The 287,714-nt window shown below is 45.7% G+C and overlaps 3 protein-coding genes and 5 long non-coding RNA genes across 13 annotated transcripts; 6 read left to right on the top strand and 2 right to left on the bottom strand.

The window, feature by feature from the left end:
* Positions 1 to 5,119: 5,119 nt before the first annotated feature.
* On the top strand, positions 5,120 to 26,929 carry BNIP3L (BCL2 interacting protein 3 like). Of its 2 annotated transcripts, none has more exons than XM_019466896.2 (6): positions 5,120 to 5,321; positions 12,240 to 12,423; positions 16,995 to 17,067; positions 21,870 to 21,973; positions 22,105 to 22,254; positions 24,146 to 26,929. In XM_019466896.2, exons 1-6 carry the CDS (start codon positions 5,222 to 5,224, stop codon positions 24,192 to 24,194), a joined length of 660 nt encoding a protein of 219 aa, XP_019322441.1. In that variant the 5' UTR covers positions 5,120 to 5,221; the 3' UTR covers positions 24,195 to 26,929. The 2 variants fall into 2 exon arrangements, with proteins under 2 accessions (XP_019322441.1, XP_019322442.1); XM_019466897.2 differs by lacking the exon at positions 5,120 to 5,321 and adding an exon at positions 11,372 to 11,487.
* A 1,110-nt stretch (positions 26,930 to 28,039) lies between these two features.
* LOC109277307 (uncharacterized) lies at positions 28,040 to 31,788 on the top strand. Its single transcript, XR_002085099.2, has 2 exons — positions 28,040 to 28,240; positions 30,124 to 31,788. It is a non-coding gene; the product is annotated as an uncharacterized LOC109277307 (long non-coding RNA).
* A 27,547-nt stretch (positions 31,789 to 59,335) lies between these two features.
* On the bottom strand, positions 59,336 to 60,687 carry LOC109277305 (uncharacterized). The gene is made up of 2 exons (XR_002085097.2): positions 60,293 to 60,687; positions 59,336 to 59,778 (listed from the first exon to the last, which is right to left on the bottom strand). It is a non-coding gene; the product is annotated as an uncharacterized LOC109277305 (long non-coding RNA).
* A 2,526-nt stretch (positions 60,688 to 63,213) lies between these two features.
* On the top strand, positions 63,214 to 70,204 carry LOC109277304 (uncharacterized). Of its 2 annotated transcripts, none has more exons than XR_002085094.2 (4): positions 63,214 to 64,063; positions 66,816 to 66,907; positions 68,749 to 68,800; positions 69,398 to 70,204. It is a non-coding gene; the product is annotated as an uncharacterized LOC109277304 (long non-coding RNA). The 2 variants fall into 2 exon arrangements; XR_008421587.1 differs by lacking the exon at positions 63,214 to 64,063 and adding an exon at positions 66,273 to 66,379 and having other exon boundaries at positions 66,725 to 66,907.
* A 48,238-nt stretch (positions 70,205 to 118,442) lies between these two features.
* Positions 118,443 to 125,666, bottom strand: PNMA2 (PNMA family member 2). 3 transcript variants are annotated; one of them, XM_019466894.2, is made up of 5 exons: positions 125,500 to 125,637; positions 123,692 to 123,727; positions 123,306 to 123,597; positions 122,630 to 122,762; positions 118,443 to 122,335 (listed from the first exon to the last, which is right to left on the bottom strand). In XM_019466894.2, exon 5 carries the CDS (start codon positions 121,896 to 121,898, stop codon positions 120,804 to 120,806), a length of 1,095 nt encoding a protein of 364 aa, XP_019322439.2. In that variant the 5' UTR covers positions 121,899 to 122,335; positions 122,630 to 122,762; positions 123,306 to 123,597; positions 123,692 to 123,727; positions 125,500 to 125,637; the 3' UTR covers positions 118,443 to 120,803. The 3 variants fall into 3 exon arrangements, 2 of the variants coding, with proteins under 2 accessions (XP_019322439.2, XP_019322434.2); XM_019466889.2 differs by lacking the exon at positions 123,306 to 123,597; XR_008421586.1 differs by lacking the exons at positions 118,443 to 122,335; positions 123,306 to 123,597 and having other exon boundaries at positions 122,342 to 122,762; positions 125,500 to 125,666.
* Positions 125,667 to 125,842: 176 nt separating this feature from the next.
* On the top strand, positions 125,843 to 257,776 carry DPYSL2 (dihydropyrimidinase like 2). Of its 2 annotated transcripts, none has more exons than XM_019466887.2 (14): positions 125,843 to 126,362; positions 190,344 to 190,432; positions 192,198 to 192,382; positions 227,515 to 227,679; positions 230,651 to 230,712; positions 231,225 to 231,305; positions 231,818 to 231,886; positions 236,154 to 236,274; positions 245,033 to 245,189; positions 245,656 to 245,797; positions 248,523 to 248,693; positions 253,475 to 253,654; positions 254,489 to 254,654; positions 256,011 to 257,776. In XM_019466887.2, the coding sequence occupies exons 1-14, from the start codon at positions 126,009 to 126,011 to the stop codon at positions 256,100 to 256,102; spliced, it is 2,034 nt and encodes a 677-aa protein (XP_019322432.1). In that variant the 5' UTR covers positions 125,843 to 126,008; the 3' UTR covers positions 256,103 to 257,776. The 2 variants fall into 2 exon arrangements, with proteins under 2 accessions (XP_019322432.1, XP_019322433.1); XM_019466888.2 differs by lacking the exon at positions 125,843 to 126,362 and adding an exon at positions 186,613 to 186,935.
* Positions 257,777 to 278,057: 20,281 nt separating this feature from the next.
* Positions 278,058 to 284,094, top strand: LOC109277302 (uncharacterized). The gene is made up of 2 exons (XR_002085091.2): positions 278,058 to 278,770; positions 282,591 to 284,094. It is a non-coding gene; the product is annotated as an uncharacterized LOC109277302 (long non-coding RNA).
* A 246-nt stretch (positions 284,095 to 284,340) lies between these two features.
* LOC128776510 (uncharacterized) lies at positions 284,341 to 287,353 on the top strand. Its single transcript, XR_008421585.1, has 2 exons — positions 284,341 to 285,305; positions 285,574 to 287,353. It is a non-coding gene; the product is annotated as an uncharacterized LOC128776510 (long non-coding RNA).
* The last annotated feature ends 361 nt before the right edge of the window (positions 287,354 to 287,714 follow it).

Below are 287,714 nucleotides of genomic sequence, written 5' to 3'. Positions count from 1 at the left end.
AAAGGAGCTAAGGCTTTTTGCAACTAGGTAACCTTCTGTGTTTGCCTTTAAAATGTTTTTGTCACTTTGGTTAAATGGATAATTATGTCTTGTTTCATAGTTTTCTGTGGTCCTATTTGGTCAAGTGTTAAAATCTTTTTATATTTTTGACAAACTTCCCAAAATTCTGGTTGAAATCTTTTTGACCTTGAACTATCTTGTGTGTTTCCAGAGGGTTCCTAGAACATCTCAAAGGATTTGTTCTCTCTCCCTACAAAAAAGGGAAATGTTAAACTGATTAGGCTTATTTAATATGTTAAATTACATGAGAAGCTTGTCAAATAAGAAGTAATACTAAACCTTATTTACCTTATATTTGTATATGTATATGTAATTATGTGCTCCAAAATTTATATGAAGTCCTTAAAATTCTGATATGTCCTGACATCTTATCAGTCATAATTTAAAAATATATGTCACAGAAATAAGCAAGTTTTCTTGTCAATTCCATTGTAATGAACTGTTCATCAGATCTATAATGGGCATTTGTAAGTCTTTTGTCATTTATACCCAGTTATTGTTTTACTCTGATGCTTTTGCAAATGTATTTCATCTAAGGAGAAATTCATGAAAAGGACTCTGACAAGTACTGTAGAATACAGGTCTCTGAAAGCTTTAGGATCATATAACTAGGTTGAAGAAAATGTTTTCTCTTAAGCGATCTATGACTTACAACAATTATGTAAAATCTTTGTGAACAAAGATGAAATGATTTTTTTTCTTCCTAACTGAGCCCTCCAGAATTCAGACACTTGAGTACTTTTTCTCATGGCAGTATAGTTATTTGCAGAAGTTCAGTAAGAATCTGTTCTTCTTGTAAACAGGCCACTGCTACCTCCGTGGCTAAGATCCTGTTAGAAAGGATCATTCCTACTAGGGGAACCCCTCTTCCCCCCACCTTTGAACTTCCTAGTGATGGGGGAACCCACTTTACCAGTCAGGTGCTTCAACAAATTTGCGCTGTTTGGCCAGTTTTACAACACGTTCACGGTGCCTACCACCCTCAATTTTCAAAACTAGTTGAATTACTAATTCACCATTAAGACTCAATTAGCAAAATTTGTAGAAACCCTTCAAATTTCCTGGACAAAAGCACTGTCATTGGTTTTTCTGAATCTCAGATCCGCCCCTTTTGAAACTGGTAAACTCCCTTTTTTGAGATAATCACAGGATGCCCAATGCACTTAACTAGTTCCTGCTTTTTTTGATCCACAGCTGATAAAAGGGGATATACTTCAGTTTTGCAAAGGTCCAATAAAATCCTTAAAGAATGATCATACTTAGTAGAACAATCTTTCCACAGTGAGCTCCCAGGAGACAAAGCCATTAGACCTCATAATCTGCAGCCTGGAGATTTCATCTCCTAGGAAAGAAGCCTTCAGAAAGATTCCCTCCAATCAGGCTGCCTGGAAGGGACTTTACCAGGAATTTAAGCAAATGGCAGCTGAGCCAGACAGCTTTCCCAAAATGATAGGACTAGGCCTGTTTACTTTTTCTTGCTATTCTCACCTTACTTTCCTTCTCTCCTCCTTGGAAAGGCAATGCTCTTATCCACATTTCCCAATCTATTTCAAAAGGGGCAAATCTTTCTGACTGTTGGATCTGTCACCAGAAACTCCAATCTATTCACGATGTCAGAGACCCCTTGCTTTTACAAGTAACTGATTTCTCCTTAGTCTCAAATGTCATTCCTGAGTACACCCACAAGCCTTTGGATGTTACCTATGGGGTTAGGATACTACGGCCAGGTGTTCCCCTACTTTATTTCAACCTTTCCCCAGCAATAACCACATTAGCTCAAATAGACACCTCCATCTTTGCCAATCATACAACCTTTGCTTCCTCCCAACCTGTGTCTTTTCCTTGCTTAAATATGATCTATTCCCTGTATCCAAAGGAAATACAGATGGACTAACTCCTCTTTGCAAGGCTTCTAGAAAACACCACTTTAGAATGGGATGGTACCTCACAGAATGTCATCCTAATTCCCCTGACCCCTGGCTTGAAAAGTTCAATCAGGAAATTCCAGCTAATGAATCTATCAACAACCAGGTCTTAGCTGAAGTCCTCTGTGCTCCATCTGGTTTCATTTTTGTCTGCAGTGGATAGCATTTTCATGGGTATATGAATGTTTAGATAGCTGGTGAACTGGACGCCAATGCTTATTGGGACATTTAACCATCCTTGTTGACATGCATAACAAACCAAAAGCCTTCCATTGGTTCAGCCATTGAACCACCATGGCTGCCTTGAATGGGAACTTCAAGAGGCATTCATGACTCCATAGGGAAAGCTTTTCTTCTTTGGGTTGCGGTAAATACCAATGAGCACCTGATCAGAAATCTCTCCCTAACATTAGAAGAGCTAGCCAATTCCACACCAAAGCAGTAGCAGGCCAACAATGATCATTTGACTCATTGGCTAATTGCTTCGCCCTTGATTACCTGCTGAACAAGGAGGCATTTGCGCAATGGCAAACACCGTCTGTTGCACCTTATAAATGCCTCTAGAGAGGTAGAAACTCAATTACACAAGATTAGGGAACAACTGCACTGGTTACAACAAATTTCACCTGACTTCCCTGGTCCTTTGGTTTGTTCAGTTGGCTACCTTCAAATTTGGGTCATGGTTTAGAACCATTATACAAATTGGATTTGTCATGCTACTTTTAATTCTGTTTTGCATAATTATTTTTAAACTTGTTGTTTGTCAAATCTCTCCAGAGGTGATGCATCAAATGGAATGATGTTAGCTCAACATTTTGAGATGATTTCAAAGCTTAAAATCTAGACAAGGTACGACCTTAAGAGGGGAAAATGCCTGACAGCCCCTCCTTCTACCTTCTTTCTTGTTCAAATGTGGTTTCTATGGTTTTTATCACCACCTGCTCTCCCTGCAACATGGGACACGACTCCAAGGAAAAGTCCTTCCTGGCACTGACACTGATAGACAAAAATGTTTAATTAAGTAAATAAGTAACCAAATGCTTGAGCAGCAATTGTCTCAAGGAAAGATCTTGGTCAAAAGAGGGAGATGTGAAAATGAATAAAGGAAACCTAATTCAAAATGGAGAAGGGAATCAATGAAGAGGGTGTTCGCAGGTACCACTCTTGGCAGCCTACCTTACATCCTTCAGCAGGACGAAGCTCACTTCACATACCCCAGCAGGAAGGAAGATTTTCCTCTTGCTTGGCAACTACTCAGCCAATGAGAAGTTGCCACAACCTCAAACTCTTGCTCTCCTTAATGAACTTTGGCTCAAGACAACCTCTTCCAACCTCTTCCTTTCCTCTTAAAGGACACTTTCTTCTTTCTTCTTCAGACCTGCCTGTGGTTCACCATCGTTTGCAACTCCTCTGCTATTCCTGAATAAACTCAATTTTTCTGGCTATTCGCTTGCCTTTTTCTTTTAACGATTGACAATAGTCCTGAATGGGAAGGCAGTTTTGTAAATATGTCAACTATCTTCCCAATTAATCTTTTAATTGAATACATTTATGACCAAAATCTTAAAAGAATTTGCAATGCAATTTGACAAATCCTTAAAAAACATTTTTAGTGTGGAATTTGTCAAATATATTGAAAACTGGAATAATAGTTTAATGTATCCATCACCTAGCTTCAATAACTACTAATACATGGTCGATCCTGGATAGTCAACTTTTAAGTTCATCTAAAGAGTTATTAAACAGTCATGAAGTTTTGAAAAGACCACAGAGGGGACAAACTTCTCTTATTTTTAGCTAATGGAGCTATTGTAGAGAGGCCTTGAACAGATTCATGTTTTTGAGGAAATTTAGAACATGAGAAAGGTACGGTTTCACAGACTGGGTTGCTCAGTCCGTTGGGCATTCAACTCTTGATTTCTGCTCAGGTTATGATCCCAGGGTCGTGGGATAGAGCCCTGCGTGAGGCTCAGTGCTGAGCATGGAGCCTTCTTAAGATTCTCTCTCTCTGTCTCTGTCTCTCTCTCTTTTCTATCTCCCTCTGCCTCTCTCCCCTGCTCAATCACCCTTCCTTCCTCCCCCCCCCCTCAGATGGTAATAATAAAAAAGGTACAGTTTCAAATCAGTGTGGAAAGGAGGACTTAAAAATTAATAAATATCATTGACTCAATTGACTACTCAGTTGGAAAGAACTGAAGTTAATTAATGTACAACAAATCAAAAATAAATTTCATATAGATTAAGGGTCTCAATATAAAAAAGTAAGGCTATAAGAAAATTAGAAACAATTATAAGGAATGGATTTAAAATCTTGGTGTCAAATATGGCACCCAAACCATATGAAAGTAATAGATTTGATTGCATGAAAATTTTGAACATTTGCAGAGTGACACAAAGTTAAAAGATGACAGACTGAGAGAAATATATGCCACACAGACCAAGGAAAGGCAAAGACATGGATATGAAATAGGTGGAGTGTTTAGGAATATAAAGAAGTTTAGCGCCACCCAAGCAGAAGGAACATGGTTTCCCATGTCCAGTCCCAGAAATAGGTTCAGTGATGGAATCTGGGTGGTTATTTTCTTCGGTATGTCTTCCTGGAATTTTCCACTTTTTACAATGATGGAATAGTACATTTGAAATTTAAATTTTTAAAAAATCTGTAACCAAACTAAAATTCTGGCGTGCCTTACATTGTTCCCTATTTAGAGTGTTAATATATCGCCAACTTTGTTTTAGGTTTTAAGACAGGGAGGCACCTGGGTTTTTGCTTCCTTTGTGTCACCATGATACCTATTACAGAAGTGAGCCTTTATACTGAAATGTTCGGGGGACTGGCTAAAACAATGTTGATCCTGTAGGTGTGGGAGATTTGGGTGCCAGCACATGAGCACCTCACACTTCCTCATTACACATTTCTCTCTAACCTCTAGCTCGGTTCCAGCCGCATCAGTCACTCCATCAGGCCAGTACAAATGACACGCAAGAATTCATTCCAGGGGCGCGAGTCAGCGTGACTCCCGCGTCTCCAGATCCGGAGCTCGCCTAGGAACGCCCCCTCCCCGCCCCTTCGCTTGTTGTGTTGTCATCACGTGGCCCTAGCGGACCCTGACGTCAGGGGCGGGGGAGGGGCTGCGCAGGCGCAGAAAAGGGGGCGGGGGACTCGGCTTGTTGTGTTGCTGCCCGAGAACCAGAGACGGTCCTGCTTCGGCCGCGGGTCTTCCAGCCGCCCGACAATGTCGTCTCATTTAGTAGAACAGCCGCCGCCCCCCCACAACAACAACAACAACTGCGAGGAGGGTGAACAGCCGTTGGCCCCGACAGCCGGCCTCAACAGTGAGTGTTGGGCCGGCGGGCTCGGTGAAGAGGATGGGGGAGGAGGAGCTGCTCTGGCCGCGGCCGCCAGCTCCGCGCGGAGGGCGGGAGGAGAAGGCAGCCCATTGGCCCCGGCTGAGGATGTGCGGGTGACTGACAGCTCCCGTCACCTGTCAGGGCGAGTTGCTCCTGTCTTCCTCTAGCCCTGTCTCCCCTCCCTCCTGGGGTCTTGGGTGGGGAGCTGCTTGGGTTCGCATTCGGGGAGGGCCGATGGGTGGGAGGAGAAGGGGGGCGAGCCGATCCCACCTGTGGTGGGCCCCCGAGCGGAGCCAATCGGGGCGCGGGGGGCGGGCCTTGGGGCGCGGTGAGGGCGGGGTGGGCGGAGCGGGCGGCGGAGGGGACGTGGGCAGGGATGGGGACGTGCAGCGGGGACGCCGGGGGATGGACGCGGGCGGCGGGCCGAGGGGAGGGGGCGGCCGGCAGACGCGTGGGAGGTCAGGTGTGCAGCGGGGCTCGGGCCTGGCCCGGCGGACCTCCCCTCTCTGGGTCGGCCTTCCCCCAAGGCTTGGAATGTGAGCCCCTTGGTTCCCTTCCTTTGTTACCACAGGCTGGCCAGGAAAATTATTTGGCAATTTAGTGGTTACTTGTATCGCGCGTGTTGGGGAGTGGGGGGTGTGAGGAGGCTATGCTACTTTTTTTTTTTTCTGAGATTTTTTTTTTTTTTCTTTTAGAGTTGGCCCAAGTGAGTTTTTTGTTTTGTTTTTGAAACGATGGAGTTGTGTGCCCTGAAAACCTCTTGTGACCGGCCTCTTTAAACCCGAGATTGCATAAATCTTGGAGTCTGGGGCAATAAATGTTCAGAAACGGGCTTAAAACCACACTGATGCAGTCGGGCGCTTGGAAGTCCATGTGCAGTATTGAGTTATGAGCAACTCCAGTTGCTTATCCAGACATTGCGGTGCTCAGACATCTTGTCCTAAGATTGTTCCTAGCTGTCTTTAAAGCTCAGAGTCTTGGAAAGGTTCTTGCCTAACCTTTCTTTCCACAATTGATCTCATAAAAGAGGTAGTTGGGACAGTTAGCATATGGCCTGATGAAATCATTTAAAAATCATTTGGATGCTTAAATGACACTTCAAGGCATTGCAATCTCTTTCATAAGAGGGAGGTGTTCCAACATGGCCTGAAAATTATTTTAGGGAAAAGAATTCCTGTCCCCGCAAGATGGGGATAGAATTTTCTTATTTTAAGATGTTTTCATTGCTTATTGCTCCTGTTCCATCTTTTGATGGATGAATTTCTGAAAGGTGGAGTTTTTAAAACTTATAAGTGTCTTATGTTCTGGACTGTAAGATTATATATTATTTCCCACAGTAAGGATTAATTTATGTGTCTTTAAACGTTATTCGTTTCATGTGTTAATGTGCATTTTAAGCACTACTTAACTTGTTTTTAGCACACTCTTAGAAGCATGGGATTTCAGAATAGGAAGACTTTAGAGATAACTGCCTCTGTTTACTGGTAAAGGAGCAGGGTGAGAGTAAAAGTGTGTTGTCCAAGTTCACAGCAGGCTAGGACTTAGAGCTGAGATTTCTACTTTCAAATGATCTAGTGCTCCTTTCAGGACACGTCAGTGGCCCAGAATGCCCTGGTTATGTGTGTTTACTATTCTCTCAGTATGTTATCCTGCCTTATGAGCAGAAGTGACCTGCCTAGCCAGCTAGCTCTTTTTGGTGTACTCTTTCTTCATTGTACTCCCTCTTATCCTGCAGCGCTTACGACTTGGCCAGTTGGTTAGTATGCATGCATGATTTCACAGAAAAAAAGACATTTTAGTTTTCCTTTGACCAGCTAGCAAAAACAACAAAGGGGGTTGAGTTGTATGTGATGGTTTACCTCTGTGTCTGGAAGACCCTATGCGGTATTTGATGTTTTGGGACAGTCCGTTGCTGCTGCGTTCGTATTAGCTCTTAACAGAAGTAGAACTTTCAGTCTGTGTGTGATATCCAAATGGTGCTTTGGGAAATCTGCTAGATAGCAAGTATTTTATTTGGGGTAGGGTGAGCTTTGAAAAGTTACTGAAAAGCTTTTAGGCAGTGCCATATTTAATGACTCCCCTCTTGCCTTTTATTCTGTTTGTTTTTTCAGTTCATTATACAACAGTGGTTCAAACCAAACAAGAAGCCTTCCTGATTCCTTCAAATGATTTTTGGGCACTGGGCAAAACAACTTATTCAGACATCTAATACCACCCAAATTGTTGATAAGTTGAAGTTCTTTGTTGGGTAAAGTTGCACCACTGTCAAACACAGAAGATGAACTCGTTGTACAGATTATCTGTGGCTTGTGATTTTTATCTTAAGTTCAGGAATCAAAACAGAGTTTTAACAGCAAATTATTGAAATATTTGAAGTAATGAAAGCTTTCTCTGACTTTTTTTTTTTTTTTTTTTTAGTTTACCATTGTAGGGGAACAGTTCATCTTCCTTACAAATTAATGGACAAATATACAGAATACTGGCAAAGTTAAAATGATGTTTTTCCAGTTTCCAGTCTCAGTTCTAGTCTTAAGAATACTGTCAAGTTACTTAATATTTGTATAGGACATTTATGTTATATAATAATTTTTGTTGTTTAATGTAGGAAGTACAGCCTTTTTTTTTTTTTTTTTTTCTTTTTAAACATCTTCAACCATGATGCACTTGTTTCCCCAGTATGGCCAGAGAGCTTTTGAGTCTATGGCATGTGAAACTTCACTGCTTCACGATACTATTCTTGAATATATTAGTAACTGGTGTGTAAGTACTCCTTCGTGCAAAATGATTTTTTTTTTTTTTTTAGAAGAATATCAGTGACTGTTCTTGGTCTGCATTCCAGCATCAAGTGCTTGAAATAAAATAAAGGCTTGGAGGAAAGAACATAAGACATGATGAAATGTATCTCTGCTGGTTAGGATGAAAGTTACACATGGGACCTTGGAAAGTTGGGGGGAAAAATGAGAAATACTCTTCCTCCTTCTCTCCCTTCCTGTGCCCTGCAGCTCTCCCACTCCCCTTCTTGCAAGAGGATTGAACTAGTAATTATAAAACTAGAAAGAGTATATACAGCATACAGTCATGAATATAATCACAATTACTGAACCAGCCTTCATGATGTACTAGATTAGAAAATATAGAAGCATGAATCTCTTAGCAGTTCTGAATCTCTTAGCAATTCTCAAAGATTTGAGAAAATATCTCATGTATGGTGTATATGTACAGTCTGGCATAAGAACACTTTTCAGTTTGTAAGTAGACTTAATATAACAGAGAGAGCCTGCCAGTTTTTTTTTGTTTTTTTGTTTTTTTTAAAGCTTGATTTTTAGGAAGAGAATTCACTGAGATTTTTTTCTACTTTGTATTGCTTGGACAGCACAATCCTCATATCTTGTTTCCTTTCCAAGTAGAAAGGGACTTTATGAGGATTGGTAGAGTTAGAACATCAAGAAATTCTGAAGCTGTAAATCAAGAATGAACGAGGTAACGAAAAGCATGTGTAGTCCATCTATTGAGAAAGACGGGTTTACTTTTTTCCCATTTTACTCAAAAAATAAAGCTGATAGGTAGCCTTTTAATATCTGTGTGCATAGGTGTTTCTGCAGTACAGTTTATTTCCATAGATGATATATCTGGAGAATTGTTGAGTTAGGGAAAGTCTACCTTTTTAGGTGTCTTAATGCATATTGTCAAATTACACTCTATTGAAGACCTGATTGTAATAACATCATATTAGAAACAATTTCGGTTATCATTAACCATCGACATTGGATAATGGCTAAAGTATGGTATATCTTTATGAGATGCAAAGCAGTTGTTTAAAAGAATGAGGTAAGGTAATATGCATTGATGGTGAAAGATATCTACAAACTGTTAGGTAAAAAACACTTTTTACAGAAAAATATGTATAGTATGATTCAATTTTTTTGTAAAGACAAAAGCAAAAAGCACAACTATCGAAAAGCTCTGGAAGTTTACATTATGAACTTTTTAAAAGTGGTTTTATTTGGGAGTAGAAATAGGAGATTGGGAAGAAAGGTATTTTTACTTTATGTATGTTTATTTTCAAGAAACACATTTTTGCATTAAAAAGTGTTTCTTAAAAGATACAGAGTATAATTACAATATTAGCTAACACATACCATGTACTAATGATTTTCCTTATTTTTCTCAGTACTTTATTCATGTTGTCTTCGTGCACCCCTCTGAGGTAGATATAATTTTTATCCCCATTTTACAGGTGAGAAAACTAGTAAGGGATTAAGTAACCTGTTTGGGGTGTAACAGCTGTTAAGTGTTAGAACGGGAGTCTGGCTTCAGTCTGTGCTCTTAACCACGGATATTAATATATGCCCCAAATTTTTGTCTGCCTTAAGTGGAAATGCCTTCAGTTATGCTGGGTGTGAAGCCAGTTACAGAAATCACTTTTACCAAGCTTTTCCAGGTGTGTCTTCTCAAGTTCGTAGATTATGATTGCTTACCTATTTTTAATGCTGGAAGTAGAACCTAGACATTGGTTTGGAAGTCCTTCAAAAAGGTGAGGTGTGGAAAACCTGATATTGTTACAGCTGGTTTTCTCTTTGATCAGCTACTTGAAGTGAACATTAATTGTATTTTAGGGAAGACTGGCTTCCACAGAGATCCATCGGGAACTCCTGGTTCCTTACTTCTTCTACCAGAGCAGCTCAGGTCTTTTGTTTGTGTTGTTTATACATTAGGCTTCAGTACAAGAAGAACTGATTCTGTTGGTTTAAAGTAAGTTTGAAATTGTAGAAAACAATAGGAGTAGGAAAAAAACTTATCATATACCTCTTTGTTTTTCTGTCTCTCCAGTTAAAATACTTTGCAGAGCTCTAAATTTAGGGATGCTTTTGGCATGTTTCTTCTACACTCCAGAGGCACTCCAAGGATTTAGTTAAATTACCTTTAGTGTTCAGTCTGTCTTAGCTTTGTTAGTCGAATTTGTTAATCCATTTTGAACTCTACCTAGTCTGTCCATTTTTGTTTCTGTATAGAATGAGGTCGCGGGGACGTCCTGCAACCGTGTTGTTTGGCAGTAGAGTCCCAAAGATTTGGTTGTGGTTATTGGGCTGTGACCCCCACTGGGACTGCCGTGGAGGGAAAGGGAGGAAAGGGTAACTTCATTTTTATTCAGCAAACACGGTTCTAAGTACTGGACAAGGACAAACTCGTTTATCTAGCAGATAGCTGAATATCTCCCACTTACTAGGCACTTCACCCGTGTTCCTCTAGTTAATCCTCAGAGCAGCTCTGAGGTAGGGTCTGTGCTTTTATATCTGTTTTGCAAATGAGAATACTGAAGCTGAGAAATACGGGCTGAGAGCAGGCGGTGGAGTCTGATTTCCAGGCAGGTCGCCTTTGAGCTGTTCCTTCATAGAAGGATGATGTGTTCACTTTGGATCTAGAATAGTCCTCACTTCATTAATAGTCCGTTTGAGGGTTTGAGCCTGTTTTGGTGATTACTTGTGATTTACTGATGGAAGACTGTTCAGCCACAGAACGCTTAACACTTATGCTGGGAGTTTAGAGAGATGGCCCTACCAGCCTGCTTCATTATATTTTCTAAAACAAAATATGCGGGGCACCTGGGTGACTCAGTCGGTTAAGCGTCCGACTTCGGCTCAGATCACGATCTCGCGGTTCGTGAGTTCGAGCCCCATGCCGGGCTCTGTGCTGACAGCCTGGAGCCTGTTTCAGATTCTGTGTCTCCCTCTCTCTGCTCCTCCCCCGTTCATGCTCTGTCTCTCTCTGTCTCAAAAATAAGTAAAATAAATTTTAAAAATAAAAAATAAATAAAATAAATAAAAAAATATGCAAAGTATGAAGCAAATCCATCACTATCTCTTTTTGTTGTGAAGTTGGCCTGTTGGCTACTGCTGCCAATTCTTATTAAAATTAAAGCATCTTAATGTGTCGGCAAACTCATGGAGCCAGTAAATATTTTCAAGAGCTGTCCAGATTACCGAGGCCACATCCCCTTTCCCGTGGCTCCACCCCCTTTGACTGTTTGCCTGAGAAAACCTCAGTGTCTCCTGTGCAGATGCACAGTAGTTTCTCCCCTAAAACCAACAAGGCTTAATGAAACCCTAGAAAGTAGGAGCTCGTGGGAGAGAAGAAAAGTCAAGTCCACAAGGTACGGTTAGTACATAGAGAAAGGGAATAGAAAGGGGTGAGGTACAGAGGAAAGGAAGAAACTAATCGGTGGCATGGAGACGAGCTTTTTCAGAATTCTTAGTGTTACCACCTGATTTAATTAAGAGCTGGATGCGTTCGTTCATTTTGCACATGTGTACACAAATTGAAACTTACGATTGGAGTTAAGTTCTCTGGGAGCTTCTCAATTGTTTATACTAATTAAGATAGTTGTTGACTTATTTAGATGACTTTCATGAAGTTTCTAAGCCATGTGTTTATTTTATCTGTGGGGAGGGCACAACTAAATAGCTGAAGTAGACTTTGGGGAAAAATATGTGTTACATTAAATACATCTATAACTAAAATATTGAAGATAAGTAGGCTGTCTTGTAATAAAGTAGCCATTTATTTTTTGGAAAGCAATCTCAGAGTTTTCAGAGGAGTGCTTATTGTATATAAACTAAGCTTTAACTAGAGAGAAAATTGGCCGAAAAACACATTTTCTAAGATACTAGTGGTTAGAGTTCCAGCTTCTTCTAAATTGGTTGATTGCATGAGCTACTTCAGGAACAAGAACTATACACATTTTTAGACTTCTGTTGCTCCTTATTTATTGTCTTCAGAGTACTTCTACGTTTGCTTTAAGGCAAGACCGAATTCTTATCGGAATTCACCACATTCGCATCTGTGTGCACATGACAGAGTTTGGTTCTGCTGTGGTTAACTTAAGCTATCTGACTCGTCCAACAGGTTCCTGGGTGGAGCTCCCTATGAACAGCAGCAATGGCAATGATAATGGCAACGGGAAAAATGGGGGGCTAGAACACGTACCTTCCTCATCCTCTATCCACAATGGAGACATGGAAAAGATTCTTTTGGACGCACAACACGAATCAGGACAGAGTAGTTCAAGAGCCAGTTCTCACTGTGACAGGTAAGTGAGATCCATGATTTGGTAGAATTCGGAAAACAGACGGGTTACAAGGTTAATTCCCATTAGAAGAAATAAATTTGCTTTCGTCTTCATTTGACAAAATATGACTCCTGATTTATTGCAGCATGTGAATTTAAATCAGAGAGCTAATTGACAAATAGTTGAGTCCCTAGTGTTTTCCCCTAGATTAAATCAGTTTCTTTACTCAGAGTGTATCATTTTTTGGTATTTATCGGTTTAAAAGTCAAGGGCATAAATGTTTACTTGTAGAATGAATCCCACTTTTTCCCATTTTCCTTTGTGTCCCTGTTTCAGAGATCACATTCTGCCAGTCACCTCTTCTATGTCTGTCCCCCCTTCTAGCTTGTGAGTCTCCGAAGATCAGGGGTCATGTTTCATCTCCGTGGTACCCTTGATAGTCATGGTGCTGGTGTGTGGTAACACTCCGTAAATGTTTCTGAGTCCTAGGAACTGCAGTTGATGCAAGTTACGGCAGAATTTGCAGGGTGGAAACACTGACCACCGGCTCTCAAGATAGTTAATTTGGGAGGCCATTCTGTTTCTTCAGAGGAACTTTTATTTTAGACCTCATATTTCTATATTTAACTCGGGAAAAGTAATTCCACTGATGAAGAACTGCTTATGGTGAAAGAGTAAGGGCACGGTGATTGAGTTGAATGAAACCAAGTTGTTTGTTTGCTTTTCAGTGTAAGCGTCATTTTTTTTTCCCCCGGGGGACGCGGTATTAAATGACATGGTGATCTACCTAACACCTCCTGGTCTGTGACGGCCATACGTTAGCATTACGGGATACTGGACGATGTGGTTAACTAAGAGTTAACTGATATTATCCACGGAGAAAATGCAAACGCACGAGGAAAAGGCTAAGGAAACACTTAAAAATGGGTACTAAAAATAAAAGTGATTATCTCTAAGGGATGGAATTATGGATATTTTTCTTCTTCTGAACATTTTTGTACTTTGTGTAAAATGTATATATAGCACATTTTATATATCAGAAAAAGTTTAAAAGGAGAAACAGGAGTTCAGTCACGTTTGAAGTTCCTGCCTGTCTTATGATCCACCGATGTCACCAAGGTAGCAGAGGACTGGGTTGCTGGCTCTGGCCCACCGCGCACCCCCGCCTCTGCCTCTGTCCCTGTACTTCCCAGGAGCCTCGTTAGAAGCAGAGCAGATGGCTCTTTGCTGAGCAGCTTGCCACTGATTCCAGTAGCAACAGCATTCGTCTGTCTTTCAGAATGAAGTTTCTATTACGCTGCATTTATATTATGGGACTCGTTATGCGTTTCTGAAGTTTTCTGCTTGTTCTAGGCTTGTTTCTAAGGCTTTTCTGCATTCAAGTACATGACCCTTGATGATTGGCATCAATGTGTCCCTTAACCTGTTCACTTGCTGTGGTCATTGAGCAGAGAAGAAGTCCCTTGCTTGCTTTTCTGGTCAACTTCTTTCACTTGTGGTTGTAGTTATACTTGTGATTGGACATGAATTTACTTTCTCACGATCATGTTCAAGTTAGGTCTTTAAACATGTGAAGTGAGGCGTGGCGCATGCCTTCGAGCACTTTCCTGTCCCTCAGCTTGTGTGCCTTTACGCGCTGGGTTCCTGGTCATCTTTCAGAGAAGGCCTACAGCTCGAGCTCAGTAATACTCTCCCCTGCTATATAACACATTTTAACGTTCAGAAATGTCTTCAAAATTCGGGTCATTTGAATTGCCATGCATCCCTATATTTGAAGTCATTGAGAAGTGTTTCTTATAGATGGAGAAATTCTAGGATTCTTGGATATTAGTCTCAAAGCTAATTTATGTATACAGTGACCCTTGAACAACGTGAGTCTGAACTGCACAGTCATGTGACTGCTTTTCGATACAGTCCAATACTGTAAATGTGTTTTTTTCTTCCTTGTGATTATCTTTAACATGTTTTTCCTCTAGCTTACTTTATTGTAAAAATACACTAGACAATACATATAACATACAGGATATGTGTCAGTTGACTATGTTATCCGTAAGGCTTCTGGTCAAAAGTAGGTTATTAGCGATTAAGTTTTGGGGGAGTCAAAAGTTATACACAGGTTTTTAACTTTGTGGGGTGGCCTCAGCACCCTGTATTGTTCAAGGACCAACTGAACTTGGAATTTAAAAATTATCCCACAGATACATTTTTGTCACTGTGGCGGTTGTAAGAAGATAACCCCCCTGTGTTTTATATCGCGTTTCACCCTATTGCGGGAGTTCTCAGCCTACACACCAGACATGCCTAGGGAGCTTTTAAAAATACCAGTGCACAGACCCCATCCCTAGAGATTCTCATTCCGTTGTGAGGGGTGGGGTAGAGACAGGATATTTTAAAAGCTCCCCAGCTAATTCTGTCATGAGCCAGAATTGAAGCTCTAATGCATTTCACATTGTTAGGAGGAGTAAACCGTTGACCAGTGAAACATTGAGTATTTTCCTAAGTGGGATTGGTTCCAACGATAAAGAAGAGTGTAGAAGGAGAGAAGTGCTCCTGTAGGGTTCTTGACTGTGTCATTCTACTGCGTTGACCTGCTTATGGCTATGGAAGGCTCGCCCTTAACTGGATCTCTGGCTGTGAACTCAATGGTGTTGGAGCATAAGGACAGTAAACTGAGGACAAGAGTGCCTCCTACCTGGTTCCTGTGCTGTAGCCTGAGATTCCTAGTTTAAGACCAAAATTTTCTAAATACACTAAAATGTTTGTGCGGTACAGAATCCGCTTTTCTCTCTTGCCGTCCCTATTTAGGACTCTCTTGTGTCAATGATAATAGTCTGAGGCTCCTAGGCCGAATCAGTCTGACAGATTTCAGGTGAACTTATTTTTGAGTGTGTCTCACCATCATTTCTATATGTTAACATTCTACACGTGCTCTTGGTATCTTGAACAGTTAATATCTAGGCCTTTGAACAAGTCAGGCCTGAGCGTTTTCATCCATACTTCAGTTTAGATTTGGGAGGTGGGGGCGGGGTGTATAGTGGAAAATCTAGTGACCTGTTGTGTTGTACTTGATCTTAGCCGAAAGGCCGAGAAGCAACAACCTGCCGTGGTTACACAAGGAATCGCTGACAAAACTAAGAATAGAACTTAGCATGTTGTGTTCATCTATTGTATCAAGATAGTTTGCAGTCACGTGTTTTGTCGAAAAGTTTATCTGTAAATTTTTGTTTTGGGGAATATTGTACTTTTCATTAAAGTTCCATATTCATATATGAGCTTCAGTAATTCACTCTGAGATATCTCAAAGCAAATATTTCTGAAACAAGTAGAATAGTGGTTCTGAAACTCTTTGGTCCCAGTACTCCTTTACAGCCCTAAAAATTATTAGGATCCCCAAAAGTCCTTGGATTATGTGGGTTATATATTTCAACATTTAACTGTATTAGAAATTAAAACAGAAAGTTTCAAAATACGCACTCATTCAACAATAATAAACCCTTTGCATTTCAATGTAAGTAGCTTTTTAAAATGAAAAGCAACTTTTTCATAACCAAAAAAATTAGTGAGAATTAGTAGCATTGTTTTACATTTTTGCAAATCTCTTTAATATCTGGCTTTAATAGAAAACAGCTGGATTCTCCTCTGCTTTTGCACTGGGTCTGTTGTCATAAAACACATCATGTAGCCTTTGGAAAGTTTCACGATACACGGAGTAAGAATGACAGACATGACAGAATAAGAATGACAAAGGCAAATAAATCGTAACAGTATCGCAAACACAATTTTAAACTTGAAAACCCTTTGAAAGAGTGCCAGAGGAGGTGTTCGAGAAGACGTGACCGCAGATTGACCCTGAAGCTGGACTTGGGCAACTGGAGGCTCCCCAGCCCCTCTCCTGACCTTGGAATGTGCCTACCTTCCCAGCTCTCAGAAGCTGCCTGAGGAATACAGCTTTGAGACAGAAATGTGGTGTTGAGACTGTTTGAACGGCATATGTGACTAGACCCAGTTAAGGCTTCTGTATGAACTTTTAAGATGTGGCAGGCTGATGGCGATCTGATGTGCTCGACTTACTGTCACCCCAAGACAAGCCTCATCTGTAAGTTCCCTCTCTCTTTAAAGCCGTCACCTACCGATGTGGGGTGGCCTGCCTCTTTTGCTCTCTTCGCCGTCCCATTTGGGGGCCGGTTTCAGATTATACCCAGGAAGCTCCTCAGGAGGCTGGGAACCAACTAGGCTCTGAAAACTGCTTTCACATGTTGAGACTTGCTGGTGTTGAATTATTTAATGAGGAAAGAGTTTTGAGCAAAAGAATCCCAAACCAGCTTTCTGAATTTGTAGATCATCGTACCTTTATTGGAAAAAGAGTAAAAGTAAGGAAATTTATCATTGCAAAGAAATTCATCACCACCACACAAAATTCCAGAACATTTTGGAAACAAGAGTGCTTGATTTCAGAAAAGATAATACTTTTTGATTTGCGGCTTTTTCAAAACCAATTCTACTGTAACTTTCAGTTTTCTAATTTCCAGTGGAGGTTAATTTACTTGGCAAAATGAGAACTAAAATTAATGGCTAAATTCTTTCTCTTCTAGCCCTTCCCCACAAGAAGATGGGCAGATTATGTTTGATGTGGAGATGCACACCAGCAGGGACCATAGCTCTCAGGTGTGTGTGCGTGTGTTCGTTGTTCTGATGTACAGTAAACAATTAGGAAAAATGTGAACCTCTAGATAAGTGTGTTTTGCTAAAATATATTGAAGAATAAGAAGACTTTAAAAAGTACTTGGAAGCTGTTTTAAGTTATTCAGTTTCTGGTTGTATAATTTGGTTAGGATGATACAGCCCTTGTACTTCTCTACAGCTGAGAATTTGGGGTCCTATCACCCTAAAAGAATTGGAAAATTCTTTTTTTTAAATTTTTTTTAAGTGTCTATTTATTTTTGAAGGAAAGAGAGAGAGACAGAGTGTGAGTGGGGGAGGGGCAGAGAGAGAGGGAGACACAGAATCCGAAGCAGGCTCCAGGCCCTGAGCTGTCAGCACAGAGCTCGACACGGGGCTCAAACTCACGGACCGTGAGATCATGACCCGAGCCGAAGTCGGACGCTCAACTGACTGAGCCAGCCAGGTACCCCCAGAATTGGAAAATTCTTATTTATGATGTATCATTCTGTATTCTGGGCTAGTTTCTTGAGTTTATAAATGGAAAACTGAGGAGTTTTATGTAAGGTCACAAAATGAATGAAAAGGAAAGCTGTAGAACCAGGTATGAAAACTTTTTCTGCATCTGAAATCAAAGCAGTGACTTTTGAAGTGAATACAACAGCTAGAGAGAGAATTCATCTAAATTTTGCAGGGTTCATTAAATTAAAGAAGATAAGAATAGTTCACTAGGAATTGATGTTTTAGTAAAATCAACGGATATAGTATTGAAAGCTTACAAGGGTTTATATTATAAAACTTACGATGAGTAAATACTTGTTGTTCGTGATTTAGAATGTTCATAGCCAGCCCTTAACTTTCACCGAAAAGGGTCAGTGCAAATTCGTGAGGACAGGAACTGTTGTCTTGCTCTCCTGTGTTAGGTGTTTGCAGAGTGTTTGATGGAGGTTTGTTTAAATGGATTCTGACAGAAACTTTGTTTTGTGGGGTTATCACTTTACAATGTCCTAAACCCCTTTGCACTAGAAACATTTTATATGGTATGTTGGATGCACCCAGTATTTTCTGTTTCCGAAGGCTGCACAATTTCTCCCTGCTTTGCCTATATTCTATTTGTGCTGTCCTGAAACCTCTCAGATCTGTGGATTGAATACAAATTTATATTATGATGAGCTTTATCTTATAGAGAAGGTTATAGTAGCAAGGCTCTCACATAGGAAGCTGTTCTGACTGTAGTTGTTGAATTGCTGGCTTACGTATGTCCAGTTTGCCATGTGGATGTGCTATAACTAATGAAGAAGAAAATATATAGTTTCCGTGGTAAAGTGGACTAAGGAATCCCAAGACAGAGAAGTGAAATTAATTCTTTGTTGTAGTCTTTCCTGAGGAAGATATCCTCAATCCATATTGTCTTTCGTACGGACAGATTGAAAATCTAGATTAGCCTTTTCCAGAATGTGTTTCGAGAAACAGTTGCTCAATGGGAAGCTCCATAAAATAATCCTGAAGGCAAGTTAAGTGGAAATAATACAGCCCCTGTGCTCCCTCCCCCTCCCATCCCAGTATCTATAGCACATAGTAGTACCTTAAAGGCTCTGACAACTCCTGCAGTAAAAGAATCTGTTTATTTAAACCAAGTGTTTTCCAAGTTAATTTGATCTTAGACCTCCCTCCCCCTTCACACATACTTCCCCCCACCCCCCCACCCCCGAATAAGCTCCCTAACCACCTAATGAAACATTTTGATAGGTGCTCTCCTGGTTCATGGAGTGGCAGTGTACAATTAGCCTTCACTGATAATTGAATTCAAATGGAATTCTAGAGCTGACTGCATCCATCCTAGAATTCCAAAGGAATTTGTGAAATTTAGGAAAGATAATGAAAATCTTTTGGCTTCTGTGTCGGATTATGGTCGTATTGCTAGTGTGGTTCCTATTCAGAAACAGGTACCTAAAGGAACATTGAAGTAAGACTTTTAATAAGACATCAGTAGGTATGATTTACTTAAGCTTTCAAAAAGCCTTTTTCATTGCTTTTTTAAAATTGAAGAAACGATCATTTAAAAATGAGTAACTTTAGGGCTTGGGAGGACGCATTTTATATTTGTGAATGAGAAGCAAGTTTAGGGTTAGCAAACAGAAGCAGTTACCACAGGACTGTTATGGTACTTGATTTTATTGAACATTTTTATATATGTCTATACGAGGAATGTATGACATTTTCAGCCTTTTCTAGGAGAAAGGAAAGACACTGATAGATATATTCTTGGTGCTAAATTTATTCCTAAAAAAAGTTTTTCCCACTTTCGATGTTCTCAGTCCAGTGAAAGAGGTGATGTTAGCCCTGAGAACAAATGGGGAAAGTGAGACTTTGTCTTCGAGAAGTTACTTATCTAAGATCACAAAGCCAATACACAATAGAGCCAGGATTGAAACCAGGGCTGTCTGGGCCTGCTCCTTCTACTGTAATAAGTCCTTGCAGGGGATTGATTTCAGGAGAGCTCATAAGGTCATGAGAATGAACTAAAACATGCCTGCTAAGTTATGCTGTGAAGAAGCCTAAGGGGTAATGCATTTAAGAAAAGGATCATTCAGACTATACTTTTATGACCATAGTCCTCAAGAGTCTTGTTTTATAGTAGAAAATTGACTGTAAATGGTCTCTTGAAGTCATGATGCAGACTGAAGATGTCCTCCCTTCTCTCTCTTGTAAAACTGTGGTTTATCTGCCCAGGGACCCCACTGTATGCAGTTTAATAGTCACATGTAGAGAACTTGAGTGGCCCAAGGAAGGAAAATGTAAGTGATTTGAAGGTGAGGGACTTCCGCATGAGAACAGGCTAAAATGATGAGAATTTTTTTAGATGTGGGTGTAGAGAGAGGATAATTCAGTTTAAAAGCACAAATCGTATTAATTAGATTAAGTACATTTTTACCATATTCTGGAATTCCAAGGATTAGAAGGTAATTTAAAACCTGAAACTGGCAAATTTAACAATAAAAGGGAAGCACACGGTGGTAGTAAACGAGGATAGCATGAGATTCTTGGTTCTTAAGGTAAGCAGTCTAAACTGATTTGGGCAATTTGTATTTTGTTGTTGTTTATTTGTTTTTTACTAGTAGTCTAAAAACTTTGCTTCACTCAACTGAGAGAAAATGACATCAGCTTCGAAAAAATTAGAGCGTAAAATCTTACCACATTTTCATTCTCTTGGAAAGTAGGAAATACTGATCTGTTCACAAATTTAAATATAAATCTTCGAGCAGTTTTAAGGAGAGACATGTGAGACCAGAGTCAGAAACTGGAAGCAGAATGTTGTGCAGTGTTGCATATAGCCAGATATTGTGGGTACACAAACTGGTCTCTAAGTAAATTGTAACCGTTTATTGTTTTTGATTTAGGATGTTTTCAGATTTATTTCACAAAGAGCCAACTCATGATTCTGAGTAATCTCAACACCCAGTGGAAAAAGCTTAATCCTAAAGGCTACATTGTGTCATTCAGCGGAATTTGCTAAATCCAGCAGAACTAAATAAGAATGGTACTACCAGAGTAGCAGAAATCCACAGGGATTTTACTTCCGGTTCAATCGTCTCTAGATGCAGGTAGCCCATTTTATTCTGAAACCACCTTACTGGGGCACCTGTTTCAAAAAGAACTAGCCTGTCAGAGAGAATCACGTTGATCTATTAAGTTCTGCATTTCATTGCTGTCTGCGAAAAGAATAAAGCTTTGGCCAAAGAATGACTCCTATTCAAGCAAAGTAACAAATCAAAATAGTTTGCTCTGAGACCCTTTGGTTTGAGGTCCTAGCATCCATTCTGTAAAGCTGAGTGAACATTGCTGTTCATTTTTAGGAATATCTCCTAAAAATTCCTGTGGCTTCTTTTGCATGTTCTTGGCCTGAAACTATAGGCTATAGTTAGCAAGAGCAAAGACTTCTTTCTCATTTATCTGATGGAAAAATGTCGAATTCTAAGTCAGTAGCAAATAAATGAGTCCAAGAAACTTTTGGTGTAAGTACTTTTGAATAAACCTTGGGAAATGTTTAGTGATTTGTCTAAAAAATATATAATCTCCTTCCAGGAAATAAAACCTAATGCTTATGAGTGGGGGCTGTAGAAGACCGTTTGCCCAGGTTGAAATACTGGCCCCGCCTCTTACTGATTACGGAACCTTAGGCAGTTACTGAATTTATGTCTTCATTTCCTCATCTGTAAAATGGAATGTCAGTAATTCCTGTTTTTGTAGGGTTGTTGCAAGGTAAAGATTAATGCATGTGAAGTGCTTAGAATGATGCTGGTATTTTGATGAATGATTAATAAATATTATTATTTACTTCTTCATCACTTCTCCCACTGATTTCTTCCCTCATCACTTTAATTGGTTTGTATATACATTTGGATATGTTGTCTTTTAGTTTTAATAATGAAAAATTTTAAGTGCGTACAAAAGTGAAGAGAATGTTGCAGTGGGCCTGTGAAGAAACATTGCCCAGATTCAACAGTTATTAATGGTTTCTGCACTGTACCTAGCATGATAGCCCCAAGTGCGCTTTTTTGAGGTTCACATCCTCTGCTTAGATAGAACCGCAGTGAGGCCCGCTCAGGTTCTTTTTAAGATCTCGAATGCTGTGATCTCAGATCATTTTGTCAGCCTGTTTAGAAAGCTGTCACGTTTCTTCCATGAAAATTGCCCAGGCACAACCTTAGGATCTTCATATATTTGCTGTCTAGATTTGTCTTTTGTGGTAGGAAGAATCGGTCTTCCTTTGTTTTTCTTTTTAAAGTTGTAATTCTTCTTTACAGTCAGAAGAAGAGGTTGCAGAAGGAGAGAAAGAAGTTGATGCTTTGAAGAAAAGTGTAGACTGGGTGTCTGACTGGTCCAGTAGACCCGAAAACATTCCACCTAAGTGAGTTCTTGCCCGTGTCTCCTCTGGACACGGGGGAGGTGTGAACTACCAGCGTGCGGTGGACCTACTCATTTCCAAGGTGTTCTCAGCAAGTGCATTTCTGACCCCTTCCTCTGCCTTTCTTTCCCCAGGGAGTTCCACTTCAGACACCCCAAACGCTCCGTTTCCTTAAGCATGAGGAAAAGCGGGGCCATGAAGAAAGGGGGTATCTTCTCCGCAGAATTTCTTAAAGTGTTCATTCCATCTCTCTTCCTCTCTCATGTTTTGGCTTTGGGGCTAGGGTAAGTACTGGTGAACTCCCAGCGTGTTTTCCATTTCTTTTACCCTCCTATTTTATTTCCAGATGTAAGAAACATGGTTGAGACCGTTTGTATCGTTCCCCTTTTAATGTTTGAGTGCAGATAGGGTGAGCTTAAAAGAACTGTTGAAGCCGATACGTTATTGGTACATTGGTAAGCATTTTTAATAGCGGAGTTTTGTTTTTCTTATTTGAAAGTAAGTAGTTCGTGTTAGTCCTGTAGTGATAATTTTTAAGTGGGCTCTTCTGTGTCTGATTTTTCCTTTTGGGTTTTGTGGTTTATAAATTATTCAAGATTAGCTAAGCTTTAAAGTAAACTAACCTTTAGTGTATAAATTTGGGGCTGATGTGAACATTTTTTTTCCCCCAGATGGGAAAATACACCGTTTTACTGAATAGTCTTTGAGTGAAACTGGTAGGTTGGTGGGGGTCCTGTATTTTTCTTCCTGTAGCATTTTCATTGACTCTTCTAAAATTGACCCCATGTTTACCTGTAGCTGATTGATTTTTCAGTCTTTTAAATTCTTTTTTTCTTTTTTTTTTGATCGAACAGTTGAGGAAATCTATTTTTTTGGAGGATTTTAGGAGTTAAACACTAGCTGTTAGTTTCTTTCTTTTTTTAAGGTCTGTTATTCTCTTTAAGCATGTACAAGGAGTCATTTTCTCTATATAATATGCAAAAGAGATATCCCTTATCTTGCCTTTAAGGAGCTCAGCATATGGGAGAGTATTTACAGTCACAAACATGGAAACATATACGTGACTTTCCCATAGACTCCTTTTGTCTTTCTGGGTGCTTGATCTGTTTTTGTGATGGCAAAGACCATGATGGCAGACAGCGGAATGGAAGGTGTTTGTGCGGAAGAAAGTGTGTGAGTGTCGTATGGGGTTGCTGTGAGGGCAGACTGGGTAGGACTTTAAATTCCCTTTCAGTATAGGGGCGCGTGGGTGGCCCAGTCTGTTAAGCTTCCGACATCGGCTTGGGTCATGATTTCGCGGTTTATGAGTTCGAGCCCTGCATCGGGCTCTGTGCTGACAGCTCAGAGCCTGGAACCCACTTTGGATTCTGTGTCTCCGTTTCTCTCTGCTCCCCTGCTCACCTTCTGCCTCTCTCTCTCTCTTTCAAAAATATAAACATTCAAAAAAAATTTTTTTTTAATTCCCTTTTAGTATTGACTGCAGAGTAGTTCATTTGCTCTCAGGGAGTTGGTTTTTGTACCTTGTGCGGGCTCTTTCTTTCATGAGTCTTCAGATTCTCTCTCTTGCTGGAATAAGTGTGTTATTATCGATGAATGTAGAAAAAAGGATTTGAGAAAGTTGGTTGGTTTTATTACACTGGGAGGGGTGGGACTAAATTCCTATTTTCCTTAACTTCCTTTCCGCTTACGTTACTTAATGGTAAAATGCTTGCTTGGCATGGGAAAGCAACATTAGGCCTGATCCTGAAGAGTTAAATGGTTCGTAAGAGCCCACTGTAAGGCACTGGCAGCTTTGTGATTTGGCTCATTACCGTATGTCGTATCTCAAATATCAATAGACCTCTGTCCGCAGTAAGGGAACATCTCAAAGGAAGTTTGTGCTTTGTTCTTTGGGGAATCTGTTCTCTCTGGTTTTACTTTTGTCTGATTGCTGCCCCTGTGCTGTCCAGTCCTGCCTAATGAGTAAACATAATTATATAAAACCAGTTTGGCTGGCTGCTGACTAGTTTTAAGTAAGTCAGCAGTGATTTCAGGATGATAGGGAACTGTGCACTGACACCTTTTAGCCTTCTACGAGAATTGAAACATTTAGTTTTTAAGTACAGTTCAGCCTGTGGAAAGCTGGTATACACCTGTTGAAGCCGATGAAACGTGACACACTCTGTTTCCTTTCAGCATCTATATTGGAAAGCGACTGAGCACACCTTCTGCCAGCACCTACTGAAGGAAAGAAAAGCCCCTGGACAAGCGTGTGACCTGTGAAGTGGTGTATTGTCACAATAGTTTATTTGAACTTGAGACCATTGTAAGCATGACCCAACCTACCACCCTATTTTTACATATCCAAGTTCCAGTAACTCTCAAATCCAGTATTTTATTCAAACTCTGTTGAGGCATTTTACTAACCTCATTCCCTTTTTGGCCTGTAAGACACTTTAGAATTTCCTAACAGAGTTTACTGTTATTTAGAAATTTGCAAGGGCTTCTTTTCCGCAAATGCCACCAGCAGATTATAATTTTGTCAACAATGCTATCGTCTCCTTTTAGTGCTACCAGACTTAGACCTGCATCATTCGTGGTATAAATTTTGCTCTTGCAAGATAACTACCATCTCTCTCTTTTCAAATGAGATCAGGTTAGCAAATGATATGACAGCTTTGTTGTTTTGTTTTTTTCAAGACAAAGGCAAGCTTCCCTAAGCTTGAATTTATAGTTATTAAAAAAGAAAACAAACAAACAAAAAAAACCAAGACACACAAAAAAAAATATCCTGGGCAATAAAAAATTATTTTAAACAAGCTTTGGAGCCACTTTTTGTCTAAACAGCCTCCTTAATGGCGCCTTTTAATTTGTAGGAGGCCAGCTACATAAACGATGGGTATGACATAGAATCAGAACTAAAGCACATGAGTGTATTTTAATACTAGGATGTCGTAATGCTGTCTTTTCTATGGTGTAGAATCTCTATTACTCATAAGGAACGTCTCAGGCCTACCTAGAAATAGATGAAATTGCTTTGGGGATTTGTGTGTGTTTGGTATTTTTATGTTTATTAGCTTTAGCTGCATGTGAATTTTTCATGACTTTTAAGTTCTTCTGTTGTTGTTGTTTTTTTCCTAAGAGGAGGCTTTGGAACGAGTTCCAATTTGTGGTACAAATACGGGCTTCTTGTTTTAGGAAGCACCACTTACACTCTGAAGCCTTTAAACTGTGAAGGTAATTGTTTCGGAGTGATTCCAAGCACTCGCACAGCTTTGAAAACCAGACGTGGGTTGTGGGGACAGTTGACAAAGTTCTAAAAAGATGGTGTTTGTTTTCTTCGGATCTTTCCCTCTCACCTGTCCAGCCTTCCCACGGTGGTCCCTGCAATTGGGCAGGCGCTGGCGGTTTTCTCCTCCCGTAGCCGTCTTCAGTTGTGAACTCCTGAAGTTCCAGGGCACTCGGCAACAGTGATCGGCTTGTGTGTGTTTGTGCATTTGGGTTTGTTTGTTTCTAAAATGTGAAGCTTTAGGACCAAATTGTTAGAAAGCATCAGGACCCCCAGTTATTGCAAGTAGATTTCTTGGATTTTTGGAACACCTGGCATGACTCTGAAGGATACTATTATATGTTTTATATATAAATTGCTGTTTATGATGTAGACATGACTATTGACTATTTAGAGGACCATTGGTAATCTTAAAACTGGCGATCTCTTCATTAAATCAAGTGCATCAGATCGCCTGGGATAAGAGCAGTGACAATAATAGATTTGCCAGTCTGCAGAAACTATCTAACTCTGTTCTCTTTCACATCAGATTTTGTAAACTGGATGTGTTGTAGTGGAAAATAACCTACAGATTAAACAAAACAATAATATTTCTGGCTATCTTCAAGAATATAGCAGGTTATCTTTGAGAAAGATGATATATCCAAAATAGTTTTCTGAATTATTTTATGTTTTCTTTCGAGCGGTTGATGTCTGAATAATTTTGGATATCTTTTTATTATACTTTGTTTCTAGCTTATTCTTAAACCTGGTAACACTTGATTTGCCTTCTATAACCTATTTATTTCAAGTGTTCATATTTGAATTTGTTTTGGAAAGTGAATCTGACGGCCCACTGATTTTGAAAAGCCTGCCTAAAACTGGAAAGGCCGATCAAGTTGCAAGAACTAAAGAGTTGGACCGCTGTAATATACAGCTTGTATTACAATCCGTATCATGGGAGGGAAAAGTAAAATTATACAAAAAGTAAGAGCAACTTTTTTATAGGCAACACATTGCCCTCTTTTGAAACTCAGTAGCAATCCTATCAGTAGTGTGGTTGAACTTGGGTATGTTTATGATTTTCTTCAACATCGGACATAAATTTAGTTCTTTTTTCTTAAAATATCTGTGAAATTTTGGACTATTACTTAAAACATGAATACATGATCACAGTAGAACTTATCATAAGATACAGTCATGCAGTATTTATTGACAGCCCTAACATATGGAATACATGTTGATGCTCCCACCCAGATTTATGTCAAACAGAAACAGATTGCGTGATTAGAAAGGAGACTTCAACATGTAACAGTTGACGTTTTAAGAATAATGTTTTAAAAGCTTTACGCCTGTTTACAGTTTGGGGGACGAAAAGGCAGGCTTCATCTTTCTTGATTGATGAAAGCTGGCTAAAAATATTCGTAGATGGAATCACGAGCAAAACTGCACAAACCTGCACATTAAAAAGTGCAACAAGTTACTTTGCAGCAAAAGTATTTACTGTTGTAAAAAGTGAAAACTGAACACTTAGCCAGTGGGATGAATTTTTAAGTGAACCAGTTGTTGAAATTATTGGAATTAACTGAGCCAAAGTGATTATGCATTCTTCATCTATTTAGTTAGCACTTTGTATCATTATATACAGTTTACAATACATGTATAACTTGTAGCTATAAACATTTCGTGCCATTAAAGCTCTCACAAAACTTCTTCTGTCAGCATATCGTTTTATGTCATGTGTGTTGCCTGGGAGTTCAGAGAGGAGGCCTTCTGTGTGCACAGAAGTTTTCCGCCATTGAGCTCCTTGAATACTAGGGTGCCGAGTTCACAGGGACGAATGCTCTTCCTGCCCTCCTGAGTTCCCTCCTCTTGGGGGGACCGTCACCACACAGATGAAATTATTTATCAGAGATGTGTATAAGAAGTAGAAGGGGACCAAAGCAATTTACAACTTTTGTTCTGCCAGAGAGCATCAGGATATTATTCACAGAAGAGGTGATATGTTGAAAGATGAGTGAGTGTTCAGTGCAAAAGAGAATCAAAAGCATGCCTATAAAGGAATGGCAGAAACTGACATGTGAAAATCTATCCTAGGGACACCTGGGTGGCTCAGTCGGTTAAGCGTCCAGCTCTTGGCTTTGGCTCAGGTCATGATCTCACAGTTTCAGGAGTTCAAGCCCCACATCAGACCCTGCATTGACCGTGCGGGGCCTGCTTGGGATTCTCTCTCTCCATCTCTTTCTGCCCCTCCCTTGCTTGCTATCTCTTGCTCAAAATAAATAAAAACAAACTTAAAAAAAATCGATTCTAGAAATAACAGGAAGCTCGTTGTGGCTGGAAAACGGGATGGGTAGAGAGGAAATTCAAAGTATAGTTTAGTGCTGAACCAAACAGATTTATATGCTCTTCTGGGAGTTGAACTCATGTGTATAGTCGATGGGGTACCTTTGAAGGGTTAAATGCAGGGAAATGATTGAAGACTGAAGTTTTGGATGGTCATGAAAACGTGAGGAGAGGAGTACCAGAGGCCAGAAGATCAGTTGATTCTCTAGGTAAGGAAAAGGGCCTGCCCTGGGTAACCCCCAGGATGGGAAGGGTGGGCGAGGGTGCGTACGAAGATCTGAGAGAAACCTGAAGTCCATGGTGAGAAGATTTAGAGAGGAAGAAGGCATATGTGTCTCCCCTTCCCTACCATTTTTTTGTGTGTTTTTTTTTGTTGTTGTTGTTTGTTTTTTGCTCTGAATACCTGTTGGTGCCATTAACTGAGAAAGTGAGGACAGGCAGAGGAATTGGGGGCGGGGGGTAGGGGAGGAAGAGGACTCAGTTTTGAATACATTGAACCTGGTTGGAACCTAACCTAGCATTAGAACTCAGGGGAAAGGTCTGGAATGGAAACGAAATGCACTGAGACACACACCTATGTGTGTTATGTACTTACCACTTGCAGATTTGACCATGAGGGAAGGAGAAAGCAGTGAAGTCCAACATTTGAAGATTGAGCAGAAGAGAAGCTCAAAAAGGTGACTGATGGAAATAGTAGGGTAGGAGAAGGCCTGCAGAAAGGGAGGAGGGGGCCAATCCTGTCAAGAGTTCATGGTTAAGGAAGCGATGAGAATCTTTTGATTTTGGCAGTTGAACCACTGCTGGGCCTTCCAAGAGCATTTTCTGGAGGAGCAAAAGAGAGGTCTCAGATGAGATCGCATGGGGTCAGTGAAAGCCTAGCAAGCAAGGAAGTGGTGTTGGCTTTTCTCGGTAAGTCTGGAGATGAAGAAAGGGGAAGATTTCTAAGAGGAGACGAGCTGATAGGATTGTCTCTGTAGGTCAGGTATAGAGGTGGGAGTAGGTTTGTAGGCTAAGGAAAGAACACAAAGTGCAATATTAAAGACAGGGGAGAGAGAAATACTGGAGCAAGACCCCGAAGGCAGTAAGTGGGATTACATTAAGGACTCAGAGGGGAGATTAACCTTGGAAAGGGGGAGAAGGACTTTTGGAGCCATTGACAGTTTGCAAACCCGAACATCCATGATAGGAAGTGCAGAGGCAGGTGAGAAAGGGTCAGGAGAGGTCTGTTAGGAGCAAAAGAGTGACAAGTTGGGGAAATCCACGTCTGATGGACTCTTCTCTCCATAAAGACAAACATGGTGTAGATGCTGAGCGGGGGTGGGGCTGTTCTCCATCAGTATCTCCTGATCTGAAAGGAGACCAGAACTGAATCTGGGATTCTTGAATCCCTATAGTTGACCCTGCCATTATTCTCCGGCATAACCAAACGCATCAGTCCCATCGACCCAGACTAGGCTTCCCCCTTTTCAGCCTAGTCGATGCTTTTGAGCTTCAGCGGTCTTAGATTGGACTAAATGATCTCTTGGGACCTTTTAATTCTCTCATTGCTATTAGTAAGTGACAGTTCATTCTAAAAAGCAGGGTTGAGAATGGCCGAATTAGGTATAGACATGGAATCTTAGAACTGATACTTTATATTTGGTAGTGGAACAAGAATGTGTTTGCTTATTCTAAATATCTCTCTTATGCCTCTTGGTAAATGGACCAAGATAACCACAATTCGGGGGGGGGGAAAGCTATGAATTCTAGGTTTAGGTGATGAAGATTCCAAATCACAAGTGTTTAATCTTCAATAAAGTAGTAAGCCCCATTTGTGACATTTTAACTTCCATGTGTTTTAGCCCTGGAATGATTTATTGTACCTCTGCCTCACAAGGGGTCGAGGTTCAAAGTATTAACCACTTTTTTAGACCAATTATAAAATTTAGTGAAATCTTTATTCAGAGTGTAGAGAACAGTTTGTAAAGATTGCCATTTCCTCTGCTTCATTTATTATTTCTTCAGAATGGTAGAAATACAAATATAAAGGTCATGAAATTAGCCCGTGTATGAATTTAAATCAAGGGAAAGCAGTTTTCAAAAAGGTTTTATTTCTGCAGCCGAGAAGACAGAGCTCATCAGAAGTTAATAGAGGATAGCCAGTTTTATGAGTAACTGAAAAGAGCATTTGGGTGTGTTTCAGGGGGTTTTAAATAAGTGCTAATGGGTGGTTAAGCTGCTGATCAATTCTTAGACTTTGAAGTGCAAATCTGAAGTTTGCCCAAGTGGAATGGGGTTGGAAACTTAGGGTGAAGGAAGGACTACAAACCATATTGAAATTATTTGGTTAGCACTTAGTAAAAGATGTGCCTCCTCTGCAGTTTGTATCATTTTTTGAAATGCTCAGGAAAGGAGAACTGAAAGCTTTATTTCCTCAACCTCCGTGAATCCCCCCCCCCCCCCCCCCCCCCCCATTGAAGCAATGTCCTGCCTTCTACATCCCGCTCCCAGGGCGAGGACCGAAAAATTGTGGATATATGTAATCAAAGGAAACAAATGATGTGTTTTTTTTTTTTTAAAGTGTTCCAAAAGTGAGTCTGCTGCACAGCCAAGGGTGTCCCATCACTGACCCACAAGTATGTGGCAGTGGTGCCCGCAGTTACAATGCAGCCAGGTATGTGCTGGGCTCCAGACCCTTCTGTCCGACTTACCCGTTCCACACGGCCATTTCGAGTTTCCCGTGTCCTGAACTGATCTTCCCCTCCTTCCTTCCATGCACCCCTCTTCTCGTGTCGTCTGTCTGTGAATAGCACAAGTATCCCTTCAGGTGCCCAAAGCAGACACTTGCCCCCGCCCACCCCCAACTCGTGCATCCCATCAGCAGGCCTGTTCATTCCACCTTCGAAACATCTCCCCTCCACCTGCTTCCTCCCACCTTCCGCTGCCTTAATCCCAGCCACCGCCTACCTTTGTTGGGTCACTCCGGGAGCTTCCCAGCTGGTCTCTAGGTCTCTACCGCTCTGTACTTTCAGCAGCCACAGTAACTGTTCTAAACTTCGAATCTGATCGTATCACTGTCACTTGAAACCATTAAATGCTTCCCCATCGTCCTGAGGACAAAGTTCCTAAAGCTGCTGCCAGGCCCTCCCTCATCGGGCCCTGCTCTTCTCCGCCCCCCGCCCCCCTCCCCACGGTTGTCCTCCTCACGCCCTCCCCCACTCATGAACCTGTCTTCACCCTCATCTAGCACATGGCCTCTGTAAGTGCTGTTCGGGCTCTGCCAGGGCTGTCCCTTCCCCCACCCCTCATCCTCCACTTCTCAGGGCTTGGCTCCCAGCTCCCAGTTCACTTCCTCTGGGAAACCTTTTTGACAACCATCGCACACACGCCCCCACACCCAGCTGGCTTAGGTGCCTCTCCTGTAATCGCCCAGAGCATCTGGCATTTGCCCTGAATCCTGAGTCGTTTCCACTTGCCTGTCTTCCTCATAGACTGTGAGGTCCCTCTCCCACCGTCCCAGAAATGACCCACTGCTTACCATATGATGCCTGCTCACGATATTGAAAATTACGGAATTTTATTTGCAACACACACACACACACGCAACCAAACAAACTAGTTTGGGGCTAGTTTTTTTTTTTCTTGTTTTTTTTTTTTCTTTTAATTTACCTGAAGTGGAATAGCAAGATAGAGCATTTTGAAATAACCCAGGATGTCAGGAAGGATTGCACTCTTAGGTTGTGTAGAATGGCACCAGATTTTTGAAGGTTCATTTTTGAGACAGAGGAGGAAAATGTTTAAGAAGCACTGAAGGAAAGGGGGCCCCCTGGGTGGCTCAGCTGGTTAAGCGTCTGACTCCGCATTTTGGCTCCCGTCATGATCTCACGGTTGTTGGTTGTGGGATCGAGCCCTGCTTGGGATTCTTTCTCTCTCTCCCTCTGCCCCTCTCTACCCCACCCCCTCAAAAACAAATAGACATTAAAAAAAAGAAACAAAGAAAGAAACACTTCAGGAAAAGAATGGAGTGCTTGGAAACCTGACATCTCTTCAAGTGACACAGATCATACTGATTGGCTCCTTAAGATTCTGGTTAAACCGAGAATCTTCCTTCACCCTAGCTCGGTGTCCCGTGTGTTTTGTACTAGAATTGTCACATACGAAAGCAGCTCTGGGTGGCCATTTGTTTTAATAATGGGATTAGGGGCACTGCAGGCTTTGCATGACATTAAACATGGAACTGACTAATTCATTCTTGCCATGTAACCTTGTTTATGGGGTGGGATTGGATTAAATGGCTTGAAATGAGATGGCTGGACATTAGAGGTGTTTGGACTAAAATTCAGCCTACAGAGAAATGTGGGGCGAGTTTCCCACAAGTTATCTCCGCTGCCTGTGAGAAAAACTCCATCTGTTAAGGATTTTTTGTTTGTTTGTTTTTGCTGAGCATCGCGGTGGCTGTTGGTTAATAGAGTCTCGTAGGTAATTTTATTGCGGAAGGAACCAGGGTTCAGAGGTGTTAAATAATTAGCCCGTATCCCACCATGAATGAATGACCGAGCCAGGATGCCACTTCAAAGAAAAATCACTTTCCAGGGCCCCAGGCTCTCTTTAGATCAAGCATCTGGGATGACTTAGTTTTCTCAAAATAATTCTGAAATACCAATTTATATCCTGAAAAATCACAGCTTCTAAGCAAAACATTAGACTTCTGCAAAAATTAATACACTTGAAAGAAACTTGTCAAGGGTCGTACCAGCAGATGTGGGAACAGGATGGGATCAGGCACCGGGCAGTGCTGTCCCCACGACACATTTTGTTGACGTTTGGCAGCACCAGCGGCCCTTGTGCAGAGGAGGATTCTGAGCTTCAGGCTCCCCATCTGGGCGTCACTAGGTTCAGCATCAGGAGTAAACCCGAAAAAGGAAATTCCTACACAATTTAACCGTTTCTGAAAGCTCATCTCCTTATCACCTGTGCTCTTATAAATGCTATCATGTTCCTGCCAAAGAATCCATGTTTGGGGGTATGTAACTCAGGGTGAGAATAGCATGACAGACCGTCAGTATCACTGGTTTCTCAAATGCTGCTGTGCTTGCTGTATGATTTAATAAACCAGATCGATGTTTGGGGGCAAGGAAGGGGAGGGAGGGAGGGAGGGAGGAGAAGAAGAAGAGGAAGGAAATACGGAAACGCCAAGGGAGTGCTAAGCGCCAGACGGGGGCTTCAGAGCCCTTAACATTCTCTCATTTGAACCTCACAACAATCCATTCGTGGTAGTTGCTCTTTCGGTGTTACAGAAGAGAAAACCTAGGTTCAGTGAATGAACCAGGTCTCTGCCCTGCATTCTTTGTCAAAGAACGGCTCCTGAATCCCTTTGGGTTTTGGTCTATAGCTAGGTGACACTTGCCTCCGAGTGAACTGTCCCTCACATAATGCACGCTCCCTGGTTACTGGGCCAAGTCTATTCTTTGGTGGATGTGACCTTTTTCCCCCGGGAAAAGAAATCATACGGTATGCCGTGGTGGGTGCCGTCTTTAAGGAACTTTCAATATCAACCGATGCAGTGTTTTCCAAACTGGTTTAATATTTGTTATCTTTGCCATTTAAATGTAAGGAGGATGGGAGTTTTAAAAATTAATCTGTTTCGGGGTCCCTCCGTGGCTCAGTCGGTTAAGTGTCCAACTCTTGGTTTCAGCTCAGGTCATGATCTCATGGTTCGTGAGGTCGAGCCCTGTGTCGTACTCTGTGCCTGTTTGGGAGTATCTCTGTCCCTCTCTCTCTGCTTCTCCTCTCTCTCCCTCTCTCTGTCTTTCTCAAAATAAATTAATTTTGAAAAATATGAAAGCCTCGGAGGACAGGACTTAAAAAAAATTATTCTGTGTAAGAATAAGAGATCCTTAGTCCACAGAGGCACATATGACCCTTCTGTTTCAGGCATTCTTTAAAACCAGTAAACATTCATTGTCTACTTGCGACATGCCAGAGACTCTTCTGGAACACCAGATTTATAGCTGTTGTATTAGCTCCGACTAGTAGATTCTGGTGTAGTCTCAGTCTGGTGCACATGGTGTTGATTGCAAGTGACAGAAGCGTTGAGAAGACTGGAGAGCCACCCCCACAGAACTGGTGGTAACCGCTGAGCACAAGGGGCAGTGTTTTTAAGTTCTAGTCCCATGATCTCATTCGGTAGCCACTGCTGCTGCCATCACAAAAGCCGCTTCTGCCCCAGAAGCCACCACACCACTGCTTCCGTCTGAAGGAGAGAAGTGAGTTCCCCTTTCCGTCTACATTGTCAGTTCCTGGGCCAAAATCCTCTAAGGATGTGCCCACTGGGGGAGTGTTTGTGTCCAACCCCCAGGAGGGGCTGGGAAACTGAGCGAGTGGTGCGGTGGATGGTCTTTTGCGCGCCTGTCCCCTTCCACCGAGATTCATAAAGTGGTTGATTGTTCCAACATAGAAAGATCAGGTGCAGCGTCCCCACAAGGAAAGACAAATGTCATCTATCTACAACTGAACAGAACAGACCTCACAGATGTGGAACTTTCTGTCTAGCAGGAAGAGTGAACGGGTAAAAAATTGCACAATTTAAAAAAAAAATTTTTTTTAACATTTATTTTTGAGAGACAGAGCATGAGCAGGGGAGGGGCAGAGAGAGAGAAGGAGACACAGAATCTGAAACAGGCTGCAGGCTCTGAGCAAGCTGTCAGCACAGAGCCTGATGTGGGGCTCGAACCCACAAACTGTGAGATCATGACCTGAGCCGAAGTCGGATGCTCAACCGACTGAGCCACCCAGGTGCCCCTGGAATTGCACAAATTATCATGATAAGTGTTGAGAAGTAAAGAACACTTTGAAAACCTGTCACCTGGGGACTTGGACAAATGGGACTTGGAGCAGAGGGGGAAGCCTTAGAACACGCTCTGGATGCCGAGCTGCAGCCACTGGGGGAAATGGCAGAGAAGGACAGTTCTGGGCAGAGGAAGCAACATACGCTATTAAGGTAAAAGAACACGTGTGAGTAACTGGCAGAAGGTCAGTGATGAGACAGGTCAGGCAGAGAGGCGGACAGCAAACAGTAGGCGGGACCTCGGAGGCCAAGCTTCTGACAGTGGCTGTCATTCCAAGAGCCTGGGGAAGAGACGGATTTCAAGCAGAGGACGAACAAGGCATAGATTTGCATTATTAAAAGACCACCCTTTCAAGCTTAGAGAATGAATCTGAGAAGAACAGGAATGGATGTGGGATGACTGGTTAGGATGAAGAGGTTATCATGGTTTAAAACTAAATTTGTTGTCGTGGAGTATGGGGAAGAAGTTTAGGAATTTCCTGAGCTTGCACCAATGGGTTAACAAGACTTAGAGCAGAAAGTGGCCAAAGGGCGAAAAGCGTCCCCAGTGTGCAACGAAGCGTAGATTGGGAAGCCACAGGACCAAAGCCTCCTAGAATAGGTAAACAGGTAAACAGGACCAAAGACCACTGGAGCAGGGTGAAATTGCCCGGAGCTAATTAGCAAAAAAAGTGCCTTGTTGATCCTGAGGTAGCATGCTCTGTCTTATCCCCTAGGCAAGTTAAGATAAACAGACACAGCCCCTGGTGCCTGCTGCAAACAGCCATCTGCTCAGTGCTGGATTTTGTATTGCATTGACCCAAACCCCTAACCCCGAAAATCTTTGAAACCGCTTTTCTCTCACACACATGAGTTAATGATCACGGTTTCATTGTCTCTTTTGGCACATCCATCACGTTTGTAAGTCTTCTGATCCTAATAAATACGGAGCAAGGACACTTACTTAGGGCCCTGGTCCCCTGGACATTAGCCTCTCCTGTATTCAATTCTGCGGCTTCTTTTTGCTGGACAAGAGAGAATTCCAGACTCAAAGTCTGTGACAGTGGAGATGGGGCAAAAAAATAGATTTGAGAAATATCCAGGAAGTAAGATCAGTAGGATGATTGGTGAAAAGGTTATTTCAACGCTGCTACTGGATGATGGCTCCGTGTCCCCAAGGACAACCAGCCCAGTGGTCCCGAGGGATCAAGGGTTCATCAGAGAGCCTAGTACGGGAGTGTCGTCTATCACTGGAACCCCAAGGAAGGAGCTGGACTGCAGATGCAGATTTTGGTCTTAATCAGCACAATGGTAGTCAAAGAAGGCATAGCATGGATGATAGAGTCCAGGAGAGAGAGTGAGGAGAAGAAAGAAGTCTAGGAGGAGTTCCAAGGGCCTGCAGCACCGACAGATTTGGATAGAGGGGAAGCTAAGAGGAGGTTAAAGAGGCAGATTAAGAAACTGGAAGGAAAACCGGGCCATGGGACTGGGGAGAAGAGCGGTTTTATACAGCCACCACGCCAACTGCTTCAGGATCCGTTTAAAGGAGGGGCTGGACAGCAGTTGCTGGCTTCGTCATTGATGCGAACCACAGACTGGAAGATTGCCGGGGACAGGGCTAGACCAGAGTGCTTTGCCCAGTGAGAAGAGGAAGAAAGAGCCCTTTCTGGAAAATGTGCCACGAAGGACAAGAAAGTGATAGGATGGTAACAGGGGCTAAGGCTTGGGGGAGGATTTCTCTTTTTTTAAGATGGAACAAATTTGAACATATTTAAATACTTACGGAAAGGATCTGGTAGAAAGAGAAGTTGGAGATGAGGACGAGGGATGAAAGGGGGCAGGATTTTGTTCTGTTTTCTTTTTGAAAGAAAGTTTTATGACAAAGCCCCCTCAAGATTTCTCGCTCATACGTCAGTCTCCAAGACCCTGATTGCTCCAAAAATAAGGCCAATGAATAGTGCCTGCTGGGGCGCAGGTGTTCTGAGCATACATAGTACATGGAGTGTGTGCGGTCCTGGGTGACTTTGGAGAAAAATGACGAAGGGGAGGTGTGGAGGTGAGGGACCTGATACAGGCAAAGGTGAGGGAGAGGGGAGTGCAGGCGCCCCAGACAGCTTCATGGACAGGATGCCGTTTATGTCAACTTACGTACATATGCATGTCTATTTTTTAAAAAGGGAAAAAGTTTGCCACCAATGGGCTTTGACTTATTATATATATACTTAAAAAATTTTTTTAACCTTTTATTTATTTTTGAGACAGGGAGAGACAGAGCATGAACAGGGGAGGGTCAGAGAGAGGGAGACACATAATCTGAAACAGGCTCCAGGCTCTGAGCTGTCAGCACAGAGCCCGACACGGGGCTCGAACTCACGGACCGCGAGATCGTGACCTGAGCCGAAGTCGGCCGCTTAACCAACTGAGCCACCCAGGCACCCCTTGACTTATTATATTGAATGCCTTTACTTCATCTGCTGAGAAAAGGTTTTTTTCTTTCAATTTTTGTAAATATTTATTTTGAAGAGTGAGAGAGAGAGGGAAGGAGAAAATCCTAAGCAGGCTCCACACTGTTAGCGCAGAGCCCAATTTGGGGCTCAAACCCACAAACCATGAGATCCTGGCCTGTGCTGAACCGACTGAGCCACCCAGGGCCCCCATATTTTTTTCTTTCATAGGTTAATGTGGTGACTTACATTAAGTGGTTTAAAGCAAATTCATTCTTGCTTTGCTGAAATAAACACAATTTGGCCATGATTTGGCCATATACGAAGCTGGATTCAGTTGAACTTGAGTGGGGTTCAGGTGTCTGCCTCTCCACAAACTCACTAGCCTCTCCCCCTCCGGGCCCAGGGAATCCACTCTCCCTGGAGTTGGGCCACTTCCCGCTTCCCACCAAAGGCTAGCCTCTGCACCTCACGGGCAGTCCGCTGGAATCACTGAGGGGGGGCCTCTGCCTTTGAAGCACAAAAGTCCTACAGTGGCTTCCAGAGCAACTTGCTTACCTGCCAGATTCTCTCATCCTGAAACGTGCACCCATACACGTGTGTACGTGTGCACACGCGCATGCACACACACAGTAGCAAAGAGAGCTTTAGGAGTTGCAATTACAAATATTCATCTCATGTCCCTCATGAGAGCCTTCCAAAATTATGGGATAGGAACTTAGGTATAAATCGATCCTTATAAAGAGAATGGGGGTGTCAGCAGGCAGATTTCAGCACAGTTGTGGAAACAGAATGCCAAGGGAACTAGGAATTTGCGGTCTCCTTACACTAACAGTGGTGACTCTATACTCCCACGGACCCAAGCCCCAGCAGTGTCCAGCTGACCCACTCCTGATTCTGGCTCTGCTTCAAGCTGTTTCAGTGCACTTGCTGAGATCCGTAAGTCCCAAGATGAAGTCTCCTTGTGGTCTGGTCTCCCTATGTCTGCAAGGAGTTTCACGGAACTCAGCTCGGTGTGAGGAGTGTGCATCAGCGATGCGGCGGGTCAAGGAGGACAGGGGAGGGCAGAGAAAGACGCTTCTCCTACACGGTGGGGACTGGCGGGGGATGCACAGGACAAATTAACGGAGCTTCACGTCCTAGACAAACTGATAATGCTACTGAATAAAGTCCTTTTCAGTTTTTTGAATTAGCATATAATTAATCAGGATGTTTTTACTGCACTATGTGGTTTTATTGGTATTAATTACATTTGAAAACACAAATTTATATTTTTTAAATTTTTTAGTGTTTATTTTGTTTTTTTTTAATTTTTTTTCTTAATGTTTTTATTTATTTTTGAGACAGAGAGAGACAGAGCATGAGCAGGGAAGGGGCAGAGAGAGAGGGAGACACAAAATTGGAAGCAGGCTCCAGGTTCTGAGCCATCAGCACAGAGCCCGATGCGGGGCTCGAACTCACAGACTGTGAGATCATGACCTGGGCTGAAGTCAGACGCCCAACCGACTGAGCCACCCAGGCGCCCCTTTTAATGTTTATTTTGAAAGAGATAGAGTGAGCACGGGTGCATGCAAGCAGGGGAGGGGCAGAGAGAGAGAGAGAGAGAGAGAGAGAGAGAGAGAGAGAGAGACAGAGTGAGGATCCCAAGCAGGCTCCGTGCTGTCAATTTGGAGCCCAGCTCAGGGCTCAAACCCACGAACGAACCGTAAGATCCTGACCTGAGCTGAAATCAAGAGTCAGATGCTTAACCGGCTGAACCACCCACGCACCCCTTTAATTAATGTTTTAAAAGTAAACTCAGCCCCCAACATGGGGCTCAAACGCGCAACCCCGCAACCCCGAGATTAAGAGTAGCACGGTGGACTTAGTGAGCCAGCCAGGCACCTCAGCAAACATAAATGTATCTTTTCTCATGAGGGTCAAATTTTCAGTGTCTCAAAGTGATGTGGTTTGATTAGTCCCTTAGAGACCAAAGGAGTGTTGTGCTTTAATTGTAGCAAAACATATAACAAAATTTACCATCTTAACCACTTTTTCAATTATTTTTTTAAGTATATTTTTTAGCAGTTTCAGGCTGACGGCAAAACTGAGTAGAAGGTACAGCACTCCCATATACCCCCTGCCTACCTATGCATTACTTCCCCCACTATCAGCATCCCCCTTCAGAGGGGTTCATTTGTTACAACTGATAAACCTGTCCTGACACGTCGTTATCATCCAGTGTTGTACCTTCTGTGGGTTTGGACAAATGTATACAGACGTGTAACCATCATTACAGTATCATAGAGAGCAGCTTCCTTGCCTTAAAATCCTCTGTGCTCCTCCCACTCACCGCTGCCTCTCCCAACCCCTGGCACCCACCCACCTTTTTACCATCCCCCTAGTTTTGCCTTTTCCGGAATGTGATCTGGTTGGACTCATATAGTATGTAGCCTTTTCGGATGGGTTTCTTTCACTGAGTAATGCGCATTCAAGTTTCCTTCACTTCTTTTCGTGGCTTCCTAATTCATTTTTAAAGTCGCTGAATAATATTCCATTGCCCGAATGTACCACAGTTTCTCTCTTCATCTACTGAAGGACATCTTGGTTGCTTCCACGTTTTGGCATTTACGAACAAAATCGCAGAGACATCTGTGTGCAGGTTTTTGGGTGGGTGTAAGTTTCCAGCTCCTTTGGATAAACACTGAGCATTGTGACTGCTGGATCATATGGAAAGAATATGTTTCATTTGGTGCGAAACTGACAAACTGCCCCCCAGGTGGCTGCGCCATTGTGCATTCCCACCAGCAGTGAGTGAGGGTTTCTGCGGCTCCACATCGTTCTCAGCATTTGGCAGGGTTGTGGATTTCAGCCATTTTCATAATTGTGTAGAAGTACTTCCTGTTCTTTAAATGTGTATTTCTCTGACGACATATGATGCGGATCACCTTTGCATATACTTACTTGCCGTCTGTGCATCTTCTTTGCTGAGTGAGGTGTTTGTTAAGGCCTCTGGCCCATTTTTTAAATGGAGTTGTTTTCTTGTGGTTGAGTTTCAAGAGTTCTTTGTGTGTTTTAGATAACCGTCCTTTATCAGATGTGTCTTTTGCAAATTTTTTTTTTTCAGGTCTGTGGCTCGTCTTTTCATTCTGTTGCTATTATCTTTCAGGGAGCAGAAAATTTTAATTTTAATGAGGTCCAGCTTATTAATCCTTTCTTGCAAGGATCATGCCCTTGGTGTCATATCTAAAAAGTCATCACCAAACCCAAAGTCATCTAGATATTCTCTTATGTTATCTTCTGTGAGTTTTATAGTTTTGCATTTTAGGTCTGTGATCCATTTTGAGTCCTCTTACCTTTTCTAAGTGTGCGGCTCAGTGGCCTTAACTACACGCACATAGTTGTGCAACGGATCTCGGGAGCTCTGCCATCTTGCAAAACTGAAACTCTACACCCATTGAACAAGGTCTCTCCATCTCCCCCCACCCCCAGTTCCTACAACTGCTATTGTATTTTCTCTATGTGTTGTATCGTCTCTATGAATTTGACTATTCTAGAGACTTCATAATAGTGGAATCATATAGGAATTATCTTTTTGTGACTGGCTTATTTCCTTGAATGTAATGTCCTCAAGGTTCATCCATGTTGTGGCATATGACAGTTTCCCTTTTTTTTTTTTTTTTTTTAAGACTGAATAATAGTCCATTTTGTGTGTGTATATACGCCATGTCTTCTTTATCCACACAGCACGTTTTCTTTTTCCATTCAAATGGTTATGGACACTTAGCTTGTTACCACCTCTTGGCTATATTGTGATTAGTGCTGAAATGAATATAGGTGTACAAATTTCTTTGAAAACTTGCCATCAGTTCTTTTGGGTATATATCCAGAAGTGGGATTGCTGGATCATACATTAATTCTATTTTGAATTTTTTGAGGAACTTCCATATCATTTTCCATTGCAGCTGTACCAATCTACATTCCCACCAATGGTGCAGACCTATTCCAATTTCTACACACCCTTGCCAATACCTGTTATTTTCTGTTTTCCCCCTCCTTTTTTTGGGTTTGTTTTTTGGGGTTTTGTTTTTGTTTTTGCAGTAGCCATCATAATGGGCGTGAGGAGACCAGGATTTATATTTTTAATTTTGACCTGGAAATGATGTATCCCAAGTAAGCTATACATCGCATCATAGTTAAAAGTTGTGTCTGTGTGCATGTGTGAGAGACATAGACCACTACATAGGTATACACTGTATATTTCTGCTAAATAGCAGTGAGACTAGAATCAGAATGATTTGGGAGAGAAGGATACGCTGTGATGTGGTGGCAAAAGCCTAGGGAGCGGAGACGGGAATTCTCTGCTTTGGTCCTGACACTTCGGGTTGGTGAGTGATCATGTAAACTCAGCATCTGTCTGAGATGGATGGAAAGGAACGTGTGTAAGAGAGCAGGCTGACACGGTCGGACACTTCACAACACAGCCAGCTAGGGTAAACAAACAGAAAATACCAAGGAGGCTCGAGTTCTGCACGGAATTGAGTTCTTCCGGAATTGATGTTGCCCTATGAAATACAGATAAAAGTCACTTTACACAGCAGGCGTGTTGAAGAGATACTGAGCCTGTGGGGAAACTTTTTAAATAAGGCAAATGAAAATGTAACTGTTTTCAGGGAATTGTCCATGAAGGAACCCCATGGTGAAGTTAAATGTAATTTGCTAACGTAAATGATGAATGTGATGGCTGAGTGCATATATTGGGAGAATTAGCTCCTTACCTCTGTGTGTGTATGTGCATGTGTGCCTTTCTCTTTTGCCCCCATCCTTATCTTTCCCACCCCTTTCAATAGGGATTTGATATGCCATATTAAAGACAAGTGTAAAATTAAAAGATAAATTGGAGGAAGGCAAATAAAAAAAATAAAAGAAAACTTTAAAGCAGAGCAAATGTGAATTCTCCAAACTCATGCTTTGGAAAGATATACTTTTTGTTAAAGGAAGCATCAAAAAAAATTGGATCTGAGCATCCTAGTATCCAGTTCAGTGGGAGAAACGTAATCCAATACAACATTCACATGGTCCAAAAACTTAAACCAACTGCACAGTTCTGATGAGTGATGCCTGAAAGATTTTTTTCCTGGGAGGTATTTAAAAAAGGACACAGTGTCCTAGAAATACCTGTATCCTCGACAGTTAACTCTAGAATAAATACAATACTGTATTTTTAAATTCAATGGGGCAGTGAACCATAGCCTGGCTTGTGTAGAAACTGAGTTCTTTGCCTAAGATACTGCCGGTTGTATCTTACCCTTGTGAGTTCTCATTTTGTTTTTCTGTTGTTTTGTTTTGTTTTTTAGTAATCTTAAGAATTGACTCATAAAGAACTAACAAAAAGGGGATTTTATTGAATACCTGGAGCCCCAGGCTTAACCTCAAAAATCCTATTGAAAATACTTGATGACTTGGGGCGCCTGGGTGGCTCAGTAGGTTAAGCGGCCGGCTTCAGCTCAGGTCACGATCTCGCGGTCCGCGAGTTCGAGCCCCGCGTCGGGCTCTGGGCTGATGGCTCAGAGCCTGGAGCCTGCTTCCGATTCTGTGTCTCCCTCTCTCTCTGCCCCTCCCCCGTTCATGCTGTGTCTCTCTCTGTCTCAAAAATAAATAAACGTTAAAAAAAAAAAAAGAAAAAGAAAATACTTGATGACTTATTTTTGGTTACTGAAAGAATTTATACTTATGTATGAAACATACCATAAACGGTACAGAAAAGGGAACCCTCGTGCCCTGTTGGTGGGAACTAAATTGATGCAGCCACTGTGGAAGATGGTATGGAGATCCCTCAAATAGTTAAAAATAGAACCACCATATGATCCAGTAATTCCATTCCTGAGTATTTATCCAAAGAAAGTGAAAACACTACTTCGAAAAGATGGATGCACCCCCATGTTCATTGCTGCATTGTTTACAATGGCCAAGATAGGGAAGCAACCTAAGTGTCCATAGATGGATGAATGGACAAAGGAAAGGTGGTATATATGTAATGGAGTATTATTCAACCATTAAGAAGAATGAAATTTTGCCATTTGTGACAGCATGGATGGATCATGAAGGCATCGTGCTGAGGGAAATAAGTGAGACAGACAAAGACAAATACCATATAATCTCATTTATATGTGGAATTAAACAACAACAAAAAACACAAGCTCATAGGTAAAGAGAACAGATTGGTGGTGGTCAGAGTTGTATGGTGGGGCGGGGGTTAAATGGGTGAAAAGAATTGTAAGGCACAAAGTTCCAATTAAAAAATAAGTAAGTCATGGGGACATAACGTACCTTATGGCGACCACAGTTATAACACTGCATCGTATATTCAAAAGTTGCTGAGAGTCGATCTTAAGCATTCTCCTCATAAGAGAAAAGAGTTCTGTAACTATGTGTGGTGACGGCTGTTAACTAGATTTCTTGCGTGATCATTTTGCAATATATACAAATATCAAATCATTATGTTGTACACCTGAACCTAGTAAAATGTGATCTGTCCATTATACTGCCACAACAAACAACAACAGCAAACCATTCACAAAGTGAAAAGAGAAACAACGAGCTGAGAAAAGGTTTCTCAACACATACGACAAAGAAAAAAATTGCCTCTTCTTTCAGGCACCACCCCCACCCCCTCCAATTTGGATGTAAGTGGTTACCGTTTGGGGAAGGGAAGATGCGGGGGGTCTTAACCCTTTATAAAAGATACTGTATTATAATTCTGGGACTTCATAAAATCTTTGTGAAATCTTTCAGAATCAGCCTTATGTAGGGACAGTGCTCCCTTCCATGGTGTTGGCATCTGTAACATCTCCTGTGTCCTGGCAGGCCACATGAGACCGGCCTTGATTTGTGCTGTTTAGGACCCTAGTGGTTGAGGCTGGGTAAACAGGTCCCAGGTAGCCTTAACACCCTGTTTGGGGAGTTTCATCCCAGCTATATTTTGGTTTCCAGTTTTGGCCTATGTAGATAATATCTATATATGTGTTGCCTCCTGGGACTTCTCCATGAGGATGTCTCATAGTACTTTTAACTCAATGTGTTTAAGATGGAAATTGACCTCTTCCCCTCAGATGCTTCCTCCTTGATCTCCCTTGGAATGTATTACAACCATTCAACTCCTCCAGCCAAAAACTAGGTGGCACCCATACTTTGTTCTCTGCCCCTGCTCCCAAGGTCAAATGTATTGTAAGTCTATTGACGCTGACTCTGATATTTTTCCAGTGTCCATCTACTTCTTTCTCTCTCCCTACTCTTCCTCCGCTGGTTTGGTCACTATAATCTTTGGTCGGGTTATGAAGCAGCCTCCTGATGGCCTCCCTGCCTCCACTCATCAGAAGATTTTGCACACAGCGGGCAGGGGGATCTTTCTAAAATGCAAATCTGGGGCGCCTAGGTGGCTCAGTCATTAAGCATCTGACTTTGGCTCAGGTCATGATCTCATGGTTCGTGAATTCGAGTCCCACATTGGGTGAGCTTGAGCCCCGCTTCAGGTAAACCACGAGCCCTGCTTTGGATGAGCCCCATTTCTCTCTCTCTCCCCACCCCCCACGTCTGTCTCTCACAAAAAATAGTAATAAAATGCAAATCTGATCATATCACCTGCTCAAATCCATTCAGTGGCTTACAACTGCCATTGGTAAAAAGACCTACTCTTTTTCTTGTTGAGTGGAGGAAGAAACAAATATATGGACGGATAATTTAAATAAATTGCATAAATAAAGGCCATTCAGATAATGATAAGTTGCAATCAAAATCAAACACGGTGATGCACTAGAGGTGAATGTAGATGTTGAGGCAGGTGGGATTTGGGGAGGAAAATGACATTCATGTTGACCTTGGTCTCAGAGGGGCATCATGATGGGGCCCCACCCCTCCTTACTCTCCCACCGCTTTGAAGGCACTATGCTTCCTGGCTTCCAAGCCTTCACACAAACTGTTATCTCTGCCTTATTTTCTCCTCTCTCCTCCTTCACTGGACTTAAGACCTACCCTTCAGGTCACTTCTTTAAGGTTGTGTGCTCACCTGCTGGAATGCTGCACTTTGAAAAGTGATGCTGAGCTGCCTTGCCCGTGGCATGTTCCAATACACTCTCCCCAGAAAGGTAGCAAAGGGCTGGTTTCCCCATGTCTGTCCTCCTATGAGTGGCTCTTGTCCATTCTTTTTCATTTTGGCCATTTTGATGAGCACAATGGTAGTATCTCAGTGTCGTCTTAATTTGTGCTTCTTTGATTCCAGTGAGACTGACATTTTTATGGGTTTACTGTCCATTTGGACTTTTCCTTTTGTGATTTTCCAGTTTATTTCCTTCATTTATTTTTCTCTTGATATGCTCGTAGCTTTCTCATTTGTCCAACAGCATGCTCGTTGTGTGCCTACTGTATATTATGCAGTTGCTATGGGCTGAAGTATGTTTTCCCAAAATTCATATTGAATTGAACATGGTTAGGGTTGAAGCCCTAACCCCAGCACCTCAGAAAGTGACTGAATGTGGAGATAGACGCTTTATTTTTTTTTAATTTTTTTTAATGTTTATTTATTTTTGAGATAGGGAGAGACAGCATGAATGGGGGAGGGTCAGAGAGAGAGGGAGACACAGAATCTGAAACAGGCTCCAGGCTCCGAGCTGTCAGCACAGAGCCCGACGCGGGCCTCGAACTCACGGACCGCGAGATCATGACCTGAGCCGAAGTCGGACGCTTAACCGACTGAGCCACCCAGGCGCCCCTAGATAGACCCTTTAAAGAGGTGATGAAGATAAAATGAGGCCAGTGGGGTGCTATCCAATATGACTGATGTCCTTATAAGAGGAGGAGGTCAGGACGCAGACACACACAGAGGGGAGACGATGTGAAGACACAGGAGAGGAAAGCCATCTACAAGCAAGGGGAAAGGAAGAAGAAACCAACCTTGCTGACACCTTGATCATGGACTTCCAGCCCCCAGACTGTGAGAAAAATAAATTTCTCTTCTTTACGTCACCCAGCCTGTGCTTTTTCTTTTTTTTTTTTTTCCCCCGTGGCAACCCTATCAAACTAATACAGCAGTGTCCTGGGCACTGGGGTGATACATAAATACATTTATTTTATGTTGTATCTTCTTATATTTTGGTCTTACTGTAAATAAGATGGTGAAGTTCCAACCGGAGTACAGAAGACCAATGTACCGGCTTGAAAATAGGCAGAGACAGTAAATTCTCCCTTCTTCCTGTACTCAGGCCTCCAACAGATTGGACGAAGCGCACCCACACTGGGGAGGGCAATCTGCTTTACTCAGTCTACCGAGTCACGTGTTAATCTCATCCGGGAGCACCCATGCAGACATACCCAGAATCACATTTAACCAAATATCGGGGCACCCTGTGGCCCAGTCAAGTTGACAAATAACATTGTCAGCATGGCAAGTCTCATGGATAAACGAGGAAAACATCCTGGTTACAATGACAGTTCAGGACGTGGAACTGAGTTCAAAGTTGACATCAGGAGTTCCTGGACTCATAGAATTTTAGGTCCTGAAAGGACTTCAGAGGGCATCCTACCAAACCTTGTGTTTAAGAGTTCAAGCGCTTAAATGTTTTTGCTCAGATACATAGAGTGACTTAGCGGAGGAGACCCAAGTGCCCTCAAATGAGTGAGCAATGACTTATTACGACAACAGTGAGTTAACACGTATCAAACGTCACCATGCGCCAGACAACTGTTCTCAGCTGCATTCAGTAACACATGAGCCCCTGAGCTGACAGATGCGGACCCTGAGGCGTGGCCACATTGCCACCAAGGGGCAGAGCCAGGAATCAAACTCAGGCGTGTTGGTTCCAGAGGCTGTGCTGTTAACAAGCACCATGCTAGAAAATCTGAAGGATGTGCCTGAGAGCAGGGCAGGGGCCCAGGAGAGATTTTCACCAGGTCACCTCAGTTGGAACATGAGTGGCCACTGTGGGCACCCCACAGTGGGGCAGTTTGGCTAGTTTGGGCCTCTGTGGCCTTTTTGAATTGGACTCTTGACAGATCAGTCTGGGTTCTAAAAGGAAAAGCACCAGATTCACTATTGCAGTTTCATTAAAGGGGGCTCCTGCCTCTTGTACTATGGCCTTGAAGAGAGGTATGTTCGAAAGAGGATATAGTTACTGGCGTGAGTCAGGTAAGTCACTGATGGGTGCTGTTCAAGCAAGGGGAACGATCCTGACCTTGCAAACTCTCAGCTGCCCCGTGATGCCTTGGAAAAGAATCAGGCAAAATGGGGTTTCCATCCCAGGAAACTCCTCCATTTACTGCCTTCCAAGGGCAAACAGGAAACTGGTCTTTGCTCCCTTCCCCCGCAGACTCATTGCAGATTTTTCTTTTTTTCTTTTCTTTTTGAAAAATGTTTATTTTGAGAGAGAGAACACATGCAAATGGAAGAGGGACAGAGAAGAAGGGGAGAGAGAATCCCAAGCAGACCCCGTGCTGTCGACACAGAGCCTGACTTGGGGCTCGATCCCACGAACCATGATGAGATCATGACCTGAGCCAAAATCAAGAGTCAGAAGCTTGACCAAATGAGCCACCCAGGTACCCCTCTTGTTTCCTTTTTAGTTATTTATTTTTATTTTTTTTAATGTTTATTTTATTATTATTATTTTTTTTTTTTGAAAGAGAGAGACAGAGAGCAAGCAGGGGAGGGGCAGAGAGAGAGGGAGACACAGAATCAGAAGCAGGCTCCAGGCTCCGAGCTGTCAGCACAGAGCCCAACGTGGGGCTCAAACTCGTGAACCGCAAGATCATGACCTGAGCCGAAGTCAGCCGCTTAACAACTGAGCCACCCAGGCGCACCTCTTGTTTCTTTTTAAAAAGTGAATCTGGGAGTTGATTTCCCATACTGTCATACGTGTTTTGCCATGTTTTACTCATCAATGGCATTTTACTTTTATTTATTAAAAACACATGGTCTTGGATCAAGTCCCTAGAAGCAGGACCTGAGACAGCTACTCTTGGGAAAGTGATCTATTAAAAGCGTCGCTCGGGAGGAAGGCCCTGTAAGGGACAGAGGGGCAAGGGTGGGGCCCAGCAAGGATCTAGTCTCAAGTAGAGTTGAGGTTTGAAATACACACACAAAAGGAGAAACAGACCCGGAAACTTAGAGAACCAACTGGTGGTTGCCAGAGGGAAAGGGAGGAAGGGGGATGGGCAAAACGGGGGAAGGGGAGGGGGAGATACAGGCTTCCAGTTATGGAACGAATAAGTCACGGGCATGCAAGGTCCCGCAGGGAAGAGTCAATGGTCCTGTGACAGCGTTGCGTGGTGACAGGCGGTGGTGGCTCCACTGTGGCCAGCACAGCACAGCCTTGTGGAATCTCTCAGGGGCACACCTGAAGCATGGAACATTGTCTGTCAACGCTCCTTCAATTAAAAAAATAAAGTTTAGGTTCGGCTTGATCCACGAGGGGACGATTCCAGAACATCAACTGCACTGTAGAGCTGACCCACCTTGAGGCAAGGGGGGCGGCCTTGTAAACCACATCAATCAGTCTGTGGCTGCCGGGCGGCTGTCGTCAGTGCGGGGCGGGGGGGCGGGTCGCGGAGGCGAGGGGAACCGCAGGCCGGTGCCCCGCCCCCTGCCCCTCTGCACAGTGGCCTGGCAGGGGTTCTGGGCAGGCACCCGGCCTCTACTTCACAAAAGCAGCTGGATCGCTCAGTGTCGACACCGTTTCCCAACAACTGCCCTCCCCTTCCTCCTCCTGTGCGTTGCACAGCACAGCGACCACAGCAGCTCGGAGAAGGACTGGGCGAGATGGCAGGAGTGGCAGCCCGTAGCGAACAAACCCCAAGTGGCCATCCGTGTTGCTTTTGTCCTGACTCCCCACTCGCCTGGCCTGGCATTCACACACCGATGGGAAGACTCAGAGCGCAAGAACGGGAAGGGAGCCTGGAAAACAGCTCGCCTGCGTGTGGGCGAAATGCCAGCCCTTGTGTGTCCCGTGCTCCAGGGCACGCGGTCAATCAGTGACGACATCGGGACTGGAACTCAGATCTTGCGAGTCGAGGCCAGGGCTCTTTCCCTAGCAGTAGGCGTGTTTCCTCCGTGTGGCGTCTGCCCCCACCCCTCCCACCCCCCGGAGCTGCAGGAGGACCCTGGAGAGAGCACATTAGCGCAGGGGCAGCAAGGTGGGGATCCACAAGGGGCAGGCAGACACCTGCCGGTCCTGTAGCCGTGAAGTGCAGCGAAAGGGTATTGGTCACATCATGTCGCTTTCAGAGAGGAGAAAGGAGTCCAGAAATTTGTGTTTTCGTGTCACTGGCTTGGAACCCACACTGAGTCTTGAAAGCAAACCAACAAGTGCTGTTTTGTTTTGTTTTGTTTTGTTTTGTTTTGTTTTCTCACGGGCACCCTGGCACTGGACATCTTTAGCGCCTAAAGATGCCAGATACAGCACGGGTTTCATTGCAGCCTCTTATCAGGGGGGTTGTATTGCACCCCCGCTGCCAGGAGCCCAAGGCCCAGGTGCAGCTCGGATGCCCATATGCCCTCAGAGCTACAACTTAGCCCTGATGCCAGCTCTGGTGGCCCCGTCATTCCACTGGGGACGTGGCCCCATGTTCTGTTCTGGACCTGATAACCCTGTTGAGCTCTTGAACCGTTCCCCGTGGCCAGGACCCTCCTGCCCAACGAAGCAGCTGGGAATTGTGGTTCCATTTTCCACCTGGTTCTTCAACGTGGCTGCCACCTGGGGACTCCCATGGTGGGGCCCTCCCAACCTTCCCACGTTTGGACTTCCCTGGCGACTGGCCTAAATCAATGCCTGGTGTTTCATCACAGCCCTTGGAATGTTCTGTGTCGTACAGTTTTCCACGCACACCTGAGGCCAGCTCGATGGCCAGTTGTTTCTTGCAGCTCTAACTGGGTCTGGCCTTCTCTTCCATTTTCCCACCATCCCCTGTTTCTGAGATCCCAGCATGCCTTGCAGCTGAGCCTACCGGAGTCATGGGGACTTGACCTTACCTTGTGGCTGGTTTCTTCTTCCCTTCCTTCCTTCCTTCCTTCCTTCCTTCGTTCCTTCCTTCCTCTTCCTTCCTTTCTTCCTTCCTTCCTTCCTTCCTTCTTTCCTTCCTTCCCCTTCCTTCCTTCCTTCCTTCCTTCCTTCCTTCCTTCCTTCCTTCCTTTTCCTTTCTTCCTTCCTTCCTTCCTTCCTTCTTTCCTTCCTTCCCCTTCCTTCCTTCCTTCCTTCCTTCCTTCCTTCCTTCCTTCCTTCTTTCCTTCCTTCTTCCTTCCTTCCTTCCTTCCTTCCTTCCTTCCTTCTTTCCTTCCTTCCTCTTCCTTTCTTCCTTCCTTCCTTCTTTCCTCCTTCCTTCCTTCCTTCCTTCCTTCCTTCCTTCCTTCCTTCCTTCTTTTCTTCCTTCTTTCTTCCTTCCTTCCTTCCTTCCTTCCTTCCTTCCTTCCTTCCTTCCTTCCTGTTAGCCTTTCTTAAAAACCTGAAAGCTGCCAGACCCTAGACTCTGCCATGATAGGCAGTAGGGAGGTAAGGATGAAAGAAACACGAGGGCTGATAACAAGGAACTCCAAAGAAACCTGGGTTTCTATTCAAAACATCGCTGAGGTCTGAACATGTCTGGACTGGGCAAGATCTGCCAGTGGAAGCTGTGGGAGGGAGGCTTAACCTGGGAGCACCTCAGGTCCACAGGCAACCTCACTGGTGAGTGTGTCAGCTTGAGCGCAATTATCCGAACAGACCGTATCATTGTTTAATAATCAGTATAACCTGTATTCCTCCTTCATACAGAGTTTCTTCTTAAATTTCTCTCTCTCTTTTTTTTTTTAAGTTTAAACTTTTGAGAGACAGACAGTGAGAGAGCACGAGCAGGGGAGGGGCAAAGAGAGGGAGAGAGCGGATCCCAAGCAGGCGCAATATTGTCAGTGTGGAGCCCTACACGGGTCTAGAACTCACGAACCGTGAGATCGTGACCCGAGTACAGATCAAGAGTCAGACACTTAACCAACTGAACCATCCAGACGCCCCTTAAATTTCTCTTTGATTGTGGTACTTTCTTAGCACAAAAATCACCATCATTTGGGGCACCTGGATGGCTCAGTCAGTTAAGTGTTCAACTCTTGGTCTTGGCTCAGGTCATGATCTCACGGTTCGTGGGTTCAAGGCCTGCATCAGGCTCAGCAGTGAACATGGAGTCTGCTTGGGTTTCTCTCTCTCTCTCTTTCAAAAATAAAATAAATTAAAAAAAAAAGTAAAAGTCACCATCAAAATGGTGATCCTTGCTTTCAGAATAGTCTAAACTTTTTGGTCTGGCATTCAAGGCCCTTCCCAGACAGACCCACTCATGTTTCTAGTTTCATCTCCCAGTACTGACCAGTTAGAGCTCTCTTTCGCAACTACTCTGATTGGCTGATAGCAAGAGTGACATTTCATTCCTTCCTCACTCCTCAGATACCCCTGCTCCATGCTGTCCAACTTGCCCCTATATTTCAAGGATTAGCCCGGAGATGACGGCCTCCCAGATGCCTTCCCAGTCGACATCTCTCCTTTTATAATTTTTTAAATGTTTATTTATTTATTTTGAGAGAAAAAGAGACGATGTGCATAAGCAAGGTAGAGGCAGAGAGAGAGAGAGGGAGAGAGAGAATCCCAAGCAGGCTCCACACCACCAGTGCAGAGCCCGGTTCGGGGCTCGATCCCACGAACCGTGAGACCATGACCTGAACTGAAACCCAGAGTCCGGTGCTTAACTGACTGAGCCCCCCAGGTTCCCCAGACCTCTCCCTCTTTTAAATCAGTGGCTCTCAACCCTGACTGGTTATTAGAACAACCTAGGGAGCTTTAGAAAATTAGATAAGGTGGGGCGTCTGGGTGGCTTAGTCGGTTGGGCGTCCGACTTCCACTTGGGCCATGAGCTCACAGTTCGTGGGTTCGAGCCCCATGTCGGGCCCTGTGGTGGCAGCTTGGAGCCTGGAGCCTGCTTTGGATTCTGTGTCTCCCCTTCTCTCTACCCTTCCCCCCCTCATGCTCGCTGTCTCTAATCAGGCTCTCCAGGGAGAGTGCCTGTTTTCAAAGCTCCCAGCTCATTCTTTTTTTTTTTTTTTTTTTTTTTTAGCATTTATTTACTTTTGAGACAGAGAGAGACAGAGCATGAATGGGGGAGGGTCAGAGAGAGAGAGGGAGACACAGAATCTGAAACAGGCTCCAGACTCTGAGCTGTCAGCACAGAGCCCGACGCGGGGCTCGAACTCACGAACCGTGAGATCATGACCTGAGCCGAAGTCGGCCGCTTAACCAACTGAGCCACCCAGGCGCCCCAACTCCCAGCTCATTCTAACACGCAGCCAGGGATGAGACCGGCTGTTGTGAACAAATATGTATTCCTTCCACCCCCTGCCCCCCTGCCCGGCTACATTGTTATTTAGGACACATTCGAGAGAAACATTAACTCCCTTATTAAGGTGTCCCTTAAAGCACAAGACTCGGCCTTCCTTTCTTTTTCTCCAGTGCAGAGCATAGAGCAGCATCTTGTACGTGAAAACACACAAGTATTTGCTGGAGGGACTGACTTACAGAGCACATCTGCCCAGACAGAACGTGGACGTGAGCCAGTGAGGTGGGTCAGCTCTCAAAGGATGAGAAACCTTGCCAGTGGCTACGATACAGGGAGGAGCTCCTGTGAACAAAAGCCTCCACTTGTCCTGCCTGTTTGGAGCCCCTACTCCGTACAGGCCACGCTGCTGGGTGCCGGCCTGCCTTGGGCAGATACATGTAAGCCTAGGATGAGAACTCATAGTCCGCCGCAGGAAGGTGGCGACTCGTCCCAACCTGGGGTGTACTGCAACTCAGACAAGGGCCCGATGTCATGGGTGCTTGAAGGAGGAAGTCATAGTCTGATCAGGAAGTCTGGGACTACTTCTCCTAAAATAAGCAACAGTTTAACTAGAAAGACCTAGAAAGTTGAACGGCTTACCAATGTATCGGTGAGAAGTGTCCTCAGCTGCAAGCAACAGAATGCTTAACTCACGGTGGTTTAAAAATAATAATAATAATATTATATATATACACATATGTGTATATATATGTATATGTATATGTGTGTATCTATATGTGGGTGTATATATGTATATATATATGTGTGTGTGTATATATATACACATATATATATACACATATATATATACATATATATGTGTGTGTATATATATACACACACATATATATGTATATATATATGTGTGTGTATATATATATATATATATATATATATATGAGACCTACATTATATATTTATAACAACTAAGTCTAGAGTTCGGCACTCAAGATGACACATTAGCTCAACAATGTCAGGGCCGAAGTTTCTGGAATTCTCTTGTCCCTTTAGTCATAGTCACAGGTTGGCTACAGCAGCCCAGGCATTGTGTCCACATGCATGGGAGAAAGATGAAAATAAGAGTGACAGCTGTGTTTGCCCCTTTTCTTGGGAAAGCAAAAACTCCCGGAAACCTCCCCGTGGATTTCCCCTTACGTCTCGTTGGCCAGAACCGGGTCACATGACTCTGTAGCGGCAAGTCTGGGAAAGAGAGGATTTGCCTTTTCCAGCTTCTAGATAGCAAGCCAGGTCGCAGAAGCGGGTAGGAACTGGCTCCTGAGTGAGCCCACGAACAGACAGATCATTTTAGACAGAGCTGCGTTTCCCAAAACAGGGAGCAGGTTGAAAGTAGGTGGGACAGTCTAAAAACGTGGCAGACAATGCGGAGAGACGTTGAAGTGAGATTCCTTGAATTGTTGAATGACACGCTGGAGGGCTTGGAATTTCTTCTATAGAGCCTACGTCACCAGTGATGAAATCAGTAGGTTTGGGGGGAAAGTGGCAGGATGGTGGAGGAACCAAGAAAGAAAAAGATGCCAGACTGTTAACAATCCAGGTAAGCAATGATGAGGGTCTACACTAAAATTTCTTTTTTTTTTTTTTAAACATTTTTATTTATTTTTGAGACAGAGTGAGACAGAGCATGAACGGGGGAGGGGCAGAGAGAGGGAGACACAGAATCGGAAGCAGGCTCCAGGCTCCCAGCCGTCAGCCCAGAGCCCGACGAGGGGCTCGAACTCACGGACCGCGAGATTGTGACCTGAGCTGAAGTCGGACGCTTAACCGACTGAGCCACCCAGGCGCCCCTAAAATTTTTTTTTTAACATTTATTTACTTATTTTGAGAAGAAAGAGACAAAACATGAGCGGAGGAGGAGAGACAAAGAGGGAGACACAGAATCTGAAACAGGCTCCAGGCTCCGAGCCGTCAGCACAGAGCCCGACGCGGGGCTCGAACGCACGGACCGTGAGATCATGACCTGAGCCGAAGTCGGGCCGCTTAACCGACTGAGCCACTCAGGCGCCCCTACACTAAAATTTCTTTTAGCTTAGCTGCTGGGGGAAGAGTTGGCAGGTTGGCCGACCGGCCAGGGATCTGATGAAAACATCTGCCCAAACTTTATCGTTAGGTGAAACGTGGCATACGACGGATTCCACCTCGTGAAAGTCTCTTGCGTGTGTTTCTTGGAAGGAAGAGGTAGGAGCGCTGCTCTGGTGGAAAGTGTCAGACAAGTCTGGCTTGAGGGGAAGACAGGGAATTTGTCTACTGGCAAAATCTGAAGCACAAGGGAACAGATATGCTGTCCTTAATGTTGCTTCATTCTCAGGAAGGATCCCTCCACAGGATGGCTAAGATTACCCTCCATCCACCCTCATTGCATCCAGGTTGACAAAGGCAATCTCAGAACAAGGTCTCCCGCGAGTTCTGTGGTAACCCCATCATGGGAACCACAGGCTACGTGCCTATCCTTTGAGGCGTGGAGGCAACTTGCTCAAATCATAACAATTGAACAGGATCATCACGGAACGTGGCGGACGATTCCCCAAAGTGCAGCCACGCACTATTCTTTCTCTGCTGCATCCAAATGAGGGCATGAGGGCAAGGAGAGAAAGCCCCAGCCGGAAACACCAGCTTCTTCCTGGCAATCTTGATCTTGCAGGCAACTTACACAATGGTTGGGCACTGCATCTGTTGACTTATGGTTCATGTGGTTTTGGTGGACACATACCTGGCGAGCCCTTTATTCTGCTCGGGAACCTGGCACTTCCCCCTCGTGTCCCCATCTGCCCACGGGAGATAAGAGCCAGCGAAAAAGGTTGCCCAAATGAGCAAGCCGGACCCGCCACCCAGAATTTCTTTACCGTTCTGTGACTCCGGGGCCATGACGCTGAGGACGGCTGGCTATTACGCCCTGCTCCTCGCACTGTGACCTTTGGGACTCCCTGTACATGTCAGGCTCCCCCCGCTTCACAGGCTCCTCGAGGTGCAGAGAATCCCTGTCTGCCTGGTGCTCCAAACGGCCCAACCTCTGCCAGCACAGGCAAGCAAGAAGCTAGAAACATCCTGAGGTCCACACCTGGATCGGGACTCCCTAAATATCCCACCACTGCCACCATCTGCAGTCTCGACACCCAAGCGGGAAAACTGCCACTTTCCTCCAGCTGGCTTCCCTTCGCTGTTGTTCAGCCTCAGATCTGACCAGAGGCTGGCACAGCTAGGAAAACCCCTGGGGACAACGAGTTCAGGTCCTTCCCGGTATAGATGGTGCGAGCTTCATGTTCACCCTCCTCCACCTGCAGGGAGACAGTGGAGGAGGAGGGAGCACATATTTGACCTTGACTAAGCCCTGGGCCTCCTGGACTGGTTGGACCTGCTGCTCGGCTGGATGCCCTTCTTCCCTTTGTCACAGGTGGACGGGTACTCCCCCCACCGCCCCATCCCTCCCCCAGGCCCCGGGCTTGGTACTTGGATTTCTACCCACATATTCCTCTTGAGGACCTCTCGCAGGGTGAAATGAGATGTTAATATTCTCGTCAACAATTTCATTATCAACAATGCATCATAACAGCCACTCCCATGTACACGTCCCATATTGCCGAGAGGAACATCCGTCCAAGTTCACAGACCTAGTGAGTTGTCAGAAGTGAACTCCGAGGGGTGGCCTCAGGCTGTGACAGGCAGCAGGGGAAGCCAGGGTTTTTTGATTCCCCTTCTCTCTTCTGACACCACACGCACAGCTCCTCCGATTCCTGGCCGTCGGCTGTATCCAGTTTTCTTAATTGGAAAACACTCTATTTTTTGTTTGTTCACAAGTATTTTTTTTTTTATTTTCTAAATAATCGACTTTTGCTTTTTCCTTAGTTTCTTCCTTTTGATTTCCTTAAGTTTATGTTTTGTAGCTAAGTGTTCTCAGTGTTCTTTCCTTAACGATCTATCATTTCAGTGTTGACTTTCTCTCTGACCCAAGAGTTAGACCCAAGAGTCAGACCCAAGAGTCTGACCCAAGAGGGTTCTAACCTTTCCAGGTGGTTAGCCTTTTGTCATTAAGTACTAGCGTTCTGTTTGTTTGTTTTCGTTTGGGATGGTGGGTTGAGGTGTGGGTGGGCAGGCTATTTGCCTTTGGGAATGTTTAGGAGAAACTTGTTTATTTGACCCGAATTGACGGACACCAGCTGTGTGCGGGTATTATGTTCAACTGCATAGGAAACAGAGGTAGGTCAGAATCAAGTCCACGCTACTTGCTTTACCTTCTAGTGCTTTTGGTTTTCTTTTCATTGTTGTTTTTTAAACTGCGATATAATTGACATGAAACACTGTATTACTTTTAGGTATAAACACGATGAGTGGATATATGTATATATTACAAAATGATCACCACAATAGTTTAGTTAATACCCATCATGTACACATTTTCTTCCTTGTGATGAGGACTTTTAAGATCTACTCTCTTCACAATGCTCACATATATAATTACTAGAACATTAATGACTAGTTTTTATTGCATTGCAGCTAGATATTATGGCCTGTATCATTTCTACTTTTGAACTGTATGGAGATTAAAACATTTTTTTTAATGTTTTTATTTTTGAGACAGAGCGAGACAGAGCATGAGCAGGGGAGGGGCAGAGAGAGAGGGAGACACGGAATCCAAAGTGGGCTCTGGGCGCTGAGCTGTCAGCACAGAGCCTGACGCGGGGCTCGAACTCATGGACTGTGAGATCATGACCTGAGCCGAAGTCGGACGCTCAACCAACTGAGCCGCCCAGGCACCCCGAACTGTATGGAGATTTTAAAAAGAATATATACTCTCTGTAAAAGTCAATCGAGAGCTCTTAAAACTATAAAACTCTTGAGAAGAAAACGGGAGAAAAGCTTCCTGACATGGGATTTGCCAATGATTTCTTGGAGATGACACCAAAAGCATGGGCAATGAAAAAAAAAAAGAAACTGGACTTGTTCAACATTAAAAACTTCTGTGTTTCAAAGGGTACATACCAACAGAATGAAAGGCAACCTACAGAATGGGAGAAAATATTTGTAAAGCATACATCTGATACGGGATTAATATCTGGAATATGTAACAACTCTTGTAACTCAACAACAAAACCCAAACAATCCAACTCAAAAATGGGCAAAGGACTTGAATCGACATTTCTCCACAGAAGCTACACAAATGGCCAATAAGCCCACGAAAAGATGCTCAGCACCACTAACCAGGGAAATGCAAATCAAAACCACGAAGAGACACCACTTCACATCCAATAGGATGGCGATTATAAAAAAAATATAGAAAATAACAAGTGTAGATGCGGATATACACAAACTGGAGTCCTTGCGCATTGCTGGTGGGGATACGAAATGGTACAACGGCTGTGGACGACAGTATGGTATGGTGGTTCCTGAAAAAATTAAATATGGAATGGTCCATATAATCCAGCCATCCCACCTCTGGGTGTCTACCCAGAACTGAACGCAGGGATTTGAAAATATATTCGTACACCATGTTCATAGCAGCGTTATTCACAGTAGCCCAAAGGAAGAAACAACCCAAGTGTCCATCAAAGAATGAGCAGATAAACAAAATGTGGTATGTACCTAAAATGGAATATTATTTAGCCTTTAAAAGGAAGGAAGCTCTGACATAAGCCACAATATGGATGAGCTTTGGGAACGCTGCGGAAGTGAGATAAGTCAGTTATAAAAGGAAAGATACTGTATGATCCACTTATACGAGGTACCATGAGTAGTCAAATTCAGAGACAGAAATTAGGATGGGGGTTGCCTGGGGCCAGGAGGAGGGGGAATGGGGAAGTAGTGTTTAATGGACGCAGAGTTTTAGTTTTGGAGGATGAAAAGTTCTGGAGATGGATGGTGCTGATGGTTCCAAAACAGTGTGAACATGCTTAATGTCACTGAACCCTACATTTAAAAATGGCTAAAACGCTAAAGTTTACGTTATGTGTATTTTACCACAATCAAAAAGTAAATATAGAGCTCTTGGGGCGCCCAGGGGGGGTGGTGCTCAGTTGGTTGAGCATCCGACTTCAGCTCAGGTCATGATCTCACAGTTCTTGAGTTCGAGCCCCGCCTCGGGCTCTGTGCTGACGGCTCAGAGCCTGGAGCCTGCTTCGGATTCTGTGTCTCCCTTTCTCTCTGCCCCTCCCCGGTCACACTATAGAGCTCTTAAAGCAACTTAATTTCTTTTTTAAAGTTTATTTATTTATTTCGAGAGAGACGGACAGAGAGAATCCCAAGCAGGCTCTGCATAGTTAGCGCAGAGCTGGACATGGGGTACCTCTCAAGTTAATTTCTTTATAATTTTCCACGTCACCTTTTTTTTTTTTTTTAACATTTATTTATTTTTGAGAGAGAGAGAGCACGAGCGGGGGAGAGGGAGTCACAGAATACGAAGCAGGCTCCAGGCTCTGAGCTGTCGGCACAGAGCCCAAGGTGGGGCTCCAACTCATGAGCCATGAGATCATGACCTGAGACGAAGTTGGACACTTAACCAACTGAGCCACCCAGGCGCCCCCATCTAGGTCACCTTTTGCCTATGAGATATGACCAAGAGAGAGGGAGTTAAAGTTCCTAAAATTAATGTGATATTTACAATTTTTCCTGTTCTTTCGACAGTTTTTACTTCAAGTAAGTTGACATCACGCTATTCAAGACCTCAGGTTTTGTGGCTGTTATTTCTTCCTGTTTTTAAAAAATGTTATTTATTTGTGACAGAGAGAGAGAGAGAGTGCACGTGTGCGAGAGGGGACAGAGGATCTCTGCACTGACAGCAGAGAGCCCCGTGAGGGGCTCACACCCACTAACAGTGAGGTCATGTCCTGAGCCAAAGTGGAGGCTTAACCAACTGAGCCACCCAGACGCCCCTCTTCCTTTTTTAAATAAATGCAAAATAAACCTTGTGTCCATTTAGGCTTTTCACCTTGAATGCTACTTTGTATGCCAGATTTATCCCCCCGTTTTCTTTTTTGGCTTGTATTTCATTCATTCCTTCTTTGGGAACCACTGCCCCTACTGTGTACTTCTAGGTGCCGAGGGCATAGTGGGGAACAAACTAGACCAAATCGTTTACCCTTCTGAATTTACGTTCTAGTGCAGGGGAAAACGGAGTAAAAAAAAAAAAAAAGATCAGTATGAAAATACAGTCTAAGTGTGTTTGATCTTTTCTTTTTAAAATGTCCTCCACATGCCCAGGCGGACGGGCAGCAGCAACATAAGGTGGGAATCTCTTAGAAACTTGGGGACCCGTCCTGAGCCCGCTGAATGTGCATTTGGGTTGCAGCAAGATGCCCAGGTGATTCAACATTCAGGTTTGAGAAGCACTGCGTAGACCCTACCGAGGGCTAGGGTTTTAGGGACATTAGGCAGCGAGGGGGTCCGGGAGGCCTCGCTGGGAACGAGTCCTTTGCGGCAGAGGACGTGAGCTCTGCAGACATCGGCAGGAAGAAGCTGCAAGGAATGCGAGGGCCCGCGGGCACCCGAGCTGCTGAAGGAGCATCCGGTCACAGCCGAGGCACCCTCGAGGTCTTTATTCCGGGCCCCTTGTTTTGGGTGTGTCCTCGGGCGCGGGTTCTGGCGCTGCAATTGGAGCGGGCTGCCCCCCGCCCCCCTCCCCATCAGACTGGCCCGGGCGCCCCCCTCCCCCCATCAGCCTGGCCCCGGGATTCAAGAAGCACCCAGCTCTGTGCTTCCTCGGGGGCACTCGCGAGTGAAGAGCGATCTGCCACTCCACCCAAAGCTCCCAGGGCTTTCCTTTGCGAATGCAGATTCTCCCCTGCCAGCAACCAGGCTTGTAGCAGAAGAAATCGCACCGCAACCCTTTGAACTTACTCCTTTCCCTTGGTTTCCTCACCCTCAACGTCCCTGCTTAAACTCCGCCTCTCACCCCAGCATCTCCCCCGTTTTCCCATGCCCTACCATCGAAACGCTTAGAAGAATAGACCAGGCAAGTGGATCTGAGACCGAGATCGGGGCTGATGGAGACAATCACCCGTGCTTCAACGTGTGCTCGGCTTTCCGAACAAGAGGACGGTGGAGCGCGGCCCGGATCTGGTCTGACCCGACCAGGCTCCGCCGCCCAGTCTGGGACCTTGGGCGAATTCCTTTACCTCTCCAAGCTTTAATTTCCTCCCCCGTGAAAGGAGATAATAACACCATCTTCCCCGGGTTGTTCCGCGGCCCAAGTGAGAGCATTCCTAGGAAAGCGTTTTGTAAGTCATAAAGTGCTCAAACGCACGTGACCAACTGCAGCCCCCCGGTTACAGCTCCAGGACTCCTGTCGCGCCCCCACTCCGCCCCGCCCCGCCCCGCCCTCCGGTTTCTGCAGCGCCGGACTTGCCCTAGAGCACGGTTACTGCACACACTGTCCTGGATTCCGCGTCTGGGGCCACAGGTTTCCCGGGGGAGGAACGGCCGGATGCGGAGGAGAGGACTGATTGGCTGCGGGGGAGGTGGGCCGAGCGGTGACGCGCGGCGCCGGGAGACTGCGCCGCGGGGTGCGCGGGGGGCCGGGGCCGGGGCCGGGGCGGGGCGGGAAGGGCGCGGCGGCACCGAGGGCGGGGTGGGAGAAGGGGGGCCGGGCGGCAGGGGGAGGAGCAGGGGAGGAAAGGGGAGGGGGCGGGGGGAAGAGGGGGAGGGGGAAGAGGGAGGAGGGGGGGACAGGGGACAGGGGTGGGGTGGGGAGGGGAGAGGGGCGGAGGCCTGGTCTCAGCCGGCGTGGCTGCGTCCCTCTTCCCGTGGAAGACGGTGGCTCTGGAGAACCATTACTGCCCCATCAGGGGACGGGACGGGGCGGCGCGGGAGGGGGCCGTCCTGGGCCGTCTAGGGCCCTCGGGGCCAGGCGTACCGGCGCCCGCTCAGCCTTGGCTCTGGCACCGTCGCCGCGCCCGGGAGGTTTCCGGTCACAGCACGTTTCTGGGCTTTTCGCTGCTTCCCAGGCCGTTCTCCAGCCGCCGCCCTTCCCTCCCTTAGCTGCTGGAACCTGCGCCCGAGGGGAGGGACGTCGGGGTCGTGTCCCTGGTGCTTGCTGGAGGGGTGGGGGGCACCCAGCGACCCACACACCTACTGTGCGCTCTGTGCGGTGCGGGTGAGTGGGATGGAGAGTGGAATACAGGCAACCAGGAGGACCCGGAGAGAGGGGCGGCTATGGGGAGTCGTTGAGGGGGCCTGAGCATGGAGGTGTGAGCTCCAGGGCAGAGGAGGCGTGGGCCCTGGGGGCGATCTAGCCTCTGGCGGTGGAGACGTGGGCGCCCCAGGCAGAAGGAGTGATGAGATGGAGGCAGGGACACGGGCTTGCTGGGGTCAAGGACTGGAGGAGTGGGAGGACGCCCGGAGGTTCCAGGCTAGTCCACCCTGCGGAGTCCGACCGGTGCAAGGCGACGCTCCCATGCCGGGCAACGTCACCCGGCCAAGGTAGCCTTTCTGAGCCGTGGGGTCTTCGTGAGTAGGCGGGACAATAGCTCACTGTTGTAAGGGTTTGTGATCTATGTGAATGGCACTGTTGTGGTTTTCCCAGCATCCCACTACTTAACACACTTAGTCTTTTTCCCTTCTGGAAGGAGATGGAAGTTGATTTGTGGGGCTTCTCTGGATACTGGGAACACAGATAAGAGCCGAATAGAGTCCGACAGAATGGCTAAGAGGCCTCGGAATAGGTGCCCGACCTAGGTGGCCATCTGTTTCTGGGATGCACAGCCCCCTGCAGCCTCCCTCTACGTTAAGGCCAGGGTCTCAACTTGTTTATTCTTTTTAGAAGATTCTGAAACATCACAACAGAGGGAACTTACTGATACCGACTGCATCAGCACGGACACACGCACAAAGACACGCATTGGAGGGCATTATCTCTCTCATAGGTACACAGACCCGCCCAGGTTGTCCCCAGCCAGAATTCCTTGATTTGCAACTCCATGTTGGGTCTGGGGTTCTCGCTTGAATGGTGGAAACCTAACAGGGTCTGGGAGGTGGGACCCCAGAAATGCCCCAGTAGAGCCCTAGGCAAAACTTCTGGTTCCAGCTACGTCCCTTGTCTGTGATGCAGCACAGAGCAGAGATACGTGCTCCGAGCCACACAGCCTGTAGTTTGGACTGTGTGCGATCTTGGCCCTGATGAGTCACTGAAACGTTGAGAGTACCCTGGTAAATCATTTCCATGACTCAGTTTTTCCACCTATAAATTAGGAGTAAGGATACTGGCCGTATTGCTTCCCTTAAGGGAGGTGCAGTCTTAAATGGCGCCTCCCACGCTAAGGCAGTTGTTGGATGGGACTCCCATCTTTATGGGATGCAGTGGGTGCCGCCTTCCAGTGAGATCAGTGCCCTGGCATGGCTGAGGCAACACGGAGGGGAGCCTGGAAAAGCCTGGCAGGGAGGGTGGTACCTCCCCGAAGAGAAGGGAGGAGGAAGGCTGGAGAGGTGTGGCCGATTTGGGGGGGAGAGGCATTGTGACACTGGGGTTCCCCCAGTGCCCTCTTCCCTGGGGCAGAGCAAGGCTGTGTGAGTGCCCGGATGCTGGCCAGGACAGGTGACACTTCTCTTTGCAATACCCTTGGATCCTGATTTAGGAAGTAGTTTGACTGATGGCACGGTGTGGGGCCGAGCCATGTTCTGGGCACGTAGGTGTATGCCTTCCTTCCTGAGTGCAGCGGTCAGCCAAACCCTCCTGAGCCTAGCCCCTGCCTCCTTTCCTTCTCCAGGTGGGCCCTGCTTTGACAAAAGGCTCAATCTTTCTGTGGTTGTGGTTGTTTATTTATGTATTTTTGCGAGGGGGGGGATGGGCAGACAGAGAAAGATAATCCCCAGCAGACTCTGCACGGTCAGCGCGGAGCCCGATGCAGGGCTTGAACTCACAAACCGTGAGACCACGACTTCAGCCCAAATCAAGAGTCAGACGCTCAGTGACTGAGCCACCCAGGCGCCCCGAAAGGCTCGTTCTGGGAGGTCTTCCATAGTGTTTTACAAAATGCCAGGCCGGTTGGGTTTTGCTGATGTCAGCTTTTCACTGCCGCTGAAGCATCCCAGTGAACCCTTTGTCCTCTCAGCGCGATGCTGCCCCGCTCCTCAGCAAAGCTCATTTATTTGTTTTCACCCCCTGCTATCCGCGCCTAGAATGTTCTCCCCGCTCTCCGTCGGTCCTCTTGCAGGCCTCGCGCACGCCTCACCATTTTCAGTGCCTCCCCGACAGCTGCAGCCTTGTTCAGAGCGTTCAGAGCCCCTCCACACACGTCTGTGTGCTCGGGAGTGGCCTGCCCTTGTTTTATGTCAATGAATTTTAATTTTTCCTCCCCGGTGGAGATGCCACCAGATACGTCTTTGCCTTCCTACGGCACCCGGAGCGAGCCGAACGTGTCTTGGGCTCTCACTAGTCACTTGCGGGTGCCACCGGTAGATTGCACATCTGTCCTCCCCTTCTGCGTCTTTCCAGGGTAACAACTTCCTACCCCCCAAAACCTAGTGACTTCAAGCCGGCCGTTTGTGCGTGAACGGGCCATCTGCGTGGGGCTCAGAGGGGGGCATTTTGCCGCCTGGGGTCGCTTGTGAGGTGGCGGTCAGATGGGAGCCTATCGGGGAGGGTCCGCGGTGGCCTCACTCGCGTGGCTCGGTGGGTGCCGGCTCTCAGCTGGAGCCCCTCGGTTCTCCACGGAGCCCTCCACGTTTCCGTGGGCCAGGCCGGCTCTTAGCCGCACGGCTCCTTGGTTCTGAGTAGCCTTTCTCGCCAAGGCCCAGGAGGCACTTCTGCATTCTGCGGACTAAAAAAGTCACGGGGCCTCTGGAGGGTCATGGGCACCATCTTTTGATAAGAGTGGCGAAAGTCACACTGCAAAAAAGGCACGCGGGATGCGAGGGATTGTTGTGGCTGTTTCACTAGCTCATCCAGAGAGGTAGGTCTTTTATTTATTTATTTTTAAATGTTTTTATTTTTAGAGACAGAGAGAGGGAGAGCAGGGGAGGGGCAGAGAGAGAGAGGGAGAGAGAGAAAATCCCAACAGGCTCTGGGCTGTCAGCGCAGAGCCTGATGCAGGGCTCGAACCCACGGCCTATGAGATCATGACCTGAGCCAAAATCAAGAGCTGGTGACTGAGCCATCCAGGCGTCCCCAAGGGAGGCATGTCTTTTGGGAATGTCATTGCGCCATAGCCCGAGAGGGCCCACTTCCCTTTACGTGACACGCCCCCCCCCCCATACTCCCACCCTCTTAGCTCCCCAGACCCGCCTCCCCTCCAGCACCACGGCCTGGGGACCAGGTGGACCGGATGCGAAGCCTGAGCCAGAGGTTTGTGATTCTGCCAGGATTCTGTGGGGAGCGCACAGGGGTGGAGAGAGGGAGGCCCCCCAGGAGATGAGGGGAAGAAGAGAGAGCCCAGAGGGGCCACTGACACCCACCTGGAGAGGGTCGGTGCCGACCGACGTGGTCCAGAAAAAAAGTTAGCGACCGTGGGGTGCCATCCTGTGGTCTCTGTGTCAGACTAGGACTGCTTTCTTTCTGGCCGTGGAGTTTACCTTCCGGCTTTCCATCCACTAGGGGCACAGGTGCAACAGATATCGCCGTAGATGTTAAAAAATTTCACTCTAATGGAAAATCCAGAAGGGCTGTGTGTTTACATGGTGACTTGAGACTTTTCAGGTAGAAAAAAACCCACGGTCTCTCATCCCGATACTTCCCTGAGAATCAGAGAGTGAAACTGGTAGGTGCCGCTGGGTGATTCCAAGCCCCCTCTGCTAGTGGAAAGGGTGCTTCCGGGCGAGGGCAGCCCCTCAGCGTCACTGCAGGGTCCCCAGCACGTTTAGTCCTTCGCTGCTTCTGCGGCGTTCTGGGCCTGAGCCCCTCCGGCCTCAGCCCTCATGTGGGAAGGGGCCAGACCCCTCTAGGGGGCCAGACTCAGCTCAGCTATCCCTGGAGGCAGATCTGGAGCAGCCCAGGAAGTTGGATAGCACAGAGGGCTGGGAACTTTGCTTTCCTTGGCACAGTGCCCTCAGTTTCGGTGACTGAGCGGCACGTGAACTCCAGAGGATGAACCGGTTGAAAATATTTGTGCAAAACATGTGTCCACCTCGGCCGGAAGGAACCCGCGCTCCTAGGGCAAACGGCTGGAGCGAGGAGAGGACAAGAGGAGCCTACAATATTCTGTTGTTATGAAGACGTGCTCAAAGATCGATGGGGACATTTCTAAAGACATAGAGGCTAGCTTAAGGGGGCTCCCACCCCCAGCCCGCCTCCCCAGGCCAGAATGAACTGTCGTCCTACAGAAGAGTGAACTAACAACTCCGAGTAGACGTGGAGAGCTTGGTTTCTAGACCTGGGTTTGAATCTTGCCTCTAACTAGTTAGGTGACCTTGGATATGGTCATTCATCTTAAAAAAAAAAAAAAAAGTCAATGGGGCGCCTGGGTGGCTCAGTCGGTTGAGTGTCCGACTTCAGCTCAGGTCATGATCTCACAGTTCGTGGGTTCAGGCCCCGTGTCTGGCTCTTTGCTGACAGCTCGGAGCCTGGAGTCTGCTTTGGATTCTACTCCTCCCCGCTCTCTCTCTCTCTGCCCCTCCCCTGCTCATGCTCTGTCTCTGTCTCTCTCTCTCTCTCTCTCTCTCTCAAAAATAAAATAAAAACATAAAAAAAAATTTTTAAATGTCAAAGACCTACAGAAAAGTTGCAAGTAAAACAAAAAAAATTCCTTTGTTCCCCCTGCTGAGCCCTCAAGAGTAAGTTGCTGGCCTGGCTACATCGTGCCCCAGTGCCTTAGCATGTATTTCCCACCAATAAGAACCTTCTACTTGTGTAGGACGCAGCCATCAAAATCAGGACGTGGACATTAATACCGCCATACCTGGAGAGCTATCATTCGTTCCAATAACGTTCTTTATAGCAAAGGATCTCACCGAGGGTCACACGTTGCATTTGGCTCGACGTGAACTTGTTCTTCAGCCTTGACCTGCGTAACCCTGCTTCACGCTGCTGTGCATTACACGTCAGTTGTTTTGTGGACTGTCCTCAGTTTGGGCTTGTCTAAGGTTTCCTCTTGATTGGATTCGGTCTATGAGTCTTTGGCAGGAACATCACAGAAGTGACTGCGTTGTGTTCACGCACACAACGTGCGCCTGTCGGGCCTGTCGGGCCCGTTCCCCGATTCCACTTGGAACCATTACTGGAATGATTGCTCTTGCCATTTGATGAAGCCCATGTCTGCCAAGCTCTCTCCACTGTAAAGTCACTTTTTTCCATTGCAATTATTGCACGTTTTGTGGGGAAGTCCTTTGAAACCTGTTTTTCGGGGCGCCTGGGTGGCTCAGTCGGTTAAGCGTCCGACTTCAGCTCAGGTCATGATCTCGAAGTCTGTGAGTTCGAGCCCCTCGTCGGGCTCTGGGCTGATGGCTCAGAGCCTGGAGCCTGTTTCAGATTCTGTATCTCCCTCTCTTTCTGCCCCTCCCCCGTTCATGCTCTGTCTCTCTCTGTCCCAAAAATAAATAAACGTTAAAAAAAAAAAAGAAAAAAAAAAAAGAAACCTGTTTTTCATGCACCTTTAGTTCACTTGTCTATTTATTTACAGGGGTGTGGCATCACGGATCCCTGTGCTGTTCCGTGGGTTGTCATCCATGTTTGTTGTGTTTTATTTTGACACTCAAATTGTCCTCCGTCAGGCCTCTTGGAGCTGGCTGCTGCGTCCTTTTGGAACGTCCCCATCAATCTTTGAGCACTTTCCTGCACGAAGAATATGCGAATATTCTAGGTGGTTTGTATCTTCTCTCGGCCATTTGTCCCCGTAGTTGCTGGTTCTTTTTAGCAGAGAATGAATTCAGAAACTGAGATTTGGGGGGTAGGTATGCTTGTTACGGGTGGGGCGTTGTGGCCCCCAGGCCCTCTCAGCGGACAGAGCTAAGGATGTACATCAAGATATGTTCGTACGTCTACATCTATACATATACATCATCTATTTCTGTGTCTGCCTGTAGTGTTGCAAACAGTGACCTCATACCAAGACCCCAGTGGCGATCTAGACCCACAGGATCCGTCCTAGTGCCCTCCCTTTACTTTTTTGACTCTTTTGCCCAACAGAGGGACATCTGGCTTGCATGGTCTGTAATACGAGTACTTAACCTCCGCTTCTGGTAACGAGTCTCCCACCACCGCTGGATCCCTCCTCTGTAGGGAAGCCGTCCTCACCTGGCTTGGGCTCCAGCACCCCACAGCCCCTTCCGCACCCTGCTCAGGATCTCATACCCCATGCTGTCCCCCCACAACTTCTGCATGGGCTCCCTCCTCCATCTGCTCTGGTTCTGACATCTCGCGCTGGGGCACCCCGTTCAGGGCCTAATACCCCACACCGAGTCACCCCCTGACCCAAGAAGCCCTTCTACCCTCCTGCAGACAGGCTTTGCATCTGCTCAGGGTGAAGAAGGGGCTCTGGCACCCCAGTCTAGACCCCTTGCCACCCTCTGTGTGGACACCTACCTTTCTAGGACTCGGCCGGTGGTGTTCGGACTGAGTTATTCAGGAAGAGACAGAGCCACGTGTTAAATCTTAGGCCTCGGATTGCTCATCAGTAAAATGAGCGTAATAATGGTTCCCATGGAATATGGGCGGGGGAGAGAGAACCACATGAGATCACATATGTGAGGTGCTTCCTCGGCCCGATGCCTGGCACAGGGTGGATGTTCACTGTCAATGCCATCATTCTTACCGCACGTTAACGTTCCCGATTTTACTATATCACTTGGTGGGCACGTGGTAGAGACCTACTGGAGAGAAGGCAGGAGGAGTGGGTGCAAATGGCACGTGTGCCAAGAGAGGACCCATGCCTCTTTTTTTTTTTGTTTTTAATTAGGCTTCGTGCCCAGTGCAGAGCCGGACACGGGGCTTGAACTCACAACCCCGAGATCAAAACCTCAGTTGACCATTGTTGCACTATCTGCTAACTAACTTCGGTGTAAATTTTTTAAACATGCTTATTTATTTCTGAGACAGAAAGAGACAGCGCATGAGTGGAGGAGGGGCAGACAGAGAAGGAGACACAGAATCCAAAGCAGGCTCCAGGCTCTGAGCTAATCGCACAGAGCCCGACGTGGGGCTCCACCTCAAAGACCGTGAGATCGTGACCTGAGCCGAGGTCGGACACTCAACCGACTGAGCCACCCAGGCACTCCAACTTGGATGTAAATAAAAAAAAATAAATTAAAAAAAAAAAAAAAACACCTGAGGTGAGATCAAGAGTTGGACCCTTAACTGACTAAATCAACCAGGCACCCTGCCCTCCCCACCTCCCTTTGCCTCTTTCTTAATAGAATAAAGACACTCATTATATCAACTAACTTAAAATACAGGAGTAGGGGGAAAAACTGGGAGGAAACATTTTAATATGTTAAGTGATTATCTTTTTTGGTGGGATTGCGTGACTTAACATTGGCGTGTGCGTTGGTCAAAACGCATTCAATAAATATTATTCAAACTTAGAAAAACTATTCAGAAGGATCCTGGTTAACTACAGCATAATTTATTGAAAAGTGCTCTCAGCCCGAGTGGTTGGTTGTGGGGTTTTTTGTTTTGTTTTGTTTTTGTTTTTCTTCTGCCTGGTAGGTTCTAGAGATTCAGATCCTGGTGCTTCCATTTCCCAGCTAGATGACCATGGGTAAGTTAGTTAACTTCTCTTTGCCTTTGCTTTTTTTGTTTTGCAGAGCAAAGAATCTTACAGTGCCTAATTCAGGGGTATTTATCAGTTAAATGAGATATTGCTTACAGAGCACCTGCCACGGAGTAAGCCCACAAATATGTTAGCTATTGATGTTGTTATTATTTCATGGGAAGGAATGCGGTGAGTGGTTCCCCAGAGGAGAGAATTCCTTCTGTGACTCGTCTCAGCTATGCCTCCCCTTGAGTTCGTGGCTTGTGACTAACTCAGAGACTTCAGGCAGCTGGGCCTCCCGTGGGGCAACAAGTGGTGGCAAGGGTGACAAAGCCAGTCTGGGGAAGTGTTTGCTTCACTTCCTGGAAGGGATCCAAAGAGATCAGTTCCTTCACAGACTCAGCAGCCTGGTGGTAAGACACCGTGAGTGCCACCTACAGGACAACGATGTAGCTCCGTCTGAGTTGGTGTCTAGTGTGGTGGGAATCACTCATTCATTCATTCATTCATTTGGCTGTTAGTTCCATATATATATATATATATATATATATTTTTTTTTTTTTTTTTTTTTTTTGAAGTAGGCTGTTTGTTTGTTTTTTGAAGCAGGCTTCACACCCAGCACTGAGCCCAAGATGAGGCTTGAATTCACAACCCTGAGATCAAGACCGGAGCTGAGACCAAGAGTCAGATGCTTAACCGACGGAGCCACCCGGGTGCCCCATCGCATATGTTAATTAAATGCTTGCTATGTGTCAGGCTCTGTTATAGGCAATGGGATACAGCCATTAAAACACAGCTACTTAAAAAAATTTATTGCAAAATTAAAAATGCAATTAATAAGGGACAGAAATATCTGTACACTCATGTTTGTGACCGCGTTGTTCACAATAACCCAAAAGGTGGGAGCAACCCAGGTATCTGCTGATGGACGAATGGATGACCAGAATGTATGTACATGCAAAAGAATATGATTCCGCCTTAAAAAGGAAGGGAATTCTGGCATATGCTACAATATGGACAAGCCTGGAAGACATTGTACTAAGTGACATAAGCCAGTCACAAAAGGACAAATACCGCGTGATTCATTTGAGACACCCTAGAGTAGCCACTTTCAGAGACAGCAGAATGGTGGTTGCCAGAGGCTGAGGGATGCGGGGAGCGGTGGAGGGTTAGTGTTTACTGCGGACCGAGTTTCAATTCGGAATGATGAAAAAAGCTCTGAAGATGGACGGTGGGGATGGCCGCACAACAAAGAGACGGCGTGCTTAGTGCCACTGAACTGGACAGGTAAAAATGGTGACAATGCAAGCCTTATGTTGTATATATTTTACCACGGTTTTTTCAAATGTGACAAAATAACGACAACACCTGTAGATAGTGGAATAAAGCACAGAAATCAAGTTCATGACAGCATTTACCTAACAGGTTTAGCTTTCACAAATTGTTTTCTTTTAAAACGTTTTGAACACGGGGCTCCTGGGGTGGCTCAGTTGGTTGAGCGTCTGACTCTCGGTTTTGGCTTAGGTTGGGGCCTCACAGTTTGTGGGATCGAGCCCTGCATCAGGCTCTGTGCTGACAGTGAAGGGTCTGCTTAGGATATTCTCTCTCTCTCTCTCAAGATAAGTAAATAAATTAAAATAAATAAAACTAAAAAATAAAACTTTTTGAGCAAGCACTTCACTGCACAAGATGTATGGATAATAAATAAGATGTGAAAAGATGCTCAACATCATCAGTCATTAGAAAAATGTAACATAAAACCATAATAAGACACGATTACATAACTAAATGGCTAAAATTAGGGGCGCCTGCATGGCTCAGTCAATTGAGCAGCCAACCTTGACTCAGGTCATGATCTCGAGGTCCATGGGTTCGAGCCCTGCATTGGGATCTGTGCTGATGGCTCAGAGCCTGGAGCCTGCTTCGGATTCTGTGTCTCCCTCTCTCTGCCCTTCCCCTGCTCATGCTCTGTCTTTCTGTCTCAAAAATAAACATAAAAAAAATAAAATTAAAATAAAATTAAAAAAAAAATAAAATTAAAGAGGTTGACCATACCCAGTGTTGATGAGGATGGAACTCTCATACACTCCCGGTGAGAATGTTAAAATGGCACAACCACTTTGGAAACCAGTTTGGCACTTTGCTTAAAAAGTTAGACATATACTGCTATCTGATGCAGCCAGATTTACCTGGGAGAAATGAAAGCATATGTTCATACAAACAGGAAAAAATACAAATGTCCATCAACAATAAAAGGATAAAGGCTCCTGGGTGGCTCACTCGGTTTAATGTCTGACTTGCTCAGGTCATGATCTTATGATCCGTGAGTTTGAGCCTCGCATCGGTCTCTGTGCTGATGGCTCAGAGCCTGGAGCCTGCTTCCGATTCTGTGTCTCCCTCTCTGCCCCTCCCCCCTGCTCATGCTCTGTCTCTCTCTCTCTCAAAAATAAATAAACATTAAAAATATATTAAAACAAGGGGCGCCTGGGTGGCTCAGTCAGTTAAGCATCCGACTTTGGCTCAGGTCATGATTTTGTGGTTTGTGAGTTCAAGCCCCGCGTTGGGCTCTGTGCTGACAGCTCAGAGCCTGGAGCCTGCTTCCGATTCTGTGTCTCCCTCTCTCTCTGCCCCTCCCCTGCTCATGCTCCGTCTCTCTCTGTCTCAAAAATAAATAAAACATTAAAAAAGTTTTAAAAATATATATTAAAACAATAAATGGATAAACAAACTGATATGCTGACAGTAGAATACTACTCAACAATAAGAGAAAAAGGATGAACGATTGCTACTACATGGATGAATCTCAAAATAATTAGGCTGGGGGGAAAAAAAGTCAGGCAAAAAAGAGTATATACCATATGATTACATTTATATAAAATTCTAGAAAATGTTAGCTAATATATGATGACAGAGAACCAATCAGTGGTTGCCTGCAAATGAGAGACAAGTCAGGGAGGGCCGAAAGAAGACACACAAGGGGACACAGGGAAATTTGGGGGGGAGAGACAAATCCTTTTTCTTAATTGTGGTGATTCTTTTATGGGTGTGTACACTTACATATGCACAGCCTATGACATGTCGATTGTACATTAGTAAAGCTGTTAAAGCCAAAATTGAAACAAAGGCAATGCACAGAAACAATCCAGTAAGCAAAGGGCAGGAAAACCATAGGGGTCCCCAGGGACACAAGGTGGGGCTGTGCGTGCTGGTGGTGGCGGTCAGGTGGGGCTTCAGAGAAGCTAGCTGAGAATGAATATGTGTTGTCAGGCAAAATGCGGGAGAGGGGAGGGTCTTTCCTATGGTGGACGAAATGTGTGGGAAGACTCACAGGCCCCAAAGAGCCGGGGGCTGGAACTCTGTGTGGCTGGAACTCAGGGCACGGGGCGGTAGAGAGAGGGCCAGAGAGAGCAGCCGAGACCAGCTACGGATGTGGATTTTCTCCCGAGGTCAGTGGAGACGGACTACAGGCAACCAGGGGGTTATCGTGTGCGCGGTCTAGAAAGACGTTCTGGCTGCAACCTGAGAGGTGAGCTGGAGGGGAGTGGAGGGCAGGCAGGAGTCTGGGAGTTGGGTGAGGACATTTAACTGGTGGGGGGAGTGGCCCAAGACAAGAGCAGTTGGGATATACTACTTCGTGGCACATTTTCAGGACCCTGGAGAGTTAGGACCTTTGATGTCAGCTTTACAGAAGAGCAAACGGCGACTTGAAGGACCGAGGCTCCGAGTGGCTGGTGATGCTGTGAGATGCAGAGAGGCCCAAGATTTGGCCCTGATGTTTAGCTGTCTGTGAAGCAGCTGAGAGAATGTGGCAGCTGGGAGAGAGGCCAGTGGGGAGAACCCCGTTGATCTGGTGGTGAAATCCTGCCCACCAGGCATCTGCCTTACAGTGGTTGCCGTGGAAACATTAGATGTAGACCAAGAAGCAACTAGTCAGCCCCTCTTGTTAAAGATGATGACAAGGACAAGACGGGGAAGTGATTTGCTGACTTTCCTACTGGCAGCAGAGTAAAATACAGAACATGAAATGGACTACTTTAGCCATTTTCAGTGTAAGGTTCCGGGACCGTATCTACATTCATAATATTGTGCAGAAGCCATCACCCCGCATCTCCAGGAAGTCCTCATCATTCTGAACTGAAACTCTGTACCCACCACAGTAACCCCCTTCCCTCCCCAGACCCTGGTAATTACTATTCTACTTTGTCGCTATGAATTTGATTAGATACATGGGATCATGCATACATACATAGTGGAATCATGCAATATTTGCCTTTTTGTGACTGGCTTATGTCACTCAGCACGATGTCTTCAAGGCTCATCCGTGTTGCGGCATGTGACAACATTGCCTTCCTTTTTCAAGCCGAACAATACTCCATGGTCTGTACCTTCCACATTTTGTGTCTCCATCCATCTGTTGGTGGACATTGGGTTGCTTCTACCTTGTCGTTACTGTAAATAATGCCGCTGTAAACGCAGGTATACTGGAAACCTTTGTAGATATGGATTATTGGTATTTAGTGAAGAAGACAGACTTTGGCTGGTGAGTTTCAGGTAAAAGGGAAGGAAAATGGGGGGAGAGAAATATTTTCCCTGGAAGTCAACTATAAGTACTCCTTGTGCCTAAATACTTTTGGACTTATTCTAGGCAATGTTCCCCTTGGCTGTCATCCTGAATATGGTCCGTTAAGCCTGCAAGTGTGTCCAGCTCTAGTTAGAAGAACAGGTGTAGGAGAACGCCTTTCATCAGGGCACAGATTTGGCTTGGGACACTTCTCCCGGGGGGGTTCTCTGGTCTTCTAGGAAAACCACCAAAAGGCCAGCTGGCCTGTTCCACCAGGCTCCGTGATGGCAGGATCATGTCTGTTCTGTCTGTTTTATTAACTAGTGAATCTCCAGCACCTCGAACACTGCCTGGCACTCAAAACTTTGTCAAATGAATGTGTCTTCCGCTGATCAGACCTGCTGTGCGCTCCTGGGGAAGTCGTATCTCAGGAAAAGAAGAGGTCGCTGGACTAGAGGCAGACTCAGGAGCTTACCCAGGCTCTGATGCTGCCTGACGTGTGATGTGGCCTTGGCTTGTCCTTTGTACTTCCCGGCTTCTCATCGCTCGGCTGGTGGAAACGACAACCTGCTTGGGCTGACCTCACCAGGTGTCATGAGCAGTGAGGGGCTCATGTGAATGAAAGCGTTGTGCAAATGAATGCCATGATTGTGTCAAATCCTGGCCCCTCTTCTGTCCTGCATTGACAACTAACCTTCACCTGTGGGCACCTCTCATGTCTTGGCACCTCCCCACAAGCAGCACCCACTCCCAGCCTCCTTTTCTCATTGTATCTCTATTTTCTCGGTCTTTTGTGCCTGCAAATCGAGTCATGTCTAGCTCCTCCCTCTCTCTGGCACCCCCTTCTCCTGCCCCAAGTCTCGGAGTCTCGAGTGGAGTCTCGAGTCGAGTCTCGACTCTCGAGCCGCTACTTCTTTTCCCTCCTGGCCCTGGTTTGCACTGCCGCCCTCCTCCTCAGGAGTCCCTCCCTCCAGTCTGACCACTGCCAAAGCTTTGACCGTCTTCTGCCTCTTGACTTTTCTGCTGCCGGCAAGAACCTCCAACGTGGAGCTCTGATTTCATCGTGCCTCTGCTTAAAAACAACTAATGATGCTGAGACGCACAAGGATGCCCCCTATCAAAAGCACAGAGGGGCGCCTGGGTGATTTTGGCTCAGGTCGTGATCTCACAGTTCATGAGTTCGAGCCCCGTACCAGGCTCTGTGCTGAGAGCGCAGAGCCTGCTTGGGATTTTCACTCTGCTCATTCTCTCTGCCCCTCCCCTGTTTGCACGCTCTCTCTCTCTCTCTCTCCAAATAAATAACCAAAAAGTTTTTTTTTAAAGGACACAGAAAATAACAAGTGCTGGCGAGGCTGTGGAGAAATCGGAACCCTCATGCACTTACAAATGTAAAATGCCACTATAGAAAGCAGTATGGTGGTTCCTCAAAAATTAAAAATGGAGTTACCATACGATGCAGCAATCCTGCTTCTGGGTGTGTCCCCAAAAGGACTGAAAGCAGGGACTCAAAGAGATATTGGCACACCCATGTTCATAGCAGCACTATTCCCAATACTCAAGAGGCAGAAGGAACGCAAGTGTTTATCAACAGGTGAATAGATCAACAAGAGGTAATGAATACTTATCATGGAATGTGATTCAGCCTTGAGAAGGAAGGATATCCTGTCACATGTTACAACACGGATGAATCTTAAAGACCTTATGTTGGGGCGCCTGGGTGGCTCAGTGGGTTAGGCGTCGGACGTTGGCTCAGATCGTGATCTCACGGTTCATGGGTTCGAGCCCCACATCGGGCTCTGTGCTGACGGCTCAGAGCCTGGAGTCTGCTTCGGATTCTGTGTCTCCCTCTCTCTCCGCCCTCCCCCCCCACTCATGTTTTCTCTCTCTCTCTCTGTCTCTCAAAAATAAATAAATAAATTACAGAAGCAATATCATGTTAAGTGAAGTAAGCCAGTCCCCCACCCCCCAAAATAAAAACAAATACTGTAGGATTCCACTTAAATGAGGTGCCTGGAACAGTCAGAGATTTACAGAGACAGGAGGTAGAATGGGAGTTACCTGGCACACGGGGGAGGGAGGAGAGAGGGTTTGTTGTTTACCGGGTTCAGAGTTTCCCATTTGCAAGGTGAAACACTTCTGGAGATCTGCTTCACAGCAAAGTGAACATACTTAACACTCCTGAACGGTCCACTTAAAAACGGTTCAGAGGCTCAATTTGACATCCTGTGCTTTTCACCACAATGTTTAAAAATGACTGCAGGGTGAATGGGCTAAATCTGTCTTCTGCACCCTGGCCCTTCCGGGCCGTCCCCACGTCTGTTCTCTCGCTTCCCTAACCTGGGCAGGCCCTAAACATCCTGGCCTCTCTGTCTCTGTGAGCCCCGCTCCCTCTGGCCGGAACATTGAATTTCACTCCTCCCCACGCTGGTGAAATCCTGTGCTTCAGCCACCCACTTCAAGTGCTCCACTGTGCTATTTCTGCGGTTCGTCCACACTGTGGCCACTGGCCACGCAGCTCTGGGCGTGGAGGGGTTTCCATTCCTTCCTTTGCGCCCCGCACGAGACTGAATTCCCCAGGGCGGCGAGGATGCACCTGCTGCGGCTCCCAGCGCCATCCCGTCCAGCCAGCCGTAGGGGGCAGCTGGTTAGGGGAGGGGTGCGCTCCTGGCTTCCCCATGCGGCCCTTTCTGGACGCTCCTTCCCTGTCTGTCTGGGTCTTGTGTGCTGCCTTCATCCCCTTTCTGGGGCCCGAGCTGGCGGAGGGCGAAGCCTGGATTCTCTTCTTTGCCCGGCCCAAGGCGCCTCGCACAGGGCCCGGCTGGGAGGGGCTGCACGAACGTTCGATGGTTACAAAACCGGGCGAGAATCCACCGCCCCTGGATCTGTTGCCTCGCTCCCTGACGGGAGGCTGAAAAGAAATGGACGGGGCTCCTCTTTCTCCCGCCCTCTGTGGATTGTAGGCTCCCGAGTCACAGCCGCTTCAGCATTTCTTTGTGTCGCCGCCGCAAGTGCGGCTGCCAAGGCTGCCGAGAAAACAGGACGGAGGAGGTGCCTCGAGCATCTCAGAGGATTGTACTTGTTGCCTCCAGAGCGACCAGCCAGAGGCCTTTTCATTAGACCAGACGTGTTGGCTCCGGGCTGGCCGGGCTTCCTGTCACTGATGGAGTCTGTTTAACATCTCAGCTGGATCTGGCTGAGCTGGAGATCCCGGGGAACGGGGCCGGTCCGCCGTGGCGGATCTGCACATGAGCATCTTGGATGTGGCCTGGCAGCTTCTCTCGGAGTCTGCCTTCTCCTCGGAAGCTCATCGGCGGGGCGTGGGGGTGGGGTTGTTGGTTCTTCCCATCACCGAAGAGAAACCAGACCTCCCCTGCACAGAGGAACGGGCTGAGTTAGGTCTGGGTTTTTCTGGAATCGTGCGGACGATCATTGTTTTCTTCACTGGAGTGGAGATTAAGTGCTCCATGCAGCTGTGAAACACGATGTAAGTTTTATATCTTTGTCAAGCCTTTTAAAGGGAAATTCACTAATCTTGAAACTCCTCTGGGCAGCCCCTTGCTCTTATCTTTGTGCTACATGAGCTGCGGGGAAACGGAGAGGCAAGATGTTCCAGCTGGGAACACAGTCTTCTATTTCTGAGCAACATCAGTCACTGACTTTAGGCAGAAGCCACCTGTGTGGGCAGCGTCTGGAAACCTCCCCGAGGTCCTCTGTGGCGGGGAGCGGATCTCCACATAACCATTTCTTATCTTCCAGTCTGCTGGCACTTTGGCCTTGTTGCTGGTTCCTGATCGTCAGTTCCCACTTTGAACTGAGACTTTCGTATTAATCACGCCTTTTTATTTTCTGACGCTTTGCCATCTGAGGCCTTGCTGATGCTGGAGGGACTGCTCCTCCCAGGGCTGGTCAGTTTCCAGAGCCAGCGCTTTTCATGTGCAGCCCCACCAATCCAGTGAGTCCACACCCCAACCATTTCCTGAATCAGGCTCTCACATTCCCGATCACTAGCTACCTGCCCTAATCACCCCGGGGCCAGGTACCGGACAACTGGGGACAGTTCCTATGACCCAGAGCCCACCCCAAATTTTCAGCCTAGCCACTCCTGAACTTGCCCCTGTGCTTTGCTTTTCCGGCAAAAGCCACAGGAATGGCTCTTGCTCATGTTTTCTCCTTGCTTCCTCTGTCTCCTGAGCCACCCTGGTGCTTCTCCATGTGTTCCTGCATAGCCATGCCCTGTCCCCTAGTTTTAGGTGTGTGTGAGTGTGAAAAACCTCTTCCTTCATGGCAGTCCCTACACCTGAGTAAAACAATCCCAGGTACAACTTACTACAACTTTCAGCCTCTCTTTGGCTCAGATATTAGTAATTCCTGGTGACACTCCAAATAGGACTTGGTTCCTTGTCCCTGGCCTTGACTCTTTAGCCAAAGATTAGGCTTGTCATCTGACTTTTCACGCTGCCTGCTGTCCTTTCTCTCTAGCCAATGTCAAACTAGACGCAACAAGCAGAGCTGAACTTACACTTGGAAGAGAAGTTTACCTTCACGGTGTAATTGGAGTTGCCCTAGAAAGGCCCCCAAATAAACCCACTCTGATGCCTAAAGTTTTCCCATCACCAAATTGTCCCTTTTCCTTGACTATCATCCTCTGCTTTCTCTCTCTCTCTCTCTCTCAGTCTCTCTCTCTCCGTCTCTCTGTTTTGAAATATGCGTTCTCAATTGCTTTCCCCTTATAATAAAAGAATAGAGATTGGATAAAAGTGATATGTGAATCTATGCCTTCTCTTATCCCAAATCCAATGAAATCACAAAAAAACCATGTTTTTAAGAGGGAGGGACTCCAGGTCCAAATACACGAGTTCCCCTCTACGTGTACAGAGAGCATCTAGAAGAATGATGCATTTCTCATTAGCACTAGATTTTGATAGGAAAAAAAAAAAATGAGTTTTAGGTTAAAGGATATCGTCAAAACATAGAACTGTCATGTAGAATTTCCAAACCGTAGAAGAAAAATACAATCTAATAAGAGCCAGAAAAGAAATAAAATAGAGAATGAGAAAGTATGGCAAGTGTAAAACTCAAACGATAATCAGGAACGAATCTAAGTCCATCAGTAATCCCAACAAATTAAAGTGGGTTACAAAAGTCTAAGAAAGTGTCGGGATGCTTGGGTAGCCCAGTCGGTTGGGCATCCGACTTCGGCTCAGGTCATGATCTCATGGTCCATGAGTTTGAGCCCTGCACGGGGCTCTGTGCTGACAGCTCAGAGCCTGGAGCCTGTTTGGGGTTCTGTGTCGTCCCCTCTCTCTGCACCTCCCCCGCCACACTCTGTCTCCGTCTCTCTCAAAAATAAATAAACATTAAAAATTTTTTAATTAAAAAAAATTCTAATAGAGTGTCTCAGATTGGGTTAAGGAAAAAAAAAAGCCTCAAATCCAGGAATATACACTTTAAAGGAAAACTTCTTAAAATAAAATATCTTTAGGAGAGTTGAAAACAAAACATGAAGAAAGGTGTTTTAAGCAAATGTTAATGAAAAGAATGTATCAGACAAATAGAATTCAAAGTGAAAATTATTATGAGAGAAGTTTTATTTTGTATTTATAAAAGTTATAATTCATCAAGGAGTTATACTAGTTATAAATCTTTATGCACCCAAACATCTAACTTTATTTATTTATTTATTTATTTATTTATTTTCAACGTTTTTTATTTATTTTTGGGACAGAGAGAGACAGAGCATGAACGGGGGAGGGGCAGAGAGAGAGGGAGACACAGAATCGGAAACAGGCTCCAGGCTCCGAGCCATCAGCCCAGAGCCTGACGCGGGGCTCGAACTCACGGACCGCGAGATCGTGACCTGGCTGAAGTCGGACGCTTAACCGACTGCGCCATCCAGGCGCCCCACTAACTTTAAAACATAGTCAGCATAAACTGACAGAAATATAAAAAGAAATAAATGAATTAATAATCAAAGTGGTCATAATAAATGAATTAATAATCATAGTGGTCATAGTCATTGATAGTTTTCAATCATAGATTGAAAACACTCCTCTTTCATATATTGGCAAATAAAGTAAGCAAAAATTAAGTGAGGATACAGAGGGTTTGAATAAATGAACACATTTTACAAATAACTATATGTAGAATTTTATATGCAATGAAGAGAGCCTACGTCATTTTCACACACTTAAGGTAACTGAATAAAAATTAGCTACCAGGTCACAAAGAAAATCTCAATTCCAAAAAGGCCGGGTGGCCACAACAATAAAAATGATTGTTAAAGAAAACAAAACATGAATACATTCATATGCTAATTTAAGAAAGAATAGAAACCTGTCGGTAGTAACTATCTCCTGGGAAGAGTTGGAGGTTGGTCTGGAAAGTTTTACATATAGCCTCATGAGGGAAGTATTTGCTTGAGTTTTTTTTTTTTTTTTATTATTAAGTGTGTAAAGTATTTTGAAGAGTCTAAAGTGATAATTATATAAAATAACAAATGAGGGCCACTGGTTGGCTCAGTCGGAGAAGAGTGCGACTCTTGATCTCAGGGATGTGAGTTCAAGCCCCACTTTGGGTATAGAGAGTACTTAAATAAATAAAACTTAAAAAATAAGTAACAAGTGAATAAGATATATAAGGAAGAAAATATCGCTATTTTTCAAAACCTGTGGATGAAGACAAAGCAGTAACCAGAGGGAATGTGTAGCCTCAAGTACACCTATTGGAGAATAATAAACATAGAGCATAAGGGCACTAAACTAAAGGGTTCAACCAAAAAAGGCTTTTTTAAGCCTCTTCAAAACTAAAAGAAAGGCTAATCCGAATAAAAGTTTCAAATGTTGAAGTCATAAGACTGTTATTTGCAGTTACTATAATTATCTACTGTAAACATCCTAGAGAATCAGCCAAAACACCCAGTAATCCAATACAGAAGAATCAAATAATGTGATGTTTTTGCTCCTTATTTGGATAAAATCTAGAATTTCCCCTGGTGGGTGCCTGGGTGGCTCAGTCAGTTAAATGTCAGACTCTTGATTTCAGCTCAGGTCATGATCTCACAGTACGTGAGTTTGAGTCCTGCATCCGGCTCTGTGCTGACGATGTGGAGCCTGCTTGGAATTCTCTCTCCCTCCCTCTCTGCCCCTCCCTGCTGATACACTATCTCTCTTTCAAAATAAATAAATGAGCTTAAAAAAAAAAAAAAAAGGATTTCCTCTGTTTGTAGGGAGGTGGGGAATAGGCACTCACACACAGTACTGGGGGGCATGTAAATTGGCCCATCTTTGAGGGCAATTCAGCAGAATCCATCAACTTTTTTTTTTTTTTAATTTTTTTTCAACGTTTTTTATTTGTTTTTGGGACAGAGAGAGACAGAGCATGAACGGGGGAGGGGCAGAGAGAGAGAGGCAGACACAGAATCGGAAACAGGCTCCAGGCTCCGAGCCATCAGCCCAGAGCTTGACGCGGGGCTCGAACTCACGGACCGCGAGATCGTGACCTGGCTGAAGTCGGACGCTTAACCGACTGCGCCACCCAGGCGCCCCTCCATCAACGTTTTAAAAGCACTTATCCTTGGACAATTGCCCTTGTAGCAATCCTAGAATGATACCATCACGTGTTCCCCCAGGAAACTTGTACAAGGAGTTCACTGCAGCGTTGTTTGAAATGGGGAGATTTAAGAGCAGTCTTGATGTTTCTCAACAGAAACAAAAATCATCATGTACGTATCCTGTGGAATATCATGCAGAATTAGAGCGATATAAACGCACTTACAGAAAATCTCCAAGACGTATTGTGAATTAAAAACATACACAAATAGAGGAAGAGGAGGAGAAAAAACCATACACAAGTAAAAAAAAAAAAAAAATAGCTGTTTTGTCAGATACAGCCGTTAGCAGTTAGCAGACCCCAAAGCAATTGCCACACTGCCTCCTTGATACTCACTCCCCTCGTGGTTGGAATGCTTGCCTTTCAGTCTTCTGCTGCATCCAGAGGTGGCCACGTGCCATATTTGGCAAATGAAACATATATGGAATTCTGTTGGTAGGTTTCTGGAAAATCTTTGCTTTTCTGATCAAAAGGTCTGATACAGCAGTCCTTCCATCTTCTTCTAGCCTGACAGGTGGACGGCCGGAGGAGGGAGAGTCCTCTTGTAGCCACGAGGTCACAAACGTGGGCGAAAGTTCCAGAGAATCATCAAGACAGTGGCGCCGTCTAAGGTCACTGAGCCACTGAGCTACCTCGAGGACCTACTTGTGTCCAGAATTCCTGGATTGTGAGTCAAATAAAATCCCCATTTGTTTAAATTGCTTTTTGTAAACCTCTCTAGATGAATACGTTTCTAACTGATAGACCCACATGTTGGCGTTTGTACCTCCAGAGAAGACACACAGAGAATATCCAGAAGGCTTCTCACCAATTTGTTGACGGTTACCCCTCTGGAATGGAGTGGGATTGACTTTTTCCCCTAAATCGTTTTGCCGTGTTTCAAATATTTTCAATAAAGAAGTATTTATGTATGAATCATGTATTTATGTACGAATCATGTAACAGTTTTTAGATACATAGGAATGAAACCTGCCCACGTTGAGGTTTTAAGATTACAGCCACCTACAAAAGAAAAAAGATGTCACAGTTTCATCACACAGAGATAAACGCGGTCTATTTGCTCTCTCTTCTCTAACAGATTGTATGTTTTAGAAGTTTTAGGTTTGCAGAAAAATGGAGCAGACGGTGCAGAAAGTTCCTATATACTACCCCTGTCCCCCAGTTTGCTCTGTTATTAACATCTTGCAGTAGTGTGGTATATCCCTGGCCGTGAATGGATAAGTATTGATACATTATTATTAACTAAAGCCCATAATTTACATCAGGTTTCACTCTGTGTTGTACAAAGGATGCTGTAGGTTTGGGCAAGTGTATAACGACATGTATCCACTACGTGCATCGTACAGATGAGTTTCACTGACCTAACATTGCCTGTGCTTCACATATTCATCCCCCCTCCCCCTTCCCCCTCCACCCAAACCCTGGCCGCCCCTGATCTTTTTACCATCTCCATAGTTTTGCCTTTTCTGGAATGCCATATAGTTGGAATCCTGCGGTATGTAGCCTTTTCAGATTGTCTTCTTTGACTTCAGTAATATGCATTTAAGGTTCCTTCAGGTCTTTTCATTAGTTTGAGCACCGAATAATACTCCAGTGTCTGGGTGCACGGTTTATTTCTCTCTCCCCTTACCAGGGGACATCTTGGCAGTCTCCAATTCTGAGTAGAGCTGCTCTAAATACCCGTGTGCAGGTGTTTGTGTGGAACATGTGTTTTCAACGCATCTGGGTATAAATACCGAGAAGCATGATTGCTGGATAGTATGGTTAGAGTGGGTGTGGTTTTGTAAGGAACTGCCAAACTGTCTTCCAAAGTGGCTATACCATCGTGCATTCCCACCAGCGATGGATGACAGTTCCTGTGGCCCTGTCAACATTTGGTATTGTCGCATTCCTGGATGTCGGCCATTCTAAAAGGTTTGCAGCGATAGTTCCTTGTAGCTCTAACTTGCAGTGGCCTGATGACATACGATGCTGGGCACCTGCTCATATGCTTACTTGCCATCTGTTATTCCCCTTTCATAAAATATGTAACCGGGTGACAGCTGGGGCTTCTGGTCCCTTGCAGTCAGATGAGATTTATTAACCCCCTTATTCTAAGTTCTTTGACAGTGCTAATCCCTCTTTGGAAGAAACGTAGACTAGATTAGACAAGGACAGAATGATAGAAGTGAAGGAATTTCCAACACTCAGCACCCAATCCTGGCCCTCGTCTGGCAGGGGCTGTCCCTGTGCATGTCGCCATCCACTTGGGTAAAAGCCAGAGCCCTTGGGGCCACCCTCATCGCCCTCTCCTTCGTACTCCTATTCGGGTTCTGTCGATTGTATGTCCAGAACATCTCTCAAATCCACTCATCTCCACTGCAGTCATGACCAAAACCAATAACCACATGTTCAGGCTATATATTTTTCTCACCTGAATTACAGTGACCTCTTCACCATGCAAATGTCTTCACGTCACCCTCCTGTATCCAGAACAGGTAAAACCCCTACCATATTTCCTGCTCCGCAACCACCACTCTCCACTCCACTCTCATTGGCCTGATTTAGTCCCTCCTCTCCGTGCCCCTCAGACCTCAGGCCCTTTGCACATGTAGTTTCCTCTAGTTAGAATCCTTCTTCCTCGCCTCGGTTCCTGAGAACACCTACACAGGACTCATAACTCAAGCAAGCATCACTTGGCTAGTGAGCTGACTCCCCGAGGGGACAAAACTCCCTCTTCAGGCTCAGGCTTCCTCTCTTGTGAACTTCCATCATGGCTGCAATTTTGTAAAGCTTGTGTGCTTGGGGTAGTACGCGTTTCACCATTAGACTGTGAACTCCACGGGATTAAGGATTTTGCCTGCTTTTCTCACTGTTTCATCCCCAGGACTTAACATACTGCCATATTCATAGTAGGCACTCAGTAAACACTTGTTGAATGAATGAGTGACTAAATGAATCACTTCCCTCTAGAATTCTAGATACAGGACTAAGTCTCTTGCCTGCCCTCTTCTAAGGCTGGCATAATAATGCAGATAGAACACCACCCCCAAAGCTTGATGGACTCTAAAACAGATAAATCCTTGGGGCGCCTGGGTGGCTCAGTTGGTTGGGCATCCGACCTCGGCTCAGGTCATGATCTCGTGGTCCGTGGGTTCGAGCCCCGCGTCGGGCTCTGTACTGACAGCTCAGAGCCTGGAGCCTGTTTCCGATTCTGTGTCTCCCTCTTCCTCTGACCCTCCCCCATTCATGCTCTGTCTCTCTGTCTCAAAAATAAAATTAAAAAAAAAATTATAAAACAGATAAATCCTAATAAACTCCACAATGGAGAATGGCTTTTGACTTCCTGTGAAAGGATCCAGTATAACCAAACACTGTTTCTGTCTCCCAGCATATAGCTGTGCCTGGAATCCATGCTCGTATTTTATATCTTCACGACTTCCTTAGAGCTTGAGTGAATCTCTCAGTACTCCAGATGCCAACATTTGGACACATTTGTAAGATTGGAATTTCTGCCCCTGCCTTATGACCAGCAGGAGGGAAGTTCCTGGGTTTGGCTCTGTCTGCCTCCTCATGCATATGGATGATGTGTGGACATATGATGGGCACAGATGGGGACCTCACTCCTTCCAGGAACTTTGCAGCTTGTCTCGTCCAGGACAGGGCGTGTGATAGGAGGAAGTCTGGACCGGAATTTCCCGCTGAGTCATCTGCGCAAAGATTTAGGAACAGATCCACTAAGGCAGGGGTGGGGGTGGGGCTTTGAAGAAGAAAGCATACTTTGGGTGTGTGCTCATTTCGTGCTCCTTCTCTGTGAATTCCCCCCAGGGAAGGGGAAGGTCTGACCCTAGGCACTGTCTGTGGCCACAAGTGAATGGACCGTAGCGGGGCATCTGACTGAATGTGGGTAAATGAGATGATCTTCGTGGAATTGAGGGCCGGCACAGAGAGACTTCCAGTTCCCATGGAACAGACAAGTCGGAAGGCCGTGTGGAGTCAGGGCTGGCATGACTGTTTCTTCCACGTGCACAGAGAGGCGGGGCAAGTGGACAAGCAGAGAGAAACAGGTGTGCTGCAGCACAATAAGACGAGGGACCATTTGGTCCAAGTTCCTCGTTCCGAGCCTTTAGGAAGTCTGGCTGTGTTTCCTATCTCAATATTCCACAAGCTACTCCTGCATCCTTCAGTAGATTCTAATTTGCACTTGAGCACTTCCCTGGCAGATGCCTGCTCCGTAGAAACAGATACAGAGAAGGATGGGAAGGAGGGGCATGCTGAGACACATTGCAAAGGAAGAAATGCCAGAGTGGAAGTCAGTTTGCAGGTGGAAAGGGGAGAGGACACGAACACTGGCTGAATGCTGATCATGCCCCCATTCCCGTGCTGGGAACCTCCTGTATATGAACTCGTTTTTGAATTTCAAGAAGCTTAGGCAGCAGATCTTATTATCCTCATGTGACGGACAAGAAAACAGAGGCTCAGAGAAGTCACGCGATGTCCCGAGGTCACACAACCAGCAGGCGGCATGGAACCAGATATGGAGCTGGCATTAGAAACAAAGATGTCAAGACCGATGGCTGCGTGGCCATTGTCTCCCTGTCCGGGAAAGCAGCAGCATGTCTTTTCTTGCCCTGGTTACGCCTGACCGTCATCCGTCCACACTGCAGAATGCATCAGACACTGCCCTGTGCAGGATTCCTGCTCCGCCCCTCAGCCCCGTCTGTTTCCTCCTCTGACATGACAGGGTGCAATTAACATTCTAGCCTTCCTAAGCAGATGTCTGTCTGACCCGTCACTCAGTCCAGGGAAGGTCTGTGCTCAGTGTCATGCAGGGGCTGGCATTTCCCACTGGGGCGTTGGGGAAACGGGGGCGAGACGAGGGAGGAGGAAAGGGTACATTCTGGTTGTGGAGCAGCAATCTTTTTGCTTTTCCCTCCTCATGGCTTGTCCGCAGTTCTCCCCACCTCAGGCACTACATTCTCTCAGGAGCCAGAGCCGATCATGCTAGAAGTTGCCCTTCTGTGTATGCACAGCACCAGCATGGTTTCCATGGGAACAACTCAGAAGGAGGATGCTCGCATTCTGGGCTCTTTGTGGCCTTGGATAAACAATGGATTGGATGCTTCTGAGAAGCCCAGAGCCTTCTCTCTCTGTCTTCTCTAACACTGTTTACAGCCCCTCCCATCACACATATGAAAAGCAAGTGAAATGAAAACTTAAGTCAATTCAGCCTGAAGTGTGTAGGAAAAAACCCCAAACCTGTGTTTATTTTTGTAAACCCAGTATGTGTGGGTTTTTAAAACCCCTACCATCAAACCCACATAAGAGTACAAAGATTCCTAGGAGAGAATTGTAACGAGGGCCACCAACGTTTCTCCAAGGGTTTTGGGGGAAACGGGCTTCTCTTTGACACCTCGTCTGCCTAGTCCCTGCCTGATCTAGCAATCTCTGTGGTGCCGTTCATCAACTAAGGACTCGTTTATTCATTCATTCCATCATCATTTATGGAGGACCCACCCAGGACGGGGTACCGCACCACAACAAACGCTTAAGGAACTCATGGCTTAATCAGAAAGACCTATAGTGGGAAAATATAAATTACAGGTGAATCGAGACATGAGGCAAGACGAATTCAAGCAGCTTCAGTCCCACATGTGATAACTCAACCATCAAGGTGTTTGGTCAGTGGTCTGTCCTTTGATTCCTGCCCTGGTGACTCTTGAGTACTTTGGTCTCATAGAGGAGAATGGCCTTTTTCTAGACCTCCTCGTGAGGATTGGAACCTGCCAGGTTGCCAGTCCCTGCTTTTAACTAACTTCTCAGAATATTTAGCATAGTGGGGAAAGAGTTTGGGCTCTGAGTCAAGGATCGGGTTCGAATCTCATCCCTGTCGGAGTCTTGGTTTCCTCATCTGTAAAATGGGACTCTCTCATAAAGATTTCCATGAGGGTAAATGAAATAATATCTGTAAAGTTGCTGGCCCAGGGTTTGGCATATGGAAAGAGTTAAGTATTAGTCCCTTCCTTTCTTTATTATTTTGTTAAATATTTATTTATTTGTTTGTTTTTGAGAGAGAGAGACAGAGCATGAGCAGGGGAGGGGCAGAGAAAGAGGGAGACACAGAATCCGAGGCAGGCTCCAGGCCCCGAGCTGTCAGCACAGAGCCCGACGCGGGCCTTGAACTCACGAACTGCGAGATCGTGACCTGACCCCTGAAGTCGGACACTTAACCAATCGAGCCACCCAGGCGCCCCTAGTCCCTTCCTTTCTACCTAGACCGCCCCACCTCCCCAACCTCTACTTATCGCCAACTTTTTGCCTGGCCTGCCTCCCGGATCGGTTGTCACCTGAGATCCAGTGTTACCACCAGACTGCACTTTCCTTCCACTGGCCCCCAGCGCAGAGTGGTATCCCCGAGCCCCTGGCCGTTCCCACGGATAGACTGCTTTCTGCCTCTTAGAACTCACCCGCCATCTTGTCTCTGTTCCTCTCTGCTCTGTTTTGTGGTGAGAAGGTGGGCACGCATGAGGTTCCTGTGGGGAAACCTGATGAAACAACACCGCGCGATAAAGTGTGCTGAGAAGACAGATCCGCCCAGCCCAAGTAAGTTGAGGTGCTCCTCCCTTGTGAGTTTAATTGTGTTGATAATTTAGGTTTCTGCAATTCCCTAGATAAGCTCAGTGTCCCTCTTTCCTCTGTATCGGGTCTCAGTCTGTTGGAAGGCCTTTAACTCAACATGTACCAAGTCACTAATTTTGAGAGAAAGCAAAAGCCGCGTTGAAGTCACTTCTGGTCACCGAGAGGGCTTGGTGTCGGGATCGGGGCTGCTGTCTGATGAGGCAACCCAGGCGGCCTCGGGCCAGCTGTGATTTAGGCCACACCCCCAAGTGTCTCCCACCAGCTGTTGTAGTGTCTGACGTCTCAAAATGAGGCGACAGCTCTTCTGCTGCCCTTGTTAAAATGTCTCAACTCCTGGCAAATGCATCGATGAGGCTGGCCTGGGGCGGCCAGTAGGGCCAACCTGGGGCCTCTGGGAACACGTGGCAGCTGAGACTGGTTTGCCGACTTGTCCTTCTCTGTGGTGCTGTTCTTTTTTTTTTTTTTTTTTAAATTTTTGAATGTTTATTTATTTTGAGGGAGAGAGAGAGAGAGAGAGAGACAGAATGCAATCAGGGGAGGGGCAGAGAGAGAGGGGGAATCTGAAGCAGGCTCCAGGCTCTGAGCTGTCGAGCCTGACCCGGGGCTCGAACTCCTGAACCGCGAGGTCGTGACCTGAGCCAAAGTCGGACGCTTAACTGACTGAGCCACCCAGGCGCCCCTCTGTGGTGCTGTTCTATGCTGTTGGCCAGCTGGGAGCCGGGGCCTAAGGAAGCGCTGGACTCCGCAAGAGAGGAGGAAGATGCTGATACGCGACAGACTTATTTCCGAGGTGAGGAAAACGTTTAGAGACTGTGTTCCTGTTTGACCATTCGGGACAGAGGCCAGGGGAGGGGACCTGAACTCTGTGAGATGGTTTATGACTGTCTTGCAGCCAGGAAGCCAAGTGTGAGAAAAAAGAAAGTTCACGTGGGAGCCCTGAGCCAGGATGGAGGGGACCAAGTCACGTGCTACGCCAAGGGCCCAACATCTAGGTGAGCCTGAGGTGGGAAGGCTTAGCAAAGCCGAAAGCCAAGGACAATCTCCTGCTGTATCACTGGCCTTCCGGAACTTGAGCACAGGATGGCCAATAGGGCCGATGAGGTTTTGGGGTGGTGGTGGGGTTTGTGGGGTTGGGAGCTGACGGGCAAGAAAGAATTCTTGAAGACGTTTTTGGGGCAAAAAGGTGGTTTTATTAAAGCACAGGGACAGGACCCGTGGGCAGGAAGAGCTGTCCCGGGACCATAAGGAGAGACTGGGTATTTACTATAGAGTGGGGGGAGCTAAAGTCAAGAGGGGGGAGCTAAAGTCAAGAGGAAATTCCCGAAGAGATTTCCATATGCTGAAGACTCCAGGATACTGGAGGCCTAGCTATTGTCAGCTAAGGTTGTTTTTCCTTCTAGCAAAACATTAGCATTAACACAGTAAGGAGTTCCTGCAGAAAATCTGCCTGCCTCAAGTGTTTGTCAGTGGGCTGCAGGTTAGAAGGAAATTTAATTTTGTCTGCCATTTCCTTCTGCCTTTGCTCCCCACATCACTATGGAGGGGGGATGTTGGGGCTCCAGGAAACTGAGTCTGTAGGTTTCTGGAGATTGGGCTATTGATGAGATTGCCTTTGTCTTGTAATTTACTAAGATACTTGTAAACTGATGGAGACTCTATCAATTAACCATTTGTTTTCTGTCCTTTCCTTTGTCTTTGGGCAGCCGGGAGTGCCTGGGGAATGTCACACATATCCCACCCAGGGGTGGGGGGTGCTCTTAGCCTGTACTTTGCCCTCAGCTTGCCCCATGCTCCCTCATCAAGGCCATAATAAGGAGTAGCTTAAACAACAGACATGTATTGTCTCCCAGTTCTGGAGGCTGGAAGGCAGAGAGCAAGGGGTCTGCAGGGTTGGCGCCTTCTGAGGGCCATGAGGAAGAATCTGCTCCCTGCCTCTCCCCCGGCTTCTGGTGGTTCCCCACAATCCTTCATGGCGTGTGGCTTCTAGAAGCGTCTTTCCAATCTCTGCCTCTGTTTCTGCCCGTACGTCTGTCTGTGCTTCTCTTCTTATGAGGACCCCAGTCAAACTGGATGAAGGGCCCACCATGCTCCAAAGATGACCTCTTATTAACTATTTAATTAACTTTTTTTCTGCAATGGTCCTATTTCCAAATTAGGTCACTCCCTGAGGTACTGGGGGCTAGGACTTCAACACAGGAGTTTTGGGGAGGACTCAACTCAACCATAACAACTGTTATGCCCAGAATTCGTGATCCCCAAAGACCACCAGGGAGCCGAGTCCGATGCAAAAGCAAAAGAGCCTTTATTCGAGCTAGCTCGAGCTCAATCCCCTACCTGCACCAACACAGCGGTGAGATACCGGGGAGAGAGTGAGTTTCAAAAGGACAAAGGTTTTATTGGGGCCTAGGGGCAGTTGGTGAGGTAATGGCTGTGGCCTCAGCCGATTGGCTGGGGAAGGGTCAGAGTCCTGTTAAGCAGGTCGCCAGGGCGTGTTTTGATCGGGAAATTTGAAAGGGTGAGCGGGAGGTTACTCAAGGGGAGGAGGCGTGGTCAAGGTGAAGGACACAGAACAAGATGGAGTCGGCCTGGGCGCGTAGGCCCGCCCTTTCACAACCACCTTTACTCATCCTTGTTCATTGGGGGTTCTAAATGAAGCAAGCATATACCCAGCAGTCAGAAGGAAGTGCAGGTGAGGATTCAGGTTCAGTGAGTTGGGGATGCCAGCAGCTGAGGAGAACCATGTGAACATCTCTGATCATTCAAATATGCCCTTTTTCAAAGGCTCAAAGGGACTGGCCTTGAACATTTGAATTATTAGACTTCTTTTTTTTTTTTAATGTTTATTTATTTTTGACAGAGAGAGAGAGAGAGAGAGAGAGACAGAGCATGAGCGGGGGAGGGGCAGAGTGAGAGGGAGACACAGAATCCGAAGCAGGCTTCAGGCTCCGAGCTGTCAGCACAGAGCCTGACGCGGGGCTCGAACTCACAAACTGTGAGATCATGACCCGAGCCGAAGTTGGATGCTTAACCAACTTAGCCACCCAGGCGCCCTTGAATTATTAGACTTCTTTATAATGAATATCAGCCCTGTATGAGATTAATAATGTTGCACTTTAGGGGCACCTGGCTGGCTCAGGCGGTAGAGCACGTGACTCTTGATCTTCAGGTCATGAGTTCGAGCCCCACATCGGGTTTAGAATTTACTTAATAAAAAATAAAAATAAAAATAAAAATAAATAATGCTGCGCTTCAGCCCTTCTCTTTGGGACTTGCCTCACCTCCAGTGGCTTTTCAGATGCAAAGTTTCCTGCCACCTCATGAGAGAAAGTCACTTCCTGCAATCCCTTAGTTCAGACTTATTAAGGTTCTTAGACAGAAGACATCTCTGGATAGTTTAAGAAGAAAGAGACAGACGGAAGCATTTCCTCCACTGGCCCTGAAACTGTCTGTGTCCTTGTGTGCCGGATTCTGAGGTGTCCCTGAGCCCCAAAAGGTGAGCCGTCTCAGGCTGCAGATTGATACAACCAGAATTTCCAGGCTCAGTGGAAGACATGCCTACTGTCCAGTGCAGAGAGGCCTCGTGGGGTGCCCGAGTCCAGGGGCAAGGCGAAGGTGGGTCCTTTGGTGCTCCCGGTGTGGTTCCCCTTCCCCAGGGGGACCCACCCTGAGCTCCCCAAAGCGACAGACTGTCTCGGCATCTCTGATAGAGCCTGGCCCCAGGGCTGAGTGCAGAATAAAAGCCCTGGGAACACTTTCTGATCCCTCTAAGGTGGCTTCTGGCTGCTTCCTCTCCCCACCTCCAGCTCCTCCCCAGCCTCGCCCCTTAAGTACCGCAGGCTGAAGGCTCCTTGAGAGCAGGCCTACCTTAAGCCCCTGGGCTCTCTTTCAGGGTGAATTTCTGACAGCCGAGCGCTTTCTTCCCCACCCCCCTCTCCAGTCTTTCATTGTTCTTGTTGCAAATGCGGGAGAAAAGCAGGCCGGGCCCTACTCTCCAACACCTCCCTCGCAGAAAAGCATTTGACAACCGGTTCCCATGGCAACAGCTTTCTTTGAAATAATTTCTTGTGCGGCGTGCCAGGCCCCCGCCTCTCTCTTCTGGAGAGTAATGGCCAGCATCGAAAATGAGATCGGAGGAGACAAGGAGAGAGCATAGGGACCAGCGGAGCCCGTGGGCCGACAAGAGGGCTCTCCAGGGCCCCGGAGGGCGCGTCTCAGCGTGTGTCCTCGGGGCCACGCTGGTGCCCAGCAAGGGGTTAACAGATGAGGTCTCAGGAAAGCTGACAGTGGCATCAACAGGCGCTATTTAGAGCAGCATGGGAGCGGCAGAGCTCTCTAATTTTGGAAAAGGGCCATGTTCGCACTTTTCCGAGCAGCAGCGTCTGCCCTGGAAGCTGCTGGCTCCCCCCACTCCCCCCCTTTTTTTTTTTTTTTTGGTTTCTTTGTCAGTCTTGGCACATGGGTAGTGCTTTCCGCTCAGGGGAGAGCCGCCCCTGGCCTCTGCCCCTCGCCCTTGTCCCCACTGAGCTAAGCAGTGGGAGACCCCAGACTTGGCTTCTGTCACGGGTGGATGTGCCCCTCACCCCCAATCTTACGTGGAAGCCCTAACTCCCAGGACCTCGGAATGGGACTTTGGGAGGTAGGGCCTTTAAGGAAGTGGTAAAGTTAAAACCAGGCTATTAGGGTGGGTCCTGATCCAATCTGATGATGTGCTTTTAAGAATAGAAAGTTTGGTGGCGCCTGGGTGGCTCAGGCAGCTGATTGTCTGATTTTTAGTTTCAGCTCAGGTCATGATCTCACAGTTTGTGAGTTCGAGCCAGGGACTGGGCTCTGCGCTGACAGTGCAGAATCGGCTTGGGATTCTCTCTCTCTGTCCCCTCCCCCCCCCCACCTCAAAATTAATAAATAAACTTAAAAAAATAAAAGAGTAGGAAATTTGAACACACAGAAGAGACACCAGAGATGTGCAAACACAGAGCAAGGGTTGAACGAGGACACGGTAAGACAGCCATCAGCAAGCCAAGGAGAGAGGCTGCAGGAGAAACCAGCTTGCCGGCACCTTGATCTTGGCCTTCCAGCCTCCAGAACCGTGAGAAGCTAATAATGTCTGTTGTTAAAGACGCCTGGTGGGTGGTACTTTGTTATGGTGGCCGAAGCAAACTAATGGGCTGCTGGGGCTCCAAAGCGATCCCCTCTGGGCTGCTGGGGCTCCATTGGTCAGGCTCGGGAAAGTCAGCCTAAAATCATTCTGCTCTACCGTCCCCTTGAGAGAGGGATGGGGCGCGCCAGGTGCCCCAGCAAGCTCACTGCCCTCCCTGTGTGACCTGATACACTTGTGTCCTGACGAGTCTGAAGGTCTTTTCTCTCCCTGACTGCAGCATCCTGCGAAGTTGCTGTTGGAGGCCCAGCCATCCACCGTTCAGAGCGACAGGAGGCAAAGGCAGGTCTGAGCGATTCAGCCTCCGGAGGCCGGGGCCACATAAGTGGTTGCGTCCTTGCTTCTTCCCCTCACCCACCTTCAGCATATATTTAATGTATGAGATCCCATAATGGGATTCCTTGACGTTCTTTCCCTGTGTATCCCGGCCGCTGGGACTGTGCTTAGCGTGGAGACACTGCGTAAGTGTTTCTGAATACATTACTGGATCTTATTCTGGCCAAGAGAAAGGACGTTCTTGCTCTTTTGTTCCTAATGTGTTTTTCTTGGTTTTTGTTCTGTTTTAGAGAAGACGAGCAAGTGGCTTGCCTGAGGGCCAGAGAGAGGCAAAACCAGCACTAAACCCAAGGTCTCCCGGATCTCCGCTCAGGAATTTTTCTGCTCTGCCATTCAGTAAACTTAACACACAGCTAACTGTGTGGTACGCCCGCGAGAGAAAGGACAACACCTATATTTTCAGTCAAGCATTTTGTCTCAGGGGCAGCAGCCAAGTGTGAATGTATTTGTTATGTTTCAAAGGGCAGGATATCATTTTGTGTACTTACCAGTAGTTACCTCTTCCAGCTCTCCATTCCCTTCATTCTAACTTTCAATAGCTCCCTAGGTCCATAGTTCTGAGGAAAGAGATTGCACACAGGAAGCACTCAATACAATTTAAAAAATGAGTTAATGGATAGGGGCTCAGTCGTTAAGCATCTGACTTGGGCTCAAGTCGTGATTTCACGGTTCGTGAGTTGGAGCCCCACTTCTCTCTCCCCCTCTCTTTCTCTCTCTGCGTCTCGCTCACTTGCGCTCCCCCTTTAAAATAAAATAAAATAAAATAAAATAAAAAATAAAATAAGATAAATAAGATAAAATGAATTAATGGATAAATGAAAACAGAAACAATTCTCTTTCTAAAACATTTTTTAACATTTGTTCATTTTTGAGAGACAGAGAGACAGAGTGCAAGGGGGGGGGGGGAAGGGCAGAGAAAGAGGAGACACAGAATCCGCAGCAGGCTCCAGGCTCTGAGCTGTCAGCACAGAGCCCGATGCAGGCCTTGAACCCATGAGATCATGAGCTGAGCTGAATTCGGATGCTTAACCGACTAAGCCACCCAGGTGCCCCAAAAGCAGAAATAATTCTTAATTCTTCCCCTTGGCATCACATGTTCTCCATAACCTGGTCCCTAATTTCCAGTCTTCACAGACATGACCCTTTGCTCAAGCTGGCTCTGTTTCCTCTCTGGTTCCAGAAAAATGCATCCATTGCAACTCTGCTCTGGTTGCCCCCCCAGACTCGGGTCATCCTTCTCTCCCTTATTTGTCCATCCTGACGTTGCTCGCATCTTCCAGCTTAACTGCAGCTTCCCCCCCCCCGGCTGCCTCCCCCTCTGGCCTGCTGCACGAATAAGAATAATGGGATTTGGGGTCTGGGAGGCATGGATGGAGGAAAAAGAACCTGCAGAGCATCCTGAAATAGGAGTACAGGTCCTTGAATTACGTCTTCTTTAGGAAGAAAATCTGGAGAGACAGAAGCAGAGGTATGGCCAAAAAGGTAGACTTACATTTTTGTCCATGATGCAATGCCTACTATGACAGCAGACTTACCTTCTTGCTGTAAACACCAATCAGCTGGATAAAATGTATGAAAAAGTGTTTTCAGACATTAGATACTAGGCGGTGCAGGATCATGGTTCCTGATAGGAGACAAATGAGATGAGCCTTAGGATTGCCCTGGGTTTCTACATGGAGACACTTTCTTGGTCATGGGTGCAAGGAAGGGGTACTCAAGCAGAGATAGTCATCTCTTGAGTTGAAGGGAGGCCAGAATATTGGAATTTTCCAGGCAGAGTATCCGAAAGAAGGGAGTTCGTGTCCCAGATAGTGTCCCTCGAGTCTTTAATTAAATTCTTAGTCATATGCTTCTATAGGAAAACACTCCCCATCATCAGGCCAAGAAAACTACAAATCCTAAAACCGAACAATTTCCAGAGCTCACACAGGGCTTGGGATTGCTTGAGTTATGACTGACTGAAAGAGAGAAACCTCTTTGAGCACCTGGATGGTTCACCGGACTCCGGGAGGATCATGCATTACCTAGTAGGTCTAAATTACTCCTAGTTGACTTCTTCTAATAAAGTTTAAAAACAAGCCTCGAAAGATTAATAGCTGTTTACCTCTCTGCCAAAAGTAACTTCAACACCCTTTAAAGGAAGAGAACAAAATTCGGACATTCGACAACCTAATATTCACAATGACTAGGGTATTGTCAGGGTTAAGTAGTCAGAGTTCAACCAGAGAAGAATGAATAGGGGACTGTCATCTCTCTATTATCTATCTATCTATCCACATATCAATCTATCTATCCATCCTTCTTCTATCTATCTATCTATCTATCTATCATCTATCTAGTTGACCCTTGAACAATATGGGTTTGAACTGCATGGGTCTACTTCTACCCAGATTTTTTTTTATAAGTACAGTACATGATTATAAATGTAGTTTCTCTTCCTTATGATTTCCTTAATAACGCTTTCTTTTCTTTAGCTTACTTTATTGTAAGAAAATTGTATATAACATATACAAAATATGTGTTCATCGGCTGTTTAGATTATCGGTAAGGCTTCCGGTCAACAGTGGGCTATTAGTAGTTAATTTTGGGGGAGTCAAAAGTTTTATACAGACTTTTGACCCACAGGGAGTTGACGCCTCTAACACCTGTGTTGTTCAAGGCTCATTGTATAAGAAATGTGTGCCTTTCAGCTGGAACCGCCATCTTCCAATAATTTGCCAAAATGACCAACATAAAGGGAAAGAGGAAAGGTACTTCTCTCTGGACCTTTTAGAAAACATGGAATTGTTCCTTCTGCCACATACATGCAAATCTACAAAAAGATGATATTGTAGACATTGACCGAATGGGCGCTGTTCAAAAAGGAATGTTCCACAAATGTTACCACGGCAAAACTGGAAGGATCTACAGAGTTACCCAGCATGCTGTTGACATTGTTGAAAGCAAACAAATTAAGGGCAAGATTCTTGCCAAGAGAATTAATGTACGTACTGAGCATATTAAGCACTCATAAAGCCGAGATTGCTTCCTGAAGTGTGTGAAGGAAAATTCTCAGAAAAAGAAGGCTGCCAAAGAGAAAGATACTTGGGTTCAACTGAGGGGCCAGCCTGCTCCACCCAGAGAAGCACACTTTGTGAGAACCAAAGGAAAGGAGCCTGAGTTGCTGGAACCCATTCCCTATGAATTCATGGCATGATCAATGTAAAAAAACAAACAAACCAAACCAAACCAAACAAAAAACCCCTCAAGACTGTAAAAAAAAAGAAAAAGAAAAAGAAAAAGAAGAAATGTATGTGTGTGTGGATTTATTAGAAGAGGGCTTACACAATTATGGGAGTTGGTTCAACAAACTTGAAGTCTGGAGTGCAGTCAAGAAGGAGAGATCATGGCAGGCTGAAAGCAAGAGGAGGAAGAAAACAGCAGAGCACTTTCAGACCCAGTTGTTGTTTGGAGTCTCTGAGTTCAGGGAGGTCTGAGCCCTCTTTTTTTTTTTTTTTTTTTTAAATTCTTTACAGAGCGCGAGCAGGGGAGGAACAGAAACAGAAGGAGACACAGAATCCAAAGCAGGCTCCAGGCTCTGAGATGTCAGCACAGAGCTGGACATGGGGCTCGAACCCACGAACCGAGAGATCATGACCCGAGCGGAAGTCGGACACTTAACCTACTGAGCCACCCAGACGCCACCCCCCCTTTTTCTTAATGTTTATTTTTGAAGGAGAGAGAGAGACAGAGCTTGAGCGGGGAAGGGGCAGAGAGAGAGGGAGACATAGAATCCGAAATGGGATCCAGGCTCTGAGCTGTCAGCACAAAGCCTTATGCTGGGCTCTAACTCACGAACTTTGAGGTCATGACCTGAGCCGAAGTCGGACGCTTAACCGACTGACCCACCCAAGCGCCCCCTTCTGGGTCCCCTTTTAAAGGCTTCCAAATGATAAAGTCAGGCCCATTTATCTCCATTTTATTAACTTAAAGACAACTGAATATGGACTTGAATCGCATCTGCAAAATTCCTTCAAAACAACACCTAGATGTGTATTTGAATAATTTGGAGAAGGTGTGTGTATGTCTTACATAATCGTTGCTGCTTCCCTTTTATTCTCCATCTTCCAGGAGAGAATATGCCTTGTACCTTAACCTAATTGGAAACACACGAGAAAAATAATTCTGGAGACTATAGCTCAGCTTAGCCAACTTGACATATCATAAAGCCATCTTCAGCATCCATTAAAAAAAAAATACTAGACATTCAATGAAGCAGGAAAATGGGACCCATAACCAGGAGAGAAATATAAATAGATCTAGATATTACAGAAATTATGGAATTAATAGAAAAGGACTTTTAAAACTCCATAATAATCATACTTAAGATTTTTAAGGAATACTTGGCTGGCTCAGTTGGTAGAGCATGTGATTCTTGATCTCAGGGGTCAGGAGTTCAAGTCCCACATTGGGAGCAGAGATTACTTAAAAAGTAAATAAATAAATAAATAAAACCACATTATTAGAAAAAATAATTTAAAGGAAAAACTGAAGTTAATGAGATAAAAAAAAGCCATTAAAGGAACCAAATGGGACATCTAGAGCAGAATAAATATCCAACATGAAAAATTTACCACATGGGCCTAAATATAGATTGGAGACTGCAGAAGAAAAAAATAAAAAACTTGCAGACGTAGTAGTAGAAACTTCAAAGTTGAACTTCAACTTCAAAGTTGAAGCACGGAGAGGAAAAAAAGGCTGAAAAAAGGAACAGAGTCTCAATCACTGTTAGGACAATATCCAGCAGCCTAATACGGGCAGCTGGAGTTCTGAAAAGACAGTAGAATCAGAAAAATGGTTTGAAAAAACAGTCAAAAAATTTCCAAACTTCAAAGAAGCTCAACAAACACCAAGCAGAATAAATGCCACATTAAAGCACATCATAATCTAAATGATGAAAACCAGGAAGAAAAAGAAAATCTTAAAGAAACCAGAGGGAACAAAATGCATTAGATACAGGAGAACAAAAATGAGATCTATCACAGTATTTTTGTCAATAAAACTGCAAACCAGAAGATAAAGGAATGACTTTAGTGGGCTACAATAAAACAGACAAAAAAACAAACAAACAAAAAAAAAACCCCTTGAATTCTATATTGAGTCAAAATATTCTAAAAAAGTATGGATAAAATCAAGACATTTTCATATAAACAAGCTAAGATAATTCATTGCCAATAGACTAGCACTAAAGAAATCGTTTCCTCAGGCTGAAAGAAAATGATATTAGATGGAAACTCAGCTATATGCACAAAAAAAATGAAGAGTGCTAAAAATATTAAATGAGTGAGTAAATCTAAGATGTTTGTCCTAGTTTTTAAATTTGCTTAAAAGAAAATTGAACCCAGAAGACTTTTGTTTTCAACCAAGATGGAATAATAGGGATTGGAGTTACATTTTTTTTTTTTTTTTTTTTTTTTTTTGGTCAGAAACAACCAGAAGCAAAATGAAATAAAATAAAATAAAATAAAATAATAAAATAACATTCATAGGATATTGACACTCAGGCATCAAAGGCTAGTGTTCCCTGAGAATCAGGAAACAAATGAAGTGATGCCCATAGATGTTGTCACTTAATTGCCTGAGGAAAATTTGATTGTAGGGCAGGGAGAGGGAATCCAAGTAAAGCTTGGTGAGCTCCTGAGTTACATATATGGAGGTGGGAACAAAAGGAGAATTCATAGAATTCATAAGCCAGAGTATTGGAGATAAGAGAGCTTTCACACAGTGAGAATTCCAGAGATCTGCAGAAGGTTCCCCTAAAAGATCCAGCTAAGTATTGATTAGCTCATCTGTGTGAAGAAACTATCTAATGCTGAGAAAAGAATCACTTAAAAGAATTAGTTAGAACAGTCCTTGGTATTCATACCAGGCCCAGGAAATGTGCCTGTTCCCACAAGCTGGAATAGAAAGTCTCTTAATTCATGGGGTCTTAAGTAGAGTACTTTGAGGTTTTGCCTCAGTACTGGAATAAAATTAGACTCAGATTAAATTCTATTCCAGTGTTGCCTAACAACTCTTAAAAGCAAAAGTCAAAAGGATAAAGCTGTTACCAAGTAACTTGCCCATATCCCAGAACAAAGCTCAAGAATATTTATAAGATTAAAAAAAAATTATCCAGCAGGCAAAATTCATAATGTCTGGCAAAACTTACCAGACATGCACAGAAACAGAAGTATGTGACTCATAATGAAAAGAAAATAAATTGAAAGTGACCCAGAAATGACTCAGAAGATAGAATTAGTAGAAGAGATCATTAAAACAATTATTAGGACTGTATTCCATATGTTTAAGAAGCTAGAAGAAAGATTAAGCATGATAAGTAGACCTATACAAAAAAGGCCCACATTAAAATTGTACAGTTGGAAAACTAGAAATAAACTGAAATAAACAATATACTGAAAGAGATCAGTAAAAGATTAGCAATTGCAGAAGAAAAGATTAAGAACTAGAAGACATAGCAAGAAGAAACCAAAAACAAAAAGTCCAAAAAAATAAAAAAGAGCCACAGTGAGTTGGGGCACAATTTTATGTGGCCTAAAATACATGAGATTGGAGTTACCAAAGGGAGGAGGAAACCCACAAAATAGCTGAAGAAATAATGGTCAAAGTCTTTCCAAATGTGATGAAAGCTGTATACTCATAGCTAGCTCAAGGACATCTAATGAACTCCAAGTAGAAGAAATATGAAGAAACTACACCAAGGCACATAATAATAAAATTGCTTAATACCAGAGATAAAGATAAAAATCTTAAAAGTAGCCATAGATAAAGGACACATTATATATAAAAGAACAAAGATAAGGATGCCAACAGCTTTCCCATTGGAAACCAAAAGCTAGAATTTAGAAGAGCAACATCTTTAAAGTGCTGGAAAAAAAAAAACAACAACAACTCAGCCTAGAATTCGTCACTCAGCATAAATATCTTTCAAAAAAGAATGTGAAATAAAGACACTTTTAGATATTCAGACATACAAAAGCTGAAAGAACTCATCCAGTCAACTGGCACAGTGAGAAATGTTAAAGGAAGTCCTTCGAGCAGAAGTAAAATGATACAAGATGAAAACTTGGATCTATACCAAGGAATGAAGAACACTGGTTGTGGCAACTACATAAATACATATGTTACATGTTTTAATTGTTTAAATTGCTTTACCAATAATTTAATGTTTAAACCAAAAATAATAATGTATTTTGGGCTTATAACACGTGTAGTAGTAAAATGAATGACAATAGCACAAAGCCAAGGGAGGGGGGAATGGCAGTGCACTAATGTAAGATATTTATACTGTATGTGAAATGATACAACATCACTTGAAGTTAGGCTGTGGTAAACATAACCACTAAAAGAATGCAACAAATAGTTATATTTAATAAGCCAACAAAAGAAATAAAATGAATTGTTAAAAAATACTCAATCCAAAAGAGGACAGAAAAAGAGGGAAAAAAGAACAGAAAACATATGGTCAAATAAACATCATACAGCAATACTAAGAATCACACTAAATGTCAACGGTTTAAACAGCTAATTAAAAGGCTGAGATTGTTAGCTTAAGATCCAACTACCTGCTATCTACAAGTAACATACATTAAATTAAAAAGATGTAATAGACCATAAGTGAAAGGATAGGAAAAATAATACTATGCTAACACGAATCAAAGAAGGCTGGAGACAAAGCAGATTTCACAGCAAAGAATACTTCCTGAAATAAAGACAGTAATTTCAAAATGATAAAGGGGTCAAGTAATCAAGAAGACAACATTCCTATGTTTTTATGAACCTACTAACAGAGCCACAAAATACACGGAGCAAAATTGATAGAACCACAAAGAGAAATAAACAGATTCACAATTCCAGTCAAAGATTGAAAACTTTTTCAAAAAATTCATTTAAAAAGTAGATTTAAATTCAGTAAGGCTAGAGAAGACTTGAACAATACAGACTTACCTGACTTAATTGACATTTAGAGAACACTCCACTCAGTGAGTGCTGAATTCACATTATTTTTAGGTACATATGAAACATTTATACATTATGGGACGTATAACTAATCTCAATAAACCTGAAAAGATTCTACCATTATTTTTATTTATTTTATTTTTTAAGTAATCTCTATGGCCAACACAGGGCACAAATTCATGACCCTGAGATCAAGAGTCAAGTGCTCTACTGATGGAGCCAGCCAAGTACCCCTGAAAAGATTCTAAATAACCATAAAGGAATTAAATTATAAACCCAAACCAGAAAATATCTCAAAAGATGCATAAATATTTGTAAATGAAATAACACACTTCTAAGTAGGCCATGGGTCCAAGCAAAAGTCAAAAAGGAAACTAGAAAATTATTTTGAACTGAATGACATTCAAAATACGACATATCAAAATGTGTGAGTGAGCAGAAAAGAAAGAAAAGAAGTTAGTAAAATCAGAGCGGAAATAAGTGGAAAAGGAAGTGGAAAAACATTAGAGAAAATAAATATGACTAAAAGCTGGTTTTTTGAGAACAGCAATAAAATTGATAAATCTCTTGCTAGATTGGTCAGGAAGAGGGAAGACAATCAATGAGAGAGAAGAAAAAGAGGTGATTTCACAGATACTAAAAGGACAATAAAGAGTATTATGAAAAATTTGTGACAGTAAATTGACAACTTCTATAAAACCCCAAAATTCCACAAGACAGAGATAACTTATGTAGCCTTGCATATATTAAAGGAATTGAATTTGTAGTTAAAACCTTTCTTACATGTTTTCATAAAGAAAACTCCAGTCCCAGAAGGATTAACTGGTGAATTCTAACTTAAGGAAGAAATAATGTCAATTCCAACCAACTTCTTCCAGAAAACTCAAAAGGAGGGAATAGTTGTCAATTCCTGCTATAAGGTCAGCATTGCTGTTGTTTCAAAACCAGACAAAGAAGGTACAAAAGGCAAAACTAATGACCAGTATTCCTCATACACATAGGTGAAGAAATTCTTAAAATTTAGCTTGAAAATCCAATTCAAAAATGTGTAAGATTTATAAAAAGTCCAGTGTGCCACAACCAAATGAGATTTATTCCGGGAATGCAAGGTTGGTTTAAAACTTGCAAATCATTTAAAGCAACTCCCCCCATAAATAGACTAAAAAAGAATACCATACGCTTATCTCAATAGATACAAATGACAAAATCCAACATTCCTTAGTGTTACAAACTTCCTCAAAGTGATAGTGTATGGAACTAGTTTTCTGTTGATGTGTAGCAAATTAGCACAAACTCAGAGACTTAAAATGCCACAATTTATTACCCAACACTCTGTAGATCAGAAGTCAGAGGGGCGCCTGGGTGGGTCGGTCAGTTAAGCATCCACCTTTGCCTCAGGTCGTGATCTCGCATTTGTGAGTTCGAGCCCCACATTGGGCACGCTGCTGTCCGCACAGAGCCCACTTCAGACCTTCTGTCCTCTCTCTCTACCCCTCTCTTGTCCTCTCACTCACTCTCTTTCTCTCTCTCTCAAAAATAAACATTAAAAAAAAAAAAGAAAAAAGAAGTCAGAGCGGGCTGGCATAGATTCTCTGCTCAGAATCTCACATTCACAGTATTGGCTGGTCAGGGGTCTCATCTGGAGGCCCTGAGGAAGAATCTACTCACTTTCAAGCTCATTCAGGTTGTTGGCAGAACCCAGTTTTAAGTTTTAGGTTATAGGTATGAGATTTATGTTTCTGGTAGCCTGGGTCTGCCATCAACTTCCCAGGGCCCACATTTCTTCTCAATGGCCCCTTCCATCTTCAAAGCAGCAATCACGTGTCAAGTTCTCACTCATACTTTGGATCTGTCTGACTTCCCTTTCTATCAACCACAGAAAGGTATCTGACTTTTTAAAAAGATTTTTTTTTTTTTTAGAGCAGCTTTAGGTTCACAGCAAAATTGAAGGGAGGATACAGAGATTTCCCATATATCCCCTGCCCCACACATGCACAGCATCTCCCGTTTTCAACATCTCCTACCAGAGCATCTCCTATCAATAGCCCCTACCATTATCTACATTCCCTACATTTGTTACAATTGATGAATCTGTATTGGCACATCATTAGTCCATTGTTTACCTTATTCTCACTCTTGGTGTTGTATATTCCATGGGTGTGAACAAATGTGTAATGATATGTATCCATCATTATAATATCATACAGAATATTTTCACTGCCCCCAAAAAGTCCTCTGTTCTCTGTTGATTTATCCCTCCCCTTCACCCTAACCCCAGGCAAATACTGTTGTCTTTTTGTAAATGGTTTCCATAGTTATGTATCTAAGAATGTCACATTGTTGGAATCATACAATAAGTAGCCTTTCCAAATTGGCTTCTTTCACTTAGTAATATGCATTCAAAACTTACTCCGTGTCTTTTTCAAGGTTTGGAGAGCTTGTTTCTTTTTAGCACTGAATAATATTCCATTGTCTGGATGTACTATGGTTTATTTACACCTTCACCTACGGAAGGATATCTTGGTAGTCTCTAAATTTGAGCAATTATGGATAAAGCTGTTATAAACATCTGTGGGCAGGTTTTTGTGTGGACGTAAGTTGTCAACTCCTTTGGGTAAATACCAAAGAGTGCAATTGCTGGATCGTATGTTAAGAGGATGTTTAGTTTTGGAAGAAACTGCTAAACTGTCTTCCAAGGAGACTGCACCATTTTGCATTGCCCTCAACAATAAATGTGAGTTTCTGTTGCTCCATATCCTTCTGAGCATTTGTTATTATTAGTGTTCCTAATAATAGGATTTAGGCCATTCTAATGGATGTGTAATGGAATCTCATCATTTTAATTTTCATTTCCCTGATGACATGATGTGCAACATTTTTTTTACATGCTTGTCATCTGTATATCTTCTATGATGAAGTGTCTGTTAAGGTCTTTGACCCATAGACGTGTCTAATTTTAAGGGCTCCTGTGATTATTAGATAAGCCCACAGATAATCTCCCTCTTAAGGTCAACTGTGCCATAGAACATAACAACACACAACAACACATAACAACACATAACAACACATAACATAACATAACATAACAAACATAACATAACATAACATAACATAACATAACATAATAACATAACATAACATAACATAACATAACATAACATAACATAACAGTGGGAGGGATATCTTACCCTATTCACAGGTTCCAGGGCATGGGAGTAAATGAAGACTATCCAAATGAGAACAAACAAAAGCTACTTCTTTGGCACTTTCAAGGGAGGCAGACACTATCATTTGCATTTAGCAAACACTCGAAGTCAGGCTGGGGAGGTGGAAGGCTTTGTAGTGGAAAAAGAGAAGGCTTAGGGTATGTCCTGGTTGGACAAACTGTAGGAAAACTGGAGGTGGGCTAAATAGAAGCAGGACATGTTAGGGGAGCACATTTGGCTTTCTGTTATTTTTTTTTTTTTTTTAAGTTTATTTATTTATTTTGAGAGAAAGAGAGTGGGCGAGGGGCAGAGAGTGAGAATCCCAGCACCGTGCCCTGTGTGGAGTTTGAACTCACAAACTGTGAAGTCATGACCTGAGCGGAGACCAAGAGTCAGATGTTTAACCAACTGAGCCACCCAGGTGCCCCTCTTTTATTGTTCTTAAGCTGGAAGTGAGAAATAATTAGGGAAGCTGGCAGTTATTGGCCAAGGGCTGACTGTTTGGGGTTAGTTGTTGCAGAAGTTGTGGGTCAGAGTTCTACTTTTATACATGGTCTGACCATTGTCAGTTTGTATATTCAATTTTTGAAAGGATTAGGAGGACTATCTATCTTTGGGGAGCCATTTTTAGACATTCTACCTACTGTCGGTATCTATGAAAAACCAACAACTAATATCAAGCTTAATGGTAAAAGATTGAACGCTTTCCCCTTAATATCAGGAACAAGACAAGAATGTTTGTTCTCTCCACCACTATTCAGTAGGATACTGTAGGTTCTAGCCTGTGCCATAAGGCAAGAAAAAGAAATAAATGATATCCAGATTGGAAAGAAAGAAGTGAAACAATCTTTAATCTAAGATGACATGATCTTTTCTGTAAAAAAATCCCATGAAATCTTTAAGAAAGCTACTACAGCTGATAAGTGAGTTCAGCAAGGTTGCAGGACACAGATCAATATATAAAAATTAATTGTGTTTCTATATACTAGCAACAAACAAATTAAAAGACAATATGAATTACAATAGCGTTAAAAACTGAAATACTTAGGAATATATTTGACAAACTCTACATAAGACATCTCAAAACTACAAAACATTGCTATAAAAATTAAATATGACCTAGTAAATGAAGAGCTTTACCATATTAATTGATCAGAAGGTTAACTATTGAATTTAGAGATGGCGGCTTAGGAGGACGCTGGGCTCACCGCGCGTCCTGCTGATCACTTAGATTCCACCTACACCTGCCTAAAGAACCCAGAAAACCGCCAGAGGATTAGCAGAACGGAGTCTCCGGAGCCAAGCGCAGACCAGAGGACCCCGGAAGAGGGTAGGAAGGGCGGCGAGGCGGCGAGGCGGTGCGCGCTCCACAGACTGGCGGGAGGGAGCCGCGGTGGAGGGGCGGCTCGCCGGCCAAGCAGAGCCCCCGAGTCTGGCTGGCAAAAGCGGAGAGGCCTGACGGACTGTGTTCCGAGAGCAAGCGTGACTTAGCGTCTGGGAGGTCATAAGTGAACAGCTCTGGTCAGAAAGCAGGAAGGCCGGAGGACAAAGGGAGGGAGAGCTGCTGAGCCCCCGGACCACAGAGCTCAGTTTGGTGGGGAACAAAGGCGCTCGCCAGCGCCATCTCCCCCGCCCATCCCCCAGCCAAAATCCCAAAGGGAACCAGTTCCTGCCAGGGAACTTGCTCGCTCAGCGCAAACACCCAACTCTGTGCTTCTGCGGAGCCAAACCTCCGGCAGCGGATCTGACTCCCTCCCGCTGCCACAGGGCCCCTCCTGAAGTGGATCACCTAAGGAGAAGGGAGCTAAGCCTACCCCTCCTGCCCCCGTGCACCTTGCCTACCCACCCCAGCTAATACGCCAGATCCCCAGCACCACAAGCCTGGCAGTGTGCAAGTAGCCCAGACGGGCCACGCCACCCCACAGGGAATCCCGCCCCTAGGAGAGGGGAAGAGAAGGCACACGCCAGTCTGACTGTGGCCCCAGCGGTGGGCTGGGGGCAGACATCAGGTCGGACTGCGGCCCCGCCCACCAACTCCAGTTATACACCACAGCACAGGGGAAGTGCCCTGCAGGTCCTCACCACTCCAGGGACTATCCAAAATGACCAAACGGAAGAATTCCCCTCAGAAGAATCTCCAGGAAATAACAACAGCCAATGAACTGGTCAAAAAGGATTTAAATAATATAACAGAAAGTGAATTTAGAATAATAGTCATAAAATTAATCGCTGGGCTTGAAAACAGTATAGAGGACAGCAGAGAATCTCTTGCTACAGAGATCAAGGGACTAAGGAACAGTCACGAGGAGCTGAAAAGCGCTTTAAACGAAATGCAAAACAAAATGGAAACGACGACAGCTCGGATTGAAGAGGCAGAGGAGAGAATAGGTAAACTAGAAGATAAAGTTATGGAAAAAGAGAAAGCTGAGAGAAAGAGAGATAAAAAAATCCAGGAGTATGAGGGGAAAATTAGAGAACTAAGTGATATACTAAAAAGAAATAATATACGCATAATTGGTATCCCAGAGGAGGAAGAGAGAGGGAAAGGTGCTGAAGGGGTACTTGAAGAAATTATAGCTGAGAACTTCCCTGACCTGGGGAAAGAAAAAGGCATTGAAATCCAAGAGGCACAGAGAACTCCCTTCAGACGTAACTTGAATCGATATTCTGCACGACATATCATAGTGAAACTGGCAAAATACAAGGATAAAGAGAAAATTCTGAAAGCAGCAAGGGATAAACGTGCCCTCACATATAAAGGGAGACCTATAAGACTCGTGACTGATCTCTCTTTTGAAACTTGGCAGGCCAGAAAGGCTTGGAACGATATCTTCAGTGTGCTAAACAGAAAAAATATACAGCCGAGAATCCTTTATCCAGCAAGTCTGTCATTTAGAATAGAAGGAGAGATAAAGGTCTTCCCAAACAAACAAAAACTGAAGGAATTTGTCACCACGAAACCAGCCCTACAAGAGATCCTAAGGGGGATCCTGTGAGACAAAGTACCAGAGACATCACTACAAGCATAAAACATACAGACATCACAATGACTCTAAACCCGTATCTTTCTATAATAACACTGAATGTAAATGGATTAAATGCGCCAACCAAAAGACATAGGGTATCAGAATGGATCAAAAAACAAGACCCATCTATTTGCTGTCTACAAGAGACTCATTTTAGATCTGAGGACACCTTTAGATGGAGAGTGAGGGGATGGAGAACTATTTATCATGCTCCTGGAAGCCAAAAGAAAGCTGGAGTAGCCATACCTATATCAGACAAACTAGACTTTAAATTAAAGGCTGTAACAAGAGATGAAGAAGGGCATTATATAATAATTACAGGGTCTATACATCAGGAAGAGCTAACAATTATAAATGTCTATGCGCCGAATACCGGAGCCCCCAAATATATAAAACAATTACTCATAAACATAAGCAACCTTATTGATAAGAATGTGGTCATTGCAGGGGACTTTAACACCCCACTTACAGAAATGGATAGATCATCTAGACACACGGTCAATAAAGAAACAAGGGCCCTGAATGATACATTGGATCAGATGGACTTGACAGATATATTTAGAACTCTGCATCCCAAAGCAACAGAATATACTTTCTTCTCGAGTGCACATGGAACATTCTCCAAGATAGATCATATACTGGGTCACAAAACAGCCCTTCATAAGTTTACAAGAATTGAAATTATACCATGCATGCTTTCAGACCACAATGCTATGAAGCTTGAAATCAACCACAGGAAAAAGTCCGGAAAACCTCCAAAAGCATGGAGGTTAAAGAACACACTACTAACGAATGAGTGGGTCAACCAGGCAATTAGAGAAGAAATTAAAATATATATGGAAACAAACGAAAATGAAAATACAACAATCCAAACGCTTTGGGACGCAGCGAAGGCAGTCCTGAGAGGAAAATACATTGCAATCCAGGCCTATCTCCAGAAACAAGAAAAATCCCAAATACAAAATCTAACAGCACACCTAAAGGAAATAGAAGCAGAACAGCAAAGGCAGCCTAAACCCAGCAGAAGAAGAGAAATAATAAAGATCAGAGCAGAAATAAACAATATAGAATCTAAAAAAACTGTAGAGCAGATCAACGAAACCAAGAGTTGGTTTTTTGAAAAAATAAACAAAATTGACAAACCTCTAGCCAGGCTTCTCAAAAAGAAAAGGGAGATGACCCAAATAGATAAAATCATGAATGAAAATGGAATGATTACAACCAATCCCTCAGAGATACAAACAATTATCAGGGAATACTATGAAAAATTATATGCCAACAAATTGGACAACCTGGAAGAAATGGACAAATTTCTAAACACCCACACTCTTCCAAAACTCAATCAGGAGGAAATAGAAAGCTTGAACAGACCCATAACCAGCGAAGAAATTGAATCGGTTATCAAAAATCTCCCAACAAATAAGAGTCCAGGACCAGATGGCTTCCCAGGGGAGTTCTACCAGACGTTTAAAGCAGAGATAATACCTATCCTTCTCAAGCTATTCCAAGAAATAGAAAGGGAAGGAAAACTTCCAGACTCATTCTATGAAGCCAGTATTACTTTGATTCCTAAACCAGACAGAGACCCAGTAAAAAAAGAGAACTACAGGCCAATATCCCTGATGAATACGGATGCAAAAATTCTCAATAAGATACTAGCAAATCGAATTCAATGGCATATAAAAAGAATTATTCACCATGATCAAGTGAGATTCATTCCTGGGATGCAGGGCTGGTTCAACATTTGCAAATCAATCAACGTGATACATCACATTAACAACAAAAAAAGAGAAGAACCATATGATCCTGTCAATCGATGCAGAAAAGGCCTTTGACAAAATCCAGCACCCTTTCTTAATAAAAACCCTAGAGAAAGTCGGGATAGAAGGAACATACTTAAAGATCATAAAAGCCATTTATGAAAAGCCCACAGCTAACATCATCCTCAATGGGGAAAAACTGAGAGCTTTTTCCCTGAGATCAGGAACACGACAGGGATGCCCACTCTCACCGCTGTTGTTTAACATAGTGCTGGAAGTTCTAGCATCAGCAATCAGACAACAAAAGGAAATCAAAGGCATCAAAATTGGCAAAGATGAAGTCAACCTTTCGCTTTTTGCAGATGACATGATATTATACATGGAAAATCCGACAGACTCCACCAAAAGTCTGCTAGAACTGATACATGAATTCAGCAAAGTTGCAGGATACAAAATCAATGTACAGAAATCAGTTGCATTCTTATACACTAACAATGAAGCAACAGAAAGACAAATAAAGAAACTGATCCCATTCACAATTGCACCAAGAAGCATAAAATACCTAGGAATAAATCTAACCAAAGATGTAAAAGATCTGTATGCTGAAAACTATAGAAAGCTTATGAAGGTAATTGAAGAAGATATAAAGAAATGGAAAGACATTCCCTGCTCATGGATTGGAAGAATAAGTATTGTCAAAATGTCAATACTACCCAAAGCTATCTACGCATTCAATGCAATCCCAATCAAAATTGCACCAGCATTCTTCTCGAAACTAGAACAAGCAATCCTAAAATTCATATGGAACCACAAAAGGCCCCGAATAGCCAAAGTAATTTTGAAGAAGAAGACCAAAGCAGGAGGCATCACAATCCCAGACTTTAGCCTCTACTACAAAGCTGTCATCATCAAGACACCATGGTAATGGCACAAAAACAGACACATAGACCAATGGAATAGAATAGAAACCCCAGAACTAGACCCACAAACGTATGGCCAACTCATCTTTGACAAAGCAGGAAAGAACATCCAATGGAAAAAAGACAGTCTCTTTAACAAATGGTGCTGGGAGAACTGGACAGCAACATGCAGAAGGTTGAAACTAGACCACTTTCTCACACCATTCACAAAAATAAACTCAAAATGGATAAAGGACCTGAATGTGAGACAGGAAACCATCAAAACCCTAGAGGAGAAAGCAGGAAAAGACCTCTCTGACCTCAGCCGTAGCAATCTCTTACTCGGCACATCCCCAAAGGCAAGGGAATTAAAAGCAAAAGTGAATTACTGGGACCTTATGAAGATAAAAAGCTTCTGCACAGCAAAGGAAACAACCAACAAAACTAAAAGGCAACCAACGGAATGGGAAAAGATATTTGCAAATGACATATCAGACAAAGGGCTAGTATCCAAAATCTATAAAGAGCTCACCAAACTCCACACCCGAAAAACAAATAACCCAGTGAAGAAATGGGCAGAAAACATGAATAGACACTTCTCTAAAGAAGACATCCAGATGGCCAACAGGCACATGAAAAGATGTTCAACGTCGCTCCTTATCAGGGAAATACAAATCAAAACCACACTCAGATATCACCTCACGCCAGTCAGAGTGGCCAAAATGAACAAATCAGGAGACTATAGATGCTGGAGAGGATGTGGAGAAACAGGAACCCTCTTGCACTGTTGGTGGGAATGCAAACTGGTGCAGCCGCTCTGGAAAGCAGTGTGGAGGTTCCTCAGAAAATTAAAAATAGACCTACCCTATGACCCAGCAATAGCACTGCTAGGAATTTATCCAAGGGATACAGGAGTACTGATGCATAGGGGCACTTGTACCCCAATGTTTATAGCAGCACTCTCAACAATAGCCAAATTATGGAAAGAGCCTAAATGTCCATCAACTGATGAATGGATAAAGAAATTGTGGTTTATATACACAATGGAATACTACGTGGCAATGAGAAAAAATGAAATATGGCCTTTTGTAGCAACGTGGATGGAACGGGAGAGTGTGATGCTAAGTGAAATAAGCCATACAGAGAAAGACAGATACCATATGGTTTCACTCTTATGTGGATCCTGAGAAATGTAACAGAAGCCCATGGGGGAGGGGAAGGAAAAAAAAAAAGAGGTTACAGTGGGAGAGAGCCAAAGCATAAGAGACTGTTAAAAACTGAGAACAAACTGAGGGTTGATGGGGGTGGGAGGGAGGGAAGGGTGGGTGACGGGTATTGAGGAGGGCACCTTTTGGGATGAGCACTGGGTGTTGTATGGAAACCAATTTGACAATAAATTTCATATATTAAAAAAAATAAATAAAAAATAAAAAAAAATTAAAAAAAGAAGGTTAACTATTATGATTTCAATTATCGCCAAATTGATGTATAGATTAAAGGCAATCCAAACAGAATTTCAGACGGCTTTTTTGCTAGAGATTGAAAAGCTTGTTTTAAAATTCACATGGAAATGCAAAGGACCATGAATAATAGCTAAAACAACTTTGAAAAAGAAGAACAAAGTTGGAAACTTTACACTACTCGATTTCAAGACATTGTATTGCTGTTGTTTTTTAAATTTTTTAGTGTTTATTTATTTTTGAGTGAGACAGAGACAGAGTGTGAGTGAGGGAGAGGCAGAGAGAGAAGGAGACACAGAATCTGAAGCAAACTCCAGACTCTGAGCTGTCAGCACAGAGCCTGACATGGGGCTCGAACCCATGAACTGTGAGATCAGGACCTGAGCTGAAGTTGGACGCTTAACCCACTGAGCCACCCAGGTGCCCCACATATATTGTTACAGGAAAAAGGACAGTGGGTTTTGGTGCCAAGATAGACAAAAAGATCAATAGGATACAATAGAATCCAGAATCAGGCACCTATATATATGGTCAACTGATTTTTGACAATGGTTTAAAGGCAATTTAGTAGAGAAATTATAGTCTTTTTAACAAAATGGTGCTGGAACAATTGGATATCCATATGCAAAAGAGATAAAAAAAGAAGCAAAAATTGGAAGAACTAAATGAGAGAAACAGACAAATCTACAATTATAATTGGAAATTGTAATACTCCTCTCTCAGTAATTCATAAAACATGTAGACAGAAAATGAGTAAGGAAATAGAAAAATTGTCAACCTTTTCAGCCAACTTGACTTAATTAAAACTGTGAAAATTAATAAAAAGAAAACACATTTAGAATGGCACCAGGAGGCTAACAGGGGGAGCTCTCATGCCCAGCACTTATTTACTTATGCCCAGTAAATCCAAGAGGAGGACACAGATGTTGTAAGTCAATAGTACTATTTTAGCAGCAGAAGAAAGATTTCTTCCTACCCTGGCAACAGCCCAGCCAATTAGAGAGAGTCACAGCTCAGCCAATGAAAAATGGCTATACTTTGAACTCCCAGTTTACCCCAAAGGACTTTTAGTTTATAACAGTCCCTCCCAACTCCCCTTTACCTCTATAAAAGAGCATTTCTTTCCTTTGTTCTCTGGGACTTGCTTTAGGTTTAGCCGTAGCTTGCTTGTTCTGGATTGTAATTCTCAGCTATTCTTGAATAAACCCATGTTTGTTGGTAAAAATAACTGGAAGTTTTATTTTGAAGGTTAAAAAAACTTATAACGTTCAATAGTGGAGCCCACATTGTTTTCATCGGCACATTGTACATTCACAATAGACCGTATGTTAGATCATGAGAATTAAATTAGAGATTAACTTAGAAATCAGTAATGGAAAGATGATTGAAAAACCCCAAATATTGGAAATCGTACAACACATTGTTAAATAATTCACAAGTCAAAGAAGAAATCACAAGAGAAATTAGGAAATATTTTGAAATGACTACTACTGAAAACATATAAAAATGTGTGGAATGCACAGTTTATAAAGGGAAACTTATTGCTTTCAATGCTTATATTCCACCTTAAGAAGCTAGAAAAAGAAATTAAGCGCAAAGTAAGGAGACAGAAAATAATTAAGGTAAAAGGAGAAATCAATGAGATAGAAAATTAGCAAATAGAGAAATCAATAAAACCAAAAGTTGTGTTGTTAAAATGATCAGTAACACTGACAAGTCTCTAGTTAGAGTGATCAAGGGGAAAAGAGTAGATGCAAAATATCAGGAATGAAAGTGGGGAATACTAGGGCTCCTACAATCTTGAAAACGATACGAAGGGAATATTATGAACATTTATTATGACAATAAATTTGATCACTTAAGTGAAATGCACAAATCTTAAAATTACCAGAATCAGCTCAATAAAAAATAGAAAATTAGAATGACTTGAATTCATCATTAAAACCTTTCCTTAGAGAGTCACCTGTGTGGCTCAGTCAGTTGGGCATCTAACTCTTGATTTCAGCTCAAGTCATGATCCCAGGGTCGTGGTATGGACCCCCACATCGGGCTCTGTGCTGAGCATGGAGTCTGCTTAAGATTCTCTGTCTCCCTCTGCCCCTCTGCCCCACTCTCTCTCTCTCAAATAAAACAAACAAACAAAAAACTTTCCGTAGGGGTGCCTGACTGACTCAGTTGGTAGAGCGCATGACTTAATCTCAGGGTCATGAGTTCAAGCCCCACGTTGGGTATGGAGCCTACTTTAAAAAAAAAAAAAAAACTTTTTAAATCTTCATTTATTTTTGAGAGAGAGACAGAGTGTGAGCAGGGGAGGAGCAGAGAGAGAGGGAGACACAGAATCTGAAACAGGCTCCAGGCTCCGAGCTGTCAGCACAGAGCCCGATGCGGGGCTCGAATCCACGAACTGTGAGATCATGACCTGAGCCAAAGTCGGACGCTCAACTGACTGAGCCACCTAGGCACCCCTGGGTTCGGATGATTTTAGAGGCAAATTTTTACTAAACCTGATGCAACAAAAAAATCTTTATCCAGTGGTTTAAAGCTGTTATTGCCATGTCTTCTTGTTTGTATATTTTCTCATGAGAAATCAGCAGAATTCCTATGGTTATCCTTTTGTATGTAATATCTTAGTTTCCCTGGCTGCTCTCAAGATTTTCTTGGTTTATAGCAATTTATTTTTGGTTACAGCAGTTTGACTATGATGTATCTATGCATGATTTTCTTACACTTATTCTGTCTGGGTTGTCTGTTCTCTTATGTTTTGTTCTACTCCTTAAATTTTAATTTCTGTTGCCTTCTCCTTTGTTTCTGACATAGACTAGAAGTGTCAGGAGTAGGGGTGGGTGGGTAGGAGGCATACATGACCTCTTCTCCACTTCTTATTCCTCAATGTACATCATCAGTTCCAATCCTTGGGCTGATGACGGTGTTTGTCTACTTCATAAGCAGAAACCCAGTTCAGGCCAACCTGTCCACTCCTGGCACACCATAGACTTCCTGGTAACAGAGCAGGTTTATGTGCCCAGCCCTGTGTGCCCAAAGCTTCACTACAACTTGGATGGATTCCTAAGCTGCGCCAAAAATATTCTGGTTACCGATGGAAAGCATTTCGTAGCCATGCCGTTGTGCGTTCTGAAGCATCAAAGACCTTTTGGGTGAGCCCTGGTGAAGGAGGACTATCTCCCAGGCAGTTTAGCTACTGACAAAATCTAGCAGTCCCTGTGGGGAAGTGGGGATTCCATGGCTCTGCCCATTTGGTGATCTATAAAAGCCCACTCAAGGGCCTGAATATGGCCTGTGGGACCTCTAATGCCTGGTCCTCACCCCACATTGCCACTGGTAGGTCATAAACCCAGGCCGGTAACAGGACTTGGGAGTCCAAAGGATTACTACCTTAGTTTCAGGCCCTGTAATTTGAATCAGTAATTGGCAATTCTGGATTGGTAGATGTTTTCCTCAAGATGGCAGCATGCCTAGTCGTGGACATTTACTGTTGTCTTGGGCTCCTGTCTATTTAGGACCTTTAAAATGTCTACTAGCTACTGATGACGTTTGTGGGTGACAGTGGGGTTTGTGGGGGCCGGAGCCGACGACCAGGACAGAATTCTTGAAGACATCTTTGGTGCAAAAGGTGAATTCTTGAAGACGTCTTTGGTGCAAAAGGTGATTTTATTAAAGCACAGGGACAGGACCCATGGGCAAGGAGAGCTGCCTGGGGACCCTGAGGAGAGACTGGTTTTATACTATGGAGTCGGGGGAGATAAAGTCCAGGGGAAGTTTCCAATGAGATTTTCATATGCTAAAGAAGACTCCAGGATAGTGGAGACCTAGTTATGGTCAGGCTATGGTTGTTTCTCCCCCTAGCAAAGCATTAGCATTAAGATAGTAGGGAGTTGCTGGAGAAACATCTTGCTCTGCCTGCCTCAAGTATTTGTCAATGGGCTGCAGGTTAGAAGGAAATTTAATTTTATCTGCCGTTTCCTTCTGCCTTTGTTTCCCCCATTAGCTACTATTTGGGATAGCAGGGTTCCCAAGCTCAACAAGTGTCAACAGAGGCTTGCCATCCCTTGTATGGGATTTCACCAGGGAATGCAATGTGATGGCTAGTTAGCAGAACTCAATGGTCTTTATTCCCCCACCTGGTTTCCACTACTTTGCTTTTGTTAACTTATAGTATAGAGTTTACTTTTGTAGAAGCAAACCCTGCCATTTGTGAGCCTGGAGGACATTATGCTAAATGAAATCAGCCAGATATAGAAAGACAAATACTTCATTATCTCACTTACATACGGAGTCTACAAAAGTAGAACTCTTGAAAGCAGAGAGTAGAATGGCTGTTACCAGGGGCTGGGCGGTGAGAGAAATGGGAACATGTTGGTCAAAGGGTACAAACTTGCACTTATATAGGATGTGTAAGTTCTGGAGATCTCATGTGCAACGTGAAGACTATACATCTCATGTGCAACATTATGACACTATACTGTGTGCCTGACATTTGCTAAGAGAATAGATCTTAAGTGTTCTCACGTGTCTGCTCAAGCACACACATGGTAATCACGTGAGGTGATGACTGTGTTAATTAGTTTGATTGTGGAGATCATTTTACAATTTATAGATACATCAAAACATCACATTTCACTCCTTAAATATACACAATTTGTACTTGAAAATTATACCACAATAAAGCTGGAAAAAAAGGAAGTTTATTTTCAAAAATTTGTTAATGTTTATTCATTTTTGAGAGACAGAGTGTGAGTGGAGGAGGGGCAGAGAGAAAGGGAGGCCCAGAATCTGAAGCAGGCTGAGCTGTCAGCACAGAGCCCGACGCGGGCTCGAACTTGTGAACGGCGACATCATGACCTGAGCTGAAGTTGGACGCTCAACTGACTGAGCCACCCAGGCATCCTAGAAATTTGCTTTTGTGATGAGTGCTTATTATTTCAAGAAAGCTCTGTTAGTAACTGAGTTAGTTGGGAAAACTGTTGTACCAAGAATCCAGGGAAGGCTTTCAATGAGACTCCCTTTAGGCTGTGCAGAGCAGGGGCAGGTCTGGGACAAGATGGGATGGAAGTGAGCCTTCCCCGCATTCTCTGGGGTCTTTCTCCTAGGCTCTTAGCCTCAGCACCACCACATCGTCTGGGTTGTGCCTCCCTTTGGTAACCTTTCCCTTCAAGAGTGGGTGGGGGTGGGGCAGATGGGGACAAAGTCTCAGCTGCTGCTTAAAGCACCCCAGACAATTAATGGGCAGCTCCAGCTGGTGTCTTGAAAAATGGATTGAAATCCTACACCATTTTTTCTTACGATTGAATTGATTTTGGCATCCACTTCTGGAGTTACTCTAGTTTTTAAGAAAATGTTCATCCGCAATGTCAAGGACCACTCGGGCACAGCAGGTTGTGTAATGCAGGTCAGGACCAGGGACAGCTCCAGAGCCTGCTACAGTGGGGAGGCTAGCTTCTGAGAAGCCCATCTATGGACACCATCTTGCACCCCGAGAGGAGTTCTCAATGAGTATAAGTCTTCTCTGAGTAAGCTCAAGGAGCCCTTGGCCCACCCTGAAAGAAAAGGGATGAGGGAGACGTCTTCTGCTCTGATCATGAATCTTTAGACCGTGCAAAGATTATGCTGGTGGTCAATAAAGCACGAATTCTGAGTGCATTTGACAATACTGTCTCAGACACTCTTCCTTCACCTCTATGCTTCATTTCAGGCTCCACTCTTTCAAACTCTGGCTTCCAACCATCTTTGCTTTTCCAGGCTCGACTTGTAGGACTCCCCTAGATAATGGCTTATAGTCATTATCTTTTCCTTCCTACTTTTTGTTACTATAGATAACATCTGGCCAGGTGCCATCCTCAACAGGCTCCTCGCAGTGTTGCTTTGCCAACACTCTGTCCAGGCTTCTCAGGACTGCTCCACGGGGAAGTGTGGGGCAGAGGGAGTCAGCTTAGGCCAGGAAAGCGTTTGCAGGTGAGGAGGTGATGATGGTGAACTAAATGCCACCAGCAATCTCCAATCTTTCCCGTGATGGGAGACTGAGCAGCTTCCACTCAAGAGACTTGAGGACAGCAGGCTACCAGGAAGACCAGAATCCAATTAACGAATATGGTGCCGAGGTATTTTGCAAGGACTCCGATGATACAGGCTAGTTCATCTAGGACATCATGGAGGATCAAGAAGGCATGGTGGAGGACCTTAATGATCAGCACTGGGAGCATGGACAGGAAGGGCACCGATAATCATCTGGGGCAGCATCTGGGTAGACAGTGGATGACAACAGCATGAAAGGCTTGGCAGGACTGGCTGGTATAGATGGGGATGTCAGATAATACTAAGGCCTTGAGGAAGCCAATGGCCCTGGTGAAAAGTTACCTTCAGCAGAGGACTACGTAATCTTGGAGGCTTCAGTCTCCAAAGGGTCAGATCTGGAGACAGACATAGTAAGTATAAGGCAAGACCAATTTTTTAAGAGGTTTTTGCTCCGGTGATGGGGAGAGGGTGTTGGACATGACTCAGGACACTCATCGTGTAATAGGCCGATCTGCACTGCATACAGCCCAATGAGGAATCCTCCCCCATTGCACTGTAGAAAAGAGGAAAAGAAACAATTCCAAGAAAGTCAACGGCAAGAGGAATTTTCCTCCTACACATCTACAAGCTGGAAACTGGCTTCATCCCAGAGACACAACATTTCCCCACTAGGTCGTTTTGTTCTTCTGTGGAGTTACTTGCCTGAGCAAATGAGTTGGAGGTCTCCGAGGGGACTGGCCTCCATCTGTTGTTTCTATGTATTTTAAAAGGGAAATTGATGATGGGTAGACTGGGCTCTCTCTCATCCCTGGAGACAAAGCTGAAATATTCTTATCCCAGCACTCTGCTCTCAGGTTTTCCTATCTAGAAGGGTTCAAGAATTTTTGGCTTTGGTTTGATTTTCTAACCTTACCTATCATATATTTTTTTTAACTAATGAAACTCCTTCTTCAAGTCATAGCTAACACAGAATCATAATACATGAAACAAAAAAACCTCAGAATTTTATTAGCATGTATTTATTTTGTAACTTCACATCTATAACACTTTACTTTGTATATTGTCAATAATCGAGAACAATGAGGCGATTTTTATGACTACAAGAAACCATGAAATCAGGGTGTACTGGATGACAAATGTTATCACTTTGGTGAGCAGTATTAAAAAATTATAACTTAGGATGAAATGATCACCAATGGTAACTTAAAAAAAATGCTTTTCTTACAATCTCAGGATATTCTTCAGTTAAAGTTAGCCACAGATCAGAAAGAATAATTTATTGTTTCAAAGTCAAATCACTAACATTAGTCTTTAACAATGGCTGGAATACTTATCACAAAGATAACAGACAGCAAGCACTCAAACGTAGCTAAAATGGTTCCTAATGCAATGTCGTCACAACTGACTGACAGATTCCGTACTTGTTACAGTACAACTCTTAGAATAAAGACAGCATGCATTGAACAGACAGGAAGTATCATGAAAATCATGGGTCTTAACGCATTAAAGGCTTTCTGTGTTCCAGACATCATGCTAAGTGATTCAAAGGCATTATGTCATCTGAGCCTAACGACAACCCTATTCTATTATTTTCCCATTTTCCTGATGAGGAAACTGATGTTCAGAGAAGGTGAGCAATTGTTCTTTGTATACAAAAAGCTATCGTGATGCTAGAGATCAACTAGCATTTTTTTTAACGTTTATTTATTTTTGAGACAGACAGAGACAGAGCATGAATGGGGGAGGGGCAGAGAGAGAGGGAGACACAGAATCCGAAACAGGCTCCAGGCTCTGAGCTGTCAGCACAGAGCCCAACGCAGGGCTCAAACTCAAGGATGGCGAGATCGTGACCTGAGCCGAAGTCGGACGCTTAACCGACTGAGCCACCCAGGCGCCCCGAGATCAACTAGCATTTAACGGAATGGTGCTCATTTATGCTCTACTGAGGCACACTACGTCACGGGACATGCATGGACGTGACTTAAACACCTGTGAGGTGCCATCACTTCCTTAATCTATGAACGCTTAAGAGGAGTCCAGCTATGTGCTCAGATGTCACAAGGGGACCTTACTTCCATGGTCTGCACAAAATGAGTCCATCTGGAAACAGAAGTGAGCCTGTGGCTGGGTGCCAGTGTGTGAACATTTGGGTATCAACACACTTGAATCTACCTGTTTTCTAGTAGAGATCGGGAGAGTTTAAAGTACATGTTAAAGGTGGACAGGCTGAAAAATCTCTGCAGAACCGTAGAGCACAATTTGAAAGCCACCATCACAGCGGACAGAGGGTTAGCAAGAGGCAGAGAGTTCCGGACTTGTGGCTCGGCTCTGCCACTGCTTAGCGTTTCGATCCCGAGGACCCCACTCGACTCATCTGAGCTTCATTTTCTTTCTCTTTCAGAAAGAGCAAAATTATACCATATTGGGGTTCCCGGGCACATTAAATGAGATGTGTGTAAACCAGCTGGCACATAATAGACCCTCAATAAATACAGGCTCCTTTCCTCTCCTCTTTCCCTTTGGTCGCCCCTAAAAATCTTTTCTAACCAGAATGGTCTGCTCACTGAATCCAAACGCGGCCCGCACACCCTCCCTCGCAGGCAGCCTTCCTGTAGCGTCTGCCCTTTCTCGAGGGTGCTTCTCTCACACCGTGGCTCTCTCTCTTGAAGGCGGGGATTGGGCTGAGTCATCTGTGTCTCGAGGGCCTAACACAGTGCCTGGAACCGGCCATCCGACACGTGGCAGAGAAGCGGAGGAGTGCTTCCCGAGCGAAGAAAGAAAGACACATAGCAGTGGGTGTGGCCGTATTCATTTGGTAGTGGCACTTCCACAGGTGTCGTGACTGACACCCGGGATTATCTAGCGTCTCACATGCCGAGGCCACGTCCTCGGTGAGCCGGTGAGCTCGCTCCAAGAGCACGGCCCAGGCTTGCGGGGTTACGATTCTCACCTCCGTGAAGAGTGCCTCACACCGCTGGCTACTCAGAGGGGATGTGCTGATTTGAGGAAGGAACACAGCTGAGGAGTCAAAGGGGTTAGAGGTTAAACAGATTACAAAAGGTGTTCTTTTCCTGCATCACTTCTTTCTTCTGCGGTATGGGTGCACGACTTTGGTCTATTTGGGAAACGGGAAATGTCGCGGGTTCCTTCAGGCTTCCTATTCCTTACTTGGAACTTCGTCCTTTATTAATAATCTACGTAGGGCCCAAGGAACTCTCTGGTATTTTTTCCTAGAAAGAAGAATCAAGACCTGGCACGCGAGGCCTCGGACAAAAATAGCCACATGGTCTCAGCAGGGTACAGCAAACCTCCCCGGGGCGCACTGGCTGTGGGTCCCGCCCTGAGATGGTTTTTAGTCCTCTGCCTCGTTATCCCAGGGGCCATAGCCATCCCCTTCATCTGGCTCTTCAGTATTCTCGTTTTCAAAAGAGGCCTCTTCCTCCTCTTCCTCCCGGATTACCTTCATTAACTCGAGGAAGCTGGGAGGCGGGCCTTGATCTTTCAGTTCTCTCAGCCTGCACCAAAGGACTTCGCTGAGGCTGGCCCCGGCCATGACCTGCTCCAGGCGGACCTGATCTGCGATATTCCTGGGGATGGCGCGTTTCTCCACGGCTCGCCGGAGCAGAGTTTCTAACCGCAACACGTAGGCCGAGACCTTCTCCCCCTCCTCCTGATACGTCTTCAGGTATTTCACCTGGGAGGTCCTGCGGCTCTCCAGGCTTCCAAACACTTGCTTAAACGCCTCCAAACACTCTTCCACGCTTATGGCTGCATTGTCTGCCTGTACTATATGCATGAGGTCCAGGGCAGGGCCACGCAGGCTTTCCATCAACCACCTTTTCTTTTCTGCCTCTGCTACCGGCCACTCTTTGACGATCTCAGTGGCCTGTTCCAACCAGATTTCAAAGGGCTCTTCCTCTGGGGCGGGCACGGCGCTCCCCGAGAACACTCTCAGTTTCCGGTATCTCATGGGTAGCAGGGGCTGAGGGGCATGAGCTATCGCCTGTCCCAACACGTGAGCCAGTAACTCTGGGGACACGCAGGGCACCGTGGCTGGAGACAACCCCTCGTGCCCGAGGGCTCGGAACATACCGGAGACTGTCTGCCCCTCTTTTTCCAGAAAGAGGTTCAGTCGTTCCAGAAATTCAGTGTCCTGGTTAGGGGTCTTAAAGATCACTTTCCAGACACCCCCCTTTCCCTGAACCTCACTGGGGATCACCGAGACATCGGTATCCTCCATAAGCTCTAGTAAGACAGCATTGGCATTGTCCTGCTTCCTGAATATTTTGCCGAGCAGCCTATACCTGCCCAGAGACTTTAAAGTCTCCTGGAGAACCTCTTGAATCTCAGCCTCATCACAGTCCACCGGTATCCCCAGAACCATCAGCGATTTCTGATCATCCACGCTCATTATCCTGCACCAGTCCTCTAAAAGTGCCAGCGCCATCGTCCGAGTATTTGCTCCAACTCTATGGGTACCAATTAGTTTGTGGTGTGGACAGGCACAGCCTATCAGGACTCAGAATATCCTGGCTCAGCTCCTGAACTTGCACCCCACCAGGGAATGGGTCCCAGGCCACTCCAACAGCGGTCCCAAAGTCTTCTGGACCAATCACCCTTACTTGCCCAGGGGCAAGAACTCAGCTAGGACAGCATCACTGCCTGTGGCTCTGCAGTCCGGTGGCCGCTGATGCTCTCCCCGACGCTGGCAGCCACATGGTGGCACTGACTCTTCTCTGCCCGAGGCACCTGCAAGAGCTGCTTTTGTGACTCCCCCAGTTTCTGCTGCCTCTCCTCACCTCTCCTTTTGCTAGTTAGCGGGGTAAGGCCTCCACTCTGGCACCCAGAACTCCCGGAGAGAAGTGTCACAGCAGGCTTGGACTCCTAGTGAAACAATGGTCAGTTTTACCACACAGCCCTCTCTTTCCCAGGAAGCACTACGCTTTGGTTCAGGACAGAAGTGGGGGGAGACCAGGGGTTCCGTCTCACGTTGGATTTGCACGTGTCCCACTCTGTCAGACCTTTCCTTTGTTTAGAGTTCTCTTGGGGACCCTCCCACGTCTGGCTCCCCCACCTTCCGCTCATCAGTCATGCCAATTAACGTCTGAGCCCGGTTATGGATGGACAGGACTCAAGATTTTCCCCATGTGAAAAATGAAATCAGATGTGAACAGATACCTGTTCAGGCACTCCAACTGTCCTGTGAGAGTCACCAGCTTATTTATTCAGCTTCCAGAAAAGGAAGATGTCACCCAGCTCCACGCAATGGATGTGTTTGGGTCTTTCTTAGCTCCAGCCAAGCCAAGCTCCCCTGTTACACATAAATAATAATAGTATTTATTTATGGCTTGATAATATCCAGTGATGAGGGCCATTAAAATTATTTAAAAATATGACACTCCTTTACAATTTAATTAAATCTACCAAACCATATTGAGTTGGTGCATTCCTTTGATTTAACATCCAATTATTTAAAATCAAGCTAGAAATCACTCAAACATTAAAAGCCAATTTAATATAGGTGTAACAATATAACATATACTACACTTTAACATAACATAATAATATAGGTATAACAATTTAGGTCCAGCAATCTAAAACAAAACAAAACAAAACAAAACAAAACAAAATCTCAGGACCAAATAAGTTAAGCTTGGAATTATGAATCCATTCTCTTTTGTTGGGTCCGGGCAGGACTCACAAATGCACAACGAGGTGTTTCTTTTGCTGTGAATGTTAAAAACGCTTCCTAGCATTTATGCCTGAATGAGTCATTTGAGTACAAGGTAAGAGAGGAAGCACATCTGTGGAGAGTGGTGGACACCGGGTGACATAAAAACCAAAGAGTTCCTACTCTCTCCCAGTTACTGCCGTGGAGTGTGTGTTAATGGGCTACGAATATGCTTCTGTCGGCCTGAAGAATCCCCCTCAGTCCAAACGGGGTCCATATGCCACAGATGCCAGCCTACAGCTTTAATGTCAACTGATCCTGCTGCAGGCACGTTTTCTAAGACCTTCTGGAAGGTGCCAAAGGGGTAGGAGCACAAACCCTGGATTCTGCTCTCAGCCAGCAGCCCCAGGGATCAGAGCCCAGGGGTTTCTCAGTGCCACCCCTTCCCTTCTAAGACATGGGGGTAACCTTCCTCCTGTTTTAATGTTGAGAGGAAACATGAGATGTAAAAAGGCAGGAAGACACATCCCAAGGTCTACATAATAGAGGTCATGCTGAGGTTAGGCTACCTTTGGGTGGCTTCCTCTTCCAAAGGCAATCTTTAGCTGCAATGGAAATAATCGGACATGAGAAAAATGTTAAACTCTTGCATTTTGTCAAGTAAAGATGGGATAGGTTGGAAAAGGAATCAGCTTTTCTGCTGTAATTCTTGGCTCATTTAGATAGTGACCTTGGTCAAAGCGCCCCAATCTCTCTAAGTCTGGTTCCTGCTCCGGAAATCGGAAATTGGTCACGAGTCATGGGTCTGCCCTGGGTAGGCAATGATGTCATTCTTGTGGAAGCAGTTCATTCAAATGCGAAGCACATCTGATGCAAAGTCCAAAGGCCCGCCTCTGGTTCCCTCAGCACCCCCCCCCCCCCCCCCCCCGACATTCCTCTCCTCCCTCAGTCTCCAGTTCTCAGCTGGGGCCGCCTTCCCACCTGCCATGATGGGCTCATCTTCAAACTGTGATTGATTGCCCTCCAAATTTAACTCCATTCACCGAAGTATCCCTCACGATTTGGGGGGAGGGTATCCGTACTGAATCCTGCCAGGGACAAGGGCTGATGATGAGGATAGAGCCTTGGTCACCCTGCTCTGAACGATAGTCTTGTGGTAGAAACAGCTTCTCCTAGCCCAAACCCACCCTAGTTACTGAGCATGCCCAGATTTCCGTCTCCAGCCGCCAAGGGTTGGGCATCATTTCTGCAGGATTTTGCCACTGTGGAAAGAGGGGGCGGGGCTGTAATCGACCAGGGGCAGGGATTGGTACGTGGAAGGGACGTGGGGGCAGAAATAAGCAATAAAAGACTCTCAGCGACCGTGTTACCGTCATAAATCAAGATGCCCCTTATCTGCCCACCAACCCAGTAGCTGTGGATGGTTTAGCCTCACATACATACCAAGTCCCACACACCTTTTCCCGGCGGGGCGTCTCACAACTCAAGCCATGACCACAGACAGGACCCCATCTCCTACTCCACCACTGAATTCGCGCGCGCGCGCAATTTACGTCCCAGGCACTTGGCGTCTGGCAACCCGGGAAACCCCGCGGCTGTGGCGCAGTGCGCAACGAGGGCGGGGGATCTAGGTGGGGCGCGCAGGGCGCCCAGAAGGGCTAGGGATTTGGGGGAGTGGGATTCAATCCTGGCCTCCCCCGCCTCCTTTTTTTTTTTTTTTTTGGCGGGGAAGGCGGGATAGACAATACCAAATCAAGACTCTTCTGGCCCTTCTTGGTCTTGGCGCAGTGGCGCAGTTAAGAGACGTGACACCTCCGGGCAATATAGCAGGTCTCTACCCTTTCTTACTTCAAGTTGCCGTTCGGTGCCCGAATTTGCAGAATGCACTTTTTGCTACAGTCCCAGACCACACACCTAAGTCTTTATTCCCCGCTCCCCTTTGCTACGCCCCTCTGCATTTCTCCCCGCCCGCTAGCGCCCCCCCACCACTGTGGGCGCAGCGAGAACCTTCTCGTTTCAATCTCTGCCCACAGCAGCCCACCACAAGGCCCGTGGGTGAACAAGGTTGGTGCCCCCTGCCTCGTAAGGCCTCCACCTCTCCAAACGGTCTGCGCCATCCCTTCCCCATCGTCAGTGCTGTCCCTTTCCCTCTTCCTGGGTGTCCAGGCGTCAGCCGGTTGGTCCCTCTTGCCCCATCCATCAGCTCACACCCTCGCTGAGGGGTGGGGGTCCTCCCTCGGGTGGGCCCTCGCACCTGGCCCACCTCTGCAATGCGGTGGGGGAGAGGCTCCTGGGCCAGGCAGGTGGGGGCGACGGGCGTGGAGTCCAGAGGCCGCGCCCCCGGCCTTCGCCCCTGCGTGCCCTGCCCCATACTTACCCTGGCGCAGAGATCGGTCAGCCGACCCTCCGCTCCGCATCCATTAGCGGGTGGTCTGGCCGCTTCACTTCCGGAGCGCGGGGCTCTAGGCGGCGGGGCCTTCCCCTCACTACCCCGAGCTCGGCTCCCCTCCCCTCCCCTCCCCTGCGCCGCGCCCCGCCCCCGCCCCGCCCGCGCCTCCCTCCTCCCGCCGCTGCCGGGAACTGGCAGCCTCTCCGCTCCCGCTGCCGCAGCGGCCGCCCTCCCAGACCCAACTTTGCTGGTCGCTGGAGCCGGAGCGGCGGCGGGGGGCGTGGGCAGGGAGGGGAGAAAGCGGGGTCAGAGGGAGGGACCGGGAGGGGTGGGTCGCTCGCTCGCTCGCCAGCCATCCTTCCTTTCTGTACACCTTGCGGCAGGCAGAGAGCGGCAGCCGCGGCAGCAGCCAGGGGGTTTGTGCACAGAGAGAGGCCGACTTAGGGACCGGCAGACGGACGGACGGACAGAGCGGACCTTCCCCGAGCTCCCGCGCCATGGCCGAGAGGAAGCAATCCGGGAAGGCGGCAGAGGACGAAGAAGTCCCTGCCTTTTTTAAAAACCTGGGTTCAGGCAGCCCTAAGCCCCGGCAGAAATTCTGTGGCATGTTCTGCCCGGTGGAAGGGTCCTCCGAGAACAAGACCATCGATTTCGACTCGTTGTCCGTGGGCCGGGGCTCGGGGCAGGTGGTGGCTCAGCAGCGGGACGTCGCCCACTTGGGCCCGGACCCGCAGCCGCCGTACTCCCGGCAGGGCCGGCGCGCCGGCGGGGAGCCATCTGTTGAATCGAGCCGGAAGGTGGAGATCCGGCGGGCCTCGGGCAAGGAAGCCCTGCAGAACATCTACGACCAGGTTGGTATGGGGGGTGGGGGGTGTTTGAGACTCAGGACCAGACGCGGGGATCGCCCCTCCTTCGCCCCCTTTCCAGCTCGGTGGAGAACCGGGGATCCCAGCGTGCCCACCGTCCTGCCTCGCAGGAATATTGCATCCTTGAATCTGTACATGCACCCCGCCCTACTTGCCCCTTCTCGGTGCAGGGTGCCCAGAGTCTCGGGCTCGGCCGTGGGCGGCTGTGCGCCCACAAAGGCTGCCCGCGCCTCCCTGGGCCTGGGGGGGGGGCGGGGGTAAAAATATGAACCGATCCCGGGTTGGGGGTCGCATGGTAGTGGGGGGAGGGAGGCATGAACCGATTCCATTCTTCTTAAATCCTTCCGGGCGGCTTCCGATTGCAGTTGTGGCTGGGTGCCCCACCCTTTTTTGATGCATCTCGGAGCGTGCAGTGGAGGGTTCGCGTGCAGGCCCGAAAGCTCCCCGGGGTTCGGGAGGGGCGGGGGCTTCGACAGCCTCTCCCCGCCTCGCCCAGCTCGCTCTCGCACCGTCTCTTCTCCGGCGCCCTCGGTGCTCCAGTCCTGAGCTCGGAGGCCAGGACCATGGTCAGCGCCTCCGCGCTCCGCCTGGGAGGATCTCACCGCCCTGACTCCTGCTCGCCGCGTGAAAAGGGGGAGGTTGTGGAGTCACCCAAGGAAACCGAGACGCTCGTAAATAACCCATGTGGAGAATAAAGTTCCGCTAAGTATCTCAGCAAGGGCTTCCCAGAGCGCGTCCCCCACCCCCGCCGCTATTTGGGAGGTGCTTTAGGGATGGAGACTTAGTGGATTATGTTCAAAGGGTGAAAAGAAAAGAAAAGGGAAAAATCCCTCAACAGTTTGAATAGATTGCCAAAGATGGATTAGACCCCCTACATGTGTTAACGGAGAAACAAAGAAGACCAATTTGGCAAAATATAGAAAATATTCGTTATCTCTGGCAATTATGAACAGTGTGCATTTTAAGTACTGTAGTCTCCTCGCACCACATTTTTTCTTTATCAGGGTGACCTTCACACTTGTGCATTTTCCCCCCACATCCTTAATTTCTCAAGCGATAAATTCCAGTGTGAAATGTTTCAACACTTGTTTGCTGTTTCTCTCCCATGCCCACTGGTGAAGATGAGATATCAGTCAGTGATTGATTATTGAATACCTATTGTGTGCCTTGCCTTTTGGGGCAGGGAGAATGTTAGCTATAAAAAGTTCAAGGTGATTTCTTCTTAAGGGGCTTTCAGAGTCATTGGGAGTGGTCTATGCATATTCACTGAGCAATTCCACAAGCATTTACTTGATATTCAGGTTGTGTGCTGACGGTGAACGCATGGAGAACAATTAAGAGTTGGAGATAATGGCCAGAACACGTTTCCTGACCTAGCACAGAATGTTGCAGCTTTTGACATTTATTGTACCAGTTCTAGGAAAGATAAGCCATTTACTGTCATTTTCAAAAGGTGGGGCAATTAATTACTTGAGTCCTCCTCCCTCGGCTCTGTCCTCCGATATCCATATTTCACTATGAGTCAACCTGAAGCACTTAATCCAAATAACTCACTTGAATCCCAGTGATCAGACAACTGAAGCAAAAGTTTCAAATAATGTAAGTTATGCTGAAAGGTGAGTGAGTGTGAAATTCTTTTCCATGTGAATGCATTGGATGAGAGCCAAACCATGATCATAATGCATAAAACATGGTTGTGTGAGTATTCTTATCTTCAACAAGTTGTGCTGGTAATTCTAATGTTCTAAAGGGAGCAGAAAAATGCCTTTCTGATAAGGGAGGGATTATTTTTAAAAAATGGCTGATTAGGGGGCAGAGGTTGAGAATGGCCATCCTTATAATGATGGCAGTGAATTAAAACTCACGTTTGAAAGGCAAAGTCTCACTGGGTTGAATAACACATCTCTTTTCTTGTCCATTTAGAACCCTAGATGTTTGATTATGAGCTTCTTGTTTGAACACTCCCTGATTTTATGTTGATTTTATTTGTTTTTAAGAGAGAGAGAGCACAAGCGTGTGTGTGTGTGTGTGTGTGTGTGTGTGTAGCACAGAGAGAGGGAGACACAGAATCTGAAGCAGGCTCTAGGCTCTGAGCTGTCAGCACAGAGCCCGAAGCGGGACTCGAACTTGTGAATGGCAAGATCATGACCTGAGCCGAAGTTGGACACTTAACCGACTGAGTCACCCAAGTGCCCCAAACACTTCCTGACTTTAGTAAAAATTCAAAATTGTAAACCTAGTGTGCATGGAAGAGGAGATTCAAAGAGGACATACCCAATCAAAACCCCAGCCACTTTTGGCCTCTGCAAACCCACATTTGCTTTTGTTGCCCAGTTATTAGCAGCAGAGGGTGATTCTGGCTTGGTTTTTTTTTTTGGTTTTTTTTTTTGTTTTTTTTTTTTTTTTTTTTTTTTTTTGCAGCTTCCCCTGAATTTTCACTCAGTCTTTCCTTATCACATAAGGGATTATTTTCACTCATGATTAAGAGCACTTACCAGGATCAGTACTAACAGTGGTTGAACATTTCATGTCTATATAAGAGAGAAAAGGTATGTGTGTGTGTGTGTGCATGTGTGTGTGTGTGTGTGTGTGTGTGTAATAATGGTGATTTTAAAAGCACTGTTGGGCCCACGATTTTGATTGACTCGAGTAGTCATCACTTAATGTTCAGCTAATGAGCAACGTGACTGCCAGCATCTCAGTGCATTCCTGTCTGAAGCCCTGGCACACAGAGAGGAGGAGAGTGAGTGGACCCTGGGGCCCCTGACTTGCATCCACCCTCCTCCCCTGAATCTGCATTTATAAGGTATTGTTAATGTATGGTTGGTTAGAAGTGGCTTTGCCCACCTGTCACACTAGGGGGACTGTTGTTCCCCTAGCAAGATTTTGGGAAATGAGGGAACAGACGGCCCTCGCCCAGATGCCATGTGGCTTGTGGGAGACGAGTGTCTGCGTTTGCATTTAGAGGTGTTAGCAGGTAAGCCCCAGAAAAAAATGGGTGTGGCTTTGGTTGGGATGTTAGGTCTTGGTGAAGGGTAGGAGCCCGTGTAGTGAATACGAGTGAGGAAAGCTACCTCTTTACTCTCTTTTCCTTTGTGTCCTTGGGGAGGTCCACGTTGGGCTCCAATGAGGTTAAATTGATTAGCACCTATGAAGGACTCTGAGCCTCTTGGAAGAGAGAGAAGGGCAGTATTGGTCTAATTCCTCCTCGCCAGTGCCCAGGGGTCCCTCAGTCTCCTCCCTTCCTCTTAAGAATCCCCTCTATTCCACCTCAGACACAGTTTAACCAAGGCTGCTGGATGGTGAGCCTCCCTTCCAAAGGAGCTCCCAGGCCCTTCTTTCTGCGGCAAACCCATGTGGACTAGAGTGGCTGGGGAATGATTCTCCATTTCTCCAGGGCAGATGCCAGTGAGTGAACTATGTAAGAGTGCTGCTGAACTTGACAAAATTCCCATCTATGAAATGTTTCTGATATTCCCTTTCATTGGGTGTCCCTCTGTCTCCTCTCCCCAGGTTGATTAGCTTCAAGCCCTGGGTGCCCTCTGATGCCCTCTTATTGTTTTTTGTTTTTATTTATTTATTTTTTTTGCTGCCCTCTTACTGTTCAATGCCGTTGTTCCCCCATTCTGATGGTGACGCCCATTCTAGATCTTTTTTTTTTTAATTTTTTTTTAATGTTTATTTATTTTTGAGACAGAGAGAGACAGAGCATGAGCAGGGAAGGGGCAGAGAGAGAGGGAGACACAGAATGTGAAGCAGGCTCCAAGCTCTGAGCTGTCAGCACAGAGCCCGATGCTGGGCTTGAACTCGCGAACCGTGAGATCATGACCTGAGCCGAAGTCGGACGCTTAACCGACTGAGCCACCCAGGTGCCCTTAGATCTTTCTTCCTCCAACAAACGGGTTCTGAAATCACTCTTCTCCTTTGCCCTCTCTCATTCAAAAATCCCTTCCTTGTGTTTATCTTAGAGAGAAATCCCAATGATGAACGCTTCCATCTGTTATGTGAATGACTGATACAGAAGTTGTCCTCAGAGATACTTGTTTGGTAATAGACTAGCCTGTTCAATGAAATGAACATATAGGTAGCCAAATATATGGTAGAGATTTGGCTGGAAGCCAAGAACAAGGGCATTCATTGATACTTTAGAGGTCACATTGTGTCAAAAGAGCAACACAAATATGAACATTTGTTCAGGATTCCAAAAGCCCAAGACCCATCTGGCATTAAAGGGAGAGGAGTGCTTGGGGAGGAGAAGGATATGGTGATAATTCACACTTATTGGTTGCCCTTGAGTTGCCAAGTGATTATTGAACTAATCATGTAACTAGTTAAACTAAAAAAATAATTGTGGGTGTGCTTGGGTGGCTTAGTTGATGAAGTGTCTGATTCTTGATCTCAGCTCAGGTCTTGATTCCAGGGTCATGAGTTCAAGCCCTGCATTGGGCTACATGTGGGGGTGGAGCCTACTTAAAATAAAATAAAATAAAATAAAATAAAATAAAATAAAATAAAGGCAAATAGTGGTGAAATACACATAACATAAAATTTATCTTAATCATTTTTAAATAGACAATTCAATAGTATAAATACACTCATGTTTTGTGCAACCAGTCTACAGAACTTTTCATCTTGCAAAACCGAAACTCTGCACCCATTAAACAATAACTCCCCATTCCCCCTGCCCCCAGCCCCTGACAACCTCCATTTTACTTTCTGTCTCTGTAAATTAGACGACTCTAGATACCTCGTGTAAGTGGAATCATACAGTTTTGTCTTCTTGTGACTGGCTTCTTTCACTTAGCTTAATGTCCTCAAGGTTAAATCAAGTTATAGCACGTGCCAGGATGTCTTTCTTTTTTTAAGGCTGAGTAATATTCCTATAGTTAAATTTTAATAAGTAATTGATGACTGAAAAGTTGTTGCTCAATTAATAGATCTGCAGTGAATTAATTGTGGAAGGAAGCAAGAAAGGTTATATCGAAGATGATGTATTTGATATTCCCTTTCATTGTGTGTCCAGTGTGGGGTCCACGACCTGAATAAAAGAAAACTCCTACCAGCTAAACAGCCTCTACCATACGTCTCCCTTGTAGTTCAAGGGTGGAGGGGGAAATTGCTGCCATTGAACCTCCAGTGACAACATCTGGTTGAATGTCGCATGGTTCACAAACTCGCGGGCCATGGAAATCAGGAATGGGCTGGGCATTTCCCTACCCTTGGTAGAGATGGGCCAGTTATTCTTGTGGGTCCTTTGGTGCTAGTGTTCCTCTCTTCTTCCTTGAGAAGAAGGGAGCATCAGAACTGATCATGGAGAGGGGGGTGCCTGGGTGGCTCAGTCGGTTGAGCCTCTGACTTCAGCTCAGGTTATGATCTCACGGTTGGTGAGTTCGAGCCCCGCATCTGGCTCTGTGCTGACAGCTCAGAGCCTGGAGCCTGCTTCGGATTCTGTGTCTCCCTCTCTCTCTCTGCCCCTCCCCCGCTCGCGCTCTGTCTCTCTCTGTCTCTCAAAATAAATAAACATTTAAAAATTTAAAAGAATTGACCATGGATTTGAATGTATACTGCCAGTGAATGTCAGAGCTTGGGAGAGACTTAGTGCAATCGCCTCATTCTAGCAGTGGAGAAAGCGATGCCCAGAGAAATTGTGCTTCACCCCACGGAATTCAGGTGGTGTTTTCAGGGTTAGGATGGACACCTGTCACTGCCCAGTCCCACCGCAGTCCTGTACCAGTAAAACCTTGTTATTTCGGTAGCATTGCATAATTCCAGAAGGTACATTTACTTTCTAGATCTTATATTTTAGAATGTGTAGAATGCGTATTATTTTAACACTTGCCTCAACACGTTCTGATATGAGCATTTTCCTTTTCTGTAAATAAGGACACTGAGATTTAGTGATGTTTACTGACCAATCCCAAGGGCTTGACCTAGGACCTGAACCAAGGTTTCCTGACTCAGTCCCATGCTTCTCGCAACTCACCATTCTGTGGTTTCACTCCACTGCCAGAGAGAGTGAGCTTAAAGGTGCGTTTAAATTTTGCAGGCAAAATATTTCATATCCCTTTACACTTAATATGTTCTATGGGGTAGGCCCTGTGCCAAATGTTTGATGTGCGCAATTTTATTCATCCTAGGGTAACTAAGGAGGCACTACAGTTACCCTTATTTTGCAAAAGAAATGCCTGAAGGTGAAAGAAACTTACAAAGCAACTAGCTAACTAACCAAGCCAGAGGCAGGGTTTGAACCAGGTCTATGTGACTAAATAGCCTTTGTTTTTGTTGTTGTTGTTTTAGTGTTTGTTTACTTATTTATTTATTTATTTATTGAGAGAGGGAGGGAGGGGCAGAGAGAGAGAGAGAGGGAGAGAGAGAATCCCAAGCAGGCCCCACACTGTCAGCGAGAAGCCCGACGCGGGGCTTGAACTCCCGAACCGTGAGATCATGACCTGAGCGGAAACCAAGAGTCAGATGCTTAACCGACTGAGCCATCCAGGCGCCCCATGAATTGCTTTCTCTATAATTATTCTTTACTTATTTTATCTCCAAAGAATTATTACAAAATAGTTCTCAGCGCTTACCTTTTTGCTTGTTTCCTGTGTTACAGTGTGCTCTTACAGGCCCTTTATAAAAAGGACTGTTGATCTGGCTTCATGAATGTGTCCCAAACTGCTGCTGTCCCGTCCATCATTTTTTTTTTTTTAAACACAAGAAATGTCTTCAAATATCATGGGGACACAGGCCAACTCTGCCAGTGAAAATGACATGCTTTGCTAAGATTAGAGCAATGTGATGATTTTTCCACTTGATGTAAATCATGAACCACAAGCAAATAATGAGGGGACCATCAACAGAAGCATTGGCAGGTGGGCTGATGGGTACTTGAGTTCGGTGGGCTGCAGCCTGTGGCAAAGGCTGGTGGCATAGGCCACGAGCTGCACACAAATGCAGTGCCTTGAAAGGGAACCAACCGCCTGGCCTTGAAGGTGGCTTGGGGTTTTTTTTTGAGACATACATAGACAGCTTGCCTGGTCTCTGAGTTCCAGACGGCTCTCTGGTGGAAAGACCTTGGAACTAGGAGCCAGGAAGCCCAGCTTGCGGTCGTGTCCCTGTTGCCGCTTGCCCAGTCACCTAACCTGAGCTGTCATCAGGTGGGGCCTTCATCTCCAAGGTCCTCTCTCATTTCCACTGTAGGCTCTGAAAGCTACGTTGTCCCTGGCTGTTTGTTCTTCCTTCTGCTCTTTCTTTCTTCCTTTCTTTCTTCCTCCCTCCCTCCCTCCCTCCTTCCCTCCCTCCCTCCTCCTTCTCTCTCTCTCCGTCCCTCCCAACCTTCCTTCCTTCCTTCTTTCCTGTTTTTTTCAAGATTGAGGTAAAATTCATATAACGTAAAATTCTCATTTAAACCGTTTTAGTCTACAATTCAATGACTTCTAGTACATTCACGATACTGTGCAACCGTCTGATTCCAGAACATTTTCTCGGTCCAAAAGGAAACCCCATATCCATTAAGCAGTCACTTGTCATTACCCTCTCACCCCAGCCTAGAGCGACCACAAATCTACTTTTGGTCTCCATGGAACTGCCAGTTCTGGACATTTTGCATAAATGGAATCATACAACATGTGGCCTTTTGGTGTCTGGCTTTTTTCACTTAGTGTCACATTCTCGAGGTTCATCTAGCCTGTGGTGTGTCAGTCCCTCGTTCCTTTTCGTCACTGAACAATCAGTATTCCGTTGTTTGGGTGGGTATCGCATTTGTCCATTCACCAGTTTAGAGACATTTGGGTTGTTTCCACCTTCTGGCTTTTGAATAATTTTTTTTTTTTTAAAGGAAGCTCTGTGCCCGACATGGGACTTGAACTCACGACCCCGAGATCAAGAGTCGCATGCTCCACTGACTGAGCCACCGGGCGCCCTTCCACTTTTTGGCTTTTACGTATAATACTGCTCTTGCCATTCTTCTACAAGTTTTTGTTTACACATATGTTTTTAGTTCTTTTAGGTCTATACCTCCGAGTGGAATTACTAGATCATGTGGTAATTTTATGTTCCGCTTTCTGAGGGGCTGCCAAACTGCTTTCCACAATTTTACTACCACTTTACATTCCCAGCAACAATGTACCAGGGTTCCAATTTTGTTCCGCACATCCTCCACAACACTGGTTATTTCCCTCCACCCTTTTTTTAAATTCTAGCCATCCTGGTGGGTGTGAGGGGGTATCTCATTGTGGTTTTGATTTGCATTTCCCTCTAATGACTAACAACTTGAGCAGCTTTTCATGTGCTTGTTCATTTGCATACCTTCTTTGGAAAAATGTCTGTTCAAATTCTTTGGCACTTTTAAAAGATTGAGTTGTTTGTCTTTTTGTTGTAGGAGTTCCTTTTTTTTTTTTTTTTAAATATATTCTCTTTAAGTAATCTCTACACCCAACGTAGGACTTGAACTCGCAACCCCAAGATCAAGGGTCACACGCTGTACCAACGGAGCCAGCCAGGCGCTGCTAGGAGTTCTTTATATATTCTGGATATTTGCCCCTTATCAGATATATAATTTGGAAATATTTTCTCCCATTCTGTGGGTGGTTTTGTTACTTTCTTCATATGTGTCCTTTGAGGCACAGAAATTTTTGATTTTAATGAAGTCCGATTTATCTGTCTTTTCTTTTGTTGCTTATGCTTTTGGTGTTTTATTATTCCCCACTGTTCTCAAAACTGCTGGATCAACTAAAGTCCAGCAAAGAAGTTCCAGGGCCTCATTTCTTAAAATGATAATCTCATAACTGAATCCTGTTGCTTTATGAGAGCTTTGAAAAATTCATTTAGAATAGATTTGCGATAGGTCAATATTGTTAAGTGTTTTGTGTGCTGCCTATGTCTGATCTATTTCATGATCCTGTTCATATAAGGAAATTTCTTTTCTGTGTGTGTATTCACAATGTATTTGGTATTTTGTGTGTGTGTGTGTATGTATATGTATATATATAATGAATACATATGTATATTTACACATATACACACATATATATGTATGCACACACACATATATGTATATACACATAACATACATATACACACATACATACATGCATATATAAACACACATGGATATATACACATACATGCATATATATACACACATACAAATACACACACATACATGTATATATACATGCATATATTCATATATATACATACAAACATATACATACATACATATACACACAATACACACCACATACATACATATATACACACACATGTACATACACATATACACACACGCACACACACAAATATATGCACATACAAATACATGCATATACACACAACATACATAAACATACGTGCAGCACACAGATACATATGTATACACGCACATGTATACACATACATACACATGTATATACACATATACACATACACACAACACACATACATATACACACATATATACAGGTATATGCACACATATACATATATACACAGAACACATACATATATACACATATACATACACACATACACGATGTATATACATACACACATGTATACACACATGCATACACATATACACAACATATATGCATAATAAACACAACACACATATGCACAAACATTCATGTACATATATGTGAACACATGCATATATGCACACACATGTATACACATACATATGTGTACACACTCATACACAGACACGTACATGTACACACATACATGTATACATGTATGCACATACATGTATATACGTGCCTACACATGTGTACACATAGGTACACATGCATATATACACATGCACACACATGTATACACAACACATACACACACGCACATATATGTATATACAGCACGCACACACACACATGCATGTACATATATGAAGTTATAAGCTTGTTTTCCAAACCACTGATTTGGAAGCAGTAGGGATGTGTTGAGGAGGGCAGTGACTAATAAGCTGAATTTAGGAAAAAATAAATTTGAGAAATGAATTGGATTCACTGTTTATTTTGTTTAATTTGTTTTTTTTTTTTAGAAATGACATGACAAAGTGCTATGTTTATTGTGGATGACAGGGATAAGCAAATTTTTTTTAAAAATAAAGAAATCCTTGATAATCTAATTATTTAGAAAGAACTATTGATAATATTTTGCTCTAATTTTTTTCCAGTCTTTAAACTCCCACCAAAAATGAATGGAAAATACTGTTTTTCAGCATTTCTGACATAACTGGGTATTATTTTTATACACATTTCCCAAATTTATAGGTGACAAGTGGTATCCTGCTTTTTTGCCAATTTTCCTATTAAAAGTATTCATATTTTAAACATTGAAATTAAATAAATTCTATAAAAATTCTACATTAGAATGTATCCACTTTAAGGCCAACTTGTTACAAATTTTTTCCCCCGGTTTGCATGTGATTTTTCATGGCCTTTATATTTTGACATCCAAATTTAAATTTTGAAGGTAAATCAGTTCATCTTTTCTGATGTGTTCCTGCCTTTCAAGGTTATTAGTAATTCTCTTCTAAAACCTTTTTGGATTCTGTGCTTATTTATATTTAAATCTTGCCATTAATTTTTGTCTACAACTTGAAATAAGGTATTACTTAATTTTCCAAATAGTTAGCCTGTTATCCTAATGGCGTTAGTGAATAATTGATGTTTCTCTATTTGTTATATACTCAACCTTTTATGTGTGTGTGGATATGGGTTTTGGCTTCCTGGGATTTCATCGATCTGCCTTACTAATGTAGTGGTTCAATACTGCTTTAGTTACTGTTGCTTTTAATTGAATATTTTTACTTTTTAAAAAAAAATTTTGCCACCATTCAACTGCATTTTCCATTCAAGATATTTTCAATTACAGAAACCTAATACGATTTTTTACCGGAATTATATGAAAGTTATATAGCCAACGATAAGAAATATTCAATTTTAGGATAGTAAGCCTTTCTACCAAAGTTTGTAGTGTGGTCTTGCCATTTTTTTCAGGTATTTTGTTCTGTTTTCTTTGAAACTTTTCGTTACGTTTATTCCCAGACGCTTTGTTGCTATTGTGAATATAATTCCAATTATATTGTATAGTTTACATTCTGAGTGACTCTTGAGTTTTATATTGATTGATAATAGAGTGCCTTATTCAACTTGCTCTTGGTTCTAATACTTTTCAATTGATTCTTTTGGAACAGTTTTATTATCTAATATTACTTTCAAGTCTTTTTTTCACTGCCTTTACTTACTGTTTCTCTTTTGTGTCTGACTACATTGGTTAGAGCTTCTAGAACAATGTTGGATGATGGTGGCACTATTAGAGTTCCTGTTTGATTTCTGATTTTATTTATTTTTAAAATATTTATTTATTTTGAGAGAGAGGGTGAACAGGTTGGGTTGAGGGAGGCGGGGAGGGCAAAGAGAGAGGGAGACAGGAGACAAGGAATCCCGAGCAGGCCGCTCGTGTTCAGCACAGAGCCAGATGCGGGCCTCAAACTCAGAAACCACGAGATCATGACCTGAACCAGAATCAAGATTCAGACATTCAACCAGCCGAGCCACCCAGCAGCCCCTGATTTCTGATTTTAATGAGAAGGCTTCTAGACCTTCACTATTGTTTGAGAGAGATACTTTCTGTCCTGTTAAATAATCATTGAATTCCTACTTGAGCGTACTGGTAATGACCTTCAGTCAGCGACTGCCAGGAACATACCTGTTGGGCTTATTACTTGCTGTAGCCGGGGAGAGCCGGCAGGCATCTCTGTAAGACAGGTATTTGGAAGAGATGTGGGTTTCAGGGGGTGATTTGGGGGAGGGTCCAAGGAAGTGAGGATTCCCTCTGGGCTGGGGCTGCCAAAAAGGAGGGCGATTCTATGATTTGTTATCTCAGTAAATCTTGCCTATACAAGGACAGATTGATTAGACAGAGGCCGAGCCGTGATTGGTAAAGAAGCAGCAGGCCCTCACAGTAGTTAGAATAGGGGGATTTGGGCACTTTCTGACTTAGACAACGTTTATATTTTATCAGGCGTGATTACGGAGGGGTCTTTTTTTTTGTCGTGATCCGTCATGGTCACTGAGTGGCCTTGTCTGATGTTAATGCTCTGTGAAGTTCACGTTCAACAGGAGAACACTCAGGCCTCACTGTGAGTGCCAGGCCCAGCTCTCGGCTGCTATTTTGTTTCTCGATATGCTGTCAAAACCAGGGTTTAATGTGATAGATCGTATCCTGTAGTGTTTCTGTTTCAGCAATATTTTCCTACCCTGTGTGGAAGATGCCAAATAGTTTCTTGAATGTTCCCCCTCATGATCAACCTTGTATCTCTTGTTCTGTAATAATTTTTGGTAAGCTTGCTGTGTTCTTTTTTTTTTTTTTCTTTTGTATTTACCTTCAATTACAGTGAGATGCCGTCAGAAGCCATGCTTTTGGCAGAGGGGGTGCGTGAACTGTCTCTGGCCCCTGACTACGTGTACCAGTTGAATCTTCTGTATTAGGCTTATAGTTTGAGAATTGATTCAAGCACCAGCTGCTTTTCCAATTCCCATTTTCTGGTGCTGCGGTGGCAGACTGTGGCTTTCACACCCCAGTTAAATTTCAAAAAATAAATTTGGGGAACAGCCTAAGGGTTGCCACATTTTTATGTTGCCAAAATAGGGACACTAAAACAAACCAAACAAAAACACTACTGTCCAGTATCATCTCACAACGTGAAGAACAATTTGGCACCAAAACTATTGAAGGGCAAAGAACTCTAGAATTGCAAAATATGCATAAATTGAACTTTACAAAAAGCTAAGTGTATCCTCCCTATTTTTTTTTTTTTCACTTTGACCTAGGCTTGTGAACACTTTGCCCCAGGCAGCCTGGCATCAGCAACCAGCCCAGCACTCATTGAGATGGCGTCTCTCTTACTCCTCCTTGCCTGCCCTTTCTTGAGCAGTCTCTTTCCAAAAGTTGATATCTCTGTTGGATAAAGAGATATGGCCTCACGCAGGCTAGTGTAGGCAATTGTTTCAAAATGCACCTGGGGTTTGCTTTAATCAGGTGAAGTAAGACACACAGATATGGAAATAACTGTCATGAAGAAAGGATTTTGTAAATTTTTGTTTCCTTTTGAGAGGGGTGGGGAGAGGGAGAAAACATGAGTAGGGGAGGGGCAGAGAGAGAGAGAGAGAAAGAGGGAGAGGATCAGAGGTGGACTCCGTGCTGACAGCGGAGAGCCCCATGCGGGGCTCGAACTCATGAATGTTGAGATCATGACTTGAGCTGAAGTCCGACACTTAACCAGCTGAGCCACCCAGGTGCCCCGTGAAGGAAGAAATTTTTATCCTCACAGATCCCTAGAACAGGTGACAGACCATGTACACGGGGCTACAAGGGGAATCACCAGGGTTAAGTCAAGAGGCAGTGGGACGAGGGGAAGACATGGGTAAGAGCCATTATTGTGGTTTCTTCGAAAGAACAAGTAAGGCAAGGAAAACAGGCTTAGTTCGGATCATTTTAGTGGGCTGAGGGGCACAGAGCCTGTCCCTTGTTGTCTGATACTCAGCTCTGGGGTGATTAGGGCAGGTGAATAGTGACTTCGAGTTTAAGAGCTTCAAAAAAGAGGTAGGTGGGGGTATGGGCTCTGGATTGATGGGTTTGCATATGAAAGTTGCCCTCCCAGGAGAATCTAAGAAGGTAGGAATTGTCTAGTCCTGCAAGGGAAAGTGTTTCCAGGGTCAATAAAGCCCCAGGTGTCCAAGCACCAGAAATACAGAACATGATAAGACATGATTTAATATAACAATACTAGCTGGCTATAGTAGACCTGAGATTATTACGAGATTCTGGCTTCAGGCACTTGGCTCCATAGTTTTAGGTGTCTGTTGCTCATAGGTTTACAGAATTATTGGGCACTTTTGCATTTTTACGATCTTCATTAGTAGTTTAGTTGGAATGTTCTTTTTTTTGTTTTTTAATTTGAGAGAGAGTACGTCAACAGGGGAAGGGCAGAGGGAGAACGAGAAACACACACACACACACACACACACACAGAGAGAGAGAGAGAGAGAGAGAGAGAGAGAGAGAGAATCTTAAGCAGGCACCACACTCCGCGTGAAGCCCGACACAGGACTTGATCGCACGACCTTGGGGTCATGACCTGAGCCAAGATCAAGTCAGATGCTCAACAAACTGAGCCATGCAGGCACCCCTAGTTGGGATGTTCTATCTGTGATTTCTGGCCTAATGCCTTTTTAAGTCTGGAGACCCATAATCTGACTTTCAGAAAGTTGATGCGTGTTCAGTTATAGTCACCATGACTAAGAGCCATGGAACCAAAACTTGCTCATTGCACTGCTGGGGCTTTTTATTTATTTATATGAATGAACTACATTTCTTACAGGACATATGATTATGCCAAAACTGGTAGTGAAGATAGCTAGAAAAAAATCCACTGTAAGAAACTCTTGCCTACAGTTCTGCTCCCCAAATCTCCTCCAACTTCGGTGAGAGAATTAGCAGAGACAGGATTTCCAGGCAGGGTCAGCTTTCCCTCCTGACCGTGAGTTCCTCCAGTGACAGTGAGCATTATCACATCCGTCTTAGAGTAACCACGGCACCCCAGCAAAAGGATATCCTTGTAATGTTGTTCTTGAAATAACCTTGAACTGGTCTATGGCATTTGGGGTCACATCCTAATTTAGGTGTGGACTCTGAAATTATCTTGCAGGATTCAGAAATTAAGCCCTGAATGGAATTACCCAGATTTGAAATCAGATAAAGCAATGCAGAGATAGTCTACACGTCTCAGAGCCAACAGGACCTTGGGGGTGCTTTTAGAACCCTTGAATACCTTGGCCAACAGGCACATGAAAAGATGCTCAATGTCGCTCCTCATCAGGGAAATACAAATCAAAACCACACTCAGATATCACCTCATGCCAGTCAGAGTGGCCAAAATGAACAGATCAGGAGACTATAGATGCTGGAGAGGATGTGGAGAAACGGGAACCCTCTTGCACTGTTGGTGGGATGCAAACTGGTGCAGCCGCTCTGGAAAGCAGTGTGGAGGTTCCTCAGAAAATTAAAAATAGACCTACCCTATGACCCAGCAATAGCACTGCTAGGAATTTATCCAAGGGATACAGGAGTGCTGATGCGTAGGGGCACTTGTACCCCAATGTTTATAGCAGCACTCTCAACAATAGCCAAATTGTGGAAAAAGCCTAAATGTCCATCCACTGATGAATGGATAAAGAAATTGTGGTTTATATACACAATGGAGTGCTACGTGGCAATGAGAAAGAATGAAATATGGCCCTTTGCAGCAACGTGGATGGAACTGGAGAGTGTGATGCTAAGTGAAATAAGCCATACAGAGAAAGACAGATACCATATATGTTCACTCTTATGTGGATCCTGAGAAACTTAACAGAAACCCATGGGGGAGGGGAAGGGGGGAAAAAAAAAGAGGTTAGAGAGGGAGAGAGCCAAAGCATAAGAGACTCTTAAAAACTGAGAACAAACTGAGGGTTGATGGGGGGTGGGAGGGAGGGGAGGGTGGGTGATGGGTATTGAGGAGGGCAGTTTTGAGGATGAGCACTGGGTGTTGTATAGAAACCAATTTGACAATAAATTTCATAAAAAAAAAAAAAAAGAACCCTTGAATACTTAACGTTATCACCACCTGGTTCTCTTCCCTTCCTTCTGGCCATTTAGTCAGGCAAGAAGATGGAATTCTGTGAGGAAACCACTCCAGTGCTGCCTTTCACACTCCATTTTAAGATTTCCTTGAATGTCGCTGGAGAACATAGTGTGCAAACGATTAGGATGAATTTACCATGTTATAGAGAACCTTTTGATGATATCAGGCGATGGCTTGAGCAAGTTAGCTGTTTCTCTTAGCCTGCTTTCTCATTTGAAAAGTGGGCATCGACACAGTGACCTCCTTGGGGCGCCTGGGTGGCTCAGTCAGTTAAGCGTCCAGCTTCAGCTTAGGTCATGACCTCACGGTTTCGTGGGTTCTAGCCCCGCGTCGGGCTCTGCGTGGACAGAGGAGAGTCTGCTTGGGATTTTCTCTCTGCCTGTCTCTGTCGCTCAAAATCTATAACTAAACTTAAACAGAAAATAGATTCTCTTTCTCTCTCTCCCTCTGCCTCTCTCCCCTGCTCATGCTTTCTCTCTCTTTCAAATAAAAAAAAAAAAATTAAAGACTGCAACAACGAAACTCCTACAATCCTCTCTTGCCCTCACAATCCTCCCCAGCTCCTGTTAATTTTTTACTCCTTTTCTTAGCAAACTTTTCTAGAGTCTTATCTATATTTGCTGTCTCCATTTCTTCATCTCCCAATCGCTGTTTAGGAAAATGAACTTTCTGTACATCATACAGAAATATAACATTAAGAACAGGTATCACTAAAGCCCGCCTTGACCACTGTCCCCATCCTGTCTCTCTCCTGACCAGAGATCGCCAAGATCTGTGCGTTCCTTTTTATCCTTCCTGCCCGGTTTTTCTGCATGCTTACATGTGTATACGTCCTTGCAAAAATGTGTAGTATTATTTGCGTGTCTGTGTGTTTTACCTAAATGATACCGTTCTGTATCAGCAATTTGTTCCTTTTCTCTCTTTGTGTTTCAGAAGTCTGTTAATATATGAAAATTATATCAGTCCACGCAAATTTACATTCCTTCAGCTTCTGACTCTATTAGTAATTGCTAATGTTTATGATGTGCTGACCATGTCCCATGTTTTACATGTGGTTACTTATTTAGATCTTTCAAATGACCCCGAGAAGTAGGTTTTATTGTCTCCATTTTCGTGAAGAAACTGAGGCAGAAAGAGACTACACATCTTGCTTAATTAAGGGTATGTGCTTAGTAAATGATGAAGTCAGGGTATAAAGTCGGGCACCTGGCTCCAGAGTCTGTGTTGTTAATCGTGACCTTGTTCTACGGTATGAATAGACCATGTCTGCTTTAGCCGTTTTTTGTTGTCGTTGCTGTTTACAGGTTTTTTTTAATTTTTAATTTTTTTTAAATTTATTTTTGAGAGAGAGATGGAGCGAGTGGGAGAGGGGCAGATAGAGAAAGGGAGACACAGGATCCAAAGCAGGCTCCAGGCTCTGAGCTGTCAGCACAGAGCCTGATGCGGGGCTCGGATTCATGAGTCGTGAGATCATGACCTGAGCCCAACTCAGACACTCAATGGACTGAGCCACCTAGGCACCCTACAGTTTTTATTGATAATAAGCAACGTTTCAATAAGCACCTTGCACTTGCTTGCTTCTGCAGGAGCGTATGTTTATGGTAAACTTCTGGGTCATGGGTGAGCCCATGTAGCATTATTATGGATATTGTCAAATCATCTTTGAAAGGGAACATCCATTTTATTTACTTTTTTGTTTGTTTTAGAGACAGAGACAGAAAGAGAGTGCATGCGAGTGGGGGAGGGGCAGAAGGAATGAGAGAGAATCTCAAGCAGGCTCCACACTCAGCATGGAGCCCAATGAAGGGCTTGATCTCACAACCCTGGGATCATGATCCCCGGAACCAAAATCAAGAGTCAGATGCTCAACCAACTGAGACACCCAGGTGCCCAAGGGACCATCCATTTTATATTCCTATCAGCCATATAGGAGCATTCTAGCTTCCTCACCATTTTACTAAGTTGATAGCAAATTTTAAACATTTTGCAATCACGCAGGTTAAAAATGGTACCTTACAATCTTCACTTTGAGTGAAGATTGCCTTTGAGTGTTAGTGGGTGGGGCGTCTTTTCATGTGGTTATGCGTTATGTATAGTGTTTCTTTTATGAGCTTCCTGTTTATAATCTTTACCTGGTTTTCTGTGGGAATATAGTAAAACTTTGGACTGCGAGCAACTTGTTTTGTGAGTGTTCCGCAAGACCAGCAAGCATTTCCAATACATTGTAACTTGATAAAGGAGCAATGTCTTGCAATACAAGTAGTAGGCGATGCCGAATGTCACGTGATCACAACTGGGCCAATGGTTCTTCTCTCTCCCTCTCACTGCGGGATTGTGGGTGATTGTTCCCAGGCTTGGATGCTCGGTTTCAGACTGGGGCGTTTGGCAGAACTGCTGTGGGCCAGAAGGTGCCCACAACTGGCACTAGGGTATTTTTTGTCACTTCAAAGCGCCTCTGGACAATCCTTTGCTTTTCCACACAAGAGTAAGCTTAGGAATGTTTTGCTTCATTCTAGGTCAGGCTGCCTGCAGATAGAGACCCTTTCCTCCCCTGCCTTATTGCCAGTTATGTTAAATACAGTATGACAAGAGTTTATTAATACTGTACTGTAGTCAACATCCTTGTGAGCGTATACGATGACCCTCATGTAGAAAAATTCCTTTGAGCCAATGGATAGCAGTGGTTCCATTAGTCATAGTGAAAGTTGTCCTACAATATAACCCTCCTCTCTCTTGTCTCCCTCACACCAGCCACGAAGGGTTTCAAAGGTAAGCACAGGTTAATTTGTTTATTTTTCTTTATACTTTGTATTTTCTTTTTTATTTTATATTATAGTATTGTAATCATTTTTATGCGAATATTTTTGGGTTGTTGAATGAATCTTCTGAGTTTCCATTATTCCTTATGGGGAAATTCGCTTTGATATACACGTGCTTTGGATTACAAGCATGTTTCTGGAACGAATTACGCTCGAAAACCAAGGTTTTACCGTATTTGTCTTTTTCTTTTCAGTTTGTAAGAGTTTACATATTTTGGATATCACAGATTACTTTACAGATCACTTCCTTATGGCTTCTATCTCTACTGAAACTTGTCAAGGTCATAGTATCTTTTTTTTTTTTTTTTAATTTTTTTTCAACGTTTTTTTATTTATTTTTGGGACAGAGAGAGACAGAGCATGAACGGGGGAGGGGCAGAGAGAGAAGGAGACACAGAATCGGAAAGAGGCTCCAGGCTCCGAGCTGTCAGCCCAGAGCCTGACGCGGGGCTCGAACTCACGGACCGCGAGATCGTGACCTGGCTGAAGTCGGACGCTTAACCGACTGCGCCACCCAGGCGCCCCAAGGTCATAGTATCTTTATAGAGTGGATTCAAGAGATCCTTCTCTGGCATTATCTTACTTTGTAGCTCAGTAGTTCATGACCATGCCAGTTGTAGTGGGTTTGAGCATATCAGGGCCGGTAAAGAAAAAACTGGCCACTAGATGGCGGTAGCATGCAATAGTGTTTATTTGGGTGCGTCCTTTGACAAGTTGCCTGAGAAGCAAGTCCCTCATAGCACCTAGAAAGGGAAGAGGGCAAGGGAAGTCTTGGGGGAGAGGGACATAATATATGGCGGGGTAGGGGTGTCCATGTCTAGGTGATGTTCCTCAGCAGCACGGTGGGGCGGCTCTGGGTCAGAAGGCTTCAAAGGGCAGCAGCAGCTTGGGGATTTTTTTTCATAGCGGGAAGGTTTGGTTTAGCTGTGGGTAGCAGATATTGGGTGCAGTTTTGTGGGATTTGCAAAGCAGGCAGGCTCCAAATGGCTAAAAATATGCTGATTTGGGCTATAGTGAGAGCAATTAGATCTGTAAAAATTTGAGTTTGGTGCTGGTGGGCTTTGAGCTGGCAGTCTCAGTGTCCTCTAAAGAACAAACAACGTAGGGACCAATATATAGGGGACATCTGTAACCCATTCACTTCACACTCTTCTTTCAAACATTCTTCTTCTAATTTATATTATCCTAGTCACCTCTCTCAAGTCCTCTTTGCTGATTCACACCTTCTATCTGTCCTCTAACTCAGTGATTCTCAAATCTTTTGGATTCAGGATGCCTTTAAATCCTGAAAAATTGGGGACCCCCAAAGAGGCTTTGTTTTTGTAGGTCATTTTTCTATTTACTGTCTTAGAAATTAGGACTGGGGAATTAAAATAGATTTATTCATTTACTTAAAGGTGATAATAGGGTCGCCTGGGTGGCTCAGTCAGTTGGTTGAGCACCGGACTCTTAATCTCAGCTCAGGTCTTGATCTCAGGGTTGTGAGTTCAAGCACCACATGGGGCTCCACACTAGGCATGAAGCCTAGTTAAAAAAAATAACCATAATAAACCTATTGCAAGCGAACATAAATAACATCCTTTACATGAAAAGTGACTAAAGAACATTCTGATATATTGATTTCATCTTTATATGTAGACGATCCACTGTAGGTCATATAAATCATCTTTATATGATTACATCTTTAAATGTAGACAATATACTATAGGTCTAGATTTGAGTCTTCTAATAATTTTTTAAAGTCAACAAACCTTTTTAAATACAATAAAATATTATAAACAAATTTTATTTTGCATTTTTTAAATCTTTATTTATTTTTGAGAGGGAGACAGCATGTGAGCAGGGGAAGAGCAGACAGAGGGAGACACAGAATCCGAAGCAAGCTCCAGGCTCTGAGCTGTCAGCACAGAGCCTGACGTGGGGCTCGAACTCACAAACTGTGAGATCGGGACCTGAGCCGAAGTCAGACGCTCAACCGACTGAGCCATCCAGGTGCCCCTAAACAAATTTCATCTTAAAATGAAATATCATTCTAAAGTAATAACAGCCTGAGGTTAAATTTAAAAATTTAGAAAATACTTCAAAACTTTAAGAAACAGTATTGTGAAACAAGGAAACAAAGTAGACTTAGTTCTAGTTATGTTTCCACATGGGCCCAAGGAAACTCTGGGATTTCAAAATAACTGTTGAATGACAATGAGACTACGGAGATCATAGCAGGTGTAACTGATGACCGTTGGTAAGAAGAGACTATAAATCCCAAGGAAAGAATTAATCTCTGAAAACACAAAATTCGTCACTTAAACCTACTGCTTTAGAAAATTCTAGAAAACATACAGATGCATAGGAACATATTCTAGTAACTATTGGAGCCATGATGTTATCACAGATCATACAGCCTTTGGAAAAGCCTACTGTGTACTCATGGAAGAATGGAATTGAAAAAGAAAAATTACATCTCGGTATTATAAGCATAATCATTTTGACCTTTCCAGACCTCCCTGCAGGAACCCAGTGCTGGAGTGAGTGCCTTAGGACTCAGACTAGAGCTTAAATCCTAGATGTTCTCCAACCCCGCAGCTTTAAATACATGTGCAGATGACTTTAAATTTGTGTCTCCAACTTTGACTTATCCACTCGCCTACTCAACATTTTCACCTATATATATACTAGACATTTCAGAATTAACATGTCCCAGGTAGAACTTTTGACTTCGCCTAAATGTGCTCATCTCCACGTCATCCTCAATGCATTGCACCACCTGCAAGATTGTGCAAGTCAGAAATCACAGTACATAGCCAATATGTTTCCTTGTCCCTCATCCCTTATATCTTTCCGTGGGGAAGTCCACAGGGTTTAGCTTCACAGCACAGTTCAAGCCCGTGGGTGGCTCCTCCCCACCCATCTCTACACTTACCCACAAGCTATCGTCTTGTTTCACCTGGGCCACACTAGCAGCCTCCTAATTATCATTGTTGACTAAGTTTTGTGCTACTATAATCCAGCTTCAGCCATTGCAGCTACAGTGATTCCTTAAAAATTCAAATTAGATTACGTCATTCTTCTACCTAAACTCTCTCTGGTTTTAGTGTTAGGTTCCCAAAGACTCTTCGTGATTTGACACTTGCCTCTTCTACTCCAACCGCATGCCGACCACTCAGCTCCTTCTTTATTATGCTCTAGTTTCTTGCGACTCTTTTCTCTTCCTTGAACATGGCAATCTCTTTCTCATCTCCCAGTGTTTGTGTTATTTCTTCCCTCTACTTGTTCTGTCCTCAGTTCTTTGCATGAATTACTCTTTCTTAGGCTTCAGGGATCAATTTGAATGTCACCTTTACAGCAAGATCTTCCTACAGAGAACGGTACAGGAAGGCCCCCCTTTATGTAAGCAGTGAGGTCCAGTAGAAATATGATGGGATCGGCAGTATTATACTTTCTAGTAGCCCCACTGAAAAAGTAAAAAGAAATATGTGAAGTTAATTTTAATAAGATATTTCACTTAACCCAAATATATCCAAAATATTGTCATTTCAATAGGCAATTGGTATAAAATCATTAACGGCATCTTTTACATACTTTGGCTCATACTAAGTTTTTTTTTTTTTTTTAGCTTTATTGAGATATAATTGACATGAAATCTATTGAGATAAATGTCAGGGACACAGCATGATGGCTTGATATACGTGTACACTGTGAATTATTATCACAGTAGGGCTGGTTAACATCTCCATTACCTCATATAAATATCATTTCTTTGGGGGGGGTCAAGAACATTTAAGATTTCCTTTCTTAGCAACTTTCAAGTGGCTGCTACAGTATTGCTAACTATGTCACCATTTAGTACAGTAGATCACCAGAACCTGTTCATCTTATAATAAGAAATCTGTACCCCTCGAACAATCTGTCTCCTACTTTCTGCCCCCTCCCCACTGTCTCCCCTCCCCTTGACAACCACCACCCTACTCTCTGTTTCTATGAGTTTGGCTTTTTAAGTCAAGATCTAAGTGATATCGTACAGTATTTCTCTTTCCCTGATTTATTTCATTGACATCATTATGCCATCAGTGTCCATTCGTGTGGTCACAAACAGCAAGACTTCCTTCTTTCTCATGGCTGAATAATACTCGTGTGTGTGTGTGTGTGTGTGTGTGTGTGTGTGTGTGTGTGTCACATCTTCTTTACCCATTCATCCACGGAAAGGCACTTAGGTTGTTTCCATATCTTGACCAAATGCTGCAATGAACATGGGGGTGCAGATACCTCTTCCAGTTAGTGATTTCATCTTCTTTGGGTATATACACAGAAGTGGAATTGTTGGATCATATTTTTAATTTTTTCAGGAACCTCCATAGTATTTTGCATGGGAGCCGTACTAATTTACGTTTCCAATGGTGTGCAAGGGTTCCCTTTTCTCCACGTCTTTGCCAGGCATGTTATCTCCGGTCTTTTGGATAACAGCCATTCTAATAGGTGTGAGGTGATATTTTGTGGTTTTGATTTGCATTTTCCTGATGGTTAGTGACGTTGAGCGCCTTTTCATGTACCCGTTGGCCATTTGTACAAAATGTCTAGTCAGTTCCTTTGCCCAGTTTTAAATCAGATTTTTGTGTTTTTGCTATTGAAGTGTATGAGTTCCTTATATATTTAGGATATTAACCTCTTATCAGGTAGATGGCTTGCAAATATTTTCTCCCATTCTGTAAGTGGCCTTCTTATTTTATTGTTTCTTTTACTGTATAGAGGACATTTTAGTTTGATGCAGTCCCAATTGAGTTTCTCTCTGTTGCTTGTGCTGTTGGTGTCATACTCAAAATATCATTGCCAAGACCAATACCGGGGAACTTTTCCCTTCTTTTCTTTTAGAAATTTTACAGTTTCCAGTCTTATATTTAAATTTGTCATCTATTTTGAGTTATTTTTTGAGTAGTCTAAGATAGGGGTCCAATTCCACTTTTCTGCATGTGATTATCTACGTTTTCTAGCATCATTTATTGTAGAAATTATCCTTAACCCATTAAGTATTCTTGGCTTCCTTATCAAATATTAGTGGATCATATATGCAAGGGTTTCTAGGCTCTGGATTCTATCCCACTGGTCTATGTGTCTTTTTTAGCCAATACCATACTGTTTCGATTATTATAGCTTTCTAATATAATTTGAAGTCAGGAAATGTGATGCCTCCAGCTTTATTCTTTCTCAGGTTTGCTTTGGCTATGTGGACTCTTCTGCTGTTCAATACAAATTTTAGGATTGTTTATTTCTATTGGTGTGAAGATGAATCTGTAGATGACTTTGGGTAGTTGGACATTTTAACAGTATTAAGTCTCCTGATCCATGAACATAGGATATTTTTCTATTTATTTGTATCTTCTTCAATTTCTTTCACCAAGGTCTTACAGTTTTTAGTGTACCTCCTTAGCTTAAGGAGGCTCCTTGGCTGTTATGAATCGGATTGTTTTCTTTATTTCTTTTTCAAATAATTCATTTTTGGTATATAGAAATACAACCTATTTCTGTAGGTTCATTTTGTGTCTTGAAACTTTACTGAATTCCTTGATTAGTTCTAACAGTTTTTGGGTGGAGTCTTTAGGATTTTCCATACAAAAGATCATATATCTGCAGACAGAGACAATTTTGCTTTTTCTTTTCCAATTTAGATGATTTTTATCAGCTTTTCTTGCTTTATTGCTCTGGGTAAGACTTCTAGTACTAAGAGATATTGAGTACGATGTTAGCCATGGACTTATAAGATATGGCCTTTATTATGTTGAAGTATGTTCTTGTTATTGAGAGTTTTGTCATGAAAGTATGTTAATTTTTTGTCAATTTTTTTCCCGCATTTGAGATGATCATATAATTTTTAATGCTTCATTTTGTTAACGTGATGTATCACATTGATTGATAGGTGGATGTTGCCTCATACTTGTATCCTTGGAATAAATCCCACTTGAACATGGTGTAAGATCCTTTCAATGTGCTTTTGAATTTGGTTTGCTAGTATTTTGTTGAGAGCTTTTGCATCTATTTTCATCACAATGATTGGCCTCTAGCTTTCTTTTTCTTATTATGTCCTCAACTGGCTTTGGTATCAGGGTAATGGCGGCTTTGTAAAACACGTTTGGAAGTGTTCCCTCCTCTTCAATTTTTTGAATATATTTAAGGAGGATTGGTGTTAATTCTTCTTTAAATATTTGACAAACTTTACCAGGAAAACCATCTGGTCCTGGGCTTTTCTTTGTTGGGAGGATTTTGATGACTGATTCAATCTCCTTACTCATTATTAGTCTGTTCAGATTTTCTATTTCTTCATGATTCAGTCTTGGTAAATTCTTTGTTTCTAGGAACTTATCCATTTCTTCTAGGTTGTCTAGTTTATTGGAGTATAACTGTTCATAATAGTCTCTTTTTACTTTTTGTGTTTATGTGATATTAGTTATAATGTCTCCTTTTTCATTTATGATTGTATTTGTTTGAATCCTCTCTCATTTTTTTCTAAGTTCATGTAGCTAAAGTTTTGTCCATTTCTTTATCTATTTTTAAAAAAACCAGCTCTTAATTTTTTTAACGCTTATTCATTTTTGAGAGACAGAGACAGAGTGTGAGTGGGAGAGGGGCAGATAGAGAAAGGGAGACACAGAACCCGAAGCAGGCTCCAGGCTCGAGCTGTCAGCACAGAACTTGATGCAGGGCTCAGACCCATGAACCACAAGATCATAACCTGAGCCTAAGTCAGACGCTTAACCAACTGAGCCAGGCACCCAGCTCTTAATTTTGTTTTTCTATTGTTTTTCTGGCCTCTATTTCATTTATTTCCACTCTGATCTTTGCTATTTACTTACTTCTGTTAACTTGGGTCTTAATTTATTCTCCTTTTTTCTAGCTTCTTAAGGTATAAAGTTAGGTTGTTTATTAAATAATTAATTTATTTATTAATTATTAACTTATTATTTATTTATTTTTTAATGTAGGTTTATTGTTATAAACTCTCCTCTTAGAACTGCTTTTGCTATATCCCCTAAGTTTTGGTATGTTGTATTTTCATTTCCATTTGCTTACAGATATTTTTAAATTTCCATTTTAATTTCTTCTGTAGGCCATTGTTGTTCAGGAGTATGTTGTTTAATTTCACATATTTTTGAATTTTACAGTTTTCCCTGGTTATTGATTTCTAGTTTCATAACATTGTGGTTGGAAAAGGTACCTGGTATGATTTCAGTCTTAAATTTGCTAAGACTTGTTTTGTGATCTATCACATGAACTATTTAGGATGATGTTTCACGTATTCTGCTGTTGGATGGCATGTTCTGTATGTTTGTTAGATCCATTTGGTCTAAAGCATAGTTTAAATTCAACATTTCCTGATTGATTTTGTGTGGGTGATTTACCCACTGTTGAAAGTGAGGTATTGAAATCCCTAGTATTATTGTATCGTCTGGTTCTCACTTCAGATTTGTTAGTATTTGCTTAATACATTTAGGTGCTCTGATGCTGGGTGTGTATATATCATCTTGATGAATTGAACCTTTTATCATCTTATAATGACCTTCTTTGTTTTTTATTACTGTTTTTGGCTTAAAGTCTCTTATGTCTGATATAAATATAGCTACCCCTGCTGTCTTTTGGTTTCCACTTGCATGAGATATCTTTTGTTATCCCTTCACTTTGAGCCTATGTGTGTCCTTAAAGCAGAAGTGAGTCTCTTGTGGGCAGCATATAGTTGGGTCTTTTTTTTTTTTTTTTAATTCCTTTAGCTATTCTGTACCTTTTGATTGGAGACTCTGATCCATTTACATTTAGAGTAATGCCATCTTACTGTTTTGTGACTGTTTTGTAGTTCCTTTGTTTCTGTCTTCCTCTCTTTCTGACTTGCTTTGTGAAATGATATTCTGAAGTTGTACACTTTGATTCCCTTCTCTTTATGTTTTGTGTATTTACTTTTTTTTCTGTGTGGTTACAATGAGGTTTATCAAGCATCTTATAGCTATAACAGTTTATTTTATGCTGATAACAAGTTAACTTTGATAGCGTATAAAAACCTTTATCTTTTTACTTCCCTCCTTTTTCATGTTTGGTATCAGAGTTTGTCTCTTTTTATATTGTGTATTCATTAACAAATTATTACATCTATAGTTATTTTTAATATTTTTGACCTCTACCCTTTATACTTGAATTAAATAGTTAACATGCCACTATATTACAGGATCAGACTTTCCTGAATTTGACAATATGCTTATGTTTACCAGTGAGTTTTCCATTTTCATGTAACTAATTAGTGTCCTTTCATTTCAGCTTGAGGAGCTTCTTTCAGCATTTCCTATTAGGCAGGTGTCGTGGTGATGAACTTGTGTAGTTTTTGTTTGTTTGAAAAAGTCTGTATCCCCCCTTCATTTCTGAAGGACAGCTCTTCCAGATAGATTATTCTTGATTTACCTACCACCACCAATTCTTTGAATATGTCTTCTGATTCTCTTTTGGCCTTTAAGACTTCTACTGAGAAATCTGCTGAATGCCTTATGATGTAATCTTGTAAATACCAAGTTTATTTTCTCTTGCTTCTTTTCAGCTTCTCTCTTTGGTTTTGATTTTTGATAGTTTTATTATAATGTGTCTTAGAGAAGATCTCTTTAAGTTGAATTTGTTTGGTGGCCAATGAACTTTATGAACTTGGATATCCACATCTGTCCCCAGATTTGGGACATTTTCAGCCACTTTTTTCTTCTTTTTTTTCTAATCGAGATATAATTGCCATATAACATTAGTTTCAGGTGTATGACATCAAGATTCGATATATGTATATATTGCAAAGTGATTATCACAGTCTAATTAACATACACCACCATACATACTTACAAATATTTTTTTCCTTGTGATAAGAACTTGTAAGATTTACTCTTTTAGCAACTTTAAAATATACAATTCAGTATAAACTATAGTCACCAAGCTGTACATTACAACCTCAGGATATGTCACTGGAAGTTTGTACCTTTGATTTTGACTCATTTTGCCCACTCCCCATCCCCTGCCTCTGTATGTATGAGGGTTGTCTGTTTGTTTGTTTTAGATTCCACATATAAATAAAGGCATACGGTATTTGTCTTTCTCTGTCTGACTTATTTCATTTAGCATAGTGTCCTCAAGATACTTTCGTGGTATTGTAAATGACAGGATTTCCTTCTTTTCATGGCTGAATTCATATATATATATATGACATATATATATGTGATATATATACTTGATATATATACGTGATATATATATACATGATATATATACACACACACACACACACACACACACACACACATATATCACATTTTCTTTGTTCATTCATCCATTGATGGACACTTAGTTTGTTTCCATATCTTGGCTATTGTAAATAATGCTGTGGTGAACATGGGGGTCATATATCTTTTTGAGTTAGTGCTTCCATTTCTTTTAGGTAAATACCCAAATTGGAATTGCTGGATCATCTGGTAGTTTTATTTTTAGTATTTTGAGGAAAATCCATACTATTTTAACAATGGCCACTCCAGTTTACATCACCGAATGGTATCATCTATTATTTCTTTTTTTTTTTTTTAATTTTTTTAACGTTTATTTTATTTATTTTTGAGACAGAGAGAGACAGAGCATGAACGGGGGAGGGTCAGAGAGAGAGGGAGACACAGAATCCGAAACAGGCTCCAGGCTCTGAGCGGGTCAGCACAGAGCCCGACGCGGGGCTCGAACTCACGGACCGCGAGATCATGACCTGAGCCGAAGTCGGCCGCCCAACCGACTGAGCCACCCAGGCGCCCCTCATCTATTATTTCTTTAAATAAACTTCCTGGCCTCTTCTCATTCTCTTCTCTTTCTGGGATTCCAATCGTTTGCAGATTTCTTTTTATAGTTTCCCATAGATCACATAGGCTTTCTTCCCTTTTTCTTCATTCTCTTCTAACTGAATATTTTCAACGGTCCTGTCTTCTAATTCACAGATTTTTGTCTTCTCTTTTATCTTCTCTGTTGTTGATGTTCTGTATTGAATTTTTCATTTCAGTCATTGTAATCTTCAACGCCAGAATTTTGTTGGTTCTTTTATATGATTTCTATCTCTTTGTTAAACTTCTTGTTTCGTTCATGTATTATTTTCCTGCTTTTGTTGAATTGTTTTTCTGTGTTTTCTTGTAGGTAGCTCACTGGGCTTCCTTAAAACAGCTATTGTTTTTTAAAGAGCTATTTTGAATTCTTTATTGGGTACAGTGCAGATCTCCATGTCTTTGGGGTCAGGGTACTAGGAATTATTGTGAGCTCCTCGTGGGTCGCGTTTCCTTGAAATTTTATGTTTTTCTGAAGTCTAGGGCTGCTGTCTTCATGTTTGAAGTAGCAGTCATCTCCCCCACTCATTACTAGCTGACTTTGGGAGAGAAGTGCTCTTTGTCAGCCCTGCTAGGGATCCTGAGACTTCTCAGATCTTCTATGGATATACCTGCTCCATTTTTCTTGCTTCCTCTTATGGCAGAATCCTTAAGCTTGCATGCCTTCTTTCAATCATGCAGTGCAGGAGTCAGGTTCCGATAGCCTCCCTTTTGCTTTCCTGAGGGTGGAGTTAAAGCTCAAATTTGGGGTCCTCTCCCGGCCCCATAAATTTGGGCCAGCCATCTGCATGTGCTCACTATTTGTTTGCCAAAGCTTTCTCTTGCCACTCCTGTCACTGTCAGCAGCATGCACAGGGAGCCAGCCACAGGGTCGGATGGGTGTGGGTAAGCTGCTCACAGCACTGAGGGTACCTGTGAACCAGCTGGGAGGGTACACAAGTGAGGCATCCCCAGTGGCTTCTGGGTGGCTTCTTGAGAGATGCAGTTAATACTACTGTGTTGCCCTCTGAGTGTCTTCTCTGCTGCTCTCCCAGCCTCTGCATGCCCCCCCGGGCATGCAGCTCAGGACTTAGGACTCTGGATGAGAGAGAAAGGGCTTCTCTGGCAGCATTCCACACAGCTGGGGAAGCTGGGTGCTTACTCACGTGTTCTAAGTTTTCTCCGTGGGAGAAATCACGGTCCAAGAGGGACTCATGGCAATGAGCTCTGCTGTCCTGGGGGAGGTGTGATGTGGGTAAAGTCCAACTGTTTCTCTTACCACGCTAATGCATCCAGTGCATGGGGTTGTTTTTTTCTCCAGTGGCGTGCTGGGCCTTCTCTGCTGGAAACCTGAGCTTCCACAAAGGCTCTCTTATCCGTGAGTGATTGTCTAAGACTGTGTTCTCCAGGGGGCTCCCGGCCCAGGGCTGCGAGGGACTGGAGTTGGTTGATGGGCCAGTGGAGAGTCCACAGCTGGGACTGAGGTCTGTGTGCCTGTTACCCAACACACAGGAGGGCAAGGCTACTTCTGGATCCCTCCACACATGGTGCTGGAACGCATAGCTCCCACAAAGGCACTTCTGTCTGTAGAAAGATGCTAAATTGTTGTGGAGGGTACACAAGTGAAGGATGTATTATTTGGTTGTCTTGTTGCTCTCTCTTCATACCAAGTCTTTAAAATCTGGTGTGTATCTCATTTATACTTACAGCTACTTACACATCTCAGTCCAGACTAGCCACATTTCTTTTTTTTTTTTAATTTTTTTTTAACGTTTATTTATTTTTAAGACAGAGAGAGACAGAGCATGAACGGGGGAGGGTCAGAGAGAGGGAGACACAGAATCCGAAACAGGCTCCAGGCTCTGAGTCGTCAGCACAGAGCCTGACGTGGGGCTCGAACTCACGGACCGCGAGATTGTGACCTGAGCCGAAGTCGGCCGCTTAACTGACTGAGCCACCCAGGCACCCCTAGACTAGCCACATTTCTAGTGGTCAAGAGCTGCACTGGCCAGTGGAAGGTATATTGGATAGCATAACCTTTATTTAAAAAAGTGTTTTAATTTATTTTTTATTTTCTGTTTTTTTAAATTTTATTTGTTTTTAAATTTACATCCAAGTTAGTTAGCATATAGCGCAATAATGATTTCAGGAGTAGATTCCAGTGATTCACCTGCTATGCATAACACCCGGTGCTCATCCCAACAAGTGTCCTCCTTAATGCCCCTTACCCACTTAGCCTATCCCCCTCCCACAACCCTTCCAGCAACCTGCAGTTTGTTCTCTGTATTTAAGTGTCTCTTATGTTTTGTCCCCCTCCTCGTTTTTATATCATTTTTGCTTCCTTTCCCTTATGTTCATCTGCTTTGTGTCTTCAATTCTTCATATGAGTGAAGTCATACGAGATTTGTCTTTCTCTGACCGACTAATTTCACTCAGCATAATACCCTCTAGTTCCATCCACATAGTTGCAAATGGCAAGATTTCATTCTTTTAGGTTGCTGAGTAATACTCCATTGTATATATATATATACCACATCTCCTTTATCCATGCAACTGTTGATGAGCATTTGGGTTCTTTCCATACTTTGGGTATTGTTGATGGCACTGATTATAAACATCGGAGTGCATGTGCCCCTTTGAAACAGCACTCCTGGATGCCTTGGGTAAATACCTAGTAGTGCAATTGTTGGGTCATCGGGTAGTTCTATTTCTAATTTTTTGAAGAACCTCAATGTTGTTTTCCAGAGTGGCTGCACCACCTTGCATTCCCACCAACAACGCAAAAGAGATTCTCTTTCTCCTCATCCTCACCAACGTCTGTTGTTGCCTGAGTTGTTAATTTTAGCCATTCTGACTGGTGTCAGAACCACTGACACCACTCGTTGTAGCTTTAATTTGTATTTCCCTGATGATGAGTGATGTTGAGCCTTTTTTCATGTGTCTGTTAGCCATCTGGATGTCTTCTTTGGAAGAGTGTTTATTCATGTCTTTTGTCCATTTCTTCACTGGATTATTTGTTCTTTGGGTGTTGAGATTGATAAGTTCTTTATAGATTTTGGATATTAGCCCTTTATCAGATATGTTATTTACAAATATCTTCTCCCATTCCATTGGTTGCCTTTTAGTTTTGCTGATTGTTTCTTTTGCTGTGCAGAGCCTTTTATCTTGATGAGGTCCCAATAGTTCATTTTTTGGACAGCATAACATTTAAGTGATATTTCCTCTCTCTGCCCCAGAGATATTCTGTCATATCTCTGTTTAGTTCCTTAATAGCCACTGGAATAAAGGTATTCAGAGGAGTTAGAATATGGACTTCAGAACCAGACCATCTGAGTTCAAATCCTGTTTCCGCCATTTTCCTACTGCATGATCTAGAGAGAGAGAAGATACCCAACAGTCCTGTGTTTTGGTTCTTTTATCTATTAACCTAATAATAGTCCCTTTCTTAGAATGTTGTGCATATATTAAGTTCTTAAAAACAGTGCCTGGTATAAAGAAAGTCTACATAAATGTTAGCTGATATTATTTACTTGCCTAATGTTGGTCTTCCTCCCCTAGATTATAAACTTCTTGACAGCCAAAGCCATGTGTCCTTGAACTTTTGAATCCCCCGTGCCTGGGATAGAGATGTACTCAATACATTTTTATTGGGTGAATTGAACGGGTAGATGGACAGAGATATAGTAGGGACAAGGCTTTCTGCATAGAGGATATGGTTTTGGAGGTTGGTGTTGTACGAGTAGGACTTTTCATCATGAAGAGAAAGGGGCCAGATCAGGCAGAACAAAGAGGATAAGCAATATCATGGAATTGAGGGAATGTGTTGTGAGGAATACTCTGCTGGCTGAAAAGTGAAAGTTGAAAGGGGACAGAGAAGGAAAGGGAACCGGTAGGAAATGAAGCTGCCAAAGGATGTTGAGGCCACCTTGTGGAAGCTGAGGATGTCATGCTAAAATCTTTGTCTTCTATAGTTTGGGGAAGGGATGCTAATGGTGGTATTTCAGTTTTTTTCCCCCTATATTTTGAGTGGTGTGGTTGTAGTTTCTTTTTTCTTATATTGGCTTTCTACCAAGTTTTGCTGTTACAATGTTATGCTTTATCAAAAAGAAAAAAGAGGGGCGCCTGGGTGGCTCAGTCGGTTAAGCGTCGGATTTCGCTCAGGTCACGATCTCGCGGTCCGCGAGTTCGAGCCCCGCGTCGGGCTCTGGGCTGATGGCTCGGAGCCTGGAGCCTGCTTCCGGTTCTGTGTCTCCCTCTCTCTCTGCCCCTTCCCCGTTCATGCTCTGTCTCTCTCTGTCTCAAAAATAAATAAACGTTAAAAAAAAAAATTAAAAAAAAAATCAAAAAGAAAAAAGAAAGGACCCAAATAAACATAATCACAAATGAGAGAGGAGAAATAACCCACACCACAGAAATACAAACAATTATAAGAGAGTCATATGAAAAGCTATATGCCAAAATATTGGGCAATCTGGAAAACAATGGATAAATTCGTAGAAACATATAAATGACCAAAACTGAAACAAGAAGAAATAGGAAACATGAACAGACTGATAATCAGCAAAAAAAAAAAAAAAAAAAAAAAAAAATTAAATCAATAATCAAAAAACTCCCAACAAACAGAAGTCAAGGACCAGATGGCTTCACAGGTGAATTCTACCGAACACTTAAAGAAGAGTTAATACCTACTCTTCTCAAACTATTCCAAAAAAAATAGAAAGGGAAGGAAAATTTCCAAATTTATTCTGTCTGGCCCGCATTACCTTATACCCAAACCAGATAAAGGCATCATAAAAAGGAGAACTACAGGCCAATCTTTCTGATAAATACAGATGCAAAACTCCTCAACAAAATACTAGCAAACTGAATCCAACCACAGATTTAAAAAATCATTCATTGCGATCAAGTGGGATTTATTACTGGGCTGCAAGTGCGGTTCGATACTTACAAATCAATCAACGTGATACATCACATTAATAAAAGACAGGATAAGAACCATGGGATCATTTCAATAGATGCAGAAAAAACACTTGACAATGTAAACAACCATTCATGATAAAAACCCTCAACAAAGTAGTTTTAGTGGGACTATACCTCAATATAATAAAGGCCATCTATGAAAAACCTAATATCAGCTAAAATCATCCTAAATGGGGAAATACTGAGAGCTTTTCCTCTACGTTCAGGAACAAGACCGGGATGTCCACTCTCACCACTTTTGTTCAACAGAGGACTGGAAGTCCTAGCCTCAGCAGTCAGACAACAAAAAGAAATAAAAGCATCCAAATTGGCAAGGAAGAAATCAAACTTTCACTATTTGCAGGTGATGTGATACAATGTATAGAAAACCTGAAAGACTCCACCCAAGAACTGCCAGAACTGAAATGAATTCAGTAGAGTCTGAGGATACAAATCAACATACAGAAATCTGTTGCATTTCTACACACCAATAATGAAGCAGCAGAAAGAGAAATTAAGAAATCAATCCCATTTGCAATTGCACCAAGTATAGTAAGATACCCAGGGATAAACCTAACCAAAGAAATGAAAGGCTTATACTGTGAAAACTGTAAAACACTGAGGAAGGATATTGAAGAGGACACAAAGAAATGGAAAAACATTCCATGCTCATGGATTAGAAGAATGAATGTTGTTAAAATGTCTATACTACCCAAAGCAATCTCCACATGTAATGCAAGCCTTATCAAAATACCAACAGCATTTTTCACAGGGCTAGAACAAACCCATAAAATGTGTATAGAACCACAAAAGACCCCAAATAGCCAAAGCAATCTTGAAAAAGAAAAGCAAAGCTGAAGGCATCACAATGTTGGACTTCAAGTTATATTATAAAGCCGTAGTGATCAAAACAATATGGTACCAGCATGAAATAGACACAAAGATCAATGGAACCAGAATAGAAGACCCAGAAATGAACCCACAATTATATGGTCAATTAAACTTTGACAAAGCAGGAAAGACTATCCAATGGGAAAAAGACAGTCTCTTCAACAAATAGTGTTGGGAAAACTAGACGCTGCATGGAAATGAATGAAACTGGACCACTTTCTTACACCATACACAAAAGTAAATTGAAAATGGATGAAAGACCTAAATATGAGACCTGAAACCATAAAAACCCTAGAAGAGCACACAGGCAAATAACTTCTTTGGCATCGGCTATAGCAACTTCATTCTAGATTTGTCTCCTGAGGTAAGGGAAAGGAAAGCAAAAATAAACTATTGGGACTACATCCAAATAAAAAGTTTCTGCACAGTGAAGGAAACGAGGAAGATTAGTGACACTAATTGCCAAAAGGCAACCAACGGAAGGGGAGAAGATACTTGCAAATGACATATCCGATAAAGGCTTAGTATCCAAAATATAAACTTATAAAACTTAACATCCAAAAACCAAATTAAAAATTTTATTTTTAATGAAATAAAATTTATTCTTAACTTATTTAAAAATTTAATTTTAATTCATTTAAAAAATGGACAGCAGATATGAATAGACATTTTTACAAAAAGGACATACAGATGGCCAAAAAACACATAAAAAGATGCTCAACATCACTTATCAAGGCGATGCAAATTAAAACTACAATGAGGGGCACCTGGCTGATGAAGTCAGTGGGGCACGTGGCTCTTAATCTCAGGGTCGTAAGTTCAAGCCCCACATTTGGTGTAAAGGTTACTTAAAATATTTAAGGGATGCCTGGGTGGCTCAGTCAGTTGAGCATCGGACTTCAGCTCGGGTCATGATCTCGCGGCTTGTGAGTTTGAGCCCCGCGTCGGGTTCTGCGCTGACAGCTCAGAGCCTGGAGCCTGCTTCAAATTCTGTCTCCATCTCTTTCTCTGTCCCTCCCCTGCTCATGCTCTCTCTCTCTCTCTCTCTCTCTCTCAAAAATAAAGAAACATTAAAAAAAATAAAATCCTTTTAAAAATCTACAATGAGATATCACCTCATCAGAATAGCTAAATCTGGTGCATCTACTCTGGAAAACAGTACGCAGGGGCCTCAAAAAGTTAAAAATAGAACTACCTAGGATCCAGCTATCGCACTACTAGGTATTTACAAAAAGTCTAATTCAGAGGGATACATGCACCCTGATGTTTAATAGCAGAATCATCCGCAATAGCCAAATTAGGGAAACAGCCCAAGTGTCCATTGAGTGATGAATGGACAGAGAAGATTACTCAGCCGTTAAGAATGGAATATTTATCAGCCATAAGAAAGAATGAATTCTTGCCACTTGTGACGACATGGGTTGAGCTAGAAAGTATAATGCTAAGTGAAATAAGTTGGTTGGAGAAAGACAAGCACCCTATGATTTCGCTCATATGTGGAATTGAAGAAACAACAACAACAAAGAGCAAAGGGGAAACAAGAGAGAGAGAGAGAGAGAGGCAAACCAAGAAACAGACTCTTAACTATTGAGAACAAACTGATGGTTACCAGGGGGGAAGTAGGTGGGCAGATGGGTGAAATGGGTGATGGGAATTGGGGACTGCACTTGTCTTGATAAGCACCAGGTATTGTATGGAAGTGTTGAATCACTACAGTGTGCACGTGAAACTCTTATTACACTGTATGTTAATTAATTGGAATTTAAATAAAAACTTAAAATACTTTCCTGGGCTTGTAGAAATAAGAAACTTTTCCTCCTACTGCTCTGGAATGGTTTACATTTTTAAAAATGTTTTTACTTGCTTTTGAGAGAGAGAGAGACCGAGCATGAGCAGGGGAGGGGCGGAGAGAGAGACACACAGAGTCCAAAGTAGGCTCCAGGCTCTGAGCTGTCAGCACAGCCCGACGCGCAGCTCGAACTCGTGAGTCGCGAGATCGTGACCTGAGCGGAAGTGGGATGCTTAACCGACTGAGCCACCCAGGCACCCTCGGGATGGTTTCAATAACATTAGGTTTACCTGTTCTTTGAAGGTCTGACGGAACTCTCCTGGAGGGTTCTTAGCAGGAATGGCATCCTTCGACGTCTGTTGTGAAAAGATTGTTCTAGCACGAGGGTGAAGAATTTGTTAGATGTGGGAGAGCCTGGGGGCAAAATGACCAAACGAGATTTTTTAATCTCTGGCAGCAGCCGGAGGAGTAGGACAAATAGCAGAGAAGTGTGGTCTCATGGGACGTGGAGCACTGATCCTGGAGCCATCCAGAGCTGGAGATGAGTCAGTTGTGTCATTTTGGGCCTCAGAGTCACTAATCTGCATATATGCAAAATAGAAACAGTTCTCTTTTAACTGTCTCAACCCTTATTCCATAGCATCGTTCAGATTAACCCAGAAGACTGGTGGAAGTATAGTGCCTGGTATCACCAGGTACTTAATAAATGGCTCTTGTATTTTATTTAATATCTGAAAGTCAAGATAGGGAGGGGAGAGAAAGAAATTTCAGACGGTGCAAAATTCAGAAGGTCAGCAGTGTCAATGGCAGACTACAATGAAATAGGATGAAACCTGAAAGGACACCACAGGTTGGCTGTTAGCCTCTGGATCTTAGAACAAACAGGGGAGGGTGGTGCAGGGTGGGTCGCAGCCGCTGTGTGCTGTGAGGTGGGGGAGATTGGGAGGTGAGATGGTGGGACGGGGTAGGGGGCTCTCATCTTGATGTCCTTAGGGGAGACAAGTAGTTCGCTGGGGAGGCAGGCATGGGGAGGGCCCTTGTGTGTTTGTAAGTTCATTTGTTTTTGGTACAGTGGGGAACCCTGATCACATTTGGGTAGTGAGAGGAAAGCCTCAGTGGTTAAGAAGGACGGATTGGCTTCAAGTTCAAGGATGGATGTGGTTGCTTGTGGATGATCAGGGCTCTCTCTACAGTCGGAAAGAGGCTGTGTGGCCAGGGATGGGGGTGAAGATGTCTGGTGTGCTTGGTTTTTAAGTCAAAGAGGAAGGGAGAATATCTTCAAGGGCAAGCGAGGCCAGGGTGCATGTCAGGAGAAGAGTGAGTTTTGGTAAAGACACGTTTTATTGAGATAGAATTCACACACCATAGAGTTTCACCTCTTTAAAGTGTATGATTCAGTGATTTCAGTTTCTTCACAAGTTATACAGCCATCACGTGAGCTACTTTCAAGGCATTTTCATCACCTCAAAAGGAAAGCACTTACACACTTACTCTCTATTTCCTCCACCCCCAGCTCCTGGAAACCACCAATTTGTTTTCTGTCTCTACTGATTTGCCTATTCTGGACGCTTCATAGAAATGAAGTCTTATAATAAGAAGCCTTCTGTGACTTGCTTCTCTCTTTTGGTTTTGTAGATTGCATGTTTGTGTCCCCCTACAAATTTATATGTTGAATCCTTAGCCACCATTAGGATTGTAGTAGGGGGTAATGCCTTTAAGAGGTAATTAGGTCATGAGGGTGGAGCCCCCATGATGGAATTAGTGCCCTTATGATAAGATAAAGAGAGCTATCCTCTCTCTCTCTCTTTTTCTCTCTACCACGTGAGGATATGTTGAGTAGATGGCTGTCTACTTTCATCAGAGGACTTTCATCAGAACTTGACCATGCTGCTACCCTGATTTTGGAATTCTAGTCTCTAGAACTGTAAGAAATAAATGTACTTAAGTCCATGGCATTCTGTTATAGCAGCCCCGACTAAGACACTCTGTATAATGTTTTCAAGATTCATCCATGTTGTAATATGTGTTGGTACTTTATCCTTTTCTTGGCTGAATGATATTTCATTGTATGGATATACCACTTTTTCTTTATCCATTCATCAGCTGACAGATACTTGCATTGTTTCTACTTTTTGGCTATTCTGAATAACGCTACTGTGAATACCTATGTGTAAGTTTTTGTGTGGACATATGTTTTCAATTTTCTAAGGTATATATTCAGGAGTGGAATTTAACTATATGTTTAACTTTGTAAGGAACTGCCAAACTGTTTTCCACAGTATGGAAACTGTATGAGGGTTCCAATTTCTCTACATCCTCACTAACACTTGTTACTGTCTTTTTGATTATAGATATCCTAGCGGGTATGAAGGGGCATCTTACTGTGGTTTGACTACATTTCCTTAATGACTCGTAATGTTGAACATTTCTTCATGTGCTTGTTGGCCATTTGGATAGCTTCTTTTGAGAAATGTCTTTTCAGGTCCTTTGCCATTTTAAAACTTGAGTTGTTTGTTTTTTTGTTGTTGTAGTTGTAGGAGTTCTTTATATATTCTGGGTACTAGTCCCTTATAAGATACAGGATTTGCAAATATTTTCTCCCGTTGTATGGTTGTCTTTTCACTTTCTTGACAGTATGCTTTGGAGTTGAAAATCTTAAGACTAATAACAATGACAGCAGCGACAATACTGCTTATTAGTATTATTATTAACAACTGTATTCTAATCCTTACTGGGTGTCAGACTCCATGCTAAGCCATTTATGTTGACTATCTTATTTAATCTTTACAAAGATTTCTGAGGGAAAAGTGTAAGCTCTGGAGTCAGCTATCTGGTTTCATGTTAGCAGTTGCTACTGCTTACCAACTGTATGACCTTGACCAATCTGCTGCTTCTTTCCATGCAGAGTTGCTAGTTTCCATAAGTAAAAATATAGGATACCCAGTTAAATTTGAATTTCAGATAAACGTCAAATAATTTATTACCTTGTTTAGTGTAAGTATGTCCCAAATATTTCATGGGACATAGTTACACTAAAAATATCATTCATTGTTTTATTTGAAATCCAAATTTAACTGGGCATCCTGTGTTTTATCTGGCAATGGTATTTTTGTGACTGTCTCCTTGTTGCTTAAATGAAGGTAAGAGCACCGTCTAAGTCTTTTGGTGTCTTAATTTGTTTGGGCTGCTATCAGAAATATAGACTGGGAGGCTTAAGCAGCAAACATTTATTTCTCAGTTTGAGAAGCTGGAAGTCTGAGATCAGGGTGTCGGCTTGGACAGGTTTTCGTGAGAGCCCTCTTCCAAATTGTAGGCAGTTAGCTTCTCCATGTATCGTCACATGGTGGGAAGAGAGAGAGAGAGAGAGCCAGCTCTCTGGCCTCCTCTGATAAGGGCATTAACTAACCCGATTCAATTAGAATTCCACCTTCATGACCTAATCCCCTCCCAAAAGGCCCAACCTCCAGATATCATCACACTCGGGCTTAAGATTTCAAAATATGAATTTTGAGGGGACATAAATATTCTATCCATGACATTAGATTTGTTTCGGGGGATTAAATGTGTAAGGCATATACAGATTTTAGAGCGTGAGTTGGCACATACTAAAAACCAAACTATTACCTCTGATATTGCATGGACTTTTCCTGCTCTAGTCTGAAGACTGAATTCATTTCATAGGAGCTAAGTGTGGCAGTTGTCGTAGAAAACAACAGCAACAAAGAGAAACATGACGTGTTTCAGGCCTGTTCATGCACAATTGAATACTGAGAATTTGGATTTTTTTCAGCGTAGGGGTCATGTAGAACAATATTCCGAATTGGAATGTACTAGTTGTTTACTTAGATAGGCTGGTCAAGATGAGATTGTTAATTTGTTGACATTGACTTGAAACAAACGTGCCAGGACACAGCCACCGTCCACAATGCCACTTCAACCAGAACAGAGACTTGACATTAACACGCAATGCTATTCTTACGAGTTCGGATAGGTTTCTTTCATCTGAACGGTAAGTTCTCTGTTGGAACCATGCTTCGAAAAGGTGAATTATTAGGTGGGCAGGACGTGAGTCGTGGATTCACGAAGGGCAGTGAATTGTGTTTGGACAAAGAAGAATCTGGAAAGAAAAGTCTAAAAGAGGCAAAACAGAAACAAGAGAAGCATTTGCACGTCATAGAGAAATGGTAAAGATTCTGGATGCACATTTATTGACAGGAAAGGCAACGGAGGAATGACTTAGACTACTCAGAGGACTCCGGTAACGCATGAGAAAATGCGTATTGAACCGGATGTCCCTTGAGAGCTGACAGGCATGCAAAGGAAGATTACGTAGGTAATAAGAACATACGCATTTTATAGAAAATTTTAAAAATTTATTTTTGGTTCAGTGGCATAAATAGATTTGTTTACAGCTACATTTATGTTTATGGGCTGTGGGAGCTAAAACTAATTCTTACAGAGGTGATTGGGCAATAGTTTCCTCACGACTGCCTAAATATTTGGATAATTAGGGCAAAATCGAGAGTTCCGGGAGAAGCGGGGGGTGGGAGGGGCGGGGGTTGGATTTTCCCTTCTGATTTAGCGGAGCCTGATTGGGGCCGGTTGCCCCAGCTCTGTCGAGTCAAGGCAAGTGCAGCTGTAGGAGGTTTCAGCATGGGGTCCCTAACTCCAAGTGTTTTGTTAGTTTTTATTATAGCTGTACCCAGTCTTTACTGTCATTTGTACAGTATCTCATAAAAACCAACTTCTCCTTTTTTCCCAACATCTGCTTTTAAGCCTATTTTTAAACTATATTTTGAAGTAATTTAAAATTTTAAGAAACGGTGCAAAAATAGTACAGAATATCTGTATAATTTTATCCAGTTTCTCTAAATTGTTCACATTTTACATCTGCCTTATTCTTTCTTTCTCTTCTTTAAATGCACACACACACACACACACACACACACACACACACACTACTATGTATATTTTTTTTCTGAATTACTTGAAAGTTAAAAATATAATGCCCATTACTCCTTAATACTTTATAAACATACTTTAATAAAAGGCAAGGACACTCTCCTCCATAACCAAATATAACTATCAAAATTGGAAAATTAACATTGATATAGCACTACCATCTAATCTTCAGATGCTATTAAAATTTTGCCAATTATCTAATCATGTCCTTTTTTGGGTGTAACATCTAAGTTAAGATTTATACTTAGTTTTTATCCCTTTAATATCCTTCAGTCTGGAACAGTTATGAGATCATATAAAGGTGTGGATATCAGAAGGAGGGGGCTACTGGGGGGGGCATCCTAGAAGTCTGCCTACCATAAAGAATATGGCTTCTTATGTCAATATGTAGCATTTTGTAATTTTCAGGGCTTTTTTTCCTATTATAGTGCCTTGTGAAATTGGCACTTGACAAATACAAGCCTGGGGTTCAGAAAGGTGTTGCTGCCCAAGGTCAACATGTTAATCTCTGACATAAGCAGGACTAGAACCAGTCTGGATCTCCTTCCACTAGGCAGCACAGGTCCAGCTGCCCTCTGCCTTCCCTGGGCATCCCATGATAGCCTAGGATCTCCTCTCTCTTTGTCTGGCCTGAGTCTCTTGTACCCCATTCTCCACACTGCAGATATTTTCAAAACACACATTTGCTCATTCCTTCAATGCCCTTTTTTAGTTTGTAATCTTACCTTCTCACTTCATTAGTGTGATCATCTAATTGTCTATTTCCTTTTGTAGTCTGTAAGTTCCTGGATAATATGGACCTTGTCTGTCTTTACATGCCCAGGGCCAAGTGGAATGCTTGGTACATTATTTGTTGAGTAGGCTGGGGGAGGAAGATAATTGCAGTGTCCCTCATGAAAAGCAGAGGTCAGGGTAGACAGATAGCTCTCATCTGATGCAAAGTCTTTGTTCTTGGGAGTATGAGTTATTCGTTGCTTAGATGTGGGGTTGCAGGTATCTAAGTGATCTGTCTTGAGCTCCAAGTCAGATTTGATCTCTTACAGTTACTGGGTAGGACCGGTACCTGCTGACCATGCTCTGTGCAGTCCTAAGGCTCCATCCTGATGGTTGAGCTTGCCTAGAGAGGGGGTGGTTTGAGGATTCCGTGAAGTCCAGGTCCTGGGACACGGTGAGCTTTGCAATAGTTGCCTGCTACATGGCCTCAAAGGACCAGAGTCTCAAAAGACCATGGGTTTTCTCCAGTTTTGAACATTGGCCACCTGAGAAGTGGACACACAAGCTCTGTGGCACATGAGTTGTGAAGACAAAATGTAAATATAGACTTACCCTCTAAACACCTGACACCAAGTTTTGCTAAAAGTCAGGGAAAGGGACTTACAGTGATGTTGTCCCGATTATTCTTCATTATAGCCATCTAAACATCTATTAGTTGGGGCTAATGGGTGGTTGAGATCACCATGGTCAGTTTTTAAGAAAGAAAATATTTTGTTTTATTTTAGTTGTACAGACATGCGTAAGCCAGGTCATGATGTCAAAATGTATTGTTTTACTAATAATCTTGGTCAAATGTTTGCAAAACACTGGTCTACAGTTTTCTGCTAGATGAATATATGGGCCACAGCCCGTTTGGGAGACAGGCAGTAATGTGGCCTCAGCAGAGGTTAATACAAGAGAAATTTAGATTTGACTTTGAAATGCTCTCTCCCACTTGCATGCACACCCTTGCTCTCTCTCTCTCTCTCTCAAAAAAAAAAAAAAAAATATATATATATATATATGTAAGTAAATGGGATTATATTATAGAAAGTGTTTTATAACTTACTCTTTCCACTTAATAATATGTTGCACATGTTAAAAAAAATTAACAGTTGCCTGGTTGGATGTATCATGAATTGAAACAAGTCTCCATTGTTGCTACCTTTTTACTGTTTCTAATAGTAGTGTGAGGAAATCTGTCAACATGCCTGTTTGCCAATCATTTCCTTCCGATATGTTTCTAGGAAAGGAACCGATTTGTATCAAGGGATACGCACATGAAATATTTTACTTGTTATTTCCCTCCATAAAGATGGTCCCAGTGTACCCTTCTGTGAAGGAAATGAAAGGACTCATTTCTTCAGATTTTGGTCAAAACTGAATGTTACCAATCTGTTTAGGTTCATTTACTTGATGGCTAAATTATGAGATCTTATTTTTTTTTTAATGTTTATTTATTTCTGAGAGGGAGAGAGAGAGCAGAGAGAGAGACAGAGAGACAGAGAGACAGAGAGAGAGAGAGGGTCCCAAGCAGTTTCCGCACTGAGAGCCTACAACGTGGGGCTCGAACCACGGACCAGGAAATCATGACCTGAGCCGAAACCAAGAGTCGAATGCTTAACCCATTCAGCCACCCAGCCACCCCTGACATCTTATTTTTTAAGAAAAATCGTCCTTTTCTGAATAATAGTAAAGTTAAACATTTTCCTTTGTGTTCCTTTTTGTTTCTTCTTTTATGAATGCTTCTTCTTTTATGAATATGAATTTAGTTTCGTGTTTAAATATACTGGAATGTTCATCTTTCTCTTACTGATTTGTAAAGAATTAAAGAAGGGTCTTAATTCTTTACGGTCACGGGTTCCAAATGCTGATTTCATAGTTTGTCACCTGCCTTTTACTTTTATGTAGGATATTGAGACATTTCTGTGAATCTTCTCCTTTATGGTTTCTAGCTTTGGTGTCAGGCTTCACAAATTTCCCTCTACCCGCCACTAGTTCTTTTATGCTCTGGCTCCTGTAAGTCGAGAAAGTTCCAAAAGGAGGTCAGAGACGCGGGGAGGAGAGCCCTGGGAGTGCAGCGGTCCAGGACGGTGGAGTAATCACTCGGTGATGGGTTGAAACATCCCACGGGGTGATTCTCCTCCTCCTGCCTCACATTCCGTACCCTACTGGGAGTCCATAAGAGGCACTCTGTCAATAGCATAACAGAGTTGGCTCAGCTAAAGACCAGGTGTCCTTATGCATCACAGAGCAGACCCCGCCATGCTTGATGGTCTTGGCAGGTAATCGTGACTGACCTCTGGCATGGGTTTTAGAACTTCCACAAAACCGGGTGTGTTTCCGTTCGCCAGGCCAGGCCTCATTTGGATTCCTTACAAACGAGCAAGAAACAAACCTCAGACCACTTAAAAACAGAGCCCCTTCAAAGGCTTTGCCCACTTTATTCACTATTTAAAACAACGCTTAGAGGGGCGCCTGGGTGGCTCAGTCGGTTAAGCGGCCAACTTCGGCTCAGGTCACGATCTCGCGGTCCGTGAGTTCGAGCCCCGCGTCGGGCTCTGGGCTGATGGCTCAGAGCCTGGAGCCTGTTTCGGATTCTGTGTCTCCCTCTCTCTGACCCTGCCCCATTCATGCTCTGTCTCTCTCTGTCTCAAAAATAAATAAATGTTAAAAAAAAAATTAAAAAAAAAATAAAACAACGCTTAGATTTTATTCACAGTGATTGCAGCCCTCTGCTGGTGAAATGAACTTCAGGCCGAAAATCTGAGAAGTTCTGCATGTCCGTTTACTTGATTTTGAAGATGGACGTTAGTGAGTGTGTCCACAGCTCACAACCAGTCTCTGTAGGGTGGACTCAGTGAGAACTGGTCAGGGAAGGCATAGGGGGACTTCCCCTCCCTGGAGCAGACACCCGAGAATGTCTTGGTGACACCCGATAATGTCGCTCAGGGCAGGTTCCTCTCTGCTCTTTAATAGAAGCATGAACAAAGTAAGCAGCCATACTTTCTGGGTGCGGAGAGATCCTGTATAATTTACCTTTTTGGTAAAGGTGCCTGTGGGCCTCTGTGTGATCCACGTAAATATAATTGGCAGGAGTTACATTTGCTGATCCTCCTTGTTTCCCACCAGAAAGGAAAGGACATCACTAATTATATGGGTGGGGCCTCCAGGTCGAAAGAGGAATTTGAACTTGAACTGGAGCCTCCCAGAGAAGGGGAGAGAGCAGTCGTCTTTGTATACTAATGGCACCTTATGCTATCCCATTGCTGTGACGTCTGTGATCTCACGGCTGCCTGCCCACAACAAGCAGAAAGGTTCATCCGGGCCTTCATCACTCAGTGTTTCTGATGTGATGCGCCAGAGGGCCCAGGGGGATAGTCTGTTGGCCTCTTGGCAGCAGTAGTCATTCCTACTTTCCTGAAAGACTCTCCTCCCTCGGTGCCCATCACACCACACGCCCTCCTGCCCGTCTATCCGGCCACTCCTTTGGAGTCTTCCCAGGCAGATCTTTTCCTAATCGCATTGGAAATATCGGAGCTGGGCGCTCTTTCTGTGCATGGTCACTTTCTCCCTGGCTGGTCTCAGAGTGTCCTCTGCCTTTAATTACCGTCCTAGTTCGTTCAGGCCGCTCTAATAGGAGATACCACGGACTGGGTGGCTTATCAATAACAGACATTTATTTCTCATAGTTCTGGCGGCCGGGAAATCCAAGATCAAGGCACCCGCAGATCAGTGTGCGGCGAGAGCCTGCTTCCTGGTTCATGGACAGCTCTTTTCACTGGGTCCTCACACGGTAGAAGGGAAAGGTGCCCTCTGGGGCCTCTTTTTTTTTTTTTTTTTAAGAACTTTATTTATTTTTGAGACAGAGAGAGACAGAGCATGAACGGGGGAGGGTCAGAGAGAGGGAGACACAGAATCTGAAACAGTCTCCAGGCTCCGAGCTGTCAGCACAGAGCCCGACGTGGGGCTCGAACTCACGGACCGCGAGATCGTGACCTGAGCTGAAGTCGGCCGCTTAACCCACTGAACCACCCAGGCGCCCCTGGGGCCTCTTTTATAAGGGTGCTAATCCTGTTCGTGAGGGCTCTGCCCCTTGATGTAATCAACGCCCAAAGGCCCCCACCTTCTAACACCACCACACTGGGGATTAGGATTCAATATACAAACATTGGGAGGACACAGTTTATGGCAATTACCACCCATGGGCCAAGGACTCGTAAATAAATGACCTAAGCCCTGGCATCTCACCTGGGCACTTTATTGTTTCCACTTTGGTATCTAAAAGACATCTCAAATCACCATGCTTCAAATGGAAATCCCCCCCACCGCACTCCCATGCAAACGTTGACCAGCCCCACATTCTTAGGCCCCCACATCACCCTGCTCCTGGCCTGGCCTTATATCGACCGGCCTTATATTCACCTAGAGGCAGGCCTCAGATCTAGGATTCACACTTGACATTTTTCCTACACCTACCTACATGCAATCCAGCCATGATTCCTGTTGCCAGTGGCAGTGAGAAGGGATGTAGACTCTGATCAGACTGCAGAGGCTTGATTCTTGGCTCGGCCACTTTCTCCATTTGTGTCCTGGAGAAATTCCCGTAATCTCTCTCTGTTTTCCCCCGCTTCACAGGGTTTTTTGTGGTGGGGATTACACGTACGTATTAAGGAAGATTAACCCGCCTTGACACATGTAAAGTACTTTACACATGTAAAGAGCGGTGCCAGCCACAGTAATTACTGAAGACATGGTCACGGTGAATATTAACCTTACCTGACTTACCCGCCGGCTTTTCTCAGCGTTACCTGCCTCCACTTACTCTCCGCCACGAGCAGCTTCGCCTTCCTATAGACGGCGTCCCAACAATCCTCTTAGCTTACTGCAGCCGGAACGATCTATAGAAAGTAGGAATTAGATCTTGTTGCTCCCTGATTAAAACCCTTGAGTGCTTTCAAGTGTAGCATAAAATTTATGTGGCCTAGGAAGTCCTCCACGTGTAGCCCCCCCCTACTGCTTTCATTTCAGTTGTACGAGGTAGATACTGCCGCTGCATGGCAAACTACCCCAAAATGTGGTGGAAAAAGCCAACAGTGGTTTTATTACGTGCATGGATTCCATGGGCTGGGAATTTGGACACAGGAGAGGAGGGATGGATTGTCTCTACGCCACCATGTCTGGGGACTCATCCGGGAAAACTTGAATGGCTTGGAGTGACTTGAATAACCGGGGATGGAATCATCTGGCACGTTGGCAATGATGGCAGGGAAGTGGAGCTCGGCTGGGACTGTCCATTGGAATTCCCACATTGACCTCTCCATGGCTTGTGCTTCTTTGCATCATGGCTGCCTCAAGGTAGTTGGGTTCCTTATGTGGTGGCTCGGAACTCAGAACACGGTATATTATGACCTGTTACTTGGAAAACAAAGAGCATCTCTTCTCACGTACTCCTTTTGGTCAAAGCAATCACAATCCCACCCAGGTTAAAGGAAAGGACCCACGGACCCCACCCACAATAGGAGGATATTGAAGACTTGTGGCAATGTCTTCATACTGCCACACTTCTTTTGGTCTCTCTCTTGTGCTCACGGGTTTCCAGTCACGCCTGATTCCGTCCTGTTCTGAAAACAGACCACCTAATCCTAACCTCAGAGTTTGTCCACTCTTTTGTGCTCTCTGGTGTGAACTCTCTTCTCCCAGGTGACTGCACAGTTGACTTCTTTTCAGAGTTGGCCTGAGTCATCACTTTCAATTCGCAGAATGATTTTGAAACTTTGCTGCCAGTGATGAAGCCCTGATACCTCCTTCTAGATATGAAGTCTTAAACTCAGTTCCCAGTCAACGTGTTTGACTTCGCCCTGTGGGGTCCAAGTCTTGACCTCTGCTGCCTGAGGCCAAGTCCAGGATTTTCCTTCCAGAGGCAAAGACCTGATTTTTTGCTCTGGGGTCTAAATCCCCGCTGAAATGTCAACTGGCCAGAAAGACCTTCCCAGACCACCATATCTAAATAGTCTCCATCTTTCTATCCTCTGTTTATGTCATTGATAGCGCTTAGCACAATCTGTAGTTATCTTGTGTGTATTTCTTTACCTGTGTATAGTGTGTAACTTCCATGAGGCAGGTTGTAAGTTTCTTTGTTTCCATTACCCTATCCCCTGGCGTATAGGAAGCACTTAAAATATCCTCGTTGGATGAATGAATGAATGAAGTTTGGGAGGGCTCAGAAATGAAGATTTAAAAGTCAGAACCATTTAAGTGGTTAACCATTAACCCATGGCAGAGAAAGAAGCTCAGATAGAAGCTAATGTCAAAGATAATCAATATTTATGATAGGGTAAGAATGAACATTGAGATTGAAGGGGCATAAAGGTATGAGGGGGGCCAGAAAAAAGGCATCAAAGAAGCAAGGGAGGGGACCCCGAAGGAAAACAGAGGTGACAATGTTAAATATCACAGGGAGGCCAATTAAGATGAAGATTACCAAATGTTCCTTAGGTTTGCCAAGGAGGGGGCTGTTTCCCAGAATTCTTTCTGGTAAAGAAAATTGCAGCTAGGGGAAGAGCCAGATTGCCGTGGCTAAGAGGCAAGTGGGAGCTGAAGTTGAGGAGGTGGAGACCTTGATGCTTGACGCTGAGGGAAGAGCAGTGCCAGGGCAATAGCTGAGAACACAGGGCCAAGGTGGGTGGGAAAGGCTGCGGGGTGTTTCGAAGTTGAAGGGAGCGAGTGGCAGAAAGGATGAGGAGGAAGAGGGTGGGACACAGCGTGGATTAAGAAAGAACCCTTGAACAGGCTGTCCTCTTCCGATGAGATTGTTAGCAAGGAGAGAAGATGGGCATACACGATTCTCTGCTGGGAGTACTCATTCCATTTGTAGCTCCTTGTTTAGCATCTGCCTGGCCAGCCAGACTGTGAGGTCCATGACAGCAGGAGATGGTTAAGGTCATGACAGCTGCTGAGGCACACAGCTGAGGGTGTGACTAAATCGAGGGCTTTTCTGAGATGATGTGTCCCAATCTGTAAGGCAGTATGAGCTTTCCCTGGCATCTCTCTACAGCGTTGGTGCAGGAATAGAGTTTTAGGGTTGCTCCAGGATTGGGGGATTGCGTGGTAAGAGGGATAATGGAAGGATTGCTGCTGTGGAGAGTTGGTCATGTGATGGACTGTGGAATCCAGCGGGCGTGGAGAAGGTGACTCAGCCAGCCTTGACGATGCTCTGTGGGGATGAGTCTTCATGAAGTCCTGAGAAGCAATGGCTAAAGATAAGGGCAGGCCAAGGTTTCTGGGGTCAAGAAGATGAGGGAACTGAGGGGTGTGTGTGTGTGTGTGTGTGTGTGTGTGTGTGTTTCATAAATTTTAAATCCAAACAGGATTATGATAGGAGTTAAGATAGAAAGAATATTGCTGCCGTAACAAATAAACCCCAATACATATAATGGCTCAAGCACAAGAGAAATTTATTTCTGTATCATATGATAGTTCAAGGTGTGTGTCTCTGATCAGGTGGCGGGGATGGGCACAGGATCCCTGCTCCACGCAGTTCATTGGAGACTCGGGCTGCTGATGGCTCGACCGCCAACACGTAGCTCTCAAGGTTGTCCAGGGAGCGTCATCTCAGTCAGCCAGAAGGAGAAAGGAGCTCGGGGGAACACAGAGAGAGTTGTGTCTCTAGAAGAGACCATCATAGTTCCCCCCTCCGTTCAGTTGGCTAGAACCCTGCCACATCTAATTGCTAAGGAGGCTGGGAAATGTAGTGCACTTGTGTGTCTTAGAGGAAGAGGAGAACGTGGGTTTTGTGAATAGCTGTAGCCTTTGGCATGCTGCAGTGCCACAGAGAGAAACACTGATCCAGTCGCTTCCACCCTAAATAAATTGGAGAAGGGGTCCAGAAACTGGGATGTGACAGGCACTGGAGTGGGGGTGGGGGGGTGCTTTTGGAAGGTAATGGAAGCGTGATGGTCTGGAAGTGACTTTGTCCGGTGGACAGATGGAGTGTGTAGGAGTCAGATTTATCCGGTTTCAGTGCTGGCTATGTTACTTCTGGCTATCTAATTATGGCCCAGTTATTCAATTTCATTATTTAACTCCCAGCCTTAGTCTCTTCATCTGTAAAATGGGACGGATCCCACTGATTTCGCAGGAGAAGTGGATAATGGATGTAACAATTTGTAGTGAATATTTTTCTGCTGCTGCTTATTTAAGGCTCTTCAAAGTCACAGACGGAGTGAAACCTCATCCAAAAAGTTGGGTGACGTTGGCCAGAGCAGACCTTACATCAAGGCTACCTGGGGACCAGTGGAGCATGGAGATCAGACAAGCAGAGCCCAGACCCCTTCTCCAGGGGCAGCGGTTACCCTGGTCCAGCCACCTGGCCATCTGCAGACAGACACTAGAGTTGCCTAGAACTTTCTGGTTTCCAAAAGAAGGTGAATGTGTGGCTTTTTTCATGAGAAGTCTCCTCATTTGAAAATGTTGGTCAAATTAAAAGTCCACCGAAACCACTGTATGGTGAAATAAAATAGGTCTCTGGGCGGATCTGGCCCATGGGCGACCATTTTGCCCCTTGCATACTCTCCATCACCGAAGGCCAGCTGGAAGCCCTGACCTCTGGATCTGTGCTGCCCCATGCAATAGCCATAACCATAAGGAGCTGGTTGAATTAAAATTAATTTAAATGAAATAAATTAAAAATTGAGGCTCCCCCCCGCCATCACACTAACTATGTTTCTAATGCTCCACGACCATGGGTGGGGGGTGGGTGGGTAGTGGCTGTTGGGTTGAACAGAGCAGATATAGGACATTCCCCTCATGGAAGAAAGTTCTTTCACAAGGCACAGCTCCCTGGATAGAAGGGGCCTGAAAGGTAGTATCTTGTTACAAGGGGCTCCCTTTCTTAGACGTGATGAATTAGGTGTTGTCCCATAGCCAGGATGGGGGGTGAGAGGAAAGACTCGCAGAGTTTCATATTGTCTCGCACACAAGAGTAAGACCCGTCTCTGGGCTGTAACTTTGGCGAGTCATGGAGATTCCTCCACTTCCGCCTGGCTCAATCCATGGCACTCCGGATGTAAAAGTTGAGACACATACCTCGTCTGAAGAGAAGGTGTTACATCCTAACCCCTCTCAGGCAGAACGCTGGGGTTCCTCTGGTGGGAAGGGGCCGTGATCTGTCCTAGGTCCTGCTACGGCAGAATGGATATGGAAGGAAGGTAACTGTCATGCAGAGATTGGGACCGGTGCTTTAGTCGGGCAGGCAAAGTCCGTCAAACAGTTCAGCACTCTTTTGTCCTATTTCAGGCAAATGGGGAGCAGTGGCCGTGGTTGGTGAAGGGTGAGGAGGACTCCAAGGTACAATGGCCAGAGATCCATCAGTTAAGTAGAGCCCCGGGATGGGGTCCAAGAGGAGGTCACTCTGAAAATCACTAGCTGGTAGGCAGGCAAGAGCCGTACTGTGGGAGGTCTGCCATATAAATTACCGAATCCCTTCTCCGAGAAAGATACCTATTACCCACCCCTGACTCTGGCGCCTAGCAACACTTGCATCCCGTTTGGACTTGTCTAGAAACGGAAGACTGTGGTTGACAACGTGATGGGCCATTCGTAGGGTCAAGGGGGCAGGTACGGACGTTAACAACGGCTTTGAAGCAAACCTCTCGGAAACTTGACAGGGAGGGGAAAGGAGGAAAAAAATGGGGAGACCAGGAGGAGAAAGGAAGCCCCTTATGTTTGACCAAAGATCTTTTTTGTCCTCTCGTTACCTCCAGGATATTTGAGGTAAGAGAATAACAACAGCACAAAGCAAACTAAGGCCTGGAGGGTGCTTTTAAGCTGATGCAAGGGCCAGCAAAGAATTTTGTTCATTTCTTCTCCTGCACCCTCTGTCTTGGCGGCTTCAGCAGTAAGAACATGAAGTGATGAGAGCCACGGCATGTAACGTTCTAAATGACACCATCTCTTTGGGGGACGTGTTGGCTGGTTGGTGTGGGCAGACACGATGGCCACAGGAGAGCTACCCAAGGTTTGCACGTGCAGCAGGCCTGGCGGAAGCTGTCAGGAGGCCCCTGCCGCCTTCGGGAAAGGAGGAGTCAGGCATTTGGACAGGTGGCTGTCCTAGGAAGGTGATGCAGAGATTGGGTGGGAGCGGGGTCCGCTGGCCTGCGCATGGCTGTCACCCTGAGCAGCAAATTAACTTTCACAAGCAAGCGGGGGAAACTTCCAGGTTGTGTCAGTAAGAACTGCCACTGAGCAGTTAACCTAGGTGGGCTGCCTAGGTGGCTGAAGGACAAGCAAGCTGCGTTTTGGCCAACTGGCTGCGGCCATCCATGGGCGGAGAGGCTGGCTTAAGCCAGGAGGGGCCGTGGGTCCCGATCCCGCATGCTGCGTTTTTTTATTAGGATGTTGTGGCCTTACATTCTGCTGCATCCTTGCTAGTTGAAATTACAATGGCCTTGACGTAGTCTTCCCCGCTTCTTCTCCACCATCTGACTTAGAGGTTGTCATGTGAATGCCCAGACCTGGCGTCCGCAGACTCAAGAAGGATCTGTGTGGGGCTCTGTTCATCTCTTCACCCTTTACCCATCCATCCATCCATCCATCCATCCATCATCCACCTATTCATTCATCCACCCATCTACTTATCCATCCATTCTTTCAGAATCTGTTGTGTGCCCACTGTATGCAAGGCTCTAGGGTGCGCGCTGAAGAAAGGAAGTATAGTCTTCTGCCATCAAGATGCTTATCATCTAGGAGAAGGGGACAGTGTATAAAGAAATTGCACAGGAAACTGTTTCAGGCACCCTGCTAGTCTTTATAGAGCCCCGTGGTGCACAACAGAAGGAGTGATCTGCTCTCCCTGGGGTCTCAGGAGTGCTGCATAGAGGAGGCGATGGCGTGAGGGGTCAGAGAGGGGGTGGGGGTGCTGGGAGGGGTGGAGATATGAGTCTAGACACAGGCTACCGTCAGCCTGACCCATCTGGGGAGCATGGGGTGTGGAACAGGGACGCAGAGAGCGCTCAGGAAGGCAAGAGAAGTAGGCAGGAGCCACGCTATGCAAAAAGCCTGGACGTTGTGCTAAGGATTTTGGACTTGGTGACACAGGTGTTGTGGAGCCATGAAGGCATTTTAAACAGAAGAGTAACAGGGCCAGATTTGCGCTCTAGGACAAGTACGGATTCAGGACAGCATGGGACCCAGAGGCGGTGGAACACTTAATTCAGCCAAAGAAAGAGGGTGACACCCCAAAGAAGGCAGTGGCCCTTCCCCTCCCAAGACCCCCAGGATTACTATCTTCCCGTGTTAGCCAGTCACCTTCAAGTGGCCACTTTACTAATTTAATTTTATTCCTCAGTTCCCGGGGCACAGAAGGGAACTCTCGGGGCACTCGGATTCCACCCCTGGATTGATTGCAGGCCTCCACGAAGTCAGCACTGCCTGGAGGTGCGCAGTCTGGTTTGAAGGCCCGCATATGTACCGCCCCAGTTGGCTCTTTCCCCTCTCAGTGACTTCCTTATCTGCTTGTGGCCCAGGGGGTCCCCTTCCGTGTCTTGAGGGAGGTTGGACCCGCTCAGAAGTTGGATGGTGCTTGGCCTCTGGTGGGCGCCATCGTGGGGGGCACAGAGCCCCCAGCCCAGACCTGTGGCAGGGGGGCACAGCTTCTCTGGAGCCCGGGAGGGCAGGGGCTGTGTGTGAGGGGCATGCGAGCTCGCCTCCTGATTACCCTTTGGTCTTCTGGGGCTGGCACACTGCGGATATTAAACTCAAACTTGAAAACAAACCGTGGGTGGGCAGGGGACAGGGGAGTGAGGAAGGGGGGCAGGAAGACACCTCTAATTAGGGAAAATTTAGCCATTCTTTAAATCTTTACAATATCCAAATGGACTGCTTCCAAGAATTCACAGACCAAGCCAATAAATCGCCCCTAAAGAGGTCTCTAGGGGACCCGTTTGAACGAATGGGCGAGAGGCATGGAGTGCTTTTGAATAAGTGAGTGGTTCTCAGTATTTGAACGCGGCTGGATTCTTTTAAGAGACCTAAACTCCTGAACTATTATTTGTAGTCCCTGGACACACAGTGCACACGTTTTCTCAGACCCTTGCGGAACGGACGCACCTTCTGGATCAAGGAGGGCCCAGACGGACAAGGAGCTGCTTTTATTTCCTGAGTGTGTTGGAGCCCGAGCCCAAAGCGTGGGTTCAGAAAAGAAAACCCACCTGCAGGGACCTGCGGTGAGTTGTGTTGGTGAAGGCCAAGCCTGGTGCATCTGAAGGACAGGTCCCAGAGGGAGTGAAACCTGCCCACACTGTCATGAGTGGCTGCCACTTGGGCCAAATGACCCAGTCCAGCGAGGCGGATTCTTGCGGTCTGGCATTTTGAACACTTGGGTAAACGAGGTCTTGAGGGGTGGCAGGTGCATGTCGGGGAGGCAGAGGTGGAAAGAGAGGCCTGGGTCACCTGGGCTGGCAAAGTGGGGCAGAGCTCTAGGAGGAAATCTGCCCGGGGGCCCGTTGGAGGGGCCCTGCTCATTCGGCTCGTTTTCATGGAGTGTCGTGAGCTCTCAGCTAGGTGGCGCGGAGGACAAGGTGGCCGAGGGAGTTTGCAGTTGCGAGATAGAGGCTAAAAATGCAGAAGGGAACAAATACACAAAATACTTGCAATTGCGATCTTTGCTGTTGAGGAGCGGCTGAGATAGGGAATTCAGTGGAGGTGGGGGGCAGGCTTCAGACAGGGTGGTCAGGGAGAGTCTTCCTGAAGAGGACGGTGAAGGGGGAGAAGGAGCCGTTTCTGCAGTGAATGGGAGAAGGGGACAGTAGCAGCAGCAGGCCACTGAGAGGAGACTAGGAAATGGAAGGAAACCAGGGTGCCCCCGGGGAGGAGGGGGAGGAGGCGGGGAGGGCAGGTTGAGGCTGGGAAGGAAGGTGGTCTTGACAGACAGTTTGCATTTTATTTATGCAAGCAGCCAATCAGGGTCTTCCTCTTTTAGCTCAGAGGTAGCATTTTAAGGGTTCCCCGGTCACTTACAGGTTAGCGGCAATCTATTCTGGTCATGATGAAAGGAGAGCTGGTCACTGACAGAAACCGAGTCCTGCTGGGAGATGAGGAAAGAGAGACAGAGAATTAATTTTGGGACAAGGGGGGGTGTCTAAGGAATGCAGGAGGTCCTTGGAGCCTCGAGGGGCAGCCGGGGCAGCCGGGGACTGTGAAAGGGGTAAAGAAAGAGACAGCAGACCAGCTACAGCTGCCTCTTTCACAACGTGGGTCCTGGTTTCTGCTACAAAAGTACTTTATCATTTAAAGAACTAGCCCCTTGGGCTGTGGGGTCACACAGACCTGGATTAGAAGAACCCTGTTCTCACTCTTGCATGTACCGGGGCCTGGGACAAGAGGTTTCTTTGAGTTTTTTTTTCTCCTGTCTATACGATAAGGATATGAAGACTTCCCTAGTAAGATTTTGGGGGAGGATTAAATAAGCACTCAGTGCTGTACAGAGATGGTGGTAGGTGCCCACCAAATGTTAATTGCCTCCTACTGACTACATAACCAGCGTTTTACTAGAAGGCGATCAAGTGGAAAGATAGTGGGACTATTTACCACTCTTTCATAAGGCGTCCCCACAGGGTAAAGAGCAGGGCCATCCATGTACTTTGGGGAGTCGGAAAAGTCCCCGGTCCGCCTGAGACCTGAGGGTTAGTTCATCTTCTCTCCGCTTCCTTTTCTGTAAAAAAGCAGGATGTGGTGGGCAACTGGCCGGAGGTGAACAAGTTAAAAAACATCCCTCGACCTTATCTCTGGAGATTCTAATCAGGAGGTCTGAGCTGGGGCCCCAGGTGGTTGTGAAGCAGAGGCAAAGTCATTCCAGGAACCCTGAGACAAGGCCTTTTTCTAGTCCTGAGTCACCCGCCAGATGAGGACAGAGGGGACCAAGAATGCATTCTACTCATTTACCACCAGAGGGCGGGCCTGAGGCGTGATGGCCAATGCAGACCATGCTGTCTGTCTCCAGCTCCCCGCACAAAGAGCCCAGGGGAAATCTGCAGTGGCACAGAGGATGATGTGCAAGGCAGGTAATGAAGGAGTCATAAGAGGAGCAAGCCAAAAGCTACTAGATTCTGAGGTTCATGCATTCCTCTGGGTCGTGCTGACAGCATTGGCACCGATGGGCCTCTTGTCTTCACCCAGTAAGGGCTTCATCAAGACGCTTTCCCAGCCCCAACTGAGTTGACCAATACTCTTTCCGGTGCTAGAAAAAGCAGCATCTGGCTCAGAGGGCCAGTCACATCCACCCTCATGGGTCACCACTCCGTAACCCTGGGTAAAGGATGCACCCACTGGAAAGGCTTGGATCCGTTGGCCCTTGGCTATTCCTCTGCAGAGGGCCCCTTCAGGGTCATGCACACAAAGGAACCAGTTGTTATGGCCCGATTCCATCTGCAGAGAAGAAGGCATCACTTCCAGCTCAAGTGTCCTAGTCAATGCCCTTAGTTTTTGGCAAGGAAGAATTCCAGGACCTTCTCCTTACCACTGCGTTAATTTTAACCTCCGCTGCAGACAGCACTTGAGGCTGTAGCCCTTGGCGTCAGTACTGCAGCAATGTGGGGACCTTGGGGTTTTCTCTTCTTTGCCGCGTCTAGGCTCCACTCTTCCCGTCAAAATTTATGCTTTGGAGTTTCCCTACTCTGTGACATCCTGAACGTTCCACTTCCGCAGAGGCCCGGGGGCGGGGGGGGGGGGGGGGGAGCATAGAAGCAGAAATGGCTACTTGCAGCTTCCCAAAGGGGGAAGATGAAACCAAGAGACGTGGTGGGCCTGGTCCGAGACAGGACACGTACTGTGCAGGGCGCTGAGGAACTGAAAGCAGCCGAGTCACCCTGCAGCGCCCTAGTGACGGGACTTCATCTCCCCACCCCCAGTTCCCGGCAGGTTGTAGGACTCAAACATCTTAAAAATCCTGACTGAATGTCATCACTCGGACATCTAAAGTCCCCACCCTGTCGGACCCCGTATGGGGGAAGACGTGGGTAAGATTTTTGAAAGAGTTCTGAGTCTCTGTGAACTCAAACCTTCAACGGAAGGAAAATCCTGCTCCCCTCAGCATGGTATATTGGAGCATGTATTGTGTAGGTGGTGGGATATGATAAAGGGTGTTATGCAGGCACGTACAAAGAATAACGGAAGAATGGAGAAAAGAATGATCTAAACTGCAAGAATGATCTTGCAGTTTCCGGGACTTGGAGGAGAGAAGGAAGACCCAGCAAGGCGACAGTGCTAAGAGAAAGGCTGAGTTGGGGATTTTGTTGACATTAAAACTCACGGTGGCAGTGACATGGAAGTCCCTTTTTTTCTTAAAACGATAGCATTTAGTTATATGTCAAACACTGAGGGCCCCTGCCACGGATCAGGCAGGGTACCGGTCACTGGAGAAAAATAAATGCAAGGCTCTTAGCTTTTAGGAATCATGCTCTGATAAAAGAAACAGACAAGTAATTACAATGCAGAAGGGTGTATGTTTCAGGAGAGGCGAAAACAGGAGGTTGTGCTTAATGTTTTAGGGGGCGGGAGGGAAGCAGATTTCACTGAGGAGGGGATCTTCAAGCTCCCTTTTAGAGGAAGGGTTGAGGGAAAAGGGAGAGAGGTGAAGGGAGGAACACAGGGCAGGGCATGGATTTGAGAAGGCACACGGCCTTGAGGGGCAGTGTGTGTGTGCGTTGGTGCACGTCTGCGTGTACCCCCTGAGCATGGGGAGGAGACGTGGGTGTCAGGGATGGGAGGTAAAGCTGCAGAGGAGGCGGTGGTCAGAGACTGGTATGGAACCTGGTAGAACGCTTGTGTTTCATGTTTGAAATGCATTTAATTTTTTAAAAGTTTAGAAAAACCACATCCGAGAACAGGCTAACATATTTGGTTTGGGGATAATGATTTGTAACTTTACAGGAATTTTGAGTGCTTATTTAAAGACAATGTGAGAAAATAGTCTATGTTAACAAGTCTATCGGTGCAGAGTGGGTGGAAAATTCTTCCCCACCCCCTTTTATTTTTCTGCATTGCATCGAGCGGTAAGAATGATACGAAATGCAGATTGCAGACAGTTCTTTTCCTTGGCCAATGAAAACTATTTGGTATCTTCTTTGTGCCAAATACTCTTAGGCTCTAGTCAGAACGGACAAATCAACTTAAACCTTAAATCTTTGAATATGTGTAAGTGGAAATGTCAATTACCGTGGACTCATATTGATGGCTACTGAAATAAGGCTAATACAAATAAGACTGACATAAAAGCTATTAGGAGCTTTTATTACAAAGCAAAATATTCGATGGCAAATCAGAAAATAACAAGATATAGTTCAATCTGTCAAGATCAAAAGGTTCGGGAGTGGGAAAATATAACAAGAATGTTAACAATTTAATTAGAAGTCATTTTGTTTTAAGTTAATTTGAATCTCATTATTTGCTTGCTTGTCAGGTGGTATTTTTTCATGATTTAATAGGACACTTGCCCCCACCCCTGTTGGAACCTACAGTTGGCTCTCACTGGTAGGAGGGCACATTTTAGCTTTCTCAGACTTGTAACTTTAACCCTTACAGGATGACACCAAAAGCTGCTGACGTCAAGTCACTTTGCTCTTAGCACATCACGTAGTTGCGGTGGGGGCGGGGCGAGGAGGAGTGCTTCCACTTTATTTTCAAAATGCACAGCTAATTGGAACTTGAGTGAATTAATCAACCATGAAGCTTGCTGCATGCCCTAAAGCTCCCTTCTGGGATCTTAGAATTTATCAGAATAGAAGCGAAAGAGTACAATCTTACATCTTTTGGACAGATAACCATCCAAAGTGGCCAGATGCAGCAAGACATTGGAACGTGGGCCCACAGTAGCCCCAGGATTATTTTGTCTTTATCTGGCTAATCTTTGCTGAGCAGGTATGAGCCAATTAAACGGATTCTTTTTTTTTTTTTTCACGGCTGCCCGATGGCCTAGATTATGGAAGGATTCCTCTATTGTTTGATCTCAAGTCGAGAAAACCAAAGCCATGGGCCTGCCCAGATGTTTTAGTCACTGTACCTGCTTGGGCAACATCTCCGAAGAGATGACCCCGGTAGACCCCTTGGGATCAACTGGACCAGTTGACTGGACCAGGGATTCCGCAGTAAGAGTGCCACTGCATGATTTGGACCAGCAAAGCTAAGGGATTCCAGGCCTGTTCAATGGCTAGCGCCAAGAGAGCCGTTCAAATTGTAACTAGCATCTGCCTGGGAAATCAAGAGTCGCCTATTAACTCTGATTCCGGACGTTTTCGTATGACTCAGTTTCCCTTTCTTTGGGGGTATAAGATCTTTTCATTCCTCTTCCTGCTTCTCCACAGTTCATCACCTCTTTCGGTCCCATTGTGTGATGTGGAGGCCCCTCTGCAGCACTGTAAATCCTCGGGCACGGTAATCTCAAGTTTTTCTTCAACAGATCTGCAGGCACCGGTGAAATGCGCCCGTCTAAACCCCCAAACGGGCGTGAGCGGGCCTGACTCCTAAAGAGAGCAAGGCCGCAAACCGGGCTTCCCCCCCGACGCCCCGCGGGCCGTAAAAGGCTTTCAGGGCGTGGTCTCCTGTCTCTCTCTCCCAGCTCCAGCCGCCGACCACAGCCTTCCCGCGCGGCCTCCCTTCCCTGCTCAGGGTCCTCAGGGCTTTGGCCTACTGCCCGCTGCCAGGCCACGGAAGCCTGCGACCCGGCGTCCGCCCTCAGGCTAGCTCTCCTCCCGCAGAGGGCCGCGCCTCGCCTCGACCGGCGCCCCCCGCGCCCCCAGGGAGCCCGGCCGCGCGCCCGACGCCCCCGCGCCGCCCGGCTCGCAGGCCGGCGTCCAGCAGCCCCTCTCTCGGGGGCCGGGCGGCGGACGGGCGTGGTCGGCGCGGCGCCGCGACGAGCCCTCCCCGCCCCGTTCCCCTTCCATCCGCTCGCTGCCATTTGAATCCCCCGTCGACTCCTGGGTGGGGGCCGAGCGAGCCTTCGCGAAGGGCGAGGGCGGCGGGAGGAGGGCTCGGGAGCCCCTCCCGGGCGGCGCGGCGCCGGCCGGCGGTGCAGTCGCGCGCTCGCCGCCAGCAAAGCCATTGGCTCGGCGCAGTCACCCCACGCGGGGCTGCAGCGGCGGCCTCCGCGGATTGGCGCGCGGGCGGGCATCCAGCGGGGCGCGCGCGAGCGGGTGCGTGCCGCTCGGGCTGCAGCGAAGCCCACCGTCTCGGGGCCGGGCTCCCCCGGCCCGTAAAGACCACCCCTCCATTGTCCTTGAGTTGCTGATGCTGCATTTGGGGCGGCAGCCAGCTACAGTCCCCGACGCCCTGGCCCAAAGAAAGGGCGCGAAAGGCGCGCTCCCCGCTCGGGCGCACGCACCGACCGCCGCCCTCGGCGGCACACTGCAGCATTTCGCGCTCTCGCGCCGCTCCCCTCCCCGCCCGCGCTCATTTGCATATCCCACGATTGTGGCCAATCAGGGCTCGTCTCTCTCGAAGCGGATGGCTTTTGCCTGAGAGGAAAGGGAGTGGCTGGCGGCGCATGCGCCGCGGTGGCCGACTTGAACCGAGGCTTTTATTGCTGTAGTTTATTTCCACCCCTTCCCTCCTGTTCTCTCTCTCTCTTTCTTTTTTTTCCGCCCTAGCTGGGGCTGTGTTGGAGCAGAGGAAGAAAGAGACAGGATTGCATTTATCCCTTACGTTCTTGAAATCTGCTATCAGCAAGACCAGCTAAGCGGTTGCATCTTTTTCAATCCTGCAAAAAATACGATTTCTTTCCTGGCAATTTTTGCTTTAAAGGTGTCCTCTTGAAATTATTTTTTTCCCAGGAGAGAGATGTCTTATCAGGGGAAGAAAAATATTCCACGCATCACGGTGAGTTTGGTACTTGGGAAATCTGCGGTCGGCCAGCAACCTTTTGTGGCAAGGAACATCCAAGGAATTTTTTTTTTTTTTTTAAAGGAGCGGGAGAAAGAGAGACCCAACTTTTCTTTTTTCCTTTTTTCCCCCTGTTGCTGAAGAAGGCGATTGTAGTGGGAGACGCAGCCGTCTAGAATGTAAGCTACATAATTTGTAAGGCATAAAAATAGGAGCGTAAGTGCATTAAGGACGTCTTAGGTAGCGCGCCAGATCCGCTGTATCCTTTTATTGTCAGTTCGAGATGCTGCAGTGCTGGCCTGCGGGGTGTAAGCAAATGGATGCCAGATTGAATATGCATGGTTGAAGCTCGGATATTGTTCTCCGGGCTGCGTGCTGCGAGGCTGGACTCCAGGAGCTGGCTGGGGGAGATGGAGAAATGGATTCTCCCTGTGTCTCCCGCCCCCACCATAAAGGCTTTCTGGAGCCTTCCTCCGGCTCCTTAGAAAAAGGAGCGGGTTTCAGCCCGGAGGCGTAATGACAGCAGAGGGATGCTGGAAAGGGCCGGGAGTGCCGGGATGATGTGGAAACTGGAAGGAAAAATAGGGACGCGGTGATGAACAGAAGAGGGTGGGGGGCCAGGCGTGGGCTTTTTGTCGATCACGGACTGGTTTTTGGTGGCTCTCTCGGCTTCCTCGCCCTCCGGTGTGGGGCTGGAACCCTGGCAGGGCTCAGGGTTCGCTTTCTTGTGACTTTCTGCCCCTCCTGCAGCCAAGGAGGCGCCCGTGTTGGCGCGTACAAAGCGGGCTGGGAGGGTGGGCGTTGGGGACAGCGCGGAGCGGGGCTCGCGGAGGTAATGGCGCTGCGCGACGCGCGGAGCAGATGGCCCGGCCTGGCCTCGGCCAAGACAATGATCGCTGCGGCCGGAGGTGTTGGCGCACTTTGGGGCCTGGAGTTGTTAGTTTGTAAATCCCGAGAAAAAAACATCTAAGCGATGAATTTGCGATGCTTCAGCAATGAACACAGGTTCTTGCTTTCACCGCTCTCCTGCCCTCCCCACCCTCTCCCCATCTTTTCCTGGAAAAATCTCACCAGTCCTAGTTCTCTACATCCCCGAATGAAATCCCGGGGAGAGAGGGAAGGCGAGGGAAATTCATTGTTACATAATGATGTGCAATTGCAATTGGCCAGCTGATTGCTGGGTAGAACCCAGGGCTGAGGCAGAGACCGAAAGAATCCTTGTAAACTCAAGATGTGTTTAGGGCTGGATTTGAGGGCGCGCTTTCCCTCTGGTTTCCTTCTTAGCTAGGGACACCCCGGCTTCCTCTGGATGCACGAGGGCACACCCATCCGCAGGAGAGAGACGTGGAAACAAATGCACAGGGGAGGGGGCGTGTGCTCAGGAGGATTTTACAGGATGAACCAGGCTGTGCTAAAGAGAGGGTGGGTACTAGCTTTTTCTTGAAGGCCAAAGACCCAAGATCCCAAAGGGCCGGGCTCGGGGAGGAGGGAGTGGGTGGAGAGGACCCAACGTTACATGTTCCCAGCTGTGGAGGAAGGAGTCTGGGGAGAGGGGGTGGGGAGCAGGTTTGCCACAAGCCTCAAATAATTTGTTGTCTTCGTGAATGAAAAAGACAGTTTGGTTTTGACAGTGTGGGGAGAAAAATTTAGAAAGCAAACGATCAAGACCTTTTTTTTTTTTTTTCCCAAAGAGCGCCCCCTCTACCCTTAAAAAAATCTGGTTACATTATCTTAGGACCTATAGTATGGTTTCCCTCCTTCCATCATCACGGCCAGCATCTTATGTAAGAAGCCTTCTGGAAGGGACTCGAGTGGACGGGGCGGTGATGTCTCATTTTTTTTCTTAGCATGATGTTGGCTCGGGGATTCGCACTGATGGCTGGGACAGGTACCGCAGTGACTAAGGGCTTCTCCCCTGCCTTCCAGGCGACGTTTATCCTGTCACAGCTGGGTTATGGGGGAAAAGGGGGAGATCATCGTGGGCAGAGAAAAGTCCACTGGATCAGGCGACCTGGGGCAAGTGGCTTAACCTCTCAGCCTCAGTTTCTTTATGTGTCATGGGAAAAAGAATCTGGCCCCACCCACCTCTTAAATTTGTTTTGAGGCTTTGGTGACTTAAGGTACCTGACAGGAATTTTGTAAAGGTCTTACACAAGTGCAGGAATTGTTGACTGTTTATTCCCATTTGACTTCCCAAAGTCTGTAGTAGGATGATGCACCCTACAGTGTATAAAATTAAAATGATCTCACTGTTTTTCATTATGTTAGAGAAAAAATAAATACTTTCTATACCCGGCTGTGTGTGCATTTATGTGTAACAGTATCTTTTTTTCCTAGGTATCTAGCAGCTTATATGTTTATTCTCATTTTTATTTATTCTCCCCCCCCCATATATTTTTTAAAGATTTGCTATAATTTTCTGGTTTTGGTGGGTGCTAAATATAAATAGCACTTACTAAGAATATTGGTTTGTAACTGAATTTTAAGGTAACCGTTATCAAAATGAATGTCATCCTCTGACGTATTTTGCATATTAAAACGGTGGCCTGTGGTTCAACTTGTTCCCCACCTGGGGATACAGCAGGTGCGTGTCCACTGAACACAGGACATTAATATCCCATTCCATCCACAGCATTTGGGATAGAGAGGAGTCACAGTGTACCAGTTCTGTTGCATTCCTGGCCCTCACATGCTGCTTGTCATATATAATTTTTTGCAACCTTTAAAATACAAGCGCATCAACAATGTACATTTTGGAACGTGCCATCTCATCTTATCACAAAATTTTACATTTTTCTTAACAGCCTAGTAGTTAAAGTGGTATATATTTGAAGTGTTCACTCCCCCTTTGTTACAGTTGATGTGATTCACCCCAAAGATAAAAAGCAAATATAAAGAACGTATTGTAATGAAACTTTGCAGTGGTTGAGCGAAGTGTGTTTGTGTAGAGTATCCCATGACAACAGACTTGGTTAATTTTTCCCTACACAAACCATGCCAAGAATTGACTTCCTTACATGTGGGTGTATTTATTTTTAATGAAATTTAGCCTGAAGCCATTTAAAAAATATTGTCTTCTTTATCTGAAATGTTTACACTGTTCTTTAAAGAGAGTTTGGTGGGCATTCTTTCATTTTCTCTCTATTTCAGTGGAGAGAGATAGTTTTTGTTTTGTTTTGTTTTGTCTTTAAACCTAGAATAAGCTTTGAACTTTTGCCAGTATGTTCTGACTCATCAAGTGATGAATAGGTTGTCACATCAGGTTCACCTTTGTCACTGAACCTTTTCAGAGTTGGCTCATTTTGAGCATCTCTTTTGAATACCGAAAAATGTGTCCTTAGCTCGTTGTCTTGGTACTGATGTTCCTCATCGGTCATGCCTGACCTTATTACTTCTTCGTTTCAGAGTGATCGTCTTCTGATCAAAGGAGGTAAAATTGTTAATGATGACCAGTCATTCTATGCAGACATATACATGGAAGATGGGTTGATCAAGTAAGTGTCACTCATTATAGAGACGAATTTGTATACCTTCCAGTATTCCCAGACATGACCTACAGTTCACACACATGACATCAAACTTGAGTGACTTCACAGACTGCCTCACTTAGGATATGTTTAAGCTTATTTTGATTGGTGGCAACTAGTGAATTTGAAAACTCAGATTTGGGGAATTCAAAGGCACAATTAAATGCACACCCATTTCCTTATGTGTTATGTAATTGACTATTTTAACTGAGGTGACACAATATCTTCTTGTTGCCAGTTTAAATTCTTGGTTTATGATCTATTGAGTATATTAAAGGTTTTCCTAGAATATAGTTGTTTGGGTAGATTGCCCAATCTAAGGCATAAACTTGGCATCCAGCCTCTTCTATCTAGATAACACATCTGCTGTCTTAATTAAGCATCCAAGTTGCTGAGGCCAAAGGACACCAAATGAATTACCAAGTAACAGACAAAGTACTGCCTCATCCCCAGGGAATTTTAGGTTTCATTCTTTAAGTGGCAACAAACGCAAATAAGACTGCCCTTGTGTTTATTGTGTATTGTGTTACAAAAGAGAAACAACAGAGGGTTAAGTGAGCTGAGTACACACCAGTATCTTCCTGCCCTCCTGACTGGGAGCACTCACAGGGCCCTGGGAGAAATAGCACATCTGTTTAAAGACAAACACTGTAGCAAATGACATCTTTTAAATAAGCAGCATTCATCAAGGCTAGCAGCAAACCAGTCTGGAGGAGTGGAAAACTGGAGTGGATGGGTCTGTTGCCTGGAAACTCACACCCTGATTTATGAACCTAAACTAGGTTTTAACATTTCCACATTTAATGTTTTCTCCATGTGTGTTTGTGACATTCTCTGCTCGAGGCTCTCAAATACCATGACTTTCATGTTCCATTTCCGCCCCCCCCCCCCCCCCCCCCCATTAGAAGCCAGCCTGATACTGGCCTAGAAGTGAGCACGCCTGTGTGCTATTTTTAGTCCACACTAATTTGTTTTAGAACTTTTATCAACTCCTTGATTACTTTTTCCTTCTGAAAAAAGCTGCTAGAAAGATGTAGCAAAAGTGTTTTTTGAAAATTGGAAATGAATCCATGACCCTCAACGGAATATTAATTTTTCCGTCCTTAGTATCTGAGTTGCTGAGCACATGCTTCCAGATTTTTAAATAGTTGTAATCATAATGTTCACTTCTCTTTTTTCTTTTTCTTTTCCTTTTCTTTCTCTTTCTTTTTCTTTTTCCTTTTCTTCTTTCTTTCTTTTTCTTTTTCCTTTTCCTTTTCCTTTTTCCTTTTCTTTCTCTTTCTCTTTCTTTTTCTTGGCTTTGTTCTACCACTGTCTTTCCAGTACTGTTTTCTCAGTGTGGAAAATAAATGTAAAGTGCAACCAGGTCTGGAGAAAATTGCTATACAATTGAATTAGTTCAACTGTATGTTATGGAGAAAGTGTTGTGGCATTTTAGGTAAATGTCTTGGGGGCCTTGTAATCATTTGATCTTAAGGGTTTTCTGGCAACTAAACCTCTTCCATCAGCATGTCCTGGTGCTTTATTTAAATTTTGTTTTGTAGTATGCTCTGTTTGCCTCTTAGTTGGGGTAGGGACTGGGGAGTGCACATATTAGGAATATTAATAATAATCCAAAAAGTCTACAGAACCTAGGGAAGGATAGTTCATGGCTTTGTGAAATGTCTGTCAGAGCCCATTTGACTCAGGAGTGGTTCATTTATAACTGTTATCACCCGTCCTGTTTACTTAGGCAAATAGGGGAAAACCTGATTGTGCCAGGAGGGGTGAAGACCATCGAAGCCCATTCTAGGATGGTGATCCCCGGAGGGATTGATGTCCATACCCGCTTCCAGATGCCTGACCAAGGAATGACCTCTGCTGATGACTTCTTTCAAGGCACCAAGGCCGCCCTGGCTGGGGGAACCACCATGATCAGTAAGATAGCTTAAAAATAATCATCTCAGAGCTTGGGAACCATTATCATTTGAAAATGCGTCTGTGTTGTTTCGATTCTTTCCTTCTAATAGTTGCTGGACTGAGCAGTGGATTGCTTTACCACATAAGGGGGAGGGGGCGGGCCAGCCATTTGTCTTGTTTCCTTGTCCTCGTTTTCCGTCCAACTCTGACGTGTCCATTTGAACTTGAGAATACGGTGCTAGAGAACTGGGGTAGGATAAAAGGAACGGCCTCTTGCTTTCTCGGCTTGAACTTTTGTCTTCCTTGCTCTGAAAATGTGATTTGATGGTGGTTGCTTTAAACACATTGCATTTGGGGTCATCGTCAGAGCTGTCCGTTTTGAGCCTTTGCTCATAAGTATTTGATTTTGGCTTTTAAACAGTTCCTGAGGCTGCATCTTCTTGGAGTGACGGCGGGGTGCTGCAAATGAAGTGTGGAAGCAGGAACCTGTATTCGTTCCACTGCTAAGAAAATCAAGTGGGGGGAATATTTCCTGGCCTGGGCTTGACGTAAATGGAATTGGGCAGCCCTTCTTCGAGAGCGACCCACAGATATTGTTAATTGTCATTTATGTAGGAAAATTGCTGCCACCCAACAGCAGATGTCCTTCATGCGTTGCTCCAAGGAATTTGTGCTTTTTGTTCGGCAAAATCTGAAGTATATTTCCTGGAGTCATAGCATGCGTGTTCAAAGTTAGCTTGTATAAGGTCGGCTTCCAATGTGCCTAATGATGCCTCTGTGACAGATACTATTTTGGTTTTGAAGAGGGGGATAAGCTACACCATGGCCCATCAGACACATATGTAAAAAAAAGAAAAAACCAAAAACCGTTTATCCAAGAGCGAAAGGAAATATATAATCCATCTTCAAAACTTACAGTTCAGTTCAGAAGAGGGTCAAAGTAGAAAGAACTTAGCTATTTTATGCTTTAGAAAAACCTATGTTACTGCTTATTTTTCAGAATGACGGTCTTTTTCCCTTGTAACTTCACAGTCCATCTCTCAGCGTCCTTTTTTCTATTCTGCCACTTGGGCGAACATTGCCCTGCTGTCCCCTCCTAGTCTGAGCGCCCCTACGTTTTAAATTGCACTTTCTTGGTCTTCTCTCTCGGTCCTGGTCTTCAGAGTGTCTGAAGGATCAGCGACCACTGTCTTCTGGTTCAGCTTTCTAATCAGAGAGCCTGCAGGTTGAAGCCTTATTACTTCGCTCTTGCTGCACACCTCACCTTCTGACCTAGTGGGAGCCATTCTCAAGGGCGTGGGGGGCGGGGATCCTCCACCCACAGCTCAGTGCCCTGACCTACTGGAAGAGGCTGCCATTTTGTCAGTCGTGTCTGCTAGGACTCAGCTGGCACCAGTGGGCCTGGCTGCCCCTTCTCCAGGGCCAGCTGCAGAGCCACATGGGAGCTTCGAGAAGCACCGACTGCTTGGGTGACAGCCTGCAAGGCCAAGCCAAGGCTATAATCTGCCTCTGTTTGAGTTCATATGAGGTCCTCGTGGGCCCCCGCGTTGTTCACCGGGTATTAATAAGCCACAAATAATCTTTCCCGAGTGAGTGGTCAGTGCTGTCTCTCAGTGGAGGGATTGCTGGGCGGGAGCCCCCTGTGGTGGAAATGCTGCCAACCAGGAGTCTGCCGTTGTGGTCTCCCTCCGGCACTGACTCGCTGTGCGACTGTGGGCAGGTCCCCTCACTTCGCGGGCCTGCGCATCTGCACGATGAAGGATCTGCACGAGCTGACCCTGCATGTCCCTTTCAGCTCCCACATTTGGTGACTCACCGAGCTCAGAGACCGTTTGCCTGTGATCAAGTGCACTTCGCTCAGCAGATGCATAAAGCCCTGTCTTCTCTCAGACTTACTTGAAAGACCCCACCATTCTGTTTTCTCGTCTCCTACCTCCCTGAATGGGCCTTTCACTCCTTGCACTTGACCCATTCTTTGGCCCCCCATTCTGTGTCTTGTCCCTTCTCTGCTTTCACGCCGCACCCCCCCCCCCCCCCGCCGCCCCGACTGCCTTCACCACGAGGGCATATGCCTTCCTGCTGATGCCCTGACATTCTCTTTGATCTTCTTCCTCAGCAGCAGTGGGCTTCCTTCCCTTCCTTCCAAGTGGGCTCCTGAGCAGGGACAAGGGACAGATCCACAAGGCCTGTACCTGGTCTGGGGGCTGGGAACAGTCAGCAGATGGCCTTATGGCAGATAAGGGGGAAGGAGAAGTCAGACTGCCTGCCCTACACATCCGGGCAGAATGTGATCGTATTTCAGTGTAGGGTTTGTGATGCAGTAGTAAGGCTAAGAGGCTAAAAAGCAGAGGGATTTAATGAGCAAACCCCAAGGAAGAAAAGTAATCAGAGGTGGCAGGGATATGATTAGAATTGTCACACCCCAAACTCCACTGCTTTTAAAGCCCTGAGAAGAATATTACCTGCCCTTGCAAATAACCACCCATGGTTACTGACCTCTATAGAATTCCCACTGGCCTGCCCTTCCCTCGGGAAGCAAGTGGGAATGATACAGATGAGGAAATCGGGATTTCTTCTGCTTGCTGGTCAACACATTTCGGCATTGCTTCAGAAAAGCACGCTTTACAGACACAGAGTTTTGCGAAGAGGGAGAGCTAGCTTAATGTGACTTGGTTGGTACCTACAGCCTGCTCCTTCAAGGAAATTGTAGCTTCCTCAAGGAGTTTCGAGGCCAAAAAAAAAAAAAAAAAAATGCTTAGGGCCCTGGAGGAGATTCAAGTGAAACTTGCAGAAGCAAGCCCTTGAAGTAACCGGTGCACCACTGCCCACACCCCCTTCCTGCCATCTCTCTGAGTTTCTACAAGCCTGTCACCTGCACGTGCCCTTTGCAGTGCCCTTCCCAGGTCTGTCTGAAATGGCACGGCCCAAGGTGGAAAATGTAGCCGAGTAGTCCAAGTTTAAAAAGGGAGGTGACACGTCAGCAGCAGAAAATAATATTATTGCCATCCAACAGAGCCTCCCATTGAGAATGGCACAACGAGAGCTTTGTAAGGGGCCCCCAGTGCAGGGCAGACGGAACGCCCTTTGCCCTTTCCATCCAGTGGTGGGTGGGCGGAGCCTCCAGACAGGCCCTGCACGCGGCATCGAGACCAGCCGAGGGGTCACGGAGGTGGCAGAGTTGCTTCCTGGGGAAAATGCTACTGGGTTCCCGAGAGCGTTACGCTCATCAGAGTTAAGACTCCAACATCTTAACCAGAGAGAAGCAGATGGGAATGGTTACCTCCGTTTTATAGAGGGAAAGTCCGGGGCCAGAGAGAAGGGCATTATTTGCTGATGCTTATCCTGTGCGTTGGTGTTCGCGGCCGGTGTGGAAAACACATCTACGGGGCTGGCTTCCCCACCTGCCAGCTGTGTGACTTAAAGCCTCAGTGGCCTCATCTGCAAAGTGGGGAAAGTTGTTACACAGAGTGACTTGGAGACATGAGAACAGTGCCTGGCCCATAGTAAGCACTCAGATGGGGTTGAGTTACTTTTTTTCCATCTGTATTAGGTGCCAGCAGCCTCTCATCTCTGTAGAGACCCCTTCCCGATCGCTGCTTTTGTAAGAGAGCCGGAGAAAAGAGACTGCAGCTGCAGGAGGGCACAGGGGTTCCCTAAACATGGCTGACAGGTTGTGGACCCTGGTGTCACCTGCATGCATTTCAAACATTCAGCTTCCTGGTCCCCACCCAGCATATCTAAGCAGAGAGCGTGCTGGTGGGACCTGTGAACCTGTATTTGAATCTGGATTGTCACATGCACTTGAGCTGTTCGAAAGCACGGATCTCGGGTCCAGGCCAGATCTCTGGACTCCCGATGTCTAAGGACCAGAACCCACAGTGCAGGGAAAAGAGCCTGACTGTCATTTTTGCTAACCTGAACTTCAGGCTTTCCCTGGAGGGGTGGAGCCCCAGTGCAACACCCTGCACCGCAGAGATCAGGATGGGACTTGAGCACAGAGAAGGTGCAGGCCTGGAAGAGACCTCTCTCTGAGCTCTGCACTGGTCACCTTCTAGATGGGGCTCCTTGGATGTGCCTCAGGCACCTCCATCCAGCTGTCTCCAGGCATCCTTACCCTCGCCTCTCATTGTCCTGCCTCTCTTCTGGCGCCCAACCCCAGCGAGGGCCGCAGTCACAGTTATTCTGGCCTGAACTCACAAAGTCACCCTGTGCTGCGTTGAGTGAATTTTGTCTGTCCCTTATCTCTTGCATCCATTCCATTACTGCCACTAAGTCATACCTTTGTTGTCTGTACTGGATTTGTGCCCCCGCCTTCGGAGGAGTCTCACTGCCTCCGGGATTCTGTCTCTGCAGGGATCCTGTCTCTGCAGCGTGCACATCTCCTTGCACCACGGCACTTTCTCTGACACGGCGATGATCATGCCCTCTCCCTCCCTTGCAGCCCTCAGGGGCTCCCTTTTGCCCAGAGGATGCAGCTCAAGCAGCAGAACGCTCCATGCCGTGACCCAATCCTGCTGCCCCAGTCTCGACCCAGATGTTGTCACCTTAGCCAGGGGATGCCCTTACCTTCTTCTCTTTGCCTCCGGGAATGTTTATTACTCTTCGAGGCCCAGCTAGGTGTCACCTCTGTCCCAGAGCCCCTGCTCAGCCCCCTTCCCTGTAATCTATTGCTGCTTCTTTATGCCTTGGCAAACATGGGGTTTTTATCCCAGGGCCCTTATGACATCCATCATGTGTTATAATGTGATCAAGGCTCCTGCCTCTTTCATTTTGGTATTCCCCACCCACCCAGCAGAAGCACCTGAGGGGTGCTTCATTAATGCTTCCAGTTGAATCAATGAATGAATGAGTGAATGAGTGAATGAACGGGGACGCTAACAGCACTTGGTTTCCTGCTTCATCTGAGCCTGGTGCCAGAGGACTGGGAATCCTGGGGCCGGGTTAACATGTCTGATATCCTCTGTGGTCGTTTTGACCGAAGCAGCCATCTCTTCAGCGGCGCCCCTGTGCCTGCTGCCCTAGCCCCACGGTCAGCCATTATGGCAGTTGGGGGAGGGAGGCAGGAGAGGAGAGATCGGGGTCCATGCGATCAGGGATGGCCCCCCTTCCCCCTCCGCCTGGATTGTTCTTTCAGGAGGGGGGGGGGGGTCGCATCTCATGTGGTCCTCCTGTGAGAGGGCTTGGCCACAGCGTACAGGGTCAGGTCTGTTTGAGGAGTAGCTCTGAGCACTGTGGCAGACTCAGCGATCACTCCCCGACACCCCCTGGGCACGTCCCAGCGTTTTCTGGAGAGTCTTGCCTGTGGAGGCAGGAGGCCTGACATGAAGGCGAAGTGGCTTCCCATGATCCTGCTGGCCGGGCTTTCCTCAGGAGACGTGGCTCTGAGTGTCACTGTGGTACATCCACTGCTTGTCATTTTTTCATCCATGTGGCATTTGGGTTTGCTCCCTGCTTCTGATGAGTACACATGTGTGAACACACACACACTATAATATGAATTGTCTGTAATTGATACTTTGATTATTCCCTTTGCATCATTCATTTGACTCGGGTTAGAAAGTGTTTACAAAAAAGGCCGACCACATCAGACTAAAGTTTCAAAGTCCAGGACCGAAGTCGTGGCCACAGAATCGGCCCGTGGCCTGGCGATTAGAAAGCCACGTTAGCCGATGGGCTGTCAGCGCAGGCTCTTCCTGTCCACTGCTTGCGTCTCCCCGGGCCCACGTGGGCGAGGTCACACATTTCGCCTAAGGACACGAGTGCCTCAGCAAGCGGACCCCATGGGACTGGGCCTGCGCAGGTGGGGGGCACGCGGATCGCAGCCACGAATGGCCGGATTGGAAGAATCCCTCTACTCCCTGCAGTATTTTGGGCCGATCACCTAATACCTGCTGCCGAGCAGAATGGGGGGAGGGAATGGAACAGACGAAGCATCCTGAGAAGTAGCACAGCTCTTCCTGAAGGCCCGCACACACACTTTACTAAATGCCTTTCTTGTGGAGGAGGCCCTTGGGTCGGGCTCCACCAGCCAGCCTCATAGCCCTGTGGCGATTCAGGTGAGGCCCCTCCAGAAGCAGGGACGTTCCTGTTTGGGGGCCTAGGCCCTATGCCATGGACATTGTAGCAGGTATCTTAATCTACTCGGGGGTTCTTGCTGGCCTCTGGCTCTCAGAGCTGGCAGTTAAAATTTGGAAATCACCCCCGGCCACCTAGGGGGTGGGCCTTCGTCTTTTAGGAAGGCGTCCTATCCTCCCTGATGCAGTTCTGGCCCTGCCCGTGGGTGCTGTACGCAGAGTTCAGGGCGTCTCAGTACCCGGATGCTCCCAGAGCCTACTCTCTGCCTTCCCCTAGAGCTGGATGTTTCGATTGTTGGGAACTTCTGGTCGGTTCTGTTGCCCATGATGACAGCTAGAGCCAGGCGTGGTAGGGGGGGCAGTGGGAATGTTGGGCCCCAGCAAGGTCTTCCCAGTCTTCGGATGTGAGGGACGGGCTTCAGTGGTCAGCATCCCGCAGTCTCGGGGTTCCATGTGGCTAAATAAGAGCCTGCAGGACATATACAAGCCCAAGGACGCGCTTGCTCTGTGTCCTGGCTCAGGAAGCTGGGCAGAAACTTCCAGAGGGCACAGCTCGTGCCTTATCCCTTTGTTTACGGCCCCTGACATATGTGGAAGCTGCCTGATAAAGAGCTGAACGAGTCTGGACCAAAATCTGCACCACATCCCTCCTTCTACCTTGATGGCTTAACATTGTTGTCCTGGGACCACTCTTCTCATGTGAAATCCTACATGGACGGCCCTCCCTCCTCCCTCCCCCGACCACCTGGCGGATAAGGCTGATGAGGGCAGAGCTGCTCTGGCTGGAACAGTGGGCTGGGGGAGAGCCCAGGTCCGTGCTCCCCTTTCTCACTGTGCTCCCCACCTTGAGAGCCCCTCTGCCTCTGGGGAGTTCTAGTAGGGCTTGGGGGAGCCCAGCTGAGAAAGCACCCCATTCCATCCCTGCCTTCCCCACTGCTTGCACACTAAGTCGTCGGGGGGAAAAGACGTTTAGTAAGAAGGGACGTACCTACTTAGTCATTTAAGAAAACTAACCGCACTGTGAGTTTTGGGTGGTTTTGGGTAACGTGCCTCCTTCTGTTCAAGACGGGGACTGGGACAAAGTACCCGTGTCCCTTCCCCTGCCTGGGTTTGCACTGGTTTGCTTTGCTTTTCACTAGAGCCCGTAATGGGTAAACACTCTTCTGTCCCCTGTTTGAAAAATTAGTGATACACAGTGTTTTACAGGGAAAAATGACCGTCTTAGGGTGGCCAAGGTGTCCATTTTTTGCGGGGGTGGCTCGGTCAGTTAAGCATCTGACTTCGGCGCGGGACCCCGATCTCCCTCTCCTCTCTCTCTCCGAGGTGTCCACATTTTCCTACCTACCATTCATAGTTCTGGCCCCAGATCACTGCTGGGCTTCTTTCTCCCTTTTTCCTCTTTGAGAAGCCATCCCTGTTTCTCCTTGGAAAAAGGATTATGTCTTTCCTTGGGTTTTGAGAGCTCTGCCTCTGACTTTCTGCTCTTGTTGGGTGAAGCCATTTACCCAAATGCCTTGCTTTTAGTCCCTCTTAACTGCCATGGTAATGATAAAGGGGAATCACAGTGAGTAGAAATTAGAGTTCTTTCTGGTTAACCCACTTGGGAGGCAGCTTTCTTTGAATGTGACTAAATGTTCCCCTAATGATAGAGAGGATGCGGTGGGGGTTGGGTCTCTGTGGCTGAGGCTGCCTACACAGGGAAGGGAATTTTGTTTCTCTGAGCCAGGGCGGTAGTTCCACACCTCGATTGCACCCTAGAATCCCCTGGGGGAGTTTTCACAGACTACAGAGACCAGAGCTTCTGACTTAATTGCTCTCGGTGGCCTGGGCATTAGTAGTTTTTAAAGCTTCCGGGTGATGGCCAAGGTTAAGAGCTATGGATCTGGGTGCCCGCTCCAACAGTTGGTTTCGGCTGAAACCGAATGAATGTCTGCCAGAGTTTTCTACAAGCTAGAGGTGCCCTCTGCACTCTGTTCTCTTCTGTATCCTGTCCTCTTTTTTTTTTTTTTTTTTTAAGTTTATTTATTTATTTTGAAAGCGAGGGAGAGAGCGTGCATGAAAGTGGAGGAGGGCAGAAAGAGAGGGAGAGAGAATCCCAGGCAGGCTCCACACTGCAGATGTGGGCCTCGATCTCAAACCTCGAGATCATGACCTGAGCTGAAATCAAGAGTCAGATGCTCAATCGACTGAGCCACCCAGGCACCCCTGTATCCTGTCTTCTTTGTGAAGGGAGGGGGAGGAGGATTGCAGCGTCATGCCCTGGGGTGGGTGGATTCTGGTGGGTGCCCTCCAGAAGCTTATGAAACTGGGTGGTGCTCAGCTGGTGTCACCAAGAAGGGCCTCCTCCTTCAGTTGTTGTCCTTGGTGTCCTGGAAGGATTGTACTTGGCTAATGCCCTAACAGGGCACTGGTTAGGACTTGGAGGATGTTGGGCGGGAAGTGATGGGCAGGAATGAGGCCAAGGGGTGAATGGGGGGGAGTACCAAAGGCAGAGTGGAGCTGGGATGTTGACTGCTGTCCCCAGCCCTGTGGGCCACCTGCTGTGCTGGTTTCCCTGAGAAAACCCTACTGTCTTTAGGTCGAATCAATAGTGTTTATGACCTAATCTCCCTCTAATGATAGGTCAGAACTGGAATCCTTCCTTGTGGGGAGACTGTGAGGGAAAAATCAAAAGAGCCTGATAATAACATAGAATCATAGACTCTTAAGGCAACCATTCGGATTTTCTGTCCCGGCCTCTGTCTCCCAGCTGGGGGAAATTTACAGGGCTTTGCTGCAGAGGGCAACACAACAGGGCAGGGGTGGGACAGCTCCAAGGAGCCCAAGATCTCGGTTTAGTTTCCCTTTCTAGCCCTTGTTGTTGCATGTGATCATGGGATACCTTAGTTCTAGATGGCAGTTTCCACGTCTATAATGTGGGGACAATGCAGCCCTGTTTTGTGGGGTTATGTGCAAAGTAAGTGAGATCGTTTGTGCCATAGTATTTGGAAATGGTTATCGGGACACTTTCGGCACATGTGTGAATCAATGGGTCTCTCTATCTACGTGTTATCTGTCAGTCTGATCTCTATACCTGTCTGTCATTCTGTCTCTTGTTTATCTCCTCTCTCATCTCTATATGCGATTTGTCATCATCTGTCTAGTGTGTATTTCCAGCTATCTAGTCTCCTATCGAGCATCTAGGTAAATCTATTATCTGTAATCCATCCTGCAATCTGATGTTTACCTACCTGTCCATCGGTTGGTCTGTCTGTTGATGAGCTGTTCATCTCTCCTCCAAGAGTGCAGTCACATCCCCGCTGATTCCAGGTGGGCTATCTCCCTTCGCTGCCACTTGGTGAGTTCAAGGCTTGTTTTTATCTTCCAGCCTCTGAGGTGGAGCGTGTTCTGAACAGAGGAGGAAAAACAACTGTATATATATGTTTATATATAAGGAGCCCTCTAAAATGGCTTCTTGCACAAAAATGTGAAATTTCACTTTTCATTTCCCACCTCTCCAAATAGTTGCTGGAGAATTTGGGGCTTACATTTCTTGACAACACGCTACGCCCCACAGATGTAAAATGATGTCACAAGGAAACAGCCCGTCAAGTCAATAGCTCTTGCTAGATTTGAATTTTCAGCCAAAACAGGACTTCAGACGAGGCCAGCTTTGTAATCGGTTGTTCCCGTGCTGGTGAACACCCGGGCCCTTCTGTTTCTCGCGGGGGATTCATTACAGTCTCTGCAAGGAGGTTCGCATTCCTTGCTGAACCTGCCCAAATCTCTCCCTTCGCACAGCTCACTGAGCTCCCCTTGCACAGCCTGGGGTCATTTTTCTGGCAGCCTTGGTGACAAATTCCTCCCCAGTGGGTGTTCCACCTAAGGAGGGATTTAGTCATATGGGAAGCAACACTCACAGAGCGTGGTGAGAGAGGCCGGGCAGAATGCTGAGCTCTCTCCTCTCTGCAGGCACAGTGAGCGACCCATTTGTGACATCAAATGAAGGGACCGTGTCAGACCCCTCAGAGATGAAAGTGCTGGTCCCTGATCCCTTTATTGGCCCGTCGTGGCAGAGACAGGTAGCTGCTGTTTCTTGGACGTGTACAACTCCTGCTTCTTCCTTTCAGCTGGGAGTCTTTCTTCTTATTTATTTATTTCTTGCCCTGGTTCATTAGCTGCAAAATCACGGGGGACAAAAGGCAAAAAAATCTGTAGTGGAGGCAAGAAGAGAGTTCAGTTGGAAAGCTATGCCCTAGGGGGTGGACAGATATTTGGGGGACATGCTGTGCCCAGTGTCAGGGGTGGGGCCCAGGGCTTGGGATCAGGCATTGGGCTGATAGCTATCCCCAAGAAACAGAAAGATTTTGGTGTTCAAGCTTTATTTTGTTCTCTATTGTTGGATACATTTAAAAGCATTTGATTTAAAAGCATTTTTTGTGGGGGCGCCTGGGTGGCTCGGTCAGTTAAGTGTCCGACCTTGGCTCAGGTCATGATCTGGCGGTCCGTGAGTTCGAGCCCCATGTCAGGCTCTGTGCTGACAGCTCGGAGCCTGGAACCTGCTTCAGATTCTGTGTCTCCCTCTCTCTCTGCCCCTAACCCACGCGCATTCTGTCTCTGTCTCTCTCGAGAATAAACACTGAAAAAAAATTTAAAAGCATTTTTTCCTGTAATATAAAGGGGGGAAGTGATCAGATAGTGTGACCATCTCTCACTAAGCAGGAGGCCGTGTCAGGCAGGGGCGGGGGGGGAGACGCTCACCAAGAGGGTGGCAGGGGAGTATCTGACCATCCAACAGAAACACTGGATTGATGACCTAGATTTCCCCCTGTGTCCCAGGGTGACTGGAAAGCAATCGAGAGGAGTAACCGATGCCATGCGTTTACTCGCGGAACTTTCCTGCTTCTGGGAGGCCCAGGAGCTCTTTTCCATGCTGGACCAGATTGTGCTGAGTCCTGTCACGCAAGCTGCTTCAAAGATCTTCTTGCCCTTGCCCGGGCCTTGTCTTTCCTCATTTCTCTGACTCGCTTTGGCATGGCCCTCCACGAGGCTCAGCGGGCTATGTTCTTCGCAAGTCCGATCGGGAAACACCTCAGGCAGATGGCAGTGTTTGAGGAGCAGCAGAGATAGGGAGGAAACTCAGACGGTTGTGCAGGGCTGGGATTGCTGCTCTGCACATTGTTGTTTCCTGCACGGAGATAATCCGAGGAGACGCATGAGGTGTAACGGAAAGAATTTGAGGCCCCGGCTTCTTGACGACACATCTTCACGGAGCTAGGAATCAGGAGACCTTCGTTCTGGTGTTTGCTGCTTGTTTATTCGCTCGGGCAGGGTGTCCCTTATTTCTGTCTTGGTGTCGTCAGTTGCTGGAGGGGCCTGGGTTGGACTTTCCTGCCTAATAGGGTTGCAGTGAGGAATCGGTGACGCCGCACAAGTGGCACCCAATGTGGGCAGGTTGTGTGTGAGGGCGAGTGGGCCCCACGGCCCAGTTTTGCTCCTGGCAGTGAAAACTTTTTTTTTCCTTTGACAATGTATTCATGTTTGAGAGGCAGAGAGAGATAGAGCATGAGTGGGGGAGGGACAGAGAAAGAGCGAGACACAGAATCCGAAGCAGGCTCTGGGATCTGGGCTGTCGGCACAGAGCCCGACGCGGGGCTCGAACCCACGGACCGCGGGATGGTGGCCTGAGCTGAAGTCGGACGCTCAACCGATTGAGCCACCCAGGCGCCCTGACGGTTAAAACGTTTCATTTTGACCCCTGGAGACTGAGGTATTTGAAGGGGGTACGTTTGCTTTGTAGTGATTGACTTCAGCAACCACCTTACTTTTCATCATACACCCGTCTGTCTTCGTTCATGAAGATTCAGTCAAAATGGTCAGTGTAGCTCCAAAATGGTGTTTCTTTGGACATGATGATAGCACATCCTCCCCACCCCCTGAATGTCTTTTCTAGCTGAAAGCGTTTAGCTCTATTATTGGAGACTTCTCCCCTGGCCCCAGGAGAACATAGTTTCCATCTTAGTTTGGAAAAGGAGAATCTGCTTTGCTGAATTTTGCTTTGCTGAATTTTGCTGCGTTTTAAGACACCTGATCGTTTCCTCTCCTATATTCTAGAAACAGACCCACGTGTTTATTGGAAAACGGTACTTTTCAATCACGGTTGGCTCAAAGGGCAGGTTAACATTTTAACATTAAAATCGTAGTTGCTGGGGGATGAATGGTAGTCCAACACCTGATTGCAAGCTCCAGGTGAGGGCTGTGTCCGAGACTTAGCAATTGGTTTTTTTTTTTAATGGTTTATTATTATTATTTATTTTTGAGAGAGAGAGAGAGAGACAGTGTGAGCAGGGAAGGGACAGAGAGAGAGGGAGACACAGAATCCAAAGCAGTCCAGAGACTCTCAGCTGTCAGCACAGAGCCCAGTACGGGGCTCGAACTCATGAACTGCAAGATCATGACCTGAGCTGAAGTTGGACGCCTCATTGACTGAGCCACCCAGGCGCCCCTTAGAGATTGTTTATTGCTGTCTCTTCGTGTTGCCGCAGGGAGACCAAAGCCCGGGAGGGGGGTGTGTCCTTGTGGGCGGGACTGAGATGATTCCTGTGACCTCTGTCCCATGGTGCATGTTTATATCTGTATTCGTGTGTCTTGTGTGCATTTTAGTTCACTACCAACAGTGAGTGCAGGTGGAAGTTCACCCAGTCTTCTGACGAAGAGAATCTTTTCTACCGTGCAAAGCTCATCTCTAGGAAAAAGCTTACTTTCCAGAGACTAACTGAAGAAGGTGTTATTCCTGTTTGCAGTGAAGTGTAGGTTTTCATTAAATGGCAAGGCCTCCTAGTGAAAGACAGACTGGAAAAGCTGATAAATAAAAAAGAAATAGATTCTCTGTCTGTAGGGAGATGGAAAGTTTTTATTCAACTGTATTTCTGCTGCCTTTGGCTTGAGCGAATAGGCATATGACTTTTCTGTCTTCGTTCTGAGAGTCAGATGATCCAGAAACCACGTTCTGCACAACATTTCTGTTTCTATGACATAAATCCCTTATTTCCATTGTCTCCTTGCCAATTAAAGGTGGCCTGTAGCAACCGATGGGTTTTCCATCCAGGATTGTGCCAGAAAACATTATTTTCTTGATTGGGTTCCCTCCTCATGGATTGGTTTGACCCTGGCTTTTTCCGCATTCTCTTTGTCTCGAAGGCAATTTACAAAAAAAAAACAAAAACTGCCTATCCGTTCTGCTTCCCCCTAGGAGAAAAGATGCTAGGTAATAGTCTCATTAGTTCAAGCTTGCTTTATTCATTAATTAACTAATCCATTCGTTATTTATGTGTGTATGTGCATGTTGGCTTACACAAACTATACTGACTCGTTAAAAATAAAAAAAAAAACAAATAATTTACATGCCATAAAACTTAGTCTTTTAAGGTGTACAATTCAGTGGTTTTCAGTGTATTCATAGAATTGTGGAGCCATCACTCCCGCCTGAAGTCAGAACGTTCTCACCTCCCCGAAAGGAACCACATAGCAGTTAGCAGCTATGCCCCACCCCCAGCTCATTCCATATACTCAGCTACTCTCTGTCTCTGTGGATTCGGACATTTCGTATAAATGGGATCGTGTAATATGTGGCCTCTTGTGTCTGGCTTCTTTCGTTTAGCCTGATGTCTTCAGGGCTCATGCGTGTTGTGGCATGGATCAGCACTTCATTCTCTTTTATGGCCGAATAATAATAGTGTATGTATGGATATACTACATTTTGCTTATCCATTGACCAGTTGACGGCATTTGGGTTGTTTCTACTCTGCGGCTATTGCGAAATGAATAATGTTCTTTGGTGGACACGTTTTTGTGTGCACATATGTTTTCATTTGCCTTGGGTGTATATCCAGCAGATGGGTTGCTGGGGTTTATGCTAATTCTATCTTTCACTTTCAGGGGACCTGCCAAACTTCTACAGCGGCACCATTTTCCTTTCCCACCAGCAGTGTAGGAAGGCTCCGGTTTCTCCATATCCTTGCCAGTGCTCATTATTGTCCGTTGTTTTGGTCACAGCCACCGGGGTGGGGAGTGAGGTTGTAGGTCATCGTGGTTTGACTTTAGGCTTTATTTTAAGGCCGGTCTGCTTGCTCACTGACCCTTAGTCACACTTATCTTGATCTGTGATGTGAGAATTTGGTTTTGAGTGTGTTTTCCTAGCCTTGCAGAGGGGCATCTGATGTGACAAGTGTAGGAATGCTCATTGAGATGAGACAGGTAATGGAAATCACGTATACAACAGAAAAGCAGCCCTCCCACCCAACGGCCTCTGAAATTCTCTCTTTGGGGGTTCATTGGTCTGGCGGGCTGCAGTGACTGCCTCTGCCCCCTCCACATTGGCTCTTATCTCACACTTTGGCCCAGAGTGAGTCCTGTTTTGCTGCCTTTTTGACCATCCTTCATTCTGCTTTATGGTGGGGTGGGCAGGTAAACTACCCCGTGCCAGGGAGGGAACCTGGCAGAGGCTCCTAAGCCCGCCAGGCCTGGGGAAACCTGGGAATCTCCCAGGCCAGTCCATTCCTGCCTCGGATGGGCATCCCCCCTCTCCATAGGCTAGATTAAGAAGATAGTTTACCTTCTGCATTTACAGTTACAGAGCCCTTTACACACAGCTGCTCTCCCCTGGGACCCTCCTTTTCACAATCTGTAAGACAGGGTGGGAAATGCCCGCGCCCCCAGCCCCTCCCCGGCATTTCCCACGAGAAAGCTGCAGAGTAGAGAGGTTAAGTGACTTGCCCAAGGCCACCCAACTAATACAAGGCGGAATGCAGGCTCGTCCTGGTGGGATGTTGCCCGCCTCTGTCATCGGGCGAGGAGACATCAGGCGTGTGAACGTGGCTTCAGTGTGCGCCCTGGATTTGGGGCGGCTCCCTCATCACTCTCTGGATGTTTCTGACGTAGTATCAACAAGCACCTGCTCCATCTGAGGACTGATGGTATTGTGCTCGACTGCGGAGGCCGCGATTGATGTGGGCTGGCGGAGAGTGATAACGAGAAGGATGTGGTCACTTTCTCAGTGCCGTCGCAGCTATTGCTTTGTTTAAACAGAGTTAATGAGCACCGTGGTTTCCACTGCTAAGAAAACCCTGTTCATTCATCCGTTCAGCTGATGTTCATTCTGCTGCGCGGTAGGTAGTGGTCTCAGCATTCAGACTGCAGACAGGGTTCCCATTCTCAAAGAACTCGCAGGCCATCGGGGAGACCAACAAATAAAAGCTTAACAATATAATGTAGCCCCTACACTAAGGTTCAGGGGGCAGCTGAGAAAAAGACATCTTTAAAATCTGCCTGAGAGGGTCAGGGGGAGACTTCTGCCGAGGCTTGAAGGCAGGCCAGGATTTTGCCCTGGAGTCCGATTGTGGGGTGGGCAGCAGGAGGAGGTGTCCAGCCAAAAGCGAGGCATGTATGACTGGATCGAGGCACATGGGAGCCGGTGAGTAAGAGTCTGGCACCCTTTAGAATTTACAAGTAAATCAGTATTGCTGGGTATTAAAAAAAAAAGTTCCAGCAGGAAGGACATGGCGGGGAGTCTAGAAGGAAGGGGAGTGGGGAGGGGAGGCTGGTGGGGAGGGGTGTCGTGTGAGAGCAGCCTGTTGGGGCAGGAGTGCTGCCACTGATCTCTGAGGCCGCAGGGGAGCCCCTGCCCCCTGTTTTTTCCAGACTCTGTTCCCTTCCAGTTTGCCTCAAAACCCAACCAAGTCCTGTCCCAGGCAATGCTGAGGGACTGCGGGCGGTGGAGAGTCAGTTCCTCGAGGGCAGGACCGGGGCACTGATGGGAAACCCTTGTTGTGCGAGGATAGGTCTTCAGGAGTTGCTGCCTTAGGGGCAGGGCATGGCCTAAGGGAGGTGTGATGCAGGGATGGACTCTGGGTTTGGCCACCTGGTGTTTGAGTTCTGCCTTCACTGCATACCAGCTGAGCAAGTACTTTTTGCGTCCCTGAGCCACACTTTTCTTTCTCTTCCTTTCTTCCTTCTTTTTTAATTTATTCTTTTAAATTTCCCTAAGACATACGTAGCTTAAGGTTTACCATTTTGACCATTTAAAAAAAAACCTTTTTTTTTTTTTAACGTTTATTTATTTTTGAGAGAGTGAGACAGCGTGAGCAGGGGAGAGGCAGAGAAAGAGGGAGACACAGAATCTGAAGCAGGTTCCAGGCTCTGAGCTGTCAGCACAGAGCCCGACGCGGGGCTCGAACTCATGGACCGTGAGATCATGACCTGAGCTGAAGCCGGACGTTCAGCCGACTGAGCCACCCAGGCGCCCCCATTTTGACCATTTTTAAGTGTGCAGCCCAGAGACTCTATACCTGGTAAACACTAACTCCCTGGTCCTCTTCCCCACAGCCCCTGACAGCCACTGTGCTACTTTCTGACTCTATGAATTTGACTATGAATTGTTGATCGTACATGTTTGCCTTTTTGTGACTGGCTTATTGAAGTCAGCGTAATGTCTTCACGGTCCATCCATGTTGCTGGACGCGTCAGAGTTTCCTTCCTCTTAATGGTTGAATGATACTCCATCGTATGGATATTCCATATTTTGAAATCCACTCATCTGTTGATGGACACTTGGATTGTCACCGCCTCTTGGCTATTGTGAGCAGTCTTCTCTGAACAAGTATCTGTTCCAGTCTTTGCTTTTAATCCTTTGGGATATACACCCAGAAGTGGAATTGCTGAATCATATGGTAATTTTTAGCCACAGTTTTCTGATGTTTCAAGGTTTCGGTACGGCTTATATTTGATAGATTATATAAACTACCGAGCATGTGTTTGGCACATGATAAATGTTAATTCCATCCTTTCTGAAAGGCCCCTTCCACCCTCCTGAAAAATTCACCCTTTAAAACAAAAGCACTTTTAACTATTTTGATGAAAAATACCTCTTCAAAGTCACCTGGCTAGCTCAGTCGGTAGAGCATGTGAATCTTGATCTTGGGGTGATGAGTTTGAGCCCCGCGTTGGGCATAGAGTTTACTTAAGAAGTAATAGTAAAGTAGGAGAAAATAAAAGAAAATATTCTTTGTTGTTCTCATGTATTTAAAAAAAACAACAACAAAAAACCTCTTCAGGGATAGTGCCTGTTTCCTTCTAAGTGAAGGGAGTGGAACATACTTTAAACTCTTAATGCCTCAAGGTTAGTTCCCACCCCCCCCCACCCCCCCACAAGGTTATTGTTTTGAATCTGTGTTAGAGCATTGTGCTGCTTGCAAAAGTGTTGGGCTTTTAAAAACTCCCACAAATGGTCTCTAGCTGTTGGGAGTATTTGTCTCCATTTCATCGTTTCCCTGCCTCCTCCCTTCCTGGCCTCCCTTACTTCTTATTGCTACTAGAGTACCTGACTGTGGTTGCTAGCCTCCCTCCTTTAAGTTCACGTTTCAAGAATGCCTTCTGCTTGAGGACCAGGGGACGGAGATCCTCGCTAATGTATGGGGGTAGGAAGAGGCAGGCGCTGAGTGAGATTCTGTAACTACTCTTCCCCGAGAGCAGTTTGTTTTAACTGAATGGAGGTCTTTGGGGGCAATTGTATGGAGTTTGAGTGAAGAGTCAGATGGCCAGATGTGGATAGTGCGGTGTCATTGTGTCTTGGAAATTATGCTAGGGAGGAGGTGAAAGCCAGAGGAGTACTCTGCCAGGTCTGAAGGGCAAGTGGACAGCTTCCATCTGGATGGTCTTGGAAGGCTTCTTGGGGGTGGGGGGTGAGAAACGGGCCTAGTTGGGGATAGAGGTGAATGAATGTGTGAGAGAACGCATCTCTCTTCTCTGGAGAGAGTCAGAGGAAGCCCAGACCTAGGAAATCAGCTGCTGGATGCTCCTTGGGCTCCGTGGCCACTGTGCTTTGACACTGCTTCACTGTAGGACCCAGGAAAAGTCTGACATCTGACCATCTCCATTCTAATCCCCTCCCTGTCCAGTCTTGCATTTACCGTAGGAGATATTAGCATTGTCTTCATTCGGTCTGTTTTAGAATCCAGTATCTTCTGTGTTTCTCAAAGGCATTTTTGTCCGGTTGGGGAAAGTGTGTAGAAACTGCTCTCTTCTCTTTGCTTTGAAGTTTCATTTTGCCTCAGGTCTCTGGGCCATGGAACTTGGGCAGGAGCACCAGTGCCTGCCCAGCACATACTTCAGTGTTTCCCTCCCTGCTGAGTAAGAGGCCAGAATTCCAGTTACTATCTCTATTATATAACATTGTTCTGGAAGTCCTAGCCAATGTAATAAGACAAGAAAAATAAGCGGTAAAAATATTGGAAAGGAAAAATAAAATGATTGTTATTTGTTAGGTGGTCTTAAATATTCAAAGGAATTAACTGAAGAAAATATTGGGTCTAAGAAGAAAGCTTATTAACATGACCAGTTTAAAATTATGTATTCAAGGGGTACCTAGGTGGCTTAGTTGGTTAAGCATCCGACTCTTGGTTTTGGCTCAGGTCATGATCTCACAGTTTGTTGGGTTTGTGGGATTGAGCCCCACACCGAGCTCTGTGCTGACTGTGTGGAGCCTGCTTAGGATTCTCTGTTTGTCTCTTCCTCCCGCTTGTGCCTGTGCGCACACGTGCGCGTCCTGTCTCTCTCAAAATAAATTAATAAAGTGAAAAAATAAAAATATGTATTCAAAAGTAACAGCTTTCTCATATGCCAGACGTAACCAACTGGAAAATATAATTTAAGAATCCCATTCACAATAGCTGTACAAAATATAAAATAACGGGATTACAAGAATACATTGTTATATATGGGACTTGAGAAAAGACTTAAAAAAAATGCTATGTTGATGCATAGAAAGACCTAATTCTGTAAAGGAACATATTCTTTAGAGATTAATCTATAAATTCAGTGTGATTCCAACCAAAACCTCAAAGAGTATTTTGGCTTTTTGACACTTGACTGAATGATTCTGAAGTTTGGGTTAAAGAATCAACAAACCCTAAAAGCCAAGAACATATTTTAAAAGCACATAATGAAGAAGGGCAGGAAGCCATACTTAATGGGATATTTAAAAAGCTATACACATGTCATAATTAAAGTGATATGGCACTACTTCTAGAAGAGACATCAATGTCAGTAAGGTAAAGTAGACAAACTATAGGTATTTGTGTGAAAAAAGGAACATTTCAAGCTCATGGTGAAATGATGGCACAGTCATAGTATTATGCTGGCATAGTTAACCACTTGAAAAATAGAGAAAAGTAAACTCCTTATTCACATCCTCTATCCAAATACCTTTCAGAGGGTTTAAGTTAAATTTAAGCAACAAAGTCAAGAGAGAACCAGAAGAAAATATAGATGAAGAGTCCCATGCTTTAGATAGAGGTAGAATCAGAAAAGACAGAGACACGTGACAACATAGAAATGAAAGACGTCATCAGAGTAAAATAGTCAAAAGAAACACCAGAAGTAGGAAATTAGATTTGAAAAATACGAGAAAGGTTGATGCATTTAAAGTGTGGAATCTTAAGGGTGCCTGAGTGGCTCAGTTGGTTAAGCGTCTGACTCTTGATCTCAGCTCAGGTCTTGATCTCAGGCATTGGGCTCCAAAGGGGTCATGGAGCCTACTTAAAAAAAAAAAAAAAAAAAAAAAAAAAGAGAGAGAGAGAGAGAAGTAAAATAGAATATGAAAAGTTAACATTTCAATAAAAAGATGAACACTAATAGAAAAAATAAAGGGTATGAACATGGTATGCACAAACGAAGAAATAATTCTACCATAAAACTTAAGGGAAAATATTCAACTTGAATGAGTAATACAGAATACCAATTAAAATAACATTGAGCTAATTTTTGTCTACTGAATTTTCAAATAGTGAAAGGAAGTAATACCTTGTTAACTAGGTTGTGGTGAAATGGCACTCCTAAGTGCCTGCTAGGTGCTTCCACTGATCTGGCCTTTCTGGAGGGGAGTGAGACTGTATCTAACGAGGTCCTTGCAAATTTATAAGCAAGAGATATTCATACCCCTTGAGTCTGAATTATCAGTATGCATTGTTTTGCTCTACGGGTGTTCACTGTAACATTATGTTTGATGAGAAAAGATGAAAAACAACCTAAATGAACAAAATACATAATTGGCTAAGTAAATGATAGCCATCTCAAGGAAAAGGTAGTTATGTAGTCATTAAAAACTATTGTGGAAAATATCTACGAATACAAACATGTTCACAACATATCGATGGAAGAAAAGTAGACCGTGATCCCTATATCCTGATTTGATACTTTCTAAAAAGAGCTTCTTTTTTAAAAGAGCTTTATTAAAATATAGCTTACATACTGTAGAGTTAGGATACTACTTTCGTAAAGAATATGTAAGTGGGTGTGTACGTGGGTAGGAAAAAAGATTGGGTACACATACATCAGACATGTATTTTCTTTGGATGATGGAACAACAGAAAATTTTGGGTTTTTCCTAAATTCTTTCTTGTTTTCCAGGTTTTTGGCATTTAAGTACTTTTGCACTTAAAGGAATTTTATAGAAAGAAAAGTTTCCTTGGAACTCTCCTTTGCATCTGGGTTATTATCTCTCACCCCTGTCGTTCTTGGGGAGGAAGAGAACATAATGTGAGGAAGTGTTTGGATTTTATGTACCGTGGCGCAGGCTGGCGTTTGTGAACTTTCAACTACCCACACGGTGATAGGGTTTAACGACAGGCTCCCTGAACAGCTGGGTCCCTTATCGGGCTTAAACCTCATTGTCCAGATACATTGGCTGTTATTCAGAGTCTTATTAATCAACTAGGGGAAAAAGACCCATTGAACCGTTAGCTCTCCGCCCGTTATGGGGAGCACATGATGATACAATGACCATGGTTCAGACTCCAGAGATGTTATGCTGTGTTTTTGAATTCAGTCCAGGTTCCTAGGAGGAAAACACCCGTCAATTATGTTGGCTCTAGATAGGTCCCAGTCAACATATGACATCACCAACTCTTCCTTCCCTGCCCAACTTTCTTTGGAGGGGATGCAAGGAAGACAGTTGTGCAAAACTGGAATAAACAGAATAGACACCAGGCTCCCCATGCTTTTGCTTCTAGGTTGAGCTGCCATCCAATAGCCGGTATGTTCTTTTTCAGGCACAGTGAGACTCTTGTCGCAGCAGCTTTGTACAAGGTGGATTAGTTGCTCGTCAGCTAATTAGAGTCCCGAGCACACGTCACTTCTTATCTGAACTAGGTCCTCTTGTTGTCTTTATTATATTATTTGGCGTGTGCCCATAAATGATGTCCTGAAATACAGTAGTTGTGAGCATGACATCTTTTATTTTGGGCCACATTTCCTCAGAAAGGTGATTGTAATCAGATCATGGGGTTTGTTTGATTATCTACTTGAATAGGAATGTAAACATGACCCTGTTTCTTTAATTTGCTTCTTGTTTTTTCCGTTGTTGTCCTTGACCTTGGGTCTTTGGCTGTAGCATTTGACATAGTTCTACCCATTATGTATGCGAGTACACGGGTTTCTGTTGGGCCATAATAAGGAAGCTGCGGGTCCTTGAGTTTATAGTTGGATTCCCTTCCCAACAGGGGACCAGCAGGAAGGAAAACGGAGACAAACCCACTCTGCACGTGAAAGCCTTGCAGTGGGGCTTTTATGTTTTTGCGATGTTCCACACAGCCCTGTAATCTCTTATTTTTGGCAAGCCAGCACTGAATCTGTGGTCCGGTAGCCCCGGGCAACCAAAAGCTGAGACAAACAGAGGAAGTGTCATTACTCACATGTTTCCCCAGCCACCTCATCTGGGTCCGTCGCAGCCAGCTGCCGCCCCTCTTTCGAGGTGGAGCTCCTCAGAGCAGAGTCCGACCAGGACCCACACGGACACCCTTGAGGTTGTCGTTCCCTGGCCCCTAGGGTCCCTGTTGCTCCTTACTTTCCTGCATTCTTTCTGTAATTTGTTCGTAGTCTGGATTTGACTTTATGGCAGACTTTGTGGTGAAAAGTGGGACGTCTCCATTTCCTTAAAGCAGCCTGAAGGCCCCGGGAGGTGGAGGGAACAACCCTCCAGCCCCTGTGTCCCTGTCACACGCGCACCGGCGTGCAGATGTACATGCACGCACATGCCTGTGCACACTCGCACATGCCTGTGCACCCTCACACATGCATGCGCACGCACACCCTCTTGGGTCATCCGGCTGGTGCCCAGGCTATAGTGTCTGGAAAACGGGGCTGATGGAAGGGGTCTGCTCAGGAAATCTGCAGACCTTCGGGCTGCCTTGGCTACCAGCCCTTACAAAGCTCACCTGCTAGGTCCTCTCCTCCCCAGAAGTTGACATGGGGAACCAGATCCTAGATCCCAGCCTGTGGTGCCCGTATCCCTGGGGGATTTTGAATATATAAATTGTTTCAATGTTTTGAAGAGCCTGCGGGGAGATTTAACTGAAGTGATGTTTCCAGGATAGGCTCAGGTTTCTTTGCTTGTGATGGGAATTAGGGGAACGCTCATAATGGTGATTAGTTTGTGATTTCTGTTCTGATTGGGTAGAGGTTCCCTGGGAGGTGAAAAGTCTATATTTATGTTGGTTGAAAGAGGGTCTCTGATTCCTCCTGTGCTGGCATTTACTGTCTTGCATTTTACAACCAGTGCCTACTTGCTGTGTAAACAGGACAGATTTGTTTTGCTTATCTTGGTCTTATTTAGTTTTATGCAAAAGACTTAAAGTTCTGGGCAGTTCTTTTCTTGTGACCCCAGGAGCCTCGGGCCTCCTCTCAATGACGCCTTTATCCTGTCTGTTCTCATAACCTGTTACTCCTCAGTGGGTTTTCTCCCTGAGCCGACCCCACCGAGCCCTTCCCCTGGCCCCTGGCCCCTGGCCCACACGGGGCACTGAAGAATGCCCTTGGATTCTGTGCCCCTAGGGTGCCCCAAGCCCTGACCCCTTTTTGTGATACCTCTAAGTAAAATTGAACATTGAAGGAAGACTGACTTCGCGCCAGGAATTGGGTCAAGCAGCCTTTTATCCTCAAGACAATCCTATTTTGCTTTTAATTTAACAAATGCTTATGTAAGACCTACTGTGCCAAGCTCTGTTATAAGCCCCTTTACAAATACCATTTCGTAAGAGCCTTGTGAGCGGGTGCTGTTATTATCTCCTTCCGAGTAAGAAAACTGAGGCCCAGAGAAGAGAAAGGTTGCTAAGGTTATATAGTCAGTGGATGGTAGAGTTGGGGTGCCAGCTCAGAGTTCATGCTTCTACCCCTATTCTAGGAAGTAGTCACTGTTGCTGTTCTTATTTTGCAGATGGGGAAACGGAGGCACTGGGGAGGGGTGGTTAAATAAGTTGCCTGAGGTCCTAGGACTAGTCAGTGGCGGGGCCGGAGATTCAACCCCAGACAAGTGAGCTCTGTACCTCAGCAGTGCACTGCCTGTGGGTTTCCATCACACTGTGTTTCCAGCACATTCGGCCTGGACGCTTAACAGCATCAGAGACCACTCGCACCCAACGCTGCATTTCCTGGTTCCCTAACATTTCCTTCATGAGCGAGAGCCCCGCTTTTCAGATGCTGGTGCCGAGGGCCAGTTGTCTGAGCGGGGCATTTGAGAGCCTGCGAGCCGCAGGGCCTGTGGAACCGTGTAGGGAGGAGTCACTCCCCTGGACTTCACCATGCTCTGAGGAATTCCAGGATCAAAACGCTAGCCTGAAGCCAACCCTGTGGTTCTCCCCCTGGTGCAGGGATAGGGGGTGCCATACCCTTGGCCTTTCTTCAGACTCAGAATGCCTGTCTAATTACAAGAAACAGAACCCTCTCCCACTCTTAGCCAATGATTTCAACATCTCTTGGAGACATCCTCCATGGATCTGAAGTTTGAAGCTTTGCATTCTAATGAATTTGGCTGGGATTTTCACCTTTGGCTCTCCCTGCCTTCTCCCTGGGCCACGATTTCATCATCGTGCTTTGGGGATGGAGCTTCCTGTTCAGGGTCTGTCTTTCGGCAAACATACGTGGAGACAAAGCATGACTTCTCTCTGTGCCCCTGGGGTCTGGGGGCCTGGGCTGTCTCCAGCTCTGCCTCCCATCTCCTGTCTCCATCTCAGATGCTTAGCAAGACAGCCTTAGTGGGAGTCACCTTAGGCTCTCGTGACAAAGCTGGAAGGAGGGTTGGGGGGCACCAGAGCTGATGGTGGACGTGGCCATTTAATCATGTTCTTGTTAAATTGTCAGTAACTTCTTTGTCCAGCTGGTTGTTCTGGTCTCTCGTGTATTACTCAGTTCCCTATTTGGGTCTTGGAAGGTGGCCATTTATCTGAAACAGAGAGACGGCTTAGTATAGTGAAAAGAGCTTTGTTTCTCATCCCCCTTACATAGTAAGCAAATAAAATGAAAATACCAGCATTGGCTGGGGGGACATCTCCATGGGTTGCTAATGGCAGCGTGAACTGGTGACACTTTTGGAATGCAACCTGGTCATCTGTATGAAGAACCGTCGTTCATCCCAGCTCTAGGGCCCTCTCCAGTGACAAGCACTTAGAAGAGGCAGAAAGGTATTTGCGAGAATGTGTTCACGAGAACATTATGTAATAGAGGAAGACTGAAAGCAGTCTGTAGGTTCAACACGGGGGAATGGTTAAGAAAGTTATAGCAGATCTCCCTCCTCCCCTACCAAGTAGTGCTTATAAAAATTGAACCATGAAGACTGTAAGACAACGTGGTGTTAATGGTATTAAGAAAACAGTGAGTGTGCCCTGTGATTATCCCCATATAAAATATATGCACAAAACAGGTCTAGAAGATGATACAGAAAAAGATTCATGGTCACTGTTAGGATGGTGGGATTATAGGTAGTATTTTCTTCTTTTATATATACAAAAAAGGAAACAGTAAGCTTTTGGATTCAGACCTAGGATTAATTCTGGTACTGCTACATCTCCTGTATCTTTTTGCAACTCTTGACGCTTCCCTGGGACTCAGATTCCTCATTGGTAAGAAGACAGAACAATTTCTAAGCGTCCTGGATCTGAACCTAATTTGAGCCAATAAGATGTCCTCATGTCGAATCTCCCGGACTTGCCTATATCAACAAGACAGGCTCATGGGCATTTGGAAGCTTCCTTGTGCACCAACAATCCACGTTCTTTGTGCATTCCTGGTGGCTAAGCAGTGTTTCTACAGATTTGTTCTCACCATTCAGGGTTTGATGGAACCTTCTCTGTAGGCACTACGCAGCTTAGGGCCATCCTTTCTTTCCTTTTTTTTAAAGTTTATTTATTTATTTTGAGACGGAGAGAGAGAGAAAGAACAAGTAGGGTAGGGGCAGAGAGAGAGAGAGAGAGAGAGGGAGAGAAAATTCCAAGCAGGCTCCATACCACCAGAGCAGAGCCCAATGTGGGGCTCGAACTCATGAACCGTGAGATCATAACCTGAGCCGAAACCAAGAGTCGGACACTTAACCGACTGAGATACCCAGGTGCCCCAGGGGCATCCTTTCTGAGTGAATTGAGAGCATACTACCAAGTATGACCGCAGAGGTTGATTTTGAAGTAAAGCCTGTTTGGTGGGTCTGTTCTCTCCCTCCCCAAGGCCACTGGTCTACTCTGATGGGCCTTTCCGGGGAAGGTTGACCCCATACTGCCTACCGATGGGCTCTCAGGCTCTCCCAGTCACTCCCTGTCTGCTCTTTCTAAGTCAGGGAGACAACTTCTGCTCATTGTGTAATTTGCCACTCTTTTAAAAAAAAAAAAAAACATTAAAAAAAAATGTTTTATTTATTTTTAAGGCAAAGAGAGGCAGCATGAGTGGGGGAGGGGCAGAGAGAGAGGGAGAGACAGAATCCGAAGCAGGCTCCAGGCTCCGAGCTGGCAGCACAGAGCCCGACGTGGGGCTCGAACTCACGAATTGCGAGATCACGACCCAAGCCGATGTTGGATGCTTAACCAACTGAGCCACCCAGGCGCCCCATGTGGCTTGCCACTCTTAAAGGTTTTACAGATTCTAAATGACCCTTCGTCCCCACACACAGATTTCATTAGCCTGGCCTTTGATCTCGCTTACCGTGTGCATGCTAGGCCATTTGCAGGCTACCCCAAGCCTCACAGAAAGGGGTTTTATGAGGTGCTGACATTTTGACAAGCTTTTCATCTGACATCCCAAATTGACCGTCACCGGCTCACGTTGGTCATTTCCGTCTGTGTCCACTAGGTTTAGGTCATTAGCTGCGCACTTAAGTGAACCTGCCTGTGTTTCCGATACTAGAAAAAAGCCTAGGTTTGAAGAGTTGAGGTGAGTGGTGTTCGTAGAAACACCAAGAAGGTGGTGGTTAGTCAAGGCTGTAAAGCCTGTAAAACAAAGTGGGCTTGGACCCCAGCTCTGTGAGTTTGTGTCTGCATGACTGCAGGCAAGGCTCCTGGCCACAGCCCCTCATCTGTGACGCGAGCATCGTGAACGCGTCTGCCTCTCTACTGTAAGCATCAAGTGAGATAAGGCTTGTGGTAGCACCTTGTAAATCGCTGGGAAGCTGTGCCCATGTGAGGTTGTATCACTGCTATCAAATGATGCAAACGGTGATACGAAGTTATACCATGGTTCCATTGTCCCATTCCCTTGGAAGAATACTTCCAGAGGGGTGGATATATTTCTCTAACATGGGGAGCTCTGGTTATGCCTGCATTAAAGGGGGAAAGTGGAAGAAAGCTAAGGATGTCTTCCCAGGACCGTCTTCAGGCACAACGCTGGGTGTGGAAGCTGGGCCTTCTGTGCCTCCCTCCCCGCCTCTCCTTTCCCACCCTCAGACTCCAGCTCAGACTCCTGGACTCCCAGGGTGATCTGCCGGCAGCCTGGAAGGAATGGCTGTCTCATTCTGGTGGGCATAGGCCACAGGAAGGGAAATCTGTGGGCAGGAGGCGTGGACTGCAGGTGTGGGAAGCTCCTGGTACCCACCCGCTGCTTCCTTCGTGTGGCAGAAGGAACCCTGACAGGTGCTGTAGCTTGTAGACCACAGGCTGCTGCTCCCAGTTGCTTATCCCGGGATTTGCCTGAGAGTGAACAGAGTCCCGGTCCCCACATCCATCGCCTGCCGAATATTGAGCCCCAGGACGACTGCAGGAAGCGGAGGAAGGAGGAGGAAGGAGATGGGGGTGGGGTGGGGGTGGGGGAGGAAAGAGAGGACACGGCTGGGGGGAATGAGAGAGGAAAAGAGACAAGAGCAAGAAATCAGAGGCCCCGTGCAGGCCAGCTGGAGAAGGGTCTGCTGTTCAGATGCCCGGCTCAGGACCTTTTGAATAAATGTCAGAAATGTGAGTGGAATTTAATGAAGTAGGACAGAGCTCCCGGAGACACCAGCATTGAAAATGCTGGGGCAAAAGAGGAACCAGGGGACGACTATTCAGAGAAGCAGCAGCAGACACGCGGAGCGCTGTCCGGAAGCTGGGGCGGGCACAGGGCAGCAGGCCGCTGCGGACAGTCACGCCCCAAGGTCGTGGAAGGCAGTGGTGGTCCCCAGGGGATGAGAGGAATTGAGAGCTCGCTCGGGGGGTATCGGCTCAGTGGAGCTGAGGGTGCTGTGGTCCAGAAGCGAATGGGAGGTGACAGCGTGGGGCATCAACAGCATTCCGCTCTTTCCAGAGCTTGGTGGGAAGGCAAGGGTGGGAATGTGTAGTAGGCAGGAGGATGGAGCAAGGTCATTTCCTCCGTGCACCCTGCAATGTATTTTTTCTTCCAAACTAGACTTTAACCATTTTAAGGGTATGGTCTGTATCCTCTATCTCTGTTCCCTCTGAAGCTGGCCGATCATCAGATCACGTAAGAGGTTGTTGTTTGCTTGTTTTATAAATACTTTTTACTGGATCTTGCTTCGGCCCTTATTCCCTCCGGCCTCTGGCTTAATGATTCTAGCAGTGATCGCTGGATGCCGAACAATTAATCATGGCTGAGCTTGGTTTATGTGAATATATTTGCTTTGTTTTAAAAGCAAGATTTCACGAAAGAGAGTTTGGCCAAGAGAGAAATAAGGGAATTCTTCAGGTGCCTCCAGGTTCAGGCAGTGAGGGGCATGAGTTTATATTCCTGCACATGTCAGGCTGATGATGCAGTTTTCTGTTAATTGAATTACTGAACTACATGCTGTAGTTATAAAATATTAAAGGGCTAAGACTGCATTTTACTTCTCAGAGATCCACACCTCCCTGTCCACTCTTGAGCAGAGGCAGTTAAGAAGAGTAGGGGCTCTGGAGTCAAACGTCCTGGGGTCACCTCTGCCAGCCAACAGTTGTACCGGCTAAGACCACATTATTGACCACCTTCCAGAGTTCTTCCCAGGGCCTTGCTTGGCCGAAGCACAGATGGTCTGAATGTTGCAGACCTTCTGTATACATCTCTGCGATTTAAGTAACATGAACAGGTCACGTAACCCCACTATTCTCAGCTTCTCCAACTGAAAACTGGGGCTACCACTGGCTTCGACCTTAAGGGGGCTGATGTAAGGATTCAACGAGGTAAACCACGAAAGATGGATGAAATCGTACCAGACATAGGAAGTATCTGATAAGTGTAAATTATTTTTACTATTACTCCCATGTTTTTAAGTTTATTATTTTGAGAGAGAGAGCGAGAGATGCACGAGAGAGCACGAGTGGGGAAGGGGGCAGAGAGAGAGGGAGAGAGAATCCCAAGCAGGCTCCTTGCTGTCAGTGTAGAGCCCGATGTAGGGCTTGAACTGACGAACCATGGTCATGACCTGAGCTGAAATTAAGAGTCAGACGCTTAACCAACTGAGCCACCCAGGCACTCCTACTAATACTCCCATTCTGAAGTATGTGGATTATACTTACGTTAGTCACTTTGGCGGGTCCCCTTGCCCGGCATTCAGGAAGGCTGGGATTTAAAAACCAGCCATAGTGAGTCTTTCTGGCAGACGACAGGAGAGCTGTGTGTGCCTAGGACTTTTCCAGGGAATGATGGGGATTCTCAGACTGCATGGCTGGGCCCCTCAGAGGAAGAGGTTTCCCAGTGCTCCAGTATTGAGTTGGCCAAGGCCTTTCTTGCCAGAGGAGTGTATGATGTTTGGTCTCTCCTGTGCCGACTGAGAGTCTTTTGTATGCTGGACCTCCTGCTGGATGCTTTGGGGGACGCAGGGAAGAGGAAGTGAATGACGGTGCTCATATTGGAAGAGCACTTTGTTGTTTTACGAACCCCATCTTACTGAGCACTCCAGCTGTGTTATCGTCACCAGCTTGTAGATAAGAAAATCAGGCACAGAACTTCTAGGTAGTTCAGCCAGTAGGAGAATGCTTCTTTGCACTGTTGGAGAAGCAGTGTATTTGTGCAGGCAGGTAGGGAGCCCTGTCCGCGTGTGCATTAGAGGCACTCAAATACTTCACAAATACTTCACAAGGGGTTTACGTGTGGTAGTTTTCCTTATAGAGGAGCATGTAACTGTCTTCCTGCTGGTGTTTATTGGGCGCAGGTCTGTAGCAGGCATTCGTCCCGGGAGTTCCCATGGCAGCTCGCTTACACCTCCCTGGAACCCCGGGCGTTAGGTACTGGTATGGGCTCCATAGAGGAGGGATCTGAAGCCCAGAGAAGAGGAGTGTCATGAAGAAAGCCACACTGATGAGTAAGGGGCGGAGCGGGCCAGGCACTCGGGCGTCTGACCCTGGTCTTTCCTCCACTACCTCTCCTCTGGGCACCCCTTACGCTCCCAGGGACAGGTGCTTTCTCTTCCCTTTCTGCTTCCCCCCCCCCCCCCCCCCCAAGAATAAAACCGTGTTCTCCTGGCTGGCACGCCCAGGGGCTCCCAAAGGCTCTCATCTCTCCACTAACAAAAGGCATTCTCTGCTGAATAGGTCGCCCAGCATTTTGCTGAGTAGATGCCAGCTCGATGCCACAGAGATGAGCCAGCAGTGGTTTGTGTCGTCGTCTCCCTGACGGCTTGCTTTTAATTCAAGTCCACTGATTCATCTGGGATGAGAAAGGGAGAGGCAGACGCACATACAGCTAAGTGCAGGGACTAGAGAATGAGTCAGGATGATTCTGGAATGCGAGGCAGGAGATGGGCAATTCTGATAGAGTAAATACCGCTGGCGTGCGGGGTGCCGTGTGTACTGACCAAGCGGTGTATCTAGAGGTGGGCCTCCGTGCGACTGTGGGTGAGGCTTCAGAGAAGCTGGAGCCAGAGGGGGCCCCAGCAGGGGTCCCCCTCTTCTCTCCGCTCCACCTGCTTGCCCCCTGCAGACTTTTGGGGGATGGTTCCTGCGCAGCCACTTTAATTCCCTGAACAGGGCCAGCGGTGGTGTCTCTGTGTGTTTTCGATAATGCTGCCCCCCTGGAGCTGATCAGAAGCCCCAACTGCTGTCCTTTGGAAAACTTGGGGTCTTGGATTGTGTCAATGTGGACTTCCTGGTTGTCATGTTGTGTTGAAGTTAAGCAAGATGTTACCCCTGGGGGACACTGGGCGGAGGCTCTGAGGATCTCTTACAACTCTAGGTGAATCTACAATTACCTCAAAGTAAGAAGCTAAAAATAAAATAGGGTCTTTTAAACACTGCAAACTCCAGAGGAGTTCTGTATTTGAATTTCAAGGTCCAGCTCCTTTGCCGTGTTGTATAACACCTTGCCAGTATCCAGTAAACATAAAAATGGGATACCAGGGTGCCTGGGTGGCTTAGTTAGTTGACTGACTGCCTCTTACTTTCAGCTCAGGTCGTAATCCCTGGTCCCAGGATTGTGGGATCGAGCCCCATGTCAGGTTCCACACTTAGCGTGGAGCCTGCTTAAGGTTCTCTCCTGCCCCCCTCCCCTTTCTCCCTCTGCTCCTCTCCCTTGCTCATGCTCTCTCTTTCTTAAAAAAAAAAAAAAAAAAAAAAAAAAATTAAAAACAGTAAAATAAGATACCAAAACCACTCAAGGCAAAAAGGAATGAAGTATTGATACATGCTCCCCCAGGAATGAACCTTGGAGACATGCTAAGTGAAAGAAGCCAGACCCAAAAGACCACATGCTGTATGATTCCCTTGACACGAAATGTCCGAAAAGGGCCAATCTACAGAGACACAAAGCAGATTAGTGGTTGCCTGGGGCTGGGAATGGGGAAGGGCGGCAGATGGGAACGGGGTTTTCCAATTCGAGGCTGGTCACAGCTCTGTGACTAGCCCAAACACCGTTGAGTTGCACGGCTTACATGGGTGAATTGCACAGTATGTGAATCACGTTGCAGTAAAGCTGCTAAAAAAATGTCGGGTCTTAGGTTTTAAGCGAAGTAAAAATCGTCCTTTGGAAACAGCTGGTGTCTTGCAGATGCGAGCACTTCCGGATGCTGGTTCTAAGTTCTGAGTTCAGGCCACTGCCCCGGGGCATTTCTTGGCTCTCTCATAAACCAGATTCATGGGCCTCCCACGGAAACCACAGGGTGTTTCTGAGTGTTCGTCCCAGGGGGGTGAAAACTCAGTGCGTGCCAGACATTTTTCCAGGTGCTTTCATCCATGCTTCCTTCACCCTCCTGCAGCCCTGCACGGCGTGTACTTTCGTGCCCGTGTTTTGTATATGCAGAAATCGAGCTCCCGTGGAGTATACACAGCAGGGCAGAGGTGCCACCAGAACCGGGACGGAGCCCAGAGCTCTTGGATCCCAGGGTCATTCTCTTTTCACCTTCTGGTGGAGGGCTGGGTTGATGAGCTCTCCCTCACGTCTTACACAAGGGGAAAAAGTCAGCTGCGAGGCAAAAGCCAGCAGGCTCTTGCAGGGACAGCTTAGGGAAATCACCGGGGACAAGGCCTGAGAGTTCCAGGCAAATCCTTTGCAGGCTTGTGTCTTCCAGTGAGTGGGTCATCTCTGCTCCCTCCGGAAGTGAGGATGACATTCTGCCCTGTGCCCTGGGGCAGCTCTTCCTAGGAGAGAGCTCCTAGGGAAAGGACCGTGGGAAAACATGAGGAGGCTTTCCATGGACACGTTTCTGAGTGTCATTCGTTTTTAGAGGAAACATGTTTATTTCCCTGGAGCCCTCAGCTTTGTCTGTATCCTGAGTTTTCAAGAATTCGTAACCCTAGGAGCTGTTTTTTGGACATGGAGGGAGGCTACGGTATTATTCCAGCCAGGGAACCTGATGTTTTTTTGTAACTGGCAATGCTGTTGTGTAGTAAAACGGGGTAAAGATGGGCATGAGTGAGTTCAGGTGCTTGGAGAAGAAAATGGGAAAAGGTTTGCACTCAGTGATCCAAGGCAGACCCAGCAGCTCCAAGAGAGATGATTAAAAACCAGATTCTCAGGGCACCTGGGTGGCTCAGTCGGTTAAGCATCTGACTTAGGCTCAGGGCATGCAGGATCTCATGGTTCGTGAGTTCGAGCCCCACATCAGGCTCCTCGCTTCCAGTGCAGAGCCTGCTTGGGATTCTCTCTCTCTTTCTCTCTGCCCCTTCCCAACTCTCTCTCTCTCAAAGTAAATAAACTTTAAGACAATGCAAATTCTCAGGTTCCAGCCCAGACCTACAGAATCTGAAACTCTGGGGATGTCCAGGAACCTGTGTTTTAATAAGCTCTCAAGAGAGTTCTTTTTTTTTTTTTTAATTTTTTTTTTTTAACGTTTATTTTTGAGACAGAGAGAGACAGAGCATGAATGGGGGAGGGTCACAGAGAGAGGGAGACACAGAATCTGAAACAGGCTCCAGGCTCTGAGCTGTCGGCACAGAGCCCGACGCGGGGCTCGAACCCACGGACCGTGAGATCATGACCTGAGCCGAAGTCGGACGCTTAACCGACCGAGCCACCCAGGCACCCCTCAAGAGAGTTCTTAAACACACTCCAGTTTGAGTAGCTTAGCACCAGACCTCCTTACATATGCTTGAGGCTGAGCCGGAAAATCTGGTCACGTTCCCAGGAGAGCACCTCCTTTGGAGCTTGACCTGATCTTGCAGGGAGGCATGCGAGCTGGAAGGGAACATGTATTCATTTATTGAAAATGTTTGTTGAGCACTTCCTCGATCCAGGCACTCAGTCCCTCCTCCGAGGGAGTTTACATCCTCGTGGGGGAGTCAGATAGCAAACTAGGGGGGATGGATGCAGAAATACTGCAGGTGAGGATGCCAGCCTGGGATGGTGACATTCAGCCAGTGAGGGGGAGGCAGGGATGCCCAAGCAAAGAGCCAAGAGAATGGGTGTCCAGAGAGAGAAGACAGCTGGTGGAAAGTTCTGGAGGTCGGGCGGAGTTGGGCAGCTCAAGTAATGGCAGGGGGCCGACGGGGATGAGCCAGGGGGAGGGGCAGGAGAGTGTTGGAGAGATGAGACTGGATCCACAGGACCAAGGGGGGAGTTTGAATTTGGCTCTAAGGTGCTGGACAGCCACCGAAGGATTAACCGGCAGAGTGGCAGGATCTGGGGAAAGATTTGACAAGATCCATCTCTCCGGCTGCCTATGCAGGCTGGTGAGGTGGGGCAAGCGACAAAGCCAGGGGCGTGACTAGGGAGATTCTATCCAAACTGTATTTGCAACAAAGTTCTATTTTCCTCCTCCTTGTCTTTTGCCTCCTCCTGCCCCCCCCTCCTCCTTTTTTGCGGGGCGCAGGGTGGGGCACAGTTTAAGAAAATTGGAATTGTTTTGCCAGGGTTTCTGTTAGCATTTTACAGATGGAACTGACTTGCATCCCAAGTGTGACATCCTCATTGCTTTCGTTAGATAACACTATACGTATTACAGTACCAGCTAGGCGCTTAATTACATATATGGCTACTGATGAAAAAAAAGGACATTTCATCAAAAGACAATTCAGCTCAGATGTGCACATTTTTGAGACGTACAAAACCAAGCTCGGTTGATGTCAGTTGAGCAGTGTCTGCAAGATTTGGTCCATTTCAGAAATTTGAGCTCACTGGCATTGCCTGGGCTGGCATTTTCTTAGCCGAGAACTACTTACCTGGGTGTAGGAAACCTAATATTTCATTTAGAAGAACGATTCATTGCTTTAGGGGTCAAGAGTCCTGGGTTTTGTCTTTTTTTGTTGCGTAAGTTTGATTTGATCTTGGACAAGTCATTGCAGTGCATGTTTTAGTGTCTCTGTGCAGGAGATGGGTAATAATTGTTCTGGTAACTCTCTTTTCATCAGGGTAACTGGGCGAGAGCTCTCTGAGACTTAGAGATATTACTACCTGTGCAAAGGCCCTGTGGCAGAAGGGAGCAGAAACTGAAAGGTGGCCCACGCGGTTGGAGGAGAGCAGAGTGCAAAGGGAAGTTGATCCAGAGTGATGTTGTTAGAGGGGGCAAGGGCCAGGCTGGGCAGAATCTTGCAGACCTTGTTGGGGACTTTAATCTTTATCTTAAGGGGAGACCGCCGGAAGATTTAAATAGGGGAATGACAAAAGATCGATAGATAGGCTGTTTCCTTTAATCCTCACAACAAACGTGTGCAGCATTTAATATCCCCATTTTAAACCAGCACAGAAATTTAGGGTAGTGGCGATTGAGTAGCTTCCCCAAGAGCGCGTTGCTGGCAGGTAGTAGAGCCAGGAGACAAACTCAGTTCACCTGGAGTCCAGAGCCCCCCTTCTTCCATCTCAGCCTAACTCAATAACTATATAACAATAACCACTGTTTTAAAAGACGCTTTGAACTCTTAAGACGAAAAGATCTCCCTTACATTACAAAGTGGTATTATGCTGCAGAAATATGAGCACCGACGAGAGATCGGATACGCTGGGGAAGCTTTGAAAGCCTCAGCCTGCGTGGCGAGGGTCCAGCATCTTCGAGTTCCTTGCCGTCTGGTGGGGGGCGCCTCACAGCCAGCTATCGCCACACGGAAAGGTTTGGCAGCTCTGGCCGGCCATCTGACACTGCCATTGTCCGTAAGGACTCATTGTCCGTGAGATGTCCCGAGGTACCTGCTTTCAGGGACTCTGAGCCGGGCAATCAGATCCGGGCAGTTCATGCGTGGTTTCGTGGGAGTAATCGTGCCATGCCAAGGTTTCTGCTTTCTGCTTTCTCCCTCTCGGGGAGTCCGTTGGTTTAAGTGGATTCTTAGAAGCTGGTTGTAGAGATCACCATCTCGGTTTTGGACCCAGGAAGCCTTATTCAAGGTTGAGACGGGAAAACTGCTGCTGACCCGTGGCCCTCGAGCCTTCTGTTGATGACGACAAATGTTTGTTCTTTTCTAGTTGACCATGTCGTGCCCGAGCCCGGGACAAGCCTGCTGGCAGCCTTCGACCAGTGGAGGGAGTGGGCTGACAGCAAGTCCTGCTGTGACTACTCTCTGCACGTGGACATCACGGAGTGGCATAAGGGCATCCAGGAGGAGATAGAGGCCCTGGTGAAGGACCACGGTAGGTTATGCTGACCGGCACCTCCGGGGATATTTCCATTTCGGTACACGAGCCGGCACAGCTCTCTGAAGGAGAGCTCTGTGAATAGCGCTTGCAGACCCCTTCTGTGCCTCTCCTCCATGCCTGCAAGGAGAGACGGTGGGGCCGCAGCTGGTGCCCACTGGAGGCAGCCAAACCCAGTGCGGCAACGGAAGCTTTCGTTGACGGGAGAACCGGACGGAGCCTCCCCAGGGGGACCGGTTCCTGTGTGACAACTGCACACAGCTTACTGGTTTGAGGGAACGGCGCCCAGCCAGGTTGGAGAGTTGAGGCCATGGGACTGATTTGCCCTCAGAGGATAAGAACGCCTGTCCCAGTGAGGATTCTGGACCGTCATGGGAGGGGGGAGGAGGTGCCCAGGATGCCGAGTGGGGGACTCTTCCTGCAAACCCACGAGGACCAGGACAGACTTGAGGGTGAGGAGGCTCTGGGACAACGTGAAAGGTCTTTTTCATCCCAGGGGACTATTTCAGGGAGTAGGATTCCAGGGGTTGGGCCCTGGAGGATTCCCAGGCAGGCTGGAAGAATCCGGACTACCTCAGGGTGCCTTTGGGACCCTTCTGTCCACAGGGACCTTGGGAGTTCAGGTGCTAATGCCAAGTCACTTCATCTTCTGGGGTCTTCTTGAGCTTGGCTATAGACTAGACTCCTAGGGTGACCTCTTGGCTTCATGGGATCTTAACTGTCAGGGGAGCGCCTGTTGCTTTCGGGTTCTGAGGCTTCTAAGACCAGGAGTACCACTGTGGGTAAAATAGCGGGAGGGAAGTCTCTAGGTGTGGATACGGTAGGTATCCGTGAATACGGCCGAAAACGCCCAGAATGAAACTCTGGAGTCTTGGGTTTAGTGTGTCTTCCTTGCATTAGCCATATGACCTTGGGGAATTACTTAAATTTCATGAGTCTCCGTTAAAAAAAAAAAAAAAAATCACATGAGGGTATTGGACTAGATATCCTAAGATTCTTTCTGGCACAAAGGTTCCACCTAAAAGAAAAGAAGTAACCCTTGACCTTTCTCGCTTTTGAGAATACAGAGTCTTAAAGGGTTTAGCTCTCCATACTTAAACTGAATCGAATCCAAATCAGGCGAGAGTGTCACCATAGCAACTGTTGCCTGGCCAGAGAGAAGGGTTGGGATGTCCCGAGCCACTGAGCCCGGGCAGCGTCCAGCACCCCCAGGTGGCTTGAATTAAACTCCAAGACTAGAAGGTTGTCAGTACGGTTGTTTACCATTGTGATGGATGTCAGGCAGGGATGTTTGGTCTGGTGCCTTGGGAGGCAAGGACTCTGAAATGCCAGGGTGAGAATTGCAACATCAGCTTATTGGACCCTTTCTTACTTAAGAACGTTTCTTTTTCTTTTTTTTTTTTTAATGTTTATTTATTTTTGAGACAGAGAATCAGAGCATGAATAGGGGAGGGTCAGAGCGAGAGGGAGACACAGAATCCGAAGCAGGCTCCAGGCTCTGAGCTGTCAGCACAGAGCCTGATGCGGGGCTTGAACTCACAGACTGTGAGATCATGACCTGAGCCGAAGTCGGACGTCCAACCAACTGAGCAACCCAGGCGCCCCAAGAACGTTTCTTAAAAATCAGCTTGGATGGAAGTCTGTTTACCAGAGGAAAGATCTAGATCTTGTAGATCTTCACAGAATATTCGATTTCGTTTTCTTCTCAAAGTCACAACAGCTGGGGGCAACTTTTGTTTTTATTTTTTCACTTTGTATTTATTTTTATTTTATTAAAAAAAATTTTTTTTAACGTTTATTTATTATTGAGAGAGAGAGAGAGACACAGAACATGGGCAGGGGAGGGACAGAGAGAGGGGGAGACACAGAATCTGAAGCGGGCTCCAGGCTCTGAGCTGTCAGCACAGAGCCCAACGTGGGGCTCGAACTCACGAACTGTGAGATCATGACGTGAACCAAGATCAAGAGTCGGACACTTATACATTCAATGACATTAAGTACATTCACATTGTTGTGCAACCATTTCACCACCCATCCCCAGTACTTGTCATCTTTCCACACTGAAGTTCTGTACCCATTAAACACCAACCCCCCAGTCCCTCCTACCCCCAACCCCTGGCAATCCCCATTCTCCTTTTTTTTTTTTTCCACCAATATATGAAATTTATTGTCAGATTGGTTTCCATACAACACCCAGTGCTCATCCCATTCTCCTTTTTTTTTAATTAAAAAAATTTTTTTTAATGTTTATTTTTGAGAGAGAGAGAGAAACAGAGCTCAAGCAGGGGAGGGGCAGAGAGAGGAAGACACAGAATCCGAAGCAGGCTGCAGGCTCCGAGCTGTCAGCACAGAGCCTGACGTGGGGCTCGAACCCATGGACTGCAAGATCTTGACCTAAGCGGAAGTCAGACACTCATCCGACTGAGCCACCCAGGCACCCCCCCCCACCCCATTCTACTTCCTGTCTCCGTAAATTTGACTTGTAAATGGAATCTTACGTATCTGTCCTATAGTGACTGGCTAGTTCCCTTAGTGTAACACACTAAGGATGAACACAGGGTTCATCCATGTGACAGGATATTCTTCCAGCTTCGGACTGAGTGACGTTCTGCTGTATGACTGTACGACATTTCGTGTATCCATTTGTCGGTCAGCGGACACTTCTGCCCTTTGGCTAATGTGAATAACGTTGCTGTGCATTTGAATACACGTAGAGGAACAGGCAACTTCTAAGTTCGGTATAGTTTTAAACTTAGAGAAAAACTGTCAGGATGCTAAAAGCTTTTGCACCCTCTTTTACCAATTCTTTGTATTTCTGTCTCCACCTCTGTCTCTGTCTCTCCCGTCCTTCTCTCTCTCTATCTATATACATATATGCATAGTATTATACCTTTCTTAGTCACTTCCAGATTATTTGGTTTATTTATTAAAGTCCTGTGTCCACCTATCTATTTTGTCTGTCTGCTAGGGGTCAATTCCTTCCTGGTGTACATGGCTTTCAAAGATCGCTTCCAGCTGACTGATTCCCAGGTAAGGAAAGTTGCCTTTTCTGAACAGGCATTTGGTACACTTGGGCCAATGTCGTTGTCTTGGAAGCTGCCTCCGGTGTATGTATGTCCCTTGGCTTCATGGGACATGGCTGGTGGATGAACTCCCTGATGTAACTTTACCTTTAGGGAGGATCTGAAGCCAGTGCACTGGCCCCCAGGGCTCTGGAGTCAGCCTTAGACCTGCCCCTGTGGGACAGCATAGCCCAGAGATGTACTCAGAGCCACCTCAGCAAACCTGGCGGAGAGCCGGGTGTCATCCATGACCCTCCCCTACTCCGCGTCCCTTAGGTTATGCTGCCCCTGTTGATTACCAAGCGGGCCTGCTCGGCCACGTGTGGCCGGGAGCCTGGCCCTGGGGGCCTGTCCACAGAGCCAGCCTTAACAGTAGCGGCCGCCGGTGCCGTTTCTGACCCCTGTGGCCGGCAGGGGAGTGGCTGTACCTGTGAGCAGGTAGATGGACGTCCCTGTCTCTGATGCCCTCCCCTCCTCCAGATCTATGAAGTATTGAGCGTGATCCGGGATATCGGTGCGATCGCCCAAGTCCACGCAGAGAACGGCGACATCATTGCAGAGGTATGAGGCACTCTTCCTCATCGTTTCTTCATGACGTGCAGGGTGAGAGGTGGGCTCGGGAGGGGGAAACCACTTCTGTGGCTCAGCTGCAAGGAGGAGAAACAGGGTGACCTGGTGTGACCGCCCTGGGCACGGTGCTAAGAGCCTCACCAGCAGCGTGGATGTCGGGGACGTGTGCCTCTCTGCATTCCGCGGGACGCACGGTCTGTTCCCTTTGCACAGAGAAGTCAGTTCTCTCGTGCCGTAGGGCAGCCGCCTGTGGGTGGGCGACATGGGCTTCCACGTACAGACATTTTACACTGTGGCCCAGGGCCGGGCACGCGTGGGCTCTCAGCATCCCGGGGGAGAGCTGAACACCTGCTCAGGCAGGACTGGTGACAGGGTACTGAACCCTTCTCTTCACGAGGCCCTGGCATAAGAGCCGAGTAGCTTTTTGGGTAAAAGGTCTCTAGCGATCAGAGCATCTCAAGTCCAGCTCTCCCTGACGGCCTGGCTTTCTTTAAACCTTGCAGGAGCAGCAGAGGATCCTGGATCTGGGCATCACGGGCCCTGAGGGACACGTGCTGAGCCGGCCTGAGGAGGTGAACATCTATGGAAAGCAGAAGAAACAGGCAGAAGAAAGAGAAGGGGGAGGCACTGGGAATGTCCCGCACACTGAGGATTGACACTTCCTTGTTCTGCATTTTTACTGCGTGTGCACACACACAATGCCCACAGACTGACAGAGACAGAGACACAGACTCTGAGACAGACACACAGACCAAGGCGTCGCCATAGGCGCACAGAGACTCATAGGGACAGACTCACAGGGACAGACTCACAGGGACAGAGCCGCAGACACACATGCACCGGGGCACCTTCAACACCATCTGTGGCCCTGAGGACACTTTCCTCTCCTCAGTGGAGGGACGGAACCTATTACATCTTGAGTATCGTCTGGTCCCTCTCCAGGCCATGGGGTATAGCTCCTTCCACGACCATCCAGCCTTCCCACGCACGCTAAAGAGCCGAAAGGATGAGCTGGGGCCAGCACACGGGGGAGGGAGGTTGAAGGTGACATCTTTTGGCCCCTGTGTTAGCTGCATGCTGCCTCTGGGGCTGGTGGACAGTGACTCTGGGAGGAGCTCACAGGAGAGAGAGGGCGACAGTCTCGGTGGCTGATGCCCAGAGGACCTGAGGTTGGTTTTGTACACAAGTGTGTACCTATAACACACACACACACACACACACACACACACACGCACACATGGGAGCCCAAGCTCACCATAAAGCCCGTGGGCCCCTGTAACCGGGTGGTGATACCTGGGGCTGGGCTTACAGGAAAGTGTGCTCTCCCCTCCATCCCCTGGGGCGGTTGGGGACCGCTCCCGCCCTGCTGTGGCTGTGCAGGTAGGCGAGAGTGTGCGGCACACTGAGATGAGAAAAGCAGGCGCTGCTTCCCTTGTTACACGAGGCTACTTCTGAGAGCCCTGCTTCCTGCCGAACTTGGAAGAGCCTTCCTGGGGGCTTGCTTTCCTTCCTCCTCCTCTCTGCTCGGCATCCCTGCGTCCCCGCAGACTTGAAAACAGGAAGCAAGCCTGGGGTTAACAGCAGACAAAAGATATCACGGGAGAGCTGTTCTGGTTGCGATTTTGACCACAAGAATCAAACCCGTTTTTCCATGGTTAGACGCCGGAGACTTCTCTCCAGCAGCTGTTGCATGGAGAATCTCCGAGTCCCCTGCAGCGGAGCGTGGGGCCTTCCCTGGGGGCTGGCAGGTCTGGAGTGCCCCCATTCGAGGAGCTCTTGGCTTCGGGGGAGGGTCCTCTTGCCTCACGAACCGCTGTTTGGGGGGCTTTCTCTTCTCTCTGCTTTCCAAGGTCATCTGCTTCTCAGCTGATTCAGAGGCACCTGCTCTTGGTCAGCTTCAGCGTTGGGGGCTTCCCCTGAGCAAGTGCACCATTATAACAGCCCCGTGAGCCACCGGCACGAGCTGGCCCCTTCTCCCTCAGCTCCTGGTGATGCCTTTTCAGTTTGGCACCAGGGATCCGTCGCGTTAAACCCTCTGTGGGTGACAAAGAGAAGAAAACAGGGAACCGTTCTGAAGGAACTTGAGCTTGACCGTGTAGGTAGGGAGATACCGCCCTGTACGTATGAAGCAGTGGTTAATAACATGCAAACGTGTAATTCCTTCTCGGTTTCGTGATCTGTCGCCGCATCATGGTGGTCAACGTGGTTTGAACTGCACAAATCATGTTCCTGCTGCTCTCTGTTCTTCTCTCCAGCCCACCACGTGAGATTGCCAGCAGGGTCTCCTCCCCCCCCCCGCCCCCCCAGCCTTTCCAGCTGAGAAGACTGAGAGGGAAACTGTAGGGAGTGCGGCAATCTAGAAACCACCTGTCCATCAATGGTGCCCGACATGTATGATGATTGGGCCCTGTTGGGACCGTGAGTTGAATGAGAAGGGGACTATGGATGAGCTGGAGAGGAAGAGAGAGATGGAAAGTAACTAGGCAGGGTAGAATGTGATGGGGACTCTGGGCCGAAAGGCTGGCATCTGGGAAGGAAGTTGGGAACACGCGGGTGAGGGTGATGGTGACCAAGAGGCTTCCCCAGAGAAGAGAGCTTTCTAGCTAGGCTTTCTGGAACTGCCGCTGGGGCAGGCCGACAGTTGGGGGACTGAGCCACAGAGGGGGTGTTGTGTGCAGACACTGTTGCGTATTCGGATTCTGTTGTGTGGACCGACACTGTGGTCAGTGAGTACCAACGCTGTTGTATGTCCCTAGATAAGTGGCTTTCCTCTCTGGATCTTGGGGTGTCCAGTCTTAAAAATCATCAAGTCTCGGTGACCCCTCCCCAAATCCTTCAGAGCTCTATAATGAGACAATTTTCTTAAAATGTTAAGCTGTAATACTATTTTCCTAATATTTTAGGTCAATATTATTTAAATCAGTTCCCTGCACGTAAGGGGCCTGCACAGGTACACACAGAAGGGTAAACGTGGATCCTTCCATGGTTCTGAGCGGAACACAGAGAGATGGGGTCTAAGTGGCCTTCTCTTTCAATGAGGTGGCCCTGTAGTTAGGTGTCGGCCATCCCCCGGCGTCTGCGGGAGCAGGGGTGGGACCAGAGCTCACCTCACAGTGGATGAGCCAATCCAGAGTGGGCCCTGGGAAGCCTATCCCACAGGGGTAGGCCCCCAGTAGAACTGGCACTTTTGCTCCATTTATTCCCTGATTAGTCCAATTTCACATTCCAGTTCACCCAGGACAGTCACAGGCCATGCCCGCTGCCCCCATGCACTCATTAATAGTGCCTCTGTTCACTTTCAGAAGGATTTGTGTTGGGCCAATAAACTGAGTAGTCCTTGGCACTCCTGGGAAGCCATGAAGATTCTAGAAGAGTCCTTTCTGCACTTTACATTGTAGACTTCTGAGGTGACCGCAGAGATTCAGGCCATCCCTCCTCTGTGCCTCCCCGGGCCAGAGGCACTTCTGTTGAAACTGGAGTCAAGGAGAGGGAGGGCCAATGGCTCAGCTATTCCAGGAATTAAAAACATTTGGACGATTAATGAGCTTTTTCAAGAGCCATTTGGTTTGCCTTTGAATTTTGAGACCTCTCTCTTCACATGGTTGATGCCCGAAAGGGCAAACGTGAATGAAGTTGTCGTCATTTATTAAATTAGATTACCAGTTAATGCAATTATAGAACCTTAGCTCTTGGCCACGCTCCTGTAGAAACTTGGTTAGCTAAGATAATTCAGTTAGGAGCTCAGCTATTTCTTGCAAAAAATAGCAGCTCGTTACAGAACGGCCTCACTTTCACCATTAACATAAAGGAATCCATTTGTTCAGTAAACATGTTGGGGCAGCGGCTGTGTACCAGGCCCTGTGTTGGGAACTAATGTAGTCCCGCTGGAGCTACACTGGGGGTGGGGCACAGAGGATACAAAACTCGGAGTCAATCCCAGCCCCCTGTCTCAAGAAGTTGAAGCCACAGCTTTCTTCCAGGATCTGAGAGGGAGCAAGAGGCTTTTTGAGATCGATCGTTCTATAGTTTCACGTGGTCCTTCAGTTGCCCATTCTAAACTACACACTATGTCTGTGAGGCATACCTTGATCTCAGTAGTCTGACCTGGTCAGGTATTTAGCAATAATCACTCGGGGTCTTTGAAATATTATTCATTGAAGCATCAGGTTTAAAGACTCCTCTATTAGAGCAGCTCTCCCATCTCGTGCGGAAGGCCGTACCAGTCTGTGTGCGGCCTTGGATGTGTTACCACGGGCTGAGGACCGTTGCTTGACGTTCCCAGTCAAGCCTGCTCCGTTCCCAGAGCCCTGTGAGGTCGCGCTGTTCCTTGGGTTCATCTGTGGGTGTCGGACAGAAGCCCAGCACAAAAATCTCACCACTGACTGTCTCGACTCAAGACCACACAGCTGGAGCGAATGTACTGACTTGGGAGCAGTTTCCCTGCCTGGTGGTTTTCTCATGTGCGCAAAGCATAAAAATCACCCGGTGCTGTTAGGACTAACCACATTTCTGGGTCCCATCCCCAGAGGGTCTGGGAACGGCCTAAAGATCCGCGTTTCTTACCAGCTCCGGGCTGACGCTGATGTCGTAGGTCGGCTGGGCACTCTTCAAGCCACTCAAAGGGTCTAGGAAGGAAATGCCCCCATCGTTTCCACCCAACAGTGTTGAGTGACACTGGGAGAGTCACCTCCCCCTCCTGGGGTGCCACTCAGGGTAGAACCCAGAGGACACCGTGGCCTCTTGTTCCTCTCGGCCTCTCTCAGTGGGTTGAGGGTAAAGACGGCCCGTGGAGTGGGCACAGAGTGGGCACAGTTCTTACGTTCACGTGCTCTTCTGCAGGTTGAGGCCGAAGCCGTGAATCGCTCGATTACCATCGCCAACCAGACCAACTGCCCTCTGTACGTCACCAAGGTGATGAGCAAGAGCGCGGCCGAAGTCATCGCCCAGGCCCGGAAAAAGGGTGAGCGTTACCTCCACGGCTGTGTGACCGCGGGCAGGTCAGGAAGGGAGGAGGGCTCCGTTTCCAGACCTTCATGCCAAGTGGGCTGCTTTTATCGCGTTCCAGCATTAACCTAATTACAGCTGAGCAAGGCAGGGAGCTCCGGTTTCTCTCTCTGTTCCACCGCTGCCGCCTTGTCAGTATCTATTTAAAGCCGAGCGCTGCAAAGAGTGGGTGGGGCAGGCGCGTTTCCCTCCCGCCCCTGCTTCTATAGCAAAGTTGGACTTAATTTGATGCAGTCTAAATAAACTAGGCACATACACAGATGGCGTCAGGCTCCATCTGCCACAGAACCCTTCTGGGGAACGTTCTATTGCAAAATGAGTCCCCGCTCCGTGGCCGGTAGTGATTTCTGTGGGGGTAAGTAAGAGAGTCTTGTCGGGGCGTGGGGCAGGGGATCTTGCCCCGGGCCTCCTCGTGTCCGGTTCTCTGAGTGCTTGAGGCACTCCTTACAAATTATATTGATAGGTCCTGGGCTGAGGCTGGTGCTCTGTTAGTACTAGGGAGTCCATTGAGAAGGTTCTTGGAAACTAATTTACTAAGTACAGCTTCTGCTGCTTCCAAAGGCTGTCCGTGGAGCACCTTATACATTATGAATGCAGCGGAATCTTGTAATCTGCTGTCGACTGAGTTTGCGCAGTCACATCACGTGTCCTGTGCTTGGGAGTGTGGCTCCAGGGACCGGCTGATCGTGGGTAGCTGACTTGGTGAGGGTGTATCCTGGCCTGATCTTTTCTCCCTTAATTTCTGTCTAGCTTTCTCCTGGTCTCTCTCTCTCAGTCTCTTTCTATCCCTTTATCTCTCTCTGTATCTTAAGGGAACCGTTGGACCTCTGTGCTTCTGTTTGTAGTTCTCTGTGGGATGTGATCCACAGGCATAGGGAGCACTGTCGGAGTTTTTCACTGGTGGGTGACTTGGTACAAGACCTAGAACAAATTGCTCAATGACCGGTGAGTCAGCCTGTCCCCAGAGATGATGACTTCCAGATGGACCCAGCAGTTTCTGCCCCGGTTCCTTGGAGCTCTCCCCGGGCCTCTGTCCTTAGGCTGCTCAGCACAGGGTTGCTGGGTTCCTAGCTTTTTGGAAACCTGCCCTCTGCTGGTGGCTGCCGAAATTGCTTTTTTGAAATAAACATTCCCCTAAATAACGTCATGCACTCCGAATCCGCTTTGAGTTGTTTTTCCAGGAGACACTGGATGATTCCTTTCAGTAACCCTCCCTCACCTGGACCCTTTGTCACCCAGGCACATGTTTGCATCCATCTCAACACCCAACATTAATCACAGAACCGTTCCTTGCGTGGAGCCTCGGGACGGTTGGCACAGTGTCTGGAAAGTGGAAGGAAATTAGGCAGCAGCTTCTTTTATTTATTTTAGTAACCATCCTGGACCCACATGATGATAACAAACAAGGAGTTAAGCAAACATTTTAACATGATTTTAATGTAATTAAACATTCCATTTAACAGCATGTAAAAACTGAGGACTTGCTTTCTGATTCAGACTGTCGCTTGTCCCTGCTGGAGGGGGAGGAGTCTGTCTCTCCCCAGACCCTGGCCCAGACAGGTGGTGCTAGCCTTGCTCTGGGGCGCACAGTAGCTGGCCTGTGAGCCAGCCCTGCTGGCACTTCTGAAGCGTCTCAAGAACTTCCTGTGCCTCAGTTTCTTCATTTCAAGATGTGGCGCTGATGTGTGTTACTGTAGAGTCCAGTCCTGCTCCAGTAACCTGTGACTCGGTGCCTGATGATGTCCCTTTGTCATCTTTAGGACTTTGACCCTGTGTGTGTATTGGGCAGTGAGCACCAAGAAGGGACTACCTCAGTCTCTTTGTTCTAGAACTTTCCGTGTGTCAGTCCAACTGTGCCTGCATCATGGTTCCCGGGGTGGGCTTTTGCATTCAGACTGTCACCCTTTGGTCTCTGAAACCCTTTGCTTGAGATGGGCCTAAGCTGCCAGAAAGGAATTTCTGGTGCATTTGGGTGCTAATGAGCAAGAATGTGAGCTTCTCGCTTGCTTGTGGGCTCTTAAGGCTCTTTCCATCTTGTTGGAACTTCATAACAGCTCTGGGAGGCCGCCCGGGCAGGAATTTTTTTGCACTTGGTTTTACTTTGCAGCTGAGTAAACTGGAGCTCACAGCTAACGGGCGGTGGAATCGGGCCTTGACTGTCAGGTGCCTAACTTCGGGCCTGAACATCCATGTGAATATCTGAATTACCCTTCATGCTTTGAAGATTATTTTAGTATGAGAAATGCTGGTATCTGTTGGGGTTCTTACTGAACCTGCTGGAAAATAGAGCTTGACACCGAGGAGCGTCGTGCATAATACAGAAGCAAGGATTCCCAAACAACCAAGAAGGAAAACAGGATACGGTTGTGTTACGTCTTTGCGCTCTGGGATCAGTGTCCCGTCCTGGATCAAATCCCAGCTCGCTGTGCGCCAGCCTGTGATGCCGGGCAGCTCCCCTTACCGTTGCTGGGTCTCAGTTTCCATCTGCAGTAGTGACCCGTCTTGTAAGTGGAGATGGTGCCTGACTGAGATAACGTGCGTACAGACACGTAATGATCGTACCCGCTGTTCTCATGACTGAGGACTGAAGGGCTGGTTCGAAGATGCCTGCCGACCTTAGATAGGGGTTCTCTGCTAAGGAGTCTTTTCTATCTCAGGTGGGTCCTCGTGGTCCCTGGTGGCAAGTATGAGGCCCTGTCAACTTTTTGCCGCCCCATTTCTTCATCTGTAAGATGGAGAGGTTCTTCGTTTACTCAGCGAAATTTTGTTGTTGTTGTTGTTGTTGTTGTTTATTTATTTTTGAGAGAGAGAGACAGAGTGCAAGTGAGGGAGGGGCAGAGAGAGGGGGAGACACAGAATCTGAAGCAGGCTCCCGGCTCTGAGCCTGGTGCGGGGCTCAAACTCGTGAACCACGAGATCGTGACCTGAGCGGAAGTCGGACACTTAACCGACTGAGCCACCCAGGTGCCCCTAAACTTTTTTTTTTTTCTTAATATTTATTTATTTTTGAGAGAGAGAGGGAGAGCGTGAGTGGGGTAGGGGCAACGGGCGGGGAGGGGGGCCAGAGGATCCGAAGCGGGCTCTGTGCTGATAGCAGTGAGCTGAATGTGGGGCTAGAACTCAGAATCCATGAGATCATGAACTGAGCCAAAGTTGGACGCTTAGCTGACTGAGCCACCCGGGCGCCCCTTCAGCAAACTTTTATTATGTGATATTTTAGGCCGTGGTGCTGGATGGTCCCAGCCCCCAGCTTCTTCACTCGTAGGGGTGGGACACATGGACAAAAAGTCACAATGGAAAATGGTCAATGTTATAAAAGAGGGGCAAGCCAAGTATGGTTCGAGCTCAGAGGAAGGAAAGGGGCAAGTATTTATGGATGTGCACCCCTCCTTGTCTCATTGGTCAGGCTGCATGAGGGGACCCACCATTGCTCCACAGATGAGAGCCGTTGAAAGATCATGATTTTATGTCTTTTTATTAATGTCCACATACTTCCCCACCTAGAAACTTGCTGGTCCTAAATCTAAGACAAGGCATACAGGGCAAGTGATAAAGTGAGATGAATATAAATGAGACTGTTTTCCACGCGCACTTGACCTAGCACGACCGCACGCAGTCTTCCCAGAGAGCCAAATTTTCGCACGCTGCCCCCTCCGTTCTGTGCCACTCAGCAGGGCCGTGTATCATCAGTCCCATTCCGCACATAAGGAAATGAAGACACGGCCAAGAAAAGACTGTTTTGGACAATTTTTACTCTTCAAAAGCACTTAGACATTGATTGATTTAATAGGGCTCATTTCGTGGAAGAGAAATTAAAATGCAGAAAGTAAATATCTCGCCCCAGATCATCCAGCCCGTAGTTCCAGACTCCTGGCCACCTGTCTCCCCGCTGAGGGTCTAGTGTGGGGATTTCTCTAGAAGGGGCTCCCTCAGACTGCACTTTGTCCACAAGGGAACTCTACTGTGGTTGCTGGTGCCTTCTGTGTGTGAATGGTAGCATGCAGGTCATGCCTGGTAACCTCCTCTGATAGACCTCCTTCTCCATCGTCCTCGCCCCACCCCCGTAACCCAGGTGTGGAAATGTTTAGAACATTTGGTGACTGCCGAGGGATGTTAAACCCTGGGGACCCACACTTGAGCCGATACTTCCTATGCCCTGCGGGCCAATAGGAGTGACTCCAGCATCATGAAAAACTTGGGTTCATCGAGCCTGCGAGGACCACCCCAACTTGGGGATGGACGCCTTAGTATTAAGCTAATGTGCCACCTCAGCATCTTGAACCCAAAGAGTGGCATATGGGTTGGCTTGTGACTGTCATAAAACCTCACTAAAATCTGTGTTAGGGCCCTTCAGAGAAACAGAAGATTGTTGTATATATTTACAAGAGAGAGGGAGGGAGAGGGGTGGGGAGGAAGAGGGAGGGAGAGAGAGAGAGAAAGAAAAAAAAAAAAGAGATCTTAAGAAATTGGCTCTTGCGAATGTGGCTGCTGTTAAGGCTGAAGTCTGCAGGGTGGGGAGGGGCAGGGAAGACTGCCGGGAAGAGTGGATATTGCAGCCTGGGTCTGAACGCTGTTTCGAGGCAGAATTCCTTCCCAATAAATGCCCTTGGCAGGTTGGGAATTCAGTGTGTGTTATAATACAGCAGGATGACTCCGTGGGTTTGGTTTCCAGCCGGCTAAACTCTTAAGACTCCTGCCGGCCACCTGGGTGGCTCAGTCGGTTGAGCGTCTGACGTCGGCTCAGGTCATGATCTCACAGTTCGTGGGTTCGAGCCCCGCATCAGGCTCTGTGCTGACAGCTCGGAGCCTGGATCCTGCTTCGGATTCTGTGTCTCCCTCTCTCTCTCTCTCTCTGCCCCTTCCCCCCCACCTCAAAAATAAATAAACATTCAAAAAAAACTAAAAAAAAAAAGACTCCTAGAGAGAGGGTCTCTTTCAGGGCAGACCTAGAAATTCTCGGGTCATTTATATAGCACTCGGGCTGAGAGTTTGAATCCCTGGCCTCAACTTTTTCTTTCTCCACTTTATTTGGACCCACCAGGCAGTCGTGTTCTACTCAGTTTGCCAACAATATTCTAAGGAATCAAATCTGTGGTCAACCCAGACTTAGCCTCTTATGATAAGTATAAGGCGTATGCAGTGGTGATATTTTGTGCGTCTGTTTAACAGAGGCATTAGTGCCTTTAAATCAAATCAGATTAGAGAGGCAATTCTAGAAACCCCAGAATCAATTCAGAAAACTTTTGATTCTGTTCCTCAGGAACCACCCTTGGTACCAAAATCTGACAGTGTTATCCATGGACGAGCCCTAGGCTGTTGAGTTCTGGCTTAGGTTCTCTGAGAGGAGAGAGAGAGAGAGAGAGAGAGAGAGAGAGAGAGAGAGTGAGAGTGAGTCACTGTCCCAGTTGGTTTTATAATGTGCTTTTGTGGCTGTGTTTTGAAATACATCTACATGGTTTTCCATGGTTTCTGCTCTGGATTTGTCCTCTTGCTTCTAGTTAATGGGAAATGACTTAACTGTCAGAGCCAGGAGCTGTCAAACATTTCTAAACCCCAGCCTTGCATTTATTCTTCATGAATGCACTCAGGCCCCAGGCTCGTTGTGAATAAACACCACCCCCAAGGCCTTGCAGTTCCCTGCCATCCTAGAGAGCCTGCCAAAGGCTGGCTCGGGGTCACATCCTGCAGTTCAGACTCTCCCTGGAGAAGAAAGTCATGAAGGTCTAACTGCCGCCAAGAAAGGGTCAGCAGTATATTTAGACGAGTGTGGAAAGGCCCTTTAAGCCTATTTCGTGGCTTATTATTACCATTGGTTATTATTTCTGGCACACAGTTTAGTGGTGTCTGTGGCCTGATGGAGGACCAGAAGCTCATCCATGGCTCCCTCGGGAACAGTGTTTATAAAATGGGAGCGATACCCTGGGGAGGTACTGGGGGGCCATCAGTCCTGAATGGCAGAGCCCCCCACCTGTGGACCTACCTCTCCCTGGAGGAGGAGGCCTTCTACAGGCTGGTTTAACCCCTGCCCTGCCTTTGGGGGCTAAAGAAAAATCAATGGAAAGCCAGCAAGGACCTCTGATTCCCTTGAAATTTGAACAGGACAAAGCTGAGATGAGCTACAAGATGCCCCCCTCCTTCTCCCTTATCCCCATCTTAGCCTGGCGCTGGCCGAGGAGTCCTGGCTCAGCCTTGGCCTAAGGAGGCAGGTTCGGGTCCGCAGTGGCCTTGAAGCGCCCCTCCAGTTCCGGGTTTTTCAGAGGCTGCAGGCTGGGTTCATTCCTTTGCAGGGAGGTGCAAGTTCCCAGGCGCAGAGAGAACGGGACCCACCCCAGTCTGAGTTTCATAGAGTGGGATGTGGGATGAAGGTCACAGTCAAGGGCACTCACACTTGGTGGGATCCAGGAGGTGTTCCAAGAACCAGCTCCTCCTCGTGCTAAAGCTTCCAAAGGGAGGACTGAAGAGCAGGTCCAGGGAGAGGGTGAGCCATAGCAACTCACGAGAGAATCAGGAAAACGTCTGCGCTTAACCAGTGATTTTCAAAGACGGTCTAAGCAGGCTTTTTCTCTGAGCACTTCTGCTCTCTGGAACCTACTCATGACCCAAGCTGGTAACCTTTAGGGTTACAGATCCTTTGTTTTCCTAATGACTTGCTGAGCTCTCCCCTCCTGGGTGGGTCAGAAGAGCCATAATCCCACTCAGGCAGTTGGGGCGGGGGGCGGGGGGGGGGGGGCTGATGTGCAAACCAAAAGCCAGGAGCCTCAGGTCCTGTGAGAGCCCAGGGCCCAGCGCTGGTCTGCTCAGCCACTTGTATTTCATAAGTGGCCCTGGCAGCAGTGAAGGCCTGCTCGTTGTGCAGTGTTTTTCCACTTCGGGATGAGCGGGGGCAGTTTGTGCAGCCACCCAGCTGGCTTTGCGTGAGTCGGGAACTCCGGAGCCCTTCCAGGTGATTCTGAGCATTGGCCCTTTTCTGCCTGGGGGCTTCCTGCTGTGTGAGGCTTCCCCTGGGTTCTGGAGCCCTGGATTGGTTTCTCCCGCTTGGGCATGGTTAACTTGATTTCCTCAAATGAGCTGCCTGCCGGTGGCCTCGAACACTGCCTGGCTGGAGAGTGGCTCCTTTGTGAAATTCCTGAGGCTAGAGAGGGCAGCCGGGAGGAGCCGGCTCTAGGGCAGCAGAGAAGGTGTTATGGTATGTCATCAAGAGATAAGTCCTTGGAAGAGGCTGGGGAGAGGCAAGGAGGCACATTCCTGACTGGGAAGTGTTTGGCCTTAGAGAAGAGGGAATCCTTGGCTGACTGCTGTGGGGGGTGGGGTTAGCCCTCCTATGATGGGAGGAGGCAAGGAGAGGCACCTTCCTGGTGGCCCTAAGGCTGGCTGAGGTGAAATCCCAGCCCTGATGCCTTCAACTAAGAAAGCATTACGCCCTTTCATCAGTTTGACACACATTTATTGAGTGCCTACTGTGTGTAGACTGACTCCTTTTCTTCAGGAATTCTGCAAGTGGAGAATCAAAAAATTCAAAACTGGATGATTATTGGAAGGGAGGACCAGGTGTGTCGTGGGAGGACCAGGTGTGTCGTAGATGACGTCGAGGAAGCGACGAGCTTTAACATGAAGCTGGATAATGAGGGGCCTTAGATGCTTCTGGGAGGAGTTTGTCTCGTTCTCGAAAGCAGAAGGGCTCCTTCGGGGTTTATGGAAGAGGATGGCTTGGGAAGGTTATGCGTAGGGAAGATCACTCTGGAAGGGTCCTGGAGAATGAGCGGAGAGGCAGGGAAGAACGATGGGAAAGCAAAAGTAAACCTGGGAACATTGGGAAAGCAAAAGTAAAACTCTGATCGGGAGGCTCTGTTGGAGTGAGCCAGGGAGAAAGGAAGAAGGCCTGGTGGAAGGTAAGGAACGCGAGGTGGAAAGGGAAGGGTGTATTTACAGTGTTGAAGCACGGGCATTCAGTGGGTTGATGACTCCCGACTTTGTGGCTTGCACCTGAATGGACAGAGAAGAGGACGTGATTTGGGTGAGCATCAGGGAATCAACATTCTTGGACAATGTATGAAGTTGGACCAAGCTTCCGGATACACTGACGTCTGAGTAGCATCACTGTGCAGAGTCCTTTGTTTCTCAGTCTCACCGCGTTGGTGCTGCATCTGGTGGCTCTCAAGGACAGCTGCCTTCAGGCAGTGACTCAGGGATCCAGGCTGTCTCTTGGACCCATCTGGAGGGCTGAATACATGTTCTCAAACGCCTCAGGCCCACTGATACCATGTCTAACTTCCTCTCTCAGTCCAGGAGCCAGAGCTGGACCGTGCAAAGAGAGTTGGGCAATGTTGGGAAGCGGAGAAAGTATTTGATGAGCCGTGAGGTCAAGTTTGAGGTGCCGTGGGTCACCCCAAAGTAAGAGTGTAGACAGCCCTCGGGACTGGGTGCTTGGACGCAGTCTGAGCTGGGGACTGTTAGGAGACGTGGGAATCGGCAGTGTAGGAGGTAAGAGAGTGTGTTGAGGTAGAAGAGCGGGGTCTGGGGGTAGAATCATAGGGAGCGCACGTTAGATTGGTGACTTTGGCAGGTGGACGTATTCGGCCATCCAGGTCTTTGCCTTCGAGAGGGTGAGTAAGGGATGGCGAGCCATTGGCCTGCTGCCAGGCGTTGGTGGTTCCCAGTAGGGTGGTTTCCTTCCCTTGTTGTATCCTACTGAGCTTTGTTTTCCTGTTGGACAGGAACCGTGGTGTATGGCGAGCCCATCACCGCCAGCTTGGGGACTGATGGCTCCCACTACTGGAGCAAGAACTGGGCCAAGGCCGCCGCTTTTGTCACCTCCCCACCCCTGAGCCCTGACCCGACCACTCCGGACTTCCTGAACTCCTTGCTGTCCTGGTGAGTCTTGGTGACATATTCACACTCCCCCTTCTCAGCCTCTCCTTGGACCAGGCTGACCTGTCAGGGTCCAGCATGGCGGGCAAAAGCAGGCTTGCAAACAGAGAGACCTCTGTTCTCCAGATTCAGATGGCTAAGCAGGAACAGGGGATTATAGCTCTGACGTCGTCCTGCCAGGAAATTCTAGATAAAATCCTGGGCCGTCTTGAAAGCCGACTGGAGGGAATGAACGAAGGATCAAAAGGGTCCCGCTGTGGTGCGGCGTGGCCAGAAGCTGAGACACCTCACAAAAAAGATGTAGTGTGAAGCTTTGGTACCATGTCACTTCTTCCCGAATCTCCTATCTTGTGAGGGGAGGACAGGCTCTTTCGAAATCCGTCAGTGGCCCCGCAAATGAGAAAAACATGTCCAAGGATGTTTTGGGGTATGAGATTCGTTACAAGCCAGCCGTGTGTTTTCCTTCCAGCGGAGATCTTCAGGTCACTGGCAGTGCCCACTGCACATTCAACACTGCCCAGAAGGCTGTGGGAAAGGACAACTTCACCCTGATCCCCGAAGGCACCAATGGCACCGAGGAGCGGATGTCCGTCATCTGGGATAAGGCTGTGGTAAGGAGCGGGAGCCTCCCTCGTGGATTAGTGTCCGCTTCCCCCGGCCGCCTCCTCTGAGGGTCCTGGGTCTCCTGGAAGCCTTGACATGGCAGTTGAGAAAATTCTAGAAGCTGGTGCTGGTGTGACAGGAGTTTTTAGGTTTGGGAATCCAAGACCACTCCTTGTGGCCCTTTCCTCCTAAATAATACATATATATTTCTTACCGTTATCGTCTGTGAATCAGTGGAAACTGAAAAAGAAAACCCAGAGACTCTTTAAAATTTGACTTTGGGGCGCCTGGGTGGCTCAGTCAGCGGAGCAACCAATTTCAGCTCAGGTCATGATCTCGCAGTTCACAAGTTTGAGCCCCACATCGGGCTCTGTGCTGACAGCTCAGAACCTGGAGCCTGCTTCGGATTCTGTCTCCCTCTCTCTCTCTCAAAAATAAACAAACATTAAAAAAATTAAAAAAAGAAATAATAATAAAATAGGACTTTTTTGATCAGTCAGGAAAAAACTTCCTTAGCAACCCGGTGACCATCTCAGTCAGTCTTCTACTCTGGGAAATGGACATAATTTCCTTAAAATTGTCTATTAGGGCTCTCTAGGGTTAGCATTTCTGCCCACTCCAGGCTTCCGGCAGGCCTGCTTTGAACATACACCGACCTCTCAGGGGTCTTTGGGCTTTTTCATTTTCAGTGTTTGAAAGCACAACAACAGAACAGGTTTTTCTGTTTCTTAATGATTTGTTTCGAGTATGGACACCATATATCCTTATTCCAAAAAGAATAAGGAAATAAGTAAAAATCCCTTTCAGATAACTGCAATTAAGATTTTGGCAAATGTCTTTCCGGTTTCTGCCAGTGCAAGAGTACCCGTGTGTATCCGATATGTATGTGTGTGAGAGTGTAGGTAACACGGGCATCATATATACTGTTTTGTGGCTTGTTTTAAAACAGTATGTTATGAAAATGTCCTCGCATCCTTAAATATACTTAAAAAAACTTGGTCATTAGTAGCAAAAGATTCCATGTTAATGCTGGACGGTAATTCATTTGTAATTCTTTGAACATTTATATAAGTTTATCCATTTTTGAGAGAGAGAGAGAGAGAGAGCAGGGGAGGGGCACAGAGGGAGAGAGAGAATCCCAAACAGGCTCCATGCTGTCAACACAGAGACCGATGCATGGCTCAGTCGCCCGAACCGTGAGATCATGACCTGAGCCGAAATCAAGAGTCGGACGCTTAACTGACTGAGTCACCAGGTGCCCCTATGCTGTTTTTGATTTTTTTTTTTTTTACTGGGATGAACATCTTGTAAACACCTTCTTAGATAGACCTTTAATGGTGCTTGTGGGAGAAATTTCTAGAAGTGCTATTTCTTGGGCCAAAGGGTGTGTATATCTTTAAGGCTTTTGCTATGTGTCGTCAAAGTTCTTTCCACAAAGATTACACCAATTTGTATGCTGCCAGCCGTGTGTGCCATTTTCTTCTACCAGGTCCCAACTGGTATTGTCATCAAAAAATAGAACTTTGCCCATCTGAGGGGTGAATTTGTTTTACATTTAATCTCTTCAATGACTGATTAAAGTGAAGTTTTTTTTCATGTGCTTCTTGGCCATTTGTATTTTCCTCTCTCTTAATACCTGCTCATTTCCTTGGCTCGTTTTTCTCCTAGCTTTAGAGTGGCTTCCCTAACTCAGAGATAGGCAGTCATTTCCTCTGATCTGCATTGAAAGGGAAGAGGAACTTAAGGGGTAGGGATGAGAAACTGCAGGGCAGGGCATGAGGAAACTGATCAGCACCTACAGCATGACACGGGTGCAGTGCCCCGACCGGGCGCTGGGACCTCTGGGTTGGCTAGACTGCAAGCCTGAGCCTGGACTTGTAGTTTTGAAAAGGACAGTCATTGAGGCCAAATGTTGTTTCCTTTTTTTTTTTTTTTTTTTAATGTTTGTTTATTTTGAGAGAGAGAGATTAAGAATCCCAAGTAGACTCCACGCTGTCGGCACAGAGCCTGATGTGGGCCTCGAACTCACGAGCTGTGGGATTATGACCTGAGCTGAGATCGATCAAGAGTTGGACGCTTAACTGACTGAGCCACCCAGGCTCCCCGAAGTGATCCTTCCTGAAGAGGCATTGTAGCCCCTTTAGAATTTTCTTTTTTAACTTTTCACTATCAAATAATTATAGATTCAGAGGCAGTTAACAAAGACAGAACAGAGAGATGGGTCCTGTGTGCTCTTCCTCCATTTTTACCAACAAGTGATTATGGCACCTTATCAAAGCCCACACATTGACAGCGACACAGTGTGTGTGTGTGTGTGTGTGTGTGTGTGTGTGTGTGTGTGTGGTTCTGTCATGTTGTCATATGTAGGTTCATGTAACCACCACCCAAAACCAAGACACAGACTTCCCCCATCACCACAAACACCCCCTATGTGTTGCCCTGTGATAGCCACCCTGGCCCCTGGAGGAATCTTCACCTCGTCCCTCATCTGTCTTCCATCTCTGTAACTTTTTTATTTTCAGAATGGGATACAAATAAAATCATATGGCTTGTGGCCTTTTGAGGTTGGTTCTTTCAGCACAATGCCCTTTATGTTCGTCTAAGTTGTGGTGTATATCCAAAGCGTGTTCCTTTTTTTTTTTTTTTTTTTTTTTTTGTTGTGAAGTCACATTGCTCCCTTCAACTCTGTAACCTGCATTTGGTGTGTGTGCGTGTATGTGCTGTGCTTCTCAGGTCACGGGGAAGATGGACGAGAACCAGTTTGTGGCCGTGACCAGCACCAATGCAGCCAAAGTCTTCAACCTGTACCCCCGGAAAGGCCGCATTGCTGTGGGATCTGATGCTGACCTGGTCATCTGGGACCCCGACAGCGTTAAAACCATCTCTGCCAAGACCCACAACAGTGTAAGTCCTGTTATACTGCATGGACCCAATCTGAATGAATTGTAGTCACAGAAAGACTGAGGGAGGGAGAGTCCCCAGAAAGAACTTGATGTGATAGGAATGAACCGCAAGATATATTACACATTTCCTGGGGTATAGTATAACTTGCAATTTGTTGAGAATAGCCATCTCCTTATCTTTGGTGAGATCAGTGAGACTGTTACTCTTATCACCATTTTGCAGTCCCATGGACTCTTTATAGATGGAGGTCTTTGTCTGTAGACCTCCAAAGCCTCTAAAGTCATGCCAGGACATCAGAAGCTTCTGGAAGTCAGGCACCATCCCATGGGTGCAGTGGTTGGATGCAACACCTCTCGTGGCAGTGCTTACCACGAGGGACCTACGTCAAACATTCAGATTCCACCCTGAGATGCACAGTTTGATTCTTTTAAGCCACTGCTTTTCAGTGTTGTTGGACAGAAACCTAAGTGACAGGTGCTCTTGTCCTAAAGGAATTCATTCACTTTGACTTCTTCCCAAATAGAAGAACTATCTCCAGCAGTATTCTGATCATGATTTTAGGATCTGTAGTTTAGGGTATCTCTTGCTTCTTGGTCTACACCGCAGAGCTTGAGGATGCCCTGTGTTATTAATTAGACATTAGGTAAGGGACTTCATGTCATGTCTCAGGCTCCTCAGTGGACCTGAAGGGGTTTAGACAAAGTCTCTGTCCTGTGATTTTGCGAGATCAGTGGCATTAGAGCTGTGAGATACCTTCGGTTCTTCATAGAAAAAACTGTGTGTGTGTGTGTGTGTGTGTGTGTGTGTGTATTAAATATCGAAAGAAAATACACAAAGGGAAAAGAAATGGGCATAGGACACGAGTGTTTTATGTCAGAAACTCTTAGGAATTCATTAAGAAATCTTAATGAATGACAAGCATATTCTACGTAAAAATCAAACTGAAAGCTGGGCACATAGGGAATCTGATTCTAGACGGTCCACCCCACATAGCCTGGGCCAGTAAATACTGACACCTCCCCCAGGTGCCGTGGCAGATCCGGGGTGGGCTTCAGGGGTCTCTCTAGGACAGCTCTGGGCCTTTTGCTGTATCCCAAGCCTCTCCTGTTTGGACAGAGGTGCTTGGGCTGCGGGGCTCACCTCTAGCTTCTGTGGACACCTGTAGGTGCCTGGATGGTGGATGTCTTTTGGGAAGGTTGCTCGGCTCTCAATGTGTAGAGTTGACTTTTTTCCTCCTTCCCCATTGGCTGGCTTAGCTTCCCAGCATAGCCTTATAGCCACACCTACTTGTAACGTAGATCACAACATCTTGGGGGTCCAGAATGGCCTCTGCAGGCAGAGCTCCTGGGGTCCTGCCCAGTGAACCTAGCTATTCTTATTCATGAACGTCACAGTCCCATTTACTTTTCATCCGGCCTTCTCAATGTAGGGGTGGCACCATTACCCCAATTGGGAAGATAAGTAAATGGAGGGTTTGAGAGCGTAAGTGACCAGTCTGACGTTACATAGCTATTTTGTGGTAGGGCCAGAATTAGAAGCCAAAATTGTCCAGGGTTCTTCCCTACCGGACTGCATGTACAGCCCCTTGGTCACGCTTCGATGGAGGAAATGCTTCTCCTCCTTGGCAGTCCCTTCTGCAGAGGTGATAGAGGGTGAACTGGACTCGTTATTTAAGCTGCAGATGACCTAGTTAGGGAGTTTGCACTTGGAGCCCTTCACCTGGCAGAAGAGGGGATGTGAAAAATCGAGAAGACAGATTTCTGCCATTCACACATTCGCTTTTCCAGAGCAACAGCACTGGCCTGCCTTTACCTCCAGGCAACCCCACGTAAGAAAAGCGCCTCTTTTCTGCCCTCACCTGATTTAGGGTCCATACTAAGCACGTCTGTGCAGCCTTAATCATCCAGGAAAATACAAATGAGAGGCTTTCCCTGTGTAATACAGTGTTTCATACCACTGGGCTAATTAGCTTTAATTTGGAGCATTTAGCTAACTATCATTGAGGGCCCTGTTGCTAAGCCTCTGCTTGGATTTTTCAGGCATCCAGCCAGATGAGTTATTTTAGGGAGCCAGGGTGGATGTGGGTTAAAAATGTCTCTACCTGGTGAACAGCGAAGCCTCCCTGCCTCGTGGTTTGACAGAGGGTAATTTCTGTATCCCCTAAGCTGTGATCTGAACCATTGGGCTTGTTCATTTTAAGTCACTTAGAGTCAGGGGGCTGGTTCTTCCCATCTTGCGAAAATGAGAGATGGCCGAAAGCCCTTCTAGGCATTTGTGATCAGTCATTTACAGGCAGTTAAACTCAGTGTATGCGTCTCATGATGGCTTTGAAACTGAAGAACTCGCCGTCTTATTGGGAAAGGACAAAAAAAAAACCAAAACAAAACAAAACAAAACAAAAACAGGCTGTGGAGGAGTGAACATTTCCTAAATGCCTGGTCTGTGCCAAGTAACGTGCTAGATGCTTTTGTTCATTTTATTTCACCAAATCTTGGTGCCAGTGCTGCGAGGCAGGTTTTGTCCCTGGTCGACGGGGAGCTGAATCTCAGGAGTGTAAGGGGCTTGTCCAGAGTCACACAGCTGGTGTGTGGCAGGACTGGGATCCGAACCCAGGGCGGATGGATGGCCCCGTGTCCAGAGCTGTCCCCAGTCTTTCGGTAAGGCAGAAGAGGAGATTGTTAGAGTGTAGACACTTAGCTGCGGAGTGACCCGGAAGAGGTAGGGCTTAATGCCCTCAGATGGTGACGCACACCCCGTCAGAGGTCAGTTCAGAGACGATAGGATTCTGACAACATGATCTACACACATAGGTTCCTTGTGTGTGGTCACCGTCACGAAAGCCCTGGGAGAGAGGCAGATGAAGAAACGAGTTCTGAGGCAGGATTCAAGCGACCCTGCTCAGAGTTCCCACACACAGGGCCTGGACTGCACCCAGTCTAAGATGCCTCCGATTTGGAGGGATTCCCTGAGTTTACGTACCGCTGTGAGAGAAAACACGCCAAGACGAGGCGTGTAACACGAGGCTCCTCTGCAGATACACTGTGCTACCGAGGGCTGGCCTATGCGTCGCCTAGGTTGGGCGAGAGCTGGATCTGCCGTGGAGAAAGGGGGGAGCAGAGAATCTGGCGTGCCTCAACTTTCGCAGGCAAAAGTGTCTGCTGAGAAGATGAGCTGAAGGCTGGTGCTCCGGCAAGCTGGTGGTCCGAGTTCCTGTCGCCGGCGTGGTCTAGGAAAATGTCAGGCTGAGCGCTGAATGTAAAATGGCCCCAGTGGGGTGATCCCCCAGGCCAGGGGGGAAAGCAAGGATCCTGCTGGAAGAGCCCAGTTCCATCGAGGCCGACAGGTTGCACAGCTCTGTTGCTGATACTGATTTCAGGGATGGAAGACAGTCTTAGGCTTAGGGCGCACACTTTGGTCCCGGAATGCATGTGTGGAGCCCCCTCCCCATCCCCTAGGTGCCTCTGCCTTATTTCTTGGGTAGCTTCCACGGGATTCCTTCCACGGGAGTCTCAGAGCAGTGCTGACAGCCCTTCGTTGCAGGGTTTTGTTTTTTTTTTTTTTAATATATATATTTTTAAATAAGTATTGATTTTGAGAGAGAGAGAGAGAGAGAGAGAGAGAGAGAGAGGCAGAGAGAGAATCCCAAGCAGGCTCCACGCTGTCAGCACAGAGTCGGACATGGGGCTCGAATCCATGAAATGTGAGATCATGACCTGAGCCAAAACCAAGAGAGGGACACTTAAGCCACCGAGCCACCCAGGTGCCCCCTTCCTTGCAGTTTTCAGTCAACACCCCTGCATTTTGACACTGAACGTGAGCTGTTAGGCCAGCCGGGCGCTTCCCCGCACTGCCTCGCCACTGTGCCAAACAGAAATGTTCTCCTGAACTGCAGTATCCTGTGACCGCTCTCCGTTCACAGACTGACTCCTTTAGTGCTGATAACCTGGTCCGACTTCTCTAGAAGGCCGGGCTGCTTTTTGAGGTGAGAGCTGCCTGTTGATTCTCCGGCCATGGCCATTTGTACTGATGCACGGGGCAGGCAGGAAGGAGCGCGGGGCATTGTGGATAAGTAGCAGTGGGTGAGCCGAAGCCACGGGATGGGACTGTGACACGTAAGAGTAGTGCCTCCCCTTTTCCGTTGCCTTGTTCTGCAAGAACAAGCTCACATGCACGTCAAGTTCCTGCGTATTTTCCAGGACGCACGGAGAGGTCACTGCAACACTTGAAGCTAGAAGGATCGCTGCAAGTTAGCTAGAAGTTAGCTAGACTTCAAACATGTTATTGAAGGCCTGGCCCGAGTTGCCACGGTCTTTTCGTTCAGGGACCGCAGTGTAACCACGTCCCTGACAGATTGGAAAACCGGGAAAGCCGGCTCATGGATGCTCATCTCGAAATGAAATTTGCAACTTGGTCAGAGAAAGCCTTTGGGTTTTAACCTGATTGGGGCTTGAGTCCATGAGGACAGAGCCGCTGCTAATGCAAGGAATCATTTTCTTTACGTTTGTGTAGCATTTGCAAACCTTCACGCTTTTCCATACAGTTTTTCTGTTCCAGCTGTTTTTTCCCCCAAAGTTTTGAGAAGTAGGGAAAGATTATTCCATATTCTAGACAGGGAAATCAAGACAGGTTGAGTGCCTGCTGGGGTGGCCAGTCGGGACAGGACTTCATCTCTGGGCCTTTCTTTTATCTGCTTGGTACGGAGCAGGGGGCGCCCCCAGACTGGTTGAACCTCACCAGGACGACAGGCAGTCTGCTAAAGTTTATGCGCTCTCTCTCCCTAGTCTCTTGAGTACAACATCTTTGAAGGCATGGAGTGCCGTGGCTCCCCACTGGTGGTCATCAGCCAGGGGAAGATCGTCCTGGAGGATGGCACCCTTCATGTCACCGAAGGCTCTGGGCGCTACATCCCCCGGAAGCCCTTCCCTGATTTTGTTTACAAGCGTATCAAGGCGAGGAGCAGAGTGAGTAGCTCTGATCTTACGAATTGTTTTTATTATGGGTTAAGTTCGATTCCAAAAGTGCTTACACTTCGAGTTAGAATATCAAGATGGGTGCGGGGGAGGGGATGGTTCAGGGATAAAGGGAAGCATGATGTTTTTATTTCTGGAGTTCGGAATACCAGCGGATGAGTCAGGAATGTCTAAGCCAGCCAGAATCAAGTATGATGTGGTATGTGCTGTGATGAGTAGTGAGGTTCAGAGGAGGCAGCCACTGCTGTAGAGTCATGGGGAAAGTGTCATGGGGAGAGGGCATTTTGAGTTGGGTTTGGAAGGTTAAGTAGGAGTTTGACAAGTCAAAGAAGGGAGACAAGGGAATTGGAATGTCGTGAGCATGGAAAATGTACAGTGTATTCAGGGCATCGTACAGCACCGGTGCTTGGGGACGGTGAGGCGGGGAATGGATGGAGCTGCGAGGGAATTCAAGGGAGGGTGAGATTGAAAAGGAAGTTGGGGGCCAGATCTTAACTAAGAGAGCACATCCTCTTTACAACATGCTTAGGGGTTCTGCCTTGGGTGTGAGTTAAAGTTCCTGGGGAAAAAATGGTAAGAAACGTTAGTCGGTTTTTGTGGAGTAACCAGCTATGCACGGTCCCCCTTGGGGGAGCTTTGGCCTGGAGCCGTGGGTGCTGGCTCCTCGCTGACCTCTGTCCCTGCCATCCGTGCCCGTCAGGGGAGCCCTCCGTCCGCACATCTCACAGGCCCGTCCCGACTGCTGTTCCTTCCCTCTTAGGAGAGGTGCGGGGGAGATGTCCTCTGTGAATGTGGCCCGAGTTAACGGGCCCTTGTGTTTTGCAGCTGGCAGAACTGAGAGGGGTTCCCCGCGGCCTGTACGACGGACCCGTGTGCGAGGTGTCCGTGACGCCCAAGACAGTCACCCCAGCCTCCTCGGCCAAGACGTCTCCTGCCAAGCAGCAGGCCCCTCCTGTCCGGAACCTGCACCAGTCTGGATTCAGCTTGTCTGGTACGGTTATGGCGTGTCGGGGCCCTGTTCTGCAGGGCCACGTGAGTGGAGCAAGCAAGTCTAGAACCCAGAATGATGTGGGTGAGAGATACTAATATCCCCGGAGGTGTAACTTACATGAAATGGCCAGATGCGTTTCAGGATCTTCACATGAGTTTCTGTCACCTGTGTCCTGACGCATACTCTCCGTGTACATATAACCCAGTGTATTAAGAGGACATTTCTCCAGAGTCTCGTGTCCATCCCGACAGAGGGTGTTGTGGTATTTTGGAACTCGCTTCGCCCCCACGAGTACAGTGTATTCTCGTAGTTCAGCTGGTACCATTCTGGAGTTTGAATCGCGTCACTTTGTAGCCAGATGCAGCCGTGCCTCGGGCCCCTCATCTGGAGAATGGGCGTAAGAGTAGTAGCTGCCTCATGGGGCTGGGGATTAAATGAGTTAATGTACATAGTCATTAATATAACAGTCGTTAGTTCGGGGAAAGCGAATGATGTCAGGGAAGGTGAGAGGAAGAGGTCCAGATGTTTAGGAAGTTTCCTACTTGAAACTTCCAGCCCCTCCCTTTGGCCCATGGCTAGAAACCTTCCACCTTTCAAGCTCCCTGAGCCCCAGATAAGTATTCAGATCTCTATGCTATGGCATGTTAAAGAAACAGTTAATTCGGTAGATTTTTTTTTTCTTGTCGGGTAGTGCTGGTTTTCAGAGAGTCACCGTGTATGCCATTAAATGGTTTACCAGTTTTCAAAAGTTTAAAAAATAACCAACCTTACTAGTTTTCTCAGAAAGCGAAACGGGCATAATAACATTTCTTTTTTTTTTTTTTACTTTTATTTATTTTTGAGAGAGAGAGACAGAGCACAAGCAGGGGAGGGGCAGAGAGAGAGGGAGACACAGAACCTGAAGCAGGCTCCAGGCTCTGAGCTGTCAGCACAGAGCCCGGCGCGGGGCTCGAACCCACAGACCGCGAGATCATGACCTGAGCCGAAGTTGGACGCTTAACCGACTGAGCCACCCAGGCGCCCCAATGATGTTTCTATTTTATCTCACCAGGCCATTCCCATCTCAGGAAGCACATTACAGCAGAGGTACATACAGAGTTAAGGGAATAAAAAGCCAGGGAGAAGGCTCTCGAAACCTTCAGAAAAGCCACGCTTAATTTGCCTAATGAGATTAGGGGCAGGATGTAGTCTCAGTCAATCAACAGCTGAAACGGTGTTCTTTTATATGTGGTTTACTGCAAGTACGGGCCGGGCCCATTTTCTCCTGGGCTGTGCTGTTCGGAGCGTGAAGCAGGAACGGTTGGTGGGACTGTTTCTGACCCTGACCACGGCCCCTTGTCCCTGTCTCCTCTCCAGGTGCTCAGATTGATGACAACATTCCCCGCCGCACCACCCAGCGCATTGTGGCTCCCCCTGGTGGCCGTGCCAACATCACCAGCCTGGGCTAGAGGTCCGGCCGCAACTTCCTTGGGGATGGGGATGGGACACCTGAGGACATTCTGAGACTTCTTCCTTCCTTTTTTTTTTTTTTTTTTTTTTTTTAAGAGCCTGTGATAGTTACTGTGGGGCAGCCAGTTCATGGGGCTCCCTCTCGGGCCCTGCACTCCGTCCCTCACCCGGAGTCACTGATTTTGCTCACCCACTTCCCCGTACATCTACAAATATCACACCCAAGTCTGCCCACCAACCCCATACACGGAACCGCATCCAACACTCAGACATGTGACACAAAGCGAATCACAACGAGGGCGTTTTTCATCTCCAAGCTCTGTTGTACTTGTTCTCATCTTCCTTTTCGTTGGGGGAGGGGGGGGGAGGGAGGGAAGATAAAGTGAATTGCCCAGAGCTGCCTTTTTTTCTTTTTAAATTTTTAAAGTTTTCTTTGTGGGGCTGGGGGAGAGGGTGGGTGGGGGAGGGGGGAGAGCGTTGTTGTCTTTTTTTTTTTTTAAATACTAAATTGGGAAGCCTAATTCAATATTAATACAAGGGGTTTGAACTGGACATCCTAATGATGCAATTATGTAACCATCGAGCTCTTCAGGGTGGTTGGCAAACTCCGCATATCCCCCCTGAGAGGCTCCAAAATGTCGACACTGCATTCCATAGTCTTCTGGGTCAACTGTTGATAAAGGCAGGTTTTCTTTTTGGCCTAGCTTTTGCTGCAGATTACATTTTTTTGAGGATTCTCTTCTTCCTTAGCGTCTTTTCTGCTCTCTTTCCCTCTCTGTCTCTCTCTCGTGCTCCCCCTCTGTAGCTTTTTTGCTCATGACTATTTTTACGTCTCTTTCTTTGTGTTTCCTCCAGCCCTTGTCTCTGAGACCATGTTTTTCTCTCCATCCCCCGTCGTCTTTTCAAATGACCAGATCTACTGTTTTGCGGTGGTCATCAGAACCTGCCTAGAAGGGTTTTGTCATTGCAACCATAGTAATGTGCTGTCCTAGTCCATAAACGACTGGTGCTACCCACCCGCCACCACCAGGATATGCGTTTGAGTTCCAGATGCTTCTAGGTGCAGCGAAGGGCTGAGCTACCCCACATTCTCCCCTGGGGGCTCAGAATAGAACCTCAAACAGTAATGAGAGGTTGAAGAAACCTGAGGCTTTAGGACGTAAGTTTTTCCTCCATGCGATGCTAACTAGCTAAAGAAAAAGACACGGCCAAATCTGTAAATCGAGCCCCATGACCCAAGTGAGCAGATCACCCCCAGGCCAGCCACCGGCTCAGACGTGTTGAGCTGCTGGGGGTCTGACCCTGGGACCTGCTGGTTCCCAGCGAAGTATCTTTTGGGATTCCAGAGAACACTGGGGCTTCTCGCTCTGGGGCAAAAAATATTATTTTTTCCTGTTCAGTTCTTCTGGAAGATACCATGCAATACAGTAGTCCCCCCGCTTCTACACAGGGGGGACATTCCCCTGTGTAGACATTCTACACATTCCAAGACCCCCAGTGGATACCTGAAATCGCGAATAGTACTGAGCTTTATATATATATTATGTTTTTCCCCCCCATACATGCTTGTGAGAAAGTTTAATTTATAAATTAGGCACAGTAAGAGGTTAACAACAATAACTAATAATAGGATCATTGTAACACTATACTCTAATAAAAGTTATGTGACTGTGGTCTCTGTTTCGGAAAATACCTTATTACACTGTACTCACCCTTCTTGTGATGATGTGAGGAGATGAAGGGACGTGAAGGACGTAGGCCGTGTGATGGAGCGTCAGGCCGCTACTGACCTTTGGACGGGACATCAGAGGGAGGATCACCTGCTTCTGGCCTTCGGTTGAGCCCGAATTCCTGACACCTTGAAAAGCAAGCCCACAGATAAGGGGGAGCTACTGTACAGGGAAGCCTACTAAACTCGGATAATCCTGGGGAGATTTGACTTCAAGTGCACCTTCCTTTGCAAGGGGAAGAATCTGTTGAATGAAAGGCTAGCATCCCCGTCAGAGCCCTTGTGGGGAGAAAACCTTACAAGTCAAACGTGCCCCGCCCCCCCCCCCCCCCCCCACAGAGTGCGCAGGTGACCTCGTGTCTGCGTCCCTGCCTTTTCTCAGCGACCCTTCCTTCAAGCTGCCTTCGTGCCCATCCCTGTCTTTGCTGTTTTGTGTTGCGTTTCCTTCCCCGATCGCGTTTACAGGTTCTGTTAAGCGACACTCACGTTTGCAGGCTTTGATCAAACCAAATCTGCTTTTGTAAAGCATAACACAAAAAAGGTCGGTCGTTCCCTCATTACGCTGGTGTCCCCACACGTTTTGCCTTTGGGGGTTCTGCTGGGGGGGTATAGTTTCTCGTCGTTGTTGTTTATTTGTTATTTTAAAAGGAAACTGCACTTTGAAAGAATAATTGGTTAACTTAATATATTTGCTTTTTTTTTTTTTTAATCTCACCTGCACTTAGAGGAAATTTGAACAAGTCGGATTTTTTTTTTTTTTTTTTTTTTTTTTGTTTCCATTCTAAGAAACACTTGCAGCTCTTATAGTATTCGCTTGGGTCTTCCTGTTTTTCCTGTACCAGGTCATGGCGATTTTGGTTATTTTGGTTGTTTTCTTGAAGCCGCTTAAAACCTGAAGATGTCTGCAGGCTGTGGAAGCATGTTTATCTGTTGGCTTGCTTTGTGTGTCTGTTAAATGAATGTCATATGTAAATGCGAAAATAAATGGACAGTGTCTCCGAACTGAAGAACTGCAGTGACTTGATGCTCTAAAACAGTGTAGGACTTAATACATAGATGGTTTTTAATCCTTGAAATTGTGATTGTGACCCATGAGTGGAGGAACTTTCAGTGCTGAAGCCGATAATGTGTGTAGCCAGGAGAGTACTTTTTTTTTTTTTTTTTTTTTTTGTAACCACTGTCTTAATGGCAAAATAATTATGGTTAAAAAAAAAAAAAGTCTCGTGTTTATTATTCCTTAAGAACTCTGTGTTATATTACCATGGAACGCCTAATAAAGCAAAATGTGGTTGTTTCAGGGGTGTGTCTGTGTCGAGATGTTCAAGGAGGCAGCTGCTTGGCCCCGCCCTCCAGCAGCCTTCCCTTCCCGAGGCCTTCAGGGGCGTCTTTGGCCTTACTTCGGTGACACTACCAGTTTAGTTGGCTAGACTCCGCCCTAGAGAGGGCACGAGATCCTCCGGAATGAAGTGGCAAACGCAAGTTGGGAAGTCGGAATCTGGGGAGGACCCTAGAGGTGGGTGTGGTGCCCCATGGGCTCTCTCACCCATGTAGTTGGTTCACCCTGGAAAACCCTCAAGCTGCAAGGAGGCTAGAAGAGACTAGGGTGCGTTGCCTTTGCATCCAAAGCTCAGTCGAAGAGCTTGCAGGAAAGCGGGATGCAAAGTACACGTTCGTCCACTGCAAAGCAGGTGCCAAGAATTGACCGGGAGGGGGTGGTGGGCAGGGGAGAGTGGGCGGCCTGGCTACTTTCTTCCTACAGTTATCTTGTAACTGGCACTGGTATATTGGTTCTGAAGACACTGAATGAAGAGGGTGTGTGCTCGGGGCTCCTCAGGCCCATCCTGCGAGGACGGGTCTCTTCCTTTCTCTGTTTTCTATCCAGCCCTGTCCAAAGAGGATGCGAGGCGGTTCACAAAAGTATATGCACTATACCAAAGCTTGATTAGCCAGAGTGTTTGAAGGAAGGGAAAGTAAGAGGAGGAAAACACCAGATAAGGCCTGAGTGGGGTTACTACCACCCACCCGTCATGAGGTTGTCACCTTGGAAGGGGGAGCTCTGAGTGTTCCGGCAACAAAATGCGAAAAAGAGAAATATGGCCAGAGGATCCTTTAGTCCTTAGAAGAACAACAGAGATTCCCCATCCTCCGCGCTGCTGGCAATCACGGGGACCCCTCTGCCCAGTGTCGCGTGTCCAGGGTTGACCCTTCTAGTGTGTTCACTGTATGTAGTGCCAGAGCATCGAGTCTGCCCAGGATGGGGGGGATGAGAAGGCTCACCCAAATGTTTCTAGGACCTTTGATAAGAACAGACGTCCCAGGCCCATAGTCCATGCTCATGCCTGTGGACACCCCGGTTCCTGTGGACACCCAGTGCCTCCCAACCCCTAGCAAACAACCAGCCTAAGGCTGTCCGCACTGGCTGGAGAGGCCCAAGTAGGTTCGGGGAGGAGGCTTGGAGCCATACGAGCAGGGAATTGCAGGACAGCTGGAGAGCGGGTGCTCTACGGAGAGCAGGAAAGGAAAGGAAAAATAAAAATATTTTTAAAATTTTTTCGGGGTGCCTGGGTGGCTTGGTCTGTTAAGCGTCCGACTTCGGCTCAGGTCATGATCTCACGGTCTGTGAGTTCGAGCCCCGCGTCAGGCTCTGTGCTGACAGCTCAGAGCCTGGAGCCTGTTTCAGATTCTGTGTCTCCCTCTCTCTCTGCCCCTCCCCTGTTCATGCTCTGTCTCTCTCTGTCTCAAAAATAAATAAACATTAAAAAAAAATTTTTTTTTCAAAGTTTATTTATTTTGAGAGGGAGACAGAGCAGGGGAGTAGCAGAGAGAGAGAATCCCAAGCAGGCTCTGCCCCAGGGGCACAGAGCCGGACGTGGGGCTTGAAACCCACAAACCATGGGATCATGACCCGAGCCGAAACCAAGAAGCAGATGCTTAGCTGGCTGAGCCACCCAGGTGCCCCACCAAAGACAGATTTTAAAGCATCTAGAAAAAGCAAGTGGAATGCATATCCTTCAGGAAGTGTTTCTGTCCTGTGTTGCCATGAAGTGAAAGTTCTATTTTCTGGCAAGTTTCTATTGCACACGTATTCTGGAAGAAAAAGCAGATCTATTCCTTTCTCCTCAACTGAGACGGGGATAAGTTTTGATGATGCTACTGGTGAGGTGTGCATCTTCTGGAAAGCTTCTGTGGGCCTTACCCTTTCCTCAAGACAGAGATGATGTCATCTGCTCCACGTAACTCCCGGCTTAGGAACAACTCAGAAAGGACAAGCCATAAATCAGATACGGTGCAGAGCAGAGGATTGCGAAAAAGCAATAGGAAGCTGTTGGAAACGGTGTCGTAAGTGTCTGTCCTGAAATAGAAACAGATTCGCTGATGAGTAATGGCGACAAAGGTCTGCAGTTGAGTGCAGAGATTGTAGATCTAGGACGCATCAGAGATGGTGTCGATTGTTAAACAAAACAATCTGTTAGCTAAGGTCACACTGATAGTAAGCTAACATTGACTATCACGGGCCAGGCACTGCTCTAACGACATTTCACGTGTTAGCACAGTTAGCCTTTGCAGCAGCCCAGAAGAAGGCACCATTATTTTGCTGTCATACAGACGATGAGACAGAAGCATAGAGAGTTATAAACAACTTGCTCAGAACTGGGTTTTGGACCCATTCGGTCTGGGGCCAGTGCCCGTGTTCTTCATCACTATTATTTTGCTATTTCATTGACAAAGTTCCTGCGTAGAAGCGCGTGGGAAAAAGAGAAGGGGGAAGGTCGCGGAGAATCAGACTGCAGGCACTTAGGCAGACTCATGGAGGGAAATCGTGGACAAGCGAGAGATTGGCAAAGAAAGAGCACGATGATCTCACGCAGCCAACCCAGATTTGGAGACATATGGGTCCTATACAGAGCTAGGAGAAAAATGGTTTAGGGAAGGGCACCAAGTGTAAAAGAAAACAATAATAATTTGAGTGCACGGAGTTTTATACAGAAGTGATTTGGTGAAAAATTACAAATCGTGTACACACACAAATGTATCTATGTAATTAATTTTTATACGGATCTCGAAAGGAAAAATAATGCCTTGAAAATACCTTGAGAAGGAGCAAAGGGACCTAGACGCATAAGTGCATTGTCGTCACTTGAAGATGTGATGTCAGGAGAGGGCTGGTACAGTGAGGCTGGGGGTGGGCAGGGGCAGTGAGGAGTGTGGCCTCCACTCAGGGCTTGGGGCCTCGAAGGACTGGACATAACGTGAGGGGCTCATGGAAGGAACTCCGGGAGGGTGGAAGACCAAACGCTATAGCACATAAAGCCTTATGGTTCAAATAATGTATTACATCGAGATTATATGATTAATTTTGGCAGCTAAGCTTTGTGCCATCGTTACAAAGTCCTCATCCTGATAAACTTCATCCCACAACACAGAACCATCCGGAAACCTGCTGTGTGGATGGGCACGGGGTGGAGGTCAGAGAGATGTGGCCTGTACACTTCCAGCGATGACCTTGCTGGGGACCGGCAGTTTTCAGCCTTATCTCACAACTGTGGGGACACCAGGGACCCTCCATGGGACCCAAGTGTAGATGCCTCAGGGAAGAAGCAGGCAGGAGGGGAGAATGTATTGCACGCTGTTCACAGCTCTTAAAAGTTAACCCCTCTTCAGAGAAGGCTAGATGAACAGTGGGCTTTACACTGAGGCTTTCCATTTCTGGCGGAATGGACCATTCTTGATTTTTCCTATCACTCCAAACGGGCGCCATTTTTATCCCTCCGCAGTTGAAAAGGCCTCTTGAGTACACAGTAAGCCTATTACAAGCCTGCTTATCTGTGGTGTTGCACTCCCTCTGCTGGAGACAAACATCTTTGATCTTTCTTACCTACTTCAGCATTAGGTGGAAAGCACAGAAGGTAGCCAAAGACAGCCTTGTTTCTCAAGAGAACAAAGAGGAGTGCTAGCTGTCTGCTGGGATGGACTCTGGGTGTCCTGCCTAGATATAGGCAGATAGGCTTCCAGCTGTATCTCCCACTCTCTGGCCAGCGTCCCTACCCAACTACACCCATGTTTTGCCATCATAAACCTTCAGCCTCGTGACTTGGTTGTCCTCTGGCTATTAGCCTGCCCCCTAGCAACCCACCAGGACCCCATGGCAGGCATCTGAACTCTCTGATTAGTTCCCTCAATTTCCTTGGACCCGTGTCCTCAAATCGTACCTATTGAACAAACCCAGCTCTGGGTTCCCAACCACAGCAGCCCTGACCGCCAGCAGCCCCTGCACCACTCTGTCCTGATCCAGAGCCCCAGCTCCAAAGGACGAGGACAACTGCTTTCAGGTGAAGAATCTCCTGAATGCTGTTTAGTTGCTCCTAGGAGTCCATGCCTCGCGCCAGAGCATGAGGAATGGCAATTCGTGGCCCACCCCCAGCTGCCGGCCCCCAACTCCCGGCCGTGGCTGGATTCTAGGAAGCCCGGGGACCAGTGCGCAACAAGGGACCATCCAGTCTTCCATTCTTTTCTCAGTTGCCACCCAAAAGCGGTCCTGGGCATCTGCCTTCTTCTGTGCTTCTTCCCCTTGACCAAACCTCCACTCCCACTCTACCTATGTGTTTCCTGACCAACAAACTCACTCATATAATTCCATACACTGCCATCTTCACTTAACAGTCTCCCCTACATGTTTGCTTTAAAAGAAAACCTGGTTCCCTCTTCTAAGGACGAAATTTGATCCTTCGTCTTCTCAAGTGGAAGTTTCTCTGTATCTCACTCCCCACAGCGTCCAGCACGGCAGGGGGTTGACGTGTTGCTCAAGCCTCTATACTTCATCCTCTGCCGTTCGGCTCTGCTGCTCTCACACCCCTCTTGCGCCTGTAATCTGCTGACTCAGAGACACTTCTGATTTATTGAAGACTTTGGCGTCAAACCACGGTGCAGCTTTGCTTCCGGCACAGCTCCTGTTGTCGCTAGGAGTCACTTCAACATCCGTGGAGATGGCCTGCCCAGAATGGTAGACCTCCAGTCGTGTGGTCCCTTCTCTACCTTAGCTTCCCATTTGCTGGGCCCTTTCGTTTCCCCAAACACTCTATTTGCTGAAATCGCTAGTGTAGACATTTCCTCTCCAACAAATCCTCTGGCCCTTTTGGCTTGCTGTTCAAATACATCCAATGCTCCTGTGCTTTGCCAGCACTAAGTCTCCCTGTCCATCACTGCATCTGTCTTCTCCATCCACCAGCTTCCTCCTGTCTTCCTTCCCTATCCTACTTAGGTTCCATGGTGTATCATTTCATTCTTCCCTGGCTAACATCTTAATTCCTTGACCCTTCCTCCTTTCATGGTGTCCTCTTTGTCAAACCACAACCCTAGATGAACCCAACCATCCTTCTCTATAATTGGGGCACGGACCACAGAATTCTGCTAGAGAAGATTGCACAACTAGGCAGGTTGCTCTTCTGAGAAAAGCCTGGTCACTGTCTCCAACTGCACACTGACCTGGGAATAATTTCCAGGAGTGTGTGTGTGTGTGGGGGGGGGGGGGGGGCTCGAACTCACAAGCTGTGAGATCAGGACCTAAGCTGAAGTCAGACGCTTAACTGAGCTACCCAGGCGCCCCCCTCTCTCTCTTTTGTAATGTTTATTTATTTATTTTGAGAGAGAGAGTATGCGTGAGTGGGGGAGGGACAGAGAGAGAGGGAGAGAGAATCCCCAGCAGGCTCTGAGCTGTCAGTGCAGAGCCCGACACAGGGCTTGAACCCACAAACCATGAGATCATGACCAGAGCTGAAATGAAGAGCCAAACGGTTAACCTACTGAGCCACCTGGGTGTCCCCCTTAAAAAAATGTTTATTTGTCTTTGACATCTCTTTACTAGATGACTAAAACTTTCTGTAGCTACACCCACTCACCCTGTCTTCCTCTCCAATCCCACATTTTATCTAAGTCAAGCCCCTCTACCTGTGCCAGCTGCCTCCACCTTCTCAGAAAATGGTCTCTATATATTTTTGATCTCTCTCTCTCTCTCTACTGGCTGATTTTATCAACACCAAAACATGTTCAAATATCTTTTTTTTGTAAAGCCCTCCCCTAACTCTCTACATGTGCCTTCTGATGTCACTCTCTTCTTCCCCCCACCCCCCCGCTTCAGAGCCAATTGTCTTGGCTGTGGTACCTAGATTCACTGGGTCCACTTTTCCACCTCCCATTTACTGCTTAACCTGTTCAGATCCTGAATGGACCACAAAATGACCTCCCTGTTACTAAATTTAAGGGAGATTTTCCATCTTTATCTTAACCTGACCTCTTGGGAGAGCTTGGTGCGACTGACTTCTCCTTTCTTTCTTTAATGCTGGTGTCATTTGCCTTGTTTTCTTTCTCTTTTTTTTTTTTTTTTAATTTTTTTTTCAACGTTTTTTATTTATTTTTGGGACAGAGAGAGACAGAGCATGAACGGGGGAGGGGCAGAGAGAGAGGGAGACACAGAATCGGAAACAGGCTCCAGGCTCCGAGCCATCAGCCCAGAGCCTGACGCGGGGCTCGAACTCACGGACCGCGAGATCGTGACCTGGCTGAAGTCGGACGCTTAACCGACTGCGCCACCCAGGCGCCCCGCCTTGTTTTCTTTCTATCTCTGCCAGCCATTTCTTCACCACTTGACTCAGCATTTGGAATCCTTCAGGGCTCCATCACATAAAGTCCTTTTATATCACTTTACTCCTCATTCTCTCCCTAGGCAATCTCTTCTTCAACAGCTCACTTTCCATCTATGCGATAACGGCTCTCAAGAGGTTGTGTGATAACGACTTCTCTTCCCAGTCAAATCCGTGTGTCCCACTATTACTCAAACCTTCTTTGTGTAGTTTTGTGGTCACCTCAAGCATGTGTAAAAGAATATGGACCTTTTTGTCTTCTTTCCTTCGCAAATCTGCTTTAGCTTCAGTGCTTCATGAAACCGAAAGACACGTTTCAAACCAAAAATCTAGTGGCGATCTTCAATTCCTACTTATCCTTCACCCATCTTACATAAAGTATTTCCAAGGCCTGTTAATTCTACCTCTTCAGTGTCTCTCAAATCTGCAGAACTCCTTTGTCCTTACTTTCAACCACCACCATTATTTATTATTATTATTATTATCATTATTATTATTATTCTAGATGACTAAAGAATCTCTTAAGTGGTTCTATTGCATCCATTTGTGTTTGTTTTAACTTTTCTTGACTGAGGTATAGAGACAAAAAATGGTGCAGGTTTTAGGTGTACAATTCCTTGATTTTTCTAGATGTATACCCCCACGCAGCCAATGCTCCATTGAAGAACATTTCTATCACCCAGAAACCTTCCTTAAATGCTTTTCTAGTTAGCCTCCGCCACAATACCCCAGCCCCAGCCTGGGGCAACCAGTCTCCTACTTTCTAGCACCATAGTTTAGTTTTGCCTGTTCTAGAATTTCATAGACATCAAATCATAACGTATGTACTCTTTTGTGTCCGGCTTTTTTCCCCCCTCAATAGGAGAAAGCATTCCATCGTATAGAAATATCACAATGTGTCCATTAACCAGTGGGTGGATGTTCGAGTTGTTTCTGGTCTCTGGCTCTTGTGAATAAAGCCGCTGTGCATTTCACACTGACTTTTGTGGACACATGTTTTCATATGTTTAGTAGAGATACTTAGGAGTGGAGTTTGGGGTCATGATGTAGGTGCATGGTTAATTTCCCAAGAAATTGCCCAACTATTTTCCAGAGTGGTTGTACCATCACACTCATATTGTTGGCTCTCTATGAGAATTCCGGTGGTTCTATATCCTCATCAACACTTGAAAAAATCAGACTTTTACATTTGACCATTCTAGAGGTGATATTGAATACTTTTTCTTGTATTTGTTATTCCTGTATTTGTATTTTTTTTAAATTCATGTATTTATATCTGTGTGTGTGTGTGTGTGTGTGTGTGTGTGTGCGTGTGCGTGTGTAAAATGGCTGTTCACATCGTTTACCCATTTTTTATTAACCTCCTTGGGACTATGTCCTCTTTATATTACTATTCTTCATTTTATCACAGCATCTGTCTCATGAATGTAATCAAAATCGCTCTGAACTTAACTGAGCCTGCTGCCATCGCATTCAAGGGCCAGATGTACATGTTCCTTTGGTTACATTTTAAAGGAGTTGGCAAGATCCAGGCTTAGCTGCTGGAGAAGAGAAAAGGAGAAAGAAGGCTGAGGGGAGTCTACCCAATGCCCTCGGTGTCTTTTTTCATAGTCCTTTTCCCTGATTTCAATTACGTTTTTGACTGGTTCTCCCCAGCCAGGAGCAGCGGCTCACTGCGGAAAGCAGAATGTCTGGGAAAAGGTTGGGATGAGGCTGTACAATCAATTGTACAATAAATCCCACCAGGTACAGACCCCGTACTGAGGCTGGCTGGCACATGAGTAGACGTTAACAGGAGCTGCTTGGGTTGCAAAAACTAGTGTCTCCTCCAAGGTCTACGCCGGTTTGAACCTTGTGTTTCTTAGGTTTTCTTTCACTAAATTCTTCACATTACCTAAATGAAATCTCTGCTTCAGCCAGACTACTCTCCTTCTGATTTCCCAGACATGCCTGCCCCCTTCACTTCCTTTGGTCCGTCCCACCCCCATGCCTCGTGTGAACGGGACCTTTTGCAAAATAATGCTTTGGAATGATGCTTGTGGGAGATGGCCCATGGCAGCAAGAACAGCAAGGACTTTTCCCCCTTGTTCTTATACAGGCGCTCCTCTCCGAAGCATGTAAAGATCCGGAGCAAATGATACAGCAAAGAATGTTCAGTGAGCCTTGCTGGCGCAAACACAGGAGGTAGAACAGGATGGAGCTAATGACCCAACGTTAGAAGGTTCTACAACAGTAGAACTGCGGGGGAGAGGTTCCTGGGAGCAAGCCGGGAAAACTGGCACTGATGGAAAGCCTCCCGACAAAACAATAAAGAAACATTGCCACCGGGCTTATGAACCTTTAGCTGACTCAGTCAAGACCGAGTTGTTGCTTGTAACTGACAGACCCTCTAAGACATTGGGTGGCACGGTTGCACACCCTTGCGTATTTCGTGCTTCTCTATTCTTTTGTTTGCCTCAGTAGCTAATGACAATACTAGCAATGATCATAACATCCATCATACCAATCGGAAGTATAATTTGGTGAGCAAAGGAGAAATCGTTAGCTTCGTTTTATGGATGAGGAAACCAATACTAAGGGAGGGTAGGAAAGGAGCCCAGCCTCCTATTTCCGGAAAGGGCAAAATCTGAAATCTGGGAGCCTCAGCCTGGGCTCTTTTTGCAGAGTCACGAGAGGCGACAGACTAGTGGGTGAACACGTGGGCTCTGCCGCCGGGCTGTGTGGGGGTGCATCCTAACGTAGCCATCTCCCAGCTGAGTGAGTGGGCAAGGCATTGAAATTCTGTGTCCGTTTCCTCCTTTGTGGGAGGGGGGATGAAAACAGTGCGTACTTCTTACGGTTGTGGTAAGGCGTGAATGTGTTCGTGCCTGTGAAAACTCACTGGTGTCCACTGAGTGCTCAACAGGGGTTAGCTCTTGCTACCCTCACCGCACTGTCAGCTGTCCCGTCTTTGGCCTCTTACGTACTCGGTACTCGGTACTCAGTACTCAATACTCAGTATTACTTAGTAGATCCTTCTCAATTTTAACTTGTGTGTAACCATCAGCCCCTGAAGGAGAGAGACGTGTTTTATTCAACCCCCACGGCATTTAGCATGGTTTCTTGCACAAATAGATGCTGAATAAATGTCACTTGAATTATATTGCGAAGCAGACAGCATAGTATTCAAGAACATAGACTCTGGCTATGTTCAGCCAGGATGATCAGCCTGGCTGATCCGGGTTCAGATCCCAGATGTGCCACTTACTAGCTGTGTGCTCTTGAGCAAGTGACTTGAGCACCCTGTGCCCCAGCTGCCTCAACCGAAGATTAAGGATAATCAGTATTTCCCACCATGGACGTTCACAGTGAGGTTCGAAGAGGTTATTATATGTGAAGTGCTGAGGACAACCCAAGGCTCATCATAAGCATTTTTTAAGTGCTGGCTATATCTGCCATTTTCCTGGTGTGCTGGTCTTATCTCTCAAACTACATTGTAGGCTTTTTGGAAGAAACGACCTTCAAATCTTAGTGGCTAACGCAGCCACTGTTCGTTTTCATCCAAATGTATGCAAATTCCAGCATGGCTGTTCCTGGTCAGAAACATTGGCTCTCCTGTGTGTCTTTCTTCTTCTTCTTTTTTTTAAATTAAAAAAAATTTTTTTTTCAAACATTTATTCATTGTTGAGAGACAGAGAGACAAAGCACGAGTGGGGGAGGGGCAGAGAGAGAAGGAGACAGGAGACGCAGAATAGAAGCAGCCTCCAGGCTGTCTGCACAGCGCCCGACGCGGGGCTCGAACTCACAAACCATGAGATCGTGACCTGAGCCGAAGTCTGATGCTTAACCAACTGAGCCACCCAGGCGCGTCGTGTATGTCTTTCTTCTAAGTGGTGACAGGGTGACCCTGGCTCTTTCAGTTCTCTGAAATCACCATCCTTAGCACATGGCCTTCAGCTTGGGCAGAAGAGAGAGAGGAGGTTTGTAGGTCAGTCCTGGAAAAATGCACATCATTTTTGCTTGCATTCCATTGGCCAGAACTCATCTGATGACTCACCTACCTGCAAGCAGCTTGGGAAATACAGGCTTTCCGTGTACCAAGGAGGACAGTGTAATAGTTTGCTTAACACAGAGTATCATCTCTGCCACACCAGGGGCGAGATGGCTCCCCAAAGGAAAAGCAGGGTGCCAGAAACAGAAGGGGGGGGGGGTGGAAAACGCTGTTGATGTCACTACCCTCAGATTAATTACAGATTATTTGCAAGGCCCAGGTATCTGTCTACAATGTGAGGCTCTCGTCACTTGCATCTGAAGAAAAGCGGGAAATGGATTCCAAACCATTGCAGCCATTCGTGCCAGACTGCATGGGTCCTAGCTGCCTCTCAGAGCTCTCTTGGCTGTGGCCTCGGCGCTTGCCACAATGGTCCTCAGCGCTGCAGCTGGAAGTTCCCCTGCCTCGCTGGGCCTCACTCGGCAGAGAGGATAGGGCAGTGTGGTGTGTGTTATACTCAGCCCCTGCGGTGGACAGTTTGAGGAGAGGCAGACCTCCACCAGACCCAGGTGCCCGGGGGCATGCCCAGTACAACAGCAAATGGGCCGAACGAGGTCCCGTTCTAGAAAAGAAGGCAGACTTGCAAAGCAAACAATTCCGATTAGTGTTGTCACAGCACTATAAGCCACAAGACACACAAGCAGGAGGATGTAGCTAATTAGGGAATGGGAAGGGTTTCATAAAGAACTAATGAGTCTTAAACAATGAAGCTGGAACAAAGACAAAAATGGAGACGTCTGCTACTGTAGAGCAGTGACTCCTGGGCCCGTTTTGTCGTTTTATCTATGCCTCAGGTCCAGTTCATCGCCAAGGTTACTAATCTGATGCTTGAACTTGAGCTTTTTTTTTTTTTTAACTTTATTTATTTATTTCGAGGGAGGCAGAGACAGCGCAAGTGGGGGAGGAGCAGAGGGAGCCGGGGAGAGAGAATCCCAAGCAGGCTCCACGCTGTCAGGGCAGAGCCCAACAAGGGCAAACTCACCAAGCTTCGAGATCATGACCTGAGCCAAAACCAAGAGTCGGACACTTAACTGACTGAGCCACCCAGGTGCCCCTGAACTTGAGCTTCTTATGTAAACTGTTTTAGGACCAAGGTGACCAGATGTCCTGTTTCTCTGGTCCTTCTGTTTATTCTACAAGAAGTTTCTGTCAGGTCTTAGTAACTCGTTTAAAAACCTGACATGGGGCCTCTTATTGAAACGCTATAATTTCCACAAAGGATTACTCCACTGGAATTATTACTGCCCTTCCTCTTCCTCATTGCCACCTGTCCATCTTTTTTTTTTTTTTTAACGTTTATTTATTTTTTTGAGACAGAGAGAGACAGAGCATGAACGGGGGAGGGTCAGAGAGAGGGAGACACAGAATCTGAAACAGGCTCCAGGCTCTGGGCTGTCAGCACAGAGCCAGATGCGGGGCTCGAACTCACGGACCGTGAGATCATGACCTGAGCTGAAGTCGTCCGCTTAACCGACTGAGCCACCCAGGTGCCCCGCCACCTGTCCATCTTTTCCACACCCCACCCTGCCACTCACCTTCCACTCATTCCAGAATAGCATCCTGTCCTTCCAGTCCTTACTCAGAAGAACGCTTCTTCCCCTGATTGCTTTTAAATGCTTAATTCCAGTGGAGTAATCCTTTGTGGATTACTGGTTTAGCATCCAACTCTTAATCTGAGCTCTGGTCTTGCCCTCAGCGTCGTAAATTCAAGCCCCGTGTTGGGCTCTGTGCTGGGTGTGAATCCTATTTAAAAAACTGCTTAATTCCACTTTCACATGGGGTCCTGTCTGCTCTTGCCACACCCTTTCCTCCTGGATGACAGGCTTGAGACATGACGGCCTCAGTTGACAAAATATCTGTTGAGGACTTTGGAATGAAGCCTGTGAAGAACCCAGCTCTGGCCGATTGCACAATTTCTCCACTAGGTGGCGGCAGCGCACAAGCTGTGCAAGGGCAAGCCTCTGACCCCTGGAAACCGGAGCCTGGAAAGTGAAGAGAACTCAACCCGGAAGTGAGGGCACAACCGATTCCTAAACAGGCAGCCAGCCCACGATAGCTGGAGGCGTGTTCGGTCTCTGAGGAGAGCGCTGGATGACTCCGAGAGTTTGGAGCGTTATGTGTTAATACAAAGTGACGTGGAGAATTAACAAGAGCCGCTAAAAAAGTTGACTACTAGGGACCAAAGCCTCAAGTCCCCCCGTTAAGTAGGATGGGCTTTCTGTTAGGGGTGGCTTGCTTTTAGCAGTGCTGTCTAGCCAACCAGACGCAACAGGAGTTGGGCTCTTCATTTCCTCTTGTAGCCTGTTTTGTTTTTTTAATATTTTTTAATGTGTATTTATTTCTGAGAGAGGGAGAGAGACAGAGCGTGAGTGGGGGAGGGGCAGAGAGCGAGAGGGAGACACAGAATCCGAAGCAGGCTCCAGGCTCCCAGCCGTCCGCACAGAGCCCAACGTGGGGCTCGGACCCACCAACCGTGGGATCATGACCTGTTGGATGATCAACCGCCTGAGCCACCCAGGTGCCCCGTTTTGTAGCCTGTTTTGATTGTTTCATGTTGATGTCCTGTGATGTCTCTCTCTCTCTCTCTCTCTCTCTCTCTCTCTTCTCTCTATCAGTACAGGTAAAGTTCCAGTGACTGGTCAAAGTGGTTACCATACTTCATTTTGTTCCTTCCTGTTCCAAGTTCCTGGTCCCATGCCCAGATTTGGCTTTCTTCTTAGGCCTGACATACAGGGATATGGATCCACACCTTGTTATTTAGGATAGTCCAGAAAGCATGGTCTTTCTACTCTATAGCCAAGTGTTGGAGAAATGTTCTCTTCACAGTTGTATTTTAAGTGACTCAAAGTGTTATAACAGGGATAGCTGTTATATGATAACATGATTTCATATGGAATACATATATATAAAAATGGGATACATATATATATGGGATACATACATATATATGGGATACATATATATATGGGATACATATATATATGGGATACATATATATATATGGGATACATATATATATATGGGATACATATATATATATAGGATACATATATATATATATGTGGGATACATACATATATATGGGATACATATATATATATATATGGGATACATATATATATGGGATACATATATGGGATACATATATATATATGGGATACATATATATATGGGATACATATATATATATGGGATACATATATATATATGGGATACATATATATATATGGGATACATACATATAGGATACATATATATATGGGATACATACATATATATGGGATACATATATATATATAGGATATATATATATGGGATACATACATATATATGGGATACATATATATATATGGGATACATACATATATATGGGATACATATATATATGGGATACATATATATATGAGATACATATATATATGGGATACATATATATATGGGATACATATATATATGGGATACATATATATATGGGATACATATATATATGGGATACATATATATGTGTGTGTGTATATATATATATATATGGGATATACAGGGATAGATAATGATAACATTAGCTGCTTATACAAAGGCTTAACTCTCTAAATCAATGGAACATGAACAAGTCAGCATTTTAAAATGAGGATTTAAAACCAATAGTAATGCATGTTAAATGTAAAAAGATATCTAAAAAACATAAAGCACAAAGAAGGCAATACATTTTGGTATGTATATTCTTATATTCCCCCTCCCTCAAATTGCACAGAAATATTTTTTAGTAATGTCGTTTTTATTTTATTTATTTATTTATTTATTTATTTATTTATTTAATGTTTCTTTATTTTTGAGAGATAAAGGGAGAGATCATGAGTGGGGGAGAGGCGGGAGGGGGGGTACAGAGGATCTGAAATGGACTCTATGCTGAGATCAGAGAGCCCAATGAGGGGCTCGAATTCGTGAACTGTGAGATCATGACCTGAGTCAAAGTAGGATGCTTAAGTGACTGAGCCACCCGGGTGCCCCAGTAATGTCATTTTTAATGGTCAGTTAGTACTCCATTCTAAAAAAGTGTAATGTATTTGGGGGTGGTATACATTGTCAAATAACCTTCAGAGAGTGTTTATCTGAATGCCCTCACATCCTCATTAACACTGAATATAATAACTTTAAAAATCGTATTTGCCAGTCCGGTAGGCAGGAGAATTCTGTTTTTGTGCTATTTATATTTCTTTGGTAAATGTTTCTTATATTTTTATTAACCATTTGTGCTTATCCTTTGTGAATTGCATATTCATGTCATTTGCCCATTTAAAATTTATAGTGCTTATTTTTTCCCATTGATTTGTATGAAGCCTTTTTGTACAGATAATTACCCCTTTTCTGTAATGTATTGGCAAATGTTTCCCTAAATCATCATTTGCTTTAAAAAATATTTAAAAATTCTGTTAGTATTTGAACAGCTTCATTGAGGTATAATCGACATATACTAAGTTACACGTATTTATAGTGTCCAATTTGATGTTTAAACACATGTATGCTTTTATGAAACCATCACCGTAATAAAGATAAGGAGCATATGCCCCCATGTTTCATTGTGCCTGTGTAATTCCTCTCCCCCTTCCCTCTCTGCCTTCAATCCCTATTCCCAGGCAACCATTGATCTGTTGACATCAGCTAATTTGCAAGATCTAGAATTTCATACAAACGGAATCCTATAGGATGTATGATTCATTTTCCCTGGATTCTTTCTTCTCATCTGGCTTCTTTCTCTTAGTATAGTTACTTTTATATTCATCTATGTTGTTGTGTATATCAATAGTTCATTCCCTTTCATTGCTGGATGGTGTTATCTTGCATAGATAAGTTGTTTATCCTCACTTGTTGACAACCATTTGGACTATTTCCTCTCTTTTGTTACTACAATAAAAACTGCGGTGACGGGGACGCCACAGTGGCTCGGTCGGTTAAGTGTCCGGCTTCGGCTCAGGTCATGATCTCGCGGTTTGTGGGTTCGAGCCCCTGCATTGGGCCCTGTGCTGACAGCTCAGAACCTGGAGCCTGCTTCGGATTCTATGTCTCCCTCACTCTCTGCCCCTCCCCCACTCGCACTCTGTCTCTGTCTCTCTCAAAAATAAATAAACGTTAAAACAAAATTTATTAAAAACAAAACAAAACAAAACTGCTGTGACCTTCCAGGTATAGTCTTTGTTGGGGCATAGGCTTCTGTATGTAAATACCTAGGAATGGAAAGGCTAGATCACATGGCATGTTTCACTTAAAAAAAAAATCGCCAAACTATTCTGCAATTTCCACCGGTAGTGTATGAGAGTTCTAGATGCTTCTTCCCCTAACCAACATGTGGTAGGATCAGTCTTTTTAATATTTAAATTGTATTTCCTCAGTGATGCATAATGTCAAAACATCTTTCCATATGCTTGTTTTCAGTTTGTATACCTTCTTTGGCACTTCATCGTATCAATTTTTGAGAGTTTAAAAATAAAATTAAGAAAAATTATTCTGCATTCAAATTTTTATCAAAAATGTATCTTGCAACGATTTTCTCCCCGTACTGTGGGATTGTCTTTCCATTCTCCACAGAAATGCCTTTGTACTTCCATTAAAAAGCAGATGTCCATATGCGCGTGGACCTATTTCTGGACTTCATACTCTGTGGCATTGTCTTATTTGTGTATCTTGACGCCAGTAATTCACTATCTTGAGAAGTCTCAAAATCAGTGTTTGTCCTCAGAATCTGTTCTCCTTTCTCAAATTTGTTGTGTTTTCATAGGAACTTTAGAATGAGTTTGCCAGTTTTTACAGAAAAAGCCTGATTAGGATTGTGTAGTGGGTCAATATGGGAGAGAATTGACATTTTAACAACCTTGAGCTTTCTAATCCATAAAATGGTATATCTCTCCATTTTTTAAGGCTTTTATAAAATTACTTGCAGCATGTGGGCTTTTATTTTAAATCTATTTTGCCTTTGTAATAGTTTTAGAGATACAGAAAAACTGTGAAGACAGTGCAGAGATTTGCCATACCCCATGGCAGGTTCTCCTAACATTAATATCTTCAGTAAATATGAAACATTTTGTCACACTTAATAAACCAATATTGATACATTATTAGTAACTAAAGCCCATATTTTACTCATCTTTCCTTAGTTTTTAACCTGATGTGCCTTTTTATAATATGAGATCTCTTCTAGAGAGACAAGTTGTCTTGTCTCTTGAGGCATCTCTTAGCCGTGACAGTTTCGCGGACTTTCCTTGTTTTTGATGATCTTGATAGTTTTGAAGCGTGCTGGTCGGGTACTTTGAAGCAAGTCCCTCAGGAGGGATTTGTCTGATGCTTTTCTTATGATGAGACTGGGCTTACTGGTTTTGGGGGGATGGCCACAGAGGTAAAGTGTCATTTTCATCACATTTATCACATTTCATCACATTTCTTCACGTTTATCTCATCACATCACACGAAGGGTATACTCTGTCAGCCTGACTTATCACTGTTGATGTGAATCTCGATCACCTGGTTGAGGCTGTGTTTTTCAGGTTTTTCTACTGTGAAGTTATTTTTTCCTTCTTTACGTACTTTTTGTACTTTACGTACTTTACGTACTTCTTACGTACTTTTTCCTTCTTTACGTACTCTTTGTAAAAAAGTCGTCACGCGTGTCTCATACTCCTTAAGGAGTGAAGAGTTATATTCCACTTGAGGGCAGAGCATGTACATTTTTAATGTACAGATCTTTCATTTTTGTCCTATTTTCCTCTCTTTTGTATTTTTGATGCTATTTTAAGTGGGATTGTTTAAAAAGTTTTACTTTGTTGTTAGGGTTTAGATACACAGTTGATCTTTGCATGTGGATCTTGCAATGATGCTAATCTTGCTTGTTTCAGTAGCTTTTTGTAGATCCCACTGAATTTTTTTAAAAAAGAATATTTATTTATTTAGAGATGGGTGGCAGGGAGAGAGCGAGAGAGAGAATCCCAAGCAGGCTCCACACTCAGTGTGGAACCTGAGATGGGGCTCAATCTCACAACCAGGAGATCATGACCGGAGCAGAAATCAAGAGTCAGATGCTTAACTGACAGACACACCCAAGCACCTCAGATCCCATTAAGTTTTCTTTCTAGACAATTAGTTTGTCTGCAAATAAAAATAATTTAATTTCTTTCTTTTCAACCTTCGTGCCTTTATTTCTTTTTCATGCCTTATTACATTGGCTAGAATCTGTAGTTCACTGTTGAATAGAAGCAGAGAGAACAGAAATCTTGATCATGTTCCTGATATTATGAGGAAGACATTTAGTTTTTATGTTAAATATGTCATCTGCAAGATTTTTATAAATATTCTTTATAAGGTTAAGGAAATTCCTTTCTATTCTTTGTTTCCTGAGTTTTTTTTTAAATCAGGAATATATGTTGGATCTTTTTTCAAATGTTTTTTCTTTATTGAGATGACTTTATGCTTTTTAGTTGAAAATTTGTTAATATGATGGATTACATAGATTACATAGATTGATTTTCAAATGTTGAACCAACTTTGCTTTCCTGGGATACACTGCCCCAATGTATTATCTATCCTTCCATTACATTGTTTGATTCAATTTGCTAAACTTTTATTTAGAATTTTTATATCTGTGTTCATGAGAAATACTGACCTGAGTTTTCTTTACTGCAGTGTCTTTGGATTAATAGCCACATGACGTTGGTTTTATCTAATACATTTTGAAGTATTTTCTCCTCAGTCTCTGAAAGAACTTGTGTAGAATTGATATTATTTCTTTCTAAAATGTTTGGTAGGATTTACTATCTGATCCTGACGATGAGCACCCAGTTATCGATGTCGGGGTGTGCATCCAGTCATCACCCAACATCAATTCTCTTCCTGGGCGAATCAACCCCTGTTGCCTATTTCTTAGGGTCTGCTCTGTCTGTTTGATAACGGAGTCATGAGCCTGTCGTCTCTGGAGTGGGATTAGCTCCTGGCATCAGAATCAGAGTTGTGATTTGGTCTCTTGGTAACCATTTCTCTTTCTTGTCTCTTTTTCTTTCTCTTCTTTCTTCTTTTCCTTTCTTTTTGCTTTTTTAATATTTTTTTCCATATGTAAGTGTAAACTCCAGCAACATGAAGCACATTCACATTCTTGCACAACCACCACCCCGATCTGCCTCCGGAACTCCCATCTTCCCAAACTGAACATCCGGACCCATGCAACAACTCCTCACTCTCCCCCGACCCCTGCCGCCTCCCTGTCCCGCCCCGGCCCATTCTATTTTATGTCTCTACTAATCTTACTACTGTGGGGTACCTCATATAAGTGGAATCCTAGAGTATTTGTCCTATTTTGACTGGCTGATTTCACTGAGCATAATGTCTTCAAGGTTTAGCCACATCGTTTAGCACATGCACAATTTCCTTTCTTTTTTTATGGTTCATTGATAGTCCGTTGTGTGTATTTGAGCAAAGAAGCGGAGTCTGAAAGTCAGAAGAGCTGAGTCACAAGAATGTAACCCACAAGGAAAGGTTCAGTGCATTCCTGCTCCCTGTGCTCCTGGAGGGAGCCTAAGTCTTGGCTCCTTAATTCTTACGAATGATTACAAATTCAGTGTTTCCCAGTACAATTCTTCCCCACTCCCTTTAAGGAGCTAACCCAAATCGGTTGTTCATAATAGAAGAGTCTTAACTGCTGTGGCCCAGGATGTGTTTCATCCAGGAAATACTCAGAGTGATCATCGTTGAGCTAGTCCCATTGTTTCTTCATGGCGGAGAGTGGCCAGATTCATATAGATGATTCATACCTGAAGTGGCTCTGTAAATTGAATTCATGGTTCGATACACAAGGGTTTTAAATAAGCCTGAGAGACCACACTGCCATAGGACATTATTCATGAAAAAATATCTTGAGATGCAAAGTCCTATTCATCCTATGATGGCTGGACACTAAACATTTAGAAGTGGTATAAAAACAGATCCTAACATTGAAGATCTTCAAAAGAATTTTTTCTCTTTAAAAGAATTCCGAGAATCCGAAAAACATTGAGCAAAAGGATTTCAAAAAGATATTTTTGAGAGAAGAAAGACTCCGAAGAGAAAAGAGGCCAACAGAGGACACGAAACTATGCTGAGTATATTGGGTTTATTGAACAGGCTGAACTCTGTGGGGTCCAAACGGGAAACGACTTGTATCTCCTCCAGCACTGCCATCAGACCAGCTCTGCGCTGTGCTTCCTGCCCCTTGACAGTGTCTCCTGCGGGGCCTGCAGCATTTAGATTGCTTTCAGTAATAAAAACAAGTCTCATTTGACAGTTGCAAACTAGTTTCACAACGAAAAAGACCAGCCCCAAACTCCACATCCTGCTGTTTTACCATTTGTCCCAATCCCAGGCTGATCTGTGGTTGGGGAGTAGATTAGTTTGCTCGGGCTTCCGTAGCAAAGTGCCGCAGGCTGGCTGGTTTCAACAACAGAAATTCGTTTTCTCAAAATTCTGGAGGCTAAGAGGCTTGAGATCAAGATGTCAAGTTTCCTCTGAGCCCTCTCTCCTCGGCTTGCAAACGGCCGTCCTTTCCCTGGGTCCTCACATGGTCCTCTGTACGTGTCTGTCTTAATCTCCATAGAAGGACACAAATCATTGGATTATGGCCCACTGATCATTTTATGTTTTAACTTAATGAGCCCTTTAAAGACCCTATCTCCAAATACAGTCATGTTCTGGGATGCTGGGGGTTGAACTTCAACATACGAGTTTTGGGGGGACACAATTCATAACAGGACAAACCTCAAACAGGACCTATGGAAGGAGCATAGTCATTTTTTTCTTCTTTCCCCCATTTCCTTTTGTCTCTCTTGTTTTTAGGATCACGGGGGTAAAAATGGGGTGGGGCAGGAAGGTTTGAGGAAAGGATCAAAAAGCATTTTATTTATTTATTTATTTATTTATTTATGTAAAAAAAAATTTTTTTTAACGTTTATTTATTTTTTAGACAGAGAGAGACAGAGCATGAACAGGGGAGGGTCAGAGAGAGAGGGAGACACAGAATCTGAAACAGGCTCCAGGCTCTGAGCTGTCAGCACAGAGCCTGATGCGGGGCTCGAACTCAAGGACCGCGAGATCACGACCTGAGCCGAAGTCAGATGCTGAACCGATTGAGCCACCCAGGCGCCCCTCAAAAGGCATTTTAAAATGTAATTGCTATAACTTGCTCTTGGCTAACCCTGGCTTCCAATAGTGTCAGGCTTTGTCCAAATTCTGGCTCTTCAGGGGGCTCAGGTGTGGCTTCTTCAGAGACCGGGAGCTGAGGCAGGAGACTGAGATGGGGAGGAAACCCGGCTTCCTGCTAAAGTCTGTACACTTAGTATTTGATCTTTCTTTTTCTTTAGAGAGAGAAAGTGTGAGCGAAAAAGCAGGGCAGGGGCAGAGGGAGAGAGAGCGCTGGGCCCAAGGTGGAGCCCAATGCAGAGCTCAGCTCAGAGCTTGATTCCATGACCGTGAGATCATGACCTGAGCCGAAATCAAGAGGCAGTTGCTTAACCGACTGAGCCACCCAGATGCCCCTGGTATATGATTTTATATTTGCCATAAGTTAAATCTCGTTCTTTATTCTGAAGGTTCATGTACAGGGGGCATGTTAGGATGTCCAATAACCTTTGCCTAAATGTACTAAGAAAGAAAACTGCTAATGGAATTAGCCTTTCCCAGACATACAACCCTCAGTCCAGTGTCCCTATGAGTCCAGACTGGCCCTCCTTCTTTGGACCTTTTACTCACAAGAACACTTAGCACAATAGCACTCAGGCCTGTGACTGGTGACCCCTTCCCAATCTCCCAAATGCCACACAGTTTCTCAGACAACATACGGTTTTCTGCCTGCCACCGTATCTCCCTGTGCCTTGCCTACTGCCCCGGCCTTTGAACCTGCGTTACCTGAATGTCCCGCATCTCACCAGACTGCAGATGTGAAAGAAGTCACTTGAAAACTGACACCTGGGGACACCTGGGCGACTCAGTTGGTTAAGCGTCTGATTTTGGCTCAGGGCGTGATCTTGCAGTCCATGAGTTTGAGCCCCAAGTCGGGCTCTGGGCTGACAGCTCAGAGCCTGAAGCCTGCTTTGGATTCTGTGTCTCCTTCTCTCTCTCTCTCTCTGCCCTTCCCCTGCTCGTGCTCTGTCTCTCAATAATAAATAAAATGTTAAAAAAAAAATAAAAATGAAACTGACACCCAGATCTCGCTAACTCCCTATCTCTGACACACTGACGCGACACTTCAGCTTCCCCAGATTCTCCCCTAGTTATTTCGGGAGTCCCCAGCGTTCCCCCCCATCCTTAAGAACTGGTCTGCCTCTCTGTCTCTGGTGGCGACCCAGGGCCACGCTTGAAACCTGCCCCTGTTTCTGGCACTGCCAGAACAATGCAGGGTCACTGGCTGTCATTTGCATGCCACCTGGTGTCAAAACCGCCCGGTGGAGGGGGGCACGGTGAAGATACAGCTGGACGAATTGTCTTTTTTCCCCACTTTGGGTAGTGGGAATTCATCAATAGACATGTTCTGCCATCTCCGCTGTACGTTGGAATTGCCTGGGAAGCTTTGCGAACACTGATGCCCGGGCCCCGAGATCGGCATTCTGATTGCATCGGTGGAAGGTATAGCCCAGATCTGGGGGGTTTTAGGGACGCCCCAGATTCTCACATGGTTAGGATTGAGACCCACTGTCTTGCTACCATGGTTACGGTTTGCAGACCCGCAGCACGGGTGGTCCCTAGGAGTATGTAGAAATGCAGAATCTCGAGTCTCACCCCCACCCACTGAATCAGAATCTGTGTGCTCCCACGCTCCCAGGATTTGTACACACAAGAATGTTTGAGAAGCATTGGCCTCAGCTACCTCCAAAATTATAAATTAGCTGACAGTGGTCAGATGAGTTCTGCTGAAGTAGCGTATGCGTCCTCTTAATTTTCTTTAATTTGAGAGAGAGAGAGAGAGTGCTTGTGCATGTGGGGGAGGGGCAGAGGGAGAGACAGAGGGAGAATCTCAAGCAGACTCCACGCTCAGGACGGAGCCCAGCTCGGGGCTCAATCCCACGACCCTGGGATCATAACCTGAGCCAAAGTCAAGAGTTAGACGCTCAACCCACTGAGCCACCCAGGTGCTGGTGCATTCTCTTAATCTTAATGTGCTTAATGTGCTTCTAATGTGCTTCTTAAGTTGAAGGCATCACCTGGGTTGCTCCCATCAGGAAGCGTGGCATTCCTGAGGATTCTCTGGGTCCCCTGACTCTGCAAACTTCCAGACTTGCAGTCTGAAATGTTTCCCCTTCCCGCCCCGCCCCCACCCCCCATTCATATATCGATGTCCTAACCCCCAGAGCCTCAGAATGTGACTGGGGAGATAGGGTCTGTAAAGAGGTGATTAAGTTAAGATGAGGTCATTAGTCATTAATCTAATATGCTTGTGTCCTTGTGAAATGAGAAAGAGGGAGACACACAGGGATGCACACACAGAGGAAGGACCGTGAGGACACAGAAGGCGGCCACCTACAAGCCAAGGAGGGACGCCTCGGCAGAAGGCCAGGCATAGCCGGCACCTTGATCTCGGACGTCCAGCCTCCAGAGCTGTGGGAAAAGAAATGTCTCTTGTTTAATCCACACGGTCTGTGGTGCTTTGTGAAGGCAGCCCGAGCAATGTAACACAGGGCTCCTCAGGGCTTTACAAACTCCGTCCGGCTGCAGAGCTCACTTGCATGCCATCCAACACACTTGATCCCTACAGATCCCTGACAGTCTGTGCCTTGGGCCCGACTGCTCTCTGCTCACAAAGACTTTCAACAAAACAGCTGCTGGCTTTTCTGATTTTGCTCCGGGATGGATCCGAATCAGCCCCGTGGGACCAGGCGGGAGCAGATTTAATGCTGCCTCCTCTTTCGTCCACGTCTCTCCCCAGGATAGACCCACTCGCAAAGACATCTTCCCTCTTCCTCTAGCCAGTCTGGGAAAACAAGAGCACTGTGTGTGTGTGTGTGTGTGTGTGTGTGTGTGTGTGTGAGGTGCTGGCTGCTGTCACTCGGCTCCATTGCTGCCCTTCTGTGTTCTTTCCTATTTTGCAGGGGGCCAGGAGTCCAACAACTGCATTTCTCAGACTCCCCTGCGAGCTGTTTACCGGGGAAGCCCTGTCAGCAGGAGGCACCAGTGGGAGACCAGAAGAGGAGCCTCTCCCTGTGTGTGGCGCTGGAAGCAGCAGCCGCGGCTGGTGATAACGGGTTCCAACAACGTCACTGTGGTCAAAGCAGCGACAGAGTTCCAGAAACCACAGCAGCAGCTCCAGTCCAGGTAGCAGATTCCTGATCTCTGGACGATCCCCATCCTCATCCCATTTTTACCTTCTCCAGTTTGGCCAACACGTTTGTAACCGATTCGCCGCATCGCATCCTATTTTACTCCGTCCAGAGTGGCTTCTGTTTTCCTGTCTTGATATTGACTGATACAATACGCAAATTGTCCGACGCAAACAGACCCTGATCAGGGTGCATGGGGTGGGGGGTGTAGTGAGGAGGGGTCGCTGGCTTCTAAAGCTAATCTCTGTTCTACTCAACCCTGACCACTTTGACCACTTTTATGGCACAAGTGTGACCCTTGTCACCACCAGCCACTCAAGCTGGTTCTTTTTTGTTTTATTAAGAGTTTAAGTAGTCTCCACATCAGGTTGGCCCTTCGTGTTTTGAATTTGACCCCCTAGTAACTGTCCCTTGGCTCCACCCCTCAGCCCCACTCTTTGCCCTTTGAAAGCTTGGCTGCCCCCTCTTTGGTGGTGGCCCTTGGTTGCCTCTTGATGCAGGCTTCTTGTGCGTATGACGTTCCTGCTCTGACTCCCCCAAGCCAGGCTCCACACACAATCTGCCCTATTCCCATCCCAGGAAGCAGGCAAAGCTTGTTTAAAAATTCCAAGAGTGTTAGCCTGTGTTCAACCAGAGAAGTAGAACCCATAGTAAAAAGGGTAAAAATACACAGAAGAACAGGGGATCAAGGGATTGTTAGAGGAAGGAGCCCCACGCAATTGAGGGAGCTGGTTAAGTAGTCTCTGTGAGTATGTGGTCTCCATGTCTGATGCTGGAACTTCAAGTCCATAGGACAGGGAATCAGGAAGAGAAGATGGATGTCAAGGACGGGGTAGAAGCCACAGAGGGGACTGGTGCCCCAGAGGATGGTCTGAAACCATGTCAGTTCTTGTTGCCTCTGACCCTGTGGTATGTCTGCAGAAGCTGAGTTGAAGATATGGAGCTGGGAGTACAATGAGCAAATACTCTTGAAGCTCAGAGGGCAGAGAATCAGAAGAGAACTGCATAGAAAGTGCTCTGATGATCGGCAGAAGGTCCGCCTTGAGTTTTTCAGTGGGAAACTGATCAGTGCCAGCATGTGAGGAAATCACCCAAGCCTAGTAAAACCGCCCAAAAGGATTAGAAGGAGCAATCACTCAGCTCACATAGGATCAGGAATGGTTCCTATTCTCACAAAACAAAGTAAAAAAAAAAAAAACCCTCATAATTCACAGGGCATCCAACAGAATACCCAAAAAAGGTTAGCTTTGCCTCAGTACTGGGGCAAAATCAGCCCCGAACTAATACTGCCTGGTCCTACTTAACCAAACATAAATCTAAGACATGAAAGGGTCAAACTATTCCCAAGTAGTTTAACTGCATTCCAGAACAACGCTCAAGCATATTTTCAGACATTACAAAATGTCTAGTACCAAACAAAGTAATACTCACAATCTCTGACATCCAATAAAAAATGATCAGGCATGCAAAGAAGCATGAAAATATAACCTATTATGAGGAGAAAAATAGACACTGTGTCAATAGAAAGACATAGAAATGAAACGGATGATAGAATTAGTAGACAAAGGCATTAAAACAAGTATTAGAACCAATTTCTATATGTTCAAGGAGATAAGGGAAAGATGGACTGTGTTAATCAGACATATGGAAGATTATAAAAATTCAAATCAAGGATCTAGAGATGAAAGTTACAGTTTCAGATGAGAAATATACTGGATGGGATTAATAGAAGATTAGACATTTCAGAAGAAAGCATTAGTAAACTTGAAGACATAGCCTTAGAAACTGTCCAGAATGCAACTCAAAGCAGAAGAAAGCTAAAAATAAACAGAGCATCAATGAACTGCGAAGCAATTTCAAACAGCCTAATATATATGTAATCGAAGTTTTCAAAGAAGAAGGGAAGAGGGGGCAGAAAAAAGAAATAATGGCTGAAACGTTTTCGAGTTTGAGGAAAAGGATAATTCCACAGATCCAGGAAACTTCACAAATTCCAAGCAGCAGCTGCTCCATCACCACAACAAAAAACCGATATCAAGGTACATTATAATTAAATTGCTTAAAACCAAGGATAAAGAGAAAAATCTTAAAAGCAACCAGAGAAATTTCACTTATAGTCGTAGGACTCAAAGAATTGAAAGTAGAAATTCAAACAGTACTCACACACCTTTGTTTATAGCAGCGTTATTCACAAAAGCTAACAGATGAAAACAACTTAGTTGTTTGACAGATGAATGGATGAGAAATGTGATATGTGCATCCAGGGGAATGTTATTCAATCACAAAAAGAAATGAAATTCTGAGACGTGCTCCAGCATGGGTGAATTTTGAGGACATTAGTGAATAACAATGAGTGAAATCGACCAGACACAAAAGCACAAATATTATATGATTCCACTTATATGAAGTATCGAGAATAAGCAAATACACAGAGACAGAAAGCACAATAGAGGTTATTGGAGGTGTGGGAAAGGGCGGGGATGAAGAGTTACTGTTTTTTTTTTTTTTTAAATTTTTTTTTTTTTTTTTTTTTTTTTTTTTCAACGTTTTTTTATTTTATTTTTGGGACAGAGAGAGACAGAGCATGAACGGGGGAGGGGCAGAGAGAGAGGGAGACACAGAATCGGAAGCAGGCTCCAGGCTCCGAGCCATCAGCCCAGAGCCTGACGCGGGGCTCGAACTCACGGACCGTGAGATCGTGACCTGGCTGAAGTCGGACGCTTAACCGACTGCGCCACCCAGGCGCCCCGAAGAGTTACTGTTTAATGGGTACAGAGTTTCTATTTGGAATGATGAAGAAGTTCTGGGACATGGATAGTGGAGATGATTGCACAAGACCGTGAATATATTTAATGCCACTGAATTTTTACTTAAAAATGGTTAAAATGGTAAATTTTATGTTCTGTAAATTTTATCACAATAGAGACAGAGCACTCAGAGAAGGCAAAACTGTAGAAACATTAAAAAGGTCGGTCATTGCCCGAGGCTCGGAGGCAGGCAGGGAGGGAGGAATGAGTAGATGAACTACAGGAAATTTTTAGGGTGGTAAAACCATTCTTTATGGTACGGTAATGGATATTATGCATCTGTGAAAACCCACAGAACTATACAACGCAAAAAAATAAACCCTTATATAAACTAAGGACTTTAGTTAATGATGTGTCAATATTGGTTTATTAATGGTAACAAATGTACCATACTAAGGCAAGATGTTAAAAATACAGAAAACTGTATGGGAAGAGGGAGGTATATGGGAACACTCTATGTTTTCCTCTCAACTTTTATCTAAATTAAACTGTTGTAAAAAGTAAAGTCTACTCATAAAAATAAAAAATAAACAATGAGCAGGCAGAGAAAGAAACGTATACGAAGAAACAATTTAAGAAAGACAGCAGACCTCTCCTAGGAAGCAATGCAACCCAGGGGATAGTGGAGGAAGGCACCACCAGAAAAAACTATCAGCTTGGAATTCTTTACCAAGCTCAATACTGTTCAAAACTGAAGATGAAATAACGGCTTTTTATTTATAAAGAAAATGCTCTCAGAATTTATCACCAGCAGACACACACTGCAAGAAATGTTAAAGGAAATCTTTCAGGCAGAATGAAAATGATGCCAGATGGAAGTGTCGATCACACAAAGTGAACAAAGAAGAAAGGAAACGGGAACTACGTGGATAAATGTGAAGGTATCTGGGTGCTGCCGATTCCTGAGTTTTGGGGGGGCCCTCTGCAATGTTAAACAGGTTGATGCTAATGTTAAACATCCTTCTTGATGGGTCAGTCCTTTCGAGCTTGCTACGTCATTTATGTCTTTAGGCCATTATGACAGGCCATTTGCTTTCCTGATTCCAAAATTTTCAATGTTTGTCACCTCTCCCATTGTTTCGGCCATTTCCCCCAGGACTGGTGTGCATATCCCATCTGTTGTTGTGTATCAGAAACAGATGAAATATACATATAACGTTCAAATATTAAAAACAAATAAACAGAGCATCGGTGAGCTATGGGGCAATTCTTCCTTCAAGTTCCATGTCCCTTGGTTAAAGTATATTACCAGTGTGACTTCCCTTCAAATTCATTCTTGTCACTGCTATAAATTTCCCATCAGGTCTGGAAGGGGTTGATGAACCCGTTTTCCATCATAATTCAACTTTGAATCTTATTTAATAAGAATACTCACATTTGTGAGACACGCAGGTGTTTTAGACTGAAAATGTGATATCATGAAGTTATTAGAAGCAGTAGGAAGTTGTGTGGGGCACCAGGAAGAAGCCTTTCTGGTTCCGGGATGGTCGGTGCTCAGGAGTTCTGGGTTCTAATTCCAGTTTTCTCAATACTAGCCGTCTGCCTTTGGTTAACTGACATGGCTTATCTGGATCTCACGGTCTTCATCTGTATTTTAATGATGGGGTTGGGTTTGGGGGGATTTAAGCATTTTATTTTTCTCTAAAAACATTTTCTGTGTATTCTGGCACAGTGGAGACAAATCTCATTTTTCTCATCCAGTTATAGAATAAAAACAAACTCTGAGCACTTTGTGGCGTTTCATGGAGTTGCTTATCATTACCATGTCCAAGGAATCTGTTGCCTTCCACCCCAGCATTTTGTGATACTCCACCTGTGACCTGAGATCAGAGAGTAGATATTGGGTATAGTGGTCCAGGCGTAAGATTTAGGCATCTTTGAAGAATGGGATCAGCAAAGAGGGCCCTGGATCAGAGCTGCCCAGAAAACAAAAGTTAGGTTAGGCATGGGGGGACACAACAGGAATCCGCTGACTGGTACCAGACCAGAAGGAACAGGGTAAGGCCCTGGTTTATAAGGAGCAGGGGAGTCACACATCCCTATCATGGGATAGTAGCGTGGCCTGATCAGACTAGTTCTGATACAGGGG

This window comes from Panthera pardus, unplaced genomic scaffold, assembly GCF_024362965.1.
Source record: "Panthera pardus isolate Hobbes unplaced genomic scaffold, ASM2436296v1 HiC_scaffold_13, whole genome shotgun sequence".
NCBI classification, from domain to species: Eukaryota; Metazoa; Chordata; class Mammalia; order Carnivora; family Felidae; genus Panthera; species Panthera pardus.
The sequence above is the reverse complement of the archived record's forward strand: the minus strand, read 5'-3'. Positions and strand labels throughout refer to the sequence as shown.

Bases quoted from the DNA above. Each gene is read 5' to 3' on its own strand.
- BNIP3L (XM_019466896.2), top strand. From the start codon at position 5,222: ATGTCGTCTCATTTAGTAGAACAGCCGCCGCCCCCCCACAACAACAAC. The intron at 12,424-16,994 runs GTAAGTGAGATC...TTTCTCTTCTAG, and splicing joins GCCAGTTCTCACTGTGACAG to CCCTTCCCCACAAGAAGATG. The intron at 21,974-22,104 runs GTGAGTTCTTGC...TTCTTTCCCCAG, and splicing joins CCCGAAAACATTCCACCTAA to GGAGTTCCACTTCAGACACC.
- PNMA2 (XM_019466894.2), bottom strand. From the start codon at position 121,898: ATGGCGCTGGCACTTTTAGAGGACTGGTGCAGGATAATGAGCGTGGAT.
- DPYSL2 (XM_019466887.2), top strand. From the start codon at position 126,009: ATGGCCGAGAGGAAGCAATCCGGGAAGGCGGCAGAGGACGAAGAAGTC. The intron at 230,713-231,224 runs GTAAGGAAAGTT...CCCCTCCTCCAG, and splicing joins TCCAGCTGACTGATTCCCAG to ATCTATGAAGTATTGAGCGT. The intron at 231,306-231,817 runs GTATGAGGCACT...TAAACCTTGCAG, and splicing joins ACGGCGACATCATTGCAGAG to GAGCAGCAGAGGATCCTGGA.